Source organism: Macaca mulatta, chromosome 3 (assembly GCF_049350105.2).
Source record: "Macaca mulatta isolate MMU2019108-1 chromosome 3, T2T-MMU8v2.0, whole genome shotgun sequence".
Taxonomy (NCBI): domain Eukaryota; kingdom Metazoa; phylum Chordata; class Mammalia; order Primates; family Cercopithecidae; genus Macaca; species Macaca mulatta.
The window spans coordinates 163,471,889-163,711,871 of record NC_133408.1 but is presented as its reverse complement, the minus strand read 5'-3'; the positions used below and the strand labels follow the sequence as shown (position 1 = coordinate 163,711,871).

At 37.5% G+C, this 239,983-nt stretch overlaps 3 protein-coding genes and 1 long non-coding RNA gene across 4 annotated transcripts; 1 reads left to right on the top strand and 3 right to left on the bottom strand.

Moving 5' to 3' along the window:
• Positions 1 to 34,746: 34,746 nt before the first annotated feature.
• Positions 34,747 to 53,010, bottom strand: HYAL4 (hyaluronidase 4). The gene is made up of 3 exons (XM_015134816.3): positions 52,057 to 53,010; positions 37,067 to 37,156; positions 34,747 to 35,148 (listed from the first exon to the last, which is right to left on the bottom strand). Exons 1-3 carry the CDS (start codon positions 53,008 to 53,010, stop codon positions 34,747 to 34,749), a joined length of 1,446 nt encoding a protein of 481 aa, XP_014990302.2.
• Positions 53,011 to 85,135: 32,125 nt separating this feature from the next.
• LOC696805 (hyaluronidase-4) lies at positions 85,136 to 99,166 on the bottom strand. Its single transcript, XM_028845189.2, has 3 exons — positions 98,246 to 99,166; positions 93,556 to 93,645; positions 85,136 to 85,617 (listed from the first exon to the last, which is right to left on the bottom strand). The coding sequence occupies exons 1-3, from the start codon at positions 99,164 to 99,166 to the stop codon at positions 85,177 to 85,179; spliced, it is 1,452 nt and encodes a 483-aa protein (XP_028701022.2). The 3' UTR covers positions 85,136 to 85,176.
• Positions 99,167 to 133,072: 33,906 nt separating this feature from the next.
• On the bottom strand, positions 133,073 to 140,473 carry LOC144340166 (uncharacterized). Its single transcript, XR_013415942.1, has 2 exons — positions 140,346 to 140,473; positions 133,073 to 134,657 (listed from the first exon to the last, which is right to left on the bottom strand). It is a non-coding gene; the product is annotated as an uncharacterized LOC144340166 (long non-coding RNA).
• Positions 140,474 to 160,890: 20,417 nt separating this feature from the next.
• On the top strand, positions 160,891 to 227,294 carry WASL (WASP like actin nucleation promoting factor). Its single transcript, NM_001266797.1, is given in 11 exon segments — positions 160,891 to 161,262; positions 200,569 to 200,703; positions 203,247 to 203,333; positions 203,598 to 203,694; positions 205,309 to 205,332; positions 212,548 to 212,716; positions 213,433 to 213,475; positions 214,419 to 214,572; positions 216,421 to 216,941; positions 220,170 to 220,278; positions 224,664 to 227,294. Coding segments are annotated over 11 exon segments (1,518 nt in total). The 5' UTR covers positions 160,891 to 161,145; the 3' UTR covers positions 224,726 to 227,294.
• The last annotated feature ends 12,689 nt before the right edge of the window (positions 227,295 to 239,983 follow it).

The following is a 239,983-nucleotide window of genomic DNA, read 5'->3' as shown; positions in this document are numbered from 1 at the left end:
TAAATTAATGAAAGAGTATGGTATCCATGGCCAGAAAAACAATGTCACTCTACTTTTACTTCTGATGAGTTCATCGGGCAAGGAAAAACCTCTGTGCACGCTCAACAATTGTCCCTTGCTCAAGTAAAGATGTTGGGGAAAAAAAAAAACTTTCCAATTAAAAACAAATATGGTACTGATCTCTTCCCAAGTAACAAGCCAAGAAAATATTGCAATCAAACCCTGTAGTTTGACTCCACACACCACATCCTCAAACCCTTCATGGAGGTCATAATGAGGCAGGAGAATAGGGTCGGGAGACAAGAAGCCTAAGGACAAACTGTGGCTGACTTCTTGGAATTAGACCAAAAGGAAAACCCCACCTCTCCATGCCCAAGTGAAAAGGGGCCAGAGTTCCTGCCCTCTACAAAACCCTCCTCCCCTACGTCACAAATGAGAATTGCCTCTGATTGGTTGTGGGCCAACCTCCACTCCAGCCTCTGATTGGTCTCAAACCAAGCCTCCACTTCAGTCTCTGATTGGTCACAGGCCAATCCTTCATTTGCATAGGGTATAAACAATTGGAGGCCTCTAAAGGGTACTTAGGGGTGTTACCAAATTCTTTTAGTTTAATTTGAAACCCTGAAGAACATTGCAATGAGGCTCTTGAGCCACTTGCTCAAGCTTGCTCCTGCTCTGTGGAGGCTACTTTCACTTCAATAAATCTGTGGTTTTGTTGCTTCGTTCTTTTGTTGCTTTGTTTGCACGTTTTGTTCAATTCTTTGTTCAACACTCCAAGAACCTGGAAAACTCACAGTCAAGACTTTCCATCCGGTAACAATAAGTGATTCTAGAACTACCTTTTATAGCACAAAGTTTTGCCAAATCACCAAATGTGTTGGCTGGTTCATAGGCCACTCTTGCACAACCTGGGTGGGGTAGCTCAGCTGCTCTCCTGATTAGGCTCCTTAACACCAGAAATTGCATATAAATAGATCAAAAATCTGGATTAACTTGGTCAGGTGACAAAATCAAGCCTTTTAGCTGTCAAAGCCAGATTGCAGGTCTCCTATGTCAAATATTTCACGACATTTTCTGCTTTTACAAACTGACAGAGGCACATGAAAATGAAGGTGTGGAGACATCAATATGACCAATAACAACAGTTGTGGAACACACTAGATCTGGAGAATTACAGGATCCACTTTTTGTTCATGAACAACACTGATCATTTTATCTTGTGTGGTTGATGAAAATGCTGCCTCTTTGTGAATCAGTTGGTACAAATATTGTCTGATTTATACCTTTGAACAAAAAAGATTAATATTCTCCATAAGACAATGAGGCTCAACCATTTTATTAGACTGACCTATTCCCACAGTTGGGAGATTGGTTTAATGGAATATGAAGAAATGTGCTTAAGTTTGCACTTTTCTGGTTATTTATTCTCATTCTAAGCTGTATATTCTTCTTTTGAAGATCTATCACTCAGCAACTAAACTGATTCTTCTCTCCATAGCCATTAATTCAGATTTTATTATGAGAAACTTATGGTAAAGTTTCAGATGGGGGAAATGAAGGAATTCAGAACATGCTACCCCAAAATATGCTACTTTGGTATGGGGATTATGTTTATTATTTTATTTTATTTTATTTTTTGAGACAAAGTATCACTTTGTTGCCCAGGCTGGAGTGCAGTTGTGCAATCTTGGCTCACCACAATCTCCGCATCCTGGATTCAAGTGATTCTCCTGCCTCAACTTCCCAGGTAGCTGGGATTGCAGGCACGCGCCACTGCACCCAGCTAATTTTTGTATTTTTAGTAGAGACGGGGTTTCGCCATGTTGGCCAGGCTTGTCTTGAACTCCTGACCTCAGGTGATCCACCTTCCTCGGCCTCCCAAAGTGCTGTGATTACACACGTGAGCCACTGTGCCCAGCCCGGCATGTTGATTTTTTTGGGTTGAAGGTGATTGAGCAACAGCAGAGGCAAGAAGGGCTCTCTGACTTACCTCTTTCTGCCTCAGGTATGACAGAAAATTTTCCATGTGAAAGAGGCTCTCCCTGTTTCAGGAAGAGAACATTCTTATCACTGGAGACTGGGGGTCAATACTGAAATGGATCAGAACAAACAAAACTACTAAAATATTCCTTATCTTCCATTAGATTTTCCTGTGTATTTTCTGCCGCTTTCCCACAAATTACTGCCTCTAGAAGCTTAAACTCTTTTCCTTTGTTTTATCATTTCCCCACAATTTAGCATTCTTTGTTTAAAAAGTATATAAGCTCTTGGCCTGAGTTGCTTCTTTGGCTCTTCATTTTTCTTATAAAGGCTTATGTGTGCAGTAAAAATATTAAATATAACGTATATGCTTTTATTTTCTTAATCTGTCTTTTGTCAACTCATTTCATGGACCCCAGCCCCAGAACTTAGAGAGTAATTTTTTGTCTTTATACCTGGCCAAAAGAAGGTATTCCATAAATGTAAGTTGTTCCTGTTATTATTATTAATAATATTGTCCCTTGTGACCATCCACTCCTGTATGAAAGGCAGTAAAAAGTATCAAAAAAGAAGGGCCATGGCCAGGACCATTTAATAATTCACAGAACTGCTAACATTAAAACTTTTCTAAGAAGTTAAGAGACAAAAAGTAACCAAAATATGTGAACTATGAAGGAATTTTTCTGGTGGAAATGAAGTACTCAACAAATTTATACTGCACTGGAGCCAGATCTGATGATGGTGCTGTGCCTCCATGATGGTGAGTATCACTACATATGTGCTTCTGAGAAGGAACCTACTCAAGGAAGTCTTCATGGATCATGATTCTATCAGCATGTCAGATTAACCCAAGCCTTAGTGTACATTGCATTATTTTGACTACCTCTTTGCAACTTTGTAAGGGAGTCAACTAAAAATACTCTCTGTTTAAACTCAGACTTCAAGCTTCCTTCCCTCAACCCAGTTGAAATATTTTTCTGACTTATAAAGTGTGATTTATCTGGAAAGTTTTCAGTCTTTTAAACTGAATTAATGGAATAAGTACATAACATTTAAGTAAGTGACATTTAAAACAAGTAGTGGCAAAGCACATTATTAATATAGAATCCAGATATTTTTGCAGTTTTTGGTAGTTATACATTAGTCTGACCAAACAGGCTGGTTGTACTTTCATTGCACAAAATGGGAGGAAGAACAGTTACCAAAAATCAAACGAGCAATAGTTAACAAGATTATTTCTCAGTACCAAACTCATACCAACTTACTTTAGCTATTAGCATGTTTGTTACATCTATAAGTTACGAGCAACATTAATAACAAGTATTGCTTTTATTGCTATTATTAAATAATAGATCTAACATATAACATATGTCACAAATATATGGCGCATGCCCTCCAAAAAGAAAATTAACTGCAACTTCAGCTTTTTAATGACATTACAAAGATGTATTAATATTTGTAGTTCTCTCTGTCCCCCTACACCATCCCATGATAACCTAAGCATATTAACACTTATGAATGAGAAGACCAGACAATTGTGTTTGCCTCCTCACCAAGAACAGAGGAAAATAGGAGTGCTCTATGATTCTCACCTGAGACAAGAGAAACAGGAACTCAATGCTAAAGCAACAGGCGACTGAGCATCTGAGTAGTTGATGACAAGGTAGCAGTGTCCCTGATACTCATCAACTAGGACAAGGCACAGAAAAAGAAGGAACTTTGAGGGAAGTCAGCTATAAACAATACCCAATAAGGCCAGGCCTGGTGGTGGCTCACGCCTGTAATCCCAGTACTTTGGGAGGCTGAGGCAGGAGGATCACTTGAGGTCAATAGTTCAAGAACAGTCTGGCCAACATGATGAAACCCCGTCTCCACTACAAATACAAAAATTAGACAAGCATGGTGGCACATGCCTGTAATCTCAGCTACTCAGGAAGCTGAGACAGGAGAATCTCTGGAACCCAGCAGGTGGAGGCTGCAGTGAGCCGAGATCACACCACTGCGCTCCAGCCCGGGCAAAAGTGCAAGACTGTGTCTTAAAAAACAAATGAACAAACAAAAACAACTCAAGAATATTTATTAGAATTGGGGGCTGTTCCACTTCAGAATTTTTGAAGAGTTTGGACCAAACATGAGGTTGGGAGATGGAGACAAGTTCTTTATAAAATCTACTCTTTTGCTTAAAAACAACACAAAAGAACCAGAGCAAATAGCAAAATAACTTTAGAGGGCTAAACAGAAACTTCAAAAGGCACATGCTCAGTTGTAAAGATAATTACAGAGTAGTGAGTCTCCCAAGGTTGCATGTAATTAGTACTTTAGCTACTTAATGAATGTTTATGGTTGACAAAAAATATTGTTGTTATTCACTTGTGTGTGGCTTATTTGCTCTTAACATGCAATAGCTACGATTTCAAAAATCTAAGCTGCAAGTAACATTTATTGATGGACTAAACTGTTTTAATGAAAGGTGATATTTGTTATAATTTTAAATGTTAAAATAAAAACAGCAACTCTTGCATTAAAATTTCATTGAGACAGGTTAACATTAAAGCAATTTCTACCAAATCTCTAAAATCAGCCAATCAACAACTGATTTTGAAGTCATCTACCAATTTTCCGTAGTTAAGTAATTAATTATTACATTTAAACATTGCAGCAACACTCTGGGGTAAGAATTATCATCCTCATTTGTGAAATGAGAAAATAAGCATTAGAAAAAATTTGATAACTTGTCCACCAGTCCAAAGCTACAAAAACCAGTTCTAGCTAATTCTAAGGTTGCTCTTTACCTTGTCCTCTAGTGGACAAATTACCATCTTATAAAGATAAAAATATTAAGCAAACACAGACATTTTCTAGAAAAGGGAGAAAATATTTTAATTGTCTGATACAGTATGTAGATAATGGAAATCTTTCTGCTTGTATAATTAGCCATCATATTTTGCTGATAGAATCAACCTCACTTTTTTAAAAAAGGAATTAGAACTCACAGTCTAAATATCTTCAAAGTTAAACATTTAGTTGTATCCCAGTATAGTACTCTTTTCTCGAAACCAGTGATTGAGATAACTTTAACAAAACGATCGCCTCATTTCTTAATTTTTTTCACTTAACCATTGTTTTTTGTTCATTTACTCCAAATAATTAGAAGTGTCAGTCTGGCAATTATGTTTCATGTTTTGACTTAACTCAATTTTGATCAGGAAAATGGAAGTGCTGTACTCATATTTACTAACTTCTCACATCATGGGATGGAAGAACTTAGAAGTCCTTTAAACTAAGAAACAAACATTTTACCTAAGTTAAAGATGAGTTTGAATTATTTATGAGATCTTTCATCATCTGGTTATAGTACCTTCTAACCTGGCCAAGTGATTAACTGAAGGTCAGACTTATTATACAACTTCCTCAGAAAAACACAATGAAGAGTGGGTGACGTCTTCCTCCACTCATACTGGCTTACAAATTGTTGTGATATAAAGCACAAATGAGGTTGCCGGGCGTGGTGGCTCACACCTGTAATTCCAGCACTTTGGGAGGCCAAGGCGGGCAGATCACAAGGTCAGGAGTTTGAGACCAGCCTGGCCAACATGGTGAAACCCTGTCTCTACTGAAAAAACAAAAAATTAGCCAGGCATGGTGGTGCATGCCTGTAATCCCAGCTACTCAGGAAGTTGACGCAGGAGAATTGCTTGTACCCTGGAGGCAGAGGTTGGGGAGATCGCACCATCGCACTCCAGCCTGGGCGACAGAGCAAGACTCCGTCTCGAAAAGCAAGACTCCGTCTCAAAAAAAAAAAAAAAAAAAAAAAGCACAAATGAGGAACCAGGACAAAGGGCACCAGCTTTGATCTAGCTCAAGTCCTAAATCTAAAGAGAGAGTTGAATAGTCACCACCATTTTTACTTTTCTTTCTTTCCTTCCCTCTCTTATTTTTCTCTCTCTCACTCTACATATATCAACACATTTAATTCTAATACTACTCCATCAGGTAGGCACACTTATTATCCCCATTTAACAGATACCACTCAACTTTTTACCCCCAGACAAAGCAAGTTTCGGTCTCATCCCTTGGATTCAGATTTCAGAGCCATATCTACTCCATTGGCAAAGCCCTAGAGAGCCTTAGTTCAGCAGTTCCAGTGAGGAAAATAAACCAGTGGAGATGAGGCCACGTGAGTTCTTCAGTTCAAGACACGTGTTCCATCAAAATGCTGGCTTGAGAGATGTTTCTGGCCATCTTCAAAGATACAACGTTTCAGAATCTAAGGGAGAGAAAATTCTAGAAAGCTCCACAAGGGTTGTGGCTGGAACCAAGGACCCATACCATAGGTTTGGCTAAAACCAATCTGTGCCCAGGACCCTCAGTCTCCTGTGGTGTTGCGGTCCATAGTCAAGGGCAGCCCCGGCCGCCCCTCAGAAATGGAAAACGGTGTTACCAGAAGGAACGGAGGTTGTTACCCACCTCAACTCTACCCCCTTCTATATTCCTAATGGCAACATTGGGTATATCCATTATTTTTGTCATATGTCCATTTAAATCTTCTGCTACCTTCATCGCCTCCCTTCCTCATCCAGCAATAATGCCGTGGGCTTCTCATCGTCCCTCGTGCGCCTGCGCCGCGGGGTTTGCTGGTATCCTGGTTGCAGCTGCAACCTGCTGCTTCTCAGTGCTCGGACTGCACTGATGCCTTCAGTTCTGCTCTGTGTTTTCACTTCTCTGTTTTTTCGCTTCTCTATACTACACTTGCAAGTACTCTGCCTGCTTTGATTTTGATTCTGGTTTCGCCTCTGTGCTTAAGAATCTTAATTTTAGGAATCCTCTTGACTATAATCTCTACAACCTACGTAAGGCTCTTCACTCTATAGCCAAGGTCTAGCATCCATCCATTAAATTAAGTTGATTAATTAAATTACTTGTTAGCAATTAATTAAATTCTACCAAATTATTTGATCTTTCCTGGCCCAAAACCGCAGTTAAAATGTACTTCTCTTTTGCTCCATTTCCTTAGCTAATTTACTTCTATGAGGATTGTCATGCTGTAATAGCTTATATTACATATTTATACTTATATAAGCATATGAATATATTTATGTTATATATTACCATGATCATGTTAGTGCATTTTAATAGACTGTCTCTGTTTTCATTGATTGCCTAAGTGAGAATGTCAGACATTTTTAGGGTCATGGAGCATCTCAAATTATGCCATAGGTGCCACCTACTTAATTTATTGATGTGGCAATTTAACAAATGTTAATGGAGCATTAATTCCATGCCAAGCCCTGGGCTTGAAGGATACTGTAATAAGCCACACGGAGCTAGTCTTGTTCTCATAGAGCCTGTGTTCTAGTGGGAGGACACAGAAAACAAGTAATAAACAATTTCAGGGTGACAGCTGATATTGCAGAATTCGTTTTAATGACAAAGAAAGCAATTAGGGTTGAAAAGGTATATAATGTCCATTTTATAGCTTAATAGATGATGCTGACTCTTAAAGAGATTGCATCCAGTTAGCACTTCCTTCAAAAATTGAGTACTTACTTTCCTACACTCAAGCAAACACTGTATTACAATACTTTGTAAAGTCTCTGTCAACCTGAGTAATGTAAAAATGGTATCTCATTGTCAATTTAATCATAATTTATTTTCAGAAAATTTGAATCATTCATATTGTCTTTGCTGGTTTTTGGTCATTTTGAATTGGTTGCTTAAGAGCTCTTTACGTAATAGAAGAAATTAGTACTTTGTTACAGGTTCCAAACGTGTTTTTCTAGTTTATATTTTGATTTGCCCATGATATCATTTTCATGCAAAAGTCAACCTCCTTTATTTTTTATATACAATTTGTTTCTAAATATTTGGAGAGTGAATTGGACTTAGGTCAGTTTCCCCAAGAGCAGATCCTTTTATGAGATTTCATGTGCAAATGATTTATTAAGAAAGTTTTCTCAGGAAAAAACTCAAGAGAATGAGAAAAATAGGACAGAGAAGGAGATGAAGACAAGAAAATGTATAATTGTATGTAAAGGCCTTCAGAAGGCAGCTTTAACTTCATCATTCAGGGGATCCAATTAAGGGCTGCAGGAGGCAAAACCACACTGAATGGGAGGGAGGGAGAAAGGGAAGCACCCCGAACCTGGGGAAAGGAATTTACAACAAGCAATAAAAGGGGACTTCGGGGATCTGCCTGGGCACTAAAGTGTCCCTTAATGAGGGGTGGGACAAGCGTCAATGTAAGGAAAGAATAGGGAAGTTTAAACTTAGCATTTGATTTTAATGTGGAAATCTCTTCCTATTTGTTTGGGCTTTATTATTAAACTAAGTAGAAGAAGGAATCCACCCAGTCAGGAAAATTTAGTCTACCCTAACCTAGTCACTCATGATTAGTCATGTATAATTATTTCCTTCTCTCCCTCAACTCTTTCTGGATATTCATAGTCAGGCCTGAGGGTACCCAAGTCATTGAGAAAGTCAGTTTTCAGTAAGTTGAAGGCCAAGTCAGTAACTGTAGATGTAGATCTTGGGGACCTGTGAAAAGAGGTAACGGATTGAAAAGATCCGTTTTTGGTTAAGGAACACAGAATGTAGTCTTGCACTATTAATAATAAAGGCTATCCTTGCCCTATTTCTTGTGTAACTAGAAAATAATCCCTGATACTGACTTTTTAGCATCTCAGAGTATTATCTTCTTGGAGAATACACAGGTTCCACTAAATATATTTTTAATTTTACTTCTTTCTTAATCTTCTTGTGAAGTAAAATTTTTATCTTGTAAGGTAAATATCATGCTGAAAAAAATCAATTCAATACATGTTTGCTAACACTTGAAGAAACAGTTTGCACAGGCTGTGGGTTTCTAAAGTCTTCCATGAAGGGGACATGGAGCTTATCTGGTCTGGTACTAGGGCAACTAGAAGTAGTAATTGCTATGGCACTGTGGCTTCTATCAGCAGCATAAACACGTCAGGTTACCAATGTCCAATGATGAAGGGTCCTTTAGTATGAAAGGTAGCTTAGCTCAGTGACTTTTGGATTGTTGCTTTTCTTAACTGAAGCTTATGTATGTTCATGTGACTTTCATCAGGCCTTCTCATGGGAAGTTTTAAGAAACGACTTGGTAAATGCCATTATCTTTCTAAGGTAGTGTAGTTACCTTGAAATTGTTGTCCCCTAGGTTTGAAAAACGTAAATCAAACATAAGGCATATGGCTGAACTATGTGTTCACATCAGTTGGAGATTACCACGAAATGTTCCCTGACATCGTATATGTCAGACACTTTTAAAAGTCCATGCTGGCCGGGTGCGGTGGCTCACGCCTGTAATCCCAGCACTTTGGGAGGCTGAAGCAGGTGCATCACCTGAGGTCAGGAGTACAAGACCAGCCTGACCAACATGGGGAAATCCCGTCTCTACTAAAAATACAAAATTAGCCGGGGTGGTGGCGCATGGCTGTAATCCCAAATCCCAGCTACTTGGGAGGCTGAGGCAGGAGAATTGCTTGAACCTGGGAGGCAGAGGTTGCAGTGAGCCAAGATCACGCTGTTGTACTACAGCCTAGGCAAAAAGAGCGAAACTCCGTCTCAAAAAGAAAAAAGGAAAAAAAAAAAGTCCATGCCAAGTCTCTATTACTTTCTGATAAATCACAACTTAGTAAATAATATACTTGTGACTGGCACCAGAAAGCTAAAAAATATTTTGTGGTCACTAGTTCTAGTTCACCAGTGCTTATCACTTCATTTGAATTCAACAAATATCTAGATGACACTGGATAGGAACATACTGGCAGAAGAATGGCATAATTGATTACATAATTATATGCAAAAATGTTATTATAAAACAGACATTGCTAGACTGATGTTCTAACATTTGAATTGTCCGAAGGTAATATTCTAAGACTATATATTTCTATGTGTAATTGTCATGGGACTGTTCTATATTTTCTTTCAGGGATGTCAAATATATTAAAAAAACAAAATGAACTATCACATCATATCTGATTATTTAACTTTAATAATAAAAATACAATCATGTAAAACTTTACATAAAAACAACATGACCTACCATGGATTTTCCCTTCCGATTCCTTTTTTTTTTTTCTTTTGAGGCAGAATCTTGCTCTGTCACCCAGGCTGGAGTGCAGCGGCACGATCTCGGCTCACTACAACCTCCACCTCCCGGGTTCAAGCAATTCTCTTGCCTCAGCCTCCTGAGTAGCTGGGATTACAGGTGCACACCACCACACCGGCTAATAATTGTATTTTTAGCAGAGATGGGGTTTCACCATATTGGTCAGGCTGGTCTCAAACTCCTGACCTTGTGATCCACCCGCCTCAGCCTCCCAAAATGCTGGGATTACAGGCGTGAGCCACCGTGTCTAGCCCATTCCCTTCCATTTCCTATAAATCAGTTCCTAAACTTACATTAAAAAACAATTAAATCACCCTTTCACCTCTGCTCACATAATATTTCACTCATACTTCTTTTATAGAACTTGTCGTAATAATCTATTTTGAATTACCTGTCTTTTTACATGATGATAGAATCCTTTAGAGAAGAGATGAAATCTTATTAATCTTTGTAACCTTCAAAGTACTAAATATATTCCACATAGTCAATTCTTCACAATATTTGTTGAATTAAACTGATTAGTCTTCTATTACATTAAACAAATATTTATTAGAGCGTTGGTTAAGTGTAACTCTTTGGGCAGTGGGAGGCAAACAAGATGAATGACATTCTCCGCATACTTGAGTACTGCTGGGTTCTTAGAACACATATAAAAAATAGAGAACAAGACAAAATTGGATTTTTAAATAAAACTATAAAATAAAATTAAGCAATATGCTAAACAAACCCCCGATTAAAGATATGGCATACAAATCAAACAGTGAATAAACGTTTGAAGGAAAAAAAATAGCAATTTTGATTTCAACAGAGATGGAAGTGGTGTTGGGGATTAGGAAGGGGTAGTCCTGGGAAACTTTTTATTGGAGTCCAGGAAAATAGTGTAGTATTTGAATAGTGAAACATAAGGCTGGAAAGATAGCTGGAATCAAATTGTGGAGGCTTTGGACAATAAGATAAAGAGTTTTTCCTTTATCTAGCATGCAAGTGGCATTATAAACCAAAAAATCACGCTGAATGAAATTAACCTTTAGGGAAACTAATTTGATATCAGTATGTAGTATCTCCGGTACGATCAAGAGCCAACCCACTCCAACAACCTGGGGTTCTTATCCCTCAAAGAGGAAGTGACAGGATTTTTAAAAACGACAACCGCAAATAATAGAGTAGAAACTCATTTTTATTTCATACATTAAGAGACATTCACTGTTACTGACTGAAATCATAAGGAGAGTTTTGAATTATAAAAATCAAATGCTGATAAAGACAGTGACTAAAAATTGAAAACAGCAAAGAAATAATGGGATCTGAAACAGAAAGGAAAAATAGAAAGCCTGCCTCAGCTTTTTATAAAAAGAAGCCACATTGTACTTCTCAGAAGGTGGATCCTCATTTCATGAATGAAATGCTAATGACAAGAAATCCTAAATGACATAAAAGAGACAGCCAAATAGTAAAAGATCTATCTATAAAACAGTAAAAGTTGTCATCTATAATGACTCCAAGGAGCTACTAAATCTTACTGTTGTGTTAGTTTTTTTCTGTCAATGTCAAAATGTTTTGCATTAAGTTTATTTTTTCATATTATAATATTTGTGATGTGGTTAACCATGGGTAATATTCCAGCTAGGAGCAGGCTGTGAGGTAATTTATCAAACTAAATAGCTAAACTCAATCTGAGCGTTATCATGATTCTGGACTGCATTAATAAAGCCTATTTTTGGTGAATTGGGATCTCAGTCTAACAACTCCTCTAGTCCTCTGCCCACCCCCTACAAAAAGGTGTCTTTAGTCTGGCATTACATTTCCACTTGGATGGGCTTCAGCAGGATCTATTAATACCCTTACATTACATGCATAGCTGTGCGTTTTTCTAGGAAGAGTGTGTCGTATGTTAGATATGTCTGGCAGAAGAATAGTCCAGAATTCTTGACGTAGAATTAAGCCGGAAGAGAGAGACATCTCACAGCCAACTCCAGTGTTAGATTACTTTAGGAAAAAATGATTTCCCTTGTATTCTTGCATTGCTTTTGAACTTCACTCCTGAACAGACTTGTTTTTCTGAAAAATAAAATACCCTGGGCTGGGCATGGTGGTTCATGCCTGTAAATCCCAGCACTTTTTGAGGCTGAGGCAGGAGGATTTCTTTAGCCCAGAAATTTGAGGCCAGCCTGGGTCACATGGCAAGACCTCATGTCTACTAAAAGTAAATAAAATTAGTTGGGGATGGATTGTGGCAGGTGCCTGTGGTCCCAGCTACTTGGGAGGCTGAGATGGGAGGATGGCTTGAATTCAGGAGGTTGAAGCTATAGTGAACTGTAATTGTGCCACTCTGCTCTAGCCTGGGTGACAGAGGAGATTCTATCAAGGACTGGGACATTGCTGTAAAGATACCTGAAAATGTGGAAGTGACTTTAGAACTCGGTAACAGGCAGAGGTTCGAACAGTGTGGAGGGCTCAGAAGAAGATAGGGAGATGAGGGGACGTTTAGAACCTCCTAGAGATTTGTTGAATGGTTTTGACCAAAATACTGATAGTGATATGAACAGTAAAGCCCAGGCTGAGGAATTCTCACATGGAAATGAGGAACTTATTGGGAACTGGAGCAAAGATTACTTTTGTTACATGTTAGCAGAGAACATGGTGGCATTGTGCCCCTGCCATAGGGATCTGTGAAACTTTGAACTTGACAGTGATGATTTAGGGAATCTGGTAGAAGAAATTTCTAAGCAGCAAAGCATTCAAGATGCTGTTTCTAACAACACATGCTCATACGTGTGAGCAAAGAAGTAACCTGAAACTGAAACTGAAAGTTATATTTAAAAGAGAAGCAGAGTGTAAAAGTTTGGAAAATGTGCAGCCTGGCCATGTGGTAGAAGAGAAAAGCCCATTTTCAGGGGAGGACGTCAAGCAGGCTGTAGAAATTTGCATAACTAAAAGGAAGGCAAGTGCTAATTGCCAAGACAATAGGGAGAAGACCCAGAAGGCATCTCAGAGAATTTTGAGGTAGCCACTGCCATCACAGACCCAGAGGCCTAGGAGGGAAGAATGGTTTTATGGGCCAAGCCTAAGGCCCCACTACCTACCCTATGCAGGTTCAGGACACCACTCTGCATCCGGCTGCTCCAGTTCCAGCCATGGCTCAAAGGGGCTCAGGTACAGTTGGGCCACTGCTTCAGAGGGTGCAAGCCATGAACCTTGGCAGCTTCTACATGGTGTTAAGCCTGTGGGTACACAGTGCAAGAGTTAAGGCTTGAGAGCTTCTGCCTACATTTCAGAGGATGTATAAAAAAGCCTGGGTGTTCAGACAGAAGCCTGCTGCAGGGATGGAGCCCTTAGGAAGAACGTCTACTAGGGTGTGTGCAGGGAAAATGAGTGGTTGGAGCTGTGAGAAGAGGGCCACCACAGCCTCGAGACCCCAGAATGTTAGATCCACTGGCAGCTTGCACCCTGTGCCCAGAAAAGCCACAGGTGCTCAACACTAGCCTTTGAGAGCAGCCATGGGGGCTGAACCCTGCAAAGCCACAGGGGCAGAGCTGCCCAAGACCTTGGAAGCCCACCCCTTGCATCTGTGTGCCCTGAATGTGGGATGTGGAGTCAAAGGAAATTACTCTGAACCTTTAAAATTTAATGACTGCCCTGCTGAGTTGTGGACTTGCATGAGGCCTGTAGGCCCCTTTGTTTGATCAATTTCTCCCTTTTGGAATGAGATTACTTACCCTATGCCTATACCCCCATTGTATCTTGGGAGTAACTAACTTGTTTTTTATTTTACTGGCTCATCAGCAGAAGGGACTATCCTTGTCTCAGATGAGACTTTGGACTTTTGAGTTAATGCTGAAATGAGTTATGACTTTGGGGGATGTTGGGACGGCATGATTGGATTTTATAAAATGAAAAGGACATGAGATTTGGGAGCAGCCAAGGTGGAAGGATATGGTTTGGATCTGTGTCTCCACCCAAATCTCATGTGAAATTGTAATCCCCAATGTTGGAGGTGGAACCTGGTGGGAGCTGATTAGATCATGGTGGTGCATCCTTCATGAATGGTTTAGCACCATCCCTTTGGTGCTATTCTCATGATGGAGTTCTCATGAAATCTGGTTGTTTAAAAGTGTGTGGCACCTCCCTATCTTTCCTTCCTCCTGCTCTGGCCATGTGAAGTGTGGCCTCCTTTTCACCTTTCACCCATTATTGTAAGTTTGCTGAAGCCTCCTCAGAAGCCAAGCAGATGTCAGCATCATGTTTCCTGTACAGCCTGTGGAGCTGTGGGTCAATTAAACCTATTTTTCTTTATAAATTACCCAGTCTCAGGTATTTCTTTATAGCAATGCAAGAATGAACTAATAAAGCCTAACACAGAAAATTGGTACTGAGGAGTGGAGAATTGTTACAAACATACCTAAAAATATGGAAGCATCTTTGAGACTGGGTAATAAATGATGGTTAGCAGAGTTTGGAGAGCTCAGAGAAGACAGGAACATGATGGGAAGTTTGGAACTTCTTAGAGACTGGTTAAATGGTTTTGATCAAAATGCTGATGTTGATATGGACAGTGAAGTCCAGGATGACAAGGTCTCAGATGAAAATGAGGGACTTACTGGGAACTGTAGCAAAGGTCAGCTATGTTACGTCTTAGCAAAAAGTTTTGCTGCATTCTACTCATGCCTATGGAACTGTAGAAGTTTGAACTTAAGAATGATGACTTAGGGTATCCGGTGGAAGAAATTTCCAAACAGAAAAGCATTCAAGATATGGCCTGGCTACTTCTAACAACATATGCTCAGATGCAGGAGCAAAGAAATGCCTAAAAGCTTGAATTGATATTTAAAGGGGAAGCAGACTGTAAAAGTTTGGAAAATTTGCTGGCTGGCCATGTGGCAGAGTAAAACAAAAAGCATTATCAGGAGAGGAAATCAAGCAAGCTTTGGAGCAACCAGTTGCTAGAGATTTGAATGACTAAAAGAAGCCAAGTGTTAACAGACAAGACAGTGGGAAAAAGGCTTTGAAGGTATTTCAGAGCTCTTCTAGGTGCCCCTCCCATCACAGTCTCAGAGGCTTAGGAGGACTGAATGGTTTTGTGGGCTGGGCCTGAGGTACTACCACCCTGCACCTCCCCAGCAGGCTGCTTCTTGCATCCAGGCCCCTCCAGAAGCCTTGGTTCAAAGGGTCCCAGGCATAGCATGGACCACAGCTCTGGAAGGTACAAGCTGTCAGCCTTGGCAGTTTTCACATGGTGCTAATAGAAACTCAGAATACAAGAATGAAGGAGCATTGGCAGCCTCCACTTAGATTTCAGAGGGTGTAAAAAAAAAAAACAAAAAATAAAAAAAAACCCTGGGTTTCCAGGAAGAAGCCTGTTGCAGGGGTATAGCCTCCATAAAAGTACTCTACAAGGGTGGTGCCAAGGTGAAAGATGGGGTTGCAGCCCCCACACAGAGTCCCCAAAGGCACTGGCTAGTGGAGCTATGGGAGGTGGGCTGTCATCTTCCAGACCCTAGAATAATACGTCCACCAGCAGCTTGCATCCTGAGCCTAGAAAAGCCAAGGGTTAGAGCTGCCCAAGGCATTGGGAGATCACCTCTTGCACCACTGTGCACTGGATGTGAGACATGGAGTCATAGAAGGTAATTTTGGAGCTTTAAGATTTAATGATTGCTCTGCTGGGTTTCAGACTTGTGTGGAGCCTGTATCTCCTTTCTTTTGGCCAATTTCTTCCTTTTAGAATGGCAATGTTTACTCAAGGCCCATATCGCCACTGTATCTCGAAAGTAAAGCAGTCGATTTTTTTTTGTTTTACAGATTCACAGGTGGAAGGAACATGCCTTGAGTCTCAGATGAGACTTTGGACTTCAGACTTTTGAGTTAATGCTGGGATAAGTTAAGACTCTGGGGGACTGTTGAGAAGGAATGATTGTATTTTAAAATGTCATAAAGACATGAGGTTTGAGGCCCCGGGCAGAATGATATAGTTTGGATGTTATCCTTTCTAATCTCATATTGGATTATAATCACCAGTGTTGGAGGTGGAGCCTTTTGGAAAGTGATTGGATCACTGGGGCAGATTTCTCATTATTAGCTCAGTACCATCCACTTGGTTCTGTGCTTGCAATACTGAGTGAGTTCTCATGAGATCTCGATGTTTAAAAGAGTGTGGCATCTTTCCCCTTACTCTCTTGTTCCTTCTCTTGCCCTGTGATGTGCCTGCTCCTGCTTCACCTTCTGCCATAAGTAAAAACTCCCTAAGCCCTCCCCAGAAGCCAAGGAGATGCTAGTGCCTTGTACAACGCGCAACACTGTTAGCCAAATAAACCTATTTTCTTTATAAATTACCCAATCTCAGATATTCCTTTAGATCAATGCAAAAACACCCTAGCACACGGGAGACAATATAGAACCAGTTGAAAGAACAAATTGAAGTATATGATCTGAGATCTTGAATCAGTCTCTTAGTTCTAAGAATAATTTTCTTAAACAGTTGTGTCTCATTTTAGATGATGATGTTATAGGTAGGTTTCTACTAAAGTAAGGCCTCTATATTGTGTAGGCAAACAAGTATTAAGTTCAGAGACATTTTTATGAATGCAAAAGATAAAGATAGGTGTCTGAGTGGTTTATAAGCTAGTTTTTTTTGTTTGTTTGTTTTTTTGTTTTTTAAATCTGAAGCATTTTTAGTTAAAGTTGCAATCTGGCAGCGTTATTTAAATTGTAGTTTGAATCAGGTGTGTCAGTGAAATTCTTTAGTAGTCCATATTTTATAGGCATGAAGGCCATCTGTCTATATAGGTTACTAGAGTGATTTCTCCCAAAGTTCATATCAAGTTGTCCAGCTTTAGTTTGTAGGGCTTTAACCAAAACACATTTTTAAATTTCTAGTGATTTTAGGTCAGAAAGGTGGAAGAAAAATTGGAAATGTAGGTCTGGAAAGTCACAACTAAATATAAGAAAGAGCTAAAAATCTAGAATTTAGACCAGACTATAGGTAAATAATAAAAACTTAGAAATGACAGACAGGGCTAGAAGCTAATAACAGATGTATGATAGTTTTATTTATTTATTTATTTATTTATTTATTTATTTATTTTGAGATGGAGTTTCCCTCTTGTCACCCAGGCTGGAGTACAATGGCATGATCTTGGCTCACTACAACCTCCACCTCCATGATTCAAGTGATTCTCTTGCCTCAGCCTCTCCAGTAGCTGGGATTATAGGCATCCACCACCACACCCAGCTAATTTTTGTATTTTTAGTAGAGACACAGTTTCACCATGTTTTCCAGGCTGGTTTCAAACTCCTGACCTCAGGTGATCCACTCACCTTGGTCTTGTAGTTTTATTTTGAAACATAATTTTTCTCACTCTAGTTTCCCATTTCTACAAAAGATAAACCATAGTAGAACCAATTTATTTGTAAAATAAATTTTAGTCTTATTATACTTGCCTTGATTATTTGCATAAACTGTAGTAAGGATAATATTTGGCCAAATTGACTCTTTGTACATTGGCTTTACTGAAACTTTCATAAAGAATCTCAGATTAGACTTTTAAAAGCCTCTCAAGGTTGTGAAGCTAAGCCAAGAATTTACCATCAGACTATGCATATAATACCTGTATCAATTGAATGAATTCCTCTCTTCTTCAGGTCTCCAAAATAGCTTGGGTTTTCTGGGCCTGTTAGAAAACATTCTTTACTCAGCACAGGACAAGAACTCTATAAAGAAACTGTGTACACAAGCTACCCGCCCAGTATTTTTCTAAGTATATTGGCTTTATAAAGTCAACCTCAATCCCTAAAAGCATTCTGATCATATCTAAAAATATGACTTTCCAGTCAAAGCCTCAGTAAAATAACTAGTGTATTCAATGTGTCCTGTTACAAAATAAAACAAATTCTTACTGAATTTTTGCCAATAACTATATTTCCACAAATAAGAGTACTCATGAATAGTCTCTGAATTCTAGAAAAATGAGATAGAAAGTTAAATATTTTAACCTTTCTCATAAAAGTATACTTTATTTACCCAGTTGCTGTAAGGTATAAATAGCTTAAGAAAAAAAAAAGTTTTCTTGACCCTGGAAAACAAAACAAAAAGAATCAGCATGTTTTAAATAAAAGGAAGTCATCAAAATTATTTTAGTCTATCATCAGTTCATTTTCATGTACTTAATTATTGTTCTGCTTGATGTTGAGTTAGCAATCTTCATGAACCCTTCAATCAGTATTTTTTAAATTCAAGTTTTTAAGTAGTCCAATGGTATGATTTCCAGTGTTATCAGAAACCTGTAAACAAAAATACTTGTCAGGGTTCTTTCCATAAATTCCCTTGAAGAAAAAGCAAGTATTAAACTGTATCTATTTATAAACCACTTTTCTTAGAAGAATCAAAGTAAGATAATAATTTCCTGTGGATTACAAAAGACCTAGTATAGCCATGGTTAAAGAGACAATTGGCAAATAAATTTGATTACTTTTTCTGTGATCTACAGTAATTTAACATAGTAATCATAATTACGACTGATAATATATAGCAAGACATATCAGACTTTTAGATATCTTATACAATTTTAGAGCACATATTAATAACATCCACTCAAAAACAGGTTAAACATCTTTTCTTATTTGACAATGTCTCTCATCTGCAACAAGTAAACCTAATATGTCTCTCTTGGACTTCCAGGGTATATTACTCCATTCTCGCAGTGCTATAAAGAAATACTAGAGACTGGGTAATTTGTAAAGGAAAAGGGTTTAATTGACTTACAGTTCTACATTGCTGGGCCAGACCTCAGGAAATTTATAATCATGGCAGAAGGGAAAGGAGAAGCAGGCATCTTCTTCACAGTGTGGCGGGATGGAGTGAGTGCAAGCAGGGGAAATGCCAGATCCTTATAAAACCATCAGATCTCATGAGACTCACTCATTCCCACAACAGCAGCATGCGGGAAGCTGCCCCCAGGATCCAATTACCTCCACCCTGTCCGGACTTTGAAACATGTGGATTATGGGGATTAAAATTCAAAGTGAGATTTAGGTGGAGACACAGAACCAAACCATATCATGGGGTCACTTTTTGAAATGTTCAAAAGTTGGCTCAAGGTCAAAAAGACAATATAGAATTTGAAATTTGAGTTTGAGAAACTTGTCAAATATAAAAAGTTTAATAAACTTGATGAAAAATAGGATCGCAGGTCACTGTAAAATAAGTCATTTATTGAGCTAAAGTGATAATTTAAAATTTTCAAAAAAAATAGACAAAATAAAACAAAAAAAAAACTTTACCCATTGATAGGGAGTTATATTAGTCCATTCTCATGCTGCTAATAAAGACATACTCAATACTGGCTAATTTATAAAGGAAAAAGGTTTAACTGACTCACAGTTCAGCATGGCTGTGGAGGCTTCTGGAAACTTACAATCATGGTGGAAAGGGAAGCAAACATGTCCTTTTTCACACGGCTGCAGGAAGGAGAAGTGCCGAGCAAAGGGGAGAAAAAACCCTTATAAAACCATCAGCTCTCATGAGAACTCATTTACTATCACTAGAATAGCATGGGGGTAACCCACTTCATGATTTGATTACTTACCACCGGTTCCCTCCCATGATATGTGGAGATTATGGGAACTACAAGTCAAGACGAGATTTGGTGGGGACACAGACAAACCATATCAGGAGGAGATTCAGTTTTCCAAACAACCAATCAAAAGAATAAAGACAACATGAGGCAAACTTACCCCACTTATTGCCGTTTTTGTCTTTATAATCAAAAGGCTTCCAAAAGTATTTTACTATTTTTATTACTATTACATGACAATCTTATTTAAAAGAGAAAGCCAAATTTTACCTTTTCACTAGTACATTGTTAATACTAAAGCTAATTTTAACAAAACCTTATAAACAGATGTATCCTATCTGAATCATCTTTGAATCTGCATGATTTTATACATATTTTATAATCTTTTACAAATTTTAATTCTTTTTCTTTTATCAATTTATACACATATTCAGTTTTATTTATCACTTTTTATTTATTTGATTTAAAACAACCTTTAAATAACCTCTAAATGAAAGAAAATTACTTTTTAAAGAAAAATCACATTTTTATATCTTTTTATAACTTTTCTTATCGAAAACATCTTACATCTTTGTATATTTTGTATACAGAATTGTTTTCTCTATATCTAGTAATTTTAATTACATATATTAACTTCAATGTTAACTCTTAGTAAGGCTAATTTTTATTGAAAAATCAAAGAAGTAATTTTAATTTTTTATTTATTTTTTATTTTTATTTTATTTTTTTTTTTTGAGACAGAGTATTGCTCTTGTTGTCCAGGCTGGAGTGCAATGGTGCAATCTCAGCTCGCTGCAACCTCTGCCTCCTGGGTTCAAACAATTTTCTGCCTCAGCCTCCCGAGTAGCTGGGATTACAGCCATATTCCACCACACCCAGCTATTTTGTATTTCTAGTAGAGTCAGGGTTCCTGCATGTTGGTCAGGTTGGTCTCGAACTTCCAACCTCAGGTGATTCACCTGCCTTGGCCTCCCAAAGTGCTGGAATTACAAGTGTGAACAACTGGCCTGGCCAGTAATTTTGATGTTTAAATATCAAGTGCAGAGCTTAGGACAGAGGACAGAGCTCTAAAGACAATGCCTAGAGGATCCAATCCCTCTGAAAGTGGTCAGAAGGCACAGCTGGATCAGGAAATACAGGGCCATATTAGAGTTGGCCATGCCCTACAGCTAGTGACCCAGGCACTGTAGACACACATATATTTCCAGGTCTAACTATGGTCTCCTGTCTATACCCCAGAATCTAAAGACTTAAAACCAAAGACATAAGCTTATAGACAAATTAAGCAAGTATCAAAAATATCTCATAAACAATAGTTTTATGATGTTAAAAATCTAGCAGAGACAGAATAAATTTGTCTGACCAGTAGGCTCATGCAAAAGTGTGTAAATTTTTAAAAACATTTTAATCTAAATAATTTAAAAACTAGCTTTATATATGAAAGATTACTAAAGTTATATGAACTTACAAAACATTTGGGTTTATTTACTTAATTTATGAGTACTGATTTATCTATGTCAATGTGGTACCATATATAGAAAGACAAATATATAAAGACAGACACGTAAATATGTATACATAGAAATAAAGACAGACAAATGTAAAAATGTTACAGCTTTAATTTTAAATTTTTATCCATGAAACAAGTGAAACAGAGTAGGTTAAAAGGCCAGTGGATTTAAACTGTACCTTTATAAATGGAACCAGTTAAAGTTGAACTGTCCTACAGGAATGAAGTCCTTACCAAGTACTGGAGAAAAAAGAGTGGTCAATTTATATCTCAAAGCACACAGAGAGAATTTAAGTTGTTTTTAAGAGGGAATTTGGGTGTGTTAGAGACAATTAAAAATGGATATAAAGGTAACAAAATCATAGGAATTTACTACAGTATTTTACAAATAAATATAGATTAACCTAGAGAAAGTTTAGAAACCTTTTCAAAATAACCAGTTGAGTGGCAGGAAAGTCGTATTTTGGAGACCAATCTAGTTATATAGGTGGATTTTAAGATTAGCTTCCATTTATTAACTGAATCTCTGAGCTCATGAAGTCCATTAACAAATAAGGCCAACAAAGCAGTTGCAGTTTTTAGGGCCTAACACTTATATATGTGAAAAGCAGGTACAGCTGGAAGGCAGAACATCCAGATCTTCAGAAATCAAGAATCTCATATTTACACTGAATCCTGGGTCCCCACAAAAAGAAAACACCATGGGACTGGACTGTGTAATGCTTCCACAGTGCACCTCAACTGGAAGGACAACTTCATGCCAATCAGCACACTCTAATCAGCTCATCCCTCATGGGAGTCTTATAGCTTGATGGCAAGTGTTTCTACAGTCTTCAATTGTACAAACCTCACTTTTCTCATCTAAATGCACAAAGAAATGAGTAGCCAGCTACAGTAATAACCACGCACTGCAGCCACTATCAGTCCACTCCAAAACTGCAGCTTTGCCAGGGACTTGCCAGCCACCACATACCCAAAATTCAAGTGCTCTCACAATACATATTAGCCCCTGCTATGCTCGAAAGCGAAAGAGATGCTCAGTGTGAGAGACAGCACAACTTTCAGACCTGAGAGAGACCTGCCCATAATGATTGGAACTGTATGAAGAATATAAAAGACCCTGAAAAGGGGATGTGTGGTGGCTTTTACTGTGTTCTTCAAGGATCTCAGGGTCACTAAATGTAACATAGATTTATGTAATACAAATGGTGGCAAAAAAAAGGAGGAGTAGAAATAAATGAGAGAACAAGTCTTAGAGGAGCCAATTTGAGAAGATGTTAAGCTTTCCAGAAGGCCAATGAAGCTTTACATTTTTTTCTCAGTAAAAATTACATCAACAAGAAAAGAAATAAACAAGGATCAAACATAATTGAAAAGGGGTTTAGTTGACTGAAAAAAAAAGTTCCCAGGGGAGAAACATAATCCAAAAGAGAAAGAGTAGAAAGGCATATCTAGCTAGCTGGCTATCTCCTGAATATCAGCTTTTGATTGTTTGTTTGTTTGTTTGTTTGTTTTTCTGAGACAGAGTTTCATTCTTGTTGCCCAGGCTGGAGTGCAATGGTGTGGTCCCGGCTCACTGCAACTTCCACTTCCCGGGTTCAAGCAGTTCCCCTACCTCAGCTTTCTGAGTAGCTGGGAGTACAGTCCTATGCTATCATGCCCAGCTAATTTTTTTGTATTTTTGGTAGAGACGGGGTTTCGCCATGTTGGCCAGGCTCATCTCGAACTCCTGACCTCAGGGGATCTGCCCGCCAGGGCCTCCCAAATGCTGGGATTACAGATGTGAGCCACCACGCCCAGCTGAATGTCAGCTTTCAATTAAGCTGACTGACCACAGAGCTCTTAAAAAAATATTTTCAAATATCTTATCAGATTTTAGCCAGAAAAAACAGCCAATATTACTAGCTTTTGAACCCTTTTAAACCATAGATAACTTTCCAAGTGACTCACCAAAACCAATAAGTCTTAACCAAGGTTTTGAATTAACCAAGTAACCACAAGGCATCTCCAAAGAGGTGCAAAACGATCCTCACAAGAGGCAGAACCACCCCAAAGACAGCTAAACAACCAAGGATGTGTGAGGTGTGTCCAAGGAGGTGCAATGCCATTCTCAAAAGACCCAGAACCACCTCCAAAGACAGCTCAAATAAAGAAACTTTTTGCTAGTCACAAAGTGGGTACAAACCACATTTTTGTCCAGCCATATTCTTTAGGGTCCTAGCTTTTCATCTGATCTACACACAAAGGCCTGAAAGTCTTATGTGCCTCATAGAGACAGAAGACAGGAAATCAAAAACTATTAACGAAAGGGAAAAGGATTAATAATAAATGGGTACCCCAAAAGTCAAGAGTAACACAAACATCAAACCAATTTTTAAATAAATATTTCTTATCCCAAGTTAAAGCACTTACATTTCCAAGTGACAGATTCCTTTACGGGCAATCAAACCCAGGACATTGTGGTAAAAACAGCATTTTAACAGCAAGAATACAAGATGGAATGTCCTTTACTGCAAACTTTTCAGGGAATTCAAGGAAGTCAGTCTGAGAGTACAAAATATTTTAACTTTGTTTTAAATCTGATTTCTGCTTTGTTTCTCTTTTTTATCAACCCTGCCAAGGGAATTTTTTAGGCCATATTCCTTTTCTATCTTCTCATAGGTACCAATAGGATAACTGTTTAAGACAAGAGTTCTCTAAAATGTTTTCTCTTAAATATAGACAATTTACTTATTTCATAAGTGAGCTAGTTCTCATACTCCCTTCCCCAAACCCCACCTGTTAACCCAATTTTGGGAGGGAGAGAGACAAATACTCTTACTACTGTTGTTTGATCTGCCACCACAGGTAGCTATGTGAGATAACTTACTTGGTTTAAAAAAAAAAAAATTCTTACCTTTCTTTTCTGGCTTTTTGTCAATTGTTCCAAGATCCCATTCATAGCCTTCAGAATGAACAGAGCGATTTGTTACTCCGTGTACAGTACTAAACTGTAAGGATGAAAGGCAAACTTCCCCTTTGCCCTCTGAAAGTTTACTGAAAATTACCTGACAAAAGACAGGAGGAGAAAAGGCATACACATTTTATTAACATGCAGGGGTGGGAGGGGTGGTCAGAGTGATTACGCTAACCCCCAAATGGGGTACAGAAGTTTATTTACCTTTTTCATAAGGGAGAAAGGAAGTGGGAAATGTAGACAATTCTTTTGAGGGGTAGTACATGATAATCAGGGAGAATGAATGAACTAGGGAGACAAATTAATTTCTAATGATCCTCTTTGGAATCTGAATGAGTCCAAGAGGCAGAAATTATCTTGTGAAGAAGTCCATTCAGTTGTGGTTGCATTCTTCAGTCTTCTTTTCTGCAATAGATAATGAGATTTCAGGGAGAGGATAGAAGGTAATTGTGTTTCTTTTGGTAATAAGCTTTCTTGGTCAGATAAGGAAATTCCAGTCAAGAATTCTTCCCTGTACTTGGGGTTGGGGGAGGAACAAGACAATGTTAGAAGGATCTTAATTCTGAGGCTTATTTCTGAGGCCTTTTAATTTGCAAAAGCATTCAATATGCCCAAGCACCGCATTTTGAGGAATTGTTTTCTGCACCCCAATGGTAGCATGTTTCTATGTGTCATTCCTTTTTGGGCAAACAATATTCCATTGTATGAAGATACTACATTTTCTTTATCCATTCATCAGTTGGTGAGCATTTGGGTTGTTCTCACCTTTTCATTATTATGAATAATGCTACTATAAGCATTTATGTACAAGTTTCTGTATGGACATGTATTTTCATTTACCTTGGGTGTATACCTAAGGGTGGAAATGCTAGTGCTGCAGGATTTTTTTGCTCCTCAGCTCAGCTAAAATCCAGGCTCTTGACTCACGACCAGGAAAAATTAGACATAAAGACACGTTGAAGGTTGAGGAGGGCAGATGTATTAAGCAAAAAGAAAGCCCACAGCAAAAAAAGAAGGGGTCCTGCCAACAGGCTCCCAACTCACAGAGTGAATACCAGGCCATCACCTCATTTTTCCAGGGTGCATGCGGGCCCCTAGTCTGTTGCAGGCATGCCCAGGTAAAACCCTGTGTAGGTTCCTTTAACTGCCTCTTGCATCTATCACTAAGTTATATGGCAACTCTATGTTTACCTATTAAAGGAGCTACCAGGAAGTTCAACCAAGCAGCTGTGCCATTTTACATTCAACCAGCAGTGTATAAAGATTCTCATTTCTCCATATCTTTGTCAACACTTTTTATCTGACTTTCGAATTATAGCCAATCTAGTGGATATGAAATGGTGTGTCACTGTATAATAGAAGGTTTTTTACATTGACACATAATAGAGATACATATTTTTAGAGTACATGTGATATTTTGCTGCATATAATGTGTAAAAATCAAATCAAGGTAATTGGGGTATCCATCATCTTGAACATTTATCTTTTCTTTATGCTGGAAACATTCAAATTCTTCTCTTCTAGCTACTTTGAAATACACAATAGGTTATTGTTAACTGAAGTTTTTCTTTTTAATTCCCTAAGAACTAATGATATTTAGTATTTTTTAATGTATTTATTAGTAATTTGTTTATTTTCTTTGGAAAAATGTTCAACTCCTTGGCCCATTTTTTAATTGGATTTGTTTCATTGAGATTTAAGTATGCTTTATATTCTAGACACAACTCTCTTGTTAGATATAAGATTTGCAAAAATTTTCTCCCATTCTGTCGGTTGTCTTCACCTTCTTCATGGTGTCCTTTGAAGCACAAAGGTTTTAAATCGACGAAGTTCAATCTATCTATTTGTAGTTGTTGTTCTTCATGGTTTTGGTGTCATGTTTATGAATCCATTGCCAAATACAAGGTCATGGAGATTTATCCCAATGTTTTATTCTAAGAGTTTTATAATTTTGCTCTTACATTTAGGTCTTTGATCTGTTTTGAGTAAATTTTTATATAAGGTGTGAGGTAGGAGTTCAAATTCCTTCTTCTGCATGTGCCTATCCAGTTCTTCCAAGATCATTTATAGAAAAGACTATGCTTTTTTTCACCTAATGGTCTTGATACTCAACAAAGTCAGTTAACCATAGACACATGGGTTTACTTCTGAACTCTCAATAGAAACTTCATAATTCTATTCCATTGATTTATATATTTATCCTTAGGCTTCACTTACTTGATTGAAGTTTCTTGGTAGTAAGTTTTGAAATTCAGAAGTTTGAGACCTCAAACTTTATTCTTTTTTGTCAAGATTGTTTCAGCTACTCTGTATTCCTTGAAATTTCATCTGAATCTTAGAGTCAGTTTGTCAATTTCTGCAGAAAATCCAGGGATGATTCTGAATAGGGATTCTGTTGAATCTCTAGGTCAATTTGAAAAGTATTGTGATCTTATCAATACTAAACCTTTAGATCCATGAACAGATGTTTTTCCATTTATTTATCTTCGTTAATTTTTTCAACAATGTTTTGTAGTTTTCACAATATAATTTTTAGCATTCATTTTGTTAAATTTATTTCTAAATATTTTATTTTGATGCTATTATAAATAAAATTGGCTTTTTAATATTATTTCAGATGGCTCACAATTTATCTTTACATATTGACCTTTATCCTGAAGCCCTGCTATAATTGTTTATTAATTCTAATAGCTTCTAAATTCCTTAGGATGTTCTGTATATAAAATCATGTCATCTGCAAATAGAGATCGTTTTACTTCTTCCTTTTCAATCTGAATGTCTTTTACTTGTTTTCTTTGCCCAATTGACCTGGCTAGAACTCCCAGTATCATGTCAAATACAAGGGCAAAAGCAGACATCTTGGTGGGTTTTTTTCCTGCTCTTAGTGGGATGGCAACCAGTCTTTCACCACTAAATATGACACTAGCTATGGGTTTTTGTTGGTGCCTTTTATCAGATTGAGGGAGTTCTATCCTTTTTCTTGTCTTTGAGTGTTCTTATCAGGAAAGGGAGTTGGATTTTGTTAAATGCCTTTTCTGCATCTATTGAAATTATCATATCGTTTTTGTTCTTTGTTCTATTGATATGGTGTAGTATATTAACAATTGATTTTTAAATGACAAACCACTTGCATTCCTGTGATAAACTCCACTTGATCATGTTATGTAATTCTTTTTAAATGTTGCTAGGTGTAGTTGGCTAGTATTTTGTTGAGGAGTATTCCATATATATTCATAAAATATATTGGTCTACAATTATTTTGTAATGCTTGTGTCTGGTTTTTGTATTAGTGTGATATTGGTTTTACAGAATAAGTTGAAAAGCGGTCCCCCCTAATATATTTTAAAAGATTTTATTTTTAAATGGTATTAATTTTTCTTTAAATGTTTGGTAGAATTCACCAGTGAAAACATCTGGGCATGAGCTTTTCTTTCTGTATAGTTTTGTTTGTTTGTTTTGCTTTATTTTGCTTTTACATATTCAATCTCTTACTTATTCCATGTCTATGGAGATTGCTTTATTAAGTGTGTTTTATAATAATAGCTTGTGTCTTTCTAGGTATTTGTCCATTTCATCTAAGTTATCTAACTTATTGGCATACAAATATTCATAATATTCCTTCATAATTCTTTATTTTTCTGTAAGAGAAGTGGTAATATCTTCTCTTTCATTTATTTTCTTTTTCTTTCCTTTTCTTTCTTTCTTTCTTTTTTTTTTTTTTTTTTTCTGAAACAGGGTCTCACTCTTTCACAGAGATGGGAGTGCAGTGGTGTGATCATGGTTCACTGCAGCCTCGACCTCCCAGGCTCAATCAATCAATCCTCCCACCTCAACCTCCTAAGTAGCTCAGACCACAGATGTGCATACCATGCCTGGTTAATTTTTTTATTTTTTGTAGAGACGGGATCTCCCTATGTTACCCAGCTTCATCTTGAACTCCTGAGCTCAAGTGATCCTCACACCTCAGCCTTCCAAAATTCTGAAATTACAGGCATAAGTCACTGTGCTGGCCCTTCTTTCATTTCTAATTCTTGTAATTTGAGTCTTCTTTTTCCCATGTCAATCTGATTAAAGGTTTCTCTGTTTTAACTTTTCAAAGAACTAGCTTTTGTTTTCCTTGATTTTCTCTATTTTTTTAAAATTCTCTATTTCATTAAGTTCCACTCTGATCTTTATTATTTTTTTCCTTTTATTAATACTTGCTTTAAGTTTAGCTTACTTTCCTTTTTCCATTGTCTTATAGTGGAAAGTTACATTATTCATTTGAGATCTTGTTTATAAAATATGAATATTTATAGCTATAAATTTTCCTCTCAGCACTGCTTAAGCAGCATTGCACAAGTTTTCATATGTTGTGTCTTGATTTTTATTTGTCTTGAAGTATTTTCCAATTTCTCTTGGGATATATCTTTGACCCACTGATTATTTAGGAGTGCGTTGTTCGATTTTCACATATTTGTGAGTTTCCCAAATTAATTTATGCTATTTATTTCTAACATCATTCCATTGTGACTGGAGAATATACTTTAGATGACTTCTATACTTTTAAATTTATTGAGATTTGTTTTACAGTCTAGTATTCGGTTTGTTTTTGAGAATGTTCTATGTGTACTTGAGAAGAATGCATATTCTTTTTTTATTTGGGTGGAATTTTCTATAGATGGCTGTTACATCAAGTTTGTTTATAATGTTGAAGTATTTTGTTTTCTAGTTATCTTCTGCCTAGCCATTCTATTCATTATTTAAGTCTCCAACTATGATTGTTGAATTGTATATTTCTCCCTTCATTTCTGTGAGTATTGCTTCATATATTCTGGTTATCTGATGTTAGGTGTACATATGCTTATAATTGTTATATCTTTCTGATAGATTGACTATTTTTGAGGACTTTGGCCTATGAGGGTATAGCAAAATTTATAGTATTATCCTGTCTGCAGTGGTCTTATTCAACTTTTTCATTATTTAGTTCCTTAAGAGGAAGTAAACATCTATTTTCATTCAAACATGCAATCTCCTTTGAAACTGAAGTCATTATAAGGAATAAATTGGCATTTTGTTCCACAAAGAAAACTAAAAAATAAGACAACGCTTTGATCTTGAATATAGAAAGCAATAAAGTCAATTATTTTGGTATACTGATTATGATCGTTTTAGTAATAAATGAGTCTGGTTTTTCTGTGCAAATCTGTGATACATTAATATCTTATTAAATGGTAAAGTCAACTGAAAATGCTAGTTAACAATCATAACAGGAAAAAATAGAAGCAGAAAATCTCTGCTGATGTGCTACCATTAAATGAAGTTTATATCTTAAAAAAAAACACACACACACACATATGGTTGATCAGAACTATCTCTTACATCAAGAAACAAAGTAAATACTTGATAATATGCTCAACCCAATTATCCAGTTTTTCTAACTCCTGCACATATTTCAATAATGAATGTCACATTTATAAATCATTTTGGAAAGTACATATTCTGAGTAATGAGAAGTTGATAGTTAAAGGTTATCTCCACATATTGTCTATTGTAAATAGTACTTCAATGAACACAGGAAGACTTTTATGTCTTTGAGATTCTGATTTCAATTCTTTTAGGTAAATACTCAGAAGTGGTATTACTAGATCATATGGTAGTTCTATTTTTAATTTTTTTAGGAACTTCCATACTGTTTACTCTAGTGGCTGCCCCATTTTTCATTCTCACCAACAATAAACAAGGGCCCCAATTTCTCCACATTCTTGGCAACACTTGTTGTCTTTTCTGGATAGCAATAAATTTGACAGCAGAAAATTACTTTTCTTAGTGTATTAGTCTGCATTCTCCAGAGAAACAAAACCAATATGATGTGTGCATGTGTGTATGTGTTTATCAGAGAGAAAGAAAGAGAGAGAGAGAAATTTACTCTAATAAATTGGTTCACAGTTATGGAGGCTGAGAAGTTCCAAGGTCTGTAGTTGGAAAGCTGGAGGTTCAGGAGACTCGATTATGTAGTTCCAGTCTGACTCTACAGGACTGAGGATGAGGTGGACTGATGGCATAATTTCAGTTTGTGTCTGAGTCTGAAAACAGGAAAGACCAACGTCCCAGCTCAAACACAGAGCGTAAGTCTCCCTTACACTGCCTTTATTTGGGCCTTCAACAGATTGGATGAGGCCCACCACACTGGGGAGGACAATCTGCTTTACTCAGTCTTCTGGTTCAAATGTTAACCTCATTCCAAAATGCCCTCATAGACACACTCAGAATAAACACATTCTATGGCTCAGTCAAGTTGACACATACAATTAACCACTATACTAGGTGTCTTAGTGGAACGGAATGCAGAATGCACTAAGTAGCCCCAATGATAACCCAAGAACTTTTATTTTCCAGAAACAGAGAACAAAATCCCCCATTTTAAGTTTATACAATTAAAGTGATACTAGAAATAAAAGATTGATAGCTCCTGGGCCCTCAGAAGGGAACAAAGTGTCCAGTTCATATATGAATTTTCAATAACATTCAAATTTTTCCAAGTTCTTAAGATCGGCATTAAATACAAAAGTGACAGTGTCTGTATGTATTTAGTTCTCTGGTAGGAACAAAAACCATAATACTAACATTCACTTTGGTACAAAATTAATTTTTCCAATTATTAATTCTTTATTATATAAGTTTATAATTATAATACTGTAACAGACCTGTTGTTCAAGGTTTAGAATAAGCAAAATCTCAAAAACAATGACAGCACCATATATTATTTTATATTTGTTGTGTGTGGCTTCAAATGGCTTTTCCTAGTTTCCTTTACTTGATGAAATTATCATTTCCTTGAATCATTTATGGCTTTTTATCTGTTATAGAATTTCAAACTCAGTACATTCATAAGATCCTTAGAATTTCAGGCCCAGTACATGCTTAAGAAACTTTAGTTTAGCTATCTCCAGGAAGTCTTTCTAAATTGTGACCAAAAATACATTCCTAATATCTGAGATCATGAGTTTTTCTCAATATGATTAGAAGGCAGTCAAAATAAAGTCTAAACAAGATAATTTTTAGACATCTTTTGAGATCAGCATATAGATGTTATTCCTCATTTCTTTGTAAAATTGAATACTACCCCAATATGCAGATGTACTATAATTTAGCAAGCTCCATGTTGATATACATATGGATTCCTTCTCCATTTTTTTTCCTATTTGTTGATAAATTCAAGTTGTTTGTCCTGTGGAATTCCCTAGGATCTAAATTTTGATGATGTCATCTCTAACTTCTTGTTTAGCATTTTCCCTTATTCTTTATGTTTCTTGAGTTAGTAGATAGATTTTTTTTTCCCAAACCATACTGAAAACGTTGGAAGTAGCTATATTTTAAAGGTCTGATCAAATTTCAGCTTGATTTCTGAAAGGATTATTCTTAGTTAATGTTTCATACTTCAACTAGGTGGCATATAATTGTCTGGTTGACTCTTTTTTGTGATTTTAGCAACTATTGAGGATCAATGCCTCTATCCATTAATTAGAAGTTACAAAATTGTTCTATTCTAATTACATCATACTTTCCCCATTTATTGGCTTGAATAAAAAGAAATTTACTCTCTTTCACTATTTGGTTATGCTCAGGTATAGATTATGTAGGAAATGCAGAATAAATGATTGATTATCCGTTTTCAGAGTAATGAGTTGTTCAAAAGAGGACAATGAAAAATTTTGGGGTTTTTTTAGTATCATTTTGACTTCATGGATTTAAATATATCTGATGTATTTCAACCCGTTGCAGTTAGTATTTCTTCAGTGATTTTCAAATTTCACATGTTTGACAGTGGGAGGCTGTTTAAGTTGACTCAAGGGTGCTTTTGATACAATCCTAGTAATCCTTGATAGCTTCTTTGGTTTATGTTATAACAAGAGATTCCAGACTCATCTTGAGCAATTTCTGTCTTAGATAGGCCTGGAATCAGACATTTTCCTAAGAGGCTCTGGTTTCTTTATGAATAAATAAAATTTAGACACTTAGAGTATGTCAGATGGGTGCATTGCTACTAGACAAGTTAATTTAACAGTTTTTCTTCCACAGGGTCAAAAAAAGCACTGACTGCCTGATACCAGAATCACTATACTTGTGAATTATATTTCTCTGTAAATTGGTTTTTAAAAAGTACAAATAAGTCTTCTATAGTTTCTGCTGAGATCTGATGGAAAGAATACTAGTTGAGGTTTCAAAAGTAAAGGTTTAAATCCTGGGAACTTCTGTGTGATATTAAGTAAGTCATTTCACTATTCTGAGTCATACATAATTTCTTGTACTTCAAAATAGAAATATTACCTATCACAGCTTTAATGAGAACCATTATTGAAAGTACTTCATAATAACAGCTAACATTTCCTAGAATGTTTTATGTGCCAGCCTTTGTGCTATGTTACCTAGTTTATATCATTAAATCTGTATAAAAGGACAAAAATTTTTTTTAATTATTATTATTAATTATCTCCCTCTTATAAAGGAGAGCACCAAAGATTAGAGTGACTGGTATCTTGCTGTTTCTATAAAGGAAATTTACAATGATCCCAAGAAGCCGAGGTCATCAAGCAGAGTAGGAGGTAGATTTCCTATCCAGGAGCAGTGAGCCAAATTAAATACACAGGTAATCTACAGCTGCAAAATGTGAGAAATGATTGAACGTAACCAGTAGTAGCAGACCAAATTAAGAAAAATGCTTAAATGCATTAAATTTATGCTTAAAATTAGAACAAGTGTATTTGGATTCAATTACAAGAAGAGGAAGACAAAGTTATGATAGAAAGAAAACTCAGCAACTGGGATTACAAACTGGGCTCTTTTACAAACTCGCCATTTGAATTTGTCAAGAGATTTATTCTCTTCAGGTCTCAATTCTTCACAGGGGAATGAGGATATATGATTGTACAAGCTAATCTGTTAGGATAAAAATAGAACAGTAATGCTTGAGGAGAACTTTATAATAACTCACTATTGATGTGCAGAGTTAAAAAAAAATTACAACGTATTTATAGGTTCTACCAATTCAGGTTTCTGAATCACTCATTAATTCCTTCATTTAACGATACTTGTTGAAGACCTACTGAGGTCTGAGCAGAGACTCAGAGTTGAAAAGAACGCACCTGGATTTCAAATGTTTCACAGAAAAACAGAGGTGAAGAAGGAGGTTGAATCAACTATAATTCCTTCTACAGCAGCGTCATGTTTATTTTGAGTTTACCTTTCAAGTAGATTGTCTCCAGAAGAAGGAAGTCCTATCAATTAAACATGACTCTCAAGAGAACAACATAATGTGTATAAGTGATTTTAAACAGAACATAGCATCAAGAAGTGAAAATTGCCCAAGACTCCGTTTTATCCTGCACTTTTCTGTTACTTTGGTAGTCAAGAGTTGGTTGAGGCTGGGTGCAGTGGCTCACACCTACAATCCCAGAACTTTGGGAGGCTGAGCAAGAGGATCTCTTGAGCCTAGAAGTCTGAGACCGGCCTGAATAACAAACAAGACCACATCACTACAAAAAAATAAAATAAAATAAAGTCAGTTGAGGATCAACAGCAGAGTCCAAGTATGCAAGGGGTATGTTATTCCATTTACTCCTCAGAATAATTAATCGAGGTAGGAGTTATAGTACTGATTTTCAGATAACAAAACAGTGACTGTAGGTAACTTTCCCAATGTCACACAATCAGATACGTAGTGAAACCATGATTCAAATTAGATGCAAAATGACTCTAAATTCCCTATTCAAAAGTCATATATGGGAAGGGGAAAGCAAAAATATCTAATATTTCGCATAGACCTCTTTTTCAATAGCACTTCTGGGCCCCTTAAATGTCACTTTTTCTACATAATGATTTTTGCTTGCAAAAGTCACCAACTGCATTTTTACTAATATGGCTCCAGCTTCCAGATCTACAGCAGTGTCAGCGTAGGTCAACATGAATATTATCCCAAAGCCTTCACAGTATTCAGACTGCCAGGGTCTGTGAAGGAAGGACGCAAAGTGCCATCTTAGAATTGGTGCTTGGTAGGTCGGGAATGACTCCCCCTTACCTCAGTCTCTGGCCCCTCATGAGAAGCCATGCCAGGAATGGTTCTGCACTCAATGAGTCCAGGTGGGAAATAGAAACCTAGTGTGAACCCGAGGCTAGAATAGAAACTGCAGTTAGTCCTCTTCAATGGACCAGTTGACCAGGTGACCCCTTCTGTTAAATCAGATAATTACTTAGTAATGTGTCCTTAAATAAATTGCCAACTTGAAAAAAAAGTCTTTGAAATGAATAATTTAAAATTTTATGTATAATTTTATGTATGTACATTCATGTAAAGACTAAATTATACTAGTTTTAGTTTAAATGCAACTTAAATATTCCAATAAAGAGGAAGTGTACATTGACTTTACTCTAGATCTGATTTCCTAGCCAGATTGGAGGCAAATAAAATAATATCTTTCTGTTTATGTTAAGTGACATACATATGTCTACTTATAATACCTCTCAGTAGAATTCATAAGAGAAAAAAATTGTCATAAGTTACATCCTTCTTTAAATGACTACGCTAGAGACCACACAATTCCCTTTAAACTCAATTATCTCACAAATGAATGCTTCGATAACTTGCTAAAAGCAGTAGACAAAGTGTTATTAGTGAACCAGGAAAAGGGGAAACCCCAGAACAGCCATCAGCCGTCTTTACTTCTCTGCAATCAGCTCCTTCATATCCCTGATAACAATGACAGGAAAATGTATCTGCCATCACTGCCAGGTCTGTATCAGATGCTCTTCCTTTCACAGTAAATTCCCCATCCTCAGAGGCCTCTATGTGGTAACTTGCGGGGTTCAAGTGAAGGTAAGTGGGTGAGTTCCACATCTTCCTTATGCACCTCCCATTGTTCCTGCAGAGGTGAAAGCTGCATACCTCAGCAGCTCTGGTCACATTGGCTAGGTAGCTCCCTAAATCAGAACTCACAAACTGCTTCACCTTTGTACAGTTGGCCTAGAAATGTGGAAAGAAATTGATTTTAGTGTTTCTCCCTGATAGAAATGTAGAAAGAAATCGATTTTAGTGTTTCGCGCTGGTACTGATAGAATTAGAGCTTCTAGAACAGTTCTTTGGTCTTGATTAAAACATAATGGCTTGGTTCCAGTTGTTGAACTTGTAGGCTCCTGGCACTATAACAAGGATCCCAAATCAGAAAGGGGAGAGGTCTGAGGGGCGGGAGATGGATACTATGTTACAGTCAGGTTAAGCAACTGAACTTGCAAATGGCCCCCAGAATCAGCACATGGGACCTTGCCTTTCTCCAATTTACATTCTTTTTTTCTTCCTTCTAGCTCCCAAGTTAATGAGTATAAAAGGAAAAGGAACAAACCCAAATTAGGAATGTACCAGAACTGCTGCCCTCAGGCTACCATTCAGGTATGTGGGGCCTTCCGTGGTTGTGTTACAGCCTGAATCACAATCCATCATTTATTGTCAAATCATCTTATTCCACCATTCTACCGAGTATTATAGCCTTCTGGACTTTCCTGTTAATTTCCATCAACTGTCCTGGGTTCTGTACTTCTAACACAATTCAAACACAGAAAAGTCTATATGGCTGACTAGGTAACATTTGTGTATATGGTTCCTATTACCTGTTCTAAACAGAGGCCACCTGTGTGCACCCACCCTCCTGATGAAGCTCTTCTGATGAGCCACCAAGGGGCTGGGGTGGAAATATCACACCTGGAAAGGCAGGAATTAATCCTCTGAGTTTCTTCCTAATTCTCATATGTGGCCATAGGCATAAACAGTTTCATGAACATTATCTCAGTAGCAACAAATTGAGACTGTGAAATTCTAAGAATAATATCAGATCATCATGGACTTGCAAAAACTTCAATTTAGCAAAAAGTGTCAAGGGTACCAGTATTCAAGGTAAAATGCGTTACACTATAGAAATATAAACAAACTACATCTGGAAATATGGAAGAGATTGTAATTAATGGGGATTGGGGAAAACTAAGAGTCTTTCCTGAAGTAAAAAAAATATCTCAGCTGAGAAATTTGAAGAACCATAGAAATCTTTTTATTTTTCTTTTTTTTTTTTTGAAATGGAGTCTCACTCTTTCATCCAGGCTCAAGTGCGATGGCATCATCTTGGCTCACTGCAACCTCTGCCTCCCGGCTTCAAGCCATTCTCTTGCCTCAGCCTCCCAAGCAGCTGGGATTACAGGCATATGTCATCACACTCGCCTAATATTTATATTTCTAGTAGAGATTGGCTTTCTCCATGTCAGTCAGGCTGGTCTCGAACTCCTGGCCTGAAGTGATCCCACCTCCCAAAGTGCAGGAATTACAGGTCTGAGACACCGTGCCCAGCCATAAATCTTATTTTAAATGCTGTTAATTTTTAGCTGATTTCTCTGTAGAGAAAAAATAACTTTATTGTGGAGAATTAAAAAGTTACCACCTGTTTCTACCTCTCAAAATAGTATATAACACATTTTCTATAGTCGTTAAAATGCAAGGTGTCCATCATCAAACTGTGACTAATGCCAACTCTACCACTAACTATCCTAAATAGCTGTTAACCTAGTTGGTTTCCTCTCTAGTTTCACCATCTGTAAATGAGGATGATGGTCACTACCTCATATGACCAGGAAGTGAGCAAATTCGACTCAAAAAATCTCTTAGCACAACCTTAGTGTATCATAAATATTCATCAAATGTCAGTGTTATGATTACTATCTTTATAAAAGTTAACAATATTTTTTATCCTTTTCTATGTATCAGGCACTGATTTGGAATATTTATTCTAAAGCTGGTTTGCTATGGAAGTCATGAGAGCTTTATTAGAGTAAGCTCTCCAAGAAAGCAGAGAAATACTTTAAAAAAAAACATCAAATATACCTTCAAGATACTGACTTACCTTGGATGAAGTTAAATTCATGTCTCCCCAAATAACAATGCCTGCAGCTCCCAAGGCAGCACTTTCTCCTATGGTGCTGACTAGATCTTGCTAGATTGAAGAGAGTAGAGTTCATTATTAATTTGAATGTAAAACAACTCACCAGGCATGGTGGCTCACGCCTGTAATCCCAGCACTTTGGGAGGCCGAGGCGGGTGGATCACAAGGTCAAGAGTTTGAGACCAGCATGGTCAACATGGTGAAACCCCATCTCTACTAAAAATCAAAAAAAAAAATTAGCCAGGCGTGGTGGTGGGTGCCTGTAATCCCAGCCACTCAGAGGCTGAGGCAGGAGAATCGTTTGAATCCAGGAGGTGGAGGTTGCAGTGAGCCGAGATCACACCATTGCACTCCAGCCTGGATGACAGGGCGAGACTCTGCCTCAAAAACAAAAAACAAAAAACCCACCAGGGATTAGGATTAGAGTCTGAGTTCAGTATAATAGGTCTGGTACTGAGCTCATATACTCCTTAGATACTATTTTCTATTTTCTTAGAGTGACACAAACGCTGAATAAACCAATGCTCAAAAATCACACTCTGTAACCATGTGCAAAAACATAAAAATATTTTTAAAGAAAAACATATTTTGCCATGCAGGATGTTATTTTGAAGACAATGAGTCTGTAAATGGTTATCAGAAATTATTGAATTGAAATAAATCAGGGGCACATACCCACATACCAGGTCATATGTATGTGTTCCGGAAACTGAATCCAGAAGTTTTCCTTCTCCAAATGGGATACTCTTAACCAGGTTCCTTTTCCATTTTGCAGCATGCCCCAGTAACACTTCATCCCCACAGTTATTTGGATGGGTTTATATCATTTCAATTCCAAGGCCAGGCAAAGAAGCAACATTAAGGGCTTGCAGGCTCTGATTTGGTCCAGCTTTTATATTTGTCCCTGAAATTATGTGTGTTTAATTTCTAAGTATCTGGCCTAATGGGCTTTATTTATGACTCATCCAGTCATGGTAAAGTCGCTGGAATTTTCTGCAATATGGTTAAGATAGACAAAGGTAAGGTTTTAGCAGAGAGAATTTTGATTTTATAATCTTAAAGGGTTATTGTTTTAGTGTTTAAAGATTAACATGGATCTAGGCCATTTTCTGGAGGAAATTAAGATTTGAATACATGTAGTTGGTTTCCTAGTTTGTTAAATTATAACACATTCCTCCAATCTTTAAGATACTAATCATTCACCTTTTACTCCAAGGGTGAATTTCTACCAATTAAATGCTAGAAAATGTTATTAGGTGATTTGGTGGAAAACAAAAGAAGAACTGTAAATGCTATTTTGCCATTGGACACTTAATATTAATACTTGAGAGATAAATCTCTTTATCTGACACTTTTATTGTCTAACACTCAAATTAAAGGTTTTACAAGATCATTTTTTAAAGTTTTTGTTTGTTTGTTTGTTTGTTTCTGGGCAATTGTCTTGTGACTTTCAACAAGGAAAGAGATTTTGGGTTAAACTAATTTCCCTTTCAGGTTAACATCCATTTTCATTTCGTACGACTACAATATCTGCTGAACAGGCCATAGCTGACACGACAGGAAGGAGAGGCTCAAATGAGATAATATAAATGAAAGAATTTTGAAAATTGTCAATGGCACGATGAACAGGGACAGAGAAGGGGCCATCCCTGCAGTACCAAGACTGAAGACTCTGCTGAGTCCGTGTCCACTCCCTCTTTGGGCAAAGACATAAGGGAGCAGAACTCCTCACTCCCCTCACTTTGAAACTTTCCTGAAAATAGTGTCATACAGTCACATGGTGTGATCAGGGCAGAAATCCCCATCAGTTCTCCTTTTGATTAAGGCATTGTCATCAAAGGAGAATAAAGACATAACATTTACATTTTATATTTATAGGCTATTGAACTATAATAAGTATGTAAGTGACAGATGTTTCTGGTGAAAGCCACACACACCTTCTGAGGTTGCTGTCAGGTTCTTCCAAATTAGTTTTCAAATCAGTTTCTCACCAAATTAGTTCACTGTCACCTCACAGAGAGCAGGGAGCTGAATGAATCACAAAGCAGCTATGTTTTGGGGATCAGAAAAGCCAGGGCACTACCCAGCGAGGAAAGTCACAGATAAAAGCCTCTGGGTGCAGATTGGGACACCTGAAAGCTTGAGCCATGGGGGTGTTGTCACATTAAGGAGAAAGAAAGGAACAAAGAAGATGTACTGAAAAGGAGCCTCCCAGGACCCAGTGTGGCACAGGGTGCTTTGCGCCTCCACAGGATCCTCCGACCTGAATCATGGTTTCAGAAGCAGAGGGTAGGGCTACTCAGGGGACTCACTCAACACTTCCGTGTCAGTCCCTGACGCTTACCGGAGTGCATGTAAGCAAGGTGCCCACTGTGGGGAGCTGGAGCATTACTAATGAGCTGCCTTCGTGCCTTACCGGAGACAGAATGAATTAATGACAAGGATAAACATCTTTAAATCTATAGGCAAGGAAACTCCTCTTGTTAATTTTTAAAAGCATATCTCACAGATGGAACAGGAGGCCATTATCTTAAGTGAAATAACTCAGAAACAGAAAGTAAAATATCACATGTTTTTACCGGTAAGTAGGAGCTAAACGATGAGTAAATATGGACATACAGAGTACAATAATAGACATTGGAGACTCCAAAAGATAAAAGGGTGGAGGAGAGTGAGGGATAAGAAATGACTTGTCGGGTAAAATGTACACTTTTCAGGTGATGGGTACACTAGAAGCCCAGACTTCACTACCACTCAATATATCCATGTAACAAAACTGCACTTGTACCCCCTAAATGTTTACAAATGGAAAACTAAAAATAAATAATCAATGTTTTAAGAGCACAGCATCAGGTTATATCTAGGTTGCATTCATATGTAAACAATATAGGCAATCTTCTGTGTGAAATGAGGCTTGACTGCCTCTGTATTACCCAAACTATAGCTACTGCCTGAGATTCCACTCTTAAATATCCCATGCTTAAGTTTAAGGCTTTGATGGCTGTTAAAAAAGTAATAGCCATACCAATAGGTTTCTGTAGAACTTCAAGGTTTTCATATGCAAGTTCTCATTTGATTTTCATCATATTTTTGCTAGGTCAGTAGGGCAGGTAATATTGTCTCATTTTGTACATGAAGACACCAAATCCAGGGAGGTTAAGAGATTTACTACTTACTAGTGAATCTTCTTTGTAATCTTAATTGTATGTGTGTGCATTCTAAAATTCAGACATTGTTGGGAAAATCAGAAATGGAAGCCATTAATGGTCATTAAGAGTTTGGTACAAATGAATATCAGGCTTTTTAAAAATTATGGGCAGGATTCTTCTAGGACTCGCCCTTTTCATTCAACTGTCTCTAAGATTCACACGTATTGAGATATGTTGTTGTAATTCATTCATTTTTGCTACTTTGTTTAATTGAATTAAATATGTAAAAGTTCAAAAAAAGTTAAAAAAATCAAAATAAATAAAAGTTAGATGTTGAGCTTAAAAAAAAAAAATTATAGGCAGGGCCAGGCACAGTGGCTCACGCCTGTAATCCTAGCACTTTGGGAGGCCAAGGCGGGTGGATCTCTTGAGGTCAGGCGTTCGAAACCAGCCTGGCCAACACGGCAAAACCCCGTCTCTACTAAAAACCCAAAAATTAGCTGGGCATAGCGGCGCATACATGTGATCCCAGCTACTCGTAGGCTGAGGCAGGAGAATCACTTGAACCCAGGAGGCAGAGGTTACAGTGAGCCAAGATGATGCCACTGCACTCCAACCTGGACGACAGAGGGAAACTCAACTAAAAATAAATAAATAAATAAAAATAAAAATTATGGGCAGATTATTAAAGTCAATAGGGTACAATGATGGGCACACTTATAGTTTAAAACACTTGGAAATAGCTTGCCACTTGGAAGAAAAAGAGTGCAGAATGAGATGAAACCCAAACTGTTGCTCCTTTTTTCCTGAGAGGGGAAAGAGCATTTCTGAGGCTACAGCTACTAGAAAAAGAAGCTTATCCCAGGTTCACAGAATGTGCAGAATGTCCCGGTAGTCTAAATTCATCTTTTGAAATGAACATTTTGTCCCGTAGAGTTTATTGTTTCTTCTAAAAGTCAATTTATTATCACTAAAGAAAGGAACTTGGTTGAGTCAAATATAGAATAGATGTTTTATAAAAGAAGCTGGTATTTTAATTTTCATTCAATTCCAGAGTCAACATTATTTTCTGAAGATTTAGATTACTTTCTTTCTTTTTTTTTTTTTTTTTTTTTGAAATTGAGTTTCACTCTGTTGCCCAGGCTGGAGTGCAGTGGCGCAATCTTGGCTCACGACAACCTCTGCCTCCCGGATTCAAGCAATTCTGTGTCTCAGACTCCCCAGTAGCAGGGATTACAGGCACCCGCCACCACACCTGGCTAATTTTTCTATTTTTGGTAGAGATGGGGTTTCAATATCTTGGCCAGGTTGGTCTTGAACTCCTGACCTCATGATCCACCTGCCTCAGCCTCCCAAAGTGCTGGGATTACAGGCATGAGCCACTGCACCCAGCCTAGGTAACTTTTTAAAATCTTTCAGACTGTACTGACTTCCTGTTCTTCTTCATAAATTATTTATCACTGATTTTTCTAGGTGGTATGAAGAGAAGTTCACAATAGAGACTTTATTTCCTTCCTCCTTCACCTCATGAATGACCTCAGAGGTATGGCACTTACCATATTTCACACATATGCATCATTTCTCCCTCTGATGAATACACTCCATTTATGTTCCAAAGATACCTGGTCACTGTAAAATACCTCACCTGGGTATTTTCTATGCCTCCTCCTTAGGATGCCTAGAAGTCAGTGTCAGGCCTCCGAGCCCCAAGCTAAGCCATGTATCCCCTGTGACCTGCACATATAGGTCCAGATGGCCCAAAGCAAGTGAAGAATCACAAAAGAAGTGAAAATGGGTGGTTCTTGTCTTAACTGATGACATTACACCACAAAAGAAGTGAAAATGGCTGGTCTCTGCCTTAACCGATGACATTACCTTGTGGAATTCCTTCTCCTGGCTCATCCTGGCTCCAAAGCTCCCCCACTGAGCACCTTGTGATCCCCGCCCCTGCCCGCCAGAGAACAACCCCCTTTGACTGTAATTTTCCACTACCTACTCAAATCTTATAAAATGGCCCACCCTTATTTCCCTTTGCTGACTATCTTTTCAGACTCAGCCCACCTGCACCCAGGTGATTAAAAAGCTTTATTGCTCACATAAAGCCTGTTTGGTGGTCTCTTCACACGGACATGCGTGAAATTTGGTGTCATGACTCGGATCAGGGGACCTCCCTTGGGAGATCAATCCCCTGTCCTCCTGCTCTTTGCTCCATGAGAAATATCCACCTAGAACCTCGGGTCCTCAGACCGACCAGCCCAAGGAACATCTCACCAATTTTAAATTGGGTAAGCGGCCTCTTTTTACTCTCTTATCCAACCTCTCTCACTATCCCTCAAACTGTTTCTCCTTTCAATCCTGGCGCCATCTTTCAATCTCTCCTTTCTCTTAATTTCAGTTCCTTTCCTTTTCTTGTAGAGACAGAAGAGACGTGTTTTATCCGTGAACCCAAAACTCCAGCACCAGTCATGGACTCAGGAAGACAGTCTTCCCTCGGTGTTTAATCACTGCGGGGACCCCTGCTTGATTATTCACCCATGTTTCAGAGGTGTCCGATCACCATGGGGACGCCTGCCTTGGTCCTTCACCTTTAGTGGTAAGCACCACTTTTATGGTGGGCAAGCACCCTCTTCCCCTTCTCTCTATGTCTCTATCCTTTCTTTTCTCTCCACTTTCCTGGGGGGCAAGCACCCCCCACCCCTTCTCTCTGTGTCTCTACCCTCTCTTTTCTCTGGGCTTGCCTCCTTAACTACGAGTAACCTTCCACTCTATTCCTCCCTCTTCTCCCTTAGCCTGTGTTCTCAAAAATTTAAAACCTCTTCAACTCACACCTGACCTAAAATGCAAATGCCTTATTTTCTTCTGCAATGCTGCTTGACCCCAGTAAAATTTGATAATGGCTCTAAATGGCCAGAAAATGGCACTTTCGATTTCTCCATCCTATGAGATCGAGATAATTTTTGTCAAAAAATGGGCAAATGGTCTGAGGTGCCCCACATCCAGGCATTTTTCACACTTTGTTCCCTCTCTAGTCTCTGTTCCCAATGTGATTCCTCCCAAATCCTCTTTATTTCCCTCCCACCTGTCCCCTCAGTCCCAACCCCAAGCGTCGTTGAGTCTTTCCAATCTTCCTTTTCTACAGACCCATCTGACCTCTCCCCTCCTCCCCGGTCTGCTCGTCGCCAGGCTGAGCTAGGTCCCAATTCTTCCTCGGCCTCTGCTCCTCCACCCTATAATCCTTCTATCACCTCCCTTCCTCACACCTGTTCCTGCTTACAGTTTAGTTCCGTGATTAGCCCTCCCCCACACTAGCCCTCCCCCACTTGCCCAACAATTTCCTCTTAGAGAGGTGGCTGGAGCTGAAGGCATAGTCAGGGTACATGTGCCTTTTTCTCATCAGATCTCTTTCAGATATGTCAGCATTTAGGTTCTTTCTCATCAGACCCCACTAAACATATACAGGAATTCCAATATCTAACTCTGTCCTACAATTTAACCTGGAGTGACTTAAATGTCATCCTAACTTCTACCCTCTCCGCAGATGAATAGGAAAGCGTTTTTTCTCTGGCCCAATCTCACACTGACAACTGTCGGCTCCAAGAGCCAGACCTCCAGGAAGGCATTAGAGCAGTTCCCCAAGAGGATCCCCAGTGGAACTATCAGGCAGATTCCCCAGGTATACCTAGGTGAGATAACATGACTTCCTGCCTAGTTGAAGGGCTTAAAAGGGCAGCTTACAAAGCTGTTAATTATGACAAGCTTAAAGAAACTACCCAAGGTAAAGATGAAAGCCCAGCCCAGTTCATGGCTCCTTCGGCAGCAAACCTGAGCTTTACAGCCCTAGACTCTGAAGGGTCAGAAGGCCGTCTCATTCTAAATATGCATTTTATCACCCAGTCAGCTCCTGACATTAGAAAAAAGCTTCAAAAATTAGAATCCAGGCCTCAAACCCCACAACAGGAATTAATTAACCCAGCCTTCAAGGTGTACAATAATAGAGAGAAGGCAGCCAGATGGCCACGCATTTCTGAGTTACAATTACTTGCGCCTGCTGTGAGACAAAACCCATCTGCACCTCCAGCACACAGGAACTTCAATTGCCTAAGCTGCACATCCCTAAGCCACAGCAGTAAAGCATTCCTACAGAACTTCCTCCATCAGGATCTTGCTTCAAGTGCCAGAAATCTGGCCACTGGACCAAGGAATGCCCACAGCCCAGGATTCCTCCCAAGCCATGTCCCATCTGTGGAGGGACCCACTGGAAATCAGACTGCCCAGCTCGCCCGGCAGCCACTCCTAGAGCTCCTAAAGCTCTAGTACAAGGCTCTCTGACTGACTCCTTCCCAGATCTGCTCAGCTTGGCAGCTGAAGACTGACACTGCCTGATCGCCTTGGAAGCCCCCTGGACCATCACGGACACCAAGCCTCGGGTAACTCTCACAGTGGAGGGTACGTCCATCCCCTGTGTAATCGATACAGGGGCTACCCAGTCAACATTACCTTCTTTTCAAGGGCCTGTTTCCCTTGCCCCCATAACTGTTGGGGGTATTGACAGCCAAGCTTCAAAACCTCTTAAAACTCCCCCACTCTGGTGCCAACTTGGACAACATTCTTTTATGCACTCTTTTTTAGCTATCCCCACCTGCCCAGTTCCCTTATTAGGCTGAGACATTTTAACCAAATTATCTGCTTCCCTGACTATTCCTGGACTACAACCACATCTCATCGCCACCCTTCTTCCCATTCCAAAGCCTCCTTTGCATCTTCCTCTCATATCCCCCCATCTTAACCCACAAGTATGGGGCACCTCTACTCCCTCCCTGGCAACCAATCACATGCCCATTACTATCCCATTAAAACCTAATCACCCTTACCCTGCTCAACACCAATGTCCCATCCCACAGCATGCTTTAAAAGGATTAAAACCTGTTATCACTCACCCGCTACAGCATGAGCTTCTAAAACCTATAAATTCTCCTTACAATTACCCCATTTTACCTGTCTGAAAATTGGACAAGTCTTACAGGTTAGTTCAGGATCTGCACCTTATCAACCAAATTGTTTTGCCTATCCACCCTGTAGTGTCCAACCTGTACACGCTTTTGTCCTCAATATCTTCCTCCACAACTCACTATTCCGTTCTTGATCTTAAAGATGCTTTCTTCACTATTCTCCTGCACCCCTCATCCCAGCCTCTCTTTGCTTTTACCTGAACTGACCCTGACACCCATCAGTCCCAGCAGTGACTACCTGTGCTGTGCTGCCACAAGGTTTCAGGGACAGCCCTCATTACTTCAGCCAAGCTCTTTCTCATGATTTACTTTCTTTCCACCCCTCTGCTTCTCACCTTATTCAATATATTGATGATCTTCTACTTTGTAGCTCCTCCTTTGAATCTTCTCAACAAGACACCCCCCTGCTCCTTCAACATTTATTCCCCAAAGGATATCAGGTATCCCCCTCCAAAGCTCAAATTTCTTCTCCATCCGTTTCCTACCTCGGCGTAATTCTTCATAAAAACACACATGCTCTCCCTGCCGATCATCTCCAACTGATCTCTCAAACCCCAACACCTTCTACAAAACAAAACTCCTTCCCTTCCTAGACATGGTTGGATACTTTTTCCTTCAGATACCTGGTTTTGCCATCCTAACAAAACCATTATATAAATTCACAAAAGGAAACCTAGCTGACCCCATAGATCCTAAATCCTTTCCCCACTCCTCTTTCCATTCCTTGAAGACAGCTTTAGAGACTGCTCCCACACTAGCTCTCCCTGACTCATCCTAACCCTTTTCATTACACACAGCTGAAGTGCAGGGCTATGCAGTCGGAATTCTTACACAAGGACTGGGACCATGCCCTGTAGCCTTTTTGTCCAAACAACTTAACCTTACTGTTTTAGGCTGGCCATCATGCCTCCATGCAGCGGCTGCTGCCCCCCTAATACTTTTAGAGGCCCTCAAAATCACAAACTCTGCTCTCACTCATAACTTACAAAATCTATTTTTTTCCTCACACCTGATGCATATACTTTCTGCTCCCTGGCTCCTTCAGCTATACTCACTCTTCATTGAGTCTCCTACAATTACCATTGTTCCCGGCCCTGACTTCAATGCAGCCTCCGACATTATTCCAGATACCACACCTGACACCCATGACTGTATCTCCCTGATCCACCTGACATTCACCCCATTTTCCCATATTTCCTTCTTTCCTGTTCCTCACCCTGATCACATTTGGTTTATTGATGGCAATAAACCATCAGTTTATTCTGTTCCACCAGGCCTAATCGCCACTCACCAGCAAAGGCAGGCTATGCTATAGTATCTTCCACATCTATCATTGAGGCTACCACTCTGCCCCTCTCCACCACCTCCCAGCAAGCTGAACACATTGCCTTAACTTGGGCCCTCACTCTTGCAAAGGGACTACATGTCAATATTTATACTGACTCTAAATATGCCTTTCATACCCTGTACCACCATGCTGTTATATGGGCAGAAAGAGGTTTCCTCACTACACAAGGGTCCTCTATCATTAATGCCTCTTTAATAAAAACTCTTGTCAGGGCCACTTTACTTCCAAAGGAAGCTGGAGTCATTCACTGCAAAGGCCATCAAAAGGTGTCAGATCCCATTGCTCTAAGCAATGCTTATGCTGATTAGGTAGCTAAAGAAGCAGTTAGCATTCCAACTTCTGTCCCTCATGGTCAGTTTCTCTCCTTCTCATCAGTCACTCCCATGTATTCCCCCACTGAAACTTCCACCTATCAATCTCTTCCCACACAAGGCAAATGGTTCTTAGACCAAGGAAAAGATCTCCTTCCAGCCTCACAGGCCCACTCTGTTCTGTCATCATTTCATAACCTCTTCCATGTAGGTTATAAGCCACTAGCCAGTCTCTTAGAACCTCTCATTTCCTTTCCATCGTGGAAATCTATCCTCAAGGAAATCACTTCTAAGTGTTCTATTTGCTATTCTACTCCCCCTCAGGGATTGTTCAGGCCTCCTCCCTTCCCTGCACATCAAGCTCAAGAATTTGCCCCTGCCCAGGACCGGCCAATGACTTTACTCACATGCCCCGAGTCAGGAAACTAAAATACCTCTTGGTCTGGGTAGACACTTTCACTGGATGGGTAGAGGCCTTTCCCACAGAGTCTGAGAAGGCCACCACAGTCATTTCTTCCCTTCTGTTAGAGATAATTCCTCAGTTTGGCCTTCCCACCTCTATACAGTCCGATAACGGACCGGCCTTTACTAGTCAAATCACCCAAGCAGTTTCTCAGGCTCTTGGTATTCAGTGGAAACTTCATATCCCTTACCATCCTCAATCTTCAGGAAAGGTAGAACAGACTAATTGTCTTTTAAAGACACACTTCGGCCGGGCGTGGTGGCTCAAGCCTGTAATCCCAGCACTTTGGGAGGCCGAGACGGGCGGATCACGAGGTCGGGAGATCGAGACCATCCTGGCTAACATGGTGAAACCCCGTCTCTACTAAAAAATACAAAAAACTAGCCGGGCGAGGTGGCGGGCGCCTGTAGCCCCAGCTACTGGGGAGGCTGAGGCAGGAGAATGGCGGGAACCCGGGAGGCGGAGCTTGCAGTGAGCTGAGATCCGGCCACTGCACTCCAGCCTGGGCAGCAGAGCGAGACTCCGTCTCAAAAAAAAAAAAAAAAAAAAAAAAGACACACTTCACCAAGCTCAGCCTCCAACTTAAAAAGGACTGGACAGTACTTTTACCTCTTGCCCTTCTCAGAATTAGAGCCTGTCCTCGAGATGCTACAGGGTACAGTCCATTTGAAATTTTATATGGATGCACTTCCTTGCTCAGCCCCAACCTTGTCCCAGACACCAGCCCTCTTGGCAACTATCTTCCAGTCCTCCAGCAGGCTAGACAGGAAATTCACCAGGCTGCTAATCTCTTCCCTACTCCAGATTCCCAGCCATATGAAGACACCCTAGCTGGACGATCAGTTCTTGTTAAGAATCTGACCCCTCAAACTCTACAACCTTGATGGACCAGACCTTACTTAGTCATCTATAGTACCCCAACTGCCATTTGTCTGCAGGATCCTGCCCACTGGGCTCACCGTTCCAGAATAAAGCTGTGTTCATCAGACAACCAGCCTAATACCTCCTCTTTCTCCTGGAAGTTGCAAGTACTCTCCCCTACTTCCCTTAAACTCACTCGCATTTCTGAAGAACAGTAATAGCCCTTATGAGCCTAATACACCCCTTTATTCTATTAGGTCTGTTCATTCTTACCCTACTTTTTGTAACAGGGCTTTACACAGTCACCCCCACTACTTGGATTGAGCCCCAAAAACTAGTCATCCCTGCTATCTTCTGTCTAGTCATACTCCTATTTATCATTCTCAACTACTCATAAATGCCCTACTCTTGTTTACACTGCTGGTTTACACTGTTTCTCTAAGACATCACAGCTGATATCTCCTGGTGCTATCCCTAAACCGCCACTCTTATCTCCTTCTTAGAGTGGATAGATGATCTTTGCTGGCAGGGCACCCCCCAATACTTTCACCCTGATGAAATTCTATTGTTTACTTTTACACTCACTCTTATTCTCATTCCCATCCTTATGCCACCCTCTACCTTTCCCCAGCTATCTCCACCACACTATCAACCTTACTCACTCTCTCTTAGCTATTTCTAATCCCTCCTCAGCAAAGAATTTTTGGCTTTGCATTTCCCTTTCTTCCAGCACCTACACAGCTGTCCTCACCTTACATACAGACTGGGCACCTGTCTCCCTACACCTCCAAACTTCCTTTAACAGCCCTCACTTTTACCCTCCTGAAGAACTTCTTTACTTTCTAGACAGGTCCAGCAAGATCTCCCCAGACATTTCACATCAGCAAGCTGCCACCCTCCTCTGCACTTACTTAAAAAATCTTTCTTTTTATATCAACTCTACTCCCCTCATGTTTGGAGCCCTCACAACACAAACTACTATTCCTGTGGCTGCTCCTTTATGTATCTCTTGGCAAAGACCCACTGGAATTCCCTGGGTAACCTTTCACCTTTTTGATGTTCCTTCACTCTTCATCTCCAAAGCCCAACTACACACATCACTGAAACAATTGGAGCCTTCCAGCTCCATATTACAGACAAGCCCTCTATCAATACTGGCAAACTTAAAAACATTAGCAGTAAGTATTGCTTAGGAAGACACTTGCCCTGTATTTCACTCCATCCTTGGCTACCTTCCCCTTTCTCGTCAGATTCTCCTCCCAGGCCCTCTTCTTGTTTACTCATACCAAGCCCCGTAAATAACAGTGAAAGTTTGCTCATAGACACTCAATATTTTCTTATACACCATGAAAATCAAATCTCCCACTCTACGCAGTTACCCCATCAGTCCCCTTTACAACCTCTGACAGCTGTCGCCCTAGCTGGATCCCTAAGAGTCTGGGTAGAAGACACCAATTTCAGTACTCCTTTTCATCTTACTTTGCATTTCCAGCTTTGCCTCGCACAAGCCTCGTCTTCCTCGTGGCTTTCTACCTACATGTGTCTACCCGCTAACTGGACAGGCACATGCACACTAGTTTTCCTTACTCCCAAAATTCAATTTGCAAATGGACCAAAGAGCTCCCTGTTCCCCTCATGACACCAACATGACAAAAAAGAGTTATTCCACTAATTCCCTTGCTTGTCAGTTTAGGACTTTCTGCCTCCACTATTGTTCTTGGTACTGGAATAGTAGGCATTTCAACCTCTGTCATGACCTTTCATAGCCTTTCTAATGACATCTCTGCTAGCATCACAGACATATTATAAACTTTATCAGTCCTCCAGGCCCAAGTTGACTCTTTAGCTGCAGTTGTCCTCCAAAACCGCTGAGGCCTTGACTTACTGCTGAAAAAGGAGGACTCTGTATATTTTTAAATGAAGAGTGTTGTTTTTACCTAAATCAATCTGGCCTGGTGTATGACAACATAAAAAAACTTAAGGATAGAGCCCAAAAATCCGCCAACCAAGCAAGTAATTACGCTGAACCCCCTTGGGCACTCTCTAATTGGATGTCCTGGGTCCTCCCAATTCTTAGTCCTTTAATACCTGTTTTTCTCCTTCTTTTATTCAGACCTTGTATCCTCCATTTATTTTCTCAATTCATCCAAAACCGTATCCAGGCCATCACCAATCATTCTACATGAAAACTGCTCCTTCTAACAACCCCACAGTATCACCCCTTACCACAAAATCCTCCTTCAACTTGACCTCTCCCACTCTAGGTTCCCACATGATCCCTAATCCTGCTCAAAGCAGCCCTGAGAAACATTGCCCATTATCTCTCCATGCCATCCCCCAAAACTTTTCACTGCCCCAACACTTCAATACTATTTTATGGTATTTTTCTTATTAATATAAGAAGGCAGGAATGTCAGGCCTCTGAGCCCAAGCTAAGCCATCGTATCCCCTGTGACCTGCATGAATATATACATCCAGATGGCCTGAAACAAGTAAAGAATCACAAAAGAAGTGAAAATGGCTAGTTCCTGCCTTAACTGATGACATTCCACCACAAAAGAAGTGAAAATGGCTGGTCCCTGCCTTAACTGATGACATTATCTTGTGAAATTCCTTCTCCTGACTCATCCTGGCTCAAAAGCTCCCCCACTGATCACCTTATGACCCCTACCCCTACCCACCAGAGAACAGCCCCCTTTGACTGTAATTTTCCACTACCCACCCAAATGCTCTAAAATGGCCCCACCCCATCTCCCTTTGCTGACTCTCTTTTTGGACTCAGCCCGCCTGCACCCAGGTGATTAAAAAGCTTTATTGCTCACACAAAGCATGTTTGGTGGTCTCTTCACACAGATGCATGTGAAACTCAGAACATCTTTAACAGATATTGGTGAGTTGAAATTTGTAATGGTGCAGAAAGGAAAAATGCCTCCATTAAAATATATTAAACCACTGGTGTCCAGCAATACCTGAAAACATCACTGCATCACACGTCAAGCCCTCCACAAGTCCCAAGGCTTCTCAATGTAGAAAGGTTACACAAAATTGTCCAAATCCAAAGATTAGGCTGGGCACGGTGGCTCATGCCTGTAATCCCAGCACTTTGGGAGGCCAAGGCTGGTGGATCACCTGAGGTCAGGAGTTCAAGACCAACCTGTCCAACATGGTGAAACCCCATCTTTACTAAAAGTACAAAAATTAGCTGGGCATGGTGGTGGGTGCCTGTAAACCCAGCTACTTGGGAGACTGAGGCAGAAGAATCACTTGAACCCCAGAGGTGGAGGTTGCAGTGAACTGAGACTGCATCATTGCACTCTAGCCTGGGTGACAAGAGCAAAAAACTCCGTCTTGAAGAAAAAAAAAAAAATTAGGATACGCACTACTTTCCCAAGAATTTTTCGTTTAAGTGGCTAGACAATTCTGCTTCCACATGTACGAGCAAACACTCCATTTCAAAACATCCTTTTTGATTATCTAACCTGCTCACTGCTGATCATTTCGATAACCTTCCAAAATGCCCAATTGTGAATATAGTTAAAGTTGGTGTGAAGGAAATGTAGTAGTTGCTGGTATCTACTTTAACCCTTTCTCGCCTTACTTTGTTCCTTAAGAGAATAATAATGAATAAGATAATCAAAATTCAGTTTTCATAAATGAAGAGTCTAAACGCATGACTAGTCAAGGAAGAATAATGCTCCTATATAACAGACCATTAATTGAAATCAATTCTTCAAAGAACATAATTAACAAAGAAATGTCCTTTTAGAGATGAGGAGGAAACCCCCCACTATTGGACAAGAAGCTTCTTACCTTAGAAAGAAAAAATAAAGGTTCATCTCTGTACCCTAGCCTTGTGTAGACAAATACAGGCAGAGCATAATCATGAGATGTCATGGTGGAGATCCTCATGGATTCATGTACCCGAAATTGGGAGAAGCGCAAAATGTTTTCACTGTCTCCAAGGGATTTCCAGACACCGATAGAAGGATATAAAGCAGCACTGCTGTTCCAGAGCCAAGAGAGCTCATTGTTCCTCAAGACTTCCTCTTCTGGGCATGACCCAGTATAGTTTGGGGCATAAACATTATAATTGTGACAATCAGGATATAAATAATAACCCCAAAGACCTTTGGGTCGACTCTTAATTCCCAATTTGATGGTTTCCTTCATGAAAGCTTTTGCGCTTTCTTCAAAGGTCATTTTAGCTAAATATTCAATATCCGTAGCTGATACATTCTTTCCCATATCGGTAATAAGCTTTCTTGACTTCTTTCTGTAGACGTCTTTTGCATTCCAGTTCCGGGCCCACTGTGGTCGCCAATATTCCCAATCTATAACAGCAAGTCCACTGAAATCTTCATCAGGGATGTAATAATTAATATCTTGGTCAGCTTTTTCCAGATGTACTTGTAAACTTATGTTCTGTGGGAGACCTCCATTAATGGGGACCCCTTGTGATGTATACCATGGATAGTATCCCAATCTGTTGACATAAAATATAGTGACATTTTGCCCCCTGGCCTTGGCCAGTGGGCTTCCAATCACAGGAAACATTTTCAAATTTAGTCTTAAATTATATTTTATCAAACACTGATCTGTTGGAGCATTCCAAGCAGCTATAAAAGGTTTCCTTTGATAAATTGGAAGTCGAGCAGGTTTTAGACAAGAGATAGACTTTAGAATAAAAAATATAAGGAGCCATAAAGTGAGATGTACTGGTTGAACAAAACAAAGCCTTAACTGTCCTTCAGGTAACACTTTCATGGTAAGATAAAAATCTTATGTTATCTTCTGCTTTAGTGCACTCTAGAAGACCTGTGGAGAGATTTAATTTTCTGTTAGTCATAGTTTTGAGGAACAAGACTCAAATAATAAATATATATTATTATTATATATGTCTGTTTTTAAAGTGTATCACTTAGAGGTCTCAAAGAGGCCTATAAATAAATGGTGATATAGAAACAGATGTAGAGACCTAGCTTCTATTCAGGGGCAGGAAATGCAATTCAACAGACATTCATGGAGCACCAGATCCTATGTCCAGAAAATAAAATGAATAAGATGTGGTCCTTGCCTTTAAGGAGTTCATGATCAGATAAAGATGTGAAATAATATTCACTATCATTTTGGAAAACTCATCAAATCCCAGGTATTGTCCTTAAGTGCTTTGTAAATATTTATTTTTTAAAAACTTGTAATAACTATGTAAGGCTTATAATTACATTTCCATTTTACAAATGGGGAAACTGAGGCTTAGAGAGATGAAAAGGCTTGTCTGATGTCACATTATATGGAAGGCAAGGTAATGTAAAATTTAAATAATAAAAATGCATAATAAGTACTACATGATAATTTATTGGAGCATTTACTTCTGGCAGTAAGCAGTAGGTAGGAATGGAGAGGAAAGTGATTGAGTGGCAAGAAATTAAAACCAGCCCAACTGTCCCAAAGAATAGCTGTTTTGGGTTTCTTTTGAATAAACTTAGAAATTGACTCTCCCAGGGTAATTGTAACTTAAGAAAGTTACATTTGTCTTATCAGGGTTCCTTTCTGTAAACCAACCATCAAGCCTCCCAGAAAGTTTCAAGGAACTGAAACTTACCAGATTATCACATCTAAACAATGAGACACCAGACACCTCACTCATCATGACTGCCTAACTGACCACTTGCCTGTTGACCAACTCCTCTTTCTTACCCCTCCTTAATTCTTATTTTCCCACACATAGTTACTTTTCTTCCCTACTTGATAGACCCCAAATTTTAGTTGCTTGGGGAGATGAATTTGAGACTGATCCTTTATTCTCCTTGGCCGCAGCACCCAAATAAGGCCTTGTTCCCCAGCAAGAAGTGATTGGCTTTCTGTGCAGCAAGCAACAGGACCTAGACCAAACCCCTGGTGTAACAGAATGTCTCAGGGAAGACACTGGAGTTGAAAGAGAAGATAGGGCCAGGCAGGGTGGCTCACACCTATAATCCCAGCACTTTGGGAGGCTGAAGTGGGTAGATCACAAGTTCAAGAGATCAAGACCATCCTGGCTAACATGGTGAAACTTCATCTCTACTAAAAATACAAAAATTAGCTTGGCATGGTGGCACACGCCTGTAGTCCCAGCTACTCAGGAGGCTGAGGCAGGAGAATCGCTTCAACCTGGGAGGTGGAGGTTGCAGTGAACCGAGATCACACCACTGCCCTCCAGCCTGGCAACAGAGCCAGATTCAATCTAAAAAAAAAAAAGAGAGAGAGAGAGAAAGAGAAAGATAGGTAGGTGTTTGGATAGTACGAGAGGGAAGACGATAGTGGTTATTTTGTCAAGTTATTTTTCAGTCATCTCTTTGTAAAACTACTACAAAATTATTTTTGTAAAAGCTCATCAAAGGGTTTGATGGCATAAAACATTTGCAGTCTTGTGTGTCATTAAAAGGAAAGTGCATTGTGGTTATGCCTGATGCCTAGTGAGATTACGGTGTCCAGTAGACATTTGTCCTTTGGTTGTGTGCTCAGGATACAGACCCCTTTCCTCAGTAGTTAATTCTGTACCATAAATACCTTGGAAGGCAAAGTCCATATTTCATTAAATAAGCCGAAATGTCCCAGCATTCCTCGCAGGTTTGATATTCGTCTATGACCGTGGTCAGCCCAATTAGATGCATCCTAATCTAGGCTTTGAATTGGGATATTGAGATTCAAGGAGGCTGAGGTTACATTGCCAGTGGTGACATAAATTCCAGTGTCAAGGAGCACCAAGCTGGGGCATCCAGAACCTGAACCTGATGCCCATAATGTTACTGTTAAGTGGAGACATTGTCCTCATGAGACACCGCCTTTCTGCTCAAGTAAGCAAGGTTTGTTTTGGTTGCTTACAACCAGGAACTCTGATTGATGGAGAAGTGATATGGTTTGGCTGTGTCTCCACCAAAATCTCATCTTGAATTGTAGCTCCCATAATCTCCCTGTCATAGGAGGGAGGTGGTGGGAGGTAATTGAATCATGGGGGCAGATTTCCCTTGCTGTTCTTGTGATAATGAATAAGTCTCATGAGATCTGATGGTTTTATAAAGGGTGGTTCCCCTGCGCATGCTCTCTTGCCTGCCTCCATGTAAGACGTGACTTTGCTCCTCCTTCGCCTACTGCCATGATTGTGAGGGATCCCCAGCCATGTGGAACTGTGAGTCCATTGACTCTCTTTTTCTTCTGAGTATGTTTTCATTAGCAGTGTGAGAATGGACCAATACAAGGCGCTTCTGTGCTTGGTAGTAAAGCCTGTGCTACATGTTGTGTGTAATTATCATGTTTAACCACCAGGTGTCACCAGCCAAACCTTATAGTATTTCTCAGGCCTCAGACACTGCTGTAAAAAAATTTTTAAGTAATTCACAAAACTTCCTCCAAAGACATTTAAGAAGTCCTAAGTAAATGGATAAACACAAAACACCAGTTTTTAAGAGCTATAGAGGTAGATATTTTCATTTATTGAATAAATATACTCCTCCATGCACAAAGCTGAATAAAATTACCCCACTTAGTAGCATGAAATATATCCTACTGCAGCTCTAAATTATGATTTGAAGAGAATAATATTTTCAAGGGAATCTAATTTTATGAGTAAGAAAAATTGTGGTACTCAAAACTTCTCCTTTTCTTTGATTTTTTTATTATATTTTGCCTCCAGGTAAGAAAAATAGATTTGCATATGCATTCCTTAATAGAAGGGGGAAGAAGCTTTCCTTTAAAATTAAAATTCAGTTCTATTAGAAAGGACTATATTTGTGTACCAAAAAAAGAAAAAATCTACTCTGCCAGACACTTCCTGCTTTGGTCTCATTCAGAACATAGTTTTCCACTGACTATTGTTTCCCCTTTGGTCAGCTCCCTCATCACCACCATAGAACATCCTGGTTCATTTATTACAAAGTTACCAAGTGATTCTCTTCTCCTATCCTGGAATGTTATTATTCTCTTTGTTCTGGTGAACTGGAGGTGCACCTTACATGGCAGATGGCAGACATAGCTCCTGATAAAATGTGTGGGTGCACGACCAAAGAAGGAAAATAAATAAGTAAAATCCTGTGCCCGTGTCTTCTGCTTGCTGTATGTCAGGTTTCTGCTTCCTTTGCAGCCAGGTCAGGGCACCGGTGTGCCCTCCTCGTTAAACATGGCTTGTTGGGAGGAGATCCCCTCACGTGACCCCTCTCAGAAACTGTTTTCCCTTCCCTGTCCCACCATGCAATCTCTGTGTGTTTCTCCTGTCCTTCCTTCACCAAGGAAACTCCCCAAACCTGCCCTTCCAAAAGCGCCCTTTGCTTCAGAGCTTCTCTAGACCTTATTCCCTCACCCCACCTATGCCATTAAAATCCCCACCGCTGAGCTCTGCCTTATCTTGACTGGTTCGTGTAGCATAGCAACCGTGTAATTATCCACAGTTAACCGTGTGTGTGTCACCGGCGATAGCAACCTTCCTTTTCTTTCTCCCTTCCCCCTTCCATAATCTGCCTAGGAAAATGTGCTCCTGTAAACAAACCTCTAAATGACAGAATGTTTAGAAAGAGTTAGCAAGATATTGGAGGTAGAGGTGAATGAGGAATTTAACCTGGACTTGGCCCTTAAATTGTATCGCCCAGTTTTCTCTTCTTAGAAGTAAGGTCTGTCCTGGGAACATATATGAAGGACTAGTTCCCTTCCTTCAACAAGGAAACTTCTGTGAAGACATTTGAAAGGCTGCTGGACAAATGATTTTCAATGAAATGACATGCTCATTAAAGCCATAGGTAAAGGGAAGTAGCTTTCTCCTGACTCCTCCTCTGGTGAAAGAAACTGAGGAAGGTTAAGCTGCTACTAGGTTGACCTTGGCTTCATAGTTCTAATCTTCTTGCCCTGACCAGAGACAAATGTGGCAAAAGCAGCAAACAGACAGGGCCTCTTTCAAGTCGGCTCAAGGACCTCACCTCATCACTGAGCCTTCCTCCTGACAGTGAAGGAGACAGTGAAGAAGGTGGCGGGAGGGGTGTTCTTGTGGGGAGACAGGACCACCATGTACAGCTACAAGAGTCTGCAAAAAAGGCTCTATCCCCTGTCCTCTGCTTCTTCCTATCTCCCTTCTCACTCCTTCCCCAAAGAAGCTTACTTGCTTGTGATAAATTAAAAGAAAAAAAAGAGCAACCCCTGGCATTCGGAAACTGTGAGTACTACACTCACAGCTAGGCAGCATAATGCTTCTCTTAAACAATGTCACAGAATACCAGTCTGGACACGTTTACTTTCAGACCACAATCAAATGAGACAAAGCCAGGCCACTTTTAAATTTTGTCTAAGATCAGAAAAGAAGGTCACTGTGCAACCCACAAAATACCAAAACATCCCTCTCTCTTGCTGAATGAATGACTGCTATTCTTTACCCAGTCACAGGAACGCCTCTGCTTTCTGACAACGTCTAATCTAGAGAAAATCCCTGCCTTCTTAGACTCTCCCCCAAATCACCCAACCAAAACCTAAATAGTATGATAGTTTCCTCCTAATACCCTCTTACTGAGACACCCCATGGTTTCCCATGGTGTGCACCCTCCCTTCCCACAATAAGTAAGAAAGTCAACTGACTTAACTGCAGGTGTGCTCCTGGTGGTCTTCGGAGCACTGACACTGTATGAAGGCAGAGGCACTTAGGGTTTATTCTTATAAGAATTCAGAACATTTTTATTGAGCATTTTCTATGTACCAGGCTTCTGTCTAAGTACCAACAATACAATAGTGAGCAAAACAAACAAAAGCCCCTGCCCTCACTGAGTTTAAATTCTTGTGGGGGAGGGAGATAATAAATAAGAAGAGGAAATGAAATATTCAGTGTGTTGCATAGTGATGATAACAAAGAAAAATAAATAAGGTAGGGATTTGTTTCTAGATGGTAACAAGCCTCACTGATCCCAGGGATAAGAGGAGTCAGCCTGGAGGATGTCGGGGGAAGTATGAGGGAAAGCAGGTGCAAAGGCCCTGTGGCAGAGCATGCCTGCTGTCTCCAAGGACCTTTGAAGAGGTCAGTGACTAGGTAAAAGGAGCCAGAGAGGAAAGAGTGAAGGTCTTCTGGGGGCTTATAGGTACTCAGGCTTTTACTCTAAATGAGATGGGAAAGACGTGGTAGGCTGTGAAAGAAGAATGACATTATCTGCCTTGGGCTTAACTGGATTCCTCTGGCTGCTGTGTTGAGGCAAGCCTGAAAGGGAAAAGACACAAGAGAGAAGCAGGAAGAGTGTAAGAAGCTCTTGCAATAATCTAAGACAGAAATGAGAGCAGTTCAAACCAGTTATTTATAAGATCATAATATTTTAAACAATCACCACAAAGGAAAAGGATGCTATAAATCAATAAATTAATTGCACTAAGTTGTTTTCATTTTGATTGCAACTCTAAGTGCTTGTTCTCAAACACCCAGTGCAATGTTTTTTAACTTCACACAGCGTGATGATCCATACTGATCTTTACGATCAGAGTGAATGCTCTGGAAAAGTTTTTCAAAGCATATACTCTTTTCTTAATATTCATGTATTAGTGAAACAAATTGATTTTCCAAATCTACAAGTCTTCTATTTCTTTTTTCATGATACTGGGGTTCTGTTTTAAAAACCTTTAAGATGCCAAGTGTCTGCTCCTAAAACCATGAGAGTTTGAAGAGATATCCTGAAGGTCATGGTCCCTAAGGAATTTAATAAATGCACTGTTTTATTTCCAAGCCCTTAAGGAAAGTACTGACCAAAGTGATATTTTGTTGCCAATGATGAAAAATATATATACTCATATACATTTATCGGCCTAAGAGACAGAGCAGAACTATCAAGTTCAAAGCTATGTGCTCAATTTTGCAGAACTAATTGCTAACCTATTTTCTAATAAAAGCTTATTAGAGCAACAGCCAATAATAGGCTTCTATTTTTTTCTCTGATGAACTTTTTCTCTTTGGAAACATCAGTGCTCTGCAAGCTGACTCTTTAGTATTCCAGCAGAAAAAGCAAAATATTTTAATGTTAGAGGTTTCTCAATTAAGTATTTTTCATACATTTTTCTTAAAAACTTGTTGCCTATGGGTTTACAATACAATCAACTTTATAACAGTATTTCTTAAGGCTCATAATTCATCATTAGATACTGAATTTTATGATAACACTATTTTATGTTATTATCAAAGAACACAGTGTCCCTCCATCTGAACAAATTTTAGAACTCCTATACTATCTTGATTGTATAAAATTGTTTCCTTTCCAGTCTTCTTAAATATAGGCTTAAGTTTTGTAAATATGTGAAAATGACTATTTCAGTGTCACTTTTGCTCATGGAAAATTCACTATATTATTCAATCTCAAAGGCCTTGTTTTTTATGAAGCAAGCAAATTTTGCAGTTTTAAGAAATACAACCCAAAAGAGATTAAAATTGTCTTTGTATAAAAGTGCACACTTAGTCTTTGTCTAAAAGTATTACTTCTCTTTTAGGACTTGAAATTTCTTACAGCCAAGATCAACAGATTTCTCGGAAAAGCACACTGAGTCTTAGGATCACATTTTGAATAAAATGTTCCTTCTGTCAACCTGTTTTTAACCAAGTTCCTTAAGATAACATTAAGTTGATTTATGTCTTCAGGTTTTTAATTAAAGTTGTTGAACTAAAAAGTCATCCAGTGGTCTGTGAAATGTTATTTAAGTCTTTCCAATGTCCATAGTGAAGATTACAACTTAAAATACTTCCTTCTCCATAAAAATGACCCAAGTCATTGATTAGGAGTGCTGGGATACTAGTCAGGGTTATCAGACAGAAACTAGGGATGGGGAGCTGGGGCCCCAACCTCAGGCCTGAGGACCAGAACAATATTTAAACAGGAGAGTGTTGGATCCCAGTTCCTCAGATCCTAGCTCTCAGTGTTAGAGTACAAGACTGGAGAGGAAAGGCAAACATTTGAGAGGTGAAAAACTATAGCCATATCACATTGTCTTGTCTCTGGTAAACATGGCTTAATTTCAAATTTTGCCTCAGTCCTGACTGGAGTGGCTTGAAAACTAGGTTTCCCCTGGCTTTACAAATGGCAACCCATCATCTGTCTCTCTGTACAAGCATATATATTTTAGCAGGATAAGAAATTTGAGCAAGGTGAAATGTGCAGGGATTGACCCCAACCTGAATGAAGAAAGAGTACATTCCTAGTGGAAACAGAAGACTGGAAATTTCTATCTAAATTATCAATGAATAAAATCTTTCACCAAGAAATTCTGCTTCTATGTAATTCATTGTAGCACTTCTTATAATTAGGAAGACAAAATTAATGTCTTCCTAATTCTTATAATTAGGACAACAAAATAAATGTCTACCATAAGGGAAAGGCCACATAAGGCATGGCCTTGTATACAGTGGAATGCTATGCACTATAACAAAGAATGAGGTTTCTTCTACATATTCATAAGGACATTCACCAGATACTAAAATATTCTTTAAAATATATATTTGTTTTACACCTGTGTCTGTACACAAGCTACACATTCTAATAAAGTGTGTATAGATTGTTGCCATTTTTCAAAGAAAGGAATGTATACATATATAATATATACACACATACACCTACACCACAAATTACATATGTACACGGTATAATAATTTGTATACTGAGGAATATCTCTGGAGCTGTATTTGTCCGTTCTCACACTGCTATGAAGAAATACCTGAGACTGGGTAATTTATAAAGGAAAGAGGTTTAATTTACTCACAGTTCCCTATGGCAAGGGAAGCCTCAGGAAACTTACAATCATGGCAGAAGGCAAAGGGGAAGTAAGTGCCTTCTTCACAAGGTGGCAGGAAAGGGAAGGACTATGAAGGAGGAACTTCCAAACACTTAAAAAACCATCAGATCTCGTGAGAACTCACACACTATCAGGAAAGCAGCATGGGGGAAACCGCCTGCATAATCTGATCACTTCCCTCCCTCCACACATGGGGATTACGGGTCCCTCCCGCAACACATGGAATGATAATTTGAGATGAGATTTGGGTGGGGATACAGAGCCAAACCATATCAGGAGGGATACTCATGAAAGGTTACATTGCTTGCTTCCAGGGGGGAAAACAGGGTGGCTAAGTGAGAGAAGTGAGCAGGGGCAAGATTTATTTGAGAAGGAAGTTCTGTTGGGATTTTGTACTACGTTTTTGTAACAACTAATTCAAAACCATCAATCTGATTTTAAAAACTCAAAGTTCTTTGGATATATAAGAGAAGATGCAAATCGATTCTGACTATAGTATAAGGAATCCAGTTTTCCTAAAGAAAGTTACATCTCACTTGGATATTGTTATGAAGATGATTTTTATAATTTTATTTGAGAAATTGTATGCTTATCTGCAATCTGACAAAAACATCCCTTTTCAGGAAATAATAATGATTTTTTTAACTGAAATGAACACTATCAGCCAAAGCTTTAAGTTAAGGCTCTATTCTGACATTTGATTATCAAAAGCTGATTGTTGATTGGTTACTATCTATGGCAAAAGAAAACTAACAGTGGTTAATGGTTTAGGAGGTGTTTGGTAGGAACACTGATGATAAGCTTGAAGAAACTGATTAGTATTATTATTCTCCACAAAATGTAATGCATAATAGCAGTGAATTATTTAATACTAGTGGAAAATATACTTTAGTGTAATAGGCCTTCTCTGACTGTAAACAAGGCAAAACTCTAGTTACAAAAGATAAATGTATGCGGAGAAACTGGGTATGAAAAAATGATTGTTCTTTCTTTCTTATTTCTTTGACTATATATGAGTTTTGGTGATTTATTCAGCATAATGTTAAATAACTCAGGAAGCTAGATTGTTTGTTACTTCTTCAGCATCAGATAACTTTTTTCCTTGGAGTTTCTTAAAGACTTCAATTCAATTTTATTTCATCACTCATACCTTTTTGATGAAGACTAACTTCTGATCTTATTTTTTATTCTTCAATGTCTATGGCATTATTCTTATTTCTTTTTATTCTTCTACACACTTTTCTTTTCTAAATCCTTCTCAAATCTGATTGCTTTATTTGAATTATGTCGAGCTACCCTGGTGTGTTTAGAACACAAAATATCTCAGTGCAATTTAACAGAAGCCAGTAAAAAGTGCAGGTTAAAATCTTATACTCTGGAGCCAGTTACCATAAACAGCACACTAGAAAAGGTTTCATTATTTTTCCTATTCAATTTTTATTTCTATTGTTTTAACTTGCCTTCCCAGCATATCACAATACTGTCTTTTTGGGCAGAGAAGTGCAATGATAATAGTAATGGCCTTTTATCTATCTAAATATAGTATTGATGTCTATTCTCTTCTTACAAACTAAAGTCTCAACTTTTGAAAATTATATTTATGAACTAGAACTTAAATTCTAATTTATAAATATGGGACAGGATCTTGCACACTACCCTTTCCCCATGCATCTCTGCACCCTTGCCTTTCTCTGGTTGACATTTTCACATAAGACAGATCTTCTAACCTAGACAGCAATCCCACTATACGGCTCAATGGACATAAGACGTCAATATGTGGCGCTGACTGCCACATAGTTGATTAAGTCATGCCTGAGTTTGCAGTGCCTTTTGGTATTGCACCTAATGTTTTCTACCTATAATATCTCTGTCAATCTTCATTAAACTTGACTATGAGATTTCAAGCCCATCAAATTAAGCAATCTGAGAAGATTTTGGCTTATAAAGAGCTGGTTGGATTATGTCTGTATATAATTTTCTTCACTTTTTGGTTTACATCTTACATGATTAGCTACATATACATTTCTTTTCTTTTTTTGAGACAGAAATATGCTGAAGTGTAGTGCACAATATCAGCTCACTACAGCCTCGACCTCCTGGGCTCAAGTAATTCTCCCACCTCAGCCTCCTGAGTAGCTGGGACTACAGGTGTATGCCACCAAGCCAAAGCTAATTTTTATATTTTGGCAGAGACAGGATTTCACCATGTTGCCCAGGCTGGTCTCGAACTCCTGAGCTCAAGTGATTCACCTGCCTCAGCCTCCCAAAGTGCTGGGATTACAGGAGTGAGCCACCACATTTGATCTATATAGACATTCCATATCTCCATTTAAGAGCCTAGTCTTCCACTTCAGGTACACCCTCTGGATAAATGATGATGTTCTTGATGTTGCAACTGAATGTGTCAATCAGCCTGATCATTACCAAGTTTTAATAACAAATAGTATATGTTATCATGTGACCAACTGAATTATGTTTTGTTTCTATTTAAAAAAAAAAAAAAGAAAGAAAGGCAGCTGGCAAGATGGCCCAATAGGAATAGCTCCGGTCTGCGGCTCCCAGTGAGATCAATGCAGAAGGAGGGTGATTTCTGCATTTCCAACTGAGGTACCTGGCTCATCTCATTGGGACTGGTTAGACAGGGGTTCAGCCCATGGAGGGCAAGCAGAAGCAGGGTGGAGCATCACCTCACTCAGGAAGCACAAGGGGTTGGGGAATCCTCTCCCCTAGCCAGGGGAGGCCATGAGGGAGTATGCGGTGAGAGACAGTGCTATGCGGTGAGAGATAGTGCTATCCGACCCAGATACTATGCTTTTCCCATGGTCTTCCCAACCTGCAGACCAGGAGATTCCCTCAGGTGCCTACACCACCAGGGCCCTGGGTTTCAAGCACAAAACTGGGCAGCCATTTCAGCAGACAATAAGCTAGCTCCAGGATATTCTTTTTTGTACCCCGTGGCACCTGGAACACCACCGAGACAGAACCATTCACTCCCCTGGTAAGAGGGCTGAAGCCAGGGAGCCAAGTGGTCTAACTCAATGGCTCCCACCTCCATGGAGCCCAGCAAGCTAAGATCCACTGGCTTGAAATTCTTGCTGCCAGCACAGCCATCTGAAGTCAACCTGGGATGCCGGAGCTTGGTGGGGGAAAGGGCGTCTACCATTACCCAGGCTTGAGTAGGTGGTTTTCCCCTCAAAGTGTAAACAAAGCCACTGGGAAGTTCGAACTGGGTGGAACCCACCATAGCTTGGCAAAGCCACTGTAGCCAGACTGCCTCTCTAGATTCCTCCTCTGTGGGCAGGGCATCACTGAAAGAAAGGCAGCAGTCCCAGTCAGGGGCTTATAGATAAAACTCCCATTGCCCTTGGACAGAGCAACTGAGGTAAGGGGTGGCTGTGGGTGCAGCTTCAGCAGACTTAAATGTTCCTGCCTGCTGGCTCTGAAGAGAGCAATGGATCTCCCAGCACAGTGCTCAAGCTCTGCTAAGGGACTGACTGCCTCATCAAATGGGTCCCTGACCCCTGTGCCTCCTAACAGGGACACCTCCCAGCAAGGTTCAGAAGACATCTCATACAGGAGAGCTCTGGCTGGCATCTGGCAGGTGCCCTCTGGGATGAAACTTCCAGAGGAAGGAGCAGGTAGCAGTCTTTGCTGTTACGCAGCCTCCTGGTGATACCAGGCAAACAGGGTCTGGAGTGGACCTCCAGGAAGCTCCAGCAGACCTGCAGAAGAGGGTCCTGACTGTTAGAAGGAAAACTAAAAAACAGAAAACAATAACATCAACATCAACAAAAAGGACACCCATGCAAAAACCCCATCCAAAGGTCACCAACATCAAAGATCAAAGGTAGATAAATCCATGAAGATGAGGAAAAAACAGTGCAAAAATGCTGAAAATTACGAAAACCAAAATGCCTCTTCTACCCCAAAGTATAACAACGCCACACCAGCAAGGAACAAAATTGGATGGAGAGGGAGTCTGATGAATTGACAGAAGTAGGCTTCAGAAGGTGGGTAATAACTAACTCCTCTGAGCTAAAGGAGCATGTTCTAATGTAATGCAAGGAACCTAAGAACCTTGATAAAAGGTTAAGGAACTGCTAAATAGAATAATGAGTTTACAGAAGAACATAAATGACTTGATGGAGCTGAAAATCACAGCACGAGAACTTTGTGAAGCATACACAAGTATCAATAGCCAAATCAATCAAGCAAAAGAAAGGATATCAGAGATTGAAGATCAACTTAATGAAATAAAGTGTGAAGACAGATTAGAGAAAAAAGAATGAAAAGAAACAAACAAAGCCTCCAACAAATATGGGACTATGTGAAAAGACCAAACCTATGTTTGATTGGTATACCTGAAAGTGATGGGGAGAAAGGAACCAAGCTGGAAAACAAACTTCAGGATATTATCCAGGAGAACTTCCCCAACCTAGCAAGGCAGGCCAACATTCAAATTCAGGAAATACGGAGAACACCACAAGATACTTCTCGAGAAGAGCAACCCCAAGACACATAATTGTCAGGTTACCCAAGGTTAAAATGAAGGAAAAAATGTTAAGGGCAGCCAGAGAGAAAGGTCAGGTTACCCACATGGGGAAGCCCATCAGACTAACAGCAGATCTCTCTGCAGAAACTCTGCAAGCCAGAAGACAGTGGGGCCAATATCGACATTCTTAAGAAAAGAATTTTCAACCCAGAATTTTATATCCAGCGAAACTAAGCTTCATAGAGAAGGAGAAATAAAATCCTTTAAAGACAGGCAAATGCTGAGGGATTTTGTTACCATCAGGTCTGCTTTACAAGAGCTCCTGAAGGAAGCAAAACATATGGAAAGGAAAAACAGTACTAGCCATTGCAAAAACATACCAAAATGTAAAGACCATCAACACTATGAAGAAACCACATTGATCAACGGGCAAAATAACCAGCTAGCATCATAATAATGGGATCGAATTCACACATAACAATATTAACCTTAAATGTAATTGGGCTAAATGCCCCAATTAAAAAACACAGTCTGGCAAATTGGATAAAGAGTCAAGACCCATCGGTGTGCTGTATTCAGGAGACACATCACACATGCAAAGACACACATAAGTTCAAAATAAAGGGATGGAGGAATAAGCCAAAAAGGCAGGGGTTGCATTCCTAGTCTCTGATAAAACAGACTCTGATAAAACCAACAAAGATCAAAAGAGACAAAGAAGGCCATTACATAATGGTAAAGGGATCAATTCAACAAGAAGAGCTAACTGTCCTAAATATATATGCACCCAATACAGGAGCACCCAGATTCATAAAGCAAGTTCTTAGAGACTTACAAAGAGACATAGACTCCCACACAATAATAGTGGGTTACTTTAACACCCCACTGTCAATATTAGACAGATCAGCGAGACAGAAAATTAACAAGGATATTCAGGACTTAAACGCAGCTCTGGACCAAGTAGACCTAATAGACGTCTACAAAACTCTCCACCCAAAATCAACAGAATATACATTCTTCTCAGTACCACATAGCACTTATTCTTAAATTGACCACATAATTGGAAGTAAAACACTCCTCAGCAAATGCAAAAGAACATAAATCATAAGAAACAGTCTCTCAGACCGCAGTTCAATGAAATTAGAACTCAGGATTAAGAAACTCATTCAAAACCACACAACTACGTGGGAACTGAACAACCTCATCCTGAATGAATATTGGGTAAATAATGAAATGAAGGCAGAAATAAATAAGTTCTTTGAAACCAATGAGAACAAAGACACAATGTACCAGATCTCTGGGACACAGAGAAAGCAGTGTTTAGAGGGAAATTTATAGCACTAAATGTCCACATCAGAAAGCAGTAAGGATCTAAAATCAACACCCTAACATCACAATTAAAAGAACTAGAGAAACAAGAACAAACAAATTCAAAAGCTAGAAGAAGACAAGTAATAATTAAGATCAGAGCAGAACTGATGGAAATAGAGACATGAAAAACCTTTCAAAAACTCAATGAATCCAGGAGCGGGTGTTTTGAAAAGGTTAGCAAAATAGACCACTAGCCAGACTAATAAACAAGAAAAGAGAGGAGAATCAAATAGACACAATAAAAAATGATAAAGGGGATATCACCACTGATCCCATAGAAATACAAACTACCATCAGAAAATACTATAAACACCTCTACACAAATAAAATAGAAAATCTAGAAGAAACAGCTACATCCCTGGACACATACATCCTCCCAAGACTAAACCTGGAAGAAGTCAAATCCCTGAATAGACCAATAACAAGGTCTGAAATTGAGGCAGAAATTACTAGCCTACCAACCAAAAAAAACCCAGGACCAGAAGGATTCACAGCCAAATTCTACCAGAGGTACAAAGAGGAGCTGGTACCATTCCTTCAGAAATTATTCCAAACAATAGAAAAAGAGGGAATCCTCTCTAACTCATTTTATGAGGCCAGCATCATCCTAATGCGAAAACTTGGCAGAGACAGAGCAACAACAACAAATTTCAGGCCAATATCCCTGATGAACATTAATGCAAAAACTCTCAGTAAAATATTGGCAAACTGAATCCAGCAGCACATCAAAAAAGCCTATCTACCACAATCAAGTTGGCTTCATCCCTGAGATGCAAGAGTGGTTCAACATATGCAAATCAATAAACATAACCCATCACATAAACGGAACCAATAACAAAAACCACATGATTATCTCAATAGATGCAGAAAAGGCCTTCGACAAACTTCAACAGCCTTTCATGTTAAAATTCCCAATAAACTAGGTATTGATGGAATGTATCTCAAAATAATAAGAGCTATTTATGACAAACCCACAGTCAGTATCTTACTAAATGGGCAAAAACTGGAAGCATTCACTTCGAAAACTGCCACAAGACAATGATGACCTCTCTCACCACTTCTATTCAACATAGTATTGGAAGCTCTGGACAGGGAAATCAGGCAAGAGAAAGAAATAAAGGATATTCATTTAGGAAAAGAGGAAGTCAAATTGTCCCTGTTTGTAGATGACATGATTGTATATTTAGAAAACCCCATCGTCTCATCCCCAAATCTCCTTAAGTTGATAAGTAACTTCAGCAAAGTCTCAGGATACAAAATCAATGTGCAAAAATCACAAGCATTCCTATACACCAATAATAGACCAACGGAGAGCCAAATCATGAATAAGTTCCTATTCACAATTGCTACAAAGAGAATAAAATACCTAGGAATCCAACTTACAAGAGATGTGAAGGACCTCTTCAAGGAGAGCTACAAACCACTGCTCAACAAAATAATGGAGGGCACAAATGAATGGGAAAATATTCCATGCTCGTGGATAAGAAGAATCAATATCATGAAAATGGCCATACTGCCCAAGGTAATTGATAGATCCAAGGCCATCCCCATCAAGCTACCATTGACTTTCTTCACAGAATTAGAAAAAAACTACTTTAAATTTCATATGGAACCAAAAAAGAGCCTGTATAGCCAAGACAATCCTAAGCAAAAAGAACAAAGCTGGAGGCATCACACTACCTGACTTCAAACTATACTACAAGGCTACAGTAACCAAAACAGCATGGTACTGGTACCAAAACAAATATATAGACCAATGGAACAGAACAGAGGCCTCAGAAATAACACCACATGTGCAACCATCTGATCTTTGACAACCCTGACAAAAACAATCAATGAGGAAAAAATTCCCGATTTAATGAATGGTGCTGGGAAAACTGGCTAGCCATACACAGAAAACTGAAACTAGACCCCTTCCTTAAACCTTATACAAAAAAATAACTCAAGATGGATTAAAAACTTAAACCTAAGACCTAAAACCATAATAACCCTAGAAGAAAACCTAGGCAATACCATTCAGGACATAGGCATGAGCAAAGACTTTATGGCTAAAACACCAAAAGCAATGGCAACAAAAACCAAAATTGACAAATGGGATCTAACTAAACTAAAGAGCTTCTGCACAGCAAAAGAAACCACCATCAGAGTGAACAGGCAACCTACGGAATGGGAGAAAATTTTTGCAATCTATCCATCTGACAAAGGGCTAATATCCAGAATCTACAGAGAACTCAAACAAATGTACAAGATAAAAACAAACAACCCCATCAAAAAGTGGGCAAAGGATATAAACAGAAACTTCTCAAAAGGTGACATTTATGTGGCCAACAAACATATGAAAAAAAGCTCATCTTCACTGGTCATTAGAGAAATGCAAATCAAAACCACAATGAATTATCATCTTACACCAGTTAGAATGGCAATCATTAAAAAGTCAGGAAACAACAGATGCTGCAGAGAATGTGGAGAAATAGGAACACTTTTACACTGTTGGTGGGAGCGTAAATTAGTTTAACCATTGTGGAAGACAGTGTGGAGATTCCTCAAAGATCTAGAACCAGAAATACCAATTGACTCAGCAATCCCATTACTGGGTATATACCCAAAGGATTATAAATCATTCTACTATAAAGACACATCAACACGTAATTATTGCAGCACTATTCACAACCGCAGAGACTTGGAACCAACCCAAATGCCCATCAATGATAGACTGGATAAAGAAAATGTGGCACATATACACCATGGAATACTATGCAGTCATAAAAAAGAATGAGTTCATGTCCTTTGCAGGGACATGAATGAAGCTGGAAACCATCATTCTCAGCAAACTAACACAGGAAGAGAAAACCAAACACCGCATGTTCTCACTCCTAAGTGGGAGTCGAACAATGAGAACACATGGACACAGGGAGAGGAACATCACACACAGGAGCCTGTAAGGGGGCAGAGGGCTGGGGGAGGGACAGCATTGGGAGAAATACCTAATGTAGATGACGGGTTGATTGGTGCAGCAAACCACCATGACACATGTACACCTATGTAAAAAATCCGCACATTCTGCAGATATTTTTTAAAATATAATTTTAAAAAATTTTGTTGAAACATCAAATGTAGTATTTAACTAATCATTAATTTGCATGTTTTTTTAAAAGATCATTAGATAATTTGTTGTCTGCTTTGTTTTCCTATTCACATGGTGTGAGAACTGTGTTGCACTTGGATCTTAGTAAAGTAAGTTGAGTTCCTGCATTAATTCATAGCAACATATATTAACCACAAATGTGAAGGAATACGTTTTCATACAAATACTTTTTAATTCCTTAAAAATAAGTTTATTTGTCCAAGACTGCTAATTGCATGCAGTCTAATTACACAAACCTTATAACTTCAAAATGTTTCGCAATAGGTTTTAATTTCCAGATGTAATCTTGAGAGAATTTCCTAATACAATAAGGAAATTTGGAAATGTTCCAATCATAGATTTTGGGTTAGACTAAGGATGCAATAAGGTCGTTCTGGAATTCTCTTGACAAAGGCAGAGGAACTCCAGCCTAGGATTGTAGCCAGTTCTTGAACCACCCAGTATATTGTATCAAAGAAATATTGCTCCTTGAAGAATGAGATTTAGATTTTTCACATATTCATGATAAGACAGAGCACAGGATTCATGCATTTGGGCCTATTATGAACATTAGACCCATGTTTAGTACTTAGGTAAAGAGACTTCAGTCTATAAACAAGACAACTAGAGGTTGTTCTTGTTAGAAATTCACAGTATCTGTAATTCTATTATAAGTAGAGTGGCGCAGTGGCTCACGCCTGTAATCCCAGTACTTTGGAAGGCTGAGGCCGAGGACTGCTTGAGCCCAAGAGTTAGAGACCAGCTTGAGCAACATGGTGAAAACCTGTCTTTACAAAAAAATTAGCCAGCGGGTGGTGCGTTCCTGTGGTTCCAGATACTTGGGAGGCTGAAGTGGGAGGATCATCTGAGCCCAGGAGTTCAAGGCTGCATTGAGCAGTGATTGTGCCACTGCACTCCATCCTGAGTGACAGAGTGAGACCCTGTCTCAAGAACAACAACAAAAATCTAAGTATTCATATTTCAACAAGAGCTCTTCTTTCCATCATCAAACTAATTCTAACTTATAAGCAAGGCTGAAATAAATCATGTGACTAAGCTCTCTTAGATATTGCTACAATTGTATTGCGTTTTTCAGTACAATAAGTATCTCAAGTAACAAGGATTCTAACACGTGTCACATTTGTTGGAAGAATTCCCAAAGCTTTGAAACAAACAGGTAAATCCAGTGTCACTCTAATTCTACCTGACTGGTATGTAAGAGGGTTGCATGCTACTATGTAAGATAAAACATATGAGAAATATAGAAAGGAAAGTTTTGTATAAACAGGTGAAATAGAGAATCAAGTTTTTTGTCTGTTTGTTTGTTTATTTGTGATAGAGTCTGGCTCCATCACCCAGATTGGAATGCAGTAGCAAGATCTCAGTCCACTGCAGTCTCCACCTCCTGTGTTCAAGCAATTCTCCTGCCTCAGCCTCCTGAGTAGCTGGGACTACAGGAACGTTCCACCATACCCTGCGGCAAACCAAGTATTATGAAGATGAATCAAGTCAGCATGTCTATGAAGGAACAAAATTTTGTCTTAAAAGGTTTCCCTTTTGTTTTGTTTATATACATTGTTTTAAAAAAGAAAGCCTGGACCAGTTGCCATGGCTCACACCTGTAATCCCAGCACTTTGGGAGGCCAATCACTTGAGGCCAGGAGTTCAAGACCAGCCTGGCCAACATGGTGAAACTCTGTTTGTACCAAAAATTACAAAAATTAGCCAAGCGTGGTGGTGGGTGCCTGTAATCCCAGCTACTTAGGAGCTGAGACAGGAGAATCACTTGAACTCGGGAGGCAGAAGGTGCAGTGAGCCAAGTTCACACCACTGCACTCCAGCTTGGGTGACAGAGAGACCCTGTCTCAAAGAGAGAAAGAGAGAGAGAGAGAGATTGTGCATTAGTTATTCAGGTACTCAGGATCTAGAGATAACAAGTTTTATTAGCTCATAATTTTTCAAATTTTCACTTTATATACCTACATACAGTCATATACATAGCCACTAAACAGCATTTTCTGCATCATTATTACATTTCTCAACTTTAAGATTTCTCTTTAATAGGTTGAATGATTTAAGATTTACCTTTCTTGTACTGTTTTGGTACTTGTTCTTTCTTTTCTGGAAAATCTAAATCTATCCATATGTACATATATGTATACGTTTATTTATCTTCTCTCCAATTACTAAGATTTGTCTTTTTTGAAATGCCAGATGATTGTTATCTCTAAATATTTGGTCACTTTAACAATATTTGGAAAGAAAATGTACAACCCAGTTTTACAATCAAAAATCATCCACTTTCTGAGCCCTTTTAAATGTTGCATGCTTCCTAAAATCTGCAATACTTATTCCAACAAACAGTCCTCTTGCATTGACCATCATAGTACGTATAACTATAAAATTAGGTATGAAAAACATGCTTCATTAAAGATGTTGCAAAAGTAAAATCTTTGTCAAAATAAGCACTTATACTTTAACGGAAAACATTTATGTTTATAAAGTTAGCTTGACGAATGCTTCACATCTATTGATTCAAAAAAATATTAAAGTTGTGGCTCTCTCATAAAGTCATGTGTTCTTATGGCTTATTTGTAGTTAATTGACTAACCTGCCTCATGGAATACATTTTGATGTGATCACAAGTTCAGGTTAGTGATGCAATCACAGAAACTATGTGCACAAAAAAAAATGAAGAAAGCCTTGAGTAGTCATTAAAGTGGGAATTATTTTCAAAGGTAGATTTATAATAAATAAAAAGTTAACTGAAATTTAGCTCATAACTATCAGTGACAAATGTATATTTTAGGCTGCTTGGTTCATAAAAACAAACTCACATTTCAAAAGGTACTGCATTTGAAAATTAAGTAAAGTTAGGCTGCAAAAGAAATTGAACATTCCAACAAATTAATATTGGCTTTTTTCTAACTCTTCAAATTTCTAAAACAATTAAAAAATTTTTTACAAACAAGAAAAAAAGTCTATTTTACCTTTGCTTTTGTTTGCTGCTGGTCCTTTAGTCACCTTGTGCAAATCAGAGGTTGAATGGCAAAGGATGCCCCGTCCACGGTTCAAACATGTTATTACAGGGGTGACTCAGTCCTCCAAGTTAAACTGGAGGTTTGCATTAAATCTCTTTATAACCAAAGTCAGGTCTCTTAAAAGCATCTTGGTATACGTGCCCATTGCTTTCTGAAAATACCCAGTTTAAATTCACTAACTTAAGATGGAAGAAAAAAACTTTGACTCTTTAGTTGGAAAATAAGGAAGAAAAGAAAACTGTATACGTAAGACTTCCAGAATAAAGAGAAAAAAGGGGGTCAAGTGCTTTGTGTACTAAAGCATGTATTATTATTATTTTTTTTTAGACAGAGTCTCACTCTGTCACCTAGGTGGAGAGGAGTTGTGCAATCTCAGCTCACTGCAACCTCCATCTGCCAGGTTCAAGCCATTCTCCTGCCTCAGCCTCCCGAGTAGCTGGGACCACAGGCTCCCGCCACCATACCCGGCTAATTTTTTTGTATTTTTAGTAGAGACAGGGTTTCTCCATGTTATCCAGGATGGTCTTGATCTCCTGATCTTGTGATCCGCCTGCCTTGGCCTCCCAAAGTGTGGGGATTACAGGCGTGATGATAATGGAATCATTGACTCTTTTTAGAGAATTAGGTATCATCCTGAGTAAATACAACATGAATTTACTAGACCTAATGGCTCAAGATGGTGAACTGAACATGTCTATTTATTTACTGTGTTATTTTCAGCACCTATGATTAGAAAAAAGTACACTATAAAGCTGGAAATGAAAAGGGGTAACATGACTCAAAGACTGAAAACAACTAGAAGTATACCTCAGAAATTTTTTTAAAAGTGGAAAGACAAAAACAAACAAAACCCATAGTAGAAAGTTATTCTAGGAGATCATGGCAGACAAGAGGCAGGACTAGACTGCAGCTCTCACGTGGACAGATAGAGCAGTGTGTGGAGACAGGCATCATGAACTTTTGCTCCAGAACAACTGCAGAAATTAACCAGGAAAGCTGAGAGAACCCACAGACCCTCTGAAGGAAGCAGATTGCTCCTGGAGGACCCAGGAGACACCCCAAATACAGCCCAAGCTGGGGAAGTGGGAAATGGAGATTGTCTGCCCCCAAACACACACCCTCAGTGGGGAACCTTGAGGTCTAAATCACGGGAGAAGATTCTGACCTTACCTGGAGCTGGGTCAATTTAGAGAGCTGAGTGAAATACAGAGGTAGAGGAAGCAGCAGGAAAAGTCCTGTGGGCTCTCTGAGTCCCCTGGAAAGCTATTTCTGCCTTGTCTCATAGGGGTCCTCAGGGAGAGCTGCCAGAGGTATTTGGAAAAGACTACAGGGAAAAGGAAACTTCCAGCTGAACTTTGTAACAATTCCAATGGAATGTGAAGTCTTCTGTCCAGACCTAGGGGGAGAGTGTGAATCTGGTGTGCAGACTCCACAGACAGGGAGGCACGAAAGCTGGGTTTGCTTTCACAGCTACGAGGCTGGTAGTCTGGGGCAAGTTCTCAGCCCTGCTTGCCCACTGCTTGGAAATAGACTCGGTGCTGTTTGAGAGGGCAAGGTGGGAGTGAGACTGGCCTTTTGCGTTATGTGAGAGCTGGGTGAGGCCTATGACTGCCAGTTTTCCCCCACTCCCTGCATGACAGAGCAGAGGAAACCCTAATCCTCCTGGGACTATAACACCATTGGCCTGGGAACCACACCCCCATCCCCCACAGCAGCTGCCATAAGACCCACCAAGGAGAGTCTGAGCTCACACACGCCTAGCCCTGCCCCGACCTGATGGTCCTGCCCTACCCACCCTGGCAGCTGAAGACAAAGAGCATGTACTCTTGGGAGTTCTAGGGCCCTGCCCACTGCCTGTTGCCCCTATGCTACTACAGCTGATGCTCTCTTCAAAGTGCCACCTCCTGGCAGGAGGCCAATACAAAAATAGTGCATTAAGCAACCAAAACTAAGAACCCTCACAGAGTCCATTTCACCCCTCTGCCACCTCCACCAGGGCAGGTGCTGGTATCCACGGCTCAGAGACCTGCAGATGGTTTACATCACAGGACTCTGTGCAGACAACCCTCAGTGCTAGCCTGAAGCCTCGTAGACCAGCTAGGTGGCTATATCCAGAAGAGAGATAACAATCACTACCACTCAGCTCTCTGGAAACCACATCCATAGGAAAAGGGGGAGAACACTACAGCAAGAGAACATCCCGTGCATCAAAAAAATCTGAACAGCAGCCTTGAGCCTTATACCATCCCTCTGACATAGCCAACCCAAGTGAGAAGGAACCAGAAAAACAATTCTGCTAATATAACAAAACAACTTTCTTTAACAGCCCCCCCCCAAAAAAAATTACACTAGTTCACCAGCAATGGCTCCAAACCAAGAAGAAATTCCTGATTTTCCTGAAAAAGAATTCAGAGGGTCAGCTAATCAAGGAGGCATCAGAGAAAGGTGAAGTCCAATGTAAGGGATTTTTTAAAAATGATACAAGAAATGAGGGGAGAAATCTTCAGTGAAATAGATGGCATAAATAGCCAGGCACGGTGGCTCACCCCTGTAATCCCAACACTTTGGGAGACTAAGGCAGGCGGATCACTTGAGGTCAGGAATGCAAAACCAGTCTGGCCAATATGGCGAAACCCTATCTCTACTAAAAATATAAAAATTAGCTGGGCGTGATGGCATGCTCCTATACTCCCAGCTACACAGGAAGTTGAGGCAAGAGAGTCACTTGAACCCGGGAAGTAGAGGTTGCAGTGAGCTGAGATCACACCACTATACTCTAGCCTGGGCAACAGAGCAAGACTTCATCTCAAAAAAACAAAACAAAACAAAACAAAACAAAAAGGGAGGGGGAAGAAACAGCATAAATAAAATAAAAAACTATTGAAACTGGAAGATGGCCAAATAGGAACAGCTCCGGTCTGCCACTCCCAGTGTGACTGACACAGAAGACGGGTGATTTCTGCATTTCCAACTGAGGTACCTGGTTCATCTCATTGGGACTGGTTGGACAGTGGGTGCAGTCCACGGAGGGCGAGTTGAAGCAGGGCAGGGCGTTGCCTCACCAGAAAAGCACAAAGGATTGGGGGATTTCCCTTTCCTAGCCAAGGGAAGCTGTGACAGACTATATGAAAAAACAGGACACTCCTGCCCAAAAACTGTGCTTTTCCCAAGGTCTTAGCTGTCAGACCTCTGAGCCCAAGCTAAGCCATCATATCCCCCATATCCCCTGTGACCTGCATGTATACATCCGGATTGCCTGAAGCAATTGAAGATCCACAAAGGAAGTGAAAATAGCCTTAACTGATGACATTCCACCATTGTAATTTGTTTCTGCCCCACGCTAACTGATAAAAGTACTTTGTAATCTCCCCCACCCTTAAGAAGGTTTTTGTAATTCTCTCCACCCTTGAGAATGTACTTTGTGAGATCCACCCACTGCCTACAAAACATTGCTCCTAACTCCACCGCCTATCCCAAAACCTGTAAGAACTAATGATAATCCCACCAACCTTTGTGGACTCTCTTTTCGGACTCAGCCTGCCTGCACCCTGGTGAAACAAACAGCCTTTTTGCTCACACAAAGCCTGTTTGGTGGTCTCTTCACATGGACGCATGAGACATTAGCAACCTGCAGACAAGGTGATTCTCTCCCATGCCTGGCTCAGTGGGTCCAGTGTCCACAGAGCCTTGCTCACTGCTAGTGCAGCAGTCTGAGATTGACCTGTGAGAAGGCAGCCTGGCTTGGGGAGGGGCATCTGCCATTGCTGAGGCTTGAGTAGGTAAACAAAGCAGCCAGGAAACATCAACTGGCCAGAGCCCACTGCAGCGCAACAAGGCCTATTGCCTCTAGACTCCACCTCTGTGGGCAGGACATAGCTCAAAAAAAGGCAGCAGACAACTTCTGCAGACTTAAATGTCCCTATCTGACATCTCTGAAGAGAGCAGTGGTTCTCCCAGCACCGTGTTTGAGCTCTGAACACAGACAGATTCCCTCCTCAAGTGGGTCCCTGACCCCCATGTAGCCTATCTGGGAGACACCTCCCAGTAGAGGTGGACAGACACCTCATATAGGTGGCTGCCCCTCTAGGACGAAGCTTCCAGAGAAAGGATCAGGCAGCAATATCTGCTGTTCTGCAGCCCCCGCTGGTGATACCCAGGCAAACAGGGTCTGTAGTGAAACTCCAGCAAACTCCAACAGACCTGCAGCTGAGGGACTTGACTGTTAGAAGGAAAACAAACAGAAAGGAATAACATCAACATCAAGAGAAAGGTCATCTACACCAAAACCCCATCTGTAGGTCACCAACATCAAAGACCAAAGGTAGATAAAGCCACAAAGATGGGGAGAAACCAGAGCAGAAAAGCTGAAAATTCTAAAAATCAGATTACTTCTTCTCCTCTAAAGGATCGCAGCTCCTTGCCAGCAATGGAACAAAGCTGGATGGAGAATAACTTTGGCGAGCTGACAGAAGTAGGCGTCAGAAGGTCAGTAATAACAAACTTCTCCGAGCAAAAGCAAGGTGTTCAAACCCATTGCAGGGAAGCTAAAAACCTTGAAAAAAGACTAGATGAATGGCTAACTAGAATTAACAGTGGAGAGAAGACCTTAAATGACCTGATGGAGCTGAAAACCATGGCACAAGAACTTTGTGACGCATGCACAAGCTTCAATAGCCAATTTGATCAAGTGAAAGAAAGGGTATCAGTGACTGAAGATCAAATTAGTGAAACAAAGTGAGAAGACAAAGTTAGAGAAAAAAGAATAAAAAGAAATGAACAAAGGCTCCAATAAATATGGGACTATGTGAAAAAAAACAAATCTACGTTTGTTTGGTGTACCTGAAAGTGATGGGGAGAATGGAACCAAGCTGGAAAACAGTCTTCAGGATATTATCCAGGAGAACTTCCCCAACTTAGCAAGGCAGGCCAATATTCAAATTCAGGAAATACAGAGAACAACACAAAGATACTCCTCGAGAAGAGCAATCACAAGACATGTAATTGTCAGATTCACCAAGGTTGAAATGAAGGAAAAAGTGTTAAGGACAGCCAGAGAGCAAGGTCAAGTTTCCAACAAAGGGAAGCCCATCAGACTAACAGCGGATCTCTCAGCAGAAACGCTAGAAGCCAGAAGAGAGTGGGGGCCAATATTCAACATTCTTAAAGAAAAGAATTTTCAACCCAGAATTTCATATCCAGCCAAACTAAACTTCATAAGTGAAGGAGAAATAAAATCCTTTACAGACAAGCAAATGTTAAGAGATTTTGTCACAACTAGCCTGCCTTACAAGAGCTCCTGAAGGAAGCACTAAACATGAAAAGAAACAACGAGTACCAGCCACTGCAAAAACATGCCAAATTGTAAAGACCATTGATGCTATGAAGAAACTGCATCAATCAATGGGCAAAATAACCAGCTAACATCATAATGACAGGCTCAAATTCACTCATAACAATATTAACCTTAAATGTAAATGGGCTAAATGCCCCAATTAAAAGACACAGACTGGCAAATTTGATAAAGAGTCAAAACCCATCAGTACGCTGTATTCAGGAGATCTATCTCACGTGCAAAGATGCACATAAGGTCAAAATAAAGGGATGGAGGAAGACCTACCAAGCAAATGGAAAGCAAAAAATAAAAGTAGGGGTTTCAATCCTAGTCTCTGATAAAACAGACTTTAAACCAACAAAGATCAAAAGAGACAAAGAACGCCATTACATAGTAGTAAAGGGATCAATTCAACAATAAGAGCTAACTATCCTAAATATATATGTATCCAATAAAGGAGCACCCAGATTCATAAAGCAAGTCCTTAGAGACCTACAAAGAGACTTAGACTCCCACACAATAATAATGGTATGATTGCATGCCTAGAAAACCCTAAAGAATCCTCCAAAAAGTTCTTAGAGCTGTTAAAAGAATTCAGCAAAGTTTCTGGACACAAAATCAATGTACACAAATCAGTAGTTCTCCTATAAACCAACAGCAACCAAGCTGAGAATCAAATCAAGAACTCAACCCCTTTTACAATAGCTGCAAAAAAAAAAAAAAAATTAAAATACTTAGAAATATACCTAAGGAGGTGAAAGACCTCTACAAGGAAAATTACAAAACACTGCTGAAAGAAATCATAGATGCCACAAACAAAAAGAAACACATTCTGTGCTCATGGATGAGTAGAATCAATATTGTGGAAATGACAATACTGCCAAAAGCAATCTACAAATTCAATGCAATTCCCATCAAAATACCACCATCATTCTTCACAGAACTAGAAAAAAGAATCCTAAAATTCATACGGAACCAAAAAAGAGCCCATACAGCCAAAGAAAGACTAAGCAAAAAGAATGAACCTACAGCATTACATTACCTGATTTCAAACTATACTATAAGGCCATAGTCACCAAAACAGCATAATACTGATATAAAAATAGGCACATAGACCAATGAAACAGAATAGAGAACTCAGAAATGAACCCAAATACTTACAGTCAGCTTATATTTGACAAAGCAAACAAAAACATGAAGTGGGGAAAGGACATTCTTTTCAACAAATGATGCTGGGATAATTGGCAAGTCACAAGTAGGAAAATAAAACTGTATCCTCATCTCTCACATTAATCAAAAATCAACTCAAGATGAATCAAGGACTTAAATCTAAGATGTGAAACTATAAAAATTCCAGAAGATAACATTGGAAAAATCCTCCTAGACATTGACTTAGGCAAGGATTTCATGACCAAGAACCCAAAAGCAAATGCAATAAAAAAACAAAGATAAATAGGTGGAACTTAATTAAACTAAAGAGCTTTTGTGTGGCAAAAGGAACAGTCAGCAGAGTAAAAAGACAACCCACAGAGTGGGAGAAAATTTTAAAAATCTATACATCAGACAAAGGACTAATATCCAGAATCTACAACAAACTCAAAAAAATTAGCAAGAAAAAAAAATCTCATCAAAAAGTGGGCTAACGACATGAATAGACATCTCTATCTTCTTTCAAAAGAAGATATACACGGGCCATCAAACATATGAAAAAATGTTCAATATCACTAACGATGAGGGAAATGCAAATCAAAACCACTATGTGATACCACCTTACTCCTGCAAGAATGGCCAAAATCAAAAAATAATGGAGGTCCATGTGGATGTAGTGAAAGGGAACACTTCTATACTGCTGGTGGTAACCTAGTACAACCACTATGGAAAGCAGTGTGGAGATTCCTTAAAGAACAAAAGTAGAACTACCATTTGATCCAGCAACCCCAACACTGGGGATCTACCCAGAGGAAAAGAAGTCATTGCACGTGTATATTTAGGGGAGCACAATTCACAGTTGCAAATATGTGGAACCAATCCAAAAGCCCATCAACCAACAAGTAGATAAAGAAATTGTGGTATTTATATATGACAGAATACTCAGCCTTGAAAAGGAAAGAACTAATGGCATTCGCAACAACCTGGATGGGATTAGAGACTATTATTCTAAGTGAAATAACTCAGGAATGGAAAGACAAACATGTATGTTCTCATTCATAAGTGGGAACTGAGCTATGAGTATGCAAAGTTATAAGAATGACACAATAGGCTTGGCATGGTGGCTCACACCTGTAATCCCAGCACTTTGGGAGGATGAGGCAGGGCAGATCACCAGGTCAGTAGATTGAGACCATCCTGGCTAACACGATGAAATCCCATCTCTACTAAAAATACAAAAAAATTAACTGGGCATGGTGGCGGGCGCCCGTAGTCCCAGTTACTGGCGAGGCTGAGGCAAGAGAATGATGTGATCCCAGGAGGTGAGCTTGCAGTGAGCCTAGATGGCGCCACTGCACTCCAGCCTGAGAGGCAGAGCGAGACTCCGTCTCAAAAAAAAAAAAAAAAAGAATACAAATTGGGTTCAGTGATTACAGCTCGGGTGATGGGGGCACCAAAATCTCACAAGTCACCACTAAAGAACTTAACTCATGTAACCAAATACCACCTGTTCCTCAAAAACCTATGGAAATTTAAAAAAAAAATTAAGAAAGAGAAAGTTACTTTAGCTCTATGAGCTGCTCCCTCCATTAGAAAGAGAAGCTCTAATATTCAAAAAATGGAAATGGGTGGAGGCCAAATTATCAGATCAAGGAAAATATTTATTTCAACATGGCAGAACCAGTTCGACCATTTAACTTACCAGAGCATGTACAGTGGCAAGCAGTAGAGACATTTGACCCCAAGACATTTAAGTAAAGAGAAAGCTCTTCCTACACAGGTTCAGAGTTTGTATGTTGAACCAAATATAAAAGCAGACCTAAAATGAATATATCTAGATCTTTCCAGTGGGCATGGAAGGGAAAAAAAAAAAGGATAGGCTGCTCAACCCAGGAAAGAATTACACTCCTTTTCCATGATAATTTTCTACTTATTTTGATAATAATTATGGGGGTTTCTGCTAACCTGCCTGGTTTCTACTCATCTGCTACAGATGCACTCTTACTTGTCAGTATGTCCCAATCACTTTCAGAATCTACTGTCCATCCTTTCATTCAATGAAATAATCTGTTGAGTAAATATGCCCAACAAATGCATGGGTGGTGGGGGGTGCAAAAATCCCTATGACAGATTTTTCAATTACTCTGGTCCTTTATAAATATAAATGGATGACCAAAGATCACAAGATCACAAAACATTTGATACAGACCAAAAGTATAAAGGAAATTAACAAAGGGAACATTCTATTCTCAAAGGAAATGGAATAGAATAAAATGTGTAACAATAGAAACAATTTTCAAAAATCTAATTAACAGCCTCAGAGAGATTTAAGAAGCTGTTGAACGAAACCAAAATAAGAGTACTATAACAAAGGAGCAATCATATTACACACACAGAAAAAGGGTTCTTTGAAATTAAAACAAATATCAAAATATGGTGGTGTCTCAGTTCATTTAGCATTGCTATAGTCAAATACCCGAGGCTGGGTAATTTATAAAGAAAAGATACAGGCTGGGAAGCTCAAGATCATGGCCCTGGCTTCTGGTGAGGGCTTTCATGCTGCATTATAACATGGCAGAGAAGGTCAAAGGGGAAGGAGACATGTATGAAGAGGCAAAACTCAAGGGGTAGCCTGGCTTTAAAACAACCCATAGTCAAGGGAACTCATTCACTCCCATGAGAACTAATCCAGTCTTGCCAGAGCAAGAACTCAGTACCACAACAATGCCACTAAGCCATTTATGAGGGATCCATTTCCGTGATCCAAACACCTCCCATTAGGTGTCACCTCCCAATACCACCACATTTGGGATCAAATTTCAACGTGAGTTTTGGTGGGGACTAATAAATCATAGCCAAACCATTGCAAGTGCAGAAGAAACTAGTATTCTAGAAAAAGAGGTGAGCAAATCCATACTACAAGGCAAAAAAGACAAAGACTTAGAAATGTGAGAGGAAAGCAACACAGGGTTCAGATGTAAAAAATCCAAGATCTATCTAATAGTCATTTTATAACTGAACAGTGAAAATTAGCTAACTATTTGAAAAAAAAAATTGAAAGCAGACTATCTTGAGACAAAGATGAGAGTCTAAATTAGAAGATAAAGTCAAAAGACTTTGTAAAGAATGTCTCCAATATAAAAATAGCCATGACATGAATCTACTAAAGACCAGAAAGACTGATTATAACATACTGCTTGTGAAATGAAGACATAAGTTCCTTCCGATTCAAAAAATTGTGGGTCACATGGAACAGTAAGAGACTGGGAAAAACAAGTGTCCCATGAAAAAGTTTACGTCCAGATAAAGAGTGCTGTGTTTTTTGTTTTTATTTTTTTAACAGTAATGGGAGATAAGAAACAATACTGCCCTAAAGAGCAGACAAAAGTGTCATTTTTCAGGTAATTTGGGACAGAAATAAGCCCTCTTTGTGTTTGTGATAGACATTACCTATCATCTTAGAAGATAGGTTTTATTTGTTAAAGTGAGTTGTGGTATTTATAAGATGATATTTTGCTTACAGGTGTACCTTTTACTAATTTCTCTTGAAAAATTATCATAGGCATAGGAAGAGTTTAAATTTTAATTTTTTTTATTTTAGAAAAAAAAATTTGTCTTAGCATAAGACATAATTGATGACACTCATTTTTATGAGACCACTGACAAAGTATTATAGTCTGGAAGTCCAAAATTATTCAAGTTAAAATAAGCTACAACAAAACCTGAATGCTTTTCATGATCCGTTTTTAACTTGAGAAGATTTTTTTTTTTTTTTTACAAATTTTGAAGACTCCATTGCAATAAGAGTGGCAGTTTCTTTGGTTTTAGTTTCTTTCACTTGCTATTAAAATTCAGTAAAATAAAATTCAATAATCTTTTCTTATTTAGAAAAAGTTAAATGATTATCTATGGGTAATAGGATTGCAGTGTTTCCTAATTTTTTCTATGTATTTATGTGTATTGTCTCTTTTTCTTTCATCTACCTTGAATCTTCTTATGCCCTGATTATTTTGAAGGCACTGTAAGGTTAAACAGTGGCCTGATATGTATCCTGTCTTTGAGGTATTCATTGACTGTTGGACAAAATTGGCTATGCCTCTCATTCTTTTCTTATTTTCTTCATCTTCAAGATGTTAATAATATTATTAATATTGCCTGCCTTATTCGAGTTCATTGAATATCAAAACCCTGACATAATAATTGTTGAAGAACTTATCATCACTGTAAGGATAAAAGCAGCTATTTTTTTTTTCTCTTATAAAGTCTCAATACCAACTTTACTCATTGTAAAAATTATGTCATGCCTAGGCACAAGAATCTAATTACTCAAAGTACAGCCTTACTGGAGCAGGACACCAATAAAATAGGAAAAGTTATCAAATAGCCCACAATTGAGTTTACTATATTTCACTGCCCCTTAAACTTTTACTTCTCCCCAAAAAATGAATGAATAATGAATGAATGTACCAGCAAATGAATCAAAATAGGAATTCAAGTGTGATCTGCCTATCAAAGCTCTATATGTATGCCAGTATGAAATATATGTGGATGTGCAATATTTGGAAGGCCTCAGACTGGGAAATATCTTCCCTAAACCAAGGGGAGAAATAGCATTGGGGACATTATAGTATCTTTTGAGTCTTTATGATAGAAGATGATCTGGATTACAACCAGATCGGTTAAGTGACCACGTGAACTACATGCATTGAAAACTGATGAATTACTTAGATACAGTACTTAGATACAGACCAACAAGTATCACATAAAAGGATTTCTCATATAAATTCTATTTTATGGGAGTCTAATACAATTTATCTTCTGATATTGATGATTGCTAAATGAATTTCCAAGGGTGCTGGTGATACTTGGGTAAAGTTGAACCCCCCACAGCATTCATATAGGTTCGCTTTCACCCATATAACTTAGCATCCTGTGATCACTTATAATATTTAGGGATCCCCAATTACTGGAGTGCAAACAGCGATTTGCTTTTGCATCTGCTATTCCCTATTCCAAGAATGTATTTCCTAGGATATATTTGTGACTGCTCCTGCCTTCAAGACATCCCATCAGAGAGGCTTTGACTCTCTTATATTTCCAGTGTTCCCTCAAACTCCCTAATCCTTTTACCCCTCATTATTATTCTCCAGAGCACTTGCAACCACCAAATATATGTGTGTTTGTTAGTGTATTGGGTTAAAAAAATTTTTTTTTGAGACAGGGTCTCACTTTGTCACTCAGACTAGAGTGCAGTCACACAATCGTAGCTCCCCACAGCTTTGAACTCCTGGGCTCAATGATCCTCCCACCTCAGCCTGCAAAGTAGCTGGGACTACAGTCTACACCACCACACTCAGCTATTTTTTACATTTTTTGTAGAGATGGGATATTGCTATGGTGTCCAGACTTGGTTATTGCTTATTTATCATTGTTCATTTTCCCACAAGTATTTAAGCTCCCTGAGAGCAGGTATATTCAATTTATTTTCCCTATTGCCTTGCATGAGGTAAACACCCAGTAAATAATTGCTATTTCAATGAATGGCATCAATGACTACCTTTTTTATTTTTATTTTTTACTTTAAAGTCAATACATATTTTGGGAGAGGTTTGAGGTTGAAAAAAATCAACACTTGCTACTGTTTAGTATTTCAAGGAAAAATTGGCATTGTAGTAAGGGCTAAAAAATTTTTTAGCAGGATCACAGGAAAAGCCATACTGAGAAAAACTAATAAATTGAAGTTAACAGTAGGAGCCTTATTCATCTCTCTTAGGAGATCTGAAGAGTGATCCTGACAAGATGGTCCATGCCAGCCATAATAGCAGTGACACACAAATCCATTCTTCATGGCTGTTATTGTCTTCTGTTTATTGTGTTCAGAAATGATGAATCTGAAACTCTTGTTTAGAACATATTTCTTACCACTGCTTTCAGGCATATGCAGATAGAAGGAGGACTCAGGTGTTTTTCGAATACATCTTCCATGATTGTTACATAGACTCTGACTGCAGAGCTTGGCTGCCGATGTCACATTCACAGCATAACGGCCCAAAGGCCCTCGGATAGATTGTTGCATAGATAAGCAGTTCTCCTGTAGGAAAAACAGAAATCTACTTAAAGCACTCTCAAAGTGTGCTTCCATTATCCAGGCAGTATTAATGCCTGAAGTTTTGCATTTGGTAAGGCTGAGGAGGAAGAGCATTTCTGTGGATTAGCTATTTAAAGGAGGGACTAAGCCTTTATAGGGTCATGTGAGCATGAGCCATGCCTTCAATTGGGAAGACTATGAACCAACCAAATTCATATCATTTCCAGGTGAAGATGATCTCACAGTGTCCCAGTAGAGACTGGTCCTTAATGTAAAGATATATTTGTAGTAATACTTTTAAAAGATATCATTAATATGGGGATGGTTTGTTAAAATTTAACTTCACTTGTGAAACATTTTCAATGCTGATACTCAATATATTTTAACATTAGGTCAGATTTTTCAAAAACTACCAAGTCATCCTATTCTTCTCTCTACCTCTAATGAGATAATTCTCCTAAAGTTGATGAGTTCTCATCCACATTTTTATAACTTTACTAGGGGTGTGTGTGTGTGTGTGTGTGTGTGTGTGTGTAATTATGAACAAGAGGGGGTATTATTTTGTGCTTTTTAATCATTTACATACATATATCATGTAGGATATTTTTGCAACTCGCTTTTTGAGCTTAACATTTTCCATTTTTTATGTTGATGCATGTAGCATTATTTCATTTTAATTGCTGTTCAGTATTTCTTTTTTTTTTTTTTTTTTTTTTTTTTGAGACGGAGTCTCGCTCTGTCACCCAGGCTGGAGTGCAGTGGCTCGATCTCGGCTCACTACAAGCTCCGCCTCCCGGGTTTACGCCATTCTCCTGTCTCAGCCTCCCGAGTAGCTGGGACTACAGGCGCCCGCCACCTCGCCCGGCTAGTTTTTTGTATTTTTTAGTAGAGACGGGGTTTCACCGTGTTAGCCAGGATGGTCTCGATCTCCTGACCTCGTGATCCGCCCGTCTCGGCCTCCCAAAGTGCTGGGATTACAGGCTTGAGCCACCGCGCCCGGCCCAGTATTTCATAATATAAATATAACATACTTTACTTGTCCATCAGTCAGTTTTTAGGACGTAGAATATAAAAGATCATTATTTACACGAAATGCTAGTGTTACTTGTACATTGTATATAGGGTCCAATGATAGTAGGTAAGAATGTCTTCCCACAAGTCTACCATTGGGTATTTCATTGATGTGTCCACAGAATTGGGCTTTAACTTTAGGACACATTTCTGTACATTAATGATCATATTGTGCAGTTAGGATGGGCAAACCTAATTGAAATGATGTTATCAGCTAACCCAGAAGAGCCTGGCTGGAATCTTGATAAATGTCTGCCTTGATCCACACAGGTAGGACCATGGAAAAATTCTAGTAAATTAATTAGTAACATAAATTGAGTTTTCTATTAGCATTTAATTATTTATTTTATCAATATTTAAACTCATGCATAATTTAAAACCAATTAAGCTTAGAACAGTGGGATATTTTCTCAGTGAGAGGAGGCCCCAGAACTGTGACTCCATCTGGTAAAGATTTGGGAGATTCAAATTGAAAGTCATGAGGCAGAATAAAGCTCTTAATTGACAGGTAGTTGAACAAGGCCAGCACTTTGGCAATAGTAAATTCTGAAGATCATGTGAGCAATATTATTTGTTACAGACACATTCAATCTGCGGCAGTCTCATACTATATTTAGAAACACACGCTGTTTTTAGTCAGGACAAGACTCCTTGTCTGAGGCATCTGAGGAGGTTTCTAAGAAAGACACAGTAAAATAAAACATCAAACAACTGAAGCAAAGGAAAGAAGAGAAAAGGGAGGCTGGGAAGGAAAAAAGAGGAAGGATGAAAAAGCAACCAAGAAAGACAGAGGTCAGGAGGAGTCAAACGAAGACAACATAGAACACTGGCAAATATAATCAACTTCAACTTGGGCATTCCCTGTTCTGTCACAGCCGTCCTCCTTGCAATACCTTCTTCACTTAGCTTCCAGAAGATCACATCCCTGTTTTGTCCCCAACCTCACTAGATGTTCCTTCTCAGTCTTCTTTACTGGCTCCTGTTCATCTTTCCTACATTTAACACTGGAGTGCCCCTGGCTTAAATCTTAGACCTCTTCTCTTCTATAGCTGTACTATTTCACTGAATAAACTCATCCCATCTCATTACTTTAAATACAATCCCCAAATATGTATCACCCAGACCTTATCCCTGAATTGATTGTGTACCCACCTACTTACTTGACATCTCTGCCTGGATGTCTTACAAGCATTTCAAACTTAACGTACTCCAACATAATCTACTGACCCTCTTCCCAGAGTTCCCCATCTCAGCATAAGCCAACTTCCTCTTTCCAGTGCCTCAGGAGCAAAACCTTGGAGTTATTCGTCACTCCTTTTCCCGCTTACAGTTAATCCATCAGCAAGTCCTTTTCAGTCTACCTTCAAAATATATCCTGAATTCAACCCTTGCTACCATTCTGTTTCAGGTCACTAATAGCTCTCGCCTGGATGATTGCCTCCCAACTAGTCTCACACAATCTGTTCTAAATACAGTAAGCATACATATGTTTCTCTCTATAATTAAGTAAAATAAGAATCAACAATAAAAGAAGTAGACACAAAAATCCTAGTTTTTTACAGATTAAAAATACCCTCCCAAGTAGCAATTTGGTCCAAAAGGAAATCTTTTAAATTACAATTTCAAATTAATTAGAAAAATAAAAACAACTGGAATACTACATGTTAAAATACGTTAATACATCCAAAGTAATTTTCAATGTCAATGCCTAGTCATAAGTGCTTTTGTTTACTGGGTGATCCAATTATCAAACCAGAAACAAGGCATTTTGGCATTGGCTTTCACCTGGACTCCCATTCAGCTATACAGCAGTGTGCACTAGTAGCTGATGGGGTGCTGAGTGGCACGCTTTCCACTTAAGCTTTTTTCTATGCTTCCTATTCCCTCAACTTTCTGCATCTTCTCAGTCACTTTTCCACTTTTAGAAGCTCCACCTTAGTGGCTACCTGCTTCATTGAATCAGTGCATTTCCTATCTCTGTCTATTATCAGAAGCTGGTCACCAATTTCCTAGAACCCAGCAAGTGATATTCTACCTATTATGGCAAACTTTCTTGACTTTCGGTGTATCTGGAGCGTTCACTAAATTTCTGAAATTAGCTTCTAATTTTAAATCTTTATCCAAAGAAATGTGCACCTTTTTGTGGAAGTTTATCCTCTACTCTGTCTTTGGATCTGAAAGAAATGTCCTAACATTTTAAAGCATGCTAATACTAGATTCAAAAGTAATACTTTTTATTGCAACAGCTTTGATTATTTAACATAGAGGAATAAAATAATAAATTAAACAAGCATTCAATTCAAGAACTTAGAAAAATAATTTTTTAGAAAGCAATCTCATGAAAAGAAATAATAAAGATAAAAGTATAAATTTTTGAATTAGAAAATTGAATTGATAAAGAGTGGGTCTTCAAAAAAAGAAAACCATCAAACACTTATATCTGACAAGCCTAACTAATCAAAAAAAGAAGAGTCATGATTGATTGATTGATTAAGTGGTTGAACTCAGTCTCCAATTCATTGATAATGCATAGCTTGAAGCATCTACCCATTGTTTCACCCTTTGTGAAATGGTTGGTTCTTGAGGCATGGTCAGCCCTCATCATAAAACTATTAGGTGTGATTATATCCACCCTAAACAAAGATACTCCCAGATTACCACCCAGAAACCAAGGACAAAGGCCAGATCTCTCTTTGGGAAAAGCCAGATTCTTTATAACCCATTGTCTCTCCATCTCACTACCTCCTCTTCTATTTTACTATGAAAGTTTTGATTATATCAACCTTAATTATTGCTTCTAGAGTTGGATTTGTCAGCCTTTTGGATGTGATTCCATGACTATTTCAGCTGCTCTAAGGAAAGATGATCTGTATTTAAAGATTCACATCAGGAATCTAAAAGAGAATTTTGTCTATGTGACAGCTTGGATTTAATCAGACCATCCCAAATACATGCTTCAATTAGGAGAAACCTGTTAAACCATTTATATGTAATGTGGTTAAAAAAAGACAGGAACTTTACATATAATTTATAAAAATGTGATATGCTACATAAACAGTAAGAAAAATAAAAATCATATGACCATCTTACTAGATGCAGAAAAAGCATTTTTTAAAAATTTAACACCCCTTCACAGTAAAAACTCTTACAACAATAGGTATAGAAAGAATGTATCACAACATATAAAGGCCATATATGACCAGCCCATAGCTAACATCATAGTCAATGATGAAAAGTTGAAGCTTTTTCTCTAAGATCAGAAATAACACAAGGATACTCACTCTAATCATTTCTCTTTTATTCATTTTAGTTTAATTATTTTCCTTTAAGAGATGGAGTCTGTCACCCAGGCTGAAGTGCAGTAGCACAATCATAGTCCATTACAGCTTTGAAATCCTAGGTTCAAGTCATTCTCCTGCTGTAGCCTCCTGAGAAGCTAGGACTACAAGCACACACCAACACACCTGGCTAGTTTTTTCTTTTTTACTATTTGTAGAGATGGTGTCTCATTATGTTGCCCAGGCTGGGTTTGAACTCATGGCCTCAAGCAACCTTCCTGCCTCAGCTTCCCAAAGTACTGGGATTATAGGTATGAGCCATCTCATCCAGCCAACTCTGACCACTTCTATTCAACATAGTACTAGAAGTCCCAGCTAGAGCAATTAAGCAAGAAATAAAAATGAATCTGAATTTAAAACTATCCTTGTTGCAGATGATATAATTCTATATATAGAAAATCCTAAAAACTACAAAAAAATGTCATAAGTAATAAAGAAATTCAGTAAGGTTGCAGTATACAAAATCAACATATACAAATTAATTGAATTTCTATTCATTAATAGTGAGCCATCTGAAAAGGAAACTAAGAAAACAATTCCATTTACAATACCATTAAAAATAATAAAATCCTTAGGAATAAACTTAACCAAAAAAGTGAAAAACTTGTACATCGAAAACTACATAATATTGATAAAAGGCGTTAAAGGAGACATAAATAAAAGATAACTTATGTTTATGGACAGAAAAACTTAATGTTGTTAAAATGTCCACACTGCCCAAAGTGATCTGCAAGTTCGATGCTATCCCCATCAAAATCCCAATGGCAATTTTTACAGAAATAGAAAACAAAAAACTAAACTTTATATGGAACCACAAAAGGCCCAGAAGAGCCAAAGTAACCTTCAGAAAGAACAAAACTGGAGGCTTCACATTTCCTCATTTAAAAATACATTACAATTCTACAATAAATAAAACACTATGTTACTGGTATAAAGGAAGATATACAAGTCACAGGAACAGAATAGAGAGGCCAGAAGTAAACCCACACATATATGATCAACTGATGTTTGACAAGAGTGCCAAGAACACAACAGAGAAAAGATAGTCTCTTCAACAGATGGAGCTGGGAAAACTAGATATCCGTATGCCCAGAAACGAAATTGGATCCCTATCTTACACCACACACAAAAGTCAATTCAAACTGGACTAAAGACTTACTTAACATTAGACCGAATACTCTAAAATGCCTAAAAGAAAACACACGGGGAACGCTTCTTGACACTGGTCTTGGCAATTATTTCTTAGACATGACACCAAAAGGACAGGCAACAAAAACAAACATGGACAAATGGGATGCATCAAACTGAAAAGCTTTTGCACAGCAAAAGAAACAGCAGTGTGAAGAGATAACCTATAGAATAGTAGAAATATTTCCAAACCATATATCTGATAGAGGTCAATATCCAAAATATATAAGGAACTTCTATGACTCAGCAAAAAATCCAAATAACCCAATCAAAACTTAAGCAAAGGACCTGAACAAACATTTCTCCAAAGAAGACATACAAAGAGCTAACAGGTATACGAAAAGATGCTCAAAATCATTAATTATCGGGGAAATATAAATCAAAACAATGAGCTGTCACCTCACACCTGTTAGGATGGGTATAATTTAAAAAATAAAAGATAGCAAGTGTTGAAGTTGTAGAGAAGTGGGAACCCCCAAATCCTGTTGATGGGAATGTTAAATGGTACAACAGCTATGGAAAACAGTATGGAAATTCCTCAAAAAATTCTAACTATAACTACTATGTGATTCAGTATATATGCATATACACTTCTGGATATATAAAAGAAGTGAAATTGCAATCTCAAAGAGATGTCTGCATTCCCATGTATATTGCAGCACTATTCACAATAGCCAAGAAATGGAAACAATCCAAGTGCCTGTTGACAGATAAATGAATAAAGATAATTCACTATATACATACACTGAAATAGTAGTCAGCCTTTTAAAAAGAAGGAAATAATGTCCTTTATAACAACCAGATGAACCTGGGGGGGCATTACTCTATGTGAACTAAGGCAGTCACAGAAGGACAAATGCTACATGATTGTACTTAGGAGGTATCTAAAATAGTAAACTCGTAGAAGCAGAGAATACAGTAATAGTTGTAAGGGGCTGAGGGTGGGAGAAATGGGAAGTTGTTATTTAAAGGTTGCAACTTTTCAGTTATGCTAGATAAATAAGTTAGAGATATGCTAGTTCAGTTCCGCTAGATAAATAAGTTCGAGAGATCTCCTGTACAACATAGTGTCTATAGTTAATAATGTATTAAGCAATCCAAAATTTAAGAGGGTAGATTTCATATTAAGTATTCTTATAACAAAAGAACAGAATAGATTGTTAATTTTTTTTTTTTTTTTGAGATGGAGTTTCACTCTTGTTGCCCAAACTGAGAGCGCAATGGCGTGATCTCGGCTCAGGGCAACCTCTGCCTCCCGGGTTCAAGTGATTCTCCTGCCTCAGCCTCTTGAGTAGCTGGGATTACAGGCATGCGCCACTATACCCAGCTAATTTTGTATATTTAGTAGAGACGGAGTTTGTCCATGTTGGTCAGGCTAGTCGCAAACTCCCGACCTCAGGTGATCATCCACCCGCCTGCGCCTCCCAAAGTGCTGGGATTACAGGCGTGTGCCAACGCGCCCAGCCAGAACACAGTAGATTGTTAATAAATCTTTATATACAAATAGATTTTTCTACCACATGCATTTCTATAACAGGTAATCAGCAAAGTAAATAATCATTTTGGGGCCGGGTACGGTGGCTCACGCCTGTAATCCTAAGACTTTAGGAGGCCGAGGTGGGCTGATAGCTTGAGGCCAGGAGTTTGAGACCAGCCTGGCCAACATAACAAAACCATGACTCTACTAAAACTACAAAAAATAAGCCAGGCATGGTGGCACATGCCTGTAGTCCCAGCTAGTCAAGAGGCTGAGTCACGAGAATCCCTTGTACCTGGGAGGCAGGGGTTGCAGTGAGCCGAAATTGCGCGACTGCACTCCAGTCTGGGTGACAGAGTGAGACTGTCTCACCAAAAAAAAAAAAAAAAAAAAAAAAAAACGAAAGAAAAAATTATTTATCATTTTTGGAGCATCTGCCCTCCTTAGTGCAAATGAAATAATTTTTCATTTTTAAAATTTATTATTTTTTGTTTGTCACATATATATTATGCCATGTAATCTACCAAAATCCTGCAGAGGAGGTTTTATTTTAGTCCAGTTTTTTAGTTGGAGAAGCTGAGACTCAGAAATGTTAATTAACATGCTCAAAATTACACCCCTAGGACATAAACATCAGTTTCTCACTTAGCTGCCTGATTAGAATGATTGCGCTCTTTCTACCCTTCTACTAACCACAATGGCTGGTATGGAGTAGATGCTCAATGTTAGAGCCTGTACTTTTTGAATTTCACTAAGGTCATGTAAGCAGATAATCAGCAACCATTTGACTCTGATGCAAAAAAAAATTTTTTTTTTAACCAATCTCAAAAGTGTATTCAAGTTGCTGACAGAGAAATCATTGCTTACCTTTGAAGCAGAATATTCATATCCTCCCCACAATATTACTCCCGCTGCCCCCAATGCAGCACTTTCGCCAATTGTATGCACTAAGTCCTCCTGGAAAAGAGAGGCATCAGGAGTAGTTTCCACCAAGTCAAATTTTGTCACTGATAATGCAATAATAAGACTAAACCCCTCAACTGTGGAAAGGAACACATTAATAACGATATCTTTGTTTCTAAAACAAAGGACTATACCACAGGGTAAATACTGCATGATCTCAGATAGAATCTGAAAAAGTTGATCTCACGGAAGTAGGGAGTAGAATGGTGATTACCCGAGGCTGAGGTGGTTAGGAGGGAGAGGGGATTGAGGAGATGTTGGTTAAATAACATATAATTACAATTAGATAGGAGGAATAATTTCAAGAGATCTATTGTATAGCATGGTGTCTATAGGTAATGACAATATATTGTAGTCTTGAAAAATGCTAAGAGAGTGGATATTAAGTGTTCTTAAAAATAACTGTGAGGTCATGAATCTGTTAATTAGCTAGATTTAACCTTTCTACAATGTCTATGTACCTCAAAACATATTGTATATGATAAATACATACTACAATTGTATGTGTTGATTAAAATATAAATTTTAATACACAGAAAAAAAGCATGTCTTTTAAATAAAGCTATCATACAAAAAAATAAAACAAAAGACTATAGAAGAATTGGAAAAGGTGATACTGCCTTGGATTCTTACATTTACTTGAGAAATATTTGCAATGTTCCAGGCAATATTCTAAACACTGAGAATATAAAAGTGAAATAGATTTCAATTCCTGTTCTTGAAGGAATGCTTTTTAGTCTAATGGTTGAGACAGACATATAAACAAGTGACTACAATATAATAAGATAATTTTCATATTAGTAGTACTCACAAGGCACATATAAATTAGAAGTGCCTAATACTTCATGGAAGAGTCTGGGAAGGCTTCCTTGAACAGGTTAAATTTCAGATGACTCTTGGGAATGAGAATCAGTAGACTCTTGAGAATGAGTATGAATTCACAAGACAGTCTAGAGAGAGCAGAGTTTTATATCCACAAGGGAGAATAAGAGCAGAGACTCAGATCCAGGCAAAATCACCGTCCATCCGGAGAACTCCCAGCACTTCCTTGTGGTAAAGCATACAGAATTTGGTAAGTAAGAACATATGAATTTCTATGTATAAACAGAATCCAAATACAAACATAAAAATGCTGTTTTAAAGTGTTAAGACAACTGGCCAGGCGCAGTGGCTCACGCCTGTAATCTCAGCACTTTGGAAGCCCAAGGCAGACAGATCACTTGAGGTGAGTAGTTCGAGACCAGGCTGGGCAACACGGTGAAACCCTACCTTTACTAAAAATACAAAAATAGCCAGTCATGGTGGTGCTTGCCTGTAATCCCAGCTACTTGGAAGGCTGAGGCAGGAGAGTCTCCTGAATTCAGGAGGCAGAGGCTGCAGTGAGCCAAGATCCTGCCACTGAACTCCAGCCTGGGTGACAGAGTGAGACTCCATCTCAAATAACTAAATAAATGCAAAAATTTAGTGCTGGAAAGACACAAACTTGCAACTTTGATTCTTTTTTCTTTTTGCATATAAAGAATGCATTGGAGGCCCGGCATGGTGGGTAATCCCAACACTTTGGGAGGCTGAGATGGGTGGATCACCTGAGGTCAGGAGTTCGAGACCAGCCTGATCAACCCCATCTCTACTAAAAATACAAAAATTAGCCAGCGTGGTGGCACACGCCTGTAATCCCAGCTACTTGGGAGGCTGAGGCAGGAGAATCACTGGAACCAGGGAGGCGGAGCTTGCAGTGAGCTGAGATCGCACCATTGCACTCCAGCCTGAGTGACAGAGCGAGACTCCATCTCAAAAAAAAGAAAGGAATGCATTGGAGGGGAAGGTCAAGATAGTACAGGCAGGAACACCAATTAGGAGGTGATAGAAATAGTTCGGTGAGAAATGATGATGCCTCAACAAAGGTAGTGTCAGTCCTTGTAAAGCAGAGGGAACAGATTGAAGAGTTATTTGGAAATAAAGATGGGTAAGTTTTAGTTACCTATTGGATAATGGAAAGAGGAGAAGGGAGGCAGCCAAGTGACTTTCAAATTGGGTGACTATGTAGATTACAGTTCACCAAGATAAGAAACTGAGGATGTTATGCTAATGAATATAGGCCAAGAGCAAAGAAGTAGGAAATAGGGAGAGATGGGAGATAAAGGGGATGACAGATGGAGCAATCTGCATTCTTTTCTCCCCTACAAGGTATGGAGAGTCAGAGATCCAGTGCAAAGGTGGAGTGCTCACAGACTGCAATGAGTCAATTGTCACACCACTGTAAGCTTTCTTGCGTGGTAGGAAGGTTTCAGCAATACTGGTATTTATGTTCTGCAATTTGTCTAAGTAATACAATAAGAAATGAAATCTTTCTTCCGTTATACTGACTAGTATCACATTCCTTAAACCTAAATGTAGTCACTTATTTTAATTGAGACACTCCTGAAGGCAAAAACCAACCAGAACTGGTTTTTAAAACATGCATTGGAAAGTTATGTTACTTAGACAAAAGGTGAGAAAAACCCATACTGTTTTTTGATATGTGATAGATACATGGAAGGCAATAGGAAAGCATTAAAACAATTCAATATAATGCTCAGGTGATTCTATATATTTTGGTGAGTGAAGAATGCAGTCTATTGATGTCTAAAGTAGAGCTCAGAGGTGATACTTAACCTATAATTTACTTTAAAAGTCTAATGTACCCACAAAAATTAAAAATAAAAAAGATTAAAAAGCCTAAAAGCACAAAAAATAGGAAAGCAATGAAAAGCTTTTATGAAAATGTGTCTCATCTCATTCTCCCGTTTTCTCTCAAGGTGAACTCTTTGACTGCATGAATTATTATTATTTTCTACTGTTATTACTAATAACATGTAATTCCTGACACAATGTAGGCACTCAAGAATTTCTGAATGAATAAATATAACTCAGGTTTTTTTCTGAAAAGGATTTAAGAACGTAAAATGATTTGAGAAAGCTGGCATCACTTGAAGAATATCTTAGCAAGAAGACTTTGGTAGGCATGACTGATATCCTAAAATACCTGGACAACTGGCTTTTGAAAGAAGGATTTGATGTATTCTATGTTGCACCAGAAGGTAGAATTAGAACTAGTGGTATGAAGTTATTGGAGGCAAAGTAGATTAAATATACTCAAAAACTTTCTAGGAATTAATATTTCCCCCAGACGGCAGTTTTCCTTCTAATGTAAGAAGCGCCCCCATCAAAAAGTGTTAAAGTAGAGGCAGGATGAGAAAGGGTTTTTATTTAGGTAGGAGATGGGTTAAGTGCCCATGAGATTCTTCCAAATTTTTGTCATAATGCTATGATTCTTTTCCTTCTAAATTTATTGAATGATACTGAGTAATCCTGCAATGTCAAGTCTAATTAATAATATTTGGATTTTATTCTGAAATATTTAGGAAGAATTGCTACTGCTTTTCAATGGTTTTAAATGAAAAGTGGTCAAACCTAAGTGGTCTACGAAAGCTGTGTATTGTCTATACAACAGCTTTGCTTCTGTGTTGGGTACTGCCATAAAGAATTGTTGGCTGTCAGGTGTGGATGGAGATTTGAAGGTTTTCTTATCTAGCCACCCATCCAATGATTGAATCCTTACGATAATGTCCTATGTGACAATCTAGTTCAAGTTTGAACACTTGCCATGTCTTCAAACTTATTATCTTCTAAACAAGCTCATCCCCACATCTGTAGGCTTCCAGCTTTGTGTTCAGTCTAAAGACAGTATCTGTCTCCTTATATAAACCAGTTTTAATGCCTTGACAATAACCACTCGATTGCACTGTAGACTCTTAAAGACAAAATCAAGAGAATCTATGTAATTTTTTCAGTTAGCCTAGCTAATTAAAACATACAAATGCAATATAATGAGAAATGTAGCTGGTTAATAATTTACCCCGAGCTCTATGTTGTACGTTTTTGATTTGGAAAATTGCCTTTTCATATTAAGAAGTTCGTTCTAGGCCGGCTGTGGTGGCTCACCCCTGTAATCCCAGCACTTTGGGAGGCTGAGGCGGGCAGATCACGGGATCAGGAGATCGAGACAATCCTGGCTAATATGGTGAAACCCTGTTTCTACTAAAAATACAAAAAAAAAAAATAGCTGGGCATGGTGGCGGTTGCCTGAAGTCCCAGCTACTCCGAAGGCTGAGGCAGGAGAATGGCGTGAACCTGGGAGGCGGAGCTTGCAGTGAGCCCAGATAGCGCCACTGCACTCCAGCCTGGGCGACAGAGCGAGACTCCTTCTCAAACACAAAATAAAAAATAAGTTAGTTCTAAAATTTCTCTCTGGTTAAAATTACTCTATCTGTTACATTATTTAAATCAAGTTTAACATCTGTTCTGTAGGAAACTCCTGTGAATGCTAAGCTGGTAAGAATCATTATCCAAAAGTGTTAAGTGCACATCTAATTGTCAGTGACATTTTTCAGCGCTGAGTTGACATTTGAAGAAATATACATGCTTAAAAGAGAATAAGATTGTGTTGCTAAGGGAAAATAAATATCCTAAAACATTTATGTGGAGGCTTTATATAGTTATTCTACAAAATTTCCATTTAAAAAAAAAAATGTGAGTGACTGCTTTTCCTTACCTGTGATAGAGCTTCAGTACTATGCAAATAAAATGGTCTGGAAAAAATAAAAACCGGCAAAACATAGTCATGTCTAGCCATTTCAGCAATCCTCATGGCTTCTCTCACCCGATAGTGAACAAATTTCAAAGCATTTAAGCTTGACTTCAGTATTTTATCCAAATATATTGAAGGATAAAGCGCTGCGCTTTTCTCCCACAGCCACAGGAGTTGGTCATTGCGGAGAATTTCATCATTCGGACAATTACCTGTGTACGTCTCTGGATTTATTCTGTAATCATAATTGTAGCAGTCTGGGTAGAGATAAAAGCCCCATAAACATTTTGGTCTCATTTCTAAAGCCAATGTGAGAGTAACGTTCATGAAATTTTTTCCAGCATTTTCAAATTCCTCTCGGGCAACTGTTTCCACTTTCATTTCTGACCAATAAGGATGATGGTTTCTAGTGAAGGCTAAAGAGTGGTTGTTATATATTATTCGGCTGCCCCGATTTCTATCCCATTGGGGTTTCCAACTTTCCCAGTCAATAACAACAAGTCCTTCTGATCTCCACCAAGGGACTGCTTCTCCGATGTCATCAGCAGCTTTCCTAAGATGTTCAGAAAGGCTCACGTTCTGCGGTATTCCTCCATTAAAGGATTTTCCATCTTGAGAGAAGTAAGGGTAATACCCTAATTCGTTTGGATAAATTATGGCAATTTTTGACCCACTCTGAGTCTCTAAAGGATTTGATATAATGTTAAATACTTGAAGATTCATATTCACGTTGAAGAAAGGCATACAGTACATTGTTGGGGCTGCCCAGAAAATGCTGAAAGGCTGGCTGTCGATCACCGGAGGCATTGCTGGTTTGAGGGCTGCCTGAGTTAACAGGATGAAGAGTGGCAGCACTCCTAACCACACCACCCATGGGTTACACATGGCTTGAGGTTTTCAGCATTACAGCAGTCTCCTTAAAAATAATAAGCAAAATATCATACATAATGGAGTCAAATGTCTCTTAAGTTTTGTGGTATACAGTGAATAGACAAAATATTTTAAAATATCTTTCAGGTTTTATTAACATCTAGGCCAATATAGATATTATAGTCTATATATGGATATTATAGGACAATGTAGTTTCATCGCAACAAGGGAGGATGAGTGGGGCTTTTTTTTTTTTTCACTTGAAATGTGAAAAAAAATCTAGTCAATAAAAACTATAAAAAGTTTCACACATTCGTCAGCTACGCAAACTCTAGCTGCTAGCCATTCTGGTTTTAATTTCCTACGATTCTGAGTACGCTAACCAAACCTTCTTGTACTGACAAGCCTTTGCTGGGTGTAAGAGGAACTAGAAAAGAAAGGCTGAATGGATTGTCATATCTCCTTATTGATTACTCGCAAAGTGACTCCAAGAACATGCCCACTTGAAAATTAACAAATATTGGAATTTTAACTAATATTAAATAGAACAAAAAGAAATAACTAACTGTACTAACAGTAATACTTTACATGCAATTTAAAATGCACTGGCCTCAATGTTTGTTTTTAAAACAGAGAGCAGTTACCCTTGGAAACAGCATAGGCTGAAATAAAAAAAAAAACAAGTAGAAATTTAATTACCCTTTGTTGATTATGGATTTTGGTGCTATCATCTTCTCTTAGATATATAAACAAGCCTAAAATCCTGTTAGTTCTTTAACTCCAGTGGTTTTCCTATAAAGAAACTGGATTGTATATTCAGCAGTTAAACCCTAAATAAACCTTGTCTCTTTAGGCCCCTCTAACTAGTCCGTTGGGACAAAAACTGCCAAAGAATCTTCCCAGAATACAAGGACTATCTAATAGTTGATGCATTCCAGCCAACAAGATCTCATCCTGAAAGCAATATGGTTGCAGTTATATATCAAAATTATCTTATCGTATGGATTTTTTTAAATAAAGGAATTTATTTTAAACAGATTTTTCTCTGATATAATTAAACTCAGTTTCTTTTTAAGAGTCATACATTGTTTCTCATGTAGTTCTTGGTGTCTTCATTTAATGTACTAAATTCAGGAAAGACACCAACCAAAATTGTAAGCTAACTCTCACAACATAGCATCCAAAGTTTGTAAAGAAACTTGAGTAAGTCGTAGGCTCTCTGTACACTGAATTTTTAAGTTGACAAATGTGAATAATAATTTACTCTTTTAAATAAACTGGATATTACTGAGATGATTGCCTTCATGTGGAGTGTGTATTGTAGCACCAGATGAATCTCTAAGCTATCAGAGATGGTTTCTCTCCCATCACTCTTCTCCAATCATGAGATCTTAATTTGACTCCCATTCACCCACAAAAATATAAAAGCAAATCTTCTTCATTCTTTATTTGTTGTTCAGGGAAAACGTAAGAATATCTACTCTCCATAAATATTATTCTTTACCTCCCTCTGGTCATGACTGCACATTGGGTACATATGCCTAATAAACTGACACCCTTGGGAAAAAAAACACCTTTTTAAAATGTCATATCGCAATAAATTTTTTAGAGTCAAAGGGCCTAAAAATACAAAATATCGTGCTTTAGTAAAATACAGTTACAAATTTCCTCTTCTAGGAGGTTTTCATTATGTTTTCCGCGTATATAAATGATACACAATCATCTATTTTTGTAGCTAGCCTATGGAAAAATTATTTTGGCATTATTTTGGTTCCTAGTCTACATTTTATAACAAACTTCTACTACAGTAACAAAAATATGCATTATAATTGTATGCATTTTTAAATATAATGAATTCTTTCTACATGCTACTTACTGAGATTTTATGTTTTTCTAGCCATTTCTATTATTCAAGGTATAAAACTAGATCTACATTTTTCCACTTATAAAATATATATACTAATACATACATATACATATATACATACATACATACACTTGAATGTTTATTCAACAAATCTGATATGTTTCAGGCAAGTAGCTAGGTCTAGCGAACCAGTGGAGAAAGCAACATAATTTTACACATTGTAAAAAGGTATAGATACCAGCCAGACGCAGTGGCTCATGCCTGTATTCTCAGCACTTAGGGAGGCCAAGGCAGGCAGATCATGAGGTCAGGAGTTTGAGACCAGCCTGGCCAACATGGTGAAACCCCGTCTCTTCTAAAAATACAAAAATTAGCCACGTGTGGTGGTGTGCACCTGTAATCACAGCTACAGGAGGCTGAGGCAAGAGAATCACTTGAACCTGGCAGGCAGAGGTTGCAGTGAGCTGAGATTGTGCCGCTGCACTCCAGCCTGGGTGATAGAGTGAGACTCTTTGTCTCCAACTATATATGACATTCTGGAAAAGAAAAAATATGGAGACAATAAAAAAAATTAGTGGTTGCCAAGGGTTGGGGAGAAGGACAGATGAATAGGTGGAACATGGTGGATTTGGAGAGCAGTGAAACTATTTTGTGTAATACTTTAAAGGTAGATATCTGCCGTTATACATTTGTCAAAAGCCATAGAATGCACAACACAGAGAGTGAACCCTAATGTAAACTATAGACATTGGATAATAAGAACATTTCCATGTATCAGTTATAACAAATGTCCATATCATCAGCTATAACCAATGTACCACTCTGGTGGGGATGTCAATAGCAGGGAAGGTTGTGATGTCAGGGAGAAGAGCGTATGTGACAAGTGTCTCTGCTTTCTGCACAGTTTTGCTAGGAACCTAAAAGTGCTCTAAAAAGTAAAGTCTATTTGAATGAAAAATGTTATAGATACAATTGCATTCACTGCTACTATGTTTGTAATAGAAAATCCTAAAAACAATATCTATGTGATCAACAAGAAGTTTCTTAAATATACTGTGAACTATATTATGGTAATTCCACCAAATACTATAATATGAAGTAATGTGTTTTTTTTTTCCCCAGTTTCTTGTTGTCTTTCAACTTTTTCATTCATTTTGCCATGAAACCCCTCACAAGAAGAAAGTCAGCTTTAAAGAGCCAATTTCAGATTGACACCTGTCAAGTAAACATTTTCTGCTTCTCTTGCAGCCACTGATACCCACACTTCAACCATGCAGGAACCAGAAGCAACCTAGTATTTGGGAAAAAGTACTTGGCAAGGGATAGAGAAGTGAAACACACCTTGTCTTTTTTCCTGGCATATTTTCTTCCATCAGATTTAATCCAGAAGAATGAAAAAAGAGATAACTTTTACTAAACTTTGAATTTAACTTTATAAACTTAATTAGTGACCAAAGTGATAAAATCTGGTTGTTGAGACTAAGGATCTGTAGGTGACATAACTTTGAGGGGTTTGGTCTGCTGTTCAGTTTGATCTGATGGCATACGCTTCAATAAGCTGGGGTTGTTCAATAAATTGTTAACGGGAAGGACACTTGCTCCCTCCCTGTCCAATAGGATGTGACAGGTGAGAGAGAACACAACTAGCAGGTAAGAGAGATGCAGAAGAAAAGGTCCTAGAGATGGATGGTGGTGATGGCTGCAATGATATAAATGTACTTAATGCAAGAAAGAATGTTGCAAATGCTGGGCGCAGTGGCTTACACATGTAATACTAGCACTTTAGGAGGCCGAAGGGGGCAGATTGCTGGAGGCCAGGAATTCTAAACCAACCTGGGCAACAAGGCGAAACCTTGTCTCTACAAAAAAAAATACAAAAATTAGTCAGGCATGATGGTGCATGCCTGTAGTCCCAGCTGCTCGGGAGGCTGAGGTAGGAAGATCACTGGAGCCCAGGAAGTGGAGGTTGAAGTGAGCCAAGATCATGCCACAGTACTACAGCCTGGACAATGGAGTGAGACCCTGTCTCAAAAAAAAAAAAAAAGAAAGAAAGAATGCTGCAAGGGAAGCAGTGCACTTGGAGGACAACCAGTTTTCTATTATAGCAAGAAAATACAGAGAAGACTCAGAGAAGATGAATTTGATCGAGGGGATTCTCTTGACTGGAGATTTTAAGTTACAAAGAATATAATGAACAGGTTTTCAAAGTCAGGGGGTGGCATGATCTTGGCTCCATTAGAGGGTGTAAAGCAGAGCACACAAAAGATGAATAATAACCTGGGAATTTGGGCTTCTTGTGTAAAAGGCATGATGGAATGAGTTCTGATGGATTCCTCAAGGAAGATGAATAATCGGTTTCAATTATATCCTCCTTCTTGTCAGTGGTGCTATGGTCTTAATGTTGGTGTACCCTCAGAATCATATGTTGAAACCTAATCTCCAATGTGATTATATTAACAAGTGGGCCTTTGGGAGATGATTTGGAAGGCTCTGCCCTCATAAATAGGATTAGTTCCCTTATTACAAAGGCCCCAGAGAATGGCCTTACCCCTTCCACCATGTAAGGAGACAGTGAAAAGGTGCCATCTATGAACCGAGGAGCAGGCCCTCACCAGACACCAAACCTATTGGGACCTTGACTGTGGACTTCCTAGTCTCCAGAACTGTGAGAAATACATTTCTGTTGTTTAAGCCACCCAGTTTAAGATATTTTTGTTATAGCAGCCTGAAAAGACTATGACCATTGGTATCTTAGACATTCTGTAGTAGGAAGATCTAGAGAGAAAGGGCATCAACTTTCTCTCTAGATCTTTCAGAGTTCTATGAGGTCTCTTTTCAGTTCTGCCAAGGACAGTGTCCAAAATGACCATGAGGTTTTACCATGCTTTCTTTTCTTTATACATTTTCTGCAACTGAAATGTGAACCTATTGAGATGGTCTAAACCAGAAAATACACACACACACACACATACACACGTGATAATATATATAAAATATGTGTGCGTGCGTGCATGTGTGTGTGTGTGTGTGTGTGTCCATATTCCTGTGCAACTGGGAACTTCATTCTTTCCACTCAAGAATAGCAAGTTTTATCAGGGAAATACATTCTTATGTACTATGAAATCATCAATCACTAAGTTCATTATGATAAAACATTTTTAAACCTAGGACCCAATAAAAAAAAAATCACATTGGAGTTTGCAACAACTTTTAATCAACAAAGGTATATATATACACACATATGTATACACACACATATATATACACACACATATATACACACACACACATATATATATGTATACCATAAAGCCCTTTGTAATGTGTTATGGAGCATTCCAGGCAAAGACGAGAATTTCTTTCATGGAGGGTCTTGTTTGCATGAAAGCTTAAGCCCTGGCCGGGCATAGTAGCTCACACCTGTAATCACACCACTTTAGGGGGCCGAGGTGGGAGGATTGCTTGAGCCCAAGAGGTTGAGACCATCTTGGGAAACACAGTGGGAGCCTGTCTCTACAAAAAAAAATTAATAATAATAATAATAATTAGCTGGATGCGGTGGCATGCACTTGTAGTCTCAGCTATTCAGAAGGCTAAGGCAGGAGGATCACTTGAGTCTGGGAGTTTGAGGCTACAGTGAACTATGATTATGTCATAGCATTCCAGCCTGGATGACAGAATGGGACCCTGTCTTTAAAAATATATAAAAAATAAGCCAGGTGCAGTGGCTCACGCCTGTAATCCCAGCACCTTGAGAGGCCAAGGCAGGTGGATCACCTAAGGTCAGGAGTTCAAGACCAGCCTGACCAACATGGTGAAAACCCGTCTCTACTAAAATACAAAAATTAACTGGGTGTGGGGGCACACACCTGTAATCCCAGCTACTCAGGAGCCTGAGGCAGGAGAATCGCTTGAACCAGGGAGGCAGAGGTTGCAGTGAGTTGAGACTGTGCCACTGCACTCTAGCCTGGGCAACAGAGTGAGACACCATCTCAAAAAAAAAAAGAAAAGAAAAGAAAAAAAAGTAAAAATAAAATTAAGCTAAATTTTTTTTTAAAAAGGAATGTTGAGCTCTAATGATAATATCCAGCATCAATCAATTTTTTTCAAACCTGCAGATTATTTATGGTTTTAGTTTTCTCAAAGAATAGTAGTAGCTTTCATGAAAAGAAAAAGAAGAGAACTATTGGTTAAAGCAGACTTGATACAAAAAAGCAAATCCTTTCCATTTCCATACACATTTTATTTATTTATTTATTTATTTATTTATTTATTTATTTATTTATTTTTATTTTTATTTTTTTTTGGATGGAGTCTCACTGTTGTCACCCAGGCTGGAGTGCAACGGCGCAATCTTGCCTCACTGCAACCTTCACCTCCCAGGTTCAAGTGATTCTCCTGCGTCACTCTCCCAAGTAGCTGGGATTACAGGTGCCTGCCACCATGCCCGGCCTATATTTTAAAATAGACTAGTCATTTCTACCAAAAAGTCTGCTGATTATTTTACTGCAATGTCTGTCTTTTAACTGGTGTGTTTATGTAATATAATAATTCTATTGCATAATGTAACAATTAGTACAGTGGATTTTGTGTCTATGATCTTACTACTTATTTCCACTTTGTGTCTTCTCTTTTTTATAAAAAAAACTCATGCCTTTCTTGCTCTTTCACTTTATCTACTGCCTCCATCGTTCTATTTCTTTTTTATTATGCTGTCAGTGGTTGTTCTGGGACTCATAATGTAACTTAAATTATCAATGTCTACCTACCTTCAGTATTACTGTTATTCACACTTTACATTTCATACCTATCACTTTCTACTTTCCACTTTTCAATTCTCACTTCCCCCTTCACGTTTTACACTCCACATTTCAAAAATGTAATAACTTTACATTAATATAATTCCATTTATACCTTCCTTCATTTAAAGACATAAGAATTGGAAAGGAAAAGAATAAAATTCATATCCAACAACATTATTGCTTATGCAAAAATTCAAAAGAATCTACAAATCACATGAAATAATAGGAGAGGTGAACAGATTGTTGGATATGAGTAATATATGAAAGTCAGAAGTATTTCTACTCACCAGAATAATTGAAGAGAAGAAAAAAGAAGATTCAAAACTTGTGCAAGACTTCTACAGGGGAAAGTTATTCATCTTTATTAAGATTATATTATAGGAGACCTAAATAAATGGACTTACAACTTTTTCACCCTTACCCTTCACTACATAGCATAATCTCTTGATTTACACTAATTTAACCTTTCCAAATCCCCTGGGGAAGACAGACTAGTAATTACGGAAGGGCTTATCTCTGAGATCCTGCTTAGGAGACCCCACCTCCACATCTGGAAGTGAGAATAGGTTACATTTACAACTTGTGGAATCATTGTGCTTAAGATGAAATTTTTAAAATGTTCAATAAGAATTCATTGATATAAAGAGATCTACTGAAGGACTTCCTGTGAAATAACTGTGGAATAATGTCTAATCTATAGCCAAGGTTCCAAGGTTTGTAGAGAATCTAACATTCAGATTCAACTCAGTAAGTATCAGCAAAGTTCACCACCACATTCATGGCACAGTGTTTGATGCTAAAGATGGACACAAAATCCTGCCCAAGAAGTTCAAAGTCTAATGTGTGGGGGCCGTGTGTGTGTGCACACATGGAATGTATGTGTGGTAATGTATGTGATGGGAACGGGAAGGAAGGAAACATATACATCCTATTTAAAATACCAAGGAGAATAGCATGAGTGCTAACTTTTTCTTTTTTTAAATTAGCTGTTACAAAATTAATGATCATTGCACAAAATACTGAAAAATATACACAAAATTAAGATTAATTTTATTCTTATTACTCAAAAAGTAATCTTTTTCCTGTATACCCTAAAGTGTTGATTAAATGAGAATCTTTTCCCTCCCTTCCTCTAGGACTCTTCAAGATGAAAACTGAAGAGGACAATCAGGGCAAAAGGCCAGACTTCCATATGAGGGGTCTCAGAGCACTGGAATTTGTAGTATTGTTACACCTGTGAATCAGTAATCCCCAATGGTGGGTAAAGTCAAGAAACATATGTGCATAACCACACCCACCATATACTTCACACTATATATGCCATTTGCTACTGTGTTTATTCACATAGGTTGGGTGGCGGCTTGTGAGAATAATCAGCTTTGTTAGAGAGGGGAGAAAAGCTACATTTTCTTAGCATATATAGTATTGTGGGAGTAAATTGCGAACTCTAGTATGAGGATAAGACAATTATATAGATAACCTATATATTATGTGGAGTAAAATCCGTTCCATAAGCTAGACATACCCAGAATGCCATGTGAGTTCAAAACGTGGAGCTATCAAATGTGGTTTAAAAGATCTGGATAAACTTTAAGCTGGAGGTGGTATTTAAGGCTTGAAACACAAGCAGAATTTCAACAAGCTGAAATTGCAAAGGGACTACAGATGGAGGAAATGGCAAGAGGAAAGATGCAGAAGCAGAAAGAGAAAGAGCATGTACAAATGGTAACAGACACTGATTTGCGGGTGTACATATCTTCACATGCAGATCTGCTGCAGGCAGTTAGGAATTTTTCTAGAAGTATAAAATTGGGCATCTTCTGTGTTGAAGTGATGGTTGATGCAAAGGAGGAAAATATCTACAAAGCAGAGATGAGATAGAATTTTGAGAATCACCTACATTTAAATTGAAAAAGGAAAATGTCCAATAATAAAAGGAAAAACAGTCTTGAGAGAATTGGAAGGACAGTACAGTGTACCTAAAGATAAGGAACACAAGCATTTAAGGAAGGCAAGCTGTGGAAGATGAAAACCAAGAAAAGGCAACTTTGCTGAAGCAATTAGATGCTGATTAAAGACATCAGTATACAAGTATTAAAATATTGAAGGGGTTTATGAGTAAATCAGTCTAGTGAAGGTGGCATTCTTTTTTACACTCAAATGATGGCTCTGTGGCCCCCTTCTTAAAAATTTTTTAAAATTTTATTTTACTTTTTAGAGACATTGCCCAGGCTGGCCTCAAACTCTTGGACTAAAGCAATCCTCCTATCTCAGCCTTCCAAGTAGCTAGGACTAGAGATGCATGCCACCATGCCAATGGAGTCTGTGGCCTCTTTATCTCTCCCTAGAGATCCTTCAGCTAGAGTAGAGAGAGGATTATTTCTCAAGAAGGGAATGCTTGGATGGTACAGCCTCTCAACTTTGTGGTACTTAACTGAATTTACTCCTGAAAGGCTAAGGGAATAGAACAACACCAGATTTAGAATTGTAGTAAATAATCAGGTATATGGAGGCTAGTGTCTTTCAGTCCTGAGACACCAGCAAGGTCACTCATGACAGATTTTAAGACATAAGGTTGACCTTACGCAGTAGTGTAATATAGTAGTATACAATTGCATATGTTTCATAATCTTAAAATATGTATCCTATTTGAAATGGTACTACATCTCTTAAAAATTATTTATTAAGCTGTCTTATTTTTACAAGCAGTTGAAAGTATTTGTTAATACTTAGCTTTTCCTTTAGTATCTTTTGTTTCTGTCTTTAAAATTTAAGATTCAGTGCCAAAAAAAGATTTATAGGGTGTTAAAAAGTAACATATACCCAAGCTGTATTCTTTTGTAGGGAAGTCTTCAAAAGAAAAAAGAACAAACAAAAATTTCCCAACTTGGGATCTACAATGTGGGTTAGATATTTAAATTTATATTAATAATAAATGTAGCCAAAGAATACACAAGACAAAGTAAATGGAACTTCATTTGTTGTCTAATACAAGCACTGCTGATGTGTGCCAAAAGGCATAAGTTCCATTTAAATCAAATTACCTTGATTTATTAAAAGTTGAACAGAGGATTGTCAGGAACAGACAAGTCATCCTTGATATGGAAAAATGAGATGAAAGCTCTCCTTTAAAAAGATCATCCTATCGGAAGATTATTAAAAGATTTACAGTAGAGGGGACTATGGTGAGGAAAGGGGTACGTTTAAATTTAACTTTCCAAAAGTCCAAATGGACATTTAAGTTAGAATATGAAGCAAAAAAAAACCTTTTCATATAATATCAGAAACTTCTGCAACAAGTATCTGGGGAAATCTTTCTTTTTGGAAGCATCAGGCATTACATTGGTTACTTTGGCAATAGTTGTACTTGGAGATTATATGTTCAGTTTCTTCTCATAAACTCATCAATCAGAAAAGTCACTCCTCCTCCCCTGGAGAGGAATAAGAGAAAAGACAAGAAAAGATAAAAGTGTTTTCCATACTATTCTAGAAATTCTCTACCCTCTAGGACGAAAAACCATGGGGGGAAAAAATGCACTCCCCTCACACCTGTTTATAGTTGACCAGGCAGTCTGGTTTGCTGGGGAGAATCACAATTTACACCTGTTGCCCTCGTGTGATAATTAGTAGTGCACATTTTAATCCCCAAACTGTCCCAATTTAGACAAAAAATTATATGAGCAGCCTAAATATGTAGCAACGGTAGACTCAAGAGATGTATAATACTGAAAATAGAAGTTTCATAATAACTTCTACTTAGCCTACAAAATGGAGGATGAGGATACTGAAAAAAGATTATAAAATCAAACATGAAATGAAATTGATGAAATCAAATAAATAAGATACATTTACTTACCTTATTTTTTGTAGAGAACGTTTTAACTGCTTAGAAATAAGAGTACGTTTTTGTATTTTTTAAATTTAACTTTAGAATTTAAGTCATCTTCAATAAGTCAATTTTCACTTTTTCATCCGTTCTCCTCATGAGAGAAAAAGCCTCAGGCAATTTACGGTTTAAGCTAATGAGTACCTTAAAATAGTTTACCTATTTTTGAGCGAATATTAAAGTACATGGATAGAAAACAGATCAGTATTCATTTTCTGGATTAATAACTCAATGCTATTCCCACTCCCACTCAATTCTACATAAATTTAAAAGACAATCATTTTAAAACATTTTTAGTAGATTTAACAAGATTTATTTAAGTGCCTCAATAAGAAAACCAAAAGTGAATCAGAAATAATATGAATAATGCCTAAATTGACCATATTCTCATTGGTAATTCTTTGTATTTTTAGTAGAGACAGGGTTTCACCACGTTGCCCAGGTGGTTCTCGAACTCCTCTGCTCAAGCAATCAGCCCACCTCGGTCTCCAAAAGTGCTGGGATTACAGACGTGAGCCACCAAGGCTGGGCAAAACTTTCATTTTTAATTAATAGTGATTTCATGTACCAAATAAAATAAATTTTATTTTGAAATTATATTGAGGCTGGGCACAGTGGTTCATGCCTGTAATCCCAGCACTTTGGGAGGCCAAGGCAGGTGGCTCTCCCGAGGTCAGGAGCTCAAGACCAATCTGGGCAACACAGTAAAACCCCATCTCTGCTAAAAATACAAAAAAAAATTAGCCAGCGTGGGGACACGTGCCTGTAATCCCAGCTACTCGGGAGGCTGAGCCACGAGAATCGCTTGAACCCAGGAGGCAGAGGTTGCAGTGAGACGAGATCAGACCACTGCACTCCAGACTGGGCGACAGAGCTAGACTGCTTCTAAAAACAAAAACAAAAATCAAAAGACAAAAAAAAAAAAAAAGAGAGAGAGAGAGAGAGAAATAAATTACATTGAGATTTTAAATGGCTATTACACTAGATGGAATTGTTAAAGATGCAAGAAAATGAAGTGATTGCATTCTAATTAAATCATAGAAGATGATATACTTATTTGATATTTTAGCTACCAAAAGAAAAACTTCTATTTTTTAATTTTTTTTATTTTTTTTAAATTTTGAGACAGAGTCTCTGTTGCCCAAGCTGGAGTGCAGTGGCGTGATCTCGGCTCAGTGCAACCTCCACTTCCCCAGTTAAAGCGATCCTTCCACCTCAGCCCCACCTCCAATAGCTGAAACTACAGGCGCGTCACTATGCCTGGTTGATTCTTTGTATTTTTAGTAGAGACGGGGTTTCACCATGTTGCCCAGGTGGGTCTCAAACTCCTGCGCTCCAGCAATCGGCCCACCTCAGCCTCCAAGTGCTGGAATTATAGGTGTGAGCCACCAAGCCCAGGCAAGACTTCTATTTTTAATTAATAGTGATTTCATGTACCAAATAATGTATTCAAACAAAAATTCATATTGGAATTGAAGTAAATAAGAGACCTTGTTTAAAATGCAGTCATTCCTTGGTAGAAAAACATGTGTGATAAAAAGAACAAAAGAACAAAAAACATGGAACCGAAATGAGTAAATGAAAAATTATTAACAATAATGTTAGCAAAATGTTGCTAACATTTAAATATATATATTTTTTATGTTTAGTAGAGAGATGGGGTTTTACCATGTTGCCCAGGCTGGTCTTGAACTCCTGACTTCAGGAGATTCACATGCCTCAGCCTTCCAAAGTGCTGGGAGTACAGGTATGTGCCACTGTGCCCAGCCTCAATATAATATAATATAAATTATGTATATATAATATGTAAATTAATATATATAAAAATTTAGAAATAAGAATAGGTTTTTGTATTTTTAAATTTTAATTTAATTTAATTTATATAAATTTATACATAATATAAATTATTATAAATGTATAATTTATATAATTTTAATTTATAACTTTATAAATTTATAAATTACTTTTATAAAATACCATCCATAGTATTATATTTTCAAAAAGATTAGAAAAATGAGCCTACTGATAAAAGAATAGGGAACTGAAAATATTGGCTTAAAAGGAGCTATGAAATTAATTTTTTTCTGATTGCCTTTTAACCAGAAAAATTAAAGGGAAATCTACAATGAAGAAATAAGAATGTCTTTACATAAGGCTATGAGGAGAAGAAAGAGAGGAAAATATATTAAATATGAATCCGTCAGAGAGAAATGACATTACTTTATCAATACTAAAAGAGTTTGTAATGAGTCTACTGATATATACAGTTAACTCTGATAAATGTGGATGCCCTGAATTATTTAATAACCTCTTACAAGTTTCCCTGCTTGTATGATTGCCCCCTTCAGCCTAGTTGCAAGCGTAGTGTTCTCTTAAAAACTTAAGTCAGATCATGGCACTCCTTTGCTCAAAGCTCTTCAATGGCTCTCCATTTCCTTCAAGGCCCTATCTAATCTGGTCTCAGTTACTTCTCTGACTTCCTTTCCTGTTTCCCTCCCCTAGACCATACTCTAGAGTAATAGAATTTTCTGTTCCACACAGTCACTCAGAGACTCAGGATGCTGGAGCTGCCACCATCTTGTAGCTGCTTAATCCTAAACATGCTGCTTCCTTGGGTATTCTATTAAAGGGAAAGAGAAACTTGAGAAATCTGCATGGACTTTTCACTACTTCAGTCTGGAAAGGACACACTTACATCCACAAACATTCTATTAGTCAGAACTTGCCCTATCCACTCATTTAATTGCAAGAGTGCCAGGAAGGGAGCAAATGGCATGTTTGATCTGTTTCTGTCAGCCCTTTGAATGTGATTCACACACCCAACTACCTGTCCCACTGCTAGTTTCAGCTTTGTCTTTCCTAAGGTTGCTTTTAAGTTCGTGATAATATGATTATCCCTTTTTAGAGATGGCTTTACATTTTGTGGTTTGAAAAGGATAGTGCAAGATCTTTATAAGTCTTTATTTAGGACTAAATTATGGTTCTAAGATCATTGTAGGTTATTTCTCTCTCTCTCTTTAAATGAAGCAGTGTTTATGGGATGAAGGAACACACCCACTCTTTTCCTTATTAAGAATAAAGCACTAAGCAAGTAGAAGGGTGGAGCCTCTGATAATTGCATAGTTTCTATAACCACAACTGACCTGTAATCACTTGACCTTACTTCTGGCTTAAATACACAAGAGTGACTTAAAAGTTAAACATCTGACTGTGTTACAACTAGCTCAATAACTACCACTGACAGGTGTCCAATTACAAGATTCCTATTGCATTACAGAATCTTGAATAACAGAAACTTGCCAATTTGAATATCAACACGGGGTACTTAAAACAATATAAACATTTCCTTCAGAAGCCAGGCCACACCTTTAGGAAATGTAAGGAAGTAGCACCCTCTGGTGGGTAAAATAAAAGGAAAATTTGTGGAATTGCTTATTGAGGAATGTGTAATTGTGGGCACTTTTTAAAATTATTATTATTGCCATAGGTGTAATTAAGTTTTCAAATATAAGCTTTTTGAGAATTTGGAATTGAGACCTGGGGAACAAACTGCTTTTCTTAGAAAACATTGATAAACAGAAAGTGTATGACTTTGCAAATTGCCATTTTTGATTGATAGCTACTCATATGAATTCCAGGTGAGTTAAAGCAGAGTCTGGTAATGATGAGAAGGTTATTTATAACCTGAGACTATTATCATCAAGGAGCCACGTGCCTTAGTAATTTTAAAAAGTTTACATATGCTAAGCCCCAGCCTTAGTGTGGGACTCCAGTCTCCAATTTACTTAGTACTTATGATAAGCAGAGACCAACAGGGGGCCCTTTTCATATCTACTTGATCTATTTGTTAGCCAGTTTCAGAAATAATAGTCTTTATTTTTGTTTTGTTTTTGCAAAGGCAAGAAAAGTAAGTTTTTGGCTTTTCAGTTTTCAAGTGTCTGGGCCCCATTTACTTAGCTGACATTTTTCTCAGAACTTTAATATTGCTTCCCTGAGCAATTAAGTTTGGAGTTTTATTTGACTAAAAGGTTACTTAGTTCAACAGAGTAGCAATGTGATGGACCTGTTCTGGAATTTTACCCTGACACTTTATTATAGCTTTTTCTGTGATGTTCAGTAGCAATGAGAGAATAGAAGACCTTTTCCATAAAAAGAGAAGGGTACACGAATAGTCATAGCAAATACATGCTAAAACTTCATAGAACCTGTTACTCATCCATTTATAATTGAGTCTCATTAAGTCAGGCTTCTTTTTAACCTTTTACTTTAAGGATACTTTTTACCTGACTTTGCCCCCAAATGAATACCAAAACCATATGTATTTTATGGTATGTGAATATATACAGCAAGAAGTCGTAGTCAGTAGGCTTCTGTGATCAAGAAAGATGAGCATAGCCCAGAGATTGAGAGCACAGGCTCTTGATCCAGATCCTGACTTTTTTTTTTTTGAGATCTTGTTGCCCCCTTAGCTATCACCTCCCCACTTCCAAGAAACCACTGATCTATTTTCTGTCTTCATAGATTTGCCTATCTTGGACATCGTATATGAATGGAATCATACAATATGTGGTCTTTTCTGACTGGCTTCTTTCATTTGATATAATATTTTCAAGGTTCATCCATGCTGTATTATGTAGTATATATTGGCACTTCATTCTTTTTCATGGCTGAGTAATATTCCATTGCATGTATATACTACATTCTGTTTATCCATTCATCTGTTGGTGGACATTTGGGTTCTTTCTACCTTTTGGCTATTATGAATAGTACTGCTATAAACATTAGTGTACAAGTTTTTATGTGGACACATGTTTTCACTTATCTTGGACATATACCTAGAAGTGGAATTACTAGGTCATATGGTAATTCTGTGTTTAAACAGACTACCTGATTTTTAGGCCTGGTTCTGTTGGTGCTTGCTCTATGGTCTTGGGCAAATTATGCCTCAGTTTTTTAATCTATAAATGGAATTGACAGCATCTCATATAGTTGATTTAAAGATTAAATAATTATAACTTGAAAGGTTCATAGTATACTTATAAACACCATATAAGTGTTTCTTTTAAAAAATTTTTTACAGATTCTCTTCTTTAAAGATTTTGAGAGAATCCCTAAATCCAAGTGACAGAAGGAATTGTCTCAGGAATTTGGCCAGGTCTGGATGACTCTTCCTGTGAGGCTCCATGGTTTTCTGTTCCCATGATGTCTAATCCACGCTATTCTGTGTTTGAATTGTTGCTTGCCGCCTTCAGTGCCTTCTGGGGATTTGCAAATAGTGCTTATTCTTTGCATTGGCAAAAGTTCAAAGTTCACCTAAATACAAGCTTTACAGAGGCTTCATTTCCTGCAATATAGTTTGCAAACAATTGGCTTCCTGCTTTCTCATAAACCCTGAGGAAGGTTTTTATTTATTTGGTTGACCCCTATACTCTTAAACCAAGCATCCTATCCTATGTGTCTGTGTCAAACAGTGCTCAAAGAACCAGTTTTATTCTGCTCCATTGGGGTAAGAATCTTTCACATGTTGGGCCCAAGCTATATGGATCCCACCATGATGCAGTACTGTGACTATTCCTTGGTAACTAAACACTCCACTAGTAGCATTTCTGATCAACTCAGTCATACTTACAACTGCATAGGTTTCACTGATAGTGTATCAGTCTGTTCTCATGCTGCTACTAAAGACATACCCAAGACTGGGTAATTTATAAAGGAAAGAGGTTCAATTGACTTAAGTTCAGCATGGCTGCGGAGGCCTCAGGAAACTTACAATCATGGCAGAAGGGAAAGCAAACACACCGTCCTTCACAGGGTGGCAACAAGAAGTGCCAAGCAAAAGGGAGCAAAGCCCCTTATAAAACCATCAGATCTCATAAGAACTCACTATCATGAGAAGAACTTGAGGGTAACTGCCCCATGACTAAATTATCTCCCAACAGGCCCCTCCCATGACACATGGGGATTATGGGAACTCCAATTCAACATGAGATTTGGATGGGGACACAGCCAAACCATATTATTCCACCACTGGCCCCTCCCAAATCTCATGCCCTTGCATTTTAAAACACAATCATGCCCTTCCAACAGTCCCCCAAAGTCTTAACTCATTCTAGCAATAACTCAAAAGTCCAAGTCCAAAGTCTCATCTGAGACAAGCAAGTCCCTTCTGCTTAAGAGCCTGGAAAATCAAAAGTAAGTTAGTTACTTCCTAGATACAATGGGGGTACAGGTATTGGGTAAATACACCCATTCCAAATGGAAGAAATTGGTGAAAACAAAGGGGCTACAGGCTACGTGCAAGTCCAAAATTCAGTAGGGAAGTTATTAAACCTTAAAGTTCCAAAATGATCTCCTTTGACTCCATGTCTCACATCCAGGGCATGCTGATGCAACAGGTGGGTTCCCACTGCCTTGGGCAGTTCAGCCCCTGTGGCTTTGCAGGGTACAGCTCCACTCTTGGGTACCTTCAGGGCTGGCATTGAGTCTCTGTGGCCTTTCCAGGCACACAGTGAAAATTATCAGTGGGTCTATCATTCTGGGGTCAGGAGGACAGTGGTCCTCTTCTCACAGCTCCACCAGGCAGAACCCCAGTAGGGACTATGTGTGGGAGCTCTGACCCCACATTTCCCTTTTGCACCGCCCTAGCAGAGGTTCTGCATGAGGACTTCATCCCTGCAGCAAACTTCTGCCTAGACATCCAGGTGTTTCCATACATCCTCTGACATCTAGGCAGAGGTTTCCAAATCTCAGTTCTTGACTTCTTTGCACCCACAAGCTCAAAACCACATGTAAGCTGCCAAGGCTTGGGGCTTACATCCTCTGAAGCAACAGCCTGAGCTGTACATTGACCCCTCTTAGACACGACTGGAGCTGAAGTAGCTGGGACTCAGGGCACCATGTCTCAAGGCTGCATAGAGCAGAATGGGCCTGGTCCAGGAGACCATTTTTCCCTCCTAGGCCTCCAGTCGTGTGATGGGAGGGGCTGCCACAAAGGTCTCCGACATGCCCTGAAGACATTTTCCCCATTGTCTTGGTGATTATCATTCACCTCCTGTTACTTACGCCAATTTCTACAGCTGGCTTGAATTTCTCCCCAGAAAATGGGTTTTTCTTTTCTATCACATTGTCAGGCTGCAAATTTTTCAAACTTTTATGCTCTGCTTTCTCTTGAACACTTTGCCACTTAGATGGTCCTTCTACCAGATACCCTAAATCATCTCTCTCAAGTTCAAAGATCCACAGATCTCTAGGGCAGGGGTAAAGTGCCACCAGTCTCTTTGCTAAAGTCACCTTTGCTCCAGTTCCCAGAAGATTCCTCATCTCCATCTGAGACCACCTCAGCCTGGACTTTGTTGTCCACATCACTATCAGCAGTTTGGTCAAAGCTATTCAACAAGTCTGTAGGAAATTGCAAACCTTCTCACATCTTCCTGCCTTCTGAGTCCTCCAAGTCTCTAGGAAGTTCCAAACTTTTCCAAATTTTCCTGTCTTCTTCTGAGCCCTCCAAATGGTTCCAACTTCTGCCTGTTACCCAGTTCCAAAGTCGCTTCCACATTTTGGGGTATCTTTACAGCAGCACCCCACTCTCTGTGGTGCTAATTTACTGTATTAGTCCATTCTTGTGTTGCTAATAAAGATATATCTGAGACTGGGTAATTTATAAAGAAAAGAGGTTTAATTGATTCACAGTTCAGTATGGCTGGGGAAGCCTCAGGACACTTACAATCATGGGGGAAGGGGAAATAAACACATCCTTCTTCACAGGGTGGCAACAAGAAGTGTCGAGCAAAAGTGGGGAAAGCCCCTTATAAAACCATCAGATCTCGTGAGCACTCACTATCATGAGAAGAGCATGAGGGTAATGCCTTCCATGATTAAATTGTTTTCCACCAGTTCCCTCCCATGATACCTAGGGATTATGGAAATTACAATTCAAGATAAGATTTGGGTGGGGACACAACCAAACCATATCAGATAGTAATCACCCAAGTCCTGAGATGTTCTATGTTGTTCTATGTAATAACATGACCCAAACAACTTTGGGTCTCAGATTTTATCACTGTAAAAACAGTTAGGCATAAGGGCAAAATATTTAGAGACAACTTTATAGCAAATACTTCAAATTGTTCTTAAGCAAAGAAGGCAAAATGGGTGGCTTATTGTGTGGCAAGCACTAGTTGCTTTAAGGAATATTTTGGACCAGGTTAAGTTTGGAGCATGGCATGAGGCCCTCTGTACATCCTGGATAGCACAGCTTACTGTTATACAAAGTTCCAGAGCTCCTTGACCATCATAGAATGCTTTGAAACACCACAATAAATGCCCAGACACATACCTTGTTTTGCATGGTCTTAGGATAGCTGTAGAAGAGAGCTCAGTCTAGGTCCACCAACTGTGTTAAGGCATCCACACACCAGTCTAGGGGACTGGGATTCTCTGAAAAAGGCTGGCCTGAAGGGACCTTAGAGCCTATGAGAGGAGGTCTGGAAGAGCAGGCCTGAGCTGATAGCCTGCCCAAATGTCAGAGAAGCAGTGGACCATGGTAGTAGGAAGCTTGACCTTACCTGATATTATTCCCTTCTCCCTGAGCATCAGTGTGTTATGACAGTAGAAGGCTAGGATGTCAGTTACATCTGTTTCTAGGGCCCTAACTGTTCTTCTATGAGAACCATCTCTGATCATGAGACTCTAAGGGAGTTATCCTACTAGCCAGAGAGGGAGAAAAGCAAGAGATCAGCAGTCTGGGGATGAGACAGGACATGAAAATAAAGGAACTTGTGGGCAAACCTCACTCATGGGACCTCCCAGACAGAATAAATTAACAGGAAGGGCTTCTACTGAAAGACCAAGTCAAGCTGGTGTGGGCTCCAAGCCTTGAGATTTGGACTATTATTATATATGTGACTATTCATATGCCCTGGCAGGTAAAGCCTACAGCTATCTGTGTTCAGTGCATTTAACCTTCACAATTAATTTTACAGAGAAAAAGGTGAGGCTCAGCAAGGTAATTTACCTAAGTGCAAAGAGATAAGAGGCAAAGCCAGGAATCAAAACCAGAGCTGTCTGACTCTAAAAGCCAGGCTCTTACTTACACACCTTAAAGCACCTCAAGAGGTGGAAGATTCAGTGGAGCATAACCAATAAACACATACAGTGTTCTAAATAATGATAAAAAGCAACCTAAAGTGAGCAATTTCTATGTGCTATGTGATCTGCCTGTGTAACAGTGTGACTTCCTGAGGAATTTGTTGGTATCTTGATTTTTGCCCCCTATTTTCTTCTCATCCATGAAACAATGAGATTAGGGCTCTATGCCCTTAAGATCTAGAGTTCCCTTGTCCTCAGAGTGAGAGTTCATAGGACTCATTTCAAAGCTCTCAGCCAATGAAGAAATTAAACTAGACTATCCCAAAGAAGATGAGAATAGAGGCTTTGGGAGAGTGGCCCAACCCTGCAGTTGATTTCACAGATGGAAACATTGGGAGAATTGTGAATTTCTTCATGTGCTTGGACTTGGCATTCTGGAGGTTGCAAGTCCTTGTATGGGAACAGGTGTTTGGAATAGATGAGAATTGGCCATTAAATGCTATGTCTTGAGCATCTTTTTAAGACATTTGTGACTAAGCAGTCAGCAGAGAGGAATTTTGAGGAAGTTTTGGGCCAGCTCACCCAAGGAGGCCGTCGCCAGTGCATGGCAAAGAAACCATGCTCAACTACTGTTGAACACTTGGAATACTGAGCTGCCATTCATGTCTGTGAAGGTTGTATACAAAATGGCCCTGTGCATAGCACCCAAGTGAAGCCAAGGGGTAAATGGCTGTCCCTGTGGACCAAGAACCAGGCCCTTCCCCATCTTCCTGGGAATATGTAAGCCCCAGGGGTTTTGTAAGTTCCAGTGAGGATAACTCCAGTTAATCACTGATCGTGGGCTTATCATTGACCCTGATAATTTATGATTTAGAGATGGCTTTATCTAGAAAATAAAGAAGCTACCATCTCTTGTATCTGGAGTGTCAAGAAGCTATTCATAACTTTACAGACAATAAATCATTTTCTATTTACATGATGCATTACTGAAGTTCTATTATCATCCTGTTTTTACAGATAAAGAAATTAGACCTTAAAGTTGAACAACTTGCCCATGTTGACATGACTCATAAGCCCTTTTAAATATAAGGAATTCAGGCCTTTCAGACTTCCCAGCTTTATGAAAAACACTGTGGCACCGCTCCACATGTTGTGAAAACTAATTCAAGGAGCCTATCACCACAAGCTGCATAAACAAATTGTTACCAGCATAAACAGAATATATAGCAGAATTTATTCTTTGAAAAAAATACTGACTGATATTCAGGTCAGGTGCAGTGGCTCATGCCTGTAATCCTAGCACTTTGGGAGGCCGAGGCAGGTGGATCACCTGAGGTCAAGAGTTCCAGACTGGCCAACATGTCGAAACCCTCTCTCTACTAAAAATACAAAAGTCAGCCAGGTGTGGTGGCGGGTGCCTATATTCCCAGCTACTTGGGAGGCTGAGGCAGGAGAATTGCTTGAACTTGGGGAGCAGAGGTTGCAGTGAGCCAAAGTCATGCCACTTCACTCCAGCCTTGGTGAAAGTGCGAAACTGCATCTTAAAAAAAAAAATTACTGATATTGAATTATATGTAGTATATAATATGGTTGGCCATAAACAGACATGTCTTTGAATTTAGTTGGACAGATAGAATATATATCAATAAAGGTACTTTGCACTAAGTTGCAAGAGAGGGTTACAGATAATGAATGCTATAGAAATTTGGGTTGGAATTAGTAGATGGCGCAACAGAAAGATCACCAAATAATGAATCTGAAGACATCAGTTCTAACTCTGATGTCAGCTGTGCCACTTCTAGTGCCCTAAACTTCCAGATTATTAATTTCTCTGTGCCTCAGATTTGTCATTTAGAAATTGTTTATAATAATATACTCCCTTCTTTTCTCATGGGATTTTTAATGATTATGTATGCAAAAACATTTACAAAACATAATGAGCTGTGTAGGCAAAGGAAAGACTTTACTGTTTCCCTGTTTTCATTACTGCCACGTATTCATGATTCATGACAGCTCTGATGGTCAATTTCATGTATCAACTTGAATTGGCTAATGTGAGTGGGCTTCAACCAATCAGTAGAAGGCCTTAAGGGAAAAGACTGAGGTTTCCCCCACCTCAAAGAATTTCTGCCTCCAAACTGCATCAGACTCAAGACTGAGATAAACGCCTGCCAGAATTTTCAGCCTACCTAACAGCCCTTCAAATTTCAGACTTGCCAGCCCCCATAATCATGTGATTAAATTCCTTAAAATCTCTCTCTCTGGCTCACTCATTCTTGCTCTCGCTCTGGCTCTGGCTCTCAGTCTGTCCAACCAATAGGACATATATATACACACACTGACACACACACACACATATATGTTTGTACTTATGTGTATATGGATGTATTCATGTATACGTCCTATTGGTTCTACTTCTCAGGAGAACCCTGACTAATCCAGTAGCTGAGCTAACAGCTTACTTTGACAAGAAAAATGTGGAAAGCAATTAAAAGGACTTCAGAAAGTATTATTTTACTCTCAATATATTTTCTGTTGGTCATTTTTGAGTATTTATGAGGTAGCAAATAACAGAACATATGTTCCATAATTATACCTTTTGTTATTTCAATAAAATATGCCCATTTTATATACCCAAGCAGGAAATACAATGACACATGACTATTCACTATTGTTTGGAGCAGCTGATTTGCCTGTCCTGGTCGGAGTGTATGTCATTGTTCAAGGTGTTCCTTGCATCATGTTACCTCCCTCCCCAGTTACCCCTTGTCCAAATGGATTATAGTCCATTCTCTAAGGCATAGTTCAATGACCCTTCTAAACTGAAATGCTCAATTCCTCTAGCTGAAAGTGGTCACTACCTCTTCTAAACTCCATTTCTCTTATACTATTTATCACTTCAGGTTCTAAATTATAGTTATTTGTGTGTTTATGTTGTTTCCACCTCTAGAAATAACAATCTTCTTGAGAGTGGCATTTCCTGATAAATCATAGCTTTTATCAGAGCCTACTATGGCTCCTGGTGAAGATGTCTTCATAAATATGTGCTAGATAAATACACCTTCATGGGTCATTTCAGTCTCCAGAATTCAATCTCTTCTCTCTAATTTGTGCCATAACAAGTCCTATAAGTAATTTCTATCAGAGTGACTGTAATCTTTAATGTATGGTGGTGGTCGGGTGGTGAATATGTATTGGTTAGTGAGAGGATGAAAAGCAGTAGCATGGGGCTTTAGCTATCTAAAGAACAAACTTGAAAATTGGCTTACAATTACATTTTTAATGAAGGAATTTTTTGAACAGAGGTAGTAAAATAGCACAGATTTTGAAGTATGCACTGATAACTGCACAGTAACCAAGGTACTTCCTTGTTCTCACATGAAATGTTCTTGATATTTGTCAGTGATATAAACTAACTGCTAAATATGTAACAAAAGCAAAGTACAAGTGTCTGTGTACCCATCAAATATTTTACTTTCAAAATATTCCTGTACCCTCCATGAACAGTGTGTACTTTTCATCTAAATTCAGAACACTTTAGTAACTTCACAATATGTGAAGAGACACAGTGGCACACAGAGATAGAATGACTTCTCAGGGGTTAAAAGCAGAGCTGAGATCTATTTTAGATCTCAGAATTTTAAAATTTTAATTTAGCATGTTTGATAACCAATACTCCTTGTTCATTTGGGAGCAAATTTATCAAAATGTTATGGTTGGAGAACAGAGATTTGTTCTTGAGTTCTATTCAAATAATTTCATATTTTAATGCATCTAAAAGTTTCTAAGACCAGAATTATTCTAGAAGACACAAATAGTAACTGACAATACATTCAGTTCATTGAGCATTTGTTTTTGAGACAAGATCTCACTATGTTGTCCGGGCTGGGCTCAACCTTTCCTCCCAGCTCAGCCTCCTGAGTAGCTCAGACTATAGGTGTACACTACCATGTCCAGCTTAATTTTTACAATTTAGTTTAGTAGAGATGAGGTCTCACTGTGTTGCCAGGGCTAGTCTCGAACTCCGGGGCTCAAGTGATCCTCCTGCCTTGGCTGCACAAAGTGCTGGGATTACAGACATGAGCCACCTCTCCTGGCCATTGAGCCAATATTTATTGGCTGATAACATGTACTATGTTGAGTGCTGAAGACCCATTTATAAAGAAACAAAGCTCTTACCCTCAAGACCCGTGTCTATTGAGAGGGGGTGGACACACACACCAAACCAACTGGAAAGTTGTATTTGTTGCTTAATGGTATTTTTGGATTTCCCTGCTGTTGACTCACCATGGTTAAAAAAAATTATCTCTTTTTCTGTCTTTCATCCAAAGAGGCAAAGTTTGCTGTCATTGCAATTGCCCCTCCTCCACTCAATAAACATACACTGAACTCTTTAGAGACAAAGTTAAACTGTTTGGGATTCAGGTCCATTGAGAAAGATTATGCTTCCTCAATCCACTCCTCAGAAGGGGAAGTTATTGTTTGAAATTGATGATGGGGTTGACTGGGCCATAGAGAGGATTTCCTAAGGTGGGTAGGGACTTGGGCTTATTCCCACTCAGAATCCCAATAGGTGGTAGGACTGCTGATAAGAAATGCATATAAATGGCTGGTGACTCAATATTGCCATGGCCTTGCAAGCTTTGGAGAAGGCTGCTAGGGCTGAGTTGGGCATGGAGGAGGGCAGCCTACCTTCAAACAGGCCACACGGGCTTGAGCAATGGGCATGACATTAAGCAACTAGAGTGAACTCAAGAATCCTTTCCTCTCCTTAGTCGACCTGTCACAGAAAAAAGAAAAAAAATTTAAAGAATCTTTTCTTCCATGATAACATGGAATGAACTATATAATGTCCCAGGGAATCTTAAGCAATGCTAAGGAAGGGCCCTCTAGTAAATCATAGGCATATTGACAAGGAAGTTCAGAGTGAGATACATTTTGATTTTTCAAAATAAAATAATGTAGCTTTTTTTTTGTTTTTTTTTGTTTGTTTTTTGAGATGGAGTTTTGCTCCTGTTGCCCAGGCTGGAGAGCAATGGTGCAATCTCGGCTCACTACAACCTCCACCTCCTGGGTTCCAGTGATTCTCCTGCCTCAGCCTCCCAAGTAGCGGGGATTACAGGTGCCCTCCACCATGCCCAGCTAATTTTTGTATTTTTAGTAGAGACGGGTTTTTGCCACATAGGCCAGGCTGATCTTGAACTCCTTACCTCAGGTTATCTGCCCACCTCAGCCTCTCAAAGTGCTGGGAATACAGGCATGAGCCACAGCGCCCAGCCAATAATGCAGCCTTTATTCACCCAAGTCTCATGAACCAAATTCTACCCCTTACAGTTTAGATAGATAGATGAAAGATAAATAGATAGATAGAGTGTGATACACACTAAAATAGAGAATGTATTATGTGCTAGCGTTGCAACACAACAATTGTGGCAGACAAAGCAACTACCCCATTTACTAGATTTTAACACTTGTTTGATTACTTTAGTGTTTTCCCATTGGAACATGTCTTAAAACTGATGCATACTTTTAATATTCTATTTGTTTTGCTTTGATTTTCAAAAAAAATAAAGCTGATGTTTTGGAATCAAGGAGTCATTGTAATTCCCTATACGGAAATAACAGAGAAAAGAAGGTATCATAGATGAATTGATTTTTCAAATGGCTCAAAAGATAAGTAGTGAACAAAGTGGAGTAAGGATAGTGTGTGTGGTGGTGGAAATATGTAGAAAAATCATAGTGAGTGCAAGAAAACCTCAGCATCCTTGGCAACCAAGTGATTTGACACCTCTTTCACCCGTAGAGTATGAAAAATTATATTAATAAAAAGTTTTACATAGAAACAAATTTCTTTGCTGATTGACTTCTGCTGAAAGCGCAGTCTGTATTTTGAAAAAATATGACCACTTAGTTGGAAGCATATTCAGAGATTAAAATTTTAAATTAAAAGGTGAATCATGTCCCTATTAAGCAGTATTATGGCCTGCATTTTGGACCTTGGGATTTTGGCTATTTGTAACTGCTTGTGTGCAAGAAAGCTCAGAAAAGAGAGGTGATTCTAGCAAGGAGTTGTAGTTGTTTTTTGTTTGTTTGTTTGTTTTGTTTTCTTGTTTCTATTGAAGGGCTTGCTTCTTTTGCCAGGCAAGGAACTGTAAATTTACATTTTGCCTAGGATAGCAAATCAAAGCCTGCATTATCTGGCAACGTATTTTCAATGGAATCCATTTTTATAGGTTGGCACTCAGCTGAGGCTGTCCATGCGTCCCATGCCTTAATCCAGCTCTGAGTTCAAAGAACTTAAAGAAACAAAAGGGAAGTAAAAATGTGTTTGTGGAAGGGATGGGAGATGAAGGAGTACAGCAGAGTGCAGCACATTACTATTTTCATGAAATACGTGGCACATACAATCTCTTTTGATAACTTCTTTACATTATAGGTATCATCATCCCCATTCTTAAAGATGGTGAAACTGGGATTAAGAAAGTTAACTTGCCTTAGACAAGGTTAATCAAGTAGTAAATAAGTAGGACATTGAGTGCAGCCCTTCTGAATCTCAACTCATGGACTGCCCACTGCCTCATATAACAGGCGGAGTGGCTAGCTAGCCACGTGAGACATGTTTTATTTGCTTAAAGAAATCCATATACTCAGGCCCAGCACAGTGGCTCATGCCTGTAATCCCAGCACTTTAGGAAGCCAAGGTGGGAGAATCACTTGAGCCCAAAAGTTTGAGAACAACCTAGGCAACATAGGGAGACATTTTCTCCACAGATAATCAAAAAAATTAGCCAGGCATGGTGGCGTGCACCTGTAGTCCCACCTACTTGGGAGGCTGAGGCCAGAGGATCATTTAAACACAGGATGTAGAGGCTGTAGCCTGGAAAGTGGAGGCTGCAGTGAACCGTAATCATGCCACTGCACTCTTGTCCCGGTGACAGAGCGAGACCCTGTCTCAAAAAATATATATATACTTAATTTTTCAATAATTGTTTGTGGTACAAGTATTAAGGCAAATGGAAGAATGAAAATAAATTATCCAACAGGTTTCGATCAGAAAAACACCACTTCTCCCTTTGTTACACTCAGCATACGAATCCCCAATGCAGTAGCAGGATTCTAGTTGCTAGTTCTAGAGGTCACACAACTTGATATCTGACTTACTCTAAGATATGTACAGTAACAAAAGCAACAACCACATAATCCAACTTGTGACTGCCAAGGTCCTTCCCACATCCTGGAAGGCTCCTTGTTTTCAGTGGAATTGGTAGTGGTGGTGAAAACTAGCAAATTCAAATAAAAGCAAATGTGGTTTGTAGAGTTCTTTATAGAGTTAAGGTAAGCAAATTTATTTGTAGCAAAACACATGCAATGAAAGTCCTTTGAGATAAACATTGCTAAATAAAGTTACTGAAACACTGTGGATTTTTAACAACAAAGTAATTCCCTGGTAATCAGTTTTGAATGCTGACAAGCTTGTTTTCTTCCTGGTTTCCTATTTCTGACCTTCTAATTCCTTTCTTTAGCAACAGTAAGAATATTCCAAAATAATTCTTTCCAAGGACTCTGTGTCAGCAGCTGTGAAGCCTCTAAACTTCTGTTTTCCTTTTGCTGGTCATTAAGTGAGGTCAGTGTGAGGCTTATGTCACATTTTCTAGTTGGATTAAGCAACTTCTCAACTGGAGAAAAATGTAAAGTTCTAGATTATCAATATCTCAAGAGTTTTGAAAATGAATTATATTGCTATTATGTAGTATACAAAAAGTCTGTGCTAAATTTCTGACTAATATGTTTGTTAGACATAGTTTGAACTCACTTATCTAACATCTTATTTTAACAAATATACTGAAATTTAGGAGTTTCTTTTTAAATCAAGACTGGACGTACTTTAAAATACCAGGAAAAATGTTTACTATACAGATGGGAAACTAAAGGATATTCAAACAACAGGATTAAACTCTCGTTTACAAATATACTCTGTTGCTATTGCATGAACACACACACACACGTACACAGTGACTAAGTACTTTCTGGAGGAAGTTCTTGCTAAAATAGTAAGATTAGATTACAAACACATTTTATGACAATTATTTTATTGAAAGGGAGTGGCCAAAAGCTATTTTATGTGGTGGTAACTTAGCATACTTTTTATTTGTTTGGTAGACATTTAACACGCCTATGAAAGTTTCTCATCAGGCTCTTAAAGAGTTGGCTGTCCAATATTGAAGGGTATTCACCAGAGTCATAAAGTCTAGTCATTAAAATCATAGGTCATTTCTTCATTCTCCTTAAATCATATTTAAAGAGACTTTACATTTGGTTCCCAATTATTTTTTTAAACTTATATTTGCCCCCCTGCCATCACCCTAATCTATTCCCAGCAGCACAGAACATGGGCTTACATGGTCTCTACCGGAATTGTTTTGATTTATGCAAAAAACTCTCTTGACCTGGAAATATTTATACTCTCTCTATGTCTGTCAGCATTTTAATTTTTTTCAAGGCTCTACTCACATAGGACTTCCTCAGTGAATCTTTTTCAATGATTCTGGGGAGAACTGAGTAATTCCTTCTCTGTTTAATTATTACTTCATTTATATCTTGTTATATCACTTAACTATTCATTCTTAATACAATCATGTGTGTTCTACCACTAGATTAATTCTACTAACTTTCATAGACTGTTGGTAATATGATGAGAAGTAGAAATGCAATTATGAAAACAACCAATCAACACAAAATAGGGAAAAAGTCCCAACATAGAGAAGGCAAACTAATCCACATTTTCTATGCAACTTAATCCATAAAGGATCATGTCTGATTCATCTTTGCATTATCAGTACTAGCCCAGGGCTTGATGTGTAGGAAGCATGGGATGAATATTTATTGAAATTAACTGAAATTAGCTGAAACTCGGATTTCCTGATCATGAATTAAAGGAAAAAGTTTCCTTAAGCAGATACCTGCTCATATCAATGCTACACTTTAGAAAAAGTCAAAGGCTTATTATATAAAGATTATATATTTATTTACATAATGATAAAAAATTGTCATTCCTCCTATGGTAGAAACCTGTTAGTTAAAAACCTAGCATTGAAAAATTCTGAATATGGTTAAACTAATTTTAAGTGTGTTCCATGGGATGTTATATGTGTCACAGGAAAAAAAGGAGTTTCATAATGAAATAAATTTAGGAAACATTGAGTTACACTAAGTTAAAAACATTTATTATATGACCTCTCAGAAGCTAGTGTGTGTTGTAAATTTCTAAGAGGGAGGTGGAATATGATTTATTTTCCAAGTTTATTGAACCAAGAAATCCTACCATCAATGAGGATGTTATGAAAGGTGAACCATGAAACTTACTGTCCAAATTGAAACACTTTTGAAAGTGAAAGGGAGAGCTAGTTAATAATTATGCCAGGACAACAGGTGCAAACTGGGATCCTGCCAGGCAAATCAGGATGTATGGTCACCCTACTTTTACAGGATTTTGTTAATACACTTTGAAAAAAAACTAAATTATTATGGCCAAGAGATAAAACTATTTTATGTCAATACAAGTCTGCTATTAGTATATGTGTTGATGATATCAAGAGGAAGATCACTTGCATTTTAAAAATAATGAGGCCGGGCGCGGTGGCTCAAGCCTGTAATCCCAGCACTTTGGGAGGCCGAGGCGGGCGGATCACAAGGTCAGGAGATCGAGACCACAGTGAAACTCCGTCTCTACTAAAAATACAAAAAATTAGCTGGGCGCGGTGGCGGGCGCCTGTAGTCCTAGCTACTCAGGAGGCTGAGGCAGGAGAATGGCGTGAACCCAGGAGGCGGAGCTTGCAGTGAGCCGAGATCGCGCCACTGCACTCCAGCCTGGGCAACAGCGTGAGACTCCGTCTCAAAAAAAAAAAAAAAAAAAAAAAAAAAAAAAAATGATACATTTTTATTTTTCTAGCTCAAGGATTCTCACCACTCTTACAGATTTTTTTCCTGAAACTATAATTTGAATGATAAGGTTGTATGGTTGGGGAAGAATAACACACAGTGGAATTTCTCATTTAGCAGTTAGGAAGATAATTGAAGAATGCTGGCTTCCTGCCTAGAGTCCACCCCACCAAAAATACTAGGATCATATATGTCAACAACCTCTTTTTTCTTTTGTATTATTGATATTGACCACATTGTAAATGATTTCAGCTATGGAAAGGCAGCAGTATCTCAGGCTTTAATGTAAGGGGGAAAAAAGCGTCATATTAGCCCAGGGTGGTGGCGTGCCTATAGTCTTAGTTACTCAGGAGGTTGAGGTGGGAGGATTTCTTGAGCCTCACGAGTCCAAGGCTGCAGTGAGCCAGGAACGTGCCACTGCACTCCAGCCTGGGATACAAAGTGAAACCGTACCACAGAGAAAAAGCTTCATAAAGGAATTACCATTTATTAAGTAACCCAGGTTCTAGACTAGCACTGCCCATAGAAACATGACAGTCACAATTTGATTTTACAGGTTCTAACAGCCACTTAAAAATTTTTTAATAACAGGTAGAATTAATTTTAATAGTATTTTAACTCAAAATATCCATAGTATTATTATTTCAACATACATGCAATATAAAAATATTAAAGAGATACTTTTCTTTTTCATACTAAATATTTGAAGTCTGGTGTGTATTTTAGACATACAGCCCATCATAATTCCGACTAGCCACATTTCAAGTGCATATGTGACCAGTGGCAACCATATTGGAGCGAGAGTTCTAAAACTCCTCTTAGATACTTTGTATTTGGCTGTGCAGATGATTTCATATATTCTTAGGTGATGATTCTAAGGGAGCTATACTACTTGGTGAAGAAAAATGAATAATAAAAATAATCTTAACTGTCATTCCTTATATTCTTATGGGCCAGCCAATGTGTCAAGTCTTTTCTGTACATTATCTGAGGTAATCCTTGTGCCTATGAAGTGGATACTTTTTTTTATCCCTATTTTATTAAATAGGGAACTAAGGCTGATAAAGATTAAATAACTTAAGCAAAGTACTTAGCTGATAAAGCAATGTAGTGCAGTGGGTAAGAGCAAGGACAATGATCTGGCATCCTGGTTTCGAAATCCTGATGAAATTCTTAGCGAATATATGATTTTAGGCAACTTATTTACTCACCAAAAGTAACTTACAGTATGACTTAGCACAAAATCTGTCACATTTCAAGATCAACAAATATTGGATTTGTTAGTATTTCTATTATTATTACTGTTATTACAGGTGTTATAAAGTAGGAGAGCCAGAAATCAAACTCAAATTTAACTGATTTTAGGGCCTACAGTCTTAAGGAGAATTACACCATTTGCATCCAAGCAACATATACTATATTACAGCTAATTCCAAAAGTGCAATAATTTTATTTGTCATTGTATGATAGCTTTTTTATGTGTATTTGATGTGGTTTTTTTTCCTTTGCAAACTTCCCTAAGATGTTTCAAAAGACCAAATAAATAGATGAGTACTCATGTTTTAAAAGTCAGCCAAGATGAATCAGTTTGAACTCTACAGAAGAATGGTATATGTAAATCCAAGAACCCATAATTAACAAAATTTTTAAATAATTATGACATTTGGGAAAATTAAGCTTGATTCTCTCCTAAATTTATACTATTAAAATGTTTACTGGCCGGGTGCGGTGGCTCAAGCCTGTAATCCCAGCACTTTGGGAGGCCGAGACGGGCGGATCACGAGGTCAGGAGATCGACACCATCCTGGCTAACATGGTGAAACCCCGTCTCTACTAAAAAATACAAAAAAAAAACTAGCCGGGTGAGGTAGGGGGCGCCTGTAATCCCAGCTACTCGGGAGGCTGAGGCAGGAGAATGGCGTAAACCCGGGAGGCGGAGCTTGCAGTGAGCTGAGATCCGGCCACTGCACTCCAGCCTGGGTGACAGAGCGAGACTCTGTCTCAAAAAAAAAAAAAAAAAATTTACCTAGAGATGAAACCTTTAAAAAAATTTTTAATTTGAAAATGTACAAACATACTCAAAATTGAGAGAATTTTATAATGAATCCCCATGAACCAATCATGTAGCTTCAATAATTAACAGCACAATCTTATTCCATCTATACCCTTACCACCACCATCGCCATTATTTTCATTATACTATTTTAAAACAAATTTCAGGCATCATAATTTTTCACCTCTAAATATTACATTATGTACATTATTAAAGATGTTCTATGGAAAATCTCAGGCCTTTGCTAAAGATGCTTTTGTCCAAAGGACAAGCACTCTGGAAATCTCAGTTTCAGTTATCCTTTATTGTCACTGCCCCGAGAAATGTCTAGGTTGTAGCACTCATACCAGCATTTCATTTGGTCTTGGACAGTAGTTCTCAACCTTTTCCTTCTCAAGCCCCTTTTTATTCTCAAACTTGTTGAGGACTTTAGAGAGCTTTGGTTTATGTGGGCTATATCTATTGATGTTTACCATATTAGAAATTAATACTAAGAAATTTTTTAAAATCTTTATTAATTCATTTTAAAATAACACTAAAGTTTAGTTGAAATGTGGAATCTGGAATCTTATATAAGTTTCTTACATATTAACATGGGTAACATATTTGTATGTAAATAGATTTATTTTTCCAAAACAAACAAACCAAAAAGCTAGTGAGAAGAGTGGCATTGTTTTACATTTTTACAAATCTCTTCAATGTCTGCTTAATAGAATTCATTTGGATTCTCATATCTACTTTGGCATTTAAACTGTTGCAATATATTGCTTTGGCTAAAGAGTATGAGGAAGTATAATTAATTCACGTAGGATTCATTATCTGGGCTAAAAATATAGGTAAAAATGTGAAGAGGAATATTTAGATATTTAGATTGTCAAAGTATTTCTCTACTGACTATTTATGAATTACAAAGGGAAAACCTGAAATTTTGCAGTACAAAAAAATCTGTAGACACCATCTTAATCAAGCTGGCATCACCAAAATGGGAAGCTAACATCATGTGCTCCTGATATGGCGCCTGAGATCACAGCTTCACTTATGTTGTGCTCCTGCCAAAAGATTCATAACCTGCATCTCATCACTAGGAAACTCACATCAAAAGACATTGTACAAAACAATGAAAAATTATTTAAATTTAAGAGGTCCATACTCTTAAAAATGTTACTGTCATGAAAGACAAAAGAGGAAAAAAAAAGGCTGGAAACTGTTCTTGATTAAAGGAAACTAAAAAAGACATGGCAATTACATGCAAGACATGATCTTGAATTGAACCCCTGTCAATTGGCAAAATTTAGATATGTATTGTATAATGGATACTTGCACTGAATTAGTGTTAAATGTCATGAAATCGATCGTTTCATTATGATTTTATAAAAGAATACACTTAGTCTTAGGAAATGCTCATTGATATATTTTGGAGTAAAGAAGTATAATGCCTGCAACTGTCTCTCAAATGACTCATGAAATAATACGAATAGGTAATAAGTAGATAGATAGATAGATAGATAGATAGATAGATAGATAGATGGATGGATATGGAATGATAAAGCAAATGTGGCAAAAAAAAATGATAAATCTGCTTGAAAGGTATACAGGAGTTGTGCTGTTCTTACAAGTCTTCTATGAGAAAATTATTTCAAAATGAGTAGTTAAAATAAAAAGAATAATTTAGAATTTTAGAACTTCAGTTAATATTTCTCTCAATTATAAATTAATAAAACCTTATAGAAATAAGCAAAAAAAAAAAAAAAAAAAACTAATGAAGAAATTTGCCCTGACTTCTTTCTTAAATATCTTATTTTAGAAGTACAAAACAAGGAGATGGAAAAATAAGTTCATAGTGGAATTAAAATAATTCTGTTATTCATTAGTACATTTTCTGAGTTGAATGCTTTTTATAACAATACAAAATTCTGTTTATAATCAAAATGCACTTATCTAGGACACCATCTAAAAGTGGTTCACAGTTTTATGGAAATTAAAAAAATCTTTTTAAATTAATTCAAATCAACGAGTACATAGTGAAATCAGGTGCTAACAGTGCTCAAGCATCTGGAATAATGAAAACTAGAAACACAGAACCTATCCTCAAGGAGTTTATAATTTCGTCAAGCCAAAACTTTTTGCACATGTGAATTAAAAAGTAAAATAAGCAGCAAATGATTTAGCACTTAAATGTTAAATATCAGTCATCTCTGTCTAACAAAAGTATAATGCAAGCCACATGTATAATTTTTAATTTTCTGTTAGCCACATTAAAATGAAGTGAAAATAATCATATGAATAATTTGTTATATGTTTTATTTAACCAAATATATCCAAGACATTGTTATTTCAATATGTAATCAATACAAAAATGAATATTTTACATTCTTTTTTATACTGTTTCAGAAATCCAGTATATATTTTACACTTATAGCATATCTCAATTCAAATCAGCCACATTTCAAGCAGTCAACAGACACATGTGGCCAGTGGCTATCATTCAGCACAGAGCAAGAATAAATAATGGTAAGAAAATTTCTTCCATAAAAATGGCACAATAGTGGTGGTGTATGGCTTAAAAATGGTCTCATTATCTGGGAGTGCCAAGGAGTTTTATTAACTGTAATTACTTGAATTTGGTGAGCTTCTTATTCTCCTATGTTATTTCCCAGGATAATGATCTGTTGCAAAATTCCCCTTCACCATAATTATTTTTTTGAGAGTTTTCAGGGGTATTTTGCCTGTAGTCACAATCAATGAATCCTTTCACCAACCTTGGTTGAGAAGCCACTTGAAGGGAAGCATCATCACTGTCAAAAGACATGTTTCCTAATACATCCCAAATCTGCAGTGTAAAGATGGAAAGAGCACCTCACAACTCTTTGTGCCAGTGCTGTAGTGTGTGCTGTCCCAAAATGTAGGACATGTCCCTCTCCAAAACTTCATCTTCCCTCATGAAAATGGTGCCTTCAGCCAGGCACAGTGGTTCACACCTACAATCACAGCACTTTGGGAGGCCAACGTGGGAGGACAGCTTGAGGCCAGGAGTTCGCAAGCAGCCTACTGCAACATAGCAAAACAACATCTCTACAAAATATAAAAATAAAAATTAGCCAGGTATGGTGATGCCCACCTGTAGTCCCAACTACTTGGGAAACTGAGGCAGAAAGATCACTTGAGTCCGGAAGTTTGAGGTTACAGTGAGCTATGATCACACCACTGCACTCCAGCTTGTGCAGTGATCCCTCATCTCAAAAAAAAAAAACAAAAAAAACACACACCTGCAGCTTTCACGTAACAAACCTCTCCCCAAAGGGCCTTGATTTAATACAAAATCAAGAAAAAGACAGCATGTCGTCCTTTATTGCATTGATTTCTAGCTTCCAGGCTCCCACGCATAAAGCTTCCTCAGACTTCCTGCAGCCAGAAAATCTTCATCTCAATCAATCCATGGAAATCACGCTCTTCTTAGGCTTGTCCTACCAGTTCTCAAATGCCACCCAGTCATGCTGAGTCCCAGCAGTAGGCACAGTACAGTTTAAAGCTGAGATCTTTGCTGTATAAGCAGAAGCCTACAGAAAGGTATCTTACTTTATGTAGTAGACATTTTCTTGAAACTTTTATATAAATTGAAACTGTCTAAATTAATTCCTATTTAAAATGGATTATAGATGGCAAGTGTTGGGTGTGCCTGAGAAAATCTTCTCTAATCCAATTCCTCTGATTTTCCAGATGGCTAAAGTGTCCAGGCAAGTTTGAGCTTGCAAACTTGAAATACACATGGTCTGCTCTATATTTCCAGATAGCTGCAGGTCTTCCAACTTCTGGTTTAGGGGGCTTCCTGTTATACCAGTTGCCAAGGGTAGTGTGTCATTTTAAAGATTCACCTGGAGAATGATCAAAAAAAAGTAGGGAACCCTTTATGTGTGTCATTTAATGCAGAGGACAAAAAAAAGATAAAACCAAATTCAGAGATCAGAATGAAGAAGGCTACATCAAGTCCATCGAGTCCTTGTCACAAATGGACTGCACTCAGCATTTTATACATGGCACAAAGCAGAGTGACTTTGCTGTAGTTTTTGTCTTATTCTAGATGTGGTTGAAGTCGTTTCTGATTTTAAATGTATATAGCTTTAGTATGGAATATAAAATAGGAACTCCCATGGCATTTTTTTTACTTTAATTTTAATTTTTATTTTTATTTTTTAAGAGACAGGATCTGGCTCTGTCTCCCAGTATAGAGTGCCATGGCGTAATCACAGCTCATTGCAGCCTCAAACTCCTAGGCTCAAGCAATCCTGTCGCCTCAGCCTCTTGAGTAGCTAGTACTATAGGCATGTGCCACCATGCCTAATTTTTAATTTTTTTTGTAGGGATGAGGTCTTGCGATGTTGCCCAGGCTGGTCTCAAACTTCTGGCCTCAAGCAAACCTCCTGCTTTGACCACCCAAAGTGCTGGGATTACAAGCGTGAGCCACCATGCCTGACCTCTCGAGGCATTTTTAAAAGACATACAAGTATTCTCTTAAAACATTTCATGAGTGGTCTCATTCAATCAAGTGCTTATTTAGCACCTAGGATGCAACAAACTAGACTCCAGGTATCCAGAGTGGAAAGGATATTTTCCCTGCTCTCAAGTTTCTTGTGGAGGGACGTAGAACAAGAAAAGAAGAAATTTTAGTACTGTCTGTGGTAAAGGAACACATAGAAGAAATACCTAACCCAGAGAAAGCATCCTGGAAGTAGTGAGCGCAAAACTGAGACTTAAATTTGGTTGGAATTAGCTAGGAAAAGCATGGCAAAGAAGGTGAGAGATAAAGTATATCGACATGAAGAGTCAGAAGGGAAAGCGCCTCCAGAGACCCAGAGGTGAGAGAACACATGTTCAAGGAACTGAACAGGCAGGTGAGATCTATGTGAGCCAGATCAGAAAAAGCCTTGAAGAACGTTAGTAATCTGGACTTTATAGTTATGGGAATGAAAAAATACTCAAGGATTTTTGAGTGGTTTGAGACAAAGTCTGCTTTGCATTTCAAGGAGATCCTATGACTGCAGCTTTGACCATGAATTAGCGGAAAAAAAGAGATCCATTAATTAGCAGTTGCCGCTATCCCAATTATAATAGATATCTGATCTAGGGTGGTAACAGAGGCTGCTAAGAACAGCAAGGGACAGATTTCACAGGAAAAAAAGGGACAGGTTTCACAGGAAAAAAAGGGACAGGTTTCACAGGAAAAAAAAAAAAAGCAGAATTGACAAGATTTTGTGAGAAACTGAAGGTCAAGGCAAGGGTGCATACCACATCCAGTGAGCAAAACATAGGAACAAGAATTAAGCATGTGACTAGGCGCGGTGGCTCATGCCTATAATCCCAGCACTTTGGGAGGCCTAGGTGGGAGGACTGCTTGAAGCCAGGAGTTTAAGACCAGCTTGGGCAACACAGCAAAAACCCATGTCTCTAGAAAGTTTTTAAAAAATTAGCTGCGCATGGTCGTATGCACCTATAGTCTCAGCTACTTGGGAGGCTGAGGTGGGAGGATCACTTGAACCCAGGAGTCAAACCTAGGAGTTTGAAGCTGCAGTGAGCTTATGATCAAGCCACCGCACTCCAGCCTGGGCAACAGAACAAGATTCTACCTCTTAAAAAACAAAAATAAAAAATTAAATTAAATTAAACATGCAAGACATGTCTCACTCACACTTGACCCCCCACTGCCTAGCAAACTGCCATGCATAACAGAGTGTAAAACAAATATTTGATGAATGGATGGATGCATATGGAATTCTTGACTGATTGACTAAATAAATTCATTAAGAAGCAGGAAACTTGAGGGAGAGGTGAAAACAAAGAATGAGCATTGCCTAAGAAGAAGAAAGTTCAATTTGAAAAATTTAAAAATTCCCATTTAGATTGAGGTATTTTTTGAATTCTGAATCATGAGCTTGAGGGATTTAATTAAGCAAACAGTAAAGGTCTGACTCAGTGAGTTGGTTGCTATACAGAAAATGCACACAAACGTACATGCACATGCACACATACACCCACCCCAAGGTAAAACTGAATTGTTAACAGCTAATACCATGTAAAAAATGTACATTATGTAAAAACATTCTGTGGGATTAACATCTATCCCTAAAGTATGTAAGTACTCTGTAGTTATTCTTGTTTGAACTAGATTAAATTGAGCTAGTATAAATTAATATGAAATTTTAAAACCAATAATGTAATTTCAGGTAGTAATTAATTTATTCTTATCTTAATTTTCCATAAAAAAGAGGAAATAGTTAAGGAAAATAACAAAGCACTCTTATTATTCATAAATAGATAAGTATTAAATAAATGAAATAGTAAATATTTACTTTTTTAAAATGTAGAACTAGGTTAAATCTGACAAACCACAGTTTGTATGTTTTTTCTCATATAAGAGCACAAACAGGAACTCATACAAGAAGAGCACCTGGACTATTTGTTGCATTAACAGCGAAAATTCCTTAATTAACTATAAAATATAAAGAAGCAAAAACTAAGTGTGAATAAGAATCAGGGAAAAGCAAAGACTTCCAGTAGCTTTCATAGGCAAGATTAGACTTAAACCATCAGAAAAATATTCTTAGGGAATACAAGTTCCAATGACATAGAAAAAAAAAGGAAACAAATCAAGGCCACCACTGAATCTTAGGAGAGACAATGTGGTGTGCCATGAATAGCTGGCACTATCAGTTCTTTTTCATGGGTGTAGTCTGGTCTGACATCAGATTCTGTTTAACTGTAACATCTGCTAACAGTGTCCTTGTTCCTCACTAGGTGGATGGCCCTCTGCAGTCTTTGATCTTTCAGTCCCACCCCACTTCCTTCTGACTTGAGGCAAAAGGCACAGAAGCAGCTTTCATCAGGAAGAGCTTGGCTTTAAGACAATTTTCTATAATTCCATTTCGAAGATGCTTCACTTTCTACAGGTTTCATTTACTATTCCACAAGTCACAATTTCTACACCACATGTATCAGATAATTGGATCACTGCTTTGTCCCTAATTCTTAGTTTCAGTCTCAGTTTTTTGTGTACTTACTCATTCCTACCACTAAGATGAAGCACCTTTTTGTCTATTTTAACTTTAGCCTCTGCGTTTGAAATTTTGTACCAGAAACATTGTTTTCAATGGTTGGAAATCCTGTTATTTGTGCACAAGCCTCTCAGATGACAAGTCCCATGTGCCACGTGCCTAGATGCCAGAGTGTCACATGCCTCAGATACATGGGCATTATGATTATGCTCTTGCCACCCACTGAGATGCCCACTATTGCCTGAACCACGACTGGATATTGCTGTTGCCCAGGGAATCTATCCACCAATCACTCTGCTTCCAGCCTTAGTGACTTCTATCCAAATCCAAGTATGTAAGTCAAGGTTCTCCAGAGAAACAGAACCAGTAGGAAATATATATATCAGAGCTTTGAACTTCCTGGGTCTCCACCTTTTGATATATAAAAAAGGAGATTTATTATGAGGAATTGGCTCACATGATTACGGAGGCTGAGAAGTCGCATGATCTGCCATCTGCAAGCTGGAGACTCAGGAAAGCCCATTCAGTCAGTCTGAGTTCAAAGGCCTGAGACCCAGGGGAGCTGGTAGTGTAAATCCCAGTCTGAGGGCTGAAGAAGACGATGTGATGTGTCCCAGCTCAAACAGACAGGCAGGAAGCAAAAGTGGTTAATTTCTCTTCCCTTTCCCTTTTGTTCTACTCAGGCCGGCAACAGATTATATGATGCCCTCCATTTTGGGCAATGTACTTTACTGAGTCCATTAGTTCAAATGCTAATCTCTACATGGATGGGTAAGTTAAAAAAAAAAAAAAGACAAAAACAACAACAAAAAACACACAACAAAGAAAACTCTCAAACCAAACAAACAAAAAACAAGTAAAGAAAAAAAATGCTAATCTCATCCAGAAACACCTTCACAGACACTCTCAGAAATAATGTTTAACCTAGGCACCCTGTGGCCAGTCAAGTTGACACACTAACCAACAAGTCAAATAATTGGTGTTATGTACAAACTACCAATAACAAAAATGCCAAAATATCAAACAACTAAAAGGTTTCAAATTGCAACAAGGTGTTAGTAAGGAGATGAAACACTGTGGAAAAAATATATAAGATTGCCAATGTATGTGAACAATGAGCTGAAGAGAATAACAAGCTGGGTAACTGAAATCAGATACTAGATGCTACTGGCATCTAGTGGGTAGAAGCTAGAGGTTGCTAAACCTCCAATGCACAGACAGTCCTACAACAAAGAATTATGCAGTCTGAAATATCATTCGTGCTAAAATACAGGAACTCGGCCGGACGCGGTGGCTCACGCCTGTAATCCCAGCACTTTGGGAGGCCGAGGTGGGCGGATCATGAGGCCAGGAGATCGCGACCATCCTGGCTAACACGGTGAAATCCCGTCTCTACTAAAAATACAAAAAATTAGCCGGGCGTGAGGTGGGCGCCTGTAATCCCAGCTGCTCGGGAGGCTGAGGCGGGAGAATGGCGTGAACCCGGAAGGCGGAGTTTGCAGTGAGCTGAGATCGCGCCACTGCACTCCGGCCTGGGCCACAGAGGGAGACTCCATCTCAAAAAAAAAAAAATATATATATATATATAAATATATATATATATATATATATACACACACACATACATATACACACAACAACTTGTACATGTAGTTTTTGAAATCTGTATCCCTCATTTTGCATGATACCATGTTGACTGAAATTTGGAATTGGTGAATAATGAGGAAATAATTTCAATAAATATGAGATTCAGTTAACATCGTACCAAGCAAGATGAGGACTGCCTTTATTTATTTGTCAGTTGAAGCTCAACTATCCATGATATTATAGCAGGAAAGGAAAGGTATTTTTAGAAATAGATCTTCTCTTCAGCCTGCTCTTCTCAGGGCAGATTATTTAAAGTTAGGATGCTTAGCACTAACTGGACATTTTATCTTCTTCTAAAACCTATCTCTTCCTCACTTTCTTTTTCTGTTAATGAAACTACCATTATTTTTTCTCTTTCTTCTCCTTAAGCCCTCCAGTAAATTGCCAAGCTCTGGTTCTATTCCTACCGTATTTACATTCCTTTCCTCCTTTTATTCTCAGTACCCCATCTCTAATTCACAGACTACGACAATTGCTTCCTTTTGCCTCTCACAGGCTACAACAATTGCTTCATAATGAGACACAGAATCTCGGCCATGTAATCCATTTTAAGCATATGTCATACATAAAACCTTTTTATTGATAAATTACTTTTCTTAAAGCACAACTCGGATTATGTAAATTCTTTGCCCCAAAATCTCTACTACTTCCTATTGTCTGCTGAATAATCTGACCCCAATGTACTCTAGTTTCATTTCTCAACACTCCTCTCCATGACTAATGCTCCCCTGAGCAGGATTACTACACTTCATTGTGTGATTACGCCCTGTTCTTCCGCATCTCTGAGCCTTTGTTCACACTGTCCACTCAGCTAGAAACCTCCTCCCTGACTCATCTTGTTACCTATCTTTCCAGGTTTAATGTTACCTTTTCTCCCAGGTCTTCCCTGGAACTTCCAGGGCAGGAATTTTTTTTGTTTTTGTTTTTGTTTTTTGAGACGGAGTCTCTCTCTGTCGCCCAGGTTGGAGCGCAGTGGAGTGATCTCCGCTCACTGCAAGCTCCGCCTCCCGAGTTCACTCCATTCTCCTCCCTCAGTCTCCTGAGAAGCTGGGACTGCAGGCGCCCACCACCGCGCCCGGCTATTTTTTTTAATATTTTTAGTAGAGACGAGGCTTCACGGTGTTAGGCAGGGTGATCCCTATCTCCTGACCTTGTGATCCGCCAGCCTCGGCCTCCCAAAGGGGCTTTTTTTTTTTTTTAATAGCCCACTTACGGGTAATAATTTCCAAAAGCCAGTTCACAAACAAACCATCAGTGACAAACTTTTCTCCTGTCCGTGATGAAATGAGGAACAATGTAGGTGAACGTTTTATAAAGGAATATTTATTTAGTTTAAATTTTATTCTGATGTTATGCCCAGCCTTTTATTATTAAAATATCCTCTCTTTTTAAATATTGTTTTTTAAAAAAAAAAAAAAAAAAAAAAAAAAAAAAAACCTTGGCCAAAATAAAAGCTGATAACCACATGTTTGTTATTTCAGTTGTTGAGAGAAATTTCACTGGTCTGTGAAATCCAAGAGTCCTATATCACTTTTTTTTTTCCCAAGTCTTTTTCACTTACAGATTTGAGGCAGTTATTATTACTCTATGAGGTTATTTACAAAAGGACTATTTAAACTGTAGAGCAGACAGATGTTTGCATTGTGTAGTCTCTTGCATTTGATGGTGAATTGCAGTGGACACTGTGATGCATCACCCAGATCCTCCTTCCAGGAGGACTTGTTTCCTCCGTGCTGGAAGGGCTGTTGGCAGAAGCCATCAGCTGCCAGCCTTTTCGGGATTGCTCCAATTGCAGAGAGCCACCTCAGTCAAGGTCATGCCCCTTTCTTGGCAGCTCATACCCAATGACTAATTTACACAATGTCAGGAATACTCTGAAGGGTCATTCTAACCCCAGAGGTTTTCCTTGGATCAGCAAAACTGTTGCTGCGTCTGCTCCAAATTTAACTTTTCCTTCTGCCTACTCCTGCTTCCTCCTTCCCCTCTCTCTAACAGGTACCGGTACCATAAACACTCCTATACACAGCCTAACTGCTAAACTCCATCCCAAAGTTGGCTTCCTATGAAACTCAACCTTCTTTATTAACTCATTGAAATCCAAAACTGTGCTTTTAATCTTTACACCTTCCCAAGAGCCTTACGTTGTGTCTTGAACATGTACTTGACACAATTAGAAAGGTTAATTAAGACAGATCCTCTTGCTCGAACCCATAATTCTACTTAGGAAAAAAAAGAAGACTAAACCTACATAGGTAATGAACTCACTTGTGTTTCTCTCCCTGTGACGATATCATAAAAATTCTACTTCAGTACTGGTAGATTCTTATGTTGAATTTATAAGCTGACATGAGAAACACAATTTAAAATATCAAAATAATGTTACCTTTACTTAGAAATGCTCATGGGCCTCTGAAAACAGAAACAGACTCTGGCGTACAAAAAGGAAATTGTTAAAAGGCTCATACAAATCTTAGGACAGAAACAGGGGCAACGTCGTTTGCCCGGAATCATAGCAAAAAAAGGAACCAATGGACAATCTCCTCAGCTAGCTCATCCGAATGAATCAGCTCCTTTTTTGGCTCCAAAGTAATTCCTGTTGAAACTCAAAATTCAGGGAGAAATTGTTTGCTTGGCCTGAGTTGTATCACATGTTCACCTGATCAAAGATGGCAGGACGCTGGACTGACAATACTACCAAGATTACATGCAACAGGAGATGTACCTCTTCAAATGGCAGCTGAAGTGCTGCCATAGGGGTGGTGCAGATGTACAGTGTACACTGACTGAGAATCGGCCTACTTTATACAAGTCTATCAGATGTCATAAGCAAAAAACATCCAGAGACTCTGAGTCTGAGGAGGAATCAAGACAATATTGTAGTAGCCATTGCCCAATAAATGTAATCAAAATGCCCTATAGTTGCACTTTTCAGGAGGGCTAAACAAGTGGAAATATCCTAATGAGATAGGTCTTTACCAGATAAACCAGGAAGCACAAAATATAGATACTTCAATTATGTCAACCAAACCTACGTAAATAAAGTGAGGACAGGTTGCTTAAATGATTGAGATCAAATTGTTGGTTTTTATTTTAATAATGGAAATTTGATTGTAAATGTTATTTATTTTTACTGCAGTTATGTAGTACGGTGGTTATGTTTATAGCACCTATGATTCTGGATGGATGAAGTGGCTGCCTAATATGAGATTACTCATTTTCCTATTCTTTTAAAGTTAACCTTAATCTTACATTTTTTAAAAATTAAATTTATTTACATACCTTTGTGATAGGTTTGCCAGATAAAATACAGAATACTCACTTAGATTTGAATTTCAGATAAATAATAAATAATTTTTTAGTATAAGTAGTCTCAAAGGTTGCATGGGACATATTTATACTAAAAGTTATTCATTGTTTATTTGAATTGTAAATGTCCTCAGTTGTCCTGCTTTTTATTTCCCCTCTAAATCTGGCAACAATACTTTGTGATGCATACCTGATGTTTTTTATTATCTGGCATTCATTTTCCCTACCACTGGTAACCAAACCTCTCTTTTCCTTTAAAGGACTATCCACTCTACTATTAATATATGTATGTGGGTGGAACTGACCCATCTCTTATAGGTACATGATTCAAGCTGTATCAGCCTAACTGCAATGTCATGCCACGGTGATTGTTTCAGTAATGGGGACAGGACTCTGGTCAGGACAATGAGAGCCAGACCTAAGACTTTGCTCTTTGTAGAAAATAAGAGTTTTTTTGTTTATTTGTTTTGTCTTGTTTTGCTTGTTTGTTTTTGAAAGTATTGCTAAGCTTGTTGGTGATATGTCCTGGAGCTGCAGGGAGCCAGCGCATGGAAAGAGTCTGTCCAAAATAGTGACTTCATAGGATAAAGCTGAAAGATGAACAATAAAAGACTGAGACTTACTGATGTCATTGAGCCCTGGATCCAGCTAAGCCTGAAGAGGTCTATCTTGGACTTTTCCACTGTTAGAACAGATAGATCCAATTCACACACACAAAAAAACCCATAAGCTAGTGCACTTAAATTGTTGCCACCTGCAGCCAAAAGTTTCTTTTAGCAAAGACATTTTGAGGCAATGAGGGGCATATACAATAAAGTTATTAAATAGAAAAATCAGAACCAAATATATGAGGGCAAAATAAGCCAATCCTAAAAGTTAACATAATTTAATGTTTTCTAATATATGTGTACTACCTGTAGTAAGAAGATTTTAAACATATATAAACAATTTTTTATTTTGATAGTTTAATACTATTTCAATGTGAATTAAATACATAGCTAGCACATCATACCCAAACGTTCTTATAAAAGACATTTGCTAAAGTGAAAACATGATTTGATTAAAATTAGAATATAAATTATTCTTACGGAAATATAAGGATATGGCAAATATCATGAAGGTATCATGCAAGGGTCCACAATTTTGAGAGCATTGACATAGTTAATGTGATTGTATATCACATTTTGCTTTGAGTAACCTAGCAGTCAGGGTTGGGGCAGGAAATGGGGGAGAAATGTGTTATTTTATAACTATCATCAGAAAAGAAAAATCATGCCAATATTTCTGGAAAACCTATTTATTCTCCGCAGCCAAATTCCAAAACAAATTTCTCATTTAGTACTTATATGAAGACTGTTAACCTTTATTACTTAAGAATATCCTCAGCAATAGTTTTATAATCAAATAAAACCATCAATGTAAAAGGAAATTTTTAATGTTTTCTCTTATAACAATCTTCCATTAAAGTCAACAGTTTTAAAGATATACTGTAGTACAGCTGGTTCTATAAAATTTAAGTTAATATGGCACAACCTTGCAGCCTTTCAGGGATCTAATTTAACGAAAAATAATAATAATAATAAGCTTAGGTTACCTAGGGGTTTCAATGAAGAAAATTTAGACTGAAAACTTTCATAAACCCCACATCTCTTACTGCGTTTTGAAAGTAGCTGAATAGCAAACAATTAGCTATCTGAGGTGGCTTTAGAATCGTGGTGCTATATATTGCTAATGGATTCATATGCTTTGAAAATCAAGAGAACAAAAGACAAGTATTATTAATGAGAAAAAGAAAAAGGCTTTTGGTAATTCAAAGAATTCTGTAGCAATTACAATTAGGAACCTTTCATAATAGGTAAGATACCAGCATAATGTCCCTCAGAACAGAATGTACATTGTTAGAAATCCAAGTGTAGTAGGCCTTTTCTATTAGGAATTATAGGAATAGGAGTTGGAAAGTGGGAAATCAAGAATAGTTTTTGAAGAAAGAACAAGTAATATAATGGAACGACAGCAAGAGAAAAATGAGAGAAAGATATGAAGTTAGGCTTTCTAAAGCATATTTTGGAGAGGAAATTCAAATAGCTTAAGGAAGAGTAAAACAATAATAAATGAAACCTAATCTCACACGAGAGAGTGATAGAACACATCCAGAGAATAAACATATCCAGGGAATAAATGTCCTTGGGGCAATGATTTCTCTTACTAAGGAAGCAGGAAGAGTATATTGTTTGCTATTTTGGGGTATAAAGTAGTTTCAGTCATAGCCTTGGTTTAATAATATGAAGACTAAGATAAAGAGATGCACTCTGTTGGTAGTAGATTAGTTGAAATGCTGACGACAGAAAGGCAGACTACAAAAGCAGATACTCCTTTAAGTGTTAATTTCTGATAAAGTCAATATTTAAAAGTTATTTTTTCTTTTATTACATAAATATTTGCCTTCTACTGGATTAATTTTGAAAATACAAACTATTCATTAGCAGATTTTACTTCTGAAAAGTTTATGAAAACTAAGAAGGGAATTAAGGTCAGATTATTAGAGTAAAGACCTTGAAGTCCCTTTCATATCACATTTCCCATAGAGGTAAGAGATACCTAATATTCTAAAGAGTGAGGATTTCTCTACCTAATTAAAGGTTACATTTTAAACTCTTTACTTGCAAAAATCTCTAATGTATACTTAATTGTATACTATTTTTCTTCTTACCTACACTGACATGAAAACTCTTCCCTAACCCTTCTTAGAAACTTGCTTAGAAAATAAGATTTTTCTATACAGAAAAACCATCTCTCCGTTATCATCTTATCATCTTTCTTCACTCTCAGAGTGGCAATTTATTTTTGTTATTTATCGCTGACAGCTTTGTTAACTCAAAAGAGTTAAAATGCAAAAACTTCCAGAAATATATTTTTCTTTGATAAACTGACATTTTTAAATTAAAAATTAATACATATTTTGAATGAATAAAATGTCCAAAATAAGTTACTCTTAAGTACTTAATGTTGCATTTTTTTGTAATAGAAATATCTTTAGACAGACTATTTAATTATAATATGTTATTGCTGTGCAATCTGACACTTTGGTTGAATATATTTCTATCATTAAGCATCATTATCACTTTCAAAAGAAAATTTTGTTGTCTTTGCTTATCAGATTGTTATGGATCAAGGGTGTCCATAAAAAGGAACTAAAACTGGAGTGGAAGCTGGTAGCTGGCAAAAGATCTTCCAATGAAGGTGGGAGATTTTCAAGGCACTTACCTGGCTACAAAGGATGACTTTGGCATTTATATCCAAACAGGTGAGAACAGAGGTCTCAGCCATGATTAAAATAAAATATTTAGCATTGGGAGATCCAAGATTATTTAGCAGAAAAAGAGATAGAGAGCTACAAGGAAAGTTTCTTAAAACTCCGAACCATCTTGCCTTTGTCACTCACTCCATTCCTTTCTTTCCTCCCTTCTCCCTACTGTATGCTTTAATCATTAGTCAACAAATTCTTTTTTTTTTTTTGAGACAGGGTCTCGCTCTGTCACCCAGGCTGGAGTGCAGTGGCCGGATCTCAGCTCACTGCAAGCTCTGCCTCCCGGGTTCACGCCATTCTCCTGCCTCAGCCTCCCAAGTAGCTGGGACTACAGGCGCCCACCACCACGCCCAGCTAATTTTTTTTTGTATTTTAGTAGAGACGGGTTTTCACCGTGCTAGGATGGTCTCGATCTCCTGACCTCGTGATCCGCCCCTCTCGGCCTCCCAAAGTGCTGGGATTACAGGCTTGAGCCACCGCGCCCGGCCAACAAATTCTTATTGAGACCCCCAGACTCTGTGCTAGGCAGTGGAGGATCATCTTCATGAAAAACACACATATACGGGGACATATACTTGTAAATGTCAGGATCCATCTCCTTAGAGTCAAATGAGGGGACAGATAAGTACAAATAAGTTCAATTCATTTTAAGCTGTGAGGGGATTAGATGCAAGTTGCAACGTGGGCACGGAGGAACAAGGGATAACTCACCCAGGAAATTCAGAGAAGGCGTCTCAAGATGGTAAACACCTGACATAAACATTGAAGGAGGCCAGGCACGATGGCTCACCCATATAATCGCAGCACTAGGAGGCTCAGGTGTGAGGATTGCTTGAGCCTGGGGGTGCAAGTCTAGCCTGGGCAACACAGTGAGATCCTGTCTCTACAAATAATTAGCTAGGCATGGTGATGCACACCTGTAGTCCCAGCTACTCAGGAGGCTGAGGTGGGAACATCACCTGAGCCCAAAGAGGTCAAGGCTGCATGAGCCATGATCTCGCCATTGCATTCCAGCCTGGGCATTGGAGTAAACCTCTGTCTCAAAAAACAACAACAAACTAATTAACTGAAGGAAAGCTTGCCTGACAGACAAACTTGGGGAAACAGGAGAGAAGACATTCCAAGGAGAGGGAATAAAGTGTGAGAAAAGTGCGGCCTGTTCAGGGAACTACAAGTACTGACAGAGTATAAAGTTTGAGTGAGGGGTTGGCGGTGGGAGGAGCAGCTACCAGAGGATGAGGCTTAAGCTCTTGGAAGGAAGAGACATTAAAGGGCCTTACCTGTCATGGTAAGGAACTCAAATCTTATATTACAAACAATGAGGATCCTCTGAATAATTTTTAGGAGAGAGAGTAACATGATCAGATTCTCACTTGCATGCTGGCAATGATGTGCTGGATGAATTGTGAGAATAAAACCAGGGAGAGAAGTGAGGTGGTGAAGGATGCTTGATTTAGGGCACAGGCAGAAGAGATGAAAAGGAAGTGGTTGTGGAGGGCCAATAGGAGGTAAAATTGATGGGAGGTGGCGACTGAAGATTAGAAGGCAGGAACAATGTGAGCAGTAGGAGAACAAGATGGGTTTTGAGGTTTCTAATTGGAAAAGAGAGTGTGGTGGTATTAATCACTAAGATAGGAAACAGAAAAGATTTGGAACAAAGATCATGAGTACAGATGTGTACACAATGACTCTGAGGAAATTACCAGTTGTAGCTATAGTTCCAGGCCTCAGATGAGAGGTTTGGATAAATATTTGGGAATCACAAAGAGGGCAATAAAAGCTATCGACATTAATAGTGTCACTGTTAAGGACATAGGCTCTGCTGTCAAAAGACTCAGATTGGAGTTGGCTCTCTCATTGACCTTGTATAAGTTTCCTAAATCTGAAACGTGCTGTTAATAATATCTCTTACAAACCACTAAAGAATTAAATGGAAGTGTATCTAAAGCATTTAACATGGTGTTAGGCATGTAGTAAGCGCTCGGTAATGCTACCTTATATTATTCTGATGAATCGGATTAGAAAATTAAAATTCACCTGGCTGGGCGCAGTGGCTCATGCCTGTAATCCCAGCACTTTTGGAGGCCGAGGTGGGCTGATCATGAGTCAGGAGATCGAGACCATCCTGGCTAACACAGAGAAACCCTGTCTCCACTAAAAATACAAAAAATTAGCTGGGCGTGGTGGCGGGTGCCTGTAGTCCCAGCTACTCAGGAGGCTGAGGCAGGAGAATGGCGTGAACCTGGGAGGTGGAGCTGGCAGTGAGCCAAGATTGCCTCACTGCACTCCAGCCTGGACAACAGAGCCAGACTCCATCTCAAAAATAAATAAATAAATAAATAAATAAATAAATAAATAAATAAATAAAAAGAAAGAAAATCAAAATTCACCTATTCGCTAAATTTTCTGGGGACCCCTGCTGTATTCAAGGCCAAATAAATGAGGCAAAATGATAGAACTCTTGGTGGAATTAATATTTAAGATGCAGAGCCATAGAGAAAGGCAAATGAGTGATCATATAAGCGGGATAGAGACACCCGACATAGGACAGATAGACACCATATTGATTGATGGTAGAGAGCTTGCAGAGAAGAAAATGTCCAATTCACATTTAGTTATGGGACAAAAATGTCACACAACTAAAGCTTTCAATGTTTTCGGGTGTTTAGTAGTTACTAAGTCCTTGGCAACTTTAGTCATTAAAATATTGGGGGTGGAAATGAGCTCACATTACTTGATAAGTGAAAGAGAAAGGAAAAAATGTAGACAATGAGTATAGGTTACTCTTTTCAGAAGCTTGGCTGTGAAGAGGAAAGACACGAATTAGTAACACTCAGGGTATTTATTTATTTAAATTGATTGTTTTAATGAAGGTAGTTTTTATTTTAATTTGAGAGATATCTGAACATACTTCTACAATGACCAGAAAGAGCCAATGGAGAAAACAAAACCATGTATATAGACGAGAATCACTGATGGAGCAAAAGGAAACAGGGAAATGTAGAGCGCAGCAAAGCAGAAGGCCTTAGGAAGAGCAAAGTGCTTCACTCAGAGGGATGCCAGACCTAATGGGTGCTTGAGTTACCTTTATTGCCCCTTGAAGAATTCCGAGACCATCAAAGAATTACTGAATTCCACATTGAGAGAGTGCTAACTACAGTAGGATAGAGAACACTATGAGCATCTGGGAAATAACTGAAAATCAATTCACCGCTGGGAATGAACAGGAACTGGTGGCATGTGCAGCTTCAGGCACTGTGGGAAAGTTCTGGTTCAGAAAGCAGATCTTAGCATTGGGGGAGATGATGATCTTAACAGTGGTCACTATAAAGGAGCTCAACATGAAATAACAATGTTTAGAATCAGGGCACAGAGGAATTGGAATTACTTGGAAATCTATGAAATCAGCATCAGAAAAGTCCTTCTGCTGGTAGAACTGGAAGAGGAGATCTATCCTCTTAGACCAATATTTTATAGGCACAAAAACCCTTAACAGATTATCAACAAATGGAATTAAGCAATATTTAAAAAGGGATAATATATCATGATCAACTGGGGTTTATCCCAGGAATGCAAGCCTGTTTCAACATTTAAAAATCAGTGTAATTCCAGGAACAGAAAACCAAACACCGCATGTTCTCACTCATAAGTGGGAGTTGAACAATGAGAACATATGGACACAGGGAGGGGAACATCACACACTAGGGCCTGTGGGGGGCAGTGGAGGGGAAGGGGAGGGATAGCATTAAGAGAAATACCTAATGTAGACAACGGGTTGATGGGTGTAGCAAACCACCACAGCACATGTATACCTATGTAACAAACCTGAACATTCTGCACATGTATCCCAGAATTTAAAGTATAATAAAAATAAAAATAAAAATCAGTGTAATTCACTGTATCAACAGACTAAATAGGAGACAAAATATGAGTTTATTTAATACAAACACTAAAAGCATTTGACAAAATTTATGAGGAACACTTCTCAGGAAGATGGAATAGAAAAGAACTTCCTCAATTTAATAAATGGCATCTAGCATCATATTTAATGATCACAGATCAAAGAAATAGAAAACTGAAAACCATAAAGAACATCAATGATACCAAAATAAGTTTCTGTAAAATGGCCAATAAAGTAATAGTAAAACAAACAAGACAATTGTTTGCTTGCCCTAAAATATTAAGAAAATAGTTTTTAATGCACACAATGTGATTGAATATGCTCCATAATTTTTGAAAATTTGGCTTAACACTTTTTGACATGGGATCCAAAGGTTTTTCTAAAAGGTGAATTTTATCTATACTATATTTTAGTGGCCATTACTGAAAAGGACACTTTACAAAAAACATGAAGGTACACCCACCTGGGAGAAATATACAAGGGTTTGCTTATTTAAGCACAATACTTATGTTTTTCAATTGTATTCACCTGTTATAAATTTGTTAAAATTTTGCTAGTAATTTTCTTGCAAACTGAGAAGTATTTCATTTCCATATTTTTAGCAAATAAGAAAACACCAAAACTTTTTTACTTGGAAAAATTTTAAACAGGTATAAAGATTGTTTTTAAGTTTAGAAATATGTTTTTACAAGTGACGTGTTTTATCATTTTGAACTTTAAAGTCACATAATGATCAACAAGATTCCAAATGACTGTTTTCAAAACATGCTTTTGGCAATGTAAGTTTCTTTTGAAAAGTAGTTTCTTTCTCACTATGGTTAAAAATATTGAAGCAATATAGTAAATGTGTACTTCCTTTTTCTTTTTTTCAAAGATATCTACTAACAGTGATTTGTTGTCACTGGAAAGATCAGCACACTTGAACAGTTGTCTGTTTTGTTTTTTTCATCCTAAGTTTAATGATTGTTTTTTAAACAAGTTCAAGCACACTTGAACAGTTGTCTGTTTTGTTTTTTTATCCTAAGTTTAATGATTCTTGTAAGAAATTTACACAAAGATAGACTGTATGTCTTTGTTATAAATTATTTTCATGGTCATCTCCTATCTCATTACAACGTATTTAAGATACTTTAATTAATAAATTATTAGTTTAGCAACCCTGGATCAAATCATGAGTTTCACTTTTGGCTATCTCAGTCCTATAACTATCAAGGATATATTTTTTTTTCAGAATTATCATAAAATATCCCTGTAGCAGGTTATCCTCAGAGGTAACATTCACTTATTCTTACTGGTTAATTTATCTAATGCTATCTCACAATTCTTAAATTCCTCACCCTTATATTATTCGATGGCAAAAATTATGCAGTTACCTAAAGCAAGGGTTAGCAAACTTTTTCTGTAAATGGCCAGATAATAAACATTTGAGGCTTTGCAGGTCGTAAGGTTTCTGGTACAACTACTCAACTCTGCTGTTGTAGCATGAAAGTGGTCATAGACAATGCTAAAAGAATGAGCATGGCTGTGTCCCCCCAAAAAGCTCTATTTACAAAAACAGGCAACAGGATAGGTAGAGTATAGTTTGCTGATCCTGGCCATACATCTTTCTAGAACCTCAGAATTTTCTAGGTCCTAATAATTAGAGGCAGTAATGTAATTCTCAGTTGTCTGATGCTAGTTTCCCATCTTGGAATATGAATGAGGGTTTCACCACCTCTTGCCTCAGTATAGCCAAGTAAACAGTGCCAAATAACCCAGTTTTCTGAAAGATCTGTTGCCTGTAACCACCTTCCTGGTACAAGTTTTAGAATACCTAAGGTTTCCAGTTCAGAATCACCTAGAGTTTTTGTAAATAACAGAATCTGACCCAGGCTAGCTAAAGCAAAAGGGAATTTATGGGAAGGATACTGTGAGCCTCACAGGTCAACTCATTTTTTAAGCAGAGGTCAATTATCCTAGACCATCTTCCTATTCCATTTGATATCAGACTAGCTCATTGTGCAAAATAACATCATGCTGAAATGACCTCTAGAGCAGGAATTTGCAAGTACACTATGTCCTTGGTCACATAAATGAATGCTGGGGGATATAAATGCCATGAAATATAGGAGCCTGATACCTCATGGATGTTTCTGGGGGCCTGTTATTCTGAGGCATGTAAAAATATGTCCCTCAAAATGAAGGACATGTTGCTATTCCTTTCGTGCCTTTCCAGCAAGAACAAGGCTTGGTGGGCATCTCTGGATGATAATGACAATAAGGCACAGTTTTGAGTGCCTTGTTTCAATCACACTGTCCAATGATCACAATGCTGCTATCTCTCAATGGAACTGAGAGCAAAAGAAGACTCTCTAGTAAGTTCAGGCTGAGGTGAGGCAATCTGTGAATTGTCCCTTATGACACAATAAATCCAAGGTTGCTTGGAGAGCCTGAGGAAGATTGGGATGTTGTATGGACTTGCATTAAAACAGGAAATTGAGACAGGGTAACACATTTTCCTTCTGTGTGTCAGAACATTATAATGTGCATGCATATAGATACCATCATTATGTGGGAACTGAGTCAACATACCAAGTCAGCCCTGATGCTTGTTAGAGCTTTCCTCTTTTATCAGTTCAAAGTCCCAATCTAACAGAACATATCATAAACACACAATAGCTTCAGTATCAAGAGGATCAAGGTGAAAGAAAAGTGCCAATATTCTCTTATATCTTCCTAAAAGGAGGAAAAAATTGAATGTGAGAAAGTGAATATGTAATTTAATTTTTAAACTGATTCTAAGTAAAGATATTGAGCTGCATGACTCCTAAACTAGGAATGAGGAACTTATTCTAATGTGACCATCGACTCTAAGTCATTTGCTTGTTCAATGTGTTTCTTCCTCTATTAAAAAACAAAACAAAAAAATCAATGAATACTACTAACTTCCAGCCACGGGGAACTGAGAATCATGATTGATGTAACAACTATCAAGTATTATACAATCCAGTTTTGAATATAAATGGCAAATATTAGATCAATAATTTCATGAAACCATAGTCACTAATTACCCTTCCTTCCTGCTCTGAGGTAACTAAAAGCAGGATTTTTATGTTCAGGGGGTTGTATTCTTACCAACCCCTCTTTCAATAGAGTAGGCTTATGATAAGGCTTATATATTCATTTTCATACCACCAAAAAAGGATTTGTAATAGTGAAAAAACATGAAATTGTTTATATTCCCCTATGCACTGCCTTTTACCCATTGCTTTTTAAAATGCAAGATTTTTTTTTAAATCCAAAAAACATGGGATTGATTATATAATTTTGAGCTGAAAAGGACCTTAGCAATCGTTAAGTCATTCGTTTCATTTTACAAATGAGTAAGGAGAAGCGTGCTGAAGTTGAGTGATTTTACTAAGATTACATGGCTAGTTACTATCAGAACTCAGATTAGAAAAACTATGGGTGATAAATAAATATCTGCTTGCCCTTGCGGCTGTTTTGTCAGATGTGAACAATGAAGACATTCTACCTACAGACTCTATCCTATCTAGGTCTTAAACTGACGAGAATAAATCCAAGTGGTTCATTACCAGTTCCGTCCCCTCAAAAGAATATGATTCAAACATAGTTTGTGTAATGCCATAAGCCTTATATGCTTGGGAAAGGGTGGAAGGTGGCTGGTGGGGGTGGTAAATTTCATCCCCTGGAAGTCGTCTTGAAGGTCTACTTATTGGAATCACCAGGAGGGCTTGTTAAAACATAGACTGATGAGTCCTATCCCCAGAGTTTCAGGTTCAGTGGAGCCTGAGAGTGGGGCCTGAGAATGTGCATTTCTAACACGTTCCCAGATGATGCTAATACTGCTATGAGAACTGCTGGTCAGTCTCCCCTAGTCCATTGGGATGCCTGCCTACTTTTTGTCCTGGTCATTTTCACTTCAGTTTCCAAAGCTCTTGGATACTGAGCTTGCTTCCATATGCTTCCAGAGTTGCTTTCTAAGACCAAGTCAAGCCTTGACTTACTGTTTTTGCAATCACATCATGCGAAAAACTATTATTCCCCAAAATTCCTAAAATATGACACACATTTCTTTTCTCAGACTAGGCCCCTCGACACCTGAGCTCACTCAGGAGGAAAAAAAAAAAATCACTTTATCCTTTGTACTTGAATTAGGTTGCTGGGTCATATCAAGTGGAGGTCATTCCTTTCTATTGCTGTTGTCACAAGCCCTGCTCCTGCTCTCATTAGGTTGTGTGCAATTTCTTATGTATCCTGTTTTCTCTCCAGGTGCTCTCAGAATACCACATGCTTAGTACTGTGTGGAAGAGTTTGGGCAAGACTGTAGTTTCTCTTTATTTGATCTCAGATTCTTTGTACCTGATAAAAAAATTCATATATTTTTATTTGAATCAAAGGTGGTCGTTTGATCAACAAATACACGTTGAATAATGCATAGGTTCAATGTTAAGAGTAAAAAGATACAAAGATGAATAAGACATGATACCAGCTCTTAGAGAGCTTTGAGGCTAATGTAGGAGACAAACATTTTAAAAGTAATTATAATTTACAAATGAAAAGCCTGTATATCACTGACTTTGACAATTTATTATATCAAAATGACTTACTTCAATTTTCTTTAATGAATCAGCTAAATAACTATTTATAGATAAATGACATCAACGTGTATGAACATATAGTACTAACCCATTCAACCATTACCAACTTTCTAAGGACAAACAACCTAGTTAATGTGGGGGAAAAAACAATGTTAGTTCTTATTAAAGGCTTTGTATGGAGGCAAAAGTAAATAAATACTGCTTACTTCCTAGATACAGAGTTTTACAATTTTATTATATATGTAGTATGCATGTAATTCAGTACACAAAAATGCTATCATCTTGATAAAATTGGAAAGCATTAATATTTCATATTATTGCTTTTTTTTAAACAAAGTCCCTCTCCCCAGTCATCAAATGTCCTGAAGTTTCAACTGTCCCCAGTTGAATTCACTAGCTGCTGAGTACCTTTTGAATACCTTTTCTGTGTTCATGGAATTTCTGACCTTATGAATCTGCAGATCCTTAACATTGAGCCTGAAATGTACAGGTCTTTTGCAGCTAGGGTACAGGTATGTGACCTTTCCCTAATCAGACACACCCATGGGCAACTATGATTTGAAAACACATAAAGTGAAGAAGCATGTGGCATAGGGCAGCAAGGGTGGCAGCAGAAACACCTCGCTTTTAGAATCTCAGAAGAGATTCTAGTTTCCAATTCCCAATGTTAGCAGTAAATTTATAGTATCTCTGCCCAGAGATGACAACAGTCAAGGACTCACTGGAGTAGTTCCACAATGAAACTTGGGTATAGTTCCTAATTGTATAGAGTGAGTACGGAAATCTGACATTTGACCAACAGGCATTACAGAAAGAGAAAAGAAAAAAAATTAAGGGGAAGAAAAATATGAAAATAACAAAAGAAGAGTTTCCAGCACTAAAGTACATGAGTTTTTAGATAAAAAAGGGCCTTTGGAATACCCAGTACAATAAATATAAAAGTATTCCACTATGGTACATCATCAACTTTCAGAATTCCATAAACAAACAGAAGATTCTAAAAACCTTTAGAGGCATAAAGAGTCACATACAAAAGATCAGAATCAGAATAACTTCAGATTTCGACAGCAATGTTGAAAGTTCGAAATCAATAAAATAACACCTTCAAATTCTGAAGAAAACTGGTATTCAACCTGAAATTTTCTACCTTGTTAAACTAATCAAGGGTGAGATTAGAATAAAACTATCAGATATGCAAGGTCTCAAAATTTTACTACCTATTCACTTTTTCTTAGGAAGCCACTAAAGGATATACACTATCAAAACAAGGGAGTACATCAAGATGGATGACATAGATTCCAAGAAACAGAGGGTCTAACACAGAAAGATAAAGGGAAATCCCAGGATAGTAACTCAATAAAATTCCAGACAATAGCCATGTTGCAACAGTACAGATTAACATGGGATGATGGATGGCTTTGGGAGACAGGTCTCTGATTTAAATTAGTGAGTCTAAGATTCCTGATACACTTGATTATGTGGAAAATAATATGAGGAAGGTCTTTATAGTTGCTAATATAGACGAAATAAAAGAAAGAAAATTTAAGCAAATTATTGAGGGGGGAAAATCCAATAAAGTTAAAGGGTACAAGAATGTAACTTCTGTTTTATGCTGTTTTAAGTTTTGTACTACTATTTGATTTTTTAAATTATGTGCATTTATCATTTGCATAAAAATAATTGATTTTAAAAACATTATGTGGTAGCAGAGACCATATCCTTGACCCCAATAATGTCAATGTGGTAATGGGGACATGTGGCATCTTCAAATTTTCCGAAGTATCCAACCTGCCTACTCATTTATAACGTAGATTGACCTTGAGCACATTACAATAAAGGAATCAATGTTGTTCCTGTCTCATTTGGAATAATAATAAGCCAGTGAATATTCATTAAAGTTAAAGAGCAGCCAGAAAACCAGTAAGCAGCATCCTGGGAACTATAACATACTTAGCTCTTCAAATCATTTCTTGATTACAGGTAAGTACTAGGTATTTGGAGACTAGGTCATATAATGGTAGTAACTATCACTGGTAATTTTGTAGCATGAATAAGTGTTCAATTTTCCAGTAACTTCAATAAGAAATCAGAATGATTTGTAAATAAACTGTTTATTCCTAAAAAAGAAAGCCCCAAAGAGGTTTGTAGTTAAAATGAATTTAAAAACGAGAGGCAGAAAAAAAAAATGGTGTGCTAGCTTACTTTTCAGATTTCAGTTGATGAAAAAGAAAACAATTAACATTTAACTTGGGATAACATGTACTAGAACAAATTCTTGTAAGCATTGCTATATGCAATATTTACATAAAGATGTGCAGAGATATTTTACAAGATGAACATTTTAAACACATGACATTTGTGGAGGTTGAATGGGAGAAGTAGCATTCATTGTCCCTGCACTTGGTCTGCAAATCCAGATTTGCAATATTCAGATTTGCTGTTGTTCTGTCTCTATAAATCAGTTCTGCCATAGCCAAGCAGCAATTATGCCTACAATGGCTGCTGAATGCCGTGTGCATTCAGCCACCATTATATTCTCCCACAGTAAAGGGTGTCACTACATTTTAAATTATTAACATTAGCAAGGGGAATAGGGTGTTTCAGAGGACTTGTAACAGTACATAAACAAAGACATTTGTGAAGAAATAAAGAACCATAACAAGAGAAGCTTGCAAAGTACCCATAAGGATAACAGCAGGAATGTATCTGAAAATATGCCCTCATTTCCATAATGAGCTACCCTAATGTTTTCTGTTGAAATGAGGGCTTTACCTTAAAAGATCATACCAAAGAAAGAAAGAAGAAAATGAAGTACTAGATTAGATTCTAGTTGAGGTAAGGAAAGTCAAATGGAAGAAATGAAATGTATGAATTGCCTTTTTTTTTTTTGGTTATATTCATATACACCTTAATAAAGCTTTTTTTTTTTTTTTTTTTTTTTTTCCCCACAGCCCTCTCCCACTACTCTTTCCTGTCTTCAAAATAGTTTGGTGGTCTACAAGTTCTAAAAGCTGGTATTTCTAGCATATGCATTTTATATGTATATTAAGATAAAATCCCTAGTCTTCTTAACTGAGCTTACAAACTTCAAGATACTCTGTTGAAGGGAAACAGAATGCTTATGTCCTGGATAAAATCCAATCTCTCAAACTGGGTAAAAAGAATTTGAGATAAGGAAATAACTTGCCAAAGAAAACAGACAGAAAAGATGTCTTGTGTTCTGCCAAACAGCGGATATGCTATCAAAAATGAAAGAAAGGACTTGCTAAAACTTTGAAACAAAAACAGCTAGTACTGCTTGGTTTCAGGATGAGTATGGAAAAATAGAATCCTTTATGTATGGTAAGGGGGGAATCCCCAAATACTGCTTGTTCACAGGCTTAAATGAGTAAGGAAGTCATATTTCCAGTGAAATGTTCATGCTTACATTTTCCACATCAAGAGCTGGAAAAAGCCCAGAGAAAAACAAAAATAACAATAGAGGGTAGAAGACAAGAACTTAAATTGCAATTTTGTGGACAAAGGATTATATTAAAAATTCTGAGAAAATTAAAGAAAGGTTGGACCTGAGGAAAAAAGTCTACTGTGGTCATAATTTTCCATCTCCAAGTCTAAAGAAAACAGAACAAGGGCAAATAGTAAAAGAAAAATTGCATTTAGATAAGTCATAAAATTTCCTGAAAGAAAAGAAAATCAATAAAACAATAGATAGTCTAGGCTAGTAAGAGGTTGTGAAATGATCGGAACTCAGTGATTCTCAGAATGAGATAGATTCTTCAAGGCAGCTACTGTCCATTCACCTATCATCACATGACCTTTTTTTTTCCCCCACAGCCCTCTCCCACTACTCTTTCCTGTCTTCAAAATAGTTTGGTGGTCTACAAGTTCTAAAAGCTGGTATTTCTAACATAAAATTTGCTAATCTTTCAGTTTTTATTAATTAGAAGCTAATAGGATTCTATCTCTGGATTTACAGTTTTAAAAAGTTTTATTTTGGCATACTGGGATATCTGTAACTTATTTGGCATAATATATGGCCTAATCAGAAATTCTGCTATCAAGTTCTTCACTATATTTTTAAAAAATTATGTACAATTGTAAATTTGAAGTACAGTTTTTGAAGAGTCAGACTTAAAACAAAGGTAAGAATACATATATTAAGTCTTGATCCCTTAGCTCAGGGAAAGCAGAACAGACCATAGGCAAGGACTGTCAGTGGCCGACAACTAATACTTGAGTAATCATTATGTATCAGGTACTTTACATGTGATATCTTTTTTTAATGTCTTATAATTTTAGTTTAAAAAAATTTTAATAGACAATAACTGCACATATTTATGGGGGTACACAGTGATGTTGCAATACATATAACGTATAGTGATTAGATCAGGGTAATTAGCATATCTATCATCTCAGAAACATTATGTCTTTGTTTTGGGAACATGCAATATCCTTCCAGCTATTTGAAACTATATAGTATTGTTAACTACAGTCATCCTACAGTGCTACAGAACACTAGAACTTACACCTCCTATCTAGTTGTAATTTTGTATTTTACAACTTCGAAGTAGGTGTAATTATCCCTATTTAGACTATACTTGTATGAAACAGAAATTATTTTCATTTTACAGATGAGGAAACTGAGACGCAGAGAAGTAATCTGTCCAAAGTCCACTGGGTTATAAGATTCATAACAAGAACTACAACTTGGGTCTATCTGAATCTTAAACTTCTGGCACTATACTTGCTCACAGGTTTGAAAAGAAGAGCTTTAATTTCTACTATTTCTCAAGAATTTGTAATGCTTTCTCTTGTCACTGTGCTTTCAACTTACAGGGGTTGCAGTTTTGATAAAAGACAAACTGATTTAGCTCTAGCTTTGTTAGATCTGTAATTCAGAAGCAACTCCAGGCTTCCATTTCTACTAATGCTTTCTAAATCTAATTATGTTATAAATAGTCCTGTTGCTTTAATTCACTTTTTACCCTAACATTATTAATCAAGTTTAACTTTGAAATCTCCATATTTTATGTGAGACCTCCCAAGGCTATCCAATCTTATTTTCCTTTGTAAATTTATTGTTGCTCAGCCTATTTCATTAAGGACAGCTTTAATTTTAATACTTTATAATTATTTTCAAAGTGCATGATAATGGTTTATCAGTCTGGTTAGTACATCAGAGATTTCTATTGGCGCTATCAGAGATGTTAACATCCAACAGTTTTACCAAAGTGTAACTGTTATAGATGTCTTGTTTAACATGTAACTTTTTTGTTTATTGGAATTAAGCAATTACCAGACATGAATTTATGCAACAAAAATGTTTAATGTGAACAGTGACATGCATATTTGATAGCTCACTGCAGTCTGCATCATTGTCTCGATTCCAAAATTTCATTTTAAGCCGTTTAGTACTTACAGAACAAAGGGGGTTATCTTAGGTAACTTTTAATATCCTGGGCTATTTTCCAATTCACGATACAGGGGGAAAAAAATGTGTCCAGGGCCCTTAAAAGAAAATACTTTGAATTTAAATATGACACATACATTAAGCCCACGTGACACGCCAGGGAGGCGGTGGAAGTCAAGTGCATTTGTTTTTGTTACATCCATCAGGGCGATCTCTTTCACAATTCTGGGAGAGGCCTGTTTGTTCCTCCACTCCCACAGTTGAAGTTTGGACAAAGTTTGAGAAAATCCCAGGCACCTGCGGCTCCTAGTGAAGCCCGCGAGGAGCATAGGGGAAAGCACCTCTTCCCCAGTTTTCAGTCTTCAGATCGCAGGCCTCTCGAACCCGCAGAGCGAGCGTCACGCTGCCGCGCCTGAGAAATGAGCGCTATTTCAAGGACAGGCCCTGGGTCCTCACTGACGCTTCGCAAAGGTGTGCGTCCGCCCAAGGAAAGCCGGCGGCGCAGCGACGGCGAGGAGTCTCCCCACCCATCTTTTCTTCAAGCAGCAGTAGCTGGGTCTGGGTACCCAACCGACGAGCCGAGACGCCAGAAGCCAGAGGACGAAGTTGAAAGCCTGCGCCCCGAGCCAACCGGAATTCCACTTAGCTCCGCGCGGTCCGCGCCTCGGCCGGAAGGGGGCGTGGCTTCGGGCCGGCGCGGCGAGGCCCGCCGCCGAGTGGGGGGGGTTCCTCCCGGGCCCCGGCCGCGCGTTTCCGGTGCGCTCCCCCGCGCCCTCCGTCCTGTGGTCTCGCCCGTCCCCGCTGCCATGTTGGATTGTGCGGCCGCCGCCGCCGCCGCTGCGGGAGGGTTGGGGGAGGAGTTGGGAGTTTAGCGCAGTCGCTGGAGTGCGAGGACAACGACCATCCGGCCCTATCCTGGCCGGGCGGGAGCTGGGAGCTTCCCTTTCTCAGCGCGGCCCGAAGGTGGCTCGCCGTCGGCGCCTGCGACCCTCGACCTCCTCCTCCTCCGCGCTCCGGAGGAGCTGCGAGATGTGGCGCCTCTGACTCCGCTTCTCCCCGCCCCTGTCACCGAGAGGGGTAACGAGCTCTCGCCCACTCGCGGGAGGAGACGGCCCTGGACTCCCAACCCTGCCGGCGAAACCATGAGCTCCGTCCAGCAGCAGCCGCCGCCGCCGCGGAGGGTCACCAACGTGGGGTCCCTGCTGCTCACCCCGCAGGAGAACGAGTCCCTCTTCACTTTCCTCGGCAAGAAATGTGTGGTCAGTGGATAAGAACCGCGTCGCCACCCGTGACATTACCTCACGGGCCCAGACTTGGGGGCCGGGAAGTGGGAGTAGGGAAGGAGGCGGGAGCGGCGCGGGGAGGGTCCCGCTTGTCGGCCAGGCCTCCCGCCAGCCCCGGCCCCTCGTCGGCGCCCTCGCCCTGCTCCCTGGGTGCGGGCTGTGGCGGTCGGGCGCCGCCTCCCCGAGCTTTGGGGAACAAGGGAGTGTCACCTCCGCAGGCCTGTCCTCCAGCCTGGCCGGGCCTCGGTCCGCGCCCTGGCTGCTGGTTAAAACTTTACTCTCAGGCCGCAAGGGGATTTTCTTGTAAGAGTCGCTTGGTCCCAGAATCTGGGCCCTTGCTCTAGCTCTCGCGTCACCTCCTCCTGCTGGATCTGGGGGTACCTTCCTTAACAATGCCAGGTTTGAGGAGTGGATAGGTCGGGGAAGGAAGGTGGTTTTCACTCTCCCATTAGGATTCCAGGAGGGAATGAAGTCGAGTGCAAGAGCCTGGGCTCTCTTCAGATTAGAGAGGATAAAAAAATTGTTACTGCTCTTCGTTAAAGAGAAACAAGATTGATTTCTCCAGCAACCTTGTCTAGGCCTGGTTTCTACTTTCCTTCCCACTGATTTTTTCCCCCATTGGTGGGAGGGGGTGCTGCTTTCCCCGCAGCCATGCGCAGGGAAACCTCAATCTCTGGTAGTTCTTGGTTTTTGGGGCCGAGAATGATTCTTAGTTTGGTGCTGTGCGGCCAATTCCAACCCCAGATGGCCGGTTGGGAGCGAGCAGTTCTGCTGTGGGAAGGGGAATGTGTGTTGTTGACGGAAGCATTCGTTACATTGGCTGCTGGCACTTCTGGGGGTGGGGAGGTTCTGCTCTGTGGTATAGGCCTTGTCGGAATCATACTGCGGTGCTGGGTTGAAGTGTGGTTTGTTGAAATCCTGGCTGGGTCTCTTTCTCTCCACTTTGTTTGCTAGCACCTGCAGAGTACGTGCCACTGGAATCCAGAAAACACGGAAATTTCAACAAAGCAATACCATTTTATAACTCCTTTAATGTTAGGTATGCCAAACCAGATTTCACCTGCTTCTTTACGAAGTTAGGGTTAGACAATTTCTGGAAAGTTCTTGGATTAATTGTTAACGTCGTAGGAGTCCACCCTTTGTATCTTGTGCCATCCGGTTGGAGATTGAATCGTTCCATTCAATTTCAGATGTGTTTCAAATTTCGGAACTTAGACCTTAGAGAACATTGAGTTTCGTGATTAGAAGGATGAAACGAGAGGAGTGGCTCAAAACGAGAATTTTGGTTAACAACTTTAAGCCCCTCCCCATTCACACACTTTTTTCAACAAATGAGAAAACTGATCCAGTGAGCCCAAGTCATACAACAGTTTAACGATGTAACCAGAACCAGAAAACCGGGACTCCTCATGCCTCGTCCTATCCCATGGTACTTTCCACTACATCATGTTGTTTTAGAAGGGTGTTTTTTTTTTTTTCTTGTTACCGATTTATTTCCAAAAGTGGTGTTAAAGGAATAACCACTTTGCCTTTTTCACCAAAAACTAATTAAAATACAAGATTCTTAAAGCACCACTAATGTTTGCATATGTTCAGTTTAGGAAAATCTCCAGCACTTTGAATGTTAGTTACCTCCAATGAAAAAAAAATTCAGTTGTTGGTTTAGTAGATTAGCTGTGTAACCTGTATCAAAAAGGAAGTAGTCATACTGTGTTCTACATACCACACACATTAACTTTACGCAGAAAGAACATTACATTTATACACAAGTATAGTAATTGTCCTGTGCTTACCTATAGTTTTACTGGTTTCAAAAAATGGCAGATGGGGAAAAATACTGTGATAGGGAAAAATGATGTTGCACGTTGGTTAGTGTAAGTGGATTGCTGAATAGGCTGTCAGTATTCAGTGCTTAATTTCTTTACGCCATCTTTTATTAATTAACTTTACCTTTTGCATTTCTGTCATTTAAAAACCACACTGTGTCAGTTGCCTGCTTCTGTGGGATAAGTCGTTGCATACACTAATTTCAAAAATTGAAGTCCCTAGTTAATAGAGAGTTAAGAGTGATATTTTAATTTTTGAAATAATCTTTTTCTCCCTTTGCTGATTATGCAGGGTTTTTTTTGTCTTTTAAAACATTACCGAAATACATTGTCTCATAATAAATCCAGCAGTAAGATTTACAGGTCAGACCAAATGTGTTAGGCAGAAGAGTACTCAGAGCTCTATTTAAGAATTCAAGAAATGAAACAGAAGCAGTTACAGTCTTAGCTCTGAAGGAGCTTCATATCTTCTTTCATTCAACAAACATGCATTGATTAAATGTTGAGGTCAAAATCTAGAAGGGCTGAAACTTGTCCTCAGGGAGCTTACTAGGTCTAAAAAGGGAAACGTGTAAACTGATAAATAAGTCAGTGCTTCAGAGTGATGTGTAAGAGGCTACTTTTCACAATAGAAAATGTCTTGGCTTTGTAATAGCAAATATGGGTTCAAACTGGGGGTCACTTTGGATAAGTTTCTTAAGCTTCCTATCCTAGATTTGGTTTTCTCATGTGTAAAACAAAGATACTATCTCATGGGTAGTTGTGTGGATTAAGACTGTGTGTAAATATATGGAAACTATTTTTATACAGGTTTAGGGGATTAAAGGAGAGAATGGGGGGAGAGAGGTTGAGTAAAAGCTTGTTAAAATGGATAACTGAATATTTATATCTAAACAGGTGCTCCCTAGGCTGATGAGAGGTATGAAACAACTTGAAAAGTTAGGAGACCTACTAATAAGTTTATTAGATTTCTTAGGGAGCAAGGAGGGCTTCTGCTTGGGCTCTCAGATTTAGGTATGCATTGGAATCATTGTGGAGATTATGAGAAATGCATATGCCTAGACCCAATTCCTAGATAATATTCAGAATCACTGGATATGAGGTGAAGCTTGGACATGTCTCTTTTTAACAAACTTAACAGAAGATTTTAAAGTATATCACAGTTTGAAAACCACTGCTGAAGACCACGTCTGATAGGATAATCCTTGAGCACATTGGAAATCTTAATAGATTTTTCTTCAGTTTTTGGTCTATATTTTGCAAATTGAAGCTCAATTAAGTTAAATCAAATTCTTTTAGTACAGCATTTCTCTGACCGCTTAAGATATCAGTGTACATTTCACAACTAAGAAGGAGATACAGTTGAGGAAGTATTGCACTCTTTAAGGGGGACTCACAAGATCATATTTGACTTAGAAAATTTTCAGGGGAAAGGTGGAGGCAGTATAGAACGTGGATTGAGGATTGTGAGGGAAAGACAAGGGAAATCAGATAGTTGTTTTATAGTAGTGCAGGTGAAATATGATGAGGGCCTAAATTAAGAGAGTACTTTGGGAATTCAAGAACAATTAAAGTCTCCAGCAGAAATTAGTCCCAGTTATATATAGAAGGTGAGGGAAGGGAGTTTCAATAAAGGCAGGCATTATAACCACCAGCAGAAAGAAACATATTTTTATTTTCATTCACTGCAAATATGCCTAAATGTTAATGAGACTCTGGATTGGTGATTGGCTTCATGGAGGAGGCAAATCATCAGTAAATCTTTTGTTTTACCACAAAATTCATTTTGTGAAAGTTGAGATTTCATTGTGATATGTAAATACATGATATGTACTTTTACATAAATAGTTCTGATGCCATTCATTAGCTGGTAGTATTATGAAGGGAGAACTATTTAAGAAGGTTATAAATAAGATTACTAGGTCTTGTTTTGTAGTTATATCTGTTGCCTTTCATGTAGTGTGATTCAATTAATTTTATATAAAGAGTATGTGCAATTTTGCTAAGTGGAGTTCAGCATGTATAGTCCTGAATAAGTGAGAAACTAAGGATTAGGGAAAAGTAAAACATTAAAGTATGTCTCTACAGCCATTTCTGGTCTATATGGATTGGGGTTGATAATGTTATTGAGCGTTATCTTTCCCTGCCATACTCACCTGGTTGGTTTTTTCAAGATTTAGTGATACTTAAGCCATTTTTTTAAATCAACTTTAATCTTTATTTCCTTTATCTCCTCAGCACTTGTTTTAACTTGCTTATTTTCTTTAGTTTTTTGTTTCCTCATTCTCTATATATAATTCTTAGAGATAGACTTTATGCCTCGGTAGTCTTCTGTAATTTTTATAACTTCTAGCACACAGATCAGTGAATACTTATTGATTGATTGAACAATTATAATTGCTCACTTGTTTATTTTTTAGGAGCTTGTTCTGCATTTCTCATTGCTTGATTAGGTTGTTAAGCCCTTCAGTTTTGAATGTACATGGTATCTGGACTTTAGTCTTCATTTATTATGCGACCAAAATGGTTTAGTTCTGCTGCTGAACTAATATAGGTGGTAACAGTTGTTTAACAGTAGTTTGTTTCTGTTCTGAATCAGACCTTTTGGGTAGGGATTCTTAAATAGGCATAGAGGGAAGGATATGCTTAGCAGGATCATTGTGTTGATGATGGCCTGAGTAAGGCACTACTGGTGGAAAGGTTAGGCTGGGAATGTATTTCACCTTGAGTAGTAAGGAAAAATAAAAGTTAAAAATTCACTGGATTTGGAATATACAAAGATGACAAGATACCCTTGTCTAGTATAGAGGAAAAAGATTAGCACAAAAATGTATGTGAGGCAGCGTAGCTATAAGCACAAGAAGAGATTCAGAAAAGTCCAACGGTTGGATTTTGAATTTTGTTTCTGTTTATTCTTAGCTCTATAATACAGGCAAATTTCTTAACTAGTCTCAGCCTTCATGTCTAGATTTGTAAAATGGGCTTAGTCAAGGATTTCAAAGAGTATACAATAATTATGAAAGATGCTTAGAGTCCATGACACAAAGTATTCGGGGAGTTTGGAGGAGCATATGAAAGAAAGTTGTTATTAATATTATTTAGTGCTCAGTTTAGATTTCCTGTTACTGGCAGGGAGGATTTAGAGTAAAATTTTCAACTCTGTGTTGTATTTGTTTTGACTTAGGTACATTAACAATTTTAAAGTCAGTTAATTAAAGAGTGTGTAAATTAAAAGTTAAGAAACAGCTTGAATGTATCTCTTTGGGGAGTGTCTGGGCAGCCTGAGTCTCCCTGGCTGCTTATTGAAGAGGAAGAAAGGAGTCCTGATGAAAAAGTTAGGAGTTCCTGTATTTTAGTCCATGCTCTGCTACTATACATTGTGAATGTGAACAGGAATTTCTGACCTTTTTTTTTTTTTTTTGAGGCAGAGTTTTGCTTTGTTGCCCAGGCTAGAGTGCAGTGGCACAATTTCGGCTCACTGTAACCTCCGCCTCCAGGTTCAAGTTATTCTCCTGCCTCAGCCTCCCAAGCAGCTGGGACTACAGGCATGTGCCACTACCCACAGCTAATTTTCGTATTTTTAATAGACACAGGGTTTCACCATGCTGGCCAGGGTGGTCTTGAACTCCTGACCTCAGGTGATCTGTCCGCTTCAGCCTCCCAAAGTGCTGGGATTACAGGTGTGAGCCACCGTGCCTGGTCATTTCTCCCTTCCTGAACTTCACTTTTCTAATTTGAAAATGAGCAGTTGGACAAGATAACTCCACAGTCTTTCCAGCTTTAATGCTTAATCAGTTTAACTATTCTAGATAACAGGGACTCCAGCAGGGAGAGAACAGGCCTAATGTTAACTCTAGCATATATTTGTTTTGCACAGCAGAGACTAATATAGCATATATCTAAGCAGAAGGTAGATAATCCTGAATTATTTCATTGAAAATTCCCATTTTTAATTCACCTTTTTCTAAGCATTGTAATTTAATAGGCATTTCACTTTTAAAATAGCAGAGTGAACAGAATAAAAAGGCATTAGTAATAGAATTATCAACTTTTATCTAACTTAGAATTATTATTTGTAATTATAATGTATTTTTGGGTTGTTAGAAACTGCTTTTTTGATTAAGATGGAGTTATTTTTAAGAATTTCCCTTTTGTTAACCAATTCCGTCTAGAATCCTAAATCTGGATGAAATTGTATTAGTGATATGATAGGTGTTGCACGTTACTGCTTATTTTCCAACATTAAAAACATAGGTTTTTAGTTTAAGTAGTAGACTGAATAGTTATAGTGAATTGACTTGGTTATTTTAGAGACTGGTTCAAAATTGAGATTACCATGGGGATTCATTCGTGTAATTAAAATAATCTTACCTTTCTTAAATTTTTTTTTAATGCACTAGACAACATGCTGAAATTACGGCTTATTTTATCAGTGAATTTTATATTCCTGAAACCGCATACCAAGAGACAGTAGAACCTTTGACAGAACTTTTCTGAAACCCAAATGAATGCCTAAATTAGGCATCCTTTTAAGATGGAAAGGACTGGGTTTTATCTTTTACTGTCTTTCTTGCTTATTTAACTTCTGTTCTTGCTGTACTCTGGGTATTAGAAAGCACAGCTCTTGAGGGAAATATGTGACTGGGCCCTCTGAACAGTGTCTCCTACACCGAGTTCTGCCAGTCACTCTTGGGCCATCTTTCTGTTGTGGACAGTTGTAGGGATTTTATTTAAAATATCCATTTTTTAAAAAAGTTATCTTTGAATGTAAAAATTGTATCTGTGAGTAAAATCAAATTGTAAAGTCTAGAAATAAAGTCTTGATTAGAGAGCAGGTTTGATTAGGACATTCAAGATTCCTCATAACATACAGAATTGGAGCTGCTTAAGTGTTGGCCAAAGTACAGAGTAGCCGGGTTCTACTTGTTTTGCTGCCGAGCAACTCCTACCATGTACATCAGTATTCTAGTCTTCTATAGTAAGATTTTTTATAAGTCTTTATAAAAACTGGTAAGAACAAGATTTTCCTAAGGAAACGCATGCATGTAGTAGTCTCGTTTATTTCACTTTTGTCCATATTCTGTAGATTTTTAAAATAAATGATGGAAGTATAATGGTAGCCCATTCTAGTTTTGAGTAGAAAAACAAATTTTAAAAGAGCAGGTAAGAGTTGAGCTTTGTTACAATTTATTCTGTCTGGAAGTCATAGTTTTGTTAATAGAGTTCACTCTTACTCTAAAGGTTCTAGAAACAAAACAAGTTATACATTCATAGTCACGATAGGATATACTATAAATGTAATTCTTATAGGTCACCTAGCATCATTCATAGATTCTTGGAAACTGTGACTTTAGGTGAAACAACACATAATGAAACCAGTTTTACCATAGGGTAATTGATATAAACAAGAGTTAAGTTTCTATAGCATATTTATGGTCACAGAAATATCACCAAATATCTAAATAAAGACAAAAACACTTCTAATATTAATTAATGAAATAAATGTAAGCTGTAACACATTTAAGAAAGAGTAATAAAAACAAGACAATTATCTACCCAGTTACTTCACTTCAGTCTCCTGGCAGCTCAGGGTACAAGGTAAGAACCAACCCCGGACAGGACATCATCCCATCGCAGGGTGCACTCATACCTACACCCACACCTCACTTGTACACTCACTCATCCTGGGATAATGTAGACACACCAGTGAACCTAATATGCACATTTTTGGGATGTGGGAGGAAATCCAAGTACCCAGAGAACCCAGTAAATATGGAGAGTACCTGCAAACTCCACACAGATAGTGGCCCAGCTGGAAATTGATTTTCTTTTCTCATCAAAGTTAATAATGGGCTGTGTGTGGTGGTTCACACCTTTAATCGCAGCACTTTGGGAGGCTGGGGCAGAAAGATCACTTGAGGCCAGGAGTTTGAGACCACCGTGGGCAACATAGACCTAATCTCTACAAGAAAAAGTAGCTGGTAGTGGTGGGCTTATGTCTGTAGTCCCAGCTACTCCAGAGGCTGAGGCAGGAGGTTCACTTGAGCCCAGGAATTCAGGGATGCAGTGAGCCATGATGAGGGCATTGCACTCCAGCCGGGGCAACATAGCGAGACCTGGTCTCTTAAAAAAAAAAAAAAAAAGTTACGATGAAAGGACATTGAACAAAATGATGTTGAACAAAAGGATGTTATTTGAGGACCAGCTGTATTAAGTATTTAGTAATTAGGAGACATTTGGCATACTTAACCATATTCATAAATATAGTATAATACAAAATCTTATTTATTGCGTCTATGTTAGTAGTCTCAGAAGTATTAGAGATTTATATAATAGCATATAGGAGAGCAAAACTAATTAGGAAACACTATTTTCTCTTTGGAGTTAATGCATGGTAGAGGAATTGTAACCCCTTTTTATAGAGACCAAATAATTGAATATAGAGTAATGTTGAAGAGGTAAATACAGAAAAGCCCCTTAAGAAAATGTGATCAAATGAAAGATATATATATAAGATAATATATATGAGATATATCTGACATATGTATGAGATATATATGTCTTATCAATCAACTCCTTTACTAATACATGCAATACATGCGCTAGTTAGAAACTGAAATGATTTTTATTAGTGAAACATAGTCAAGTCTTGAGGACTTACTGAGCACATAACACCCTCCCAGTATCTTGGATTATGAGGGAGCGGTAAGGAAAATCCAGGTTTTACCCCTAGTTATTCACTGTATAGCTGAGGAAGACAAAAATTATGCACAAAAAGATATATGCTCTAAACCAGCATACATACACACACACACACACACATATGTATAAAAGATTTGAATAATAGAGAGGAGAGATAGGTATATCATTGTGGGACTTGAATATAAAAAACCTTAAATAACCTAGAGAATTGATGTCAGAAACAAGGAAGCAACTTATCAGGTACAGATGCTCTTCTACTTATGATGGATTATGTCCTGATAAGTTGAAAATATTGTAGTCAAAAATGCATTTAACACACCTAACCTACCAAACATTATAGCTTAGCGTAGCCTTCCTTAAATGTGCTCAGAACATTTACAATAACCTACATTTGGGCAGCATCATGTAACACAAAGCCCATTTTATAATAAAGTGTTGAATATTTTACATAATTTATTGAACTCCATACTGAAAGTACAAAACTAAATGGTTGCATGAGTACTCAAAGTATGGATTCTACTGAATGCATATTGCTTTTGCACCATTGTAAAGCTGAAAAATTGTAAGTGGAACCATCATTAATTGGGGAGTATTTATATCGAGAAATGTGTAAACAAAAGTTTGGGGTAGAAAATATGTATATAATTGTAGGAGGTATTGAGGAGACTGGTTGGCTAGAATTGAGAATGATATTTGCTTGGGCAGATAGTGGATGGTAAGTTTGAAGAGTTAATTGAGGCTAGATTTTGGAAGACCTTTGAACTTCAAAGGATTGAACTTTATTCCCTAGACAGTAAGGAAACACTAAGATTCCTTCAAGAATTTTCAAGATAGGAAGGATCTGGAGAAGGAAAATTGGAAATTATTATTCATAATAGAAGTAATTGAGTAATAGTTTATTGTTTACTAAATTTCTTACTTACTAGTTTAGCACATCAGATCTGACTAAGAAACCTGAATTGTGGCAGCTTCTAGAGCAAGCTTGTCCAACCCACGGCCCAGGATAGCTTTGAAGGTGGCCCAACCCAAATTCATAAACTTTCTTAAAACATAGTGAGATTTTTTTTTTTTTGGCAGTTTTTTGTTTTTGTTTGTTTTTTGGTTTTTTTTTTTTTTTTTTTTTTTTTTTTGCTCATCAGCTATCGTTAGTGTTACTGTATTTTGTGTGTGACTCAAGACAATTCTTCTTCCAATGTGGCCCAGGGAAACCAAAAGATTGGACCTGATGTATAGCAAAAATAAAAGGACTAAGTCCTTGATCTGTGTATAGCAAAAATAAAAGGACTAAGTCCTTGATCTGTGTGTCCATGGCAGACACCAACAATCACAGCATTTTTTTCCTACTGAGTCCAGACATGGTCTCTGACTGCCTGTTGTATTCCTAGAGGTGACCACTATCAATTGTCCAGGTTCATGATAGATGAAATCTAGTTGTCATTCCAAGGCTAAATACCAGAAACATGTGAAGAAAAAATTGGCAATATTTAATTGGCAGTATTTAATTGGCTTGTGAATTCTGGATGACAGCAGAACCTCATAGTAGGAACTAGAGCTGTGGACTCTAGTGTTGATTATTGCGGCTGTGGCAGTGGAATTAGATCTGTGAAGGTGAACAGTCTAGCTAATGTTTTACTTGGCCAGCATTGGAAAAGGATGGCTTTGGCTAAGTGCTAAAGTGTTACTCTCTTTAATTTACTAGAAACATGGTATACATATTGTTCTGCAACTTAACTTTTTCACTTTTATTAATATATATTATATATCCATGTTTATATCTGTTGCATCCTTTTTATTAATATATTATTGCCTGTATCAAGTTATATTTATGTGTAATTTATTTACCTCTATTAACGGGTGTAATAGTTTTCCCTGTAGACAGTCTCACACTGGTGAAAACATCTTTTTGTTAAATTCATAGTTTTTGGTGAAGTTCAATATCTTTTCATGTCATTTGGCCATTTATATTTCTTCTGTCAATTGCTGCTTCTTGTCCGTAGACCAATTTTCTATTGGATCATTTGTTTTTGTCTTAATGACTTGGAGGAGCACTTTATATGTTAAAGATAATAATTCTATATTATAGTATTTTTTGTGGTTTGTCATTTATCTTTTAACAGGTATTTGGTTTTGGTCATTGTACAGGTTTAACAATTTTTGTAGTTAAGTGGAATAATCTTTCTGTTATAATATCAAGTTCCCTAAGTCAGAATTGCAAAAATATTTACTCACATTTTTCTGGTATTTTTATGGTTTTATTTTGAACGTTTAATCTTTAATCTTTCTGGAAGTGAATTTGGAAAATGAATATAATAGAAATCCAGCTTTTTATTTTTGTAAATGGCTAGTTGTCCCAACACCATTTATTGAGAAATTTATTTTCTCCCACCCATATGAAATGCTTTTTTTTTTTTTTTTTTTTTTTTTTTTGAGACGGAGTTTCGCTTTGTCACCCGGGATGGAGGGCAGTGGTGCGATCTCTGCTCGCTGCAAGCTCCGCCTCCTGGGTCAAGCGATTCTCCTGCCTCAGCCTCCTGAGTAGCTGGGACTACAGTCATGCACCACCATGCCCAGCTAACTTTTGTATTTTTAGTAGAGACAGGGTTCACCATGTTGGCCAGGGTGGTCTTGATCTCTTCACCTCATGATCTGCCCGCCTCAGCCTCCCAAAGTGCTGGGATTACAGGCATGAGGCACTGTGCCTGGCTGAAATGCTGCTTTTATAATTTACTAAATTACTAGGAGTACGTAGACCAAGTTTTTCCAACCTGTGGCCCATGGGCTGCATGTGGCCCAGGACGGTTTTAAATGTAGCCCAAGACAAATTCATGTACAGTCTTAAAACATGAGGGTTTTTTTTGCAATTTTTAAGAAGTTCATCAGCTGTTGTTAATGTATTTTGTGTGAGGCCCAAGACAATTCTTCTTTGAATGTGGCCCAGGGAAGCCAAAAGATTAGACAGCCCTAAGTCTTAGACTTACTTTTGAAGTTTCTTCTGTTTCTTTCATTTGTTTATTTCTTGGCCAGTACACTGGATTTTAATTAGTGTAGCTTCATAATGATGCTACAGTTTGATTAGAGTCTCTCATTACTCTTCAATATTTTCTGGCTATTTTAATATGCATATGCTTAGTGTTTTTTTTTTTAAGGCTTTATCCTCTACCAAAAAAACATTCGATTTGACTTGGAGTAGCATTGGATTTGTAGATTAATTTAGGAAGAATTGACATATTGAGGCTTTCCATTGGAAAACAAGATTTTATTTTATTATTTTCTTGTTTTCTTCTATAGTTTTATACTTTTCTTATATATACACTACCCATTTCTTTAACATTGTTTTTTGAAGTACAAAATAATACCCAGTTACAGTCACATATCACATAATGGTGTTTCAGTCAGTGATGGACCACATATATAATAAGGTCCCATAAGATTACAGTGGAGCAGAAAAATACCTATCATCCAGTGATGTAGCCCTATCGGCTGTTATGCTGTATTGTTGCCATGTATTTTACTTCTACAAATGTTATAAATTCCATGATACATTTTTATAGTTTTTGCTGTAAAGATTCAGTTATCTTTTAGAAACATTTAAATAGTAAGGGAAAAAACCTTATATTTATTCACTTGGTTATCATTTCTGGTACCCTTAATTCATCTGTCTAGATCTGGGTATTTCTCTGGTATCATTTTCTTTCAGTGAGAAGGATAACTATTTTTTTCTTTCCTTGTTTTAAAATGTTTCTTGTAGTGCAGGTCTGCTACTTATAAATTCTTTCAGGTTGACATAACTTAAAAGTCTATATTTTATCCCAATTCTTGAAAGTCGTTTTCTCTGGGTATAGAATTATAGGTTGATAGGTTTTTCTTTCTGTTCTTTAAAGATACTGCTCCAGTATCTTCTGGTTTGCATTATTTCTGGCAAGAAATCTGCTGTTGTTTTTTTCTTTAATCTTCCGTACATAATGTATCTTTTTTTCTCTGACTGCTTTTCTGATTTTTCTCTTTACTACTAGTTTGAAGGGATCCAATTATGATGTGTCTTCGTGCAGTTTTATTATTCTTTATCGTGCTGGATTTTAACTAAGTTTACATCAAATTTGGAAACTTCAGATATGAGTTTTTCAAGTATCTACTTCTCTTTCCCCGGCCCCATTGGGCTTGAGTTGCAGATATATTAGACTGCTTGAAGTTGTCCCATACGTTACTGCTGTACAGCATTTTTTTCCTCCCTCTCCTCCTCGTCTTCCTCCTCCTCCTCACTTTTTCCTTTTCTGTGTTTTTTTGGATAGCAGCTGTTGCTATGCCTTTAAATTCATAAATATTTTGGCTACAATATCTGCCATTAAAACCATCCACTGTGTTTTTCATTTCAGACATTGTGGTTTTCATTTCTAGAAGTTTGATTTGTGTGTTTTTTAAATACATGTTCAGTCTTTGCTCTAGCTACATTTTTAAATCTATGGACTACAGATACAACAACTGTTCTAATGTCCTGTCTGCTATCATCTGAGTCAGTTTTTGTTTTACTCCAATTTTCACTATTGGTCATCTTTTCCTGTTTTTGTTTTTGTTTTTGTTTTTTTTTCCTGCATGTTTGGCAATTTTTGATTGAATGCCAGATTTTGTAAAATTTACCTTGACTCTTTTTATCAGTCTTGAATTTTTGATGGTAAGAAGTTACTTTTTTTATTTTCCATGAAATCATTTGTATAATTGCTAATTGATCTATTTTAATAGCAACCTGCTCTTTTGTGTGCTCTTTACAATAATACTTAACATTTCTGAAGATGCAGATAGATTTTTTTTAATTCCCATTAATTTTTTCTTTTTTTGGTCAAGTCACTTGCACTGTGTATTCATTGTAGTCCCTCTACTCTTTACTGCTGGTTTTCCTCAGTTGTCTTATTATTCTTGGTTGTTTGTTTATATTTATATTTGAAGGACTGCTTGCTCAATATGGATAGCTGGCTTGCATTTTTTAAAAATGAAATAGTCGTATTTTTTAGAGCAGTTTTACATTTACAGGAAAATTGTGCAGAAAGTGCAGAGGGTTCCCATATATTCTGTCTCCTTCCCTACTCCTTCTTCAGTTTCTCCTATTAATAACACTTTGTATTAGGTAAATTTGTTACAACTGATGATCCAGTATTGATACATTATTATTAACTAAAGTTTGTAGTTGACCTTAGGTTTTAGTCTTCCTTTTGTACAGATCATTGGGTTTTGGTTTCACAAGTACATAACATCATGTCCACCATTACAGTGTCACACCAGAATAGTGTAACTGCCCAAAAAATACGTTGCACTGCGCTTATTCCTCCAGCCCCTCCCTGCCGAAATCCTAGCACCCACTGAATTTTTTTTTTTTTAACATTTTCTATAGTTTTGCCTTTCCCAGAATGTCGTATAGTTGGAATCATACAGTATGTAGCCTTTACAGACTGCCTCCCTATTTCTGTTGCTCCACATTCACACCAGCATTTGTTTTTACCAGTGTTTTGGATTTTAGGTATTTTAATAGTTTTGCTGTCATATCTCAATTCCCTAATGCCATATGATGTTGACCGTCTTTTCGTTTGACTATTTGCCATTTGTATGTCTTCTTTGGTGAGATGTCCAAGTCCTTTGTCAGATTTTTTATTGGGTGTGTTTATGTCTTATTGATGAGCTTTTAAGAGTTCTTTATCTGTTTCAGAATCAATTCCTGTGTCAGCTGTGTGTTTCACATGTATTTTTATCTGAGTCTATGGCTTGCCTTTTCATTCTTTTATCAGTGTCTCACAGAAAGAAGTTTTTGATTGTAGTGAAGTCCGTCCAGTTCATCAACTTTTTCTTTCATGGATTGATTATGTTTTTGGTATTATATCTAAAAAGTCATCACCGACCCCCAGGTCACCCAAGTTTTGTCTTATGTTCTCTTCTAGAACTCTTAATAGTTTTGCAGTTGACATTTAGATCTTTCATCCATTTTGAGTTAATTTCTGTGTAAGTTGTAAGGTCAGTGCCTAGATTTGATTTTTTTTTTTGGCACGTTGATGTCTAGTTTTTTACCACTTGTTGAGAAGATTGTTATCAGTTCTTTATTGGATTGCTTTTGCTCCTTTGTCAAAGATCGTATGACTGCGTTTGTATGGGTCTACTTCTGGGCCACCAGTCTATTTTGTCTATTTGTGTTTTCTCTCAACAAGGCCACACTGCCTGATTACTGCAGCTTTATAGTAAGTCTTGAAGACAGGTAGTGTCAGTCCTGGGATGTTACTCTTACTCTTCAGCATTGTGTTGAGTATTCTGTGTCTTTTTCCTTTCCCTTTCAGTTTTTTGATATCCACAAAATAACTAGGATTTTGACTGGGGTTCTATTGAATCTATAGATCCATTTGTGGAAAATTGACATTTGAGCAGTATTTTTTTCCTATGTGAACCTGAAATACCTCTTGTTTAGGTCATCTTTGATTTCTTTCATCAAAATTTTGTAGTCATGTAGATCCTGTACTTTTTTATTAGATTTATACAGAAATTTTTTTTGGTACTAATGTAAGTAGTGCTGTGTTTTTAATTTCAGGTGTTAATTGTTCATTCCTGGTACACAGGCAAGCAACTGACTTTGCGTATTAACTTTGGTTATGCTACAACCTTGCTTGATATAAAAGCTTATTGGTTTCCAGAAGTTTTTTGTTTCTTTGATTCTTTAGGATTTTCTACATTGATAACTGTGTCATCTGCAAACAAAGACAGTTTTATTTCTTCCTTCTCAATCCATATACCGTTTATTGTGTTGCATTAGCTAGAACTTCTAGAATAATATGGAATAGGAGTGGTGAGAGGAAACATTTTTACTTTGTTCCCAGTATTAGGGGAGGAATAATCTACTTTTTCTCCATTAAGTATGGGGTTAGCTGCAGGTTATTGATGGATATGCTTTTATCAAGTTGAGGAAGTTCCCTGCTATTCTTGATTTTTTTTTTTATTATGAAGGAGTATGCTTTTACTGTATCTGTTCATATGATCATTTGGTTTTTCTTTAGCCTGTTGATATGATAGATTACATTTTTTGATTGAGTGTTGAGCCAACCTTGCATACCTAGAATAAATTTCACTTGGTTTTGATGTATAATTCTTACATATTATTGGGTTCAATTTGCTAATATGTTGTTGATTTTTTTTCCATCTTTGTTCATGAGAGATACTGGTTTGCAGTTTTCCTTTTTTGTTAAGTCTTTGTGTGGTGTTGGTATTAGCTTAATGCTGGCTTTACAAAATAGTTACGAAGTAGTCGTTCTGCTTCTATTTCTAGAGAAATTTGTATCATGTATTCCTCATGTGTTTAGAATTCACCAGTGAAACCATCTGCTATGGTGTTTTTTGCTTTGGAAAGTTATTAATAATCCAATTTTCAAATAGTCGTAGGCCTATTCAGATTGGCTAGTTTTTGTGTAAATTTTGATAGATTGTGTCTTCCAGGAATTGACCCATTTAATCTAGATTACTAAAATTTGTAGGCATAGAGTTTTTCAAAATATTCCTTGTTAGTCTTTTAATGTCTGGAAGATCAGTAGTGATAGGCCTCTCCTTTTGTTTAATTATTTTTTATATTTTTATTTTTTGAGACGGAGTCTTTCTTGCTCTGTCACCCAGGCTGGAGTGCAGTGGCAAGCTCCGCCTCCCGGGTTCATGCCATTCTCCTGCCTCAGCCTCCCAAGTAGCCAGGACTACAGGCACCCGCCACCACGCCTGGCTAAATTTTTTTTTTTTTTTTTTGTATTTTTAATGCAAAATTAAAATTTTGGTTTCAACATGTTAGCCAGGATGGTCTCGATCTCCTGACCGCGTGATCTGCCTGCCTTGGCCTCCCAAAGTGCTGATATTCAGGTGTGAGCCACCACGCCCGGCCGCCTCCTCTGTTTTTATGTTAGTGATTTGTGTCTTTTCTCTTTTTTGTTGATTAAGCTGGTTAGAAGCTTATCAGTTTTATTGACTTTCATTTCTGTATTGATTTCCTATTTTCAGTTGCATTGATTTCTGCTATAATTCTTTTTTTCTTTTCATCTGCTAACGTTGGGTTTAATTTGGTCTTCCTTTTCTAGTTTTGAAAGTTAGATGCTTAGGTTATTGATTTTAAATCCTTTTTCTTTTCTAGCACATTACTGCTTTTGCTGCGTTGTACTCATTTTCAGGAGTTATATTTTCATCTCCTAAATTTTCATTTAGTTTAGAATATTTTAAAATTTCTCTTGAGACTTCTTTGACTCATGAATTATTTAGAAGTATGTTTAGAAATATTTCCGAATTTTCCTGTCTGTTACTAATTTATGGTTCAATTCCATTATGATCTGGGAACATACTTTGTGTGATTTCTGTTCTTTTTAATTTGTTAAGGTGTGTTTTATGGCCCAAAATGTGGTCTTTCTTGATGATTGTTCCATATGTGCTTGAGAAGAATGTGTGTTGTGCTGTCGTTAGATGCTGCATTCTATAAATGTCAACTAGATCCAGTTGATTGGTGCTGTGCAGTTCAGTTCTGTCCTTCCTGATTTTTTGCCCACTTGTCAATTACTGATAGAGGGGTGTCGAAGTCTCTAAAATAAAGGATCTATCTATATTTGTCCTTGTAGTTATGTGGGCTTTTGCCTCATGTATTTTGACACTATATTGTTAACTGCATACATATTACAGATTGTTATGTCTTTTTGTATAATTGACCCTTTATCATTAGGTGCTGTCCCTTTTTATCCTTGATATGTGTGTGCATATATATATATGTATGTATGTGTGTGTATACATATTTACTCTGAAGCATACTTTGCCTGAAATTAATATAGCTGCTCCAACTTTCCTTCAGTTAGTGTTAGCAAGGTCTGTCTTTCTCTATCCCTTTGCTTTTAATTAATCTCTGTGTTTTTATATTTAAAATGGGTGTCTTCATTGAGTACACATGGATGCAAAGAAGACAACAGCAGACACCGAGGCCTACTTGAGGGTGGCAGGGTGGGAGAAGGATGAAGGTTTAAAAACTACCAGTGGGATACTATGCTGATTACCTGGGTTACAATCACCTGTACACCAAACCCCTGTGACATGAAATTACCCATGTAACAAACCTGCACATGTACTCCCTGAACCTAAAATAAAAATTGGAAATGAATAAAATAGGTTTCTTGTAGACTATATAGAGTTGGGTTGTTATTTTTTAACCCATTCTGACAGTCTTTTTTTAATTGGTATATTTAGACCATTCACATATGATTATTGACAGTTGGATTAATATCAACTGGAACTGTTTTTGTTGTCCTTAGTCTTTTTTCTTCTTCCATTCTTCAGTTTTAATTGAGCATTTTATGTGATTCCATTGTCTCTCTTTTTCTAACAGCAGTTATACTTATGTTTACAATTTTTTAAGTGATTGCAACCCTGTAGTTTGCAATATGTATGTACAACTAATCTCGGTCTAGTTTCAAATTATACTCTAGTGCTTTTTGAATAGTGGAGGTACCTTAGAACACAATATTCCCATTTTCTTCCTCCCATCCCTCCCCACTGTCATTAATTTTATTTATCTAAAAGCTGTAATCACTGAATACATTGTATCTATTGTTATTTTAATCAAACCATTATCTGTTAGATCAATTAAAAAGAAAAAAATATATTTACCATTTATCCCTTCTCTAACAATATTTTTTCTGTATGTATGTGTATTCAAGTTTCTGACCTCTATATAATTTTCTTTCTCTAAAGAACTTTAAACATTTTTTGCTAGACATATCGGTAACAAATTTCTTCAATTTTCAATTGAAAAATTATTTCTCTTTCATGTTTGAAGGATAATTGTGCTGGATACAGAATTTTAGGTTGTTGTATGTTTTTTCTTTCAGGACTTTAAATATTTCATTCCACTCTTTCGCTCCACTCTCTCCTTGTTTGCATGATTTCTAAAGAGAAATCCAAGATAATTCTTAACTTTTTTCCTCCACAGGAGAGAAAATTCCTCCAATAGGAATTTGTAGGTTTATTGAAGGCACACAGAATGAATTCTTAATTTTTTAAGCCTTGTTTAATGCTACTAATTATTATCTTTTTCCTATTTTTGAGAAAGACCTAAGAAAGTTTGAGAAGCTTTTAACTTTATTTGATTAAACATACACCGAATTATCATAATTTCATATTAAGGGAGCTCAAAGTAATGCTCATAGTATGGTCAGTAACTATTGAATTTAACTGTCAGAAATTCACTGTTAGAAAATCTGGAAGTTAGGGATTGGCTTCATGTGTACACCCACATACATATCTGTAGGAAGACTTATTTTAGTACTACATTGTAGTTTGATTTTTATGTTTTATCTCTTTATTCCATAACTTTACATCAACCTGTTCATTTCCAAAAACAAGAATCTTCCATGGAATGCTAGGAACAGTTTGGAGTAATCCAAAACATTATGTAATACACAGCTGTGAGACTTTGGAAAAAGCTCTGATAGCCGTCAAGTGACTTATTTAAAAAATACTGTGTCTTACTCATTAAAAATACAGTGCTGATTATTAAAGACTTAGTCCTGCACTGTCCATTACGGTACTTGGTAGCCACTAGTCACATGGGCTATTGAGCAGTTGAAATGTAATTAATTCAAATTGAGATGTTGAGTAAGTGTGAAATACACACTGGATTTCTAAGACCTAGTACAAAAAAAAAAGTAAACTATTTCGTTTAATATTGATTACATGTTGAAATGGTATAATTTTAATATATTCAGTATATAAAATTTATTTAAATTGATTTCACTTTTTGATTTACAATTTGGCTGCAAAATAATTGAAATTGGTTATTAGTTTGCATTATATTTCCAACAGATACTGCAGACGTAGACAGTTCACAGAGTAATAATGATGACAGTGCAAATCATCTATAAACCTTACCACCCAGAAATAACACTTATTAACATTTTTGTCCAAATCCTCCTAGGTTTTGTCTTACATGAATTATTGAATAACTACACGTGTATGTACTTACTCTCAGCAAACACACATCCACAGGCACAGACATTAATGGTTTGGGGTTTTTTTGTTTGTTTTTTGAGACAGAGTCTCCAGACGACTAACGCCAGTTATATATAATGGAGTCCCCCAGGCTAGGAGTGCAGTGGTACGATTTCGGCTCACTGCAACCTCTGCCTCCCAGGTTCAAGCGATTCTCCTGCCTCAGCCTAAGTAGCTGGGATTACAGGCGCTCACCACCACCATAATTTTTTGTATTTTTAGTAGAGACAGGGTTTCAAATATGTTGGACAGGCTGGTCTCGAACTCCTTACCTCGTGAGCCACCTGCCTCGGCCTCCTGAAGTGCTGGGATTACAGGTGTGAGCCACTGCGCCCGGCCGACGTTAATGTTTCATAGACTTTGTTTCTTGTCAGTAAGTATACCATTATCAGTGGACACATTTATGGAATTAGGAATTTCTTAGAGATGGACAGTTGTTGGGTTGTTGTTTTCCCTTTCTACCTTTTTACTCCCTACCATAATGTTGCAGGCCACACACACATGCTCTTCATCTGTCTTCACCAGACTTGATTTATTCTTTTATGACAATTTCTAAGAAATATGTTTGCTCAGTTTTAAGTTTAATTTTTGCCTTGCCAAATTGCATTTTCCAATAATCTGTACCTTTTATAATGACAGTCTAGTGTTTTCTTTGTAGTTCTTGAAAGTGTCCAGTCCCCAGGTAATGTTAAACAAATGTGTTGAGTTTTTTTTTTATATTACTTAATTCTGTTAAGTGCTCTGAATTTTAAAATGCGATCTTTCTGAATGCTGTCCATGCTTTTTGTAAGAGTCTTAGAGACATATCACTTTGAAAATGAAAGTAGATGCCTGAGATGATGAATACAGCAGTAAATTTTACAATTAAGCTTTCTTGTCTCCCTTGTAAAGTGAGATACATTTCTTTTCAAATAAAGCAAGTAAGGTTACATTAATATTTATTGTTAATAAGAACTTTCTTTCTAATTTATCTAGCTACCATGAAATGAAGTGTGTCAAACATAAGTCGTTAGTGTTTTTGGTGTTTTGCCTTAATGCTTCATCTTAAGATTCTTTTTTTCGCTTAAGAAATTACGGTATAATTTATGTATAATAAAATACATGGATCTTAAATATTAACTTTCATGAATTTTGACAAATGATAGAGAGTATGACCATAGCCCCAAAGTAAGTTTAGAATATCTGTAATACCTCAAAAAGTTCCCTTGGGACTCTAACCAGTTAGGTTCTTTCTAATTCCTGCCTCTCTCCCATCTTCATCCACCTTTTGCAATCACTTTCTGATTTCTCTCATGATGGCTTAGTTTTGTCTGTTTTGGCCTCTTCCCTCAGTATGTTTCTGAGATTCATCTCTGTTATTGCACACGTTTATTCTTTTTTTATTAGTCAGCTGGTCAGTGTTGACTATGAATATACCACAATTTGTTTGTTCTTCTATTAACGGATATTTGAGTTTCCTGTTTTTGACTATTAGGAATAAGTCTCCTATGTTCTTGTATACTTTTTTGTGCGCGTGTGTGTGTCACATATTTTCATTTCTTTTGGGCAAATAGCTCAGGAATTATATTGTCATTGGAAAGATGTGTGTTTATTTTTATAAGAAATTTTCAGATAGTTCCCTAAGTGGTTGTGCAATCTTTGCACTTCCACCAACTATGTATGAGACTTCCCATTGCTCCACATCTCCAGTATTTTATGTGGGCAGTCCTTTTGTTTTTGGTCATTTTAGTGGATGTAAAATGGCATCTCAGTGTGACTTTTGATTATATTTCCTTGATGACTAATGGTATTCTTTCTCCCTTTCATGTGCTTATTGGCTATTTGTGTATCTTTGTTTTTTGTGTAGCACTTCAGGTCTTTTGCCCATAGATTTCGTGGGTTGTTTGCTCTTTATTAATGATTTGTAGGGATGTTTTATATATTCTGGACACAAGATTATTGTTAGAGATATGTACTTCAGATATTTTCTCCCAGTCTGTGGCTTGCCTAAGTATTATTATTATTATTGTTGTTGTTGTTATTATTTGAGATGAAGTCTCACTCTGTCGCCCAGGCTGGAGTGCAGTGTCACAGTCTCAGCTCACTGCAACCTCCGCCTCCCAGGTTCAAGCGATTCTCTTGCTTCAGCCTCCCGAGTAGCTGGGATTACAGGTACGTGCCACCACACTTGGCTGATTTATCTATTTTGAGTAGGGATGAGAGTTTCACCATGTTGGCCAGACTGGTCTTGAACTCCTGACCTCAAGTAATCCACCTGCCTTGGCCTCCCAAAGTACTAGGACTACAGGCAGCCACCATGCCTGGCCGTAATTAATTTTTAATGATGTTTTTTGATGGGCTGGGTTTTTTAGTTTTGATGAGGTTAATTTATCTTTTTTTTTTTTTTCTAGCACATACATTTGTGGTCTGAGAAATCTTGGCCTATGCCAAGGGGTCACAGTCGGAGTCTTTTGCTTCTTCTAGGAGCTTTGTGGTTCTAACTTGAGGTTTATGATCCATCTCAAATTTGCAAAAAAGGTCATATGAGGTGGTCATATGAATTTCTTCTTTATAGGTTCATTTTTTTCCCTATGTAGTTAATTTGATACAGCACCATTTGGTAAAAAAGCCTTATCTTTTGTCATTGAATTGACTTGGAACCCTTTCTAATAATAATTGGCCTTATGTGTTTGGATCTGTTTCTGGAGTCTGACCTGTTGCATTAATTTGTTTTTCCATCCTTATATAATATATTATTGATATGATTGTATTTAGATTGATTTTTCACATTCATATGCATGAAGAATATTGGTCTAAACATTGGTCTGTAACATTAACAGAGTTAATGCTGGCTTTGCAATACCTTTAAAAAATATTCTTCAGATCTCTAGGTAATATTTAACAGGGAACTTATGTTTGCTTTAAAACACTGATCTGTTTATCTTCTTTTCTTGTGACCAAAATTTAACTGTTAGGGATTCTTACAGACTTAGTGTTGAATAAAAATTTTTTGTTTAGGGAAGGAATTGAAATCCCACCTCCCCCTCTAGAAGCCAGTGGGACATTTAGTGTAAATGTTTTCTGCACTGAGACACATGATTCACAGCATGGGGTCTGCAGTAAAGCAGATCTAAATTTATAACCCTGTTCTTTGAGTTTCTACCTCTGTGACAATAGGCAAGTTACTAAGTCTGTCTCCATTTTAATTTCCTCATATATGAACTTGGTTCCTTCTAGGATTGATATTAAATAGGAAAATACAAGTATAAGTTCTTAGCAATCTGCTTGATACAAGTATCAGTTCTAGACAGTTATTAATATTTTTATTTGGGATTCTAATGAGGAAAAAGGCATATTTCAAGAAAATTTTAAAAAATATAACCTAATGTAAATTAAAATAGAAATAGGTTTCAGAGGCATAAATTCTGTGTAAAATTACATGTGTTTTAATTTTTATATTGGCATAGCTTTACAGTTTTCAAATTATATCCCTCCTTTTTTAAAAAAACAGATTATTAACATCTTGAGTTTAAAAGTCCGTTCTGTATTTTCACAGCATAGTAATGATGGGTGTACGTAATATTTATTGGGTAATTTAATAGAACATTAAATTTATATACAGTTTGTGTACCACAACAATGTGTAAAAGATAGAACACCATCTGTTTTTAAGACCATCTTGAAAACCACAAAGTTGTTCAGCTAACAAAATGTACTGAAAATTATTTCGTGCTTCTGTGCTCATCTGACTCACAGCCTTGTTGTACTTTGAGAATTAGTGGGAAAAGTACATTCTTTTTAAAAATGTATGTTGACTTTGGTACGCTGTTTTTTGCCTCAGAACTCTCACTACCTTCTATTGGGGAAGCTTTGAGAATTGGTAGGAAAAGTACATTCTTTTTAAAAAATGTGTGTTGACTTTGATATGCTTTTTTTTGCCCCCAAACTCTCACTGCTTCGTTCTATCGGGGAAGCTGTTGTGGAAGCAAATTGTTACGGCATTTAAAACAGTATGAAGGGGATGCATTAACTGAGGTTTTTCACCATGTCATGTAAATGCTTATGATTAGTTATGAAGTGCCAAGAAGAAAAGTGTCATCATTCTTCTAAAATTAATTTTAATACCACAGATTAACAGTTTGTAATATTCTGAAAAAATATTTAGGACAATTTTGATAGCACAGCAGTAATCAATAAGATTCTAAGAAAGGCACCCCTTTCAGTTCAATCTAGCAAATGAATACATGCAAAACACATATAAAATACTGTGTTGGAGGCTAAAGGTAATAATAGTTCAGGAGCATGTAGCCCTTGTCTTTAGAGGGTGAACAGTGTTTTGGTGAAGCAGATCCCACATAGGAACTTATAGTCATTCAATAAGTGCTTTATTGGATGTATAAATGAAATATTATGAGACTATAGAAAGGGAGAAATATTTGCCTGAGGAAATTGAAAAAAACTTGATCGAGTGTGATATTTGAACTACATATATGGAGTCTGAAAAGTTTTCAACATTGTATTTCAGCAGAGTGAACATTATAAGCTGAGAAGTATGATATGTTTGGGGGTCTGCAGATTATTTGGGTGCTATCTCTGATGTATATTGGGTTCATAACAAGATAGTGTCAAAATGTTGATTGCCCCAGACTAAGAAATAGCTTGAATTCTTGAAGAAGAGTTTGGACTTTATTTTTATTAAATAGGAACCTGTTATGTTTTTGAATTTTGATCTGGGTACGAAAAGATAATTGGCAAGTACTTAATGAAAGAATAAAATAGAGGCAGTATCTCCTCTTGGGAGCGGGGAGCCATTACAATACTTCAGACCAAAACGAGGTATAAATTTCAGATCTCACTTACACACTTGCATATAATAGCATATACATATGATGAAAAAGTGTGTCATTTCTCATTGAATTTCATTAAGATTTCAGAGATATGAGAATACACACAATCTTTAAGAAGTGTATTGTTAGCTAAGCTTCTTTTTGTACAAATAAAATGAACTGATTCTGGCTGGCTCAACCAAAAAGGAATTTTTTGGCTACCAGAGGATCCCATGGAATTCAAAACAGAATTGAACAAGGAAGTTTCAGGAACAGCAGGAAGCTGGGAAGCTCTGAGAAAAACAGCAGGAGTTATTGGAACTTCTCTGAACTCCAAACCTCTCTGCTTCCTTACTAAACCCATCAGTCCTGGGTCCCAGTTGAGAATTCTAAATTCCTGAGAGAGGATCTTAATTTAATTGATTGAGCTTAGCACAAGTGCTTGTCCCTGGAGAGAGGCATTGAGTTTCTAACACTTGGAAGTATTGGGTTTGGGTAACGGGTGGTGCTGGCAAGGTAGATTTGTCATATTTATACAAGCCAGCAAAAATCCCATTAAAATACACTGCATGATGATTAATTTGGTTTCTCACTGACCTAAAATTGCTTTAGATGCCATTGTTCAAAATGTTTACTCTACTGTACTGAAGTGCTTTTTTAGTTACAGCTACAATCTGAGATTTGCACATAGTAAAGGTATGAATATTATCTTTCGTATTTTTGGAAGCCTGGGCTTTTTTTAGATTCTCTTTAATTGACCAACATACTGAAAATAAAAGAAGTATTAGTCTTTTCATTACTAACTTCTGTTGGTTAGTAATAGAGCCTTAAAATGATCTGATTAGAAATGTCACAACTGATGCATCTGATAATATGAATATCATAATTAGCATTTAATAATGCATACAATGCCAATGTTTTAAGTACTTTATGTGTATTAACCCTGTAATAAGGAACTTTACATGTATTAACTAAAGTTAGTTCCATTTTATAGATGGGAAAACAGAAATAGGGTAATTTAGTAATTGCTTAAATCCACATTGCTAATAAGTGGTGGGATCTATCCCAGAGTCTGTGCTTTAAGTCGTAACACTGTTCTTCCCTGGAACATTCCTGATGCTTTGCCCTCACTTGTGTCCAGTTAGAATTCAGGGCTCCCTTCTTAGCCTTCCCAGAACACATCTATTCTTGCTTTCATACTTATATCATACTTTGTTATAATAATTATTATTTTCGTTATATTTTTTGAGACACAGTATCCCTCTGTCACCCAGGCTGGAGTGCAGTGGCGATCTTGGCTCACTGCAACCTCTGCTTCCCAGGTTTAAGAGATTCTCATGCCTCTGGGATTACAGCCGCCCACCACCACGCCTGGCTAATTTTTGTATTTTTAATAGAGGCGCGGGGTTTCGCCATGTTGTCCATGCTGGTGTTGAACTCCTGGCCTCGAGTGATCCACCTGCCTCAGCCTCCCAATGTGCTAAGATTACAGGTGTGAGCCACCATGCCCAGCCTACAATTATTTTTCTAAACATATCTCCTTTTCTAGGTTATTAACATCTTGGAGACAGAGACCTTCTCTTAATCGTCTAAGATGATTAAGATGATAAATAATTATTAATTGAATTAATGCTGTTCAGATTTAGTCTCTAGGTTAGCCAGGCATTTTATGAGTAAATATGATTTTTAAAATTATTTTTATTAGGAACATTCCTTTGTGTAGTTATTCCAGCTTTGACCTTCTCTTGACCTTATAAATTCCGTATCTTGTTCTAATAAGTTATTTGCGTAAGATTATCCCTAGGACTTACCAGAGCATTATTGTCCAATAGAACTTTTTATGATGCTGTCCAATATGGTAGACATCTGATTATTGCACACTTGAAATGTATCAGGTGTGACTGAGAGACTACATTTTTAACTTTTATTTGAATAGCCATTTGTGGCTAGTGGTAACCTTATTAAACAGTACAGCTCCAGAGAGCAAAAGCAAGATGAGTCCAGAAACTAACGGTACCCTCCCGCCTGCCCCTGCCCCACAAGCCACCCAGCTTTGGAACTTACCTAGAGAGGACAGTAACAGTGTAAAAGATCTGTGTGGACTCAAAGTGAAATCATTCCCAATTAATTTATACATTCTAAAAAATAGAGAACATTTAAGTTATTAATTCTCAATCTCAGCTGACTGCAACCTCTGTCTCCTGGGTTCAAGCATTTCTCCTGCCTCATCCTCCTGAGTAGCTGGGACTGGGACTACAGGTGCCCACCACCTCACCTGGCCAAATTTTGTATTTTTAGTAGAGACGGGGTTTCATCATGTTGGACAGGGTGGTCCTCAGGTGATCCTTTGGCCTCCCAAAGTGCTGAAATTACAGATGTGAGCCACCATACCCAGCCTTAAGTCTCTTAAATTGTGAATACAATGTATATCTTAAAAACAAAACTTGAGAAAGGTTTTTGGGTTCTTCAGTGGGTTTTTTTTTGTTGTTGTTGTTGTTGTTGTCTGTTTTTTGGTGGGGAAGGTATCTAGCTCTGGTATATAATGTACAGGAGTGTCTCAAATGTTGTAGTCTAAGTTCTTAGGTTGTATGTTGAATTTAAACTGTTACTTGTTACAAAGTTCCTTACCTTTACTTCATGCCTTCAAAAGCTCATATTTAAATAAAATGTCTCGCAAATTAACCTACCTTTTGCATGTTTTTTGCCCACCTTGATTGTACATGTCAAAGTCAAACAAACTAAAAGTGCTGATTTCTATAAAATATATGTACATCCCTGTGACTGTCCTTAAATGCTTATTAGATCATTGAATTGCTGAATATAGAATAACAAATATGGAAGACAAAAATTTTTAATTTGCTTATTTTTATTAATCATGTTTAAGAGTTTGAAAGTCTGCAAGTTTGTAAAAGAAATAAAAGACTTTGTCCTTCATTATAGACCGGCTATCTCCCTATTGTAGCCAAAGTTTGCTTTTTATTACTTTAAGTCGCTGTAGGCCCTGTAGTATGTTATTCAGCAATGTTTATGTTTAATTTTTTAGGGGGAAGCTAAAGAGCTACTCAAAATTCTTCCTAGGTTACTGTTTCTAGGTCAGAAAGGTGATTTTGTTGTGGTGGTTGTTGTTTCAGACTTGCACCATATTGTGATTTGAGTGTCTTTTTTTACGTGTATTTTTTAAAATCAATTTTTAATTTTTGGAAAGCTAAAATATCCACATGGTTTAAAAATCCCACAGTGTGCAAGCGTCTGTAGTCCCAGCTACCGGGAGGCTGAGGCAGGAGAATGGTGTGAACCTGGGAGGCGGAGGTTGCAGTGAGCCAAGATTGTGCCACTGCACTCCAGCCTGGGTGACAGAGCAAGACTCCATCTCAAAAAAAAAAAAAAAGAAAAATCCCACAGTGTGAAAAGAAAGTGATGTTTCTCATTTATCCAGTCCTTCATTTGCCTAGTCATTTGTTCTCTGACAAAATACATGCCCACACACAGAACGTCTAAACAACTGTTACTAGTTTTGTCTCTTTTTCAGAAGGTTCTGTGCATACATAGGCAAATGTAAGTTATTTATTCTTGTTTGTGGTATTGTGTACAGATGTTAGTATGTGCTACCCTTCCTTTTACATCTTGCCTTTTATTCAGATACCAGTGTATCTTGTTCATCTTATCATTACTTGAAGAACAACTTGGTTGTTTTGGTTTGTTTGTTTTTGTTTTTTGCAGCTGTATTGGTATCCTATTTGTATAGCTAAACTGTGCTTTATTTAATAATTGGGTATTTTTCTTGATGACCAAAAAAATTCCAGTAATTTCGGATAATTTTAAGATTCTGAAGATTTGAATTAATGATTTAAAATAATGATTTTGATAGAAGTCATTGTAAAGTGTGTTACCCTTTTACCCTGGTTTAGTTAAATAGATCAAACACGTAACTGAACTGATTTTAATTCTTATAAACTGGTTGTTGGGAAACGGGTTTTGGGGTAACCATATATTTTGTGCTAGGTGAATATAGACATAATTCAGGGCCCTATCTTCAAGGAGTTGACAGTCTGCTGAGAAGACCTAAGTGAACAGATTATAATACAGTAACTGGTATAGTGAAGGTTCCCAGGCACTATGGGAACCCGTACTGAGGGAAAGGTGGACTGGGAGGTTCTTGTCACAGGTGAGCAGTGGCTAGAGACTATCTGGGGGTAAAAGGAATTTACCAAGACAGTTGTAGGTACAGAAAGGCAGATTTCTTAGAAAATATGTTGCAAGGGTGCAACAGACAGGCAAGAGAGGAGCTGACTGCCAGGATACAAAGGCTTGCTGGAGATTTTATAGAATGGTGCTTGTGCTCTGTACTGAAGAGGGCTTTGTGCGGTACTGATAACAAGGTTGCAGTGAGCTAATTTCTATCAGCCAAGGGTCTGCTAATAGCTGAGCTCAGGAAGATCGTGAGTTATTTGTGCAGAAGGACTGTGTGTCCTGGACCATGAAGAAAGGCAGACTTACAGCTTATCTGCTTTCTCTTTTTGCTTTCCCTGGGTCATCTTGCCAGCTTGACTCCACTCCCAAATTAGGACTTCACAGTTCCCATGGGCAACATCATAGCTGAAGTTTGAACAGTGACCAAGTAAAAGGAGAGTCAGAGAGGGTACTTCACTTTTGGGAGCCTGGATTTCGACATAAAGGATCAGGATATGAGACAGGGTAATGACTTCTAAGACAGTCCCATGTGACTGCAGCATATGATGTGGTAGATGACAATGAGGCTGCACGTTTCTTTTTATGATCAGAAGCATTATTTCACCAATATTTTGCACTGATCAGACCACATGTAAAATATTGACTTCATTTTAACAAGGGTGACCAAACTACTAAAGGGATTCATAAAAACCAGGTCAGATGAGGTGTGATCAAAATAAATTTTACCTTAAAAAGAGATGATGTGACAAGTAGAGTTTTAGTGGAACATTGCTGTGGAAGTGAAAATATTGCTGCCACTACACAGAAATAAGTATGCTGTAACTGGAGGACACGGTATATACCTTCAAGTTTTTTGCATTATTGTAGCTACAGTACCTAGCATTATGCCTGCCACATAACAAATGCTGAACAGATGCTTGAATTATAGAAAAAAAATTCAAAACCTATGGGTGGCAATTGCCAGGAAAACAGGTTTCGATTAAGTGTTTAAAATTTTCTAACAGTCAGATGTTCTTACTGCTAAAACAATAAGACAGTTTTTCCCTCAAGTTGTGAGTACCCCATTACAGCAAGCATTTAAGCAAATGTTATGTAATCATCTATTAAAAATGGGACTGGGCATGGTGGTATGCCTGTAATCCCAGCACTTTGGGAGATCATTGCAGGAGGATCACTTGAGGCTAGGAGCTGGAGACCAGCTTGGACCACATAGTGAGACCCTATCTCTTAAAAAATAATAATAGTAATGTTATATGAAGGATTCTTAAAACATTGAATATAGAAGACTCTCCTCCTTCCACATACACTCATTGTCATTACCCACCGATCTTAGTGTTTTTGTGTTTTTTTGAAGTTGCTTGGCTTTAGTTTTCTTAAGTGGATAAGATCACTATATGTTCAAAAGTTGTTTCATTAAGTGTAGTTTGGCAAAATGAATATATTGGCTTAGTTGTTTGCTTTCTTCATATACAAAATTCTGTTGTTCTGATTGATGCATCATTTTCTCACCCCAAGCAAGTCTAATCCAGGTTTTGAGGCCTGAAGCTTATAATTTGGAGGGGCTCTCCTTAAGAAAATAATCCAAAATTAAGTATAAAAGTGAATGTTTATTTGGTGTGAGAAAAGATCACAACAAATAAATGCCATAAACTTCACAAAATGTAGACAAATAGCTTATTATTATTATAACTTACTGTGTTTACTATTAATAGCCCAATATATTATACCTCTTTGGTACTTTTTTTTCTACCTATTGTGGCCATATATTCATTCAACTCTTCTTTACATGACAGTTTTATATTTTCTATAGGAAGAATCTTTTCCTCTTGCACAAGGCTTGACAGAGTACCAACCATGGACCAAATTCAGCCTGCTTGTTTTTATAAATAAAGTTTTTTGTAGCACAGGCATCTCCATATTATCTATGGCTGCGTTTGTGTGCAACAATGGATGAATTGAAAGAGATCATATGGTCCACAAAGCCTAAAGTATTAAATATCTGGCTTTTTACAGAAAAAGACCCCTGCTCTAACATATTTGCTCAAAATTTATTTCCTACTGATAGTTGTGAAGCTGAAAAAAAAAGTTTTGAAACCAGTTACTAGTAATGTAATAGCACATCTGTAATTTCCTTCCCTTTATGTAAAACGTGTTTCTTGCCTGGGGAGAACTTTATATCTCCTTCATTTGGACCACTGCCCCTGACCCCAGAAGTGTCCATGTAGTTGGATCATAGTATGTCACACCCAGCAGGAGCTGGGCAACACTCATGCAAATCTTTGGGTTAAAGATTGAGTCTGGATGCATTATGTGGTCCAAGAGGGACGGGGCATCACTGCTAGGAGCTGGGCAGATACAGAGATAGTGCATCCTTGATTTAAGTACCACGATCATCTTCAGGAATAGTTAAAGAGGAGCCCCTAGGCATGAGGCTACAGTTGATGCTGGTCCTGTGTCCCAAAGGAGAGTAATCCAAGCCTTGTAAGGGACTCTACCAAGTAAAATATCCTGAAACTTAAACTTAATTAGCTTTATCGTAAGTTCATCTCTTTTCCCCAGGACAAACAACTTAATGTCTGTTTGGAGATTTTCCCTTCATAAACACCTTTTTTTTCTCATGCATCAGCAGTCCTTTACTTTCTACAACCACTAACACAAGCTCTCCCTCCCTGCCGTTTTCCCTGCCCCAAAATTAAGGTGAAAAAACAAACCAAAAGGGAACGTTAGAGGAATACAACTATATTAAGGATATATCATTCTTGGAGGACCATTTAGCTGGCATAGGGCAAAAATATGATAAATTAGGAATTGGGATGAATCACTGATTATGTAGTATATGTTGAGTATAGAATTAGCAGCTGATTGGGAAATGCATCCAAAGCTGTATAATATGTGACCTCTGACAAATAGATTGAGCTCATCTGTAAAATGAGGGGATTAAATTATATGATTGATAAAATATATGGTGAAATGGTATTAAGTGCTATTTGGCTCTAGCGTTCAGGAACACCCACATCACACCAGCAACTGCAGTAACTACTTTTCACCCTCTCATCCCAAACTGTTCCCACAGAAGAGTAGTAGCAAAGTTAAAAAACAAAAATCTTTCTCTCCCCCTTCCTTCCTGCCTCCCTCTGTCTCTCTCCCTCTCTCTCTTTCCCTCTTTCTCTTTCCATCCTGCAGTCGCACTCTCCCTCCCTTCCTGTATTCTTTCTGTATTTTTTCCCCTTATTATCAGGACTTGGGACTCCACTAGTAATGCTAAACTTTGGGCCGGGCACAGTGGCTCATGCCTGTAATCCCAGCACTTTGGGAGGGTGAGGCAAGCAGATTGCCTGAGGTCAGGAGTTCAAGACCAGCCTGGCCAGCATGCTGAAACCCCATCTCTACAAAAGTACAAAAATTAGCTGGACATCATGCTGGGTTCCTGTAATCCCAGCTACTTGGGCGGCTGAGGTGGGAGAATCTCTTGAACCTGGGAGGCGGAGGTTATAGTGAGCCAAAATCGTGCTATTGCACTTCTCCACCCTGGGTGACAGCGTGAGCCTCCGTCTAAAAAAAAATTAAAATTAAAATTAAAAAAACCTTAATTGGTAAGCTGGGACTCCTAGGGTACCTCCTTTCCAACTTCATTCCCTGAAAATCCAGAACCAAATTTCTAGTTTTACCATAATCCAACTGAATTTGCAAGAAACAGAAGGAAAAGGAGACAGAAGAAAAGAGAGAGGAAAAACTCCTTTTAAGTAGATCCACTTAAGTTACAGAGTAGGGCAGAAGAGAATAAGCCACACCTATGAGCTACCCTTTAACACAGTGTCCTCACCCGTTTGCAAATATAACCCAGTCTATAATGAGATCGGCATTCCTCTCACCTTTATCTATATATGATTATCCTTCCAGTAGTAGAAAGTTAAGGAGAATACAGTAAGACTTGCCATTTTTAGTTTTAATATCTAATTTTGATTGTTTACTGGTAATGCTAGAGGTCTATGCCACATAATAATTTGCAATTTTCTGGATGTATGAATTTAAATCATAGGCAGTATATAAGATTGGTGTGTGATTGTGAATGACCTAGGCCTGCTGTCTAGCACACACCTTTCCATATGGCTTTTGTATATTAAGTTATTTTTTAAATGGTTCCAAACAGGAATGTGCACTGATAATGAAGGGAGGTCTAAAACTTTTATGATTTGTAACCAAAAATTTGTCCTAACTATACTGGTAGAAATGGAATGGAGGAAGATGTAGAGCCATTTCTTATAGGTCATATGTCTTTTAGTATATTAAAACAATCCCCTACATCTGTTATCTGTTGTTGCAAACAAACCACCTAATGACTTTGTGACTTAATAGCAGTATCAACATATTTCTCATTCTGTAGATTGAGTGATTGGTCTGCTGGTGACTAATGTCACCAGAATGTAGGGACTGGGCTCAGAAAGGACAGTTGAAATGAGCTAGGGCCTTGCACTCCATGTGGTCTTTCTGATTCCAGGTTTTAGGGCAGCTTTTCCAAAAGGGCAAGGCTATAGGGTACAAGTATTCCCGCTTCTCCTTCCATTTACCAGTGTCTTTTTGGTCAAAACAAGTCACATAGATAAATCCAGCATAAGTGGAGGAAGAGAATATATAAGAACTTGAATCAAGGGCCATTACAGGAATGATGTGCTACTATACCAAATCTCCAGTCAAAGTTTCCAAACCGTATGTGGCTGTTTATGTCTTTAAATCACAGAATTGAGCTGTGTTTTGTGTTACTTTAACATTAAATCTGTGTCTTCATTCCATGCCACTCTTCTCTTTCTTATTCCCTACTCCACACAGTTCACCAAACTATCCTATGGTAGGATGTTTTTTGATGAGTCTGATTAGAATGCCATTTCCTCCATACTTGCCCCCCACCAACCCTTTGTTCACTTAACTCACCCTTTTTCATTCTTCAGGTAAGATATCACCTCAGGGAAGCCTTCCTACACTAGTTAGATTTTAATTTTTCTTGCATATTAATTTTTCCTAGTAGCATTTTAATAGTTACTAATGCCAGTCTTCCCATTAACTAGATGTTTTATGAGGACCCTGTCTAATTCATTTTTGTATTTGCTCTCATTTTCATTCCTGTCCTTACCCCCAGTTATCCCAGTCCTTTGAACATAGTAGGTTCTTCATAAACATTTGGTGAACAAATATGTCTGGCTTAGAAATTTTTTTGAAAAGCTGCTAAGATCTAAAAGACTCTTTGTGTTTGGTCCCTGAGATAGCAGCTCTTTTTATCTGGCTCCATTTTTCTTCACTGTTGAGATTCTGTTGGTTACTTTTTGCTTTTGTGGTTTTCCTCCTTCATTCTTCCAGCTTTGCTTTTTTAAAAAATTATTTCTTGTGGAGTCTTTTGTCATTGCCATATTCTTTATAAATTCTGTACTGTTTTTGTTTGTTTTCTCTTTTCTTTTCTGGTTACTTCTCATTGTAGAAATTACCAGGTGATAAGATCCCTTCTCTCCAAAGTGAATTTTTATGTTTTCTTTTCCTGGATAGTTCTTACTGATACCACTCAGTTGTTGTTCCCTGCCAGATACAGTTTTTTTTTTTTTTTTTTTTTAATTTATTATTTCAGTATTGGGTTTTTGAGGTGGGCATGTAACAGGTGTTGCTACTTTAATTATTTAGAGCATTGCTTCGTGAGATCACTACATAATAAACTATAAGAATTCAACTAAATTCTTTGCATTTCTTTACTTTTATACTACTTTTTATAATGTATAGATTAAAATTTTACAGTCATCTCCTAGTATCCGTGGGGGATTGGTTCTAGGACCACCTACGGATACCAAAGTTCACACATACTGAGGTCCTTCAGAACCCACCCATGTGAAAAGTCTGCCCTCCTGTTTTGTGTGTGTCTCATCCTGCTAATAACCATATTTTTCAATCGACATTTGGTTGTGGATGCAGAACCCTGTAATATGGAGTCCTGACTATTTAGTGAAAAAGACCTGCATGTAAGTGGACCCACACAGTTCAAACCTGTGTTGTTCAAGGGCCAATTGTATATTCAGAGTAATAATAGGTCATTTCATTTAAATATATCATCAGAACATCTAGGAATGTGTTTAAATCTTAGCTTTTATATAATGAGAAAACTTAGAATGGATTTTCCAATGTTAGTTTTCAGACATTTGAGGCCAAATACACATTAGGATACATGCGTACATATAAAAGTTGGAGTATTTGACTGCTAATCTGGGCCAACATGATCATAGAAAATGCTTTATTTTGTTAAGTCATATGGTTTTCCCCCCACATTTAGTGTATTTTGAATATTTATTGAAAAAATATTTTTGGCCAGACCCAGTGGCTCACATCTGTAATCCCAACACTTTAGGAGGCCAAGGTAGGAGGATCACTTGAGGTGAGGAGTTCGAGACTAGCCTGCACAACATAGTTAGACCGCATCTCTACAAAAAAATTAGAAAATTGGCCAGTCATGGTGGTGTGTGCTGGTAGTCCCAGCTACTCAGAAGGCTGGGTGAGGTAGGAGGATCACTTGAACCTAGGGGCTTGATGCTGTGGTGAGCAATTTCACTCACCAGTACACTCCTGCATGGGTAACACAGCAAGACCTTGTCTCAAAAAGAAAAAGAAAATATTTTTAAATATTTTCTTTAACAACATTGTATATTTATTAGATTATTAAAATAATTGTAGACAGTTATTCAGTGTTAAGTCATCTTAGTGTTTGTTGTAGGCAGTTGATGGCTAAACTCAAGGATCCCTGTGACTCGTAGTATTTTCTAGTCTTTTCCTTGTCTAGCTGATTCTGTAGTCAAAGAAATACCTATTTTCCTGATCTAAAATTCTTATTCTGACCTGTTACATAATGTGGTTGTTCTGAAAATGTGAAAGGAATTTAAACAGTAGAAATGCTGAATGTTTGTGGTTTAAGTCTTACTCGGATAGAACTTTCAAGAAAGTTGGTATACATATAGAGGGAATAGGAGAAAGTGGGAGTTTTCTTAGTTTTGGGCCATTGCAGCAGTGGCTAACATATATAGAGGTAGTAATGGCTCTGGGGAGAGGATCACCTTCTCAGGATTGCTGTGGTTGTGAAAGAGAGCTAAGAGTCATACATTTTAATGAATCATTTGTGCTTGTTAAAGTTAGAAATAATTTCATACTTTCAGATACAGTACAAAGAGCTTCTATATATCCTTCATCCAGATTTGCCAAATGTTTATTACATTTACCATGTTTTTTTTCTATGTGTGTATACATGCATGTTATTTTTTTTCTGAATAACGTGAGAATAAGTTGCAGACATAATGCCTCTTTATAATATTTCAGGCTTACATATCCTAAAATCAGAGTCATTTTCTTATTACTGTAGTATTATTATCAAAATCAGAACATGTAGTTTTTAACAAATACTTGTTCACTTGGGGACAAAGTATAGGTGGAGTAGAAGTATAAGCTTGCAGAACTAATTTAAGTGCTTATGGGAATTGCAGTCTTTTTAGTGGTTAAGAAATCAATACAGAAAATTATTCTGATTTAGAATAAGACCAGTGGAATAACAGTAACACAAGGTACACAAACAAGTACTTCAGAAATGTGCCCCCCCCCAAAAAAGTCATTTCAACCTAAGGAATCAGAGAAATACTTCAAGTAGACTGTTGCAGAGTCAACCTCAAAAGAGGTGGAAGTGCCAGGCAGAAGGACAGTGGGAGGGAATTCACTTCCTAGAATACATCCCCCATATTCTTCCTGCCCTTGATCATCAAAGTTCTAAGAATGAATATGTTATTACAGTTACTCAGTACTGAAATATCAGGAATACACAAGAGACGACAGGTTCTGTTTCTACCAAAGTTGATACAGTACTTTTTTTCCTTTTAATTAGCAGATTTTAACCTTAACATTATTAGGGTAATAAAAAATAGATTTTCCTTCCTAAGCACTTGTTCTTAGGTTGTTTTTCATTAATATCTTCTTAATTACAAAAGACAAGAAGGAATGGAATTGATTCATTGTAATTACCTAAAGGAATGGAAGGAATGTCTTTAAAAACTTAATTAAGTCACTGTCAATCTAGAGTGTGGGGATTATTATTTTTATATTGTCTAGCATTAATATACTGTTAAATGTATGCTAGTTATTCTCATATTCACTGTAATTATTCTGAATTAGAAAAGGCTTTACAAGGTACTGTGGTGTATCATTTTCAGACTGAAGGTAAGAATTAATGAAATAGACACTTAGACTGATAATAAGAGTGTAGCAAATATTTGAAAATCCAGTTACTGAAAATTGCTTTCGAATAGTTGTTTTTTTTTTTAGTTTTAATGTTTATAATGCAATATCCTGTCTGTGAAAAATTATAGCATTGTTAGTCTTTATTTTTTAAGCAGGTGTTTTAAGAATTAAATTTATCTAAAAGTTTATATGTTTTTTAGTTTGGGTTTTTTTGTTTTGTTCTTTAAAGTTCACATATATAGCCGCGTGGTGTTTTACAACATGAATATTTATAACATCATGAATATTTAGTCCTTTGGCTAGCAAGGGGATTTTCGTAATGGAATTTCAGACCCTATTGAATAACTTGGTTTTTTTTTTCTTTTTTTTTTTTTTTTGGTGAGCTGTTACTTCTTGATTTCTGGTAAAAAGTAGGGAGATTTTTAGATCTTCATTTTGGTACATCTAATTTCCTAATTGCTTTCCTTTTTAGAAATGAATGTCTTTTGATAGTACCATACTAAAAAAGACTTTATATGAATTCTCCTTAGAACTAACAAATTTGCTTGTTTGATTTTTGAATTATTCAGCCTGGTATTTGATACCTTTAGATAGTGTATGCAAGACCCATTTTTCTGAAGTTTTCAGTGCTGGCAGCAGGATGCCTATGACGCTGTCATCCTGAGATTGTACACTTGCAAACACAAGTGTGTTTTGAGCAGGCCAAAAAATGTCCCACATTCTTCAGTCTTCTCTTTGAAACCCAGTGTCCCAGTATACACATTTTTTGTTTTTAAGTTATCGTAATTTTTAATGACTCTTGTAGAAATTTTTCTGTTCCTTTGTGTCCTGCTCAGTATTGTGTGTGAAGTTCAAGGTTGAGTTTGGTCTGTAATGTTAAAAACATAACATTGAGGGGAAGGGGGAGGGATTGCATTGGGAGTTATACCTGATGTAAATGACGAGTTGATGGGTGCTGACGAGTTGATGGGTGCAGCACACCATCATGGCACAAATATACATATGTAACAAACCTGCACGTTATGCACATGTACCCTAGAACTTAAAGTATAATAATAATAATAATAATAAACATAACATTGAACATTGTTATATGAGCAAGTCTTTATGGACTTTTGATCCTCACAGTATACTGATCTTACATTTCTGACTTTAGTATCCAGTTATAAAAGGTTTGTGCATACAATTGTTCTTTAGAATTCCTCTTACCAAAAGAGGGCGGCACCCCTCAGGCATAGTTAAGTAAACCTTAAACAGCGTATCTCCAAATCTTAATGTAGTCTATTTTTTATTACAGAGCCCAATTCCATTGAACTAAGATACCATAATTACTTAATCAGCTCCTATTTTAGGTTATTTCAGTTCTTCCTCTTTAAAAAGAATACATATTTATGTGAAATACTTTATTTTTATATTTACATTAAAATGCAAAGTATATTCTAAATGATTTTCTTAATTTTTAGTTTAGAAGTGAAATTACTGGATCAGAAAACATAATTACAGCTTTCAGAGGATTTGTAAGTGCTTTATCAGTATATATATGTATCACTTTCATAGTAACTGAAGGTTGAATAGTTACATTCTAGTTATAAAACTTAACTTAGGATAAAATTAGTTTATACCTTTTCATGATACAGTCTTGAGACGGAAGGTGGCAACATGGTGTACTGGAAAATCCTAATGCCCTAAAGTGTCCATTGCATGTAACCAGTTGGCTTCCCTTTTATACATCTGAAAGGGTTCTATTTAGGGACTATCCTTGGTAAAATTGAGACAGTAGTCTTTCAGATCTTTTTCGTATCCTCAGTATAGCATTAAAACTATGTGGCCCCTTCTGCAAATCACTTAAAATCTTAAACTCACTTTAGAAAGAAGATATTATAATCTGCCTTCCAGGGTGGTAATACTGCTTTCACGTTTGACTCAGTCCTTATCTAGATAAGTGCTTAACTGCTTTATAGAAGTTAGCCGTTACTACTACTTCATTGCCTAAATGTTCACTTTATTGGGAAACTGTATAATAGGGGGAATAAGAATGCTAGGTTTGAAGTCGCAAATTGCCTGGATTTGGAATTTCAGCTCTGCCATTTAGCTGTGTGGTATTGGGCAAATTACCCTCTTTAGTGTCGGGTTTCTGAAGTATAAAATGAGGTTATCATAGTAATAAAAATTAAATGAGGCTATATTTAAAAGTGATTAACACATTTTCTAACACATTTTAAGCATCAGTAAATGTTTTCAGTAATTGTTATGTGAGTGTTATATTAGTTCTTTATTACTACATAAGAAATCACTTCAAAAACTAGTGGCTTAAAATAACAATACATGTTTATTATCTCCTTGTTTCTGTGAATCAGGAATTTAGGAGCTGCTTAGCTGGGTGGCTGCAGTCAAGCTGTCAGCAGGGGCTGTGATCATCTACATACTATTTTATCTACATACTATTTTGAACCTAATGGTTATAAATTTTATATTTTGCAGACTATGTCTTCAGCAGTGGTGCAGTTATATGCAGCAGATCGGAACTGTATGTGGTCAAAGAAGTGCAGTGGTGTTGCTTGTCTTGTTAAGGACAATCCACAGAGATCTTATTTTTTAAGAATATTTGACATTAAGGTGAGCTTTGATTTGCTTTCACTTTAAACTAGGTGATTAGGTTTTCTTTTTTTTTTTTTTTTTTTTTTAGATGGAGTCTCGCTTTGTCGCTCAGGCTGGAGTGCAGTGGCACCATCTCGGCTCACTGCAAGCTCCGCCTCCTGGGTTCACACCATTCTCCTGCCTCAGCCTCCGAGTAGCTGGGACTACAGGCACACACCACCACACCTGGCTAATTTTTTGTATTTTTAGTAGAGACGGGGTTTCACCATGTTAGCCAGGATGGTCTCGATCTCCTGACCTTGTGATCCGCCCGTCTCGGCCTCCCAAAGTGCTGAGATTACAGGCGTGAGGCACCGCGCCCGGCTAGGTTTTCTATATCAATTACAATTCAGTTTAGATTTGATTATCCTACATGTGATATTTAAATTTGTACATAAACTGATACTAGAAGAGCGAAGCTTGGTTTTTAGATATTGACATATGGAAATCATGACCAAATGGGAACATGTCTGAAGCCAGAATGTGAATAGTTTCCTATTTTATCTTTCTACTGCTACCATGCATTAAGCCTTTTTTTTTTTTTTTTAATTATGCCTATTGGTTCTTGGGCTTTCTCTACACTCTGTATTTTTTTAATGATACTCTTTTATTCTATCTTGTTCATTATAGATTAGCATACATAGTCTATTCAGGGAACAACAAAATAATATTTTAGCTCAGTATGTACTATTATTTAGCCCAGGTTTAAAACATTTCAATATCTATAAAAATCTGTTTGCTACTCATTTTTCCTTATGTTGTTTCTCATGATAGACTATATTCAGATTTTCATAGCTTTATGTCCCTCACTCCCAATCATAAATCACATTGCTATAGATTGGATACCCTTTGTTAGATATTCATTTCTTACAGTTGTCATAAAAACATCATTTTGCTAAGATGAAGTCTCCATTATTTTTAAAAAACCTTTCTGTAAGTAAGCCTCTATGGTTAATATTTATATGTGACAATAAGTGCAATGAGATTTTAATTACAAAATACTAAAACTACCTCTAAACTACTGGGCACTAATATGACCTGATAGATAACAGTCAAGAGATTTTTACACCCCTGGTCTCAGCTTTATTTGTAAAATCAGATAACCATCTTGGTCTGTTTTGAAGTATTTCACTGAGTTTAAATGAGATCTTAGTTATGGTATTTGGTAAATTGGTGCATCTTTTGTTGTTGTTGTTTTGAGACAGGGTCTTGCTCTTGCTCTGTCACCAGCCTGGAGTGCACAGCTTACTGCAACCTTGATCTCCTTGGCTCAAGCAATCTTCCCACCTCAGCCTCCTGAGTAGCTGTGACTACAGGCACATGCCACCACACCTGGCTAATTTTTGTATTTTTTTGTAGAGATGGGTTCTGCTGTTTTGCCCCAGGCTGGTTTCAAACTCCTGGACTCAAGTGATCCTCCTGCCTCAGGCTCCCAAAGTGCTGGGATTACAGGCCTGAGCCACCAGTCCCAGGCTAAATTAGTGCTTCTTAAAGTCTGCTTCCAAGACAGCTGAGAGATATGACATGCTTCTGTCACTAGCAGTGGCTTACTATGGCAGTGATTCTGGAGGGTGGGGAACACATACATAATTTGAAAGAAACCCCCAAGTGCTTTGACATATTTCTCATAACTGTTGAGAAGCACTGTTTAGAAATGGCTTATGCATACTACACTAAGAAGAAAGGAATTCCATTGCAGTGGTTATCATGGGTGAACAGTGTATTGTACATATTTTTAAATTGTGGTCTGGGTAGAACCTTGCATTTCTGAATAGGGCAATGACTATGTTTCTCTAACCACTTATTTCCAATTGCTGAACGTTCATGATTCTTCACCTTTGGTATTAAGGTTAAACCTATTTTTTATACTATGACAATAGATATGGCAGTCATCATGGTACTCTTATCCATAGTTTAACCTTGATACATTTTAATTATCAGTCTCTTTCTGCATCATGATTAATACTACTTATACCAGTATGTAATTAGAAAGGTACTCTGCAAAAGTTAAGAATTTGAAGATGGTTAATGAGCAGTACAAGGAAGGTATATTTGACCCTCCCACATCTATAAAATAGAGGAAAAGATCATAAAGTATTCCTGCAGTGTTTGATAGTACATTGTCTAAATATTGCTGGTAGAACTGTGCTTTGATAATCAGTTCATGTACAAAAGTGTCCTATTCCTTCTATGTAACATTGATGACCTAGTAATTATTCTGGTTATGTATTTGACCAAGTAACTGAATTTGGAAATGGTTGGCTAGGGAGATTATATCTTAGCTGAATTAAACTGACTTGATATGTAGGTTTTATGAAAGACACGTTATCCAGTGTTTACAGTTTTAAGAAATTACTGATTAGATTATGTGACACTATTTATATATTATAAATATGTTGCATGTGTGCGTGTAAAAGTTATTTTTAATATAAACAGTTATCTTAATATGAGTCATCTGCTTTGTTTTATTCCTAGAGATTATGTTTTGGTAGTTCTTATTTTAATTTTTGACTTTTTTCTAGGATGGGAAACTATTGTGGGAACAAGAGCTATACAATAACTTTGTATATAATAGTCCTAGAGGATATTTTCATACCTTTGCTGGAGATGTAAGTCATATTTTTCTTTATTACCATCTTTTTTCATTGCTTGCCTTTTCTAATCCAAATTATTTATAGAGCCTTATTGAAAGATCAAATTCAATTTACTGTTTTTTTTTTTTTTTGCTGAAGGTGAAATAATGTCTTATCTGCTAGTAAAATTAACCTTTCATTCTTTAGAAATATACTTCTTTTGCTCATTGTTTTTATGATATAAAGCTGTTATATAAAGCATGATTCTGTTGTTTCTGCTTTATGATGAAAATATTTCAGACTTGTCAAGTTGCTCTTAATTTTGCCAATGAAGAAGAAGCAAAAAAATTCCGAAAAGCAGTTACAGACCTGTTGGGCCGCCGACAAAGGAAATCTGGTAACCCTTTTTTTAATTACTTAAATTGGACCAGCAAACTAATGCTCATGGGACAAGTGTGGGCCACTTCCTGTTTTTGTAAATAAAAGTTTACTGAAACTTAGCTATATTCATTGGTTTACATGTTGTGTTTGGCTACTTTTTTGCCACAACACAGTTCAATAGTGATGACAGTGATTATGTGGTCCTCAAAGCCTAAACTATTTATTACCTAAAATATTTACTATTTACAAAAAAATTTGGTGGTCTTTACCTTAAAATAATATTTTTCTTGAGAACTGTTTTTTTTAGATTTACTGAAGGACCCATTCCAATAACATTTTTTGTTGATAAAATGTCATATGTATTGTCTTTTAATTTTGCATTTGTGTTAGCATTGTTTGTTGAGTTTTAAAAGTATTTTATACTTTGTAAACAAAGACTTTAGGTAAACTTAGAAGCAAATAAGCAGAGTTGCTAACAAGATCTATAAACATTGCCTTGTCTCTCTATTTTGTTCCTAATACTATATACTATAAAACCCATAAGGAACCTGTTTATTGTGTAACACATATAAAACAATTACAGAACAATGCAGGATAGTATAAAGCTTTAAATTAATTGGTATAGAACTATTGTTCGACAACAGTGTACCAGGCCTTTCTCTTGTAAAGTGGAGAAGGGTGACTAGGAAAGGGGAACCTTTCCAAAATCATCTTAAGCAGATCAGTTTCAGGAGAATGAACATGTGCTTTCATCCAGTCCTATGGTTCTAAAAACTGTATGCTGATGACTCTCAAAGTTTTGTCTTCAGTACTGACACATCTTCCCTGAGCTTCAGACTCTGTCTACTCAAGTTAAGTGACACAATAGCCTTTAGACTTAACACGTCTGAGCAGAATATTTGATCCATGTCCTGTATCCCGAACCCTAGCCCCACTCAGACCTGTTCCTGTTCTTCTACTAATCTTCCTTGTTTCAGCAAAAGGCATTTGTTCCATCTTATCCCTCAGGCTCACCATGGTCCCTCATAAATCCTATCAGAGTCCTATCAGATTGGCTCTGCCTTCAAAAACTTGTCCTGTCTGACTATTTCTTACCATTTCTGCTGCTACCATTCTAATCCAGGCAGCCATGATCTGTCAGTTGGACTGCTACACTAGCTCTCTGACTAGTCTCCCTGCTGCTACTCAATCCTTTTTACTATCACTTTTCTATACAGTAGCCAGAGTAAACTTGTAGATTAGGTTATATCACTTTCTCTATTTAAAATTCTGTAAGAGCTTCCTATCATATACACATATAATCTATAGTCCTTAACCATGGCCTACGGAATCCTACATGATCTAGTCCTGTTCTTTCCTTCTGACTTGTTTCCTTTCACTGTGCCTTTTGCTCACTACAGTTCAGCCTTCATGATGTTCTTTCATGTTGCACCCTCCTTGGAGCCTTTGAATATATTGTTCCCTTCCTTATTTTATTTAGATCTCTGCTTAAATGTCGGGTCTTCTGAAAAATCTTCCTTAGTCACACATACATCAATTTAGGAATAAGACAGTTTAGTGAATTAATTTTTTTATGTTGATGTTGTCTTACATATATTTAATAATATTCTTCTAATTTATTTTCTAACAGAGAAAAGACGAGATCCCCCAAATGGTAAGCTTTTTGACAATTATTAATCGTTTAAGATTTTAGATGACAGTTTAATCCTTGTGGAAACGTGTACCATACATTAGTAATATTTAGTATCTATTGCATCTTAATCCTTGTGAAAACATGTACCATACATTAATAAGTAATATTTAGTACCTATGATCAAATTATACGGTTTATTGTGTTCTTTTTCATTAATGACTGACAGATGAGACTTAGGAAACAATATTCTTCGATATTTTTCTGACATGAAGAAAGAATACATAGTGTGGAGATCACTAATACTTATATCTTAATTCTGGATTCACAGTTGACTGAGTATACAATCTAGCCTTAACATTTTTCCTAGAGGCAGTAAATTTTGTCTAGCATATTTGTTAATTTCCTACTTTAACATTTATCTTTCATTCTTATTTCAAAGTATTATTTCACACTGGTTATGTGTTACATGAAGCCCCTTTCAGAATGAACACCTACTGTTATGGTGTATTTAGAACTAATTTAGCTTCATATAATGCTCTTTAATTTGATAATGACAACTTGAAGTATTATGAATTCATTTTTTAAAAAATATTAAATACCAGAGAGTAAAAGCAGTAAAAGATAAAGTCCAGGAGTAGAAATTCTTACCCTAGACTTCATAAAGTCCCTGAAATATGTGCTAAATATGTTCTTTTCTCTGGAGAGAGAGGATCCATGGCTTTCATCTGTTTAAATGAGGTCCCTGACTCTGTGAAGGTAAAGAACCATTCTCCAGGACCCTTTATTATGATAGAGAAAATGGCTGCTTCTTTTTAAAATCACATCTCAAATCCTTTTATCAGAACCTAGAATGATTATTCAAGGAAAACTTACATAATACAAAGTTCTTAATATCTGACAGCTATTGGTGATTGTTGGGGTTTGTTTCTTTTAAACAGGTATGTTGCTTTTTGATTTTGTCCTTACATTTCTTTTCCTGATACAGAAACATGAATCAAATTTTGCTGTACTAAATTCTGGGTTATTTACCTTATTAATTTTTTAAATGCCTGACTACCTTCAGTAGTGCTTAACAGGTAACAAATATTGTATAGTTTCGCTTTCTCTTTTGAATAGAAACATTAATACTTTTTAGGGCTGTTACAGGGATTGAAGTAATCAAAGCTTAGCATAGTGCTTAATAAATACTCGTTATTCTGATGAAGATGATGACAACTATAATAATAGCAACTAGTATTTAATGATCTTTTACTATCTGCCAGGCACTGTTCAGCAACCTTCTGAAGTAGCTCCTGTTATCTCTTTTATAGATAAGGAAACTGAGGCACAGATAGGTAACTTGCTCAAGGTCTCATAACTAGTAAGTAGTGAAGCAAGATTCAACATCAGATGATTTGACTCTAGAGCCTGGCCCCTTAACCACTATGTTATGTCCAAATGATTTTGAAGGCAAAACTGAGACACAGGGTAAATATCATGTCTCAGAATATATAAGCTAGTACTTGGCAGAGGCAAAAGAAACAGAAGCAGCTGAGTTACAAGTTGCTCATCTGTGAACTTTCAATGTAGTATTGGAAATTTTCCTTGATATAAGTCTAGTATTTCAACCTTTCTGAATTTGTTACATTATTTTGAGTTTGGAGAGTATATACAGTATTGAGTACCAATGGAGAAGACTTTCTAGTGGTGCCATGGAAACACTTTGGGTAAAGTAACCCCAGATTTTAAAGTGTAGATGCTGTAGAAACAATATAATTAAAGTTGTAAATACATATATCCATGTTGGATCAGTTCCAGGATCCCCCCATGGATAGGAAACTTCATTGGTACTCAAGTCTGTGATACAAAATGACATAGTATTTGCATATAACCACAGATTCTCCTATATGCTTTAAATCCTCCTTAGAGTACTCATAAAACCTAATACAATGTAAATGCTAGGTACATTTGATCTTAGCCAAAAGGCTGAGAAGCAGTGCTGGGTAAATAGTTGTTATACTGTATTGTCTAGGAAATAATAGCAAGAATAGTCTGTACATGCTCGGAACAGATGGACCCATCCATTTTTATTTTTAATCCACAGTTGGTCGAATCCATGGATGTGGAATGCATGGACATGGAACTGTGAATATGGAGGGGTGAATATTTATAAAATGAATTTCTGAAGAGGCACCTAGTTTCCATGAATAGATAGAATTTGAAAACTCTTTATGTAACAGTGGTGTTTCATAATTTTATTATCCCTACTAAGAGACCCACTTAGAATTAAATGTAGTTTCTTTCTCTGAGTTGGCTGTTGGTTTTTAATCTTTAGTTTTAATCATTTGGCTCAGTGGTTTCAGACTTCTTTTATCAAATAAGTGGATGGGGTTTTTTTTTAATAGTGTTGTTAAAGGGCAAAATTATACAGCATGTGTTGCCCATACTTGTATACTTATAAAATATACATATAATATGGAATTAATATATTAATACACAATAAAAAATGAAATAAATAATTATCAATACAAGTTGTAATATTTTAAAACTGCTTTGCTTTCAACTACCTTGCTTTCACCTCTTAAGTGGAGACGAGGCAGCATTATTACTTGACTGTATTTGGTGCACTACCACTAGGTGGCAGTGGGCCCCTGTACCATGTCCTCCAGTAGCCATGCAGGTGCTTTGTCTCAGATCCTTACTTAGATTAGATTATCAGTTTACCACACCTTTTCAAATTTTAATTATTAAAAAGATACTTTCTGTGGAATTTACATACATTCCTAAAATGCAATTCAGTATCTTCCTCACTCCTAATTTTTTTATTGGTCAATTTCACATTTAGCATATATGCTTTCCAATGATTTGTTCCCAGCTTCGTGACTGCTTGACATCAGAGGCCTCTAGGCCACCTGTTTTTCTACTGTTTTATACCTTGATGAGGTTCTTTGCTTTTTATGTAATTAATGGGAAACTTGAGTTCTTTTAGATTTAAAATTAGACATGTCTGTTCACAAGAACATTTAAAAACATTTTCCTGCAACAGTTGTCCTTAATCAGGAGATAATTTGTCGTTTGTTTTTTGAAAAAAGAAGGAAAACAGCCCCCCTTCATTATATGTTTACATAGTAGTTCTTAGGATGAGTGTAATTTCATAAATGGAATAAACTTTACTAGAAATGACTTGAGTACATATTTCTGTTACTAAATCTTTCATATACTTTACATTATTTTAAAAATGACTCTATACCTTAAACAGGTATTCACTTTTTTTAGTGTGTCACTTGAAACAGGTATTTAATTTGGCTTTAGAATACCATTTTAAACTTATTTCCTAACATCTTCAAACCCTAAAGTAGTAAATAACCATTGTCAACAGAAATAACCAAGTACCTAACCTCTTGAATGTGTAGAATTCCATTTTTTTCTAAATTCTGTGAGTTGTTAGTACATATTTATTGAATAATGAATTGTTGGACTATAGACCAAGAAAACTGATAAATTGGTAAACAAAGAATGTATTATGGCATTTGTAAAATTAGCAATGTCATCCACCTTGTAGTTCGACTTTTGTGTAAGAGGTAGAATAGTTGGCCAGGCACGATGGCTCACACATGTAATCCCAACACTTGGGGAGGCCGAGGCAGGTGGATCACAAGGTCAGGAGATCAAGACCATCCTAGCTAATACAATGAAACCCCATCTCTACTAAAAATACAAAACATTAGCCAGGCTTGGTGGCATGCACCTGTAGTCCCAGCTATCCGGAAAGCTGAGGCAGGAGAATCGCTTGAACCCAGGAGGTGGAGGTTGCAGTGAGCCGAGATGGCGCCATTGCACTCCAGCCTGGGTGAGAGAGCGAGACTCCATCTCAAAAATAAAAGAGGTAAAATAGTTAATTGGAAGGGTAGTGGACTAGGAACCAAGATACCAGAGTACATGTTTGCTTCTGTCACTAATCGTGTGACTTTATAAAGATCCCCTGACTCTTACTGTCCTTCATTTTCATTAATAAAATGAAAGGTGATTTTGAAAAGAAACTCTTAATTTCCCATCTAATACTAAGTTTCTATATATCTCCATTATATGGATTTTTCTTTATAGGCTTACTTAAAATAATGTTTTAACTACTACTAACGAAATTCATTTATAGTGACTTAAAGAGATAATGTTGATGCATAATAATATATCCATACCTGATTTTTGGGTAGAGGAAGAGGGAAAACACACAGTCTGATTACAGTATGAGTTAAACATTGTTATTCGTTTCCCATATCACTTATATTTTGTTCCTATCTTCATTCTTGAATCTTCTTCAGAGACAGCTGAATTACTTTCTCTAGTGAGTTATAAATCAAGGTTATAAGAAACTGATTTTCCAAAAATGTACTAGCTTGGATAATTTAAATCATTAAACTTAACTTTATCCAACTCTGTTTCCATTGCTAATCATCTATAGTATAATAGATGGCTTTTACATAAGCTAAAGTGGCAGAAAATATTTTTGTTGTTTTCTGTTTTTATATTTTACTGGTGAGTCTGATTGTAGTTGCTGTTTGAATACTTAGTTCAGGAAAAGTCATATGAATAAAGAGAGTGCCTAAATCTTTTTTTTTTTTTTTTTTTTCTTTTTTGAGACAGAGTCTTGCTCTGTCACCCAGGCTGGAGTCAGTGGCGCAATCTCAGCCTCCCAGGTTCAAGTGATTCTCCTGCCTCAGCCTCCTGAATAGATGGGATTATAGGCGCGTACCATCACGCCCAGCTAATTTTTGTATTTTATTAGAGACGGGGTTTCACCATATTGGCCAGGCTGGTCTGGAACTCCTGACCTCGTGATCCGCCTGCCTTGGCCTCCCAAAGTGTTGATTATAGGCATGAGCCACTGTGCCTGGCCAGGGAGTACCTAATTCTGATACTCCTAATTTTGTCTTAATTCTTAAATTTTATTAAGATATAAAGATAAGAAGCTAAAAGTAATTTGTAGCATCCTTATTGTGGATGGTGTTGCTGATACTGACTGGTAAAGATAAGCGAGAGGGCAGAAAGGGAAGAATGAGAAGTGAAAGCAGACCACCAGGTAAGTCTGTGAAGGTCTGAGTGTAATCCCAATTCAACCCTCTAGCCCCCACATTCTGGGTATTCTCAGTAAGTCCTTATTTTGTACAACTGTGTAAATGCCAAAATCTGATGCCTGAGCAAATTTGAAAATTCATATCCTATATTCCTAATAAGCCTTTCAGGTCATTCTGTACTGCTTAACTCACCTTTACTTACTGATCTAGTTATTTTTCAGATTATTCCTGGGCACTGAAAAAGCTTTTAATGGTTTTATGCATATTATTCACTAGCTCTCATTTTTTCCAAAAATTATTCCTTATCAATATCAGCAACTTCCTATGGAATTTTTGAATAAAATTGTAACTAAAACTTTAGGATTATTAACATACTATATATAAATAGGATTTGAATATTAAGGGAAAATAGTTGAATTTTGGTGATATTAAAAATATACCTTTCTAGACTATTTACTTTTTTGATAAGGTGACATGGCTTTCATAAATTTGTTTTAGCTTTGTTTTATCTTTAATAGTAGAGTTGGGAGAAAATAGGGTATATACAATTTACCCATGTAAATAAACTTCTTTTTTTTTTTTCCCCAGATAATTTTAGTAAGTAGGATACATTGGTGGTTTGGGGCATAATTAAAGAATTACAGTCAAATTGGATTTTAAGAATCACCTAATATAAATTATCCTTGAGATTTCTATTTGCCATTTATTGATTATGTTGGGGATCCTCAAGACTATCCTCAGAGGTGGCGATTCACCAGAAGGATTTACAGGACTCAATATATAAATATACTCATGGCAAACATTTATTACAGTGAAAACACATAAAAAACAAAATCCGCAAAGGAAAAGATACGTGGGATGAAGTTCATAAAAAAACCACACACTAGTTTCCAAGAGTTCTCCCAGTGGAGTCATAAAGGTTGCACCTAATTCCTCCAATAATGAATTGTGACAACATGTGAAATGTTGTCTAAAGGAAAAGCTTGAGACTTGGTGCTCAGGGTTTTTGTTGGGGGCTGGTTACATAGGTCTCCCCTGCCTTGCACTTACCAAGATTCCAGACTCCCAGAAGGAAAGTAGATGTTCAACATAAACTGCAATGTTAGCACAAACAATTTAGACACAAAAAGCCCACCTTATCAGGGAATAGTGGAAACCCTCTTGAAATCCAACTTCCCAAATGGTCAACTGAGGGCCAACCTTGCAAGTGGTCCTTTCTAAGAAGAGCAGTCTCAAGTGTGCTGTGTTAAATTATTTTCTACACAACGATGATAGTATTTCATATGTTTTGGAAGTGGTCGTTAATGTAGTCACCTCAGAGGAACTTGGCCTCATAGGAGGATTTGTCAGAGAAACATATAAAAATAGGATCTCTAAGGAACATGCGTTGCCCTTTAGTTGAATTTTTAAGAAATTTTTCAGTTGAATGCTTCACATTCAAACTTTCATACTTTTAAGATCAAGAATTTTATTTTGAATTGTAAGACAAGTTTTGTGCTACATTTAGTACCACTTCTGAAGATACTGTTAATAATATGGAAAGATGCCTTTGATATTTTTACTGTTGATTCTTGCACAAGATGAGTGCTTTAAGAATTTTTGCATTTTAAGTTTTTGAATTCTATACTTCTGATAGTGAAGGTGTATGCGTACTGGTGGGGAAAAGATCATTTGACTTAGGTATGTCAGTTTTGGAACAAATGGTAGTAATAATTTTAAGTATCCTTTTTCCTCTTGACTAACAGAGTTGAAACAAAGAGTTAAGCCTATATTTCTTTGTTAAATTTAAAACAAAATAGACACTTACTTTACTTTCTTTATCCTTGTTATAAGATACGTTTCACTTTACCATTGAGCAATGTGTTGGGTATGAGGCTATCATAATCAAAATTTAAGAGATTAGACTAATTATATTTAAATTCTAGCTGGAAGTTCATATTCTTTATGAAATTTAATGTTATAAAAATGTAAGTTTGCTTTGAAATAGTGCATCTACACTAATGTCTTTAAGAACTTACAGATTTTAGAAATTTAGGCAGCACTTTATGGAAAAATATAGAAGTTTAAAATATAAATAATTTATAATGAAGTGATCCTATTTCAGAAAAAAAATTTAAATTGTAAATTATGATTTTATATCATTGTTAAATTATATCCTTTCTACATAATTTGGTTTTATTTGCAGGTCCTAATCTACCCATGGCTACAGTCGACATAAAAAATCCAGAAATCACAACAAATAGATTTTATGGTCCACAAGTCAACAACATCTCCCATACCAAAGAAAAGAAAAAAGGAAAAGCTAAAAAGAAGAGATTAACCAAGGCAGATATAGGAACACCAAGCAATTTCCAGTAAGACAGTTCTTTTGTTGTTTTTATCTTCACTTTTGATTTATTCATTGCTGTTCTTGATTTTTAACTTGTTAGAAAATTTTCTTTTCTTTTTGGGAGGGTGTGTACATTCATCACTTGGATACTGTTTTAACTATGCACTTTATTGGAGTTTTTTTTTTTTAAGGCAGCTGCTCAATAGATGTTCTTGGAATCTTACAGTTTATTTACTTTTTCAACTATGAGAAAAGAAAAATAAGATAAAGTTGCTTCTTCAACTAATTATTGAACATAAAAACGATTTCTCGCTTTGTTCTAAAAATAGCATTTAGGAATTGTGTACGGATACTGCCTAGGGCCAGTAAAAACATTTGGTATTTATATAACATATTTCAAACATTTTCATATGCATTATTTTATTAGCTCATTATGAAACCCTATCCGGTCATATATATAATGCTTGGACTCTTACGCTAATTTGACAGTTAAGTAAATAGATGCTGAGAGAGATTGTACAAAAATTTTAAGTTTCAGTTAGTAGCAGAGTCAGGGCTAGAATCCTGTTCTTCTGACTCTTTGTACATAGTTTTTATCATAATATGGTTATGTCTGTGAGAACTATTAGTTCAGGCCAAAAATTCAAAGCCAAATGTTGACTGGATTTCATATATATTGTGTTTATAATGCCCTTTATGCATTTTGTTTTTTTCTGGTTTTTTTTCTATTTTCTACTTTAGGCACATTGGACATGTTGGTTGGGATCCAAATACAGGCTTTGATGTAAGTATGTTTTCAAATCATGTACATTATAGCTCTGTGGAAATGTATTGGCCTATTTTAGATTTTTTTAAATTCATTTTTGTGGTGTCTAGTATCTGTTTGAATGTGCTTGTGTTTTATGTACGTATGCGACTAAGGTTTAAAACCATATTATTGTTCCGTCATTCATGACTAAGTTGCTAAAGACTTAGACCAAGGTTTGTGTACCTTGGCTTTATATGCTGTATAAATAAAATCCTTGTGCTTTGAAAGCCAAGAGAAGAAAATCATTTCTGCCAAGTGATAATTTCAGGGGAATGTATACCAAATTACTAAAAAGTAGTATCTGAATATTCAGTTGTTGAATTCTCTAGATCTTTTCATTCTCCTGTTCTTTTTGGCAGTTTTGCCATTGTTTTGTAGCACTGTGAAATTGCTGGCAAAAATTAATCAGCGTTTGGATACGTTATTTTAAAGAGGTATTATTTATGATTGGAGTAAAGAATCTTTTTGGTTATTTTTGTCATAGCTGCAATGTTAACTCTACAAACATACTGAGCACCTCTTTGTGCTGGGCATTATGCTTGGGATTACAGGAAGATTCAGATTTTCAAATTAATTTACTTTTTTTGTCTGTGTATTCCTGGTTTTACATACATACTTAGGACAAGGTAGATCACATGAGCATTGGAGATGTCTGAATCATGAATAGGCTAATAGAAATCTAGATGAGATGCCCTCTTTTTGAAGGCAGGGAACAAAAAAGAAGAAGAAGAAAATAGGAAATCTATCTGTTCAGTTTTTTTTAAGTAAAATCGTTTAGTTAGCATGTAAGTAATATAAGCATGTTAAAAGTTTAAAAAGGCAAAATAATTTCAGAAGGACACAGATGAGCCTTAAAATTAATGTGTTTTTTTTTTAATTGGGATTAATTTTTATAGTTAGCAGTTACTTTGTTTTGTAGCTGAATAATTTGGATCCAGAATTGAAGAATCTTTTTGATATGTGTGGAATCTCAGAGGCACAGCTTAAAGACAGAGAAACATCAAAAGTTATATATGACTTTATTGAAAAAACAGGAGGTGTTGAAGCTGTTAAAAATGAACTGCGAAGGCAAGGTAACTTTTATCTCTATTCAGCGTTCTGTTTTGTTTTAATCTTTTGAGGTCAGTTTCATGGAAAACAGGTACATTCATACATGTGAACTCTTCCTTGAGCAGAGTGTTGAAGTTTCTGGACAACAAATGTGGCCCATCATACTACGTCTTAACATTATTTTATTATAACTAAAAACTTTACAAGATTTTGTTTATTAAGTCTTTATTCATAAAAATCCATACAAAATCTTCCAGCTATTCTATTTTAAAGTAAAAACTTATAGTTGCCTAAATGTTTTACTTAAGAAGTCATATAAATCGCCAGATTTTATTGTAATTCAGAAGTAGTAATTTAAATATAATCACTTTCTAATTAGTAATATATTTTCAGAATATAAATAATGTAAACTTTCTATTAATTTTGAAATACAAATCCTTTTTCTTGGATAAAGTATAAAATGTTCTTTTGTACCTGAGAGCACAATTTATAACCTTTTAAGATTTGATATTTCTTTTAAAGGACCTTGTATTTTAGTTTTGTCTTAATAATTAGCACAGTAAAATGCAGATAAAATACTCTAAATTTTCCAATGTAACAGTCATCTCTTTGCTACCTTGTTCATTTAGGACTGCTTTCTTTCCTTCTTCCTAGCTTTTGCATACTCATAATAGTGTAATCAAGCAAAAGCTCCTGTTAAAACATTCTTCTGAAGAACTTAACAGTCATTTTAGATTAGGCATTCGGTTTACTTGTGTCTTTGTCACTGCCAGTGTTCATTTCAACTTTGATTGATTGATTGATTGATTCATTCATATAGTTCATAAACATTATGCCAGTACTGGTCTCAGTATATTTAGATATAAAGGAGTCTCATGCCTCAGCCACCCAGGTAGCTGGGATTACAGGCATGCACCACTACACCCTGCTAATTTTTATAGTTTTAATAGAAACGGGGTTTTTCCATGTCAGCCAGGTTGGTCTCAAACTCTTGGCCTCAAGTGATCCTCCCGCTTTGCTCTCCCAAAGTGCTAGGATTACAGGCATGAGCCACCATGCTCAGCCATGTTATATCTTTCATTTTTACTGATGTAGAATAAGAATGCTAATATCCTGACTGCTAGAATAATAGTAATTTTTGTTAATAACTTCAATTTTGCAGTGTATAGAAATTCTCAGTTAATTTGTTAATAACCCGTTAGTTTATATCTCTGGAATAAGTAATTGAGCATTTCAGCGAAGCAACCAGCCTCCCATAATGCCATTACTAGAATTGTAGACTATTTTTAGAGATACAGACATTATACTATGAAAGTACAAATGTAAATTAGATGACAAAGGCTTACATTTTCAAAGGAAAGCATTATATTTGGGCTTTAGCGCAGATTAATGTGAATGAATTCTGTTAAGCTATACTACACTGTAATTCTGAATGTGAATTGATTTTATTTAAAAAAAATAAGTGTACTTGATTCTTTTTTAAAGAGGGAAGGTATTCATTTATTTTTATTAAAATGTAAAATAATGCTAATTAACAAAATGTTTAATTTCATTGGTATATTTTGTTATTATTTTGTAAAGTAGAAATTTATTCCCCTTACTTTCGGAACTGTACTAATTCCTAAAAAGTGAACTATTCTGTTTTAGCTCATATTTTTTTAAGAACCAATAAGAAAGTGATCTTTAGGCTGACAATTCTCAAAAAAATTTGTGAGATATCATCTGTGCTCAGGTATCTTTGTAAAATAAAATGCAAAGATGAGGCCCTTTTTTGATATTTGATTTTTATACATGTTAAAATGAATTACTTTTCAATATGATGTTTATGAAAAGAAAAAAGCATGCCTTCTGTTTTTTTGTTTGCATTTCAGCACCACCACCTCCACCACCATCAAGGGGAGGGCCACCTCCTCCTCCTCCCCCTCCACACAACTCAGGTCCTCCTCCTCCTCCTGCCAGGGGAAGAGGCGCTCCTCCCCCACCACCTTCAAGAGCTCCCACAGCTGCACCTCCACCACCGCCTCCTTCCAGGCCAAGTGTAGCAGTCCCTCCACCACCGCCAAATAGGATGTACCCTCCTCCACCTCCAGCCCTTCCCTCCTCAGCACCTTCAGGGCCTCCACCACCACCTCCATCTGTGTTGGGGGTAGGGCCAGTGGCACCACCCCCACCGCCTCCACCTCCGCCTCCACCTGGGCCACCGCCCCCCACTGGCCTGCCTTCTGACGGGGACCATCAGGTTCCAACTACTGCAGGAAACAAAGCAGCTCTTTTAGATCAAATTAGAGAGGGTGCTCAGCTAAAAAAAGTGGAGCAGAACAGTCGGCCAGTGTCCTGCTCTGGACGAGATGCACTGTTAGACCAGATACGACAGGGTATCCAACTAAAGTCTGTAAGTAAGCTTTTTTTTTTCATTTTAGATCCTCTATCATGATGAAATTTTAAAGTAATTTATTGAAAGACATTTTTGAAAAGTGTATTCGTTCTTTTTTTTCTCTTGCTAATTCATTCTTAACCCTATAAATTTAAAAATACTTTTACATGCAATGACATGCACAAGTTTTAATTCAGCTTTGATACATCTCTATAGCCATGTAACCCCTATCTCTATATGCAAATGTAGGGCATTTCTGTCACCCCAAAGGTTTTGCATACCTCTTCCCAGTTAATTTTTCCATAAACAATCACTGATCTAATCACCGTAGATTAGTTTTACCTGTTCTAGAACTTCATATGAATGGAATTTTACAGTATGTTTGCAATTCCTTGTTCTAGACTTTACTTTCAAATAAAAGACACTTTAAAGAAAAATCCTTATTAAGCTATGAGAATTAAAAATAGCCCTACTTGAAACCAATTTCCTTAGGAAATCTAAACCAGTAGCTTTATGAAAATTAAATCATGTTCCAGAGTTTTCATGTTCTAAAATTTAGATTAGTAGAGAATCAGACTCAAAAAAATTGAAAGAGTTGTAATAGAATTTCTGACAGTGATGGCAAATAAATTTAGGATTATCTGATTTGGATGAGGTAATCATTTAATCTTACAGGTCATTTAATCTTAGAGTTAAGCAAACATTTTTCCATAAAGGATCAGGTAGTAAAATTTTAGGCTTATATAGGCAATATGGCCTCTTGTTGTGACCACTCAGCTCTGCTGTTTTACCACAGAAGCACTACAGATAATACATAAATGAATGGTCATGCTCGTGTTCTATAAAACTGTATTTGGACACTGAAATTTGAATTTTATATAACTTTCACATATCAAAAATACTCTTATTTTCTATCAGCCATTTAAAAATGTAAAAATCAAGCTTAGTTTTTAGATAGTTTTTAAAAAAAAATACAAGAACAGACTGGATTTGGCCCATGGGCTGTAGTTTGCTTACTCCTATCCTTGAGCCTGACCTGTCTACATTTACATACGTCTTTTGGAGCCTTTTATAACACGTTCTCCAGGACTTCAGGCAGGTCATGGATGATAGGTTTTTTTTTCTGTGAAGTAAACGGAGACGACAGAGGATGTTTTAATTGAAAATTATTTCCCAGTATAGGAATTAAAGTAGCTTTCTAGATCTCAGAAACTTTGTCTAAAAGGAGAGTAATAGATAGGAAGCACAACTAATTGAATGAAAACGTGTAAACATTAGCATAGATTTAAGAAGACTCTGATCTTTAAAATATATCTAACTCTTTTCTTTATATGTATTCAGGATGACACTTAAACCTATGAGCAATCATCTCTATTCTCTTTCCCCGTTTAGATCAGATTAAAGATCTGTCAGAAGCAGTTGAAGAACTTTAAAGAGTGTTTAGTGGGGAGAATTAACGTCAAAATGACCACAGCCCAGCTTTTGCCTTGGAATCTCTGCTAGTTCCTGTGTCACTCTCATTCCCGTAACTCCCACTCCTAACCTACCTTTTTGTTTTCCCTTTTCTATTTCCTTTTCACAAACCAACTTTTGTTTCTTTCTCTCATTTAGCTATAATAAGGTGATTTTAAATTTTTAATGAATAAAGTTGTATCCTCATTTATTTTAAAAAGTTAGAGTTAAATTTTCTATTTACTTTCTCCATAACTTTCTCCCATCCCAACGCTCCCTTTCTTTCCAAAAAGAAAAACCCGTTAATTGATGTGTAAGTACCTTTTAGAAAGAAAAATATTTTCTATTCTAAGTGTTGAATGGGGGCCATTTTTATCCTAAATAATCACTTTCCTTTTGATTGCATTTATTGCAATCATAGAGTGCATAGTCAGTGAACTATTGGCATGTTATATATGTAATCTGAGTTTGTTATTTTTTTAAAAAAGACCATTTTGTGGTTGAAATTTCTATGGCTGTGTTTCTTTAAATTTTTTGAGTAAATCATCAGTTTATTCTGTGATGAATATGATTAACATAAAACCATGGATTTACTTTACAGAGCTAGTAGGAAGTATTCAATACTCACATATATTTTGAATTGCATGGTTTCAGTACCTCAAATAGTACCTTGTTCAAGTAAGCACTTCAAAAAATGTGTTTGATGACAGTGTGCTCACTTCTGCTTTGTGCTCTCTACTTTACATTATCACATTGCTTAAAGGTAGTCTAAATGTCCCTACTGCTGTTGTACCTCTGAGAGCCTTGTACAGAAATACAAAGCTCTGAAACTCTCTGTTATCTTTTTTCATTTGTGGTACTTCTATACTGGAAATAATTAATACATAATGTTTAAAGCCAAAATACTAAGGAATGAATCTGTATCTTAGGGGGAACCGCTGTGAATTTTTTTTAAAAAAGGTGTTTACTCCAGGAAGAAAAAGCATTAGAGGAAGAATTATACAGATCAAAAATGGGAAGTTTGTCTTAATAAAATAATTGTCTTTGGGAAATGATTAAGAATTTCAAAAATATATATATTTTATATATATATATGTATTAAAACATAAGTAATATTTAGTACAGCTGTGCTGTTTCATCTTTAGTGATAATTTTTTTTTTTTCCTGAATGCACTTTGGCACAGATGGAAGTACTTCAGTTAGGGATTGTTACTTGCCTAGTGAGGCAGGTACATTTTGAAAGTTGTTCAACTCATCTCCTTAAAAAGAAATTATATACTATGAGAAAAGAGGTTCATTTTGAAGGTATAAATATAACATAAAGGTGTAAAGCTGAATTTTTGTAGGCAAACATAAGTTTCTACAGTTGTTTTTCAATATCTTCAGTGTGCTTCCCACGTAACAACTTGAGTCTAAATATTACCCTCTGTTTATAACTTGAAGTCCCTTGATAATAGCTTTAAAGTTGATCGTCTAAGTCTGTGTGTGCTGGAATAAACAGAAGTAACCCAGCAAGTACTATTCAGGAGAGGGTTTGTTATCTGAATATAAACATAGATTTAGAAATGTATTGTTGGCTTATACATTAAGATGGAAAGGAAATATTTTTGAATAATATCTTTAAGGCAGCAGTTTGTTTCTTGTTAATTTAATTAATCTTGTCCTGGACTTGCCAGTTTAATATCTTTTTTGTCTTTTACGATAATAAGTCATTCTAAGAAAGTAGGACTTTCTGGAGACAAAGATTCTTTGCTAAAGATTTATTACTGAGTTTTGCTAACTTTCTTTTCCAAGGTGTCTGATGGCCCAGAGTCTACACCACCAACACCTGCACCCACTTCAGGAATTGTGGGTGCATTAATGGAAGTGATGCAGAAAAGGAGCAAAGCCATTCATTCTTCAGGTAGAGAGAGAGAGAGAGAGTGAGACAGAGTGTGTGTGTGTTTAATAAATTTGAATGACATTCTGTTATTTTTATTTTATGACTGTCTTTGCTAGCTTTCTCTCTGCTAATTGAGTAACTACTGATATGGGCTCTAGGGTGTATTTTAAAAAGTTGTTGCCTCTGTGACTAGTCTGAGACTTACCAATGCAACACCACCACAGCCATAGCCATAAATTGAAAGAACAGCTTTGGGAATATTGACCGTTTTGTTTCCTATATCAGGAAATGCTGATAGACTTCCTAGCAAACAACCTCTAAACAAAGCTTGAGCTTTTTGGATCTTATTACTGTGACATAAAAGATTCAGGGCTGGGTGCAGTGACTCATGCCTGTAATCCCAGCAGTTTGGGAGGCCGAGACGGGTGGATCACCTGAGGTTGGGAGTTCAAGACCAGCCCAGCCAACATGGAGAAATTCCGTCTCTACTAAAAATACAAAAAAATTAGCCGGCGTGGTGGCACATGCCTGTAATTCCAGCTACTCGGGAGTCTGAGGCAGGAGAATCACTTGAACCCAGGAGGTGGAGGTCACGATGAGCCAGGATCGCACCATTGCACTCCAGCCTGGGCAACAAGAGCAAAACTTCGTCTCAAAAAAAAAAAATTAATTAAATATTAATAAAAATAATAATAAATCAGGCTATTTACCTCATCTGTGAGGATTAGGACTAAGAATTTTAAGTAATTTTTACTGTTTCTAGAGTTTGCTAAAGAATACTGACCTTTTTTAAACCTTTATCATTTTCTAAAAGGTTGATTTGAATAAACCAGTACCTATTCTGAGGTTATTGTTAAACATATACATACCACCATATAAATGAATATTGCTTTAAAGAAAGGACAAGAATATGAGTTTTGCTGATTGGAGTGGTTAAGGTTTGCTAAATAGCTTCTCTAACATAATGTGCTAGAAACAGACCTTTCTTCTTCTTAGATTTATTTAATCTCTGAGCCTCAGTTTCTTGTTTGTTACATTCAGAGAATTCACAAAGCATATAGATGTGAGAATTAAACAGTATATCACTAATCAGCAGATTGCCTAGCACATGGTAGGTGCTCAATAAATGTTATCTTCCTTTTGTTTCTCTGTAAGGATGTGCATGTCTTAAGATCCTTGAGCAATGTTTATTTTCCTTAAATAGGCATATTTGTTCCATTACAGAGATAGAGATAAATATTTATTGTGGAATAGTAATAAAATTTTGACAAAACAACAGAAGTCCCTTCCTTCATCGACATGCATTAGGTCTAATGAGAGAGAGAGAGACAAGCAGTAAACAAACTAGAAAAATGTATAGTATGTTAAATGGTGACATGAACTAAGGACAAAAGTCTAACAGAAAAGAGAAATAGGGAGCAGGCTGTTGAGAGAGAGAGAGAGGTTCATTTTGAAATGATAAAGAATGATAAGGGACGATAAAGCCTAACTGAGGTGACATTTAAGAAAAGACCAGCAGTTCAGGAAGTGAACCATGTAGAAAACTAGGGAAAGTGTATCCGATGGAAAGAACAGAAAATATAAAGTCTGTTAGGTTGAGAAACAATGAGGAGATCAGGGAGCTTGCAAGAGAGGGAGGGAAAGAATAGTAAGGAATGAAATACAAGAAGTCATTGGAGACCCCTTGAAGTACACTAGCTTTTATTCTGAATGTGATGGGAAGCCATTGGAGGGTTTTTAGCAGAGGTATAGTAATGATCCAAGCAAGAGATCATGGAGACTTGAACCAGGTTTATAGCACCAATGAGAAGTGGTTAAATATTAGTTATATTTTGAATGTGGAGATCACTGGGTTTGCTGATGGTTTGAAAATGAAAGTTGAAGAAAAATAAGAGTGCAAGATAACTCCAAGGTTTTTGACTTGAACAACTGGAAAGGGGAAAGACTTAGGAAGAAAAAGTTTGAAAGGGAAGATTAGGAGTTTGGTTTTACATATTAAATTTGAGATACCTGTTAATTCAACTATAGATCTGGAGTAGGCATTTGGTTATGAGTCTGGAAGTCACAGGAGAGGTCTGAATTGTTAAATTACACGTCAGTAGGATATACGTAGACACATGGTATTTAAAGTTAAGGTTATATCTATGGTATAGTCTTCTTTAGCAAACTCTAAAAACAGTGAAAATTGCCTAAATTCTTAGCCCTAATCCTCACAGATGAGGTAAACTGCCTGAATTTTTTATGTCATAGAATGTCACAGGAATGAGATTAAAAATCTCAAGCTTTTGTTTCGAGGTTGTTTGCTAGGAAGAGATAAAGAAAGGTCTTCATTCATTCATAAGAAATGTAAGGCTTCTGTGAGATACATGATTCTGAAAATGCATTTATTCTATGCTGGTATCTGTGAGTTCTGCTAATTATTTCCCTACAATACGTTTTGTTTTTTTTTTTTAATAATATATAATAGTCATGCTAATATAATGAAAATATAGGATGGTTTTTACTTATTTTCAGACCCATTTCTTTTAACCATTAGTATTTCTGTGGTAGTACCTTATGATGGAATTATTGGCTACATCTTCCTCTTCACCATAGATACTGATAAGTTTCTGTCTTTTGTCACTCTGTAATGCCAGCATAGTTGGGTGTCTTTGATGCTTTTCATCCAGATAAATTTTGTGAAGCATGTCTAGCATAAGCTAGTAGCAAATTATTTCCCTTGCTAGAAAGTAAACACAAAAATTAACATGAAGTCAGTTGAACTCCTTTCCAAATAAATTCTGTAACAATTTAGAGCTGACCATCAGACTTAAATAAATAAATAATTATTATTGTTGTAAAAGTAACAACTTAGTTTAGGGCTAAGAGAAAATAACGTTGCCTCTCTCAGGCTTCTGTTATTCAAGTTCTAATACTACAACTCCAGTACTACTTCAAATACTACCTTCACACAATCAATTTTATATGGAGAAAAATAGAAGAAAAAGATGGTTCTGTGTTCTGTACATGTAACCCACACATATGTCACACAGTCTTACTGGCTCTTTATCATTACCAAGTACATTACTCAGCTACTGTCTCACTTTATATACTTGGCCTTCATGGGTCCTGTATGTATAGATATATAAATGTATATATATTTATATATAGCATATATATTTATACATATTTTTTATGTAGGTATATAAAGAGGTTAAATATGGAAAGTCAGTATAATATAGAAGTATGCTTATAAAATCTGATGACATCTAAATATTCCTTCAACAAATATTTATTGAACAACTGATGCGTAGCGCTGTTTTGGTGTTGAGGATACAGTGAAAAATAAGATAGGCAAGGTACCCGCTGTCATGGAACTTAATAGATAAAGTATAATAATTTTAGATGTTAGTAAGTGATATGAGGAAAATAAAATGGGATAGGCAGTTACTGATTGTGGGGAAGGGCTGTACTTTACATATGATGGTCAGGAAAGGCCTCTCTGAGGAAGTAGTTTTTGAATGGTTCCTAAATGATGAAAAGATTCAGTTTAACAAAAGAAATAGCTACTGCAGAAGTTCTAAAGCCAGAATAAGATTGGTAAGTTTAAGGGACAGAAAGGAAACCATCTTACTAGAGAGAGTGACTTGAATGGAGAGTGCATTATGAGAAAAGTTTGGGGAGAGGGAGAGACTATATCTGGGCAAATCATGTAGGATCTTGTGGAGGGAGATAACGTCAGACGTCATTCAAATAGCAGTGGTAGCCACAGGAGGACTTTTAAGAAGGGTAGCAACATATTTTTTAAACTTGGAATTTAAATAATATCACTCCATTTGCTCTGAGTCAGATAGACTCTAGAGTTACAATAATCCAGGCAGGATGTGATGGTGGTGTGGAGAGTAGCAGTGAAAGAGGTGAAAAAGAGCAGGGTTGATAATTGGATCGTGAAAAAGGAGGAAGTAGTAATAATTTCTAGGTTTTTGGCCTGATGATGTGACAGGATGGTGATGCCATTTATTGAAATGGAGCAGACCAGGATGGAGCAGGAAAAGAAGATTGGGGAAGGAAATAAAAGTTAGAAGTTTTGAGTTTGAGAATCCACGTGAAGAGTACAAGAAGGCAGTTGGATTTGTGACAGGTCAACCCAGATGTGATTTTATACATTAACAGGTTGAAATTTGTCACATAGATGTTAAGGAACTAGAACCGTTGTCTTCTGAGCCCTGTTATAATCTTTAGTTTACTATCATACTCTATAAATATTTTTCTTTAGATTCACTTTAAACTGTTTTAGTAACTGGATTCTTCTGGGAGTCACATTATCTGTGTTTCAGGAGTTAAATAATTGGAGAAACCACCCAAGAATTATGTAATGTCATTTTATTTATGCATATGTTTTAATTGTCTCGATTATTTTCTTCTAGATGAAGATGAAGATGAAGATGATGAAGAAGATTTTGAGGATGATGATGAGTGGGAAGACTGATCTATATATTATATATATATATATATTTTTAAGGTGAAATACTAAACTCTACTTTCTGTCTGTGGATTCTGTAAAATTATCATGTAAATGTTCTACCAATTTGCTGTATATTTTTGTTGCCTTTTTTGCTTTTTTTTAATCTGTGCAATACCTCATTTAATCTGTAAAGGTTTGTCGTAATCCTCTACAAAGCTACTCCCTGTTATTGTGTGCAAGTTTACACCAGGATGCTCACTTGATTTGTGAATATTTTTCATTCCATCAACAAGGGAGTTTAAATACTATATGTGAGACTGACAAAAACCTTAATGTAATTTACTTATAATGCCAGAAGGAAAACACTATTTTCATACCCTACTTTTTCTGTACCTAAATTTTCTTAAAAAAAGAAAATCTAGTATAGCACTACATTCTTTTTTAAGTGATGCAAACCTTAGTTTCTTTAGCCCCTTTATTTTGAATACAACACTACATATGAATGTTGAAGCTGATACATTGCACAGTTCTGTAGATATCACTACACCGATGCAGTTTCTCAAATTTTAGCAATATGCTCTACGTAAAATCACTACAGAGATACTAGTGGGGAAGATGAGTAACACACCTCTTACAGCAATACTGCCTGTTATTGGTATAGGAGTGGTATTTGCAGACTGGGATCATAAGGAGCCCTTACATACTTGTTATTGACTGAGGTTATTTTTATGCTGTAGCAAATGTGGCAGGCTCTTTTTGGCCAAATTTGTGAAAATTTTTTTGGTATTACTCTGAAACAAAATTTAAGTTGGAGTTTGGGGGATTTAGGGAGTAGTTTTCATTCTACATGAACTGAAATAATATGATTACTCCAATAATTGGTTAAAAATACTGTACAAATCAGAATAGTACTAAAATACTGTGGAATTTTAGCATTTTTATTTTGCACTTTGTGTGGATTGAGGTATTCAGAAATACCAACCATAAAAATCTAATCTAGTTGGCAAAGATATGCATCAAAGCACAGAACCTAACATGCATTTATTTTGATAATTTTTGAGGGTTTTTGTCAAATAGCATGTGAAGGGTTACATTTTTCTTAAGATTGGTGGTCCCAATGTCAAATTTCTTGAAACACATAACTGAATGATAGATTTTTTTTTAAAGATAAAACTTTACAACCTGCACATTTGTTATGCATACTAAATGGTGTGTTAAAAGTAGGGTTTCTTTGCCTCTCTACAGTACACTAATCTGCCTAAAGGTGGTTGTTTCATATTTATAATGCTAATTGTCATACCTACCTACTTTAAATTTTAGGTAGAAAATTATCTGATTTAAATACAGACACATATTTTTCTCACATTGAGTCATATGCATAATGTAGTTCCAAATGTATTTCATTACTATAGTCACAATATCCAACTAAAAATTACGCTATCTAGAATTGTACCGACCAAAATCTAGTATTGGCAGATCTTGACAGGCTGGACCTGCAAGATATGGCTTGAATTTTAACCATTTATTACATAATCTCTAGTGATCATGCATCTAGTTATCATAAGAAATAATTTAAAAGGTTTTGTTGCTGAAAGCAGTAAGTGGTGCAGTAAAACAGTTAAGTTATTCAAAGAATGTTATCTTTCTTGCAAGAGTAATTTAAGCACATGGGAAAGATTCTAGACTTTTTGTTTCTTGCAACAACAGTGCCCTCTGCTGCTAGAAACCTTTTTCTACTTACTATCATTTTTATTGTGGCTTGAGCTCAGTGAATCTGGTGCAGATGAGGCTGGACAACTACTAACCAATAAAATCAGGAATTTGTACAAAAGTTAAATGGGATATTATACTTATTTCAAGTAATGTTAATTAAAATTTTTTTTTTCTTTTTGACAATATAAAAAACATTTTAAATTTCCTAGAAATGTCTTCAGGGTAAGGCCAGTTTAAGATCTCTCTTAAAAGACTTTTGGCCAATAAATCCTAGATTTTCCAGCTAACTTTGGTGGTAATAAATATTTATCAGGAGCTTCTCTCAGCAGAGAGTATCCATTCTTTGAATTCGAAGCACAATTTTAAACATGTAAAATGGACATATAATTTGCCAAAGGTAATTGGTTTACTCTTTTTTTCTTAAAGAAAAAAAAGACATTGGTTGTTGTTGCAAAAAGTCTAAATTACTATCGGTTGAAACACAGCAGCTGTGGAGTTCAGTCCAGGCATGAAGACTAAATCTGCTTTACCAAGTAAGGCGTAAGGTTGCATGTTTCAGTCCTCTACCATCCTGCACTGTGAGCAGCACTATACCTGTGCGTTGTCTGAAAGCCTCCTGTATATTCTCCAGCTAAATGGTCGTCTGGTAGCCTTTGCATTTAACAAACTAGCATGAGGCTTTTTATATCTAAATGCTACGTGATAGACAATTTCAGCTAGCCACATATTGTATGTATGAGATTCATAAAGACTTTCAATCATTTCATTTTCAAACAACTGAAATTTTGTTTAGTATGTGAATTCTTTTTTTGAAATGTATAGTGAATAGGATGTTGCACTGGTGGCAATTCATCATGGAGCATAATAAAATTAATTTGACCCAAATAGTATAAAATAATGTGTTTTATTTATTGTCAAAAGAGTCAAATAGGTTTAAATGTTTTTTAACTGTATAGCGAAGGGTACACAGCAATCAATGATAATGGTTGATGTTTTCAGCAGACTGCATGCCCTGAGAGTTAGAGTGTGCCATTAAATAAACATGGTAAGCAGAAGAATGTTACACCCTGTTCTGTTGGGAAACATGACAGCTGCTCAGCAGCTCCCCTAGAAGCCACTGCTGTGGTTTACAGAGCATTCACATTGCAAGGTCAAACTGTTTGGAACTCTGCCACATACCAAAAATGTTGAAGTTTTCTAAATCATAATGATATTGGAGTTTACTGGTAGTTTCAATAAATGCCAAATATAGCAGCTTGTAATGGGACATAAGTAGCTTTTAATAAATGATATCAAAGAGGGTGCTCATTTTAAACAGGAAACTGTGTTTTTGATAAATAGAATTTTCTGTTTCACTGACTGGAACAAGTGGGTGTCTGAAGATTAAACTGAGTTGCGGAATTCAGAGTGTAGGATGCTACAAAATTACTTAAGAGCTTTGGCCAAATTTAACAACCATTTCAAGAGTAATACATTCTGTTAAATAAAAGTTGTTTCTGTTGTGCAAATGTGAACACTTAAGAATATATTAGACTTTTAAAAGAATTTTTTAAAGAGAAGTGAAATATGCCTAAGAATTGTTTCTGTCACATCATTTTTATCTAATGAACAAAGGGGATTCCCAAGATAACTCTTGTTTTAGAAACAGAGTTCCTAAAGGACAAGTATAGAGATAAGTCTTATTTATAGTACACTAGAGAAACCTTTATGGAAATGTTGGGAAATTTTACTTTCCACATTTATTGACATTGTCACGTCTCACCTCCAAAACACAGCATTCTTTATAATCTCTTGGTCATTTATTCATGGATTAAAAAACAAAACTTTGCTTTCTAAGGAAGCCTCTGGGAAAGGTATAGTACACTGTTATGAATATGTTAGGGAACATGCTTTGCAGCTACCGCCTTTACTTCTGTATGTAATACGTGGCATCCTCCAGTGCCGTGAGGAGCCTATTGAAAAATTTGTCTCCAGGTGCATCTGCCATAGGTTTTTCCAAAAAAAGAAAAGCATCACAGATTGTGTTAACTGTTGATACAGTGTTTACTATTACCCAAGTCCAGTGTAACTCTAAATTGGCCATGCGCACCATCAAGATGGACAAGTCAAGATAAGAATAGCACACAATTATTTTGAGTAAAACATAATGGATTGTAGTTTATAGGTGGTTTCAGTCTAATCAGATATTTGTGTATTGGGGCATTTCTAAAAACTTGAAGTAGTCCCTGAATTATTTAACAACCACAAAAAATCTACCTTAAGTTTAAAAAAAAAAAAGTATTTAGCAAAGTTCAATTTCAGCAGTATCAGATTGCATTATGGAACTTGAACAAAACACTGTTTTCTGTCTTGAATTGGTTAGCATTTCTTGACCTAAATTTTGTCTTGTCTAGCTATTGCTAGATGTGTGAAGATTTTCATCAAGGCCTTATTTTAAGGATTTTTAAAGCATCAAAATCATCACATTTAATTATGAACTAAATGTGTAGTGGACATTAAGATGCAACAGTGGATAGGATAGGTCCCCACCCACATTTACATCATTTAAATCTAAAATACTTTCTTCATAAATGAAAGACGTTTGGAGACCATTGAGTTATATGAGAACAGAGGCATGTGGACACCACCACACCTATTCTCTAATTTTGCAGGTGAGGGTGTTCATACAGTGCTTATGGGGCTTGCCCGAGGTTAATTAGAAGTATCTTTACTAGAAGCCGGATCTGACTAGTTCAGCTGCTCTTTCTCATGCACTATAATCCTATTGTATGGCTTTCTCTTTTTCTTAAGGATCAACTGCAGATTTCATTTGTTTCTGAAAGATATATGGCTACAAATGTCACCCTTTCTCATATCATCTGGGTGTTGGTAGACGCCGCCAACATTCTGTGTCCATCTCTAACCAGAAAAGCTGGCTTGCTTTGAGGAGCCAGCCTCTGACTCTGATGCATGTGATTGTATTTTGGCTCATTGGTGGCAGTCACCCTACATTGCCCAAGCATTTGGTCATCACAGGGCATTTCTGTCATCTAGTACAGAGTTGAAATGAGGTTGAGCTTTTCATTCTACATCCAAATTATTTTTGTCAGTTTCTTACAGATGTAAATAGGCATTGTTTTTACTTAGACATAAGTATAAGTCTTTACGATCAACTTGTCTGACAGAAAATTAGTTTAAGAATATATTAATTTTCTGAATAATACTTGATCAACAGCTGCACTGTCAATTTAAAGACCGGGAGTTCTTCCAAGGACCACAAGGACAATGTTTCAAATCCAACTTTCTGGCTTTATTATTGATGAGAGAGAGGGAGATCCTAACTTGGTTGCATGTATTTCAACCTTACTGGAAAAGAGGTAGGAAAATAAAATTTGTTTCACAAATACAAGAAACAAATGAAAAGGCATTATGTCCGGGTAACTATGGAAAAGCAAAGCTGTTCATGTCTCAGTTCTATAGTTGTCTTAAAGGCAAGTATAATTGAGCTCACTAAGTAAGTGTCTGGCATAAGTTTTTTTTTTAAGCCAGGGTGGGAATCTTAAGGAGGCAGAGAACAGAAAGGAGAGTTTGTGTTTGTAAGCGTATTTTGGTGATCTGGGGAATGCTCAGCAAGTAGAATTAAGAAATGCAGTTGAATCTCCATTTTTAGGGACGAAAACTAGTTCTAGAGAAGGAAACTCATATTTGTGTTTTGTTTGTTTATTGAGCAAGGATGTGAATGCATAAGGGCCAAACCTTTTCTTAATTTTGGTAGCTAAAGCTCAGAATTACACTTGACCATTCAAGTGTAAGGGTTTTTTCTTTTTCTTTTTCTTTTTTTTTTCTTTTTTTTAAGTTTTCTGAACTTCGTTGTGGATACAAGCATAGCCTTAGTATTTCAACCACATTCTTTCCAAACCACCATTAAATGGACCTTAGGATTCTATTTAAGAGGCCTTGCTTTGGCCATGGTTGAATATCTGGATGCTCTAGAACATGCTTATAATGGACTTGCTGCCCAGAGATGTTTAGGAAGTTCAAGTAGATTCTGAGCCAGATTTAGATCTGCACCAGTGCCCTTAAGTTCTATAGCCAACATACTGCATTAACTTGACATGGTTTAGGCCAATTAGACTGTGCAGAGAGAGGTAGTCTGCACACACCACATGAGCCCTTTAGCACCCTGTTTGCTTTAGCACTTTCATCACTTTGTTTTCCAAAAACTCAAAACAGCAGAAAAACTGATTTGTTATGGGAATCACTATATTTTTCATGGTTTTTTTGGTTGGTTTGTTTGATTCCAAATTGTCTAAATCATACTAACCAAGATCATTCGACCAGCTTAGGAAAAACAAATAGATTGTGCATTGAGTTCAGTTTTGATTCTGTAAAGACTTTGCAAAGACTACTTCACTAATTATGTACTGCTGTTAAATGGTATTTGATAGGTTGTTGGAAAAGATAGGGTAACTTGTATGTACAGAAAAAAAGAAATGTAGTTGCCATTACCACTGCATGGCAGGTTAACACTTCAGTGTAGCCTTATCTTTGTATCTTGGTCTTACCTTGTGATATTAGGGTTGTGGTAATGAGCCTACATGTGAACTGCTTGCCATAATAAACTTTGGGGTATCTTTCAACTTGTGAAAAACTATCGCTCTGTCTTCACATTGGTAAGATTTTCCACAAAATTGAGGGTAGACATAGGCGTTGTAAAACTGTAAAGGAATTTTTTCTGTTTTCCCCAGAAAGCTTTTAAATATACACGTTTCTTAAATATTAATGGGAAATGGTGACTAAAACAAGAAAGAACAGAAATGTAAGGAAATGTTCTCTTAATTAATATTCCTGAGTCTTCAGAAATTTCCAGAAGTATGATTTATTTTCAAAGCCAATGGATAAATGCACTTGAATGCAAGTATTACTCTAATGTCCTATACTGAAACAAACTATTTTAAATGATTATTACTGTAAGTTGGAAATAGACCCCAGAATAAAACAAATCTCTCTCTGTACTAATCTCTAAGATCATGGTAATACAGGAAATTCATGTGACCATATAATGCTAAGTCCCATTGAGAAATCAGGCTTTTTTTTTTTTTTTCTTCTGTCACTTCCTTAGCAAGTATTTATAGTTAAGTTCCCTTGGCACAGTGGGATTTGGGATAGAAATTGTGCACATGACCAATTGGGAAAGAATGGCAAAAAGGCATGCATTGGTGGAGAAGTAAAGGACAGCTGGAAAGGCTTGACACTCTCTTGAAGAGATACATTGGGTGGGTGTGTGTGTGTGTGTGTGTGTGTGTGTGTGTGTGTGTGTGTGTGTGTGTGTGTGTGTACGTACCAACAGCTGAGGCCACTTCCAAACGTGCAAAAGCACAAAGCCTGCGTTAGCAGGTCACTGGAGAGGCCAGTCTTGGAACTACTTCATGTTATTTAGAGATTGTCTTAGTATGCATGGGCAAGAACATTTATGTATATTGATGTATATAAAATATTTATAGAACCATCGTGACCTGTGGAAATTTAAAACAACTTGCTAAGTACAAGGAGAAGGAACTAATGCATAAATTATTCTGTGGCTGACTCCATTTAGATCGAGAAATAGCTTTTTATCCATAGGTCATGATTCTTGGGAGGTTTACATGACTGCACTCAGCATCTAATCTAAAGGAAAAATGTTGGTAAAATAAAAGGGTAAGGAGGAGATTTATATTTGTAATTGTTACCCACAAAACTGATAATGGTTCAGTGGTGAAAACAGGCTAGTTGGAAGATTTGGTGGCTACAGGCTGTTTTCTGCAAGATGGTTCATATCAAATTGCTGCATAATTTATTTCTAAATATGAAAGTTTAAGTCACTGATGTAGGAAACATATCCTTGAATCATTTTGTCAAAGCTAAATCATCTGTTTGTTCTCTTATAATTGGAAAAAGGGACCATTAACCATAGGATTTTGGACATGCAGAAGTCTCTGTGTCCAACATGCTATTGAGAGAAATGTAGGTGGAGGTGGCGTTTTTAGATGAATATCTATTCTGGAAGAACTAGCCTGACTAAATATGCACCTTGGCAATGGGATTAGGCAGCTTGCTAGAGCTGTTCCGGTTCTCGTATGGAGGAACGTAAATCATGCTATATAAAATTCAAAATGTAGAAAACTGTTTTTCTCAACTGTTTGGTTTCAAGACCTAAATTTCCAATGGCTTTTTTGTTCCCTGCAGCATCTCAAAAGATAGAAACTGCATGATGTTGAACAGGCAACTAGAAGAAACAACAGGTTTCAGAGAATTATGGTATTGCTTCTCAGTCTTCAGTTACTGCTTCTCTTCAAAGCATTGCTTTACTTTTTCTCTGAATATTATGGTAATAACCTTCATTCTGCTTACAACTTGGAGAAATTATCCAATGCAATTTTGTTTTATAGTTTCTGCCATTCCCTCCTGTCCCCCATTACAGCAGTGAGTACGAATTTTCAGGTGCAGGTATTAAGAGGGCAGTGGAGGGGGGTGGATATAAAATGCACAGAGGAGGATTTGTTTTTTCATATGTGGGTTCTATAACTTGTAAGCGAATAGATACTGGAGGATGGGTGCACAGTGAAACTTTCATGGACTTCTTGTTAGTAGTAACAAGAATACCTTAAAATATTCGTCCTGCTTTGCAGTGACAATATGTGTATCCGTCCATAGTGGTATTTTTCTAATACACAGTTTCCAGAGGGCACAATTGAGCCACTTAGTTTGCGTTTCCCAGTGTAGACTGCTCTCTGACTTCCTGAGGGTGGCATCCTCTGGCCCTGTCTCCTTTCTACAGAGGTGGTGGTATGTGGGCTCTCATCTAGTTTCAAACTGGACTACATTTTCATGATGGTGAAGAAGCCATTTAGAGGGGCTTCCAAAAGTCCCATGGCTGTGCTCACCCCACTCCCAGACCTTCATCACCAAAATGTTTTTCCTTTGAGGAAAATCATGTTGAAAAGAATTCTTGTAATACTAACTAGTATTTATGGGAACACTTATGAAGTGTGGCATGCTACATGAAATGGTTTCTATAAGCAAGATATCCCAATATTTTAGCCAAAGCAAATGAAACTTAGATTAAATAATTTGCACAAATTTAAGTAGCTAATAATAAATGGCAGAGCTGAGCTTCAAAATAAAGTCTGTCTTAATACAAACCGTTCACCACTATAGTACCCTGCCTACCAGGTAGCATTAAGACACCAGAGATGGTCTGGATGCAATGATAAAATGATTATTCCAATTACCTACTTCAAATGTGGAGGGCTTGGGATTTTTCTGCTTATGCACATGCAAAGACTCAAAGAAAAATGCTGTCACACTGATTTAAAAAAAAAAGGCAACAGAAAGAAAAATACATTATAATCATGCAACTAAACCAGCAGCCACTAAGGCAAGTTTTAAGATTAGAACAGCCCCAGATTTTTGGAGTACATTAATACAATTTTTAAAATATTTTATCTGGTTTGCTTATCCCTGATCCCCATTCCCTACTTCACCAATGAAATATTTTTTCCACTTGAAATATTAGATTAGGTAACTGGTATGTTTGAGTAATCCCACATGCTTAATAAATGATTATATAACAATTTATTTGGCATTACCTCAGAGTTTTCTTTGTGAATTTAGAGTAATCTCTGCCAATGTGTCTTCTTAAGTATTTCATATTTATTTTATACTTTTGAATGAACCCAATGGTGATTTTTAATTTAAGGAGGTCAGGAACAACTTGGATTTGTATTTCTTTAAAAACAGCTTTTATTAGTGACAGCTTCTGAGGCAAAAGGATTGTAATCCATCCCAGCAAGTTCTAACAGGTCAAGATTCCTGTTAAATTTTCCAGAAGTGTCTCTGCAGTCACCAGAAATTCTTGGCAGCATTTAGAGAAAAAGTTGGTGTTATTTTGCTCCTCTTGAATGTGATATTTTCAGTTGCTGCTGGTTTCCTGCATAGTCACCACAACTCCCAATTGCTAACATGTTGAAAAAGCAAGAACTGCAGAAGATTGAGGTATAACTTCTAGAAAGAAGTTCACAAATAGGTATCAATATATTTTCCCTCTGACTCTTCCCCTTAAATGTAATTTAAGAAGAAAAAAAAGAGCTGTATTTTTCCAGTTTTGCCTCAATGTAAAGCATCCCTTTGAGCTGCTATTTATTGGATAATTTGTTCACAGGAATGTATTGGCTTTTAATCTGGGTGCTGCCACCAACCCACCCCCAGCTTGACAGGGAATTATTTCACAATAGATTCAGGAAGGACAACTTGCAAACTGTAACCTGAAAGTGACTTTAGATCATTTGTTTGGTGTTTATGTAACAGTGATTAATGGATCTTCTGAGATTCTATTTAGGGAGAAAGACATTTAGCAGTTAGTGCTAGTGACTACAGTTTTTAATGTGAGAAGATTGGTATACATTTCAATAACATGCCTAATTTTTAAAATATTCTCAATATATGGCTCAAAAAACTGTGTTGCTAAAAAACTGTTTAACTTGTTCTAAAGGCTATAAAGCTAATCACACAATGCTTCAATCTGGAACAAGTGATTAGTCATCTGAAAATTCATGCAGCATTGTCAGTGTACAAACAGATATGTCAAAATGAAACCCTCAGCTTTAGATTGCAAATTTGTCTAATGAACTCCAAGAGTTAAGGTTTTAAAGACTATAATTTCACCTCAGGAGAGTTTATTTAGAGAACCAAACTTCCATTTTCCAGTTGTCAACCCTTGGCTTTCCCAAACACCCTCCCAACTGAAGCCTGCACAGCAATTCCTGACTACACAGCCTGACCTCTGCCGCTAGCTCTCACATAGAAAAGGGGTGGAGCCTTTGAGGGAGGAGTGTCAGCACAAGTGAATGTAGATATCCTTAGAACTCTGGCCCTAAAATGTGCTAGTGTTAGAGTGAGATGGTAGAGTGAAATGCCTCCGTTGGCGGCTCCTTGGTGACATGCTCCTTGGAGCCCTTTAGCCTCCATATGTAGGTCCTGCCCTGTCCTAGACTTTTGGGGCCAATCTTGCCTCTAGAACCTCATTTCTCAACCGCAATCCTTTTTGATCAATGTAAAAATTTTGCATTCAAAATAAATATTTGTAAGTAAAAGCAAAATTGAAGACAAGTGATTTGTTACAAGATAAGACTTCAATACATTCCTTTCCTATTGCATCATTTTCCAATTCCTCTACCTCCACTGGGGAGAGCCTTGTTTCTATAAGGAGCTTTAGGCCATTTTCTTTTGAACTGTCCAAACAGGACCAGTGATGTACTCTTGTTCCTAGACTCCACCCATCCCCTCTGAGCCACTCCTTTAGCTCCCTGCCTGTACTTTAGTTCAGATCTACAGTATAGCTTCCCTTGCCCTAGTCCTGCCCTGTCAAGGGTGGTAGTCAAGTGCCTTATGCCCCATTGCCAGAGTCTGGGTCACTTCTTGCTCTGGTTGGACCCCATTTGTACATGTCCCACACATCCCCCCACCTCCGTCACCACCACTACGACAAGGGCCAGGTGGTAACGACTTGCCCAGAGAATTGTTCTTTGCTGACTGGATGTCTGCCCACATCTGACCATCCACATGGGCTGTTGGTTTTCTGACTCAGGGGCATTTCTATCTGGCTTGCCCACCACTGATCCATAGATTGATCTACAGATCTCAGTATCGTTCTTCAAAAGGTAGAAGCCATGGAATACAGCAATTCTAGTAGTTCACTTTGGGCACTTACCGTGTTACTGCAGAGTGCAGTAATATACTAAAAGTGTCTGAGGGTAAAATACTTAACACCTATCCTCCCTTTTTGGCTTGGAAACGTTTTAGTATGTCAACATGTTATCTAATTGTGTGGTTTTCGAAAGTAAAATATTTTCAGTCATGAAGTTCCAAAAGGGATGACTGATTGGGACTTTCTTTATAGCTGAGCAGCACCGTTCATGTAATATCTAGTAATTGCACAACGGAAAAGCATCCCGTACCACTGTTGACCACCCTCGAGGAGTGGTGAGAGGGTACTGTCATGATGTCTCTTCATTGTTGTCGAGTAGCTAATTATCTCCATCTAATCGAATATATGTATTGAGACCTTGCAGTTTTTAAGGCACAAACATAAGATATTGGTCCTGATCCCCAGGATATCAATCCAGTAGTATAGTAGGAAGATAAAACGTGGCCGGGTGCGGTGGCTCATGCCTGTAATCCCAGCACTTTGGGAGGCCGAGGCAGGCAGATCACCTGAAGTCGGGAGTTCGAGACCAGCCTGACCAACATGGAGAAACCCTGTCTTTTCTAAAAAAATACAAAATTAGCTGGGCGTGGTGGTGCATGCCTGTAATCCCAGCTACTCAGGAGGCTGAGGCAGAAGAATCATTTGAACCCGGGAGGTGGAGGTTGTGGTGAGCCGAGATTGCACCATTGCACTCCAGCCTGGGCAACAAGAGCAAAACTCCATCTAAAAAAAAAAAAAAAAAAAAAAAAAAAAAAAAAAAGACATGTATACAAATAATATAATGCAATGCAAAATATAGTAGGTACCAAAAGAAAAGTTTGAGGGAAGGACAAAGAAGACTTAGAGGGAAGAATGGAACAAGTAAATTTTATATGAGTGAACCTTGAAAGATGAATAGCTTATTGACCCAAGGAGATGTTAAAAAGAAAATTCTGAACTGAAGAGACACTGTGAACAAAAGCAAGGAAGTGGGGAAGCGGAGATGGTGTTTAAGGAGCAAGAGCAGAGTTTCATGCTGACTAAAGGTGTTGAATGAACCAGAGGCATTTTCTATCAGGCAAATTGTAGCCATTGTACGATATCAGAAACAAAATCCTATTATAAAAACTACCATGTGAGCAGTTTGCATTTTCTAGGAGTCATTCATCTATTCAACAAACATTTATTAAATGTCTTTAGCCCTGGAGCACTAACAAGATCAGACATGGCTACTGTCCCTAAACAACTCATGTGGCAAGCACTCTGTTAAAACTCCTCATCAATGCTGAGGTGTGTGGAAATCAAAGACAGGTAACTGTCCAGTGGGAAGACAGGAGGGATAGGGATAGAGAAGACTGTCCAGTCAGTTACATGCAGGACTGTGGGATATAGCGAAGATTTTGGAAGAGGAAGAGGAGTTCAATTTTAAGTATATTGTGTCTGAGGTGCTTTTCCATTTGGATGTGTGGGTTTAGAATTGTAGGGGTAGATTCTGTACTGGAGTAAAGACTTGGGGGTCATGTGGTATGATGGTATTTCAAGATAGAGGCCTGGATAAGGTCACCTAAGGGAGAGTGTGGAGAAGAGAAAAGGCTCTTTTGAATCATGCCTTTTTCCCCATCTCCTTAGGTCAATAAGATACTCATCTTTCAAAGTGTCTTTTGGAAGATGAGTAGGTATTAACCAGATATAGTGAGTGAGAAAGGAATTCCAAACAGGTAGATGATATAAGCAAAGATGTGTGTCCAGAGCTCAATATGGCTTAAGCACAGGGTACCTGAGGGCAAGTGATGGAAGATGAGGCAGAAAAATGATCAGAATCATATATGCCATGCTAAAGGATATGAACTTTATTCTGTAGAATATGGGTTACTACTAAAGAAGTTTAAGCAGGTGACTGATGTGATCAGAGTTGAATTTTGGAAAAAATATCACCCTGGCTTGTTGAAGACAAATTGGGGGTGAAAAAAATGGAGACAGAGGCCGAGTGCAGTGACTCACGCCTGTAATCTTAGCAGTTTGGGAGTCCAAGGTGGGGGGATTCTTGAGTCTAGGAGTTTGAGACCAGCCCAGGCAATACAGTGAGATCCCATTCTCTACAAAAAATTTAAAAATTATCTGGACGTGGTGTTGCGTGCCTGTAGTCTTAGCTACTCGAGAGACTGAGTGAAGAGAATCACTTGAGCCCAGGATTTTGAAGTTGTAATGAGCCGTGATCGTGCCACTGCACCCCAGCCTGGGTAATAGAGCAAGACCCTGTCTCAGAAAAAAAAAAAAAAAAAAAAAGATGAAGACAGAGAAACCAGTTAGGTAGTATCAGCGATGCAATAGTCCAATTATGAGTGACTTAGCAAGGGTTTTTGTGGTGACCAAGGAGATATACCATTTTCCAAAGGGAAGAAAATTTTATTCACAACTACAACTTTGGAGTGGCTCCTATTAAATAAAAGGTGTATCTGCTGGTCATATTGACCCATTTGGGTGTGCAGCGGTAGAGCTAGAGCTGCCTTTGGGAGGAGGGTGGAGAGAGCTGAACTTGCAGTACATAAAAGAGTGAAAGAATTTGGGATTCTCAAGAGTAATCTAGGACAGTGGTAATGAAACAGGATCATGAGAAGAGGAAAGAAGGGATAAACCAACAAGAAAACAAAATAGCCATGGGAATAACTTTCTGGTGGTGAGTTAGCCAAAGGATTTTTCATCATAGAGCATCTAATACTCAATTTGAAGTTGTTTGTGTTGCTGTAATCTCAACCTCATCTTCATTTCCCAAAATTTCATGCCGTATTGAGTCTGTGGACGTTAAGCATGAGGACTGATGTGGTCAATGTAGTTTGGAATAGTGGCATTAATCGTAAGTTTGCAAGATGCATGCTTAGAGTATGAAACCAAAGAGGACCATGAGCATACAAGCCTTCAGCCCCCACCCCTCCATCCAGGAATTCTCAGAAATCTTGCATAAGACTTTGAGCTGTCATGAAGGGAATTAAGTTTTCAGTTGACTTTATTTGGATCTTAGATATAAGTTTATATACCTTTATATGAGAAATGTTTTTTCTCATGTCAAGTAAAATGACATACTAGAAGATGTGCCTTTTTTATCCTGAGACTTTGGGGAACCTCTGAGTCTCCACCAGAGAAGTGTGCTCACTTTTTGAAGGACTACACTACACTCTTCGTCTTGGTGAGTTGTGCCACACCACTCCTACAATCTGATTTCCACCTCCACTGTCCCATGAACTTGCTGTCACCAAGGTCAATGTTCTGGTAAACACTTTCTAACTCTAGGACTCACTGAGGCATTTTATGCTGTTGAACGTGCTTTCCGTAGTGCAGCTCTCTGCTTTACAACATATCTGACTTCTCTCTGCCCTCTCTGATCATACTCAGCCTCTGTCATTCTCCACACTCTTCCTGAGTGACCTTATCCAAACCCCTACCCTTAAATACTATTCATAACACATGACCCACACATCCTTACTTCCAGCACAAATCCCACCCCCAAGATTCTAGACCCACACATTCAAATGGACAGGCACCTCAGACACCATGTGTTTTAAATTAAACTCATCTTTCCCCCTCCCAAACCTGCTTCTGCTATATTTCCTACCCCGTTTTATGGCATTCTGGACCACCCAGATGGCCCAGCTAGGAATACAAATGTCACGCTAGTCTCCTCTCTTTTGTTGCCCAGTGCCCCCAACCCGCCCCCTACAGCTAACTAGTAACCAATTCTGGGGAGTTTATGCTTTCCTAGTCTCTGTTCTATCTGTTCCAGCCTCTTTACACCTACACAGAGTTCATCGTTCAATCTGCATCACTTCGTTCTTAGATCATTACAGCGGTCTCCTAACTGGTCTTTCCAC

What these genes read in the sequence shown, in the direction of transcription:
- LOC696805 (XM_028845189.2), bottom strand. Translation starts at nt 99,166, where the DNA reads ATGTGTAACCCATGGGTGGTGTGGTTAGGAGTGCTGCCACTCTTCATC. An exon ending in GTACTGAAGCTCTATCACAG is followed by an intron (nt 93,646 to 98,245) that starts GTAAGGAAAAGC and finishes TCTCTTTTCCAG; the next exon opens with GAGGACTTAGTGCATACAAT. An exon ending in ATGAATATTCTGCTTCAAAG is followed by an intron (nt 85,618 to 93,555) that starts GTAAGCAATGAT and finishes TTTTTCCTACAG; the next exon opens with GAGAACTGCTTATCTATGCA.
- HYAL4 (XM_015134816.3), bottom strand. Translation starts at nt 53,010, where the DNA reads ATGAAAGTGTTACCTGAAGGACAGTTAAGGCTTTGTTTTGTTCAACCA. An exon ending in CTTTATTTTTTCTTTCTAAG is followed by an intron (nt 37,157 to 52,056) that starts GTAAGAAGCTTC and finishes TCTTCAATCTAG; the next exon opens with CAAGATCTAGTCAGCACCAT. An exon ending in TGAATTTAACTTCATCCAAG is followed by an intron (nt 35,149 to 37,066) that starts GTAAGTCAGTAT and finishes CCACATTTCTAG; the next exon opens with GCCAACTGTACAAAGGTGAA.